Source organism: Dendrobates tinctorius, unplaced genomic scaffold (assembly GCF_039654945.1).
Source record: "Dendrobates tinctorius isolate UK_male_01 unplaced genomic scaffold, ASM3965494v1 ptg000065l, whole genome shotgun sequence".
In the NCBI taxonomy this organism is placed as follows: domain Eukaryota; kingdom Metazoa; phylum Chordata; class Amphibia; order Anura; family Dendrobatidae; genus Dendrobates; species Dendrobates tinctorius.
In genome coordinates, this window is record NW_027361733.1 from 2,542,700 (window position 1) to 2,831,057 (window position 288,358).

Here is a 288,358-nt window from a genome sequence, read left to right on the forward strand (position 1 = left end):
CATAGTACCATAACCAGTCCTTGTTCTAATGCACAGGACATATGTCAGGGTTGTAGCTTCCTGACAATTACCTTATTGTTCACCAGCCTTCATCGAAGCTTTACAGGTGATTGGAAACCTCTGGAACTTGGTAAGAACGTGATAACACAGTTCACCTCAGCATCATAGGATCATCATCCTCTGGTTGTCAGGTTAGACACTTTCATTGTGACTGTCAGTGGTGGATACTGCACTTGTGACTGTCAGTGGTAGATACTGCACTTGTGATTAACACAGTCTATTACTCAGTAATCATAGCTTTGTTACCTTCTGGGACTTCTGGATCGCATTCTTCTTCTTGCAACTGATAAGAATCAATTTTAATATGAAAAGTCTTTATTAACGTAATTTCAGTATCTTGCTTGAAGTCTTCATTCCCTATTCTATACCAAATCTGGTAATTTTCCTATCCTATAATATCACAGCGTACCATAGCAATCTGCAATATCCATATAATTATTATCAGAATTTGTACTGTATATGGATTTCAATGATTGAAATAATAAACCAATAATAAGTGATAATACATTATTATCCATATTCTTCATGTGATTGAACATTTTTTTTTATGTCATAGGTGTAATTACCTTTTTCAACCCATAGGTGTCAATGTGTTTTATGTAACCAGTGTTTTCATCTTTATTAATAAGGAATATATTTATTATATCAATAATATGTAGTAATGTATAGCCATGAACCAAAATAAGAATATGAGTGAGCGAATGAATAAAAGAATTGCTGCATATAACTCAGAAGTGAAACATTTTCCTTTGTAATAGAACCATATCATCACTATATTTAAAGAAGCAATATTCTCAGTAGATATTACCTTACTAAATATTGATGAAAGAAAAAATAAAAATGTAAGAATTAAAATAAATATAGATTAAAAAATTGAAAATTAAAAATAAGAATAAGAATAAAAATAAAAATAAGGCTTTTATGTTGATGTAGAGTAGTTATGTCTTCAGTAACATATACCCTTAATATTTCCATGATCTGGATTATTTCATAATTGTCATAAACTTGTGTTACCAAAATATTCAAATTATGCAACTTTGCATGTAGTATTCTTCTCAATGTTAAGAAATGACTCTTTATAATACTTAATGTTATTATACCCAATACTTATACCATTGTACCTTATTAATATTTGTTCTTTATTAAAATGTGTGAAGAAGAGGTATTAATCAAATGTGATGATGTAGTCAGGATCAAAAACACTTTTTCCCCTTTAATACCAAAAAATATTGTTTCATGAAATAATTCATTTATCAAAACCAAAATTAAAAATAATTAATTTATAAATTGTGTGAATTTACACTTGCTTATACCATTATTTGTCTGAAGATGTGTGACCTTTAAAATTAAGTTGAATATCATAAAATTTTCCTTTGGAAAAATTAATTTAAATGTAGATTTTCTTCATAAACCATTTTGATGTGCGATTGCACTTATCCACAATTAACTAAGTCAAGAAATAATAATTACTATAGAAATATAGAAATATATGTTGTGTAGATATTTCATTATATCTTAATATTCTAATAATTTAACTGATCTGCATATTTCTCCTAAAGACAGTTTTTTCTTTTTTTTCTTGCATTCAGAATCCTGAGGCTTCACATAACAAACGTATCACATTACTCGCTCAGCAGCTGCTCATACACTCAGTCACTGTCACTCAGACTGTGTCACATATTTAAGTTTAAACCAAATACCTCACATACGAAGGTGTGATGAATACACGTATTTTAACCCAAATTATCAATGCATTGTAAACTATTTAAATTTAGTCTTAATATTTCTTTGAATATTCCCCAAATACACATGACATAAATATATATTGTATAGCTATACTTGACATTTAGGCCTGAAAAAAAATTCCATTGGTTTGCAAAAGTTGAGACCCCCTAAAAATTCTTTTCCTAAGACTGTAGGCATTACAGCACTAAAACCAGGGACATAGTATACTGGTATACTTATTATTAGAACAAAGTTCAAATTTCACATGCTGTGGTTGTCATTCAAGCCATGCAGTAAAGGCACACACAGAACACATTTAAAATGCAGTTAGTTATTTTCTTTTAAGTGTTAAATATATGAAATCATGCAATTATTGCAACTTCCTGTGTAAATAAAGGCATAAATCCTTGTAAGAGAATTTTTCCCGATTAAGTCCTGCTTTGAAATGAAAATTCTAAGGAAAAATAAAAGATAAGGTTAATATCATATTCATAATTCTAAATATTATTACTGAAGTAGATTACTTCTACAAACACTATATACTGTATATACTGTATGAATATTTCATATTTCTATTTGTTGGGGCATACTCCCTGCCTGGATCCGTGCAAAGTATAGGGTGAACACCGATTACTGCATGAAGAGGAACTCCTTTATGGTGAGCTGGCTATATGTTTTTCACATTGTTTGAATACTGTATGAATAAGTATATCTACAAAACTATAGAACTACAGAATTATACTCTATAAAATAATTACATATAACTGACTAATTGTATAATTCTTTTACACAATATATATATAATTACTTTTTCTAGCCAATTCCTACACCCACTCTTTCCCTGTAAAAGATGTCTTTAAATATTCTTGCTACTTTGAAGTTAACGGATTTTCTGAGCTGCTCCGATGAACTCTTCAACTCAAAGTCAATGATGTCACTCACCACCTGCTTCTGTCTGTCACATTCGGCCATCTTTTTTACAGAAAGAAGATCAAAACTCATCATTTTTCTTAATTCAATCTGTGTCTTTTCGGTGATCCTTTGCATCATTCCATATGGCTTATAACAAACATGTGATTTTCTTCGTTCTTCATAGATTTGATTTTGGGGAAAACTCATTTTAGAAGGCTTTGCTAATACAGGCTTCAGATAAGATTTTACTCTGCCTCTCTTCACAAAATTAGCACAATTTACTTTCCTTTCACGATTCTCGTGTTTTCTGGCAAAATCAAGGGATTGCGCACATTCCAATAAAGAATCTTTTTGTGACGCAATAACACGAGATGCAGGATTTAAAAACCAAAATTTGCTTACAAAACTCCTTATGAGGGACTGTGTTTTGACATTCTCACTCAGAATTTTGTACAGACGTTCATATATGGACATAAACGTAAAAGTGCATTCCTTCCGACCAATCCTTAATTTTTGAAGAATATCAATATCTGGATGATTTTCATTTGATGAACAAAAAATGAGAAATTTTAATCTGTCTTTATCAGTTAAATTATCATGTTTTTCACCAGATAACTTTAAAGTCAATCTCCTAGCAAAGTTTACAGGGATCCACATTTTGAACAACTGATTCTTCTCCTCGTTAGATAAATCAAATTTGTCAACACAGCTTTCAAAAACCTCAGAGTTTCTACAAACATGGATTCTGTTATCATATGCAGGATTGATTTTGCATATTATTAGCAGACTTTTCCTTACTTTACTTCGGATTTGGGCCTGTGAGTCGTCGTATTTTTAGCGGTACGTCTTTCCCTTGTACGTCCTCTACGTCAGTTCTGAAGTCTCCTCCTACTTCTCTATCTTGTTCCACATCTGCAAGGTCACCTTGAATGGCTGCTGCTATTTGCCTTTCATCTTGTAACTGCTTTTCTACATTACAATGTATCTCGGGAACATCACTAGTTTCCTTCACACAATCATTTTTGGATTTCTCTGACACAGATCTATGATATATATCTACCATCTGTAGAATATTTTTTAATCTCTCTCTTTCTCTATTGAAAAACTTAGAATCTAACTTCTGATTTTCCATTTCACACTCTGCATATAAGCTAAGCCATAATACTTCTGGATTAGACTTGTCTACAGACTTAAATTTCAATTTACTCTGCTTAGCATAAGAAGTAATGACATCCATTTCTCTTACCTTGAAATGTCTCAGCTTGTTCCTTTGATGGACAACGCTGGGCTCTTGTCTTCATACGTCTGGCTTCAGCACGTCTGGCACTTTGGCACTTGTAGTACTTCTCAATCTATCTGGCAATTCTTAGTCCTCACTTCTAGGTTCTGTCTGATTCTTGTGAGTAGTGGAGTTCCTGATAACTTGCACATATGACTGACGTTAGCAAAGTTCAATCCGCCTTTTGGGCAAGTTGAGGGAAATCCGCAAAAAAAGAACAAAAATTCGGATCTGGCTGGCTCTCCAATGTAAAAAAATGCGTATTCTTATAAAATACTCAGGACTAGTTACCAGATGCGCTATGACAATGCAAATGTTCTTATAAAAATATTGTAGTGGTTTATTTGGATTCTTCCATCAAAGAAAAGATTATTACAGAAAAACATAAAAATAGGAGAAAGAGAGATTGTCCATTAGTTCATATATAAGCTTGTAACCTTCTTTCCTGGAACTCTGAAAAGACATGTGTCCTGTAGTGCGTAGCTTCTCTGGAGGGGAGTTGGATTAACATACCAGCTGTTCAGTTATATCCGTGCAGAGATAATAATAATAATAATCTTTATTTTTATATAGCGCTAACATATTCCGCAGCGCTTTCCAGTTTGCACACATTTTCATCACTGTCCCCGATGGGTGCTCACAATCTGAATTCCCTATCAGTATGTCTTTGGAGTGTGGGAGGAAACCGAAGTACCCGGAGGAAACCCACGCAAACATGGGGAGAACATACAAACTCCTTGCAGATGTTGTCCTTGGTGGGATTCGAACCCAGGACCCCAGCGCTGCAGAGATGACATCTTGCGTCTGTGTCTCATGATGGTGAAGGAAGGAACGAGCAACCTCTACAGTTAGTCATGAATTATATACGTCTCCTAAAGCACGTGACCTCTGTATATATGGAGTTGACTTTACCATGTGCCAAGCTTACAAAAATAGCCTATGTCGTGTCAGCTAAAGCAATGTACAGAACTGAGTCTTATACGAAATTAACGGATTATTAATATTTAACACACGTTGGGTGCGAAAATGTGGTCGTGGTGCCCTTATGGCTAAGACTGATGTTGAATCCGCTTTTCGTCTACTTCCGGTTCACCCTGAAAGCGTGAAGCTGCTGGGCTGTTTTTGGGAAGGCAGGTTTTTTGTGGATAGGTGTTTACCTATGGGTTGTTCGTTGTCCTGTGCATATTTCGAGGCGTTTAGTTCCTTTCTTGAGTGGGTCGTGTGCGACGTTTCTGGTTTCGACTCGGTTATTCATTATTTGGACGACTTCTTGTGTGTTGGCCCGGCGGATTCTCCACGCTGTTTCAGGATTTTGAAAGCCATTGAGTGGGTGGCGGATCGGTTCGAGGTCCTGTTGGCGCCCGAAAAAACTGAGGGCCCCAGCATGTGTTTGCATTTTTTGGGGATCGTCATCGATACAGTTGAATGGGAATTTAGGTTGCCTGAGGACAAGCTAGAAGATTTGAGGTCTGAAGTGGTCTGAGCGGAAAATATCGTTGCGGGATCTTCAGTCGCTGTTGGGGAAGCTTAACTTCGCTTGTCGGGTGATGCCGATGGGTCGAGTTTTTCACGTAGGCTGGCTAGCGCTACTTCGGGGATTCGGGCTCCCCACCATTTTGTTAGGTTGTCGGCGGAGCTCAGGGCTGATTTGGCGGTCTGGGAGTCCTTTTTGGAGGAGTACAACGGTCGCTCGTTGGTAATGGCAGATGTGGTTGGTAACGATGCATTGGATTTGTTTACGGACGCAGCTGGCGGATTCGGTTTTGGTGCCTATTTCAGAGGGCAATAGGGCGCAGCTCAATGGCCCGACGCGTGGGTTTTGGCCGGCTTGGTGCGTAACATCATGTTGTTGGAGATTTTTCCGATTCTGGTGGCGGTACATTTGTGAGGGCAGGATTTTCGGAATCGGCACGTTCGTTTTAATTGCGGCAACATGGGTGTTGTGAGTGCGATTAATGGTCTTACTGCATCGTCCCCTTCAGTTGTTAGGGTTTTGCAGCAGTTGGTGCTATTGTGTTTGTCTTTGAATGCACATGTGACCGCGACGCACGTACCCGGCGTGAAGAACGAGATAGCTGACTCTCTCTCTCGTTCGCAGTGGGATCATTTTCGTTCCTTGACTCCAGAAGCAGAGTTCGAGGGTCTAATTTGTCTGGAGGAGCTGTGGAGGGTGGCTTACGAGCCGCAGAGTCACTGATCGAATCGTCATTGGCACCAAGAACTTGGGAGGCCTACCGGGCTGTGTGGCGCAAGTGGGAAGAGGTCCTTACGGCTGGCCCCACCAGTGGGGTTGGGCTCGAGCAAGAGGGAATGTTGTTGTCTTGGTTGTGGCGGGGTGCGAGCTAAGGTTGGTCCCGTGCGAAGGTGACGCGCTTGTTGGCAGGGTTGTCTTTTAGTTTTCGGTTGCGTGGGTGCAGGGATTTGACGAAAACATTTCTGGTAAGACAGGAGGGAAAAGGTTTCCGCCGTTTCCGAGGGGGGGTGATTTAAGACGGCCTGTGTCGTTTAATATGCTGGAGCAATTGGGGCTGGTTCTGGGATCGATCTGTGCGGATCGATATGAGGTTGTGTTGTTTCGCCTGGCCTTTTCGTTTGCATTTTTTGGGGCTTTGCGGATTGGGGAGCTTGTGTCTCCCAATAAAGAGTCGATGGGTGGCTTGTTAGCCAGGGATGTGGTATTGACCTCCCAGGGGGTTGAATTCTGGCTGCGTCGGTCTAAAACGGACCAGTCTGGTAAAGGCCGTCGAGTTGTGTTGGGTGGCGTGTCTGGTTCTGGAAAGTGCCCGGTTCAGTGTTTGCGTAATTTTTGGGAGCTTCGTCCCAGTTTGCGCGGATCCTTGTTGTGCCATGCAGACGGGGGTAGTTTGTCTCGGTATCAGTTTGGTGCGGTTTTTAAAAAATCCATTCGGTGTTTGGGGATAGATGATTCCCAATTTGCCTCTCATTCATTTAGGATAGGAGCGGCGACCGAGGCAGCAGAGCGTGGTTTGGGTCCCTCTTTCATACAGCGCATTGGCGGGTGGAGGTCTAATCGATATCGCAGTTATGTTCGGCCTTAAGTTGAGAGGGGGGGGTTTGGTTGGTGGTGTACATGGGGTCGAATAAATGATTGAGGGGGTTGGCATTAAATTTATGCTCTAAGTATGTTTTTCCTGTTAGTGTCGTTTTGTGTTTCAGGTGCGGAACCGCTGCTGGTCTGGATTTTTGGTCACTCTTTCGTTTATTGGGGACCATTGCGAGCCAATGTCAGGAACGAAGGCAGACAGTTGGGGATTCCCAGGACTGTGGCGGTGGTGCGGTGGCTTGGTTTTAGGGGCCTGGTGTGGCGTCGGGTGTTGCCGGAGATCCACGAGTGCGTCCGGTTGGACCCGGCACCAGATATTCTCGTTATTCATGCTGGGGGTAACGATCTGGCTGTCCAGCCCTTTCGGGAGTTGATCAAGGACATTAAGCAAGATTGCTTACGGTTGTGGTTGATGTATCGGGGGATCACGATTGTGTGGTCTGAGATTGTGCCACGCAGGCGTTGGCGGTCTATGAGATCGTTGAAGAAGGTCAATCGGGCCAGGATTAAGGTTAACAGAGCAGTGTCTGCTTTTATAGTTAGAAATGGGGGCGTGGCCGTGCGGCATTTCGATTTGGAAAAGGGCGAGGGCGATTTTTGGTTGGCGGACGGGATCCATTTAAATGCAGTGGGTTCCGATATTTGGGCCCTCGCCCTTCAGGAGGGTATAGAGAAGGCCGTCGCATGGCGGGTTGTGGAGGTCTCGAGTCATTGAGGTGTTCAAGGCCCCCTCGTTGTGGCAGTTTTAGGAGAGGGGGGAGTCCTTGAAGTCGGTGGAAATTGGTTTTGGAGACTCAGTGTGTAGGGTCTCCTTCGTTAAAAATTATGGTGGTCGTGATCTAGTGAAAGGTGGATGTGGAGTTTTCCGTCGGAAGAGGGCGGATCTCCAAGTAGTTTGTGGACAATATCTATTGGTGTGCTGGTGCTCCCGAGCCTGTGGGGTAACGGCTCGGAGCAAATGGACGGGGTTTGTTCACAATATTTTGGACTACTTCACCATGATCTTGTGGCTTCTCCTTCCAGTGTTAAAGTCATTGTACTTATGTTATTTATGATACAGTGTTTACTGTTTGCTTTGTTTATATATTAAAAGGCTGCTGTGGCCATAAAAATTCCAAAGAAAATACCGGTGTCTGTGTATTAATTGGCGCCGGGGAGGTGGTGGGGTTTTTTTTCATGGTCACGCAGGGGTATCGGGGGAAAGTCAAGACGCTTGATCTCCCCACGAGGTAAACACTTGACAATACTAACGTCAAGGAAAAAACAATGTGTGCATATACCCTAATGAAAATAAATAAAGTAAAAAAGCAAGTGCATTAAATAACATAGGATACTTGGTAAACACTGTTTTGATCAATAAAGTATAAAGGTGTCCCACTACGGCAAGGTGTACCCATTTGAGACAGTAACTACACTAACGGTTAAAACCTACCTAGTGTGAATAGTGGCAGAGTCTCTGGGTCCCAAACGTTTGGGAACATCTGATTGAGAGGCATTCCGGAATCTTATGCGAAAGAAACACTGGTTAAGGTATCTAAAGAAATTTTTGCCAACCTGCTAGGCCAAGAAAGAGCAGACTCGATAGTTATTGAGAGAGTGCATCAAGCTTTAAAACCCAGGCCGAAGCCAAGTGACCCGCCAAGAGACATTATTTGTGGTCTCCTCAGCTTTGTGGATACCGCAGCCATCCTTGCAAGCGCTAAAGAAAAGGATAAGATTCTTTATGATGAATCACAAATCCAACTTTTCCAGGATATAGCTCCCTCAACCCTGGCTAAGAGACGTATCCTCAAGCCCCTCTTAAATGTGCTCAGAACAAAGGGACTGATCTATAGATGGCTGTATCCTTTTAGCCTAGCGATCAATGTGGATAACCGCCAAATTATAATAAGATCTCCGACAGATTTGGAAACAGCCTGGGAAAAGATGGATGTTGAACCAATTGATATCCCCTCATGGATGCCGATTGATACGGGATGGTCTCTACCTCGATTGACAAGAACACAGGAGTGGTCTATTAAGAAAAAACAAATGCACCTAAAATAAAAAAGACTGACTCCAGAAAACGTTGACTGGCCCTGTGTTACCCATCTGGGTCGAATAGAGTTATAATACCTGGTCTGTCAAGACCTGTAAATTTTTGGATAGCTCCTACTCTCGAATTTTTTCTCTCTTCCAGACTCTTCTAGAATCTATCTGTTTTAGACAATGTTGAACAGGACATTTTGTGTCTGTATGCAACGGGAGGGAGTTACCTCAAGGTTCCTTCAAGGGATCCCCAGAGACGTGGGAACCCTCAGTTGAGGGTTCAATGGTTTATGTTCCTCTGAATATTTGAATATATGACTATATTGTTATACTATTATAGTTTCTACATTATCGATATCCTTGATAATTTTTTCCTTACAATGTTTTCATTTGATTAATCTAAGATCACCACTTGGACTCTCTCGCTCATGTTTGGGTGCTTCATACCCCCCCCCCCTCGCGATGGGCGAGAAGGTTAGTGTTAAAAGTTTGTTAAATTAGGTTTTTATCTGTACTTGTTATCATTTCAGGCATTTTGATGTGACGGTGGACTCCTTTCGTGACACTTTAAATGACTAGCCGGAAGGGTTCGGGCTCGATCGCTGTGGCAACTCATAATGTCAAAGGTATTAATTCCCCTGCTAAGCGCAGCCAAATACTCACACTCCTGAAAAAAAACAAAAAACACAAGTGGCTTTCATTCATGAAACTCACTTCAAACTTGGTAGAGTCCCCAATGTGTCTTTCTCTCATTTTCCTATTTGGTATAATAGCTGTGCCTCCACGGCATCTAAAGGGGTAAAGGGGTGAGCATTGCCTTTAGAAGGGGTTTCCCCATTACAACTATTGATAGCTTAAGTGACCCAGATGGGAGATTCGTCTTTGTCATAGGTCTTTTGGCAAACACGAAGGTGACTTTTACAAATATATATGCCCCCAATAAGAACCAGGTTTCATGGATAATTAAAACATTCCTATCTCCCAACTCCTGTGGGGTGACATACCATGTGTGGAGGGCTGGCTAAGAGATGTTACAAAGCCTTCTAAGGACTTCTTGCAGAAACAGCATGTCCACTCTATCTTAACAAAATGTAAAGCAAACTTGAAGCATTCCCTGGAATGGTTATGGCTGGAACTTATAGTCAAGCTCCGTTCTCCGGTCTCCAAATTGGTGTCTAAACTATATGCTAATCTTATCAAACCACCAGAGAACTTCAAACCTCTTTATCTAACCTATTGGGAGACGGAGTTAAAGATAGCTCTATCTCATCAGGAAGTGAGCCAGATGCTTGACAACTCCCATGGGTTTTCTAGATGTCTTTTATTACAGGAAACTGCCTTCAAGATTCTCTCCCAATGGTACAGAACTCTGGAACGTTTGTTCCACCTAGGTCTGAGCGATACACCATTCTGCTGGAGATGCTCTGGTGCAATCTTGCACATATTTTCTGGTTTTTCCCGGGCATTTCAACTTTCTGGAAAGATATTAACCCCTTCCTGACATCCGATGTACTATCCCGTCCATGGGACCCAGGCCCCTATGCCCATGGACGGGATAGTACGTCCACCGCGATCAGCGGCGCCCACGTGGTGAGCGCCGCTGATCGCGGCCGGGTGTCTGCTGATTATCACAGCTGACACCCGGCACAATGTGTCACGGGTGGTCACGGACCGCCCCCAACATGTTAACCCCTTGCACACTGCGATCAAACATGATCGCGGTGTATCGGGGTTAAAGGGAAGCATCGGCAGGGAGGGGGCTCCCTCCGTGCTTCCCTGAGCCCCCCACGGCAGCGCAATGTGCAGCGCTGCTGCGGGGGGCTCCTTTCCTGCAGGCCCCTGAATCCAAGATGGTGACGGGGGCCTTCGGGGGTCTGCAAGAAGCTGGCTTCCTCAGTGCCTGCAAAGCGCAGGCATGAGGAAGCCTTCTGCACTGCCTGTGACAGAACGCTGATCTGTCACAGTGATCTGTGATGTGACAGATCAGCGATCTGTTACAGGACAGTGATGTCCCACCTGGGACTATGTAATAAAGTTTAAAAAAAAAGTAAAAAAAAGTGTTAAAATAATTTTAAAAAAATCGCCAAATAAATTAGAAAAAAAAAAAATATTCCCCCAATAAATCCATTTTTTGGAACAAACAGTAAAAGTACACATATTAGGTATCGCCGCGTCCGTAACGACCCACCCTATAAAACTGTCCCATTAGTTAACCCCTTTAGCGAACCCCTTAAAAAATAAAAATAAAAAACGAAGCAAAAAATAATGATTTATTATCATACCGCCAAACAAAAAGTGTAATAACGCGCGATCAAAAAGACGCATATAAATATCCTTGATACCGCTGAAAACATCATCTTGTTCCGCAAAAAACGAGCTGCCATACAGCATCATCAGCGAAAAAATAAAAAAGTTATAGCTCGCAGAATAAAGCGATGCAAAAATAATTATTTTTTATATAAAATAGTTTTCATTGCATAAAACCGACAAAACATAAAAAAACGACCTAAATGAGGTATCGCTGTAACAGTACTGACCCGGAGAATAAAACTGCTTTATCAATTTTACCGCACGCGGAACGGTGTAAACGCACCCCCCCAAAAGAAATTCATGAAACGCTGGTTTTTGTTCATTCTGCGTCCCAAAAATCGGAATAAAAAGCGATCAAAAAATGTCACGTGCCCGCAAATGGTACCAATAAAAATGTCAACTCGTCCCGCAAAAAATAAGACCTCACAGGACTCGGTGGGTCAAAATACGGAAAAATTATAGCTCTCAATATGTGATGCAAAAACTATTTTTACAATAAAAAGCATCTTTTAGCGTGCGACAGCCGCCAAACATAAAAACCGCCATAAATAGTAAATCAAACCCCCCGTTATCACCCCCTTAGTTAGGGAAAAATAATAAAATAAAAAAATGTATTTATTTCCATTTTCCCATTAGGGTTAGGGCTAGGGTTAGGTCCAGGGCTAGGGTTAGGGTTAGGGTTAGGGCTAGGGTTAGGGCTGAGATTAGGGTTAGGGGTGTGTTGGGGTTCGGGTTGGAGTTAGAATTGGGGGTTTCCACTGTTTGGGCACATCAGGGGCTCTCCAAATGCAACATGGCGTCTGATCTCAATTCCAGCCAATTCTGAGTTGAAAAAGTCAAATGGTGCTCCTTCCCTTCCAAGCTCTGCCATGCGCCCAAACAGTGTTTTACCCCTACATGTAGGGTATTAGCCTACTCAGGACAAATTGCAAAACAATTTTTGCGGTCCAATTTCTCCTGTTACCCTTAGGAAAATAAAAAATTGGGGGCAAAAATATCATTTTTGTGGAAAAAAATGATTTTTTTATTTTCACGTCCGAGCGTTATAAACTTCTGTGAAGCACTTGGGGGTTCAAAGTGCTCACCACACATCTAGATAAGTTCCGTGGGGGGTCTAGTGTCCAAAATGGGGTCACTTGTGGGGAGTTTCAATAGTTTAGATACATCAGGGTCTCTCCAAACGCACATGACACCCGCAGACCATTCCATCAAAGTCTGCATTCCAAAACGTCACTACTTCCCTTCCGAGCCCCGACGTGTGTCCATACAGTAGTTTTCTCCCACATATGGGGTATCAGCATACTCAGGACAAATTGGACAACAACTTTTGGGGTCCATTTTCTCCTGGTACCCTTGGGAAAATGAAAAAAATGGTGACTAAAAGATCATGTTTGAGGAAAAAATACGAATTTTTTATTTTCACGCCCGGGCGTTATAAACTTCTGTGAAGCACTGGGGGGTTCAAAGTGCTCACCACACATATAGATAAGTTCCTTGGGGGGTCTAGTTTACAAAATGGTGTCATTTGTGGGGGGTTTCCTCTGTTTAGGTACATCAGGGGTTTTCCAATCGCGACATGGTGTCCGATCTCAATTCCAACAAAAACGTCAAATAGCGCTGCTTCCCTTCCGAGCTCTGCCATGCGCCCAAATAGTGGTTTACCCCCACATGTGGGGTATCAGCGTACTCAGGACAAATTGCACAATAACTTTTAAGGTCCTGTTACCCTTGGAAAAATAAGAATTGAGGGTGAAAAGTTCATTTTTGTGGAAAAAATCTGATTTTTTAATTGTACGGCTGTATGTTATAAACTTCTGTGAAGCCCCTGGGGGTTCAAAGTTCTCACCACACATCTAGATAAGTTCCTTAGGGGGTCTAGTTTCCAAAATGGTGTCATTTGTGGGGGGTTTCCACTGTTTTGGTACATCAGGGGTTTTCCAATCGCGACATGATGTCCGATCTCAATTCCAGCCAAAAACGTCAAATGGCGCTGCTTTCCTTCCGAGCTCTGCCATGCGCCCAAATAGTGGTTTACCCCCACATGTGGGGTATCAGCGTACTCAGGACAAATTGCATAATAACTGTTAGGGTCCTGTTACCCTTGGAAAAATAAAAATTGGGGTGAAAAGATCATTTTTGTGGAAAAAATATGATTTTTTAATTGTACCGCTGTACGTTATAAACTTCTGTAAAGCCCTTGTGGGTTCAAAGTTCTCACCACATATCTAGATAAATTCCTTGGGGGGTCTAGTTTCCAAAATGGGGTCACTTGTAGGGGGTTTCCACTGTTTAGGTACATCAGGGACTCTCCAAACGTGACATGGCGTCCGATCTGAATTCCAGCCAATTTTGCATTGAAAAAGTCAAACGGCGCTCCTTCCATTCTGAGCTCTGCCATGCGCCGAAACAGTCGTTCCCCCCACATATCAGGTATCAGCATACTCAGGACAAATTGCACAATAACTTTTGCAGTCCAATTTCTCCTGTTACCCTTGGTAAAATAAAAAAATTGAACCTGAAGTATTTTTTTTGTGAAAAGAAGTTAGATGTTCATTTTTTTTTTTAAATATTCAAAAAAATTCCTGTGATGCACCTAAAGGGTTAATAAACTTCTTGAATATGGTTTTGAGCACCTTAAGGGGTGCAGTTTTTAGAATGGTGTCACTTTTGGGTATTTTCTATCATATAGACCCCTCAAAGTGGCTTCAAATGTGATGTGGTCCGTAAAAATAAAATGGTGTTGTAAAAATGAGATATCGCTGGTCAACTTTTAACCCTTATAACTTCCTAACAAAAAAAAATTTTGGTTCCAAAATTGTGCTGATGTAAAGTAAACATGTGGGAAATGTTAGTTATCAAGTTTTTTGTGTGCCGTATCTCTGTGATTTAAGGGCATAAAAATTCAAAGTTGGAAAATTGCGAAATTTTCAAAATTTTCGCCAAATTTCCGTTTTTCTCACAAATAAACGCAAGTTATATGAATGAAATTTTACCACTATCATGAAGTACAATATGTCACGAGAAAACAATGTCAGAATCACCGGGATCCATGGAAGCGTTCCAGAGTTATGACCTCATAAATGTACAGTGGTCAGAATTGTAAAAATTGGCCCGGTCATGAACGTGCAAACCACCCTAGGGGGTGAAGGGGTTAATGGCTCATTTAGCCTTATGGGGTTGAAACCAACAGACCTCACCTCTCAGGAGGTTTTATTGTCACTCCCTTCTACAACTTTTAAGCCAAGAAAACACAACCTACTTCCATTACTAATAGCTGCGGGGAAACAACTGATTTCTTCACATTGGAAATCTCAAATTCCCCCTACGATAGGAGAATTGCGTAATAAGGTACATGACCTGTACCGACTGGAAGAATTATCCAGTTGGGAAACCAGATCCCATGACAAATTCAAACGCTTATGGCTCCCTTGGAAGAAATATTCCGATTCCAATACTCTGGTGGGGTCAAATTGAATTGAAATTGATATCAGTTTAACTTAATCTACCATGGTAGTACATGCCGAGGTGATCGAGTGCGTTACTCAAATTAATAACCCATTTAGTCTAACAGTGTAATCTATCTTATGTCATTTTCAATTACCTTTACAGATTTTTCCTAATTGTGAGTTCACCTGCCACATCTTTATTCACTTATAAATGATCCTTTAGGGATCAATAACATAGGAAGAGCACTTGTCTGATTTGTTTTTGTTTCATATTTATGTTAAGTTTACTTTAATGTCTTGTTGGTCTTGTTTGACCTATACAACCTGTACGTTACACTTTCCAGCACATCAACACCGAAGTGACTTTAATTTGTATACTCTGGAAAGTATTGTCTTTTGTAGTTGTGTACAGGCTGTTTGAAAAATTTATAAATAAAGATTTTCAACAAAAAAAAAAAGAGGAAGGTGAGCAGCTAATTGCTGTGTAGAAATCAACTGGCTGGAGAGAGGTGGCTGGGATGTAACTACTCTGCACACTTGGCCATGTTCTGGTGGTCAAGCTCCATGGAAGCAAGCTTTATACTATGTAAGATAAAAGCTGTCATTGCTGGAACATGCAAATCAGCTGAAAACTTGCTTTCATGCTAACTATAGTAAATTAATAACACAATAATACCACTTTAATAGAACTATAAACACATTTTATCATTTGAGTACATGCTTGTTAGCTGATATTGCCGGGAGACATTTGATGAGTCAATGGAAGAATATCTATTGTTATGCAAAGCCATTCGTGGTCTCTTTGATGATCTGGGGTATGAAATTTATTCAGTTATTTCACCTCTTAAACCCCTCACTTTGGCCATTTTTTCAGTTGCACGACAAAGCATTTAGTTTATCAGGATCATTTTTATATAATTGTAGAAAAGAAACAAAAGAAATTTTCCAAAAATGGGATTTTGGAGATCCCACTTACAATATCTCCATATCTCAAGCGTTGATGAAAATCAGAGATATTGATGATATTGACCTTATTTCAGAATTTTGTTCTTTCCTCAGATTGTTTGGTCATCCAATACTTGAAGCCTCTATATCAACAGAAAACATTTGCAATAATATGCACAATTTAAGCCATATTTGTGGCATAATTCTAAATGGTTATAGAAATAGATCTGATGTAAGATTCCCAGAACAAGGAGTCCCCATGATTTTATGAAAACAGAAACATGGAGAATCTCTCTCTCTTGTGTTATGTGATACCTATTGGGATTCAGTCAGTACCTAGGTTTTGTTTTGGCTATTTCATGGATTTTTAATGACACAAAGATCTGCACCCCATATCGGTAACCTTTTATCTGCCATGAGCCATTTGGATGTTTATAACCTCATTCAGAGGTCGTACAAAATTATCAACTTTGAATTTATCCTACTATATTTGGTCAAATATTTAATGTGATGGCTGCAACTGCTTCTGTTGAACGTATGATATTAGATGGTAATGATGATGTTGCTACTCCATACTGATTTTACAAGTTTGCATCTGTCTTGAGCACAGTCAACTCTTTGCAATGAATTTGGAAAAGAACTTGCAGCAGTAAGATATGAACACATGTGTAGATTACACTGGATATCTCTTTACAGTGGAAAATTCATCACTGCTCATGTTACATTTATAGAACAGAAGCAGTGGGGGCCTACAGTATACACATCACATAGGAGACACTGAGACTGCTATATATACATCACATAGGAGACATTAAGGCTGCAGTGAGGGGTATGCAGTATATACATCATATAGGAGACACCGACACTGCTATATGTAATTACATAGAAGACACTGGGGTTGCAGCATAGACAACACATAGGAGATGCTGGGGTTGGGGCATATACACTACAGGAGATATGGGGCATATACATCACAGGAGACACTTGAGGATATACTTCACAGGAGACGCTAGGGTATATGCATCACAGGAGGCAGTGGGGATGGGAATATACATCACAGGAGAGGCTGGATTATATAGATCACAGGGGGCTGGAACATATACATCACAGAAGACACTAGGGCATATACATCACAGGAGACGCTGGAGCTGGGGTATATACATCACAAGAGACACTGAGGCATATACATCACAGAATATGCTAGGGCATATACATCATAGGAGATGTTGGGAATATACATCACACAAGATGCAGGGGCATATACATTACAGGAGGGGCTCATGCACATACATCACAAGAGAGGCTGTGGAGCACATACATCACAGGAGGTGCTGGGGAGTAAGAAGATGAGCCAGGACAGAGTCAGCGGTTCCCAGCACACATTGGGGCCGGAACTATCGGAACTGACACAACTGTTACTGGCGGACGATTCTCCTGAGGGGGGAGGGCCTTTGCACTGGACAGCAGGGAGCGTGGGGGAGATAAAAGGGGCTGAACAAGGGAGATTTGTGGGAAGGCGACAGGACAACAAGGAGAAGGTTGACTCCCTCCCCACGGCTCCGACTGCTAAATCCTCATCATCTATCCCCCAATGGTTTGACTTGCCCACTGACTGAGTCTTTACTGAGCTGTCACTGGACCTTCCTTTACTGGATGGCTGCTTCCCACTCTCAGTGAAAGATAATCTGAGTCGCTCTGCTTCTGACGACTACTGCAGAGCCTCGCACGCTGCCGCAGCCTGTGAGCGTGCATGCTGTTCGTGTTCTGCGCCATTCCCGATGAATCAGCAAAAGAGATTGTTTCTACGTTCCAATGCACTCAAGCCCAGCGAGCGCGGATACATCTTTTCGTACCTCCGTAACAGAGCCAGAGACATTGTCCACGAACAACAACCCTGGCGGGAGATATTCCAGCCTCTCCCCAACAAGAACTGCAAGCGATAAGTTATCTCTTTTTTGTACACTTCTTCTTTCAAATACAGTCATATGTTAAAGTTTGGGCACCCCTATTAATGTTAACCTTTTTTCTTTATAACAATTTTGTTTTTTGCAACAGCTATTTCAGTTTCATATATCTAATAACTTGTGGACTCAGGATATAGGTTCTATGTGAGATGCATGTCCCTAATGCATCAGCATTCCCCTTTTGTCCGCCCTCCCCCCACCTTTCTAATTTCCACAGTAAACATCGGCAGGCTCCGGCCACCTGCGGCTTTTGTAATGCATGTCTGGCCTGCCGCTTTTCTATTGGCCTGCCCTCTGTATCTGTGTGATATATTCTGTGTCCTGTGAGTAAAGTGTTGTCAGACTGGAAATACATGGAGAAGCAGTGATCTTTTATATGCACCCATGAAAACAAGGAATTCCAGCCAGCCTCATTCATTCAGACTCCAGTCAACGCAGAGCGGACCTCTGAAAACACGGGGAGGTACCCCAGCTTGGTAGACCCCGTTACACTGGTGGCAGACAGCGGGATTTGATACTCCTTCTATAGGAGGAAAGGAATGAATGGAAAATAACTACCAGAAGTTAAAGAGGACTACATTAAAAGATCTGGTGGAAGCCCGAGGTTTGATCGCCAGCAACAAAACAAGAGCGGATTTGACAGCAGCCATCATGAAACACGACAGTGCAGCGCCCCCCAATGTGAACATGGAGGAGACCGAATTCCAGAGGGAGGTAAAGAACAGACTAGCGTTCTATGGCCCGAACCCTGCAGTAGAGATCATACGAGAGGTGATGGCTGATGTGCGTACTGATATTAAGGAAAAGATGGTCGAGCGGACCAGGATAGAGCTAGCCAAGATGGAGATGGCAGAGCGGACCAAAGTGGAGCTGGCCAAGATGGAGATGGCAGAGCGGAGAGAGGAGAGCCAGCGAGCAGGGGGAGCTCTGGCCTTCGACCAGGTACCTTCAACAGTAAGCCACAAAAAGATCCAGTATAATGCCTTCCGACAGTTGGGGTAGGCAGAGGAAGACATTGATGGCTTTATGCAGGACTTTGAGCGGCAGTGTGCCCTTCATCAAGTGAAGCCGGAGGAACGGGTTCAGATTCTGGCCAGCAAGTTAACAGGCTGGGCAGCAGACGCCTATCGCACGGTACCTGATGAGGACTGTATGGACTATGAGCGGATCAAAGAAGTGATCTTGGCCCGTTATGCGCTGACACCAGAGGCCTACCGCCAAAAGTTCCGCGGACTTATAAAACGCGTAACCGATACCCATGCTGAATGGGCCTGTAAATTATGGTGGTCACTGCTACAGTGGGTGCAAGGGAGCCAAGCAACCACTAAGGAGGATGTCCACCAGCTCTTCCTGTTAGAACGATTCTTTAAAGGAATAAACCCCGAGACACAGGAATGGCTTTGGGACTGGCGGCCAATGACTCTTGAGGAAGCCGCTCGTCTGGCCAATGAACATCATGATGCCAGGAGGCCGCAGTTCTCCAGATCAATGGTGGTCACTAGGGGCCCGCCCATGGACTTGGAGGGCCCCAAACCACCGAAGATTGTAGGGAGACCAGCTAGAAACCCGGCCTACCACAGTCCCCCTGGGGCACGATGCCACACCTGCCATCAGCTGGGCCACCTGCAAAGACAATGTCCCAACCGGACTCAGCAGACCCAGTGGCCAAAGGCGGGAACAGCTACCTTCAGCCGGGCTGCTGTACACTGCTACCAAGGCGAAGCTGACCCGGCATTGGGGGCTACGACTAACCAAGGGGTGGAAGAGATGGAGGAAGTGCTGCATGAAGTAGACCTCGTGCAGGCAGCCCGGGCAGATAATCGACAACAGCATCGACAGGTCGTGTGGGTTAATGGGAAACGTATGCAGGGACTAAGAGATTCCGGGGCAACTTTGACCCTTGTGAAGCCTCATCTCATCAGGGACCAAGAGAAGACGGACCGGACAGTGGCAGTCCGTGTAGCAGGGGGAGCTATACATCGACTACCCACTGCCAGGATTCACCTGAACTGGGGAGTCGGGGATGGCCTTGTTGAGGTCGGCTTGATGGAGGATTTGCCTGCAGACGTCTTGCTGGGAAATGACTTGGGGCCCATGTTGTCTGCATTCTCGGTGGCCCCTCTGGCTGAGACCTATCCTGTGACCACCCAGAGACAAGCTCGAGCTGCGGAGGCGGAATCACACTCAGAGGAGACCCAGGTAAGACATCCCAGCCCTGCACGTATTCCCATAGCCAGACACATTTCTTGGGCCACCCCAGATGAATTTAAGAGGGAGTTACTTGAGGATCCTTCATTAGAGGGATATCGTGGGAAGGCACAGGAGGGGAGAGGAATACTGGAAGGGGAACAGTTTGTAAGGAATCAGGGACTCCTCTACCGGATCACAGAGCAGCACCACACAGGGACGAGCCCCACCATAAAACAACAGCTGGTAGTTCCCAAGAAGTATAGGCAGGAGCTACTGCGAATCTCTCATGATATACCCTTGGCCGGGCACTTCGGTGTCAGTCACAACAGGCATCGTCTGACACAAAACTTCTTTTGGCCGGGGGTAACCTATGATGTTCGTCAGTACTGCCAGACCTGTGACAGTTGTCAGCGCATTGGCACGAGGGGGGATCGATGCAAGGCCAAATTACGCCCCCTCCCCATTGTGGAGGAACCATTTAGCCGAGTAGCGGTCGATCTGATAGGGCCGTTAGCCAAACCCAGTCCGGGAAAAAGTATATATTGACAGTGGTAGATTATGCCACACGGTATCCAGAGGCGGTTGCATTACCTAACATACTGGCAGAGACGGGGGCGGCCGCCCTGCTCCAGGTTTTCTCACGGGTTGGATTTCCCCGGGAGATTATCTCGGACCAGGGTACCCAGATTACAGCAGAGGTGACCAACCAACTGGAAGCTGTGAGGCGTAAAGTCCATTAGAAGCGCCCCGTACCACCGGCAAACCAATGGGTTGTGTGAACGCTTTAACGGGACATTAAAACAGCTCATTGGGACTTTTACCAGGACCTACAGGGACTGGGAGAAATTCTTGCCACACCTCCTGTTTGCCTATCGGGAGGTGCCCCAAGAATCCACGGGGTTCTCCTCGTTCGAGCTGGTATACGGGAGACGGGTAAGGGGACCCCTAGACTTAGTGCTGGAACACTGGGAAGGGGAGGGCCTCATAGAAGGGGTACCTATTGTACCCTATGCGCTGGAATTCCGGGACCGCCTACAGGAGCTGACTCAGGCTGTACGTGAGAACATGCAGGCGACCCAGCGGCGCCAGGGCATATGGTACGATCGGAGGGCCAGAGAGCGCACTTTGGAAATAGGACAGAAGGTCCTGGTGTTAGAGCCCACTAAGCAGAATAAGTTTCAAGCTGCATGGCAGGGGCCCTACCAGGTAGTGGGGAAAATAGCCGACACAACCTATAATGTCGCCGATTGTGACGACCCCAGGGTTATCCACATGTTCCACGTGAATATGCTGAAGCCCTACCGGGAGCGCCCTTAGGAGGTAGTGGCCATCTGTGCACCTGAAGCAGAGGATTTAGCCGGACTTCCCTTGCCGGATGTGTTAGGGGAAAGGACTCAGTCTAAAACATGGGACCAGGTACACTTGGGTGAAGACCTAGGCCCCCGGGAGAGACAGCAGGCGGAGACGTTGTTGAGGCTGCTACAGAGGATGTTTTCAGAGAGACCGGGGTACACTCGCCTGGCACAACACAAGGTTGAGACCCAGGATCAGACCCCCCTGCGACAAAACCCCTTCCGTGTCCCTGAGTCTGTACGAGAGGGGATGCGACAAGAAATACAAGAGATGTTGCGTTTAGGGGTCATTGAAGAGTCAGATAGTCCATGGGAATCCCCCGTAGTGTTAGTGCCCAAGAAGGATGGGACTACACGGTTTTGTGTAGACTATCGAAAGCTCAATGAGAAAACAGTGACGGATGCATACCCCATGCCGCGTGTGGATGAGTTGTTAGACCGGCTGGCGGGGGCAAAGTATTTGACCACCATCGATCTATGCAAAGGCTACTGGCAGATTCCCCTTAGTCCTGACGCTATTTCCAAGTCGGCATTCGTCACCCCGTTCGGCTTATTCCAGTTTCGAGTTATGCCATTCGGTATGAAGAATGCCCCGGCGACCTTCCAAAGGCTGGCTGACCGGCTTCTGGATGGTCTCCAGGACTATGCTTGTGCCTACCTGGACGACATCGCCATCTACAGTGTGACATGGGAAGAGCATCTAAATCACCTAGAGACAGTATTGAACAGGATCCACCAGGCCAGAATCACCCTGAACCCAAACAAGTGTCAAGTGGGCAAAGCAGAGGTTCAGTATTTAGGGCATTGGGTGGGAAGTGGGAAACAATGACCAGAACCAGCCAAGATTGAGGCCATAGCCAAATGGCCCATCCCACGCACTAAAACCCAGGTCATGGCATTTCTAGGGACAGCGGGGTATTACAGGAAATTCGTTCCCAATTACAGCAGCGTAGCTAAGCCCCTCACTGATTTGACCTGTAAGAACCAACCCCACCAGGTAACCTGGACCTCAGAGTGTGAGGAAGCCTTCCGCCAACTAAAGGACGCCCTCACCAATACCCCTGTATTGGCCGCACCCGATCCAACTAAACATCTCCTGGTTCACACAGACACTTCTATGTTTGATTTGGGGGCAGTACTGAGCCAAGTCGGGCCGGACGGCCAAGAACACCCGGTAGCTTACCTGAGTCGGAAACTACTGCCCCGTGAAGCTATGCGGCCATCGAGAAGAAGTGCCTGGCGGTAGTATGGGCACTCAAGAAGTTACAACCATATTTGTATGGACGACAGTTTTCCCTCCTAACGGACCATAATCCCCTAGTCTGGCTTAATCGGGTCTCCGGAGACAACGCCAGATTGTTGCGGTGGAGTTTAGCCCTACAACCTCTGGACTTCACCATCCACCACAGACCCGGCAAACAAAACCGTAACGCCGATGGACTAAGTCGACAAACGGAACTTGTACCAACCCCATAAACTTCGGTCATCCCCAAACCGATCCGTTGAGGATCAGACTGTGTATGCCGATCGCGTCGCTGAAAAGGGGGAGCCGTGTTACATGCTACAGAACCACTCAGCACCCAGAATATGTTGTGCAGCTATATGTATGGATAATAGGTTCTATGTGAGATGCATGTCCCTAATGCATCAGCATTCCCCTTTTGTCCGCCCTCCCCCCACCTTTGTAATTTCCATAGTAAACATCGGCAGGCTCCGGCCACCTGCGGCTTTTGTAATGCATGTCTGGCCTGCCGCTTTTCTATTGGCCTGCCCTCTGTATCTGTGTGATATATTCTTTGTCCTGTAAGTAAAGTGTTGTCAGACTGGAAATACATGGAGAAGCAGTGATCTTTTATATGCGCCCATGAAAACAAGGAATTCCAGCCAGCGTCATTCATTCAGACTCTAGCCAACGCAGAGCTGACCTCTGAAAACACGGGGTGGTATGGAAAGAGGTACCCCAGCTTGTAGACCCCGTTATATCAAGTATTAAGAAATTCAAATTACCAGACTCTTTGGATTTTCCTCAGAAATTTGATTTGCAGAAAATCACTGTGCGACAAATTAAAAGTACCTTTAATGTTCTTCTCTACTGTGCTGCTACACACTATATGTTTAGGTTTTTTTTAATGTTTTTTGGCTTACCTTTAGCTTCAATTAAAAGTCAGCCAGACTCAAAACACTTTAGATATTTTTCTATGCTCATGCTACTATTTAAATGAAGTCACAATAAATAATGTTTTGCTTTTAATTCGTTTTGATGGATTAAAAATCTTTTTCATCACTTTCCTTGCCTATCTCCATGGCTAAGCTGAGCTGTGAACTGTGACATCCTCTTACTATTCAGATTAGCCACACAATGGCTGCTGCATTACTGTCTCTGCTTTTATACAGACTACATTCGTCCCGCCTGATTGGTTGAGCTATATCACCATGTGATATTATACTGTAGCTGCATGGCATTATGGGGAAGTCTGCTCAAGGTCATGTGAGCCTTTCCTGGCTGATGCAATGTTCTGGAAAGTGTAAAAGGTGGTGGCCATTTTAGACAAGCGAATCACAATGTTCAGATTCTCCAGGTTCAGTGAATTCCTAAAATCTCAATATGAATTAGATTCATATCAAATCTATTCTCTTTTCTCTAGAATATATGAAGGAATCTGAAAGTAGAATTACCAAGAAATAAAGATATTTTACTGTAATTAATTGTCTCAGGTTTAAACTTAACTTGAAAGGAGAAGCATGTCTACATGTACAAAACAACCGCATCAAGTCCATTGAGCAGCGTCCAAACATCATACAGAATGTTAAAAGTGGAGTGCGCCCCTCACCACAGAGAGGAACTGGAGTAGATTTGTGGTGTAAAGTACACAACAGCTAGTCATGAATTAGATGAGCTTTTGGCAGAGTGGCCGAAAATGGCAAGGAAACAACAAAAGTCACAACGTTTTTGCTCAGTTTTGCGTTGCGCATACATTTTGCTACTTTTCTAAGTGTTTTATGCCAGATTCATGGTGTAAACAATTTAATGAATCAAGGCCTTCATGTAGTTGATCCACACTGTCCACTGGATATTGATTACAATACATTCCTATATATATAAAATACTAGAAAATAGAATTATTATTAAACACCCAATAGGTAGTTTTGTGATATTTTCCCAGAAACTGTGGAACACGAGTATAAATCTCATCCTATATACCATTAAAATTGTAGAGAATCTCTGTGGTCCCACAAGGAGAAAATGAAGTTTCTGCTATAGTTAGACGAGTATAACCAAATTTATCTTGTACAAGCAAGAAAAATGTAAGGGCCGACTTCAATCGTCTGAGGTTCAACTTCATAAAATTGTTCACTACCTCAAATTTAATGAGCCAATTATAAGTTCCCACTATTTTGCCTATTCTAAATGAATTCATTATGACTGCAGAATCTAATCTGAATTACTCAAGGCAGTTGTTCCGGATGTGTCTTCTGATGTGAGACATTGGTAGATGAAACTTGGTGGTATTGTAGTAGCATAGATACCTCATTGGCCAATGCATCCGAGAATAGGCTATCTCCAGATTTTGGCTACGTGGTCAATATTCTGACAATTCAGCAATGAACTCTGACATCATGTAGTCGAGAATTTATGATGTCACTTGTTTTACCAGCTCCACTGGGTGGTTTTAACTATCTAAAACTTGTGACAATTTTTGTTAGCAATATTGGATAACCTGTCATTGCTCTTTTGTCTGCTCTCAAAAGGTTGTGGTGGAGGTTGCTCAATGGGCCAAAATCCTGGAAATGTCTTTTTTCTTTAGCCTTGCAGGTGAGCCTTTCTCCCATCTTCCCAAAGAATAACTGAAAATATCAAAAATGTGCCTGCCAGAACTGTGCTATGTCTTTTTTTCATTTGCCATTTAAAAAGGGTTGTTTCACATAGATTCAGTTCACAAATATAACAACGTCTCACAGTTCTTACTGAACCGCTCAGTTATTCTTCCAAAAGTGATTTGTGACATAATTGACAACATGATACCTGGAAAAAAGGACTCTATAGCTTGATTGTTAGAAATAACAAAATGAATCTTTCAAGTTTCACTAATGTAGACGAGACAAGTCGCTGAGCTCAGTGATTGGCTGCATCGCTATCCACGTGATGTCACTTTTGCAGTGAAATAGTATAGAGACCAGGGTAGCGGCGGAGAGGTAACGCTGGACCCAGGGAGGCTAACCAAAGCACAGTTAGCGGTTTTACACCTAACTGAGCCTATGAGCAGATTTTTTATAAAAGTAAACAACCCCTTTAAGTGTATAACAAACGCAATTTCTCACCCTAAAGTATTCAGAAAATGTTTGCATGGTGGGTTAGTAGAACCGGTATATGGTCCCAACTGGTCCTGTATTCTCTATGAGATAGCCACTGCCAGACTCCTGCTAAAATCAGGATTTTTCCTATGTAGTGATGGACCAGGATCTGTGTTAAACAGGAAAGAAAGAATGGTGTATCTAAGGCACTAATAACCCCCTAATACACAGCAGAACAATCAACACAAAAAATTTAAAACACTTGATTACGTGATCACAGTGGACAGCTAATATTAAAACGGAAAAAAAAACAAATTTTTTTGCAATAAAACCAATTAGGTCTCCACAGAATAGTTTGTGTGGAGATGCAATTAATCGCCATACAAACTAAGCTAAAACAAAACACAAAGGTACATGTACAAAATAACAAGAGTGGCCATAACAAGCCAACAGAAACAAAAAAGCATATATAAGATATAATACAAATACCAGATCCTATATTAGCATACAACGTTATGGTGCTACCTAGAAAGTGTAAGAAGATAAGGAGAGGGTATAAACCCCACGTTACGCCAACTGCTGTGGCTGTTTCATGAGTTCACGCATTTCAATTTATATAGGGAATTAAACGATTAATTAGCATTCGGGTTTTGTACTAATATATAGTATGTACATGCTGCCTAACACAAATGTCCTTACCTCCCAGACTGGCACCATTTTTCCAATGTCAGTGTCCCACAATGTCTTGTGACCACACTTACAAATCAACTATCACTAATCGGCTGAAGCCTTTTCTATTATGTTAGTGAAGACTTGAATGATGGATATGACATTATCCCTGAGCCCAGTACAAGTGTTTGTGCCCTTTGAGCCCAGTACAAGTCCTTGTAATTTCCACTAATCCTAGTGAAAGTACCACCCGAGAGATCACTGCCACTAGATGTAACATGGAACTTCTCCATACAATGCATAATCTATTATAAGTCCGCCAAACTATGGTATAACACCTCACCTATAGCACTAACATTTTTGGACACTGTGGGTGAGATCCCAGCATCAGCACCCTTTATAGCTAGGTATATATCATATTGGATCTCACAGCTGTGAACAACACTGACACTTTCCATAAGGAAATATTGTAGTGTTGATGCCCATTGTGTTATTGTCATCTTTAATTCCTTACTGCAAATGGACGTAACTGTCTACACTGGGGTCCTCAAATGTGAAGAGGGATAAGGAGCTTAGCCCACTCCACACAAGGTAAATGCGAGCTGTGTTATACAGCCAGCATATGTCTATGAATGTAATGTAGCTGAGACCAGAGCTAGCTTCAATCGCTGCCATTTAATGATTTAGATGCTGTTGTCAAACACTGACATCAGGATTTCGATGGCGTGATCACCAATGCGTGCACACCAGGTGCCATCGATCCCCCTGCAGCATGATCATGGGATGCTAATCAGAGAATGTTTTTTTGCTACCACCCCTCTCTAAATAAAAAGTAATCAAAACCTTGTATATAGTCCAAAATAGTATTAAAAAAAGCCTGCTTCCAAGCAAAAAAGCCCCCAATCAGCTCCATTGTCAGAAAAAAAATAGAAAAGTTGTGGATCATCCAAAAATGGTGTAAAAAAAAATAAATAAATATATATATATACAGTCATGGCCAAAAGTATTGACACCCCTGCAATTCTGTCAGATAATATTCAGTTTCTTCCTGAAAATGATTGCAAACACAAATTCTTTGGTAAAAAAATGTATCTAGTGGATGCAATGCAGAGAACAGAGTAATCTGATGGTATATAAACCATGTACTATTGAGGGAACATCTTTCATGAGCAGCACCTTTGAGACTCTGGAGGAGCTACAGTTGTGGGAAAAAGTCCTGACACCCCTGCAATTCTGTCAGATAATACTCAGTTTCTTCCTGAAAATGATTGCAATCACAAATTGTTTGGTATTATTATCATCTTCATTTAATTTGTCTTAAATGAAAAAACACAAAAGAGAATCGAAGCAAAAAGCAAAACATTGCTCATTTCACACAAAACTCCAAAAATGGGCCAGACAAAAGTATTGGCACCCTCAGCCTAATACTTGGTTGCACAACCTTTAGCCAAAATAACTGCGACCAACCGCTTCCGGTAACCATCAATGAGTTTCTTACAATGCTGTGCTGGAATTTTAGACCATTCTTCTTTGGCAAACTACTCCAGGTCCCTGATATTTGAAGGGTGCCTTCTCCAAACTGCCATTTTTAGATCTCTCCACAGGTGTTCTATGGGATTCAGGTCTGGACTCATTGCTGGCCACCTTAGATGTCTCCAGTGCTTTCTCTCAAACCATTTTCTAGTGCTTTTTGAAGTGTGTTTTGGGTCATTGTCCTGCTGGAAGACCCATGACCTCTGAGGGAGACCCAGCTTTCTCACACTGGGCCCTACATTATGCTGCAAAATTTGTTGGTAGTCTTCAGACTTCATAATGCCATGCACACGGTCAAGCAGCCCAGTGCCAGAGGCAGCAAAGCAACCCCAAAACATCAGGGACCCTCCGCCATGTTTGACTGTAGGGACCGTGTACTTTTCTTTGAATGCCTCTTTTTTTCTCCTGTAAACTCTATGTTGATGCTTTTGCCCTAAAAGCTCTACTTTTGTCTCATCTGACCAGAGAACATTCTTCCAAAATGTTTTAGGCTTTTTCAGGTAAGTTTTGGCAAACTCCAGCCTGGCTTTTTTATGTCTCTGGGTAAGAAGTGGAGTCTTCCTGGGTCTCCTACCATACAGTCCCTTTTCATTCAGACGCCGACGGATTGTACGGGTTGACACCGTTGTACCCTTGGACTGCAGGGCAGCTTGAACTTGTTTGGATGTTAGTGGAGGTTCTTTATCCAACATCCGCACAATCTTGCGTTGAAATCTCTTGTCAATTTTTCTTTTCCGGCCACATCTAGGGAGGTTAGCCACAGTGCCATGGGCTTTAAACTTCTTGATGACACTGTGCACGGTAGACACAGGAACATTCAGGTCTTTGGAGATGGACTTGTAGCCTTGAAATTGCTCATGCTTCCTCACAATTTGGTTTCTCAAGTCCTCAGACAGTTCTTTGGTCTTCTTTCTTTTCTCCATGCTCAATGTGGTACACACAAGGACCCAGGACAGAGGTTGAGTCAACTTTAATCCATGTTAACTGGCTGCAAGTGTGATTTAGTTATTGCCAACACCTGTTAGGTGCCACAGGTAAGTTACAGGTGCTGTTAATTACATAAATTAGAGAAGCATCACATGATTTTTCAAACAGTGCCAATACTTTTGTCCACCCTCTTTGTTATGTTTGGTGTGGAATTATATCCAATTTGGCTTTAGGACAATTCTTTTTGTGTTTTTTCATTTAAGACAAATTAAATGAAGATAATAATACCAAAGAATTTGTGTTTGCAATCATTTTCATGAAGAAACTGAGTATTATCTGACAGAATTGCAGGGGTGTCAATACTTTTGGCCATGACTGTATATATATATATATATATATATATATTTTTTTTTTTTTTTTTTTTTTTACAAAGTTCAGGGTTTTTTTCCATTGGATTATTTTTACCTTACAATGAAAGCCGTAAAAATAAAGTGAAAAGGAAAATATCCAGCTCAACGATATAGTGAAACCAATATTTTATTCACCATGCAAAGTGACAGATTGAGGATAAAAGCATCAGCATAATTCAGGATAGAAATGCGATATAAACGCGTTTCTGGTGGACTAGCACCCTTGGTCATGATTAAAGGGAATCTGTCACCTCATTTTTGGCCTATAAGCTGCTGGCACCGACATCTGGGGCTTATATACATCATTCTGTAATGCCGTAGATAAGCCCCCGATGTATCCTGAAAGAGAAGAAAAACGAGTTATATTATACTCACCCGGGGATCCAGTCTAGTATAATATAATATAACTCGTTTTTCTTATCTTTCAGGTTACATCGGGGGCTTATCTAGAGCATTACAGAATGCTCTAGATAAGCCCCTGATGTCGGTGGCCTCAGCTTATAGGCCAAAAATGGGGTGACAAATTCCCTTTAAGGGTGCTAGTCCACCAGAAACACGTTGATATCGCATTTCCATCCTGTATTATACTGATGCTTTTATCCTCAATCTGTCACTTTGCATGGTGAATAAAATATTGGCTTCACTATAACGTTGAGCTGAATATTTTCCTTTTCGCATTGCTGCACGTCTAACACAACGGATCCGTGCACCGATCATCAAGACGCCTGTAACGGTGAGCTGAACTTTTTCTACTTTGTAAAAATAAAACCCAACTAACAATTTTTTTTCATCAATCCCTCACATATTTTATTTATTTATGGTGGCATGCAAATCTACAACTTGTCCCTCAAAAACAAGCCCTTACATGGTTACATTGATGGAAAGATAAAAAAAAGTTATAGTTCTCGGATGAAAGGAAGGAAAAAGCAAAACCGCAAAAATGGAAAATAACTTGTCTATTCGAGTTAAAGTCAGCCATGAGCCTCTGAATACATTTTTTGGGATAATACCTTTAAATTGTGCAACACCAAAACCCTAAACCAATGTTCCTACCCTTACCTATAGATCATCCTTTCTACTTCTCACCTGCTGAACATAATCAATTTCATTTTAACCATTTTTACATGTGACTTTCATAACGTGTATCATGAAGGAAATTGACTAAACCTAAGAATGTTCAAGAATGGAAGTTTTGCTGTAATCCACCACTAGATGTCTCTAAATCAGTAAATGAATGAAAAATAAAACTGATGGGGAAGCTCCCGACTTCTAAGAAAAATTAACTTCTCTGACATCCAGGTATGTTTTGGTGTATAAAACTGTGATGATTGAAGATGGAGTCCAGCACAAACCAAGGACAACACGAGGAGAGAGAAGCCCAGAACCTACTGCTAAACCTCACATCTTCTCCGCAACACATTCTTTGGGCCACAGATAATGTCTCCCGTCAACACTTGGACTTTCCTCCTCCTGCTCTGCTTCAACTCCATTGTCTTCTCCAAGAGATGCATATGGCTCCAAGACAACCACAAAGATCTCCCCAACAAGATGCTTAACGACTTCCATCACATGGTGAGCTCCTGGTACCTGTGCACTTGTTTTTTCTTCTTATAGACCAGTATTTCCCAAATTTCAGTCCTCACAGCCCTCAACATGTCATGTTTTCAGGATTTTCTTAGTATTGTACATGTGATGTCAAGACATCAGAAATTCTCTCACCTGTGCAACAATGTGGAAATCCTGGAAACATGATCTGTTGGGGGGCCATGAGAACCGTAGTTTGGGAAACACTGCTATAGACCAAGGTGACCTTAGTTACCTGCAGTGGTGCAGCAATAGGTGGTGTGTATAGCAAAGTCATCACAATCATACCGTGGTCCATAGAGCTTGGTTCTGAAGTGACGGTGCTGTACATAATGTGATATTATTCCTGCTGATTATACATTGCTTTATATTCTATTCCAGATTCCAGAGAATGGTATATCAGACAGCTGTGCGACCAAAATAAGACCCAATGTCACTGATCTCTACAAAATTTATCAGGTAAGGTAATTTTATTGTTATTACATCCTATTTTTTTAAAATTTGATAAAAATAGGCTTTTTTTCTACAGAAAATATAAAACTTTCCAAGAACAACAGTTTTTTTTCTACATTTGTTTCCAAATTAACTTTTTATTTTACATTTTCAAATTAAGTTGCAAATTTTGAGAAAAAAAAATACTATATGACTTTACTGTAGCATCCTCCTGTCATAGGCTTACAGTGTACAAATAATAAAATGGATCTGTTGGGTAAACAGCATGAGAAATGAGTCTTCCTCTTGTTCTGTCCTGCTGAAAATGGGGACGTTGATGGAAACACATCAGTAGGAGGTCAATGGACACTTCAAAACATAACATATGGATATTTTTCTGGATCCAGTTGCAAAAGAAATTCAGAAAAAAAATAAAACTAATGCTTCGACAGTATATCCAGTCATGGTGTGTACATTTACCTCTTTTAGTGATGATCAGAGCATCTAATGCGCTTTCATTTTCATATAGAAGAGAAGTAACTGATGTATGCAGAATTAAAAAAAAAAAGACCATTCATTCATTGGCGTAACCAATAAAATTTTCCACAGTTGACCTCCTAATAGGGAATGACTCTATGATCTTGGACAACTAAAGAACCTGGTCCAATAATCCTTGTGATATTGAATTTACAGGTCGAATGTGCGGCCATGACGGTGAGTGAACTCTTGTACAAAACTGCCCATTTCTACATGAAGCACCAGGAGAAACTTGTGAGCAACCATACATCCTGGGAGCAGCTTCAAGAAGATCTGTATCACCAGGCAAATCTGCTGGAGAACTGTGTAAGTTCTGCACCAAATGAATTTACAACCGTCCTTATTGCTACACCGGGCAATAACTAATGAGCATATGTTATTTCTCTACAGATCTCAAGGACCACAGAAAACTGCACCACAGTCCAAGAAATAGGTGTATATTTTAATGAGCTGGAGAAGATCTTGGAAGAGCAGGTAATGGCCTCCACAATACTTAGAATTACATCTCTGCAGGTCTGATATTATAACCAGATTGATCAACCACTGATGTTTCTACAGTATAACCAGATTGCAATTCATATGTAGGAAAGTCAACTGGTTTGTAAAAACGCTCCTTTGGTAGACAGGAGATTTTCCTACTGTAGAGTATAACTTTTATATCTTTCTAATTTGCAGGATGACGTAGTATGCGCTCGTAGGATAATCCACGTATACATGAATCGCAATCTACTGCAAGCTGCTCGCCTCTCCAAACTCATGAGGAATAAACAGTACCATAAAACCGCTCAGTAGTCCGACAAGGGCCCCCAGCTGCAGAACCCACCATGTTTTCAGCCACTTATTTATCTATTTTATTATCTATATTTTATTATTTATCTATTTATTTTAAATTATTGTATTTTTCTGTTTGGCAATAAAATATATTCTTTGTAAGAATGACTCCCTGGTCATTACCACGTGATCCTGATTCCTGAACACAACCGGAATAGATCATTTACATCACCAGCTAGACTTGAAATCAAGGAGTCAAAAAAATGTATCTAGTGGATGCAATGCAGAGAACAGAGTAAACTGATGGTATATAAACCATGTACTATTGAGGGAACATCTTTCATGAGCAGCACCTTTGAGACTCTGGAGGAGCTACAGTTGTGGCCAAAAGTACTGACACCCCTGCAATTCTGTCAGATAATACTCAGTTTCTTCCTGAAAATGATTGCAATCACAAATTGTTTGGTATTATCTTCATTTAATTTGTCTTAAATGAAAAAACACAAAAGAGAATGAAGCAAAAAGCAAAACATTGATCATTTCACACAAAACTCCAAAAATGGGCCAGACAAAAGTATTGGCACCCTCAGCCTAATACTTGGTTGCACAACCTTTAGCCAAAATAACTGCGACCAACCGCTTCCGGTAACCATCAATGAGTTTCTTACAATGCTCTGCTGGAATTTTAGACCATTCTTCTTTGGCAAACTACTCGAGGTCCCTGATATTAGAAGGGTGCCTTCTCTAAACTGCCATTTTTAGATTTCTCCACAGGTGTTCTATGGGATTCAGGTCTGGACTCATTGCTGGCCACCTTAGAAGTCTCCAGTGCTTTCTATCAAACCATTTTCTAGTGCTTTTTGAAGTGTGTTTTGAGTCATTGTCCTGCTGGAAGACCCATGACCTCTGAGGGAGACCCAGCTTTCTCACACTGGGCCCTACATTATGCTGCAAAATTTGTTGGTAGTCTTCAGACTTCATAATGCCATGCACACGGTCAAGCAGTCCAGAGCCAGAGGCAGCAAAGCAACCCCAAAACATCAGGGAACCTCCGCCATGTTTGACTGTAGGGACCGTGTTCTTTTCTTTGAATGCCTCTTTTTTTCTCCTGTAAACTCTATGTTGATGCCTTTGCCCAAAAAGCTCTACTTTTGTCTCATCTGACCAGAGAACATTCTTCCAAAACGTTTTAGGATTTTTCAGGTAAGTTTTGGCAAACTTCAGCCTGGCTTTATGTCTCGGGGTAAGAAGTGGGGTCTTCCTGGGTCTCCTACCATACAGTCCCTTTTCATTCAGACGCCGACGGATAGTACGGGTTGACACTGTTGTACCCTCGGACTGCAGGGCAGCTTGAACTTGTTTGGATGTTAGTCGAGGTTCTTTATCCAACATCAGCACAATCTTGCGTTGAAATCTCTTGTCAATTTTTCTTTTCCGTCCACATCTAGGGAGGTTAGCCACAGTGCCTTGGGCTTTAAACTTCTTGATGACACTGCGCACGGTAGACACAGGAACATTCAGGTCTTTGGAGATGGACTTGTAGCCTTCAGATTGCTCATGCTTCCTCACAATTTGGTTTCTCAAGTCCTCAGACAGTTCTTTGGTCTTCTTTCTTTTCTCCATGCTCAATGTGGTACACACAAGGACACAGGACAGAGGTTGAGCCAACTTTAATCCATGTCAACTGGCTGCAAGTTTGATTTAGTTATTGCCAACACTTGTTAGGTGCCACAGGTAAGTTACAGATGCTGTTAATTACACAAATTAGAGAAGCATCACATGATTTTTCGAACAGTGCCAATACTTTTGTCCACATTGCTGTGTGAGAAAGTTCCCACGCAGCTTTTGCCATAAAGTGAGACTAGGGACTTTTTTTTTTTAAGTGGCGGAGGAATACAGTGCGGAAGGATACCTACCTCCCGTCATTGGATTCCTGCAGCCCGTAGAGAGCGGCAGCATCAGCTGATGCTGCAGTTCTCTACCCAAGATCGTCGTGGGACACACTCGTGGACTGCTTCGGATCATGGGTGAGTATTTTTGTGGTTTGTTATGTTAATATTTATTCCGTAAAAGACAATGGCTTCGGGGAACAATGTGACAAGTATTGGTAAGTATGTTACTCTATGTTATATGTACTGTATGTCTATGTATGTATTGTATGAATGTATTGTATGTAGCATGCATGTAGTATGTATGTAGTATGTATGTAGCATGTAGTATGTATGTAGCATGCATGTAGTATATATGTAGTATGTATGTAGCATGTAGTATGTATGTAGCATGCATGTAGTATATATGTAGTATGTATGTAGCATGTAGTATGTATGTAGCATGCATGTAGTATGTATGTAGTATGTATGTAGCATGTAGTATGTATGTAGCATGCATGTAGTATATATGTAGTATGTATGTAGCATGTAGTATGTATGTAGCATGCATGTAGTATGTATGTAGCATGCATGTAGTATGTATGTAGTATGTATGTAGTATGTATGTAGCATGCATGTAGTATATATGTAGTATGTATGTAGCATGTAGCATGCATGTAGTATGTATGTAGCATGCATGTAGTATATATGTAGTATGTATGTAGTATGTATGTAGTATGTATGTAGCATGTAGTATGTATGTAGCATGCATGTAGTATATATGTAGTATGTATGTAGCATGTAGTATGTATGTAGCATGCATGTAGTATGTATGTAGTATGTATGTAGCATGTAGTATGTATGTAGCATGCATGTAGTATATATGTAGTATGTATGTAGCATGTAGTATGTATGTAGCATGCATGTAGTATGTATGTAGCATGCATGTAGTATGTATGTAGTATGTATGTAGCATGTAGTATGTATGTAGCATGCATGTAGTATATATGTAGTATGTATGTAGCATGTAGCATGCATGTAGTATATATGTGGTATGTATGTAGCATGTAGTATGTATGTAGCATGCATGTAGTATGTATGTAGTATTTTTTTTTTTTTTAACATTTAACACATTAGCCGGATGATGGGACTACTACTGTCCCATCATTGGCTAATGTGTCAATCACTGTCATGGTAGCAGGCATCGCCCGATGGGACTTGTAGCATCAGCACAGCCCCCCGGCAGGCCGGCACAGCCCCCCGGCAGGCCGGTACAGACCCCCACAGGGTGCACACTCCACCGGCAGGCCGGCACAGCCCCCCGGCAGGCCGGTACAGACCCCGGGCAGTCCGCACAGCCCACCGGCAGGCCGGCACAGCCCCCCGGCAGGCCGGCAGAGACCCCCGGAAGGCCCGTACAGACCCCCGAGAGGCTGTACAAGGGCAGGAAAGGGTTTTTCCAATTCCGATACCGGAAGTCTCATAGACTTGAATGGGACTTCCGGTATCGGCATCGGCGATACCGATACTTTTTTTAAAGATCGGCCGATCCATTCCGATCCGATATTTTGAAGTATCGGACGGTATCGCTCAACTCTACTTATGATATATTTAGCTATTTTTTTTGGTTAAATTTTATTAAGGCTTTACTTGAGTCCCTGATGCAATGGATATATGATGAACTTAAATTCACACTCCAGAAGAAAATAATTTCATCATTGCCATTAAGGCTACTTTCAGACATCAGGTTTTTTCCACAGGCAGGATCCGGCTATTTTTAGAAAAACTGGATCTGGCGAAATCAGGCGCCAGAACTGTTTTTCGCATGGCCTTCAGTTTCTTCCAGTTTTCGCTGGATCCGGCAAAAATTTTGATTCTGGCATCTGGAAAAACGTCTCTAGTAACGTTTTAGAATCATAGAATCATAGAATCGTAGAGTTGGAAGGGACCTCCTGGGCCATCTGGTCCAACCCCCTGCTCAAAGCAGGATTCGCTAAATCATCCCAGTCAGATGTCTGTCCAGCCTCTGTTTGAAGACTTCCATTGAAGGAGAACTCACCACTTCTCGTGGCAGCCTGTTCCACTCATTGATCACTCTAACTGTCAAAAAGTTTTTTCTAATATCTAATCTGTGCCTCCTCCCATTCAGTTTCATCCCATTGCTTCTAGTCTTTCCTCGTGCAAATGAGAATAAAGTTGATCCTTCTAAAATGTGACAGCCCTTTAGATATTTGTAGACAGCTATTAAGTCTCCTCTCAGTCTTCTCTTTTGCAAACTAAACATTCCCAAATCCTCATAAGACAGGGTTTGCAGACCGGTCACCATTCTGGTCGCTCTTTTCTGAACTTGCTCCAGTTTGTTGATATCTTTTTTAAAATGTGGTGCCCAAAACTGGACACAATATTCCAGATGAGGTCTGACCAAAGAGGAGTAGAGGGAAATAATGACTTCACGTGATCTAGACTGTATGCTTCTGTTAATACATCCTAGAATTGCATTTGCCTTTTTTGCTGCTGCATCACACTGTTGACTCATATTCAGTCTGTGATCTATTAGTATACCCAAGTCTTTTTCACATGTGCTGTCACTTAGCCCTATTCCTCCCATTCTATATCTGCTTTTTTCATTTTTATTGCCCAGATGTAGTACTTTGCATTTCTCCCTGTTAAAAACCATTCTGTTAGTTGCTGCCCACTTCTCCAGTTTATTTAAATCTTTTTGAATCCTCTCTCTCTCTTCTCTAGTATTAGCTATCCCTCCTAGCTTTGTGTCATCAGCAAATTTAATCAGTTTACCCTCAATTCCTTCATCTAAATCGTTGATAAAGATGTTGAACAATACAGGGCCCAGGACAGAGCCCTGTGGTACCCCACTTGAGACATTCTTCCAACTGGATGTGCAGCCATTTACGACCACTCTTTGGGTCCGATCACTAAGCCAGTTATGAATCCACTTAACAGTTGCCTTGTCCATTCCATACTTAGTCATTTTTTCAATAAGGATTGTATGAGAGACTTTGTCAAATGCTTTGCTGAAGTCAAGATATACTATATCTACAGCATTTCCTTGATCCACCCAATCAGTGATACCATCATAGAAGGAAATTAAGTTAGTCTGACATGACTTATTAGTTACAAACCCATGCTGACTCTGTTTAATCACTTCATTCTTATCCAGGTATTGACATACATGTTGTTTAATAATTTGTTCAAAGATCTTTCCTGGTATAGAAGTCAGACTCACCGGCCTATCGTTGCCTGGGTCCACCTTCTTCCCCTTTTTGAAGATAGGAACAACATTTGCTCTTCTCCAGTCTTCTGGCACTTCTCCTGTTCTCCAAGAATTTTCAAAGATTATGGAGAGGGGTTCAAAAATTTCTTCTGCTATCTCCTTCAGTACTCTTGGGTGTAATTCATCTGGACCTGGAGACTTGAATTCATTTAGGTTAGCTAAGTGTTTCCTCACTATCTTTCTGTTTATAGATATCCTGAATTCTTCTATTCCCTTAATAGGACAGTGAATAACAGTTGATGTTACATTTCCTTTCTGAGAGAAAACAGATGCAAAATAGGAATTTAAAAGTTCAGCCTTCTCAACATCCTGTCTTACCATTTCATCATTTTCATCCTGTAAAAATCCTATAGCATCTTTGACTTTTCTTTTACTTTTGACATATCCCCAAAATCCTTTAATATTGCTTTTGACATCTCTTGTTTTTTGTCTGCGGCGAAAAAACGGTGCTTCCGGCATTTTGCCACAATGGAAGTCTATGGGCGCCGGATCTGGAAAAAGACGGATCCGGTTTTTTAAGTCTGGCATGCTCAGATCCAATTGGCCAGCCCCCAGGAAACAGATATAAACCTGCAAGACGGATCTGGTGGAAAAACGGATCCGTTTCTTCAGCTCTCCAAAATTTACGCCGGATCCGGTTTTTCTAAAAATAGCTGGATCCTGCCTGTCAGAAAAAAAACTGATGTGTGAAAGTAGCCTAAGCAATCCATATCACTCAACCCCCACAACAGACCTATCAATTAACATAAATGGCTGCTCACTGTCCTCAGCTTCGCAAGGTTGCTGCTTCGGGGTAACCCTGGACTCTAATATGTCTTTCAAACTACATATCCAAGCCCTTTTCATTTCCTGCCTACTCCAAATCAAAAATATTTCCTGGCTCCATAAATACCTTAATCAAGAATCTGCAAAAACACTAGTGCATGCCCTCATCATCTCCTGCCTCGACTACTGTAAACTTCTCTGTGGCATCCATTCTTGACGTTGGTATTGTCAAGTTGCTCCCAGCAGGGGGGGAGATGGGACCCACCCACAACCCCGCACCCCCCACCCCGACCTGAATTAACCCCATACGCCGCAACATAAAATCAAAGACCAAAGGTTTCTTTTTGGAATTGATATGGCCACAGCAGCCTTTTATTAAACAACAAACAACAATAATAATAAAGTATTATAAATAACATAGATACAGTAAACTTGAACCCGGAGGAGGAGTCCTTGAAGCCACAAGATCTAGGTGAATCGACCCCAAAATGCTGTGGACAGAACCCCACATATTACTCCCAGCCATTACCCCACTGGCTCGGGAGCACCAACCACTGACACGTCTGTCCACTAGGCAACTAGGGGATCCGCACTCTTTACGGAACTCCCCATCCACCTTTCACCTGATCACCACCACCAACTTATAAACGGAGGAGACCCTATACAGTGAATCTCCAAAAACCAAATTTCCAAACGACTGCAAGGACTCCCCCTTTCCAAACCGCCACAACGAGGGACCTTGAACACCTCAAGGGCCCGAGACCCCCCGAACACGCCATGCAATGGCCCGCTAAATGCCTTCCTGAAGACCAAGAGTCCAAATATCGGAGCCGACCCCGTTCAAATGGACCCCATCCGCCAACCAAAAATCACCTTCACCCCTTTCGAGATCAAAATGACGCACAGCCACACCCCCGTTTCTTACCACAAAGGAAGACACCGCCCTGTTAACTTTAATCCTGGCCTTGTTGACCTTCACCAGGGACCTCATGGAACGCCACCGCCTGCGTGGAACTATTTTGGACCACACAATGGTGACCCCCCGATATAACAACCACAACAGCAAACAATTCTGCTTGATGTCCTTTATAAGTTCCCGAAAAGGCCTAACCGCCAAATCATTACCCCCCACATGAAGAACAAGAATGTCCGGTGCGCGATCCAACTGGGCACACACATGAATTTCCTGTAAAACCCTCCGCCATTCCATCCCCCGGAAGCCGAGCCACCGCACCACCGCCGTGTTCCTGGGGAAGCCCAGTTGTCTGCCTTCATGTCGGACATCAGCTCTCAAAGCTCCCCAATGAACGAAGGAGTGCCCAAAAATCCAAACCAGCAAAGGTTCGACACCTGCAACAAAAAAGGATGAGTGCTAACAACACAAATGACGACTAAGGCCTAACATAACTCCGATATCGGTTAGAGTTCCAACCACCAATGTGCCGTATAGAAGCCGGATCCAAACCCCCCACTGCCGCTTCCGTCGCCGCCCCTATCCTGAAAGAATGAGGAGCAAAGCGAGAGTCATCCAGGCCCAGCCACCGAACGGACTTCTTAAAAACGGCACCAAACTGATATCTGGACAAACTGCCGCCGTCAAGATGACACAACAGAGACCCAGTCAAGCTGGGATGCAAGTCCCAAAAATTCCTCAAGCACTGAGCAGGGAACATTGCAGAACCAGGCACCTTGCCCAACACCACCCGGCGACCTCTTCCCGACTGATCCGTCTTGGAACGTCGCAACCAAAATTCAACCCCGCCCAAAGTCAATACAACATCCCTGGCCAATAACCCCCCCGCCAATTTCTTACTGGAAGAAACAAGTTCACCAACACGTAAAGCCCCAAAAAATGCAAACGAAAAAGCCAAACGAAACAACAAGACCTCGTAACGCGTAGAACACACAGACTCCAGTGTAAGACCCAATTGCTCCAATAAATTGAAGGATACCGGCCTCCTCAAATCCCCCTTGCTTCGGCCCCGACGAAAACCCTTCGCCGCCTGTTTGACTAGAAATGTCTTTGTCAAATCTCGACTGCCACGCAAGTGAAAGCCAAAGGACAAGCCGGCCAAAATGCGAGAAACTTTTGCACACGACCAACCCTCAACAGAGCCGCGCCCCAACCAGGCCAACAACATCCCTTCCTGATCTTGCTCGAAACCATCGACCAGGCCAGCTGCAACAACTTCCTCCCACATCCGCCACACTGCCCGGTAAGTCTCCCAAGTTTTAGGCGCCAAGGAAGCTTCGATCAGCGACTCTGCGGCCCGTAAGCCAGGTTCCACAATTCCTCAGGACAAGCTAAACCCTCGACCTCCGCTTCTGGCACCAACGAGCGGAAACGATCCCACTGCGAACGAGAGAGAGAGTCAGCTATGTCATTCTTGACTCCAGGAACATGAGACGCAGTCACATGTGCATTCAAGGACAAGCATAGCAAAACCAACTGTTGCAACACTCGAACGACTGGAGGGGACGATGCGGTAAGACCGTTAATCGCACCCACAACGCCCATGTTGTCACAATTGAAACGAACGCGCCGATCCCGAAACTCAGACCCCCACAAATGAACGGCCACAAGGATCGGAAAAATCTCCAACAACGTAATGTTACGCACCAAACCGATCGCGAACCACTCATCGGGCCAACGAGACGCGCACCACTGTCCTCTGAAGTAAGCACCGAAGCCTATACCGCCAGCAGCATCCGTGAACAATTCCAAGACATCATACCCAACGACGTCTGACATCACCAAAGAGCGGCCATTGTAGCCGACCAAAAAAGACATCCATACCGCCAAATCAGCCCTGAGATCCGACGACAATCTGATGAAATGATGGGGGGCCTGAATCCCTGCAGTAGCGCTGGCCAGCCTACGTGAGAAAACTCGCCCCATCGGCAACACCCGACGCGCAAAATTCAACTTCCCCAACACTGACTGGAGGTCACGCAACGATATCTTCTTCAAATGACGCGCCCGAACCACTTCCGCCCGCAAATCCACCAACTTATCCTCAGGTAGCCTGAACTCCCACGCAACAGTATCAATTACAATCCCCAGAAAACGCAGACACGTACTGGGGCCCTCTGTTTTACCGGGCGCCAACGGCACGCCAAATCGCTCAGCAACCCATTCAATAGCCTGGAGAATTCTCTGACAACGCAACGAATCTGCGGGACCGACGCACAGAAAATCATCCAAATAATGGATAACTGAGTCCCAACCGGAAACCTCCCGAATGACCCACTCCAGAAAAGAACTAAATGCCTCAAAATATGCACAGGACAATGAGCAACCCATTGGTAAGCACCTGTCCACGAAAAACTTGCCATCCCAAAAACAACCCAGCAGCCTCATGCTGTCTGGATGAACCGGTAATAAGCGAAACGCAGCTTCAATGTCGGTCTTAGCCAGAAGCGCCCCCAGACCACAGCTCCGCACCCACCGAGCAGCCTCATCAAATGACGAGTAGACCACTGAACAAATCTCCGGATCAATCCCATCGTTGACCGACATCCCTCGAGTAAACAACAAGTGCTGAATAAGCCGAAATTTATTAGGCTCCTTCTTTGGAACCACGCCCAGAGGGGAAACCACCAGATCCAGAAACGGGGCCCAAAGAAACTTCCTTTTCAATTTTTTCTGAAACAACTGAAGTATGAACCAGCGCAGAACGTAAATTTTTTAGAACTAGCGGAATAACGAAAGGGGGCTGAGGAATAACGAACCCATCCTTGAAACCTGCATGTAACAATGCAGCTTTCTCTCTGTCTGTGTATCTATTTAGATAAGGGACCATCCTTTCCAGATTCACCGGAGTCTCCCCCTTTTGAATTACCGTACCCAGCTCCTGACTTTCCTTTCTTAAAACACTTAGCTGCTCCGTGTGACGCCCCGTTGCAGGTGGAGCAGAGATGTTTGAATTTGCAGTTCGCCCCAAACTTGCACTGCCCGTCATTGAACTGCCAGCAAACCCCCACCTTGTGATTTCCGGACTGCCCCTGCCCGCTTCCACTCGTGGCACTGGCGTTTCCACTACTCTGGCTGGTGCTGCCAGCCCCCCCATGAAAGGAGCTCCCAAACTTGTTTTGCGCTATGACCCGCATCCACAACCCAATATCCTTCTGATCCCAGCGAATTGCTGGCTGAACGGCCTTCCTCTGCCGGAATTGCTCGTCGTACCGAAGCCACGCCTGACCCCCATAAACTCTGTAAGCTTCCCCGATCGCATCCAGGTAGCAAAACAATGCCGAGCAATTGTCCGGGGCCTTTTCTCCAATGACGCTCGCAAAAATGGCAAACGCCTGCTGCCAATTCACGAACGTCTGAGGAATGAGTCGCCACCTACGCTTCTCCTCCTCCTCCTTCTTGCTGTCCTCTTTCTTACTCTTGTCCAAGTTAAATTTCTCGAGAGGCAATAATGAAAAAATTTCCATGTATTCGTCCTTCCAAATACGCTCCTTTACCTCCTTCTTTAAATGAGCCCCCAGAGGGCCTTCAAAACAAACGTATACCTCCCCATGAGCACTGTCATCTAAGTGCACCCAACCCTCCGGCTCCTTTTCCGTTTGCACAGACACTGACACCGGGTCTCGTGCACGCCCGGTCGGCTCCAACCCGCTCGGCCACACCTGCCCCCCGGCCTGTGATCCCACCCAAGCCGCCAACGGAGATGTCGAAAGAAAACCCCGTTCCAAGCGTGACAACAAATTCCGTACATCCCCAACATGTTAACTACACCCCCTCCAACCCCAGTACCATCCGCCAGGGAACCCACACCCGCCGAAGAGGAAGACAAAACAGTAGACACAGAGGCATACTCACCGGGCTGCGAGGGGGCTGTGGGCCCTCCAGCCGAACGACCAGGATCCCCGGATCCACCGCAGGGCCTCGCCGGGCTTGCGGATTCCTCCCAAGCCGGGGCCCGCTATTACGGGGAGCGCGTGGCGCCCGGCTTGGAGGGCTCCTGCGCCGTCGGGAGGCCCGGGGAGCCGATTCAGGGGAGAGCCGCTCGAGAGGCCTCACCCTTCTGGTCCGTAGCTCTCTCCTCCCCGGCTGTGTCGCCTGCACGGTGGTCCCAGGCGTGATAGAGGCCAGCTGCGCCGCTAACCAGCCCGGCGGCTGCGACATGGACGCCCGCCGGAGGCATTCCAAGGCCCGATCCACGGCCGACATGATGGCTGGTGACAAGCTGCGGGTAAGAGCGGGAACAGAGAGGGAGGAAGGCCCACTGCACCCCCTTTTAAATGTGCAACGCCCCCCATTCCCCAAAGACGCTCCCCCCACCCTCACCTTCCAACCCCCCGTCATGTTGGCCTCCGCCCACGCCTCTTCTGTGGGGGAGGGGGAGGCTCCGCTCCGGCCATTGCTAACACTCTTGCACCCCTCCAATCTGTCCTCAACTCTGTTGCCTGACTAATCCACCTGTCCCCCTGCTATTCCCCGACCTCTCCTTTCTGTCAATCCCTTCACTGGTTCATTGCCCAGAGACTCCAGTTACAATCCTTAACCATGGCATACAAAGCCATCCACAACCTTTCTACCTAGTGTCCTGGTTCTTACCTGCATGTAACCTCTGGTCCTCATAAGATCTCCTTCTCCACTCCCCTGTTATGTTCTCTTCCCACAATCGCATACAAGATTTCTACTGTGCATCCCCCAATTCTGGGACTTTCTACCCCAACATATCAGACTCTCACCTACTGTGGAAACCTTCAAAAGGAATCTGAAGACCTACCTCTTCCGATAAGCCTACAACCTACAGTAACCCTCGTTCCACCCTAACGCTTTACGACCAGTTTTGTTTCTCTTTCTCACTTTCTGCCCCCATACACGTTTTAGGTTTAACGATTTTATTGCCCACTAGACAGACATTAGCCAAACAGTCCATTGGAGTCATAAGAACGGTAATTTTTTCAACATTGAGAAATATATTTTAATTTTTTTCAATTGTGTCATCAACTGAGTACATAATGACCGAATATTCAAATCAATCCTCACATGGGTCTAACTTGGAAAATGTTCCTCCTGTTGAGTTTTCACACAAAAATCTGTAGTTTTGAATGACATTCAGTGAATAGCAGTTCTGTAAGTGAATTCTTTTTTTTAAATAACAGAGTTCTAGAACAATGGCAGCAGAAATTACCATGGGCACTGAAGTGGTCTGTGTAAGGGTCCTATTATTATACCTTTATGGACATTTAGGCTATGTTCATATGTTGCGTTTTTTGTGCCATGTTTAAGCTGCTTACAAAAAGAAGGTTTTGCTTTGTCTTTGGTGTGTTTTTATTGCTGCGTTTTCATCAGGGTACATTTGTCTCGTGTGCATGATGATAAAGTTTATTGCATAAAAAAATCTAATTCAACTTCATCAGGTTTTGGCACCAAAAATGCAACAAAACCCGATACCTGGAATTTTTCATTGCTTAGTTTTTGCTTTCAATGGCTGAGAAAAGCTGCAAAAATGCTGAAAGAAGTGAAATGCTGTATTTTTCAAAAACCAAGCTCACAAAAATGTCAGGAAAAAAACCAAGGTGCGTACATGAGATTTCAAAAATCTCAAAGACTGTGCTGGTACTGTGAAACACAACTAAGAATTTACATTAAAAAAGGCTGCAAAAACACAACGTGTGAACATAGCCTAAAGGTGTTTTCCCGTTTTGGTAAACCACTATCCTACAGCTGGCTTGTATTAAAAAAAATAGAAGAATAAGCCTTGCTTTACTCACCTTCTTCAAGTCAACCAGTGTCTACCACTGCTCCTAGTGTCTGTTATTGTCTACAGCGCTCAATTCACATTGACAGCGCTGCAGCTAATCAGTGACCTCAGCGACACTGTCCAAGTTGACAGCATGAGCTGCTGGCTGCAGCTCTGTTGGTGTGATTGTGCAGACAATAGCAAACAACAGAACTTAGCGCTGGACCCAGGGAGGATGACTAATAGATTGATGGAAAAAAAACAGTTATATGAGAAGGGATTTCCGAAACTGGAAAATCCCTTTTTAGCTCTTCAGAGTATCTAGTAGTGGTCTATCTACTGGAAATATGTCTTGATAGGCATCTTTGCATACACCTACACAGGAGAGTGCCATCAGAAACTTTACATAAGACTAAAGCCCCCCATACAGTTTAATTTAGTGTCAATATCAACAGGTTCATCCGACTGTGTAATGTTTATAGGGGCCCAGACAAATAATCATTGTCCAGGGCTGGGATGCCAACTGTCCAAAAATTCCAGGACAGTCCGTAAAAATAAAGCATTTTTTTTACCTGTCCGTAAAAAAAATTAACTTTTCCATGATTTTTGAAGCTGCAGAAACCTCTACAGATTATTTTGACTGTAACTATCATCATTTTACAGTGACTGCAGCATCTGAATTATGGGCTGTAGACATGGATCACTTATAATCATAATGATTTATTATGGTTTTCCAATGTGTCCATAAAAAATATTGTCTGTCCATGATTTTTTGATAAGTTGTCCAAAAAAAATAAAAAGTCAAGTTGGCAACCCTGGTCCAGGGAGATATAGATCCGGCGTGTTGAATATCTGACTGCCGATCCTTTAGTTCTCTAAGTTGTGAGCCACTCCTAGATGTGAACGGTTCTCTCATAAAGCAAGTTCTTGTGTATTGTTTGACGGGAGAAGTCTAAAACAACTTACAAAACAATACAAAGTAATGAAAAAATAATGGAAAGAAATCTAGTTTCCTAAAATCCACAATAACCCCACATGTATTGCTATCTCCTAGTCATAACATCATGTTTTAAAAAATATATATACTAATAAAGAATATGTTAAGAATTTTGATGGATTGTTGGACTGTGTGTTGTTCTGTTGCTTGTAACTAAAGATGAAACGCTGATGTACAAAGAGATCGGCCACTCCACTTCCTTATTTGTGGTCTGTGGCTCCTTTGTTGCGCTCCCATTCTGTAAGGAAGGGCCCAAACACATCACTAATTCAGGATGTGGTTTAACAATTGATTTAGAAAAGGGGCTAGTATGCTTGAATCCCATTTATGGAATGAAGGACTTATTACGGAGTGTCAAGATGGAAACTCGAACATGGGATGGCTACTCAACACAAAGAACATAGATATTGACTACTGCCTGGTACGAACGGGACACATTTGAGATGGATGGAGACAACTGGAAGCTGTAAAGGACATCAGCCTACCCGGATCGATGATCAATCAAAATGTAGCAATGACGCCAAAAGTCAGTAGGAGAATAACTATGGGCAAATCAACTATGAAGTCACTGGACAAGGTCTACTAATCGAAGGAACGTTTTACTGGTGACAATTACATAGCTCATACTTAGTCTGGTCTTTTCTGCTGTGACATATGGAGGCAAAATATGGGCAAAAATAGAAAAAGACAGAAGAAGACTTGACGCCTTCAAAATATGGTGCTGAAGAAGGATGTTATCAATATCATGGATGGCAAGCAAAACAAATAAATCAATTTTTGAACAAATCAAGCCAGAAATGTCACTCAAAGCAAGGCTCACCAAGCTATGACTTGCCTACTTTGAACACATCATACGAAGAGAACAATCACTGGAGAAGGACATCATGGTTGGAAGAATAGAAGGAACAAGAAGAAGAGGATGACCAGCAACCCGATGGCTTGATACTATCAAGATAATGGCGGAGAAGACCCTGGTGGACCTATTCAGGCTTGCACAAGTTATTCTTGTAGGACCGGAAGGGCACATTGAAAAGATATTGTAGACTGGCAAATGACTACATAGATTAATATTGTACGCTGACAATTTATTAAATTTATAAAAAAAAAGCAAACATTAAGTAAGATGATGAAAGATTATGAAAGGGAAAGATGCTTCTTTTCCCAACTGAACCCAGTACAAGTCATTGTGGTCCCCACTAAACCCAGTGCAAGTGCCACCCTTGATGCCCCTGCCACCAGACATGACATGGAGCTCCTCGGCCTCAGTGCAAAATCTATAACAGGTCAGCAACCCTACAGTATAACACCTCACCTGTAGTAGTAATTGTTTTGTACCCCATGAACTCCAGAGTCAGGTGAGAAATGCTACATCTGCACCCCCTATTGCTATAATACTGTGCACAATATTCGGTGTAATGCCAAATATTTGGGATCTCATATTCTATCAAAAGTGGGATGTTTGATTCTCGATCGGTATAAACTGGTCAATATTGTCCAATCAGATCATGTTTTCAATGCCTTGGTCACTGGAATCTAGCTGGCGTTGACAAAAAAATTGTAATCTGGTTACCCATTGGGTTGGTCATATCTTTAAAGATGGTTACTCAGGTCATACAGAGCTCAGAATTCAGACAACTGCTAGATCTGCAGCAGATAAAACAGTGATTTTATCAAAACAACATCAAGCAGCCCAGTAAGTGACACTTCACTGGAATCAGGGTCTGTAGCTCTACATTGTGTGTTGCTCTGAGATTAGGTGGCAAAAACCTGGTGAGAGATTCCCTTTAAGTTAGTTTGACATTGTGATTTTCATATCATGTATCTAACGAGCTGGACTGAGAAAGTTCAGGTTTTTACTTGACTTCACCACTAGATGTCTCTACAATCAGAAAGCTGTCCCAAAAATTCCTTTTCTATTAAGAAAATAAAACTGATGTGGAAGCTCCCATTTCATTAGAAAAATTCACGTCTTTCACATTAAGTTTTCTTTTTGGGGTATATAACTGTGAAGCTGTGAAGATGGAGCACAGTACTAAGCAAAGACAAGATCAGGAGAGAGAAGCCCAGAATCTACTGCTGAACCTCACATCTTGTCACCGCATCCTCCAGCCCAAAAATGATGTCTCCAATCAACACTTTCCTTCTCTTGATCTCTGTCAGCTCCATTGTCTACTCCAAGAGATGCATATGGCTCCAAGATAACCACAAAGATCTCCCCAACAAGATGCTTAACAACTTACATCACATGGTGAGCTAATGGCACTTGTGTGCTCATTTCTTCTCCCTGTACTCCAAGATGATATTGGTGACCTATAGTGGTAGAGCAATAGGTGGTGCACAGGGTAACATCACAATTATACTATGGTCCATGGAGCTTCGGTCTAAGTTGACAGTGCTGTGCATGATGAGATGTTTCTACCACATATTACATGATATTACATTTTCTGTTCTAGACTCCAGAGAATGAGACATCAGACGGATGTGTAACCAAAATAAGACCAAATGTGACTCGTCATTTCTACAACATTTCCCAGGTAAATGAATCCCTATGCAACACTAGTCTCCATGGCATATTTTCCCTGTGATTGCATCCTGTGTTTTTAACATGTAAAACTATACATTTTTCTGCAAAAAATGTATATTGCTTAATTATATTTATATTATTAGATTAATTTATTTATGTTAAGTATATTATTATGTAATTTTTCCAAGAATATATGTAAAAATATCAAATTTCAATTTTTGGAAATAAGATAAGACTTTATAAAAATATACTTTTCCTTGACCAGAACTGAGAAATGTGACAGTCTCTGTTTCTCTGCTCTGCTGAAACACATGACACGGATAGAATATATTTCAAATGGTCGTCAATGGTCGCAATAAAATATGATGGAGAGACCATTGTAGACCTAAAGGTCTCTATACACATTAGTGGCCAACAGTTTAATGTGTTTGGGGACCTCCTGTTGCTCCCCCAACAGATGATAAAGATTTGGCATGTCTGAATTTGGGCTGCAGAACCTTTTGTTCTCCAGAAGATTTCTTACAGAACACAAAATCCCTCTGTAAGACCAAGCATTCCTGAATATTGAAGAGTCGTGAGAAATAGTTGTCGACTAAAAGCTCAGCCAAGCAATGGTTCAGCCAATAGATATCAATTATGTATGAAGGGGTGCGAAGGTCTAAGGAATCTGTATAGTGGAGAGGACAACTACATCACCTGGTCCAGTAATCCTTGTGACATTGAATTTACAGGTTGAATGTGCAGCCATGACGGTGCGTGAAGTCTTCTATAGAACTATCCATTTCTACACAAAGCACCAGGAGAAACTTGTGAGCAGCCAGACGTCCTGGGAGCAGCTTCAGGACGATCTGTATCACCAGTCAAATCTGCTGGAGGACTGTGTAAGTTCTGCACCAAAGGACCTAGAGCTGTTCTTAGGTAATGTTGGGCAACCACTAAAGTAGATTTTCTCTCTCACCAGATCTCTAGAACCACAAAAAACTGCACCGCACTCCAGGAGATTGGTGAATGTTTCAATGAGATGGAGAACATCTTGGAAGAGCAGGTAATGGCTTCTACAATACCTATCATTACACTTGTTGAGGTCTGATCTTACAACTAGACAAACTAATCAGTCTTAGATGTTTCAATAACCAGATTGGAGTCCATATGTAATGTAGTCAACTGATAGCACATTATTAGGAAAGGCGCACCCTTGGGTGTAGGAGGTACTTAGAGTGGAAAGTGCATATCATGGAAAAACAAAGCTAAGGACTGGTCTATAGATCTCTGAGGCAGAATTGTGGGAGTTCCAGAAATATTTCTGCAGCACTGACGGTTCTGAAGAAGTCTGTTAACCTCATTATGATTGGGTTAAGTTCACAAGTGACAACTTTGTTGCAAAGGTTTCTGAAAATGTCATTTTATGAATAAGGCTGTTTCAGAAGCAGGGGCATGGATTTCTGCAAAGACCATTCAGATGTATGTGACAGTCACAGAAATTGATGAAGGAAGTTCAGAACCACCAAGGCATTTTTAAAATGTAAAAAATTCTCCATGCTTACAGCTTCTAATCAATGCTACGTTTCCAGGGCAACAGACAACGAAAAGTCCTGTGTAGTCTGGTCCTGCAGTCACACTCAAGTTTTTTTCTAGTCTACTGAATATCTGTTAGTTAGAGAGGAACAAAAAAAACAAAAAACATTAGGAGACTACAAAAAATGAAGTTGTGCCAAGATTGTAGTGTCACAAACAAGAAGATCTAAGGCTAAAATGGACTGCCTCAACTGGGTGTGAGAACTTATACAAGCGTGGCAAAAAATTTCAACAAATCACGCTTTACTTGTCAGTATGGAGAATTGTGTTGTTTGATGAGAAAAGAAAGTGTAATCCATAATAGAGTAAGGCTGTAACATTAATAAAGGTGGAAAAAGTGATGCTCTGTATGTCTTACTGGTTTTCTTATCACGCATGCCTCTTTCCATGATGGATAAGCTGTAGCCTCTAACCCTCATATCTTTCTATTCTGCAGAATGACGCAGTATGCGCTCGGAGGATAATCCACGTATACATCAACCGCTACCTGCTGCACGCCTCCAACCTCTCCACGCTCATGAGGAAAAGACATTTAAAAAAAATTCTACTGTAGTCAGATAAAGGTCTCCAGAAAGCAGTCTTCAGCCACTTATTTATCTACAGTTTTTTACTATTTATCTATTTATATTATATTATTGTATTTTGTATTGTTTTATATCTATATATATAAAACTTATATTTTATAAGAATGTCTCACTGGTGTTTACTACGCAATCCCGACCACGACTCTATCTGATCATTTCTATGAAGGGGATAGAGGAATAAATCATGGATCCAAGAGAAATTATTGTAAGGATGCAATGAGGAGCTCACAGAAGACTCATACTATACAAGTCATTTTGGACATCTCTAATATATATTTTTGCACATGTCCATTCATGGAAATATCTAGTTACCACAGAAAATACATAACAACTGTAATCATGGTCCAGATATACAGACAGCCCAGACTTTCTCTGTTAACAGCCCATGTACTAGAAGAATGTCCTATGAGCAGTGTCAGACTGAGATGATAAAGGTCCAGCAGTAACATTGAGGCTATGTGCACACGTATGCAGAAAATTCCTCCAGCCTATAGTTAAGGATTTGCTATCCTACATACAGGATACTTCTCATTTTATCAGGAGATGTCGGGATGCAGTTTTACCGCCTGGGGCTTTATTGGTTACTTGCGACGTTGAATCGCTATTTTCGAACATCGACCATTCTGATGACATTAGGGCGGTTCTGCATTTCCTTGACCAGGTAACACAGTCTGATAGAATGCAGGATTCATCTATTGTGGATCTATTAGGGTTCATCATGAAGCACAATTTTTTCATTTTTGACAGGTCTTACTATCTTCAGACTTCGGGGGGGCGATGGGGGCCAGATGTGCCCTGGTCCTGGCAAATCTTTTTCTAGGCTGGTGGGAGGCCACTTGGGTATACCCGACAGAAGTATTCAGAGATAAAGTGCGGCATTGGTCGCGCTTTATCGATGATATTTTTTTCATTTGGACTGGCACGGCGGAAGAATGTGATGCTTTCATTGAATCATTGAATTTTAATCCGCATAACATTGTGCTCACTTGTTCTGTGTCCTCTTTTTCAGTTACCTTTTTGGACCTCATAGTTTCTAATATGAATGGGGGTATTTCCACGAGACTGTTCAGAAAGCCCACAGCCACAAACAGTCTATTAGACTATACAAGTTTTCAGCCGGCTCATACTAGAAATGGGATCCCCGTTGGACAATTTTTAAGAACGAGGAGAAATTGTACATCGATGAGGTGTTCCGTGAGGAGGCCTTACGTCTAACGAAACGCTTTAAAAAGAGGAATTATCCTAAGAGAAGTATCTCACGAGCATACCAACGAGCAAGCGGATGCACACAGGATTCTCTTTTGGTGACACGTGATAGGACCCGGAATTCAGGGCCCTGGTTTATCACACAGTATAACAGCCAATGGTCACAGGTGAGAGAAGTGCTTGGGAGGCATGGGGCATACTCACAACAGACTTACAGACATCTGGCCTTGTGCCCGAATGGCCTTGTATAACAGCAAGGAGGGCCCTGAACTTTAGGGACATCTTAACAAAGAGTCACTATATGAGACCAACTATTGGGTTGGATAGGGGAATTACACTAAGGGGCTCGTTTGTATGTGGTAACTGTACCATATGACCCCACATGCACCCCACTAGAGATTATTTTATTAATCCGGGGGATGGCACTAGGCATAGGTTAATGTCGTACATTAACTGCAAGACTAGTTGTGTGATTTATGCACTGATTTGCCCATGTCACCAGGTCTATATCGGTCAAACTTCCCAGGAACTGCGCCGAAGGATACAGAAACATTTCTCAACAATCAATTTGGCGCGAATTGATCAAGCCAAGGGCAAGGCCTTGACACCTGTGGCAGCCCATTTCTTGGCCCACCACGCTGGTAAGGTCATCAATACTAGGGTGGTGGGATTGGAGAAGGTATCATTATCCAATAGGGGGGGCTCGCCTTGGAAACTATTGTTACAAATAGAGTCCCGCTGGATTTTCAACCTGAATTCATTAACCCCTTCGCACCCAAGCCTGTTTTTGCCTTCGTGACCTGGCCAATTTTTTCAATTCTGACCAGTGTCACTTTATGAGGTCATAACTCTAGAACGCTTCAACAGATCCTACTGATTCTGACATTGTTTTCTCATGACATATTGTACTTCATGATGGTGGTAAAATTTCTTAGATATGATCTGCGCTTATTTGTTAAAAAAATCAAAATTTGGCGAAAATTTAGAAAATTTAGCAATTTTCAAACTTTTAATTTTTATGCCCTTAAATCAGAGAGTGATATCGCACAAAATAGTTAATAAATAACATTTCCCACATGTCTACTTTACATCTGCACAATTTTAGAAACATAATTTTTTTTTTTAGGAAGTTATAAGGGTTAAAAGTTGACCAGCGATTTCTCATTTTTACAACAAAATTTGCAACACCATTTTTTTTAGGGACCACCTCACATTTGAAGTGAGTTTGGGGGGTCAATATGACAGAAAATACCCAAAAGTGACACCATTCTAAAAAGTGCACCTCTCAATGTACTCAAAACCACATTCAAGAAGTTTATTAACCCTTCAGGTGCTTCACATGAATGAATGGAATATGGAAGGAAAAAATAAACATTTAACTTTTTTTCACAAACATTTTACTTCAGAACCATTTTTTTTTATTTTCACAAGTGTAAAAAGAGAAAATGAACCACAAACATTTTTGTGCAATTTCTCCCGAATACGTCAATACTGCGTATGTGGGGCTAAACCACTGTTTGAGCACACGGCAGAGCTCAGAACGGAAGGAGTGCTGTTTGACTTTTTCAATGCAGAATTGGCTGGAATTGAGATCGGATGCCATGTCGCATTTGGAGAGCCCTTGATGTACCTAAACAGTGGAAACCCCCCACAAGTGACCCCATTTTGGAAACTAGACCCCTTAAAGAACTTATCTAGATGTGTCGTGAACACTTTGTACCCCAAGTGCTTCACAGAAGTTTATAACGTAGAGCCATGAAAATAAAAAATCATTTTTTTTCCATAAAATGATCTTTTAGCCCCCAATTTCTTATTTTCATAAGGGTAACAGGAGAAATTGGACCCCAAAAGTTGTTGTCCAATTTGTTCTGAGTACACTGGTACCCCATATGTAGAAGAAAACTACTCTTTAGGCACACGGTGGGGCTCGGAAGGGAAGTAGTGATGTTCTGGAATGCAGACTTTGATGGAATGGTCTGCGGGTGTCATGTCGCGTTTGCAGAGCCCCTGATGTACCTAAACAGTGGAAACCCCCCACAAGTGACCCCATTTTGGAAATTAGACCCCCCAAGGGACTTATCTAGATGTGTGGTGAGCACTTTGAACCCCCAAGTGTTTCACTAAAGTTTATAATGTAGAGCCGTGAAAATAAAAAAAATCATTTCTTTTCCACAAAAACGATCTTTTAGCCTCCAATTTTTATTTTCCCAAGGGCAACAGGAGAAATTGGACCCTAAGAGTTGTTGTCCAATTTGTCCTGAGTACGTTGGTACCCTATATGTGGGAGAAAACTACTGTTTGGGCACACGGTGGGGCTCGGAAGGGAAGTAGTGACGTTCTGAAATGCAGACTTTGATGGAATGGTCTGTGGGTGTCATGTCGCGTTTGCAGAGCCCCTGATGTACCTAAAAAGTGGAAACCCCCCACATGTGACCTCATTTTAGAAACTAGACCCCCCAAGGAACTTATCTAGATGTGTGGTGAACACTTTGAACCCCCAAGTGTTTCACTAAAGTTTATAATGTAGAGGCGTGAAAATAAAAAAATCATTTTTTTTCCACAAAAATGATCTTTTAGCCCCCAATTTTTATGTTCACAAGGGTAACAGGAGAAATTGGACCCTAAGAGTTGTTTTCCAATTTGTCCTGAGTACGCTGGTACCCCATATGTGGGAGAAAACTACTGTTTGGGCACACGGTGGGGCTCGGAAGGGAAGTAGTGACGTTCTGAAATGCAGACTTTGATGGAATGGTCTGCGGGTGTCATATTGCATTTACAGAGCCCCTGATGTACCTAAACAGTGGAAACCCCCAATTCTAATTCCAACCCTAACCCCAACACACCCCTAACCCTAATCTCAGCCCTAACCATAACCCTAGCCACAAACCTAACACCAACACACCCATAACCTTAATCCCAGCCCTAGCCATAACCCTAACCCTAACCCTAGCCCTAACCCTAACCATAACCCTAGCCCTAACCCTAGCCCTAACCTGTGTACCTGCTTTTTTTTTCTTTTCTTTTTTCTTTTTGTGACAAGATCGCTGCCCTGCGATCTGACTCATAGTAACGCCACTTCTGCTCTGATCTCACACTGACAGATGATCAGAGGTGAAGCAGCGTTACAATGTGACAAGATCACTGCCTGGCACATAATAACGCGACTTCTCCTCTGATCTCACAATGACAGATGATCAGAGGAGAAGCAGCGTTACTGTGTGACAAGATCGCTGCCTGGCACAGCTGTGCCAGGCAGCGATCTAGTCACACAGTAACGCTGCTTCACCTCTGATCATCTGTCAGTGTGAGATCAGAGGAGAAGTCACGTTACAATGAGTGAGATCACCGGGAAACAAGCAGCTTTCCCAGCGAGCGCTCTCATTGGCTGCTGTGACGCTGACGTCATCAGGACCTGAACCAATCAGGTCTCGATGACGTCGGGGGTCCCAGCATCCATTGTGCACCGGGATCCCCGCGTTATAAGGTATGTGGGGGTCCCGGGGGCACAAAACCGCCGACAGTAGATAAACGTCGGCGCTGCACAAAGCCCAGCAAGCGCCAACGTTTATCTACTGTGGGCGGTCGGGAAGCGGTTAATCCCGAGGGTTCTGAATGAGGAGCTTCTGTTTACCTTTTTTTGGGTTAATTATTTATTGTGTTTTTCCTCTTTTGGCAGTTGCTTTTTCTGGAATTATCATCAATGGGGTTTGTGGCCATGTCGTGACTTTGTTGGGACTACGCCCAAGAATGAATTTTGCGTCGATTCTATTCTTGTTTTATATAAAGTGCTTGAATAAATCCTGGTCCATTGGATTTGAGTCATTATTATTTTTGGATGTATTTAACATTCTTGTTATGAAAATTTTTCCATAGTGTCGTTAGGGGTCCTTTATTCTGGATTGATGTATTCCTGGTTATTAGCAGGTTCTAGGGGGGAAGAGGAGGGGGTTCCTTCATACATCGGGACGGTTGTCCGGTTTCGACCGGTGGATTTTTAGGTTCATCCATTTTTGGATGGTCCTTCTATTCATACACTATATATTGGTGGTTTCATTAGACCCCATTGGACTCGCTTGAGAGTTTGGGCTCATGAGGACCATGGTTTAGGATTGAGAGGGGGTATTCTTGAGATTTAGGTTAGTTTGGATTAGGGTAGTATGCAATTCTGTCTTGGACATGAGGATGGAGGTTAGTGATTTTGGCTACTGGATGAGTGTGCATTGGTGGATTACTCATCTTTGGGGGAGTTATTCACACATATATATATAGGGCTTTTGTGATTCGGTTTGAGGGTATGCATATTTCAACCACTAATGGATCTCCGTTAGTGACATCTAATTGTCTAGCTATGGCACCCTTGTATGTCCATTGATATTCCATCTCAGTAACCAAGGGTACTTTTAAACATCACTCTATATCATGTTCTAATGCTCCTATTTGAGGGCATATATGTTTCATTTAGCAACATGGATCTCTGATAGAGACATTTGACGGTTCATTCATGTCATCTTTATATGCTTACCAATGCCCTTTCCCTGTGCTTAGGGTATTTTTGGGAGATCCTTTAATGTTATGGTTGGTTTTACATAACTTTACTGCTATAGGTATATGATCTTATATTTCCCCTTTTCCTAATACCCTACCCCCCCTCTCTCCCCCCCTTATCCTTCAACCCCCCCTTTTCTCCTTTTCTCCCTTCATTTTATAGCACTTTCGATTATTTTCGTTTTAGTGCTGAGACATCCATCCACTAATAATATCCATATCATCTGGGACTAGGGGGAATAGGGTTTAAAATATTAAAATATGTTTTCAGGGGTTACCTATGCATCCCCTTCTCATCCCCCCCTTATTTGTTTCTGAGGTCCTTGTCATAGATCATAGTGTCATCATATTGATTTGTTCCCACTGAAATGTCATGTTTTGTGTGCCCTTCCTCTTGTGTATATGTATTGTTTCATGTCTATTCTTTGTATGTTTTGTGCTCCCGGGAGTGAGCTGGTCTGCGCTTATATTGTTGACAGACAGATTGTTTTAATGCGCCTCATATAGTCCGACCTGCGTCCCATTGGACGCATGCGCACATGCCCAATGGCTCGTAAATACATCACTGTGCATTCCACTGGGCGCAGGCGCCTTGGGGCTTTCATAGTTGTCCTATGTGGGTTGATACAGCGCATGCGCGGCGACCATTTTTCTTTTCTGGTTCATGTGACCGGGACGCCGGTCTGCATGTCTCTATCAGGGCCGCCGGACGGAGGGGACTTCCCGTGGGGCACGTGAACGCCCACACGAACTCCAGCAAGCTATTTAAAGCACCCTGGACCGCGGTTTAGTCACTTCCCCTGAAGAAGCCGTACTGGTTGCGGCGATACGCGTGGGGTATGGTCCTGGGCAGGGCACCCTATTGTCTGGTTCTTATTGCAGTCTCTGATCTCCCGTTGTGGGGTGGATGTTGTCTGGTTCCTGTATGGTTTGGCATTGCCAATTAGTATAGGGGTTTTCCCTTGGGCTTATAAAGGCCAGTGTTTTTAAACCAGGCAGTATTGATGTTTATATGGGGTGGTTTTAGTCCACCTAGTGGCCATGTAGTGTTAGGGCCACATGGTCCTCATGAGCCAAGTGATAGGGAGGTCGACTGCTTATTGGTATAATTTGGTCAGACTATATATAGATGTTTATATTACATATGTCTATTATGTGTGAGGCTAAGTGCACACGTACCGGAACTCTCGCGGAAATTACCGTGAGAATTCCGGAATTCCAGTCCATGGGAAAATCGCATTTTAAATTCCCGCGGAAAAACTAGCATTTTGCAAGCGTAATTAGCTTGCAAAATGCTAGCGTTCTCCAAGCGATCTGTAGCATCGCTTGGAAAACTGATTGACAGGTTGGTCACACTTGTCAAACATAGTGTTTGACGAGTGTGACCAACTTTTTACTACTGAGGCCGCCTATGCAGCATCAGTAGTAAAAGATAGAATGTAAAAAAAAAAATAAAAAACGGTGTTATTCTCACCCTCCGACGTCCAGCGCATCCGTTCCCAGTAATCCATTGCGAAAATGCCCACGATTACGTCAGTTCTCGCGGGATTGCGACGTCTCGCGGTCATTCGCGATGACGTCGCGCGAATGACCGCGAGACTTCGCGATCCCGCGAGAAGGGACGTCATCGCAAGCATTTTCGCAAAGGACTACTGGGAACGAGAGCGTGAATAGAAGCGGGAAGGCTGCGCGGGACGTCGGAGGGTGAGAATAACAATATTTTTTATTTTAAATTCTATTTTTTACAGGGATATGGTACCCAAAGCCTGGAGGACAGTCTCCTCTCCTCCGGACCATGGGTACCATCCGCAATTGTTCTGCTTACTTTCCGCATGGTGTGCACAGCCACATGCGGGAAATAAGCTGAACAATGCATTCCTATGGGTGCGGGATCGCCGCGATTCCGCAAATTAATGAGCATGCTGCGGTTTTTACCGCAAAGCGATTCCGCCGCGGTAAAAACCGCAGCATTAGCACAGCATTGCGGAATCCCATAGGAATGCATGGGATGCTTATTTTTCGCGGCAAAATCGCGCGGTTAAAACCGCCGCGGAAACGCGAAAAAAACGCCACGTGTGAACTCAGCCTTATATTCAAGTATCATGCATGTTTTGGATGCCTATCATGCTTTTATCATGATTTTAATGTGTAACTCTTTGTATCAATAAAACATTTTCTAGTTTCACTATAATTGGTGCAGTGTGCGCTTTGTTGCAGTGGTACTTTTCTCTTAATTTTCACTGCTTATTTTCCACTGCTGCGGCACCTGGCCCTTATATATAACAGGATATTGTGCACAGTTTGGTGCGCCCAGAATTGTTAATTGTGTATGCAGAAAATTCCTGACAGAAAACCGGACTCCTTCCCAGAAAACGCGCGTTTTATGCGTTTTTTTCCGCGCGGCCCCAGTCTCATAGAAAATAGCTAGAAATGAGGATTTTTCTGCAAAATTAATGAGCATGCTGCGTTTTTTTACCACGATGCGTTTTTTTGCGGGGAAAAATGCATCAATATGCACAAAAAGTGCAGAAGTCATTAAAAGGAATGGGATGCGTCTTGTAAGCGTATTTTAAGCGTTTTTGCTGGTAAAAACGCTTAAAAAATGCAAAAAACATGCTTACGTGTTGTGAGAATCATGTGGGAATAGTGGATGAGGGCAGGTATCTCTCGCCCAGATTCCTTTCCTATGTGGCCTAGTCTGGTCAGTATCGCACCTGCTTACTAATGGATAATGGGAGGTGGATATAAAAGGATGCAAGGTGGTTGTGTGAGTGTCTCAGCCTGGGAACACAGAGAGCCTGTCTGTGTGAGAGACACACACGTGAGTGAAAGCAGTGCCCACTGCAACTGTGGTTTGGCTGGACGGGAGAAGCCCGCCAGTTGGTAGTTAGGTTATCCATTGTTTAGTTAGTGCCGGACAGGCAAGGATTTGTTTTATGGTTTATTTCCTTTTGCATTGCTTTCACTGTTAATAAACCTGACCCAGTGTCAGTTACACCCGAATCCCAGCTCTGCGCCTGAGTTTCATGCTGAACGCACGTGACCTTTGACCCAAGCAAAGGCGATCCCGGAGTGTTTTATCACATTGTGGTGGAGAACGCGGGCATCACGTTGCAAGCATGAGCATGGAGGACGTGGTGAAAGCGCTGGTACAGTCCACCGCCGTCCAGCAAGAAGCTAATCGGGTGATGATGGCCCAGCTGAAGGAGTTGGTGGACATGACAGCTACCGATCGTTCACTTCTCCAGCACGTGGCGCAGCGCCTGGCAAGCCTACAGGAGGTTAACCTGGAAGCCGAGTCGAGAGTGATTCACGTGAGTCGGTACTGGCAGAAGATGACGACCGAAGATGACGTCGAGGCATACCTGACCACGTTTGAACGGACGGCGGTGCGAGAAAAATGGCCGAAGGCACGATGGGCCGGCCTGATTGCCCCGTTTCTTTCCGGTGAGGCCCAAAAGGCTTATTATGACTTAGAGCCTGAAGCCGCGCAGGACTTTGACAAATTGAAATCCGAGATCTTGGCCCGGCTGGGAGTGACGACCGCTGTCCGTGCACAGAGAGTGCATCAATGGACTTATCAGCCGGATAAACCACCGCGGTCACAGATGTTCGACCTGATCCACGTGACGAAGAAGTGGCTACAACCCGAGGTGCTGACAGCGCCAGAGATAATTCAGAGAGTCGTCATGGACAAGTACCTGAGAGCTCTACCGCCAGCCCTGAGGAAGTGGGTAAGCCATGGAAATCCTACGACGGTAGATCAACTGGTGGATCTGGTTGAACGTTACTCCGTGGCGGAAGGACTCCGAGACGACGCTACCCCACCTCGTTCTTCATCATCTCCACGGGGAACCGGTAAGACTGTTCCAGGGAGTAGGGGAGATGGAAAAATCCCTAAGACAGTGGGGGAGGAAAACGGGACTGCCCGCACTGCGAGGCCGAGAGTAACGAACTATGGTCTAAGCAAGGGGCCCGTTAGGTGTTTCCGCTGCCAAGAGATGGGACATATTGCTGCGAACTGTCTGGTCACTACTGAACCCATGCAGTGCGACGTCACAGACTCTAAAAACCGCATGTCTATGGTGGCACGGGTAGTGAGTGTGAATGCCGGTCAAAAAGATGTGGAAAAATATTTGTGTGATTTAACTGTTGATGGCAAAAATGTGGTGTCATTGTTAGATTCGGGAAGTGTGGTGACTCTGGTGAAGGCCAGAAGTCACTGCGGTCATATGCATTACTACTTCCTATGGGTCTGTGCAACATAAAGTGGGACTCGTACCGGCGTTATTGCATGATGTTATCCTGGGCCGGGATTTTCCCCACTTCTGGCAATTGTGGGAGAATCAGTTGATGCCCTCGGGTAATAGTGTACATGATTCTTCTCCCAGGGCGCGTGTGGGTCCCGAACCCCTGGAAGAGGTCTCCCCGGAAGACTCGGGGGAAGAGTCTGCTGGAAATGACCTACAGTTCCCGTTTTCCGTCATGGCGGGTGATACGGAGGAGACCGGGGAAGAGGAGGAGGCCGACAGCCGTCCACCTCCCCGTTTGCCGGATTTGGAAGTTCAGAAAGATGACTTCCAAAGCGAGCAAATAAAGGATCCTACCCTTTCTCAGGCTAGGACAAATGTAAAAGTGATAAATGGGGTACCCGTTGAACCTGGCTCTAGGCTGGCATATCCTTACATGGTTCTGGAGAATGATTTACTCTATCAGATAGAGAAGAAGGGGGAAGATACGGTGCAACTATTAGTCGTGCCAAAACCCTACCGGCGGCAGGTGCTGGACCTGGCCCACGGACATGTGATGGGAGGTCACCTGGGAGTCCAGAAAACCACCGAAAGGATATTACGCTGTTTTGTTTGGCCAGGCATGCATCACGATATTCGTGTATATTGTGAGTCTTGTCCTGACTGCCAAGCCTCTGCACCTAAGCCCCGGTTCTGTAGCCCTTTGGTACCCCTACCTATTATTGAAGTCCCGTTTGAGAGGATTGGGATGGATTTAGTTGGGCCCCTTCCACGGTCTGCACGTGGACACCAACATATCCTGGTCATCTTGGATTATGCCACTCGTTACCCGGAGGCCATCCCTTTGCGTAACACGGCCACCAAGACGATTGCCAAGGAACTGGTGCATGTGTTTAGTCGGGTCGGTATACCAAAACAGATACTCACCGACCAGGGGACCCCCTTTATGTCCAGGGTAATGAAGGAGCTCTGCCGATTGTTACAGATTGAACCGTTACTCACATCCGTGTATCACCCTCAAACAGACGGGTTGGTCGAACGGTTCAATAAAACTCTGAAGCAGATGCTGAGAAAGGTGATAGACAAGGATGGGAAGAACTGGGACTATTTACTTCCGTATTTGCTTTTTGCCATCAGGGAAGTACCCCAGTCTTCCACGGGATTCTCGCCTTTCGAGTTATTGTACGCCCGACGTCCTCGCGGACTGTTAGACGTTGCAAAAGAAACCTGGGAGGGTCAGGTCATTCCGTTTAAAACAGTGATAGATCACGTCACACAAATGCAGGACCGTATTGCGGCTGTTATGCCTATCGTCAAAGAACACATGATACAGGCTCAAGGAGCCCAAAAAAGAATCTATGATAGGGGCGCCAAGATCCGTACGTTTGCACCCGGAGATAGGGTGTTGATCCTGGTCCCCACGGTGGACAGTAAGTTCCTGGCAAAGTGGCAGGGCCCCTTTGAGATCAAGGAAAGAGTTGGTGAAGTAAACTACAAAGTATACCAGGCAGGTAAACGGAAACCTGAACAGATTTATCATGTAAATCTGATAAAGCCCTGGAAGGATCGGTCTGTCTTGTCAGCGGAGCTGGCCCGTCCTGTCTGCTCGCATACCGTACCGGAGGTACGGGTTGCAGAGACTCTCTCGGAGCGGCAAAAGACGGAGGTCAGGCAGTTTCTACTTCACAACCAAAAGTTTTTCTCAGAAAAACCCGGGCAGACTATGCTAATGAAACATGACATCGTAACGGAACCTGGTGTCACAGTTCACGTAGAGCCCTACCAAATCCCGGAAGCGCGCCGTGAAGCCGTTTCCCGGGAAGTGAAGGCAATGTTAGAGTTAGGAGTCATTGAGGAATCGCACAGTGCGTGGTCCAGCCCGATTGTGCTAATTCCTAAACCGGACGGCACCATCCGGTTCTGCAATGACTTCAGGAAACTGAATGCGGTCTCAAAATTTGATGCCTATCCTATGCCCCGGGTCGACAAGTTAATAGATCGGTTAGGAAAAGCCCGGTATATTACGACCCTAGATCAAACAAAGGGGTATTGGCAGATCCCTCTGGCTGAGGCTGCCAGAGAAAAGACGGCATTTGCTACGCCGGAAGGTTTATTTCAGTATATGCCGTTTGGACTGCACGGGGCACCGGCGACCTTCCAGAGACTGATGGATCGAGTCTTGAGGCCACATAGGCGGTACGCTTCGGCCTATTTGGATGACATTGTCATTTACAGCTTGGACTGAGAGACTCATCTCCAGAAAGTACAAGCTGTGATTGACGACCTGTGGGAGGCAGGTCTAACCGCGAACCCCAAGAAATGTCACATCGGGCTAGAAGAAGCCCGGTATTTGGGGTATGTAATTGGGAGGGGTGTTGTTAAACCCCAGGTTGATAAGATTCAGGCGGTTCAGGACTGGCCACAATCTGTCAACAAGAAGCAGGTGCAAGCCTTCCTGGGGATCGCCGGTTATTATCGCCGGTTCACACCCAATTTTGCAGCCATCGCTACCCCCCTGACGGATCTTACAAAAGGGAAAGACTCCGTCATGAATAAATGGAGTTTAGCGGCTGAAGAAGCCTTCCATAGCCTAAAACGGGCACTTTGCTCTCAGCCCGTACTGGTGACTCCGGACTTCCGCAGTGAGTTTGTGGTACAAACGGATGCCTCTGATACCGGTATCGGGGCTGTACTCTCACAAGTGAGGGACGGAGTGGAACACCCAGTCCTCTATCTCAGCAGGAAGCTGAATAAACACGAGCAAAGGTATGCAGTCGTAGAAAAAGAGTGCCTCGCCATTAAGTGGGCTCTAGAGGCCCTCAAATATTACCTGGTGGGCCGAAAGTTCAGGCTGATCACTGACCATGCCCCTCTCAAGTGGATGCACTTGAACAAGGAACGGAATAGCCGGGTGACCCGGTGGTTCCTTGCCCTGCAGGCCTACACTTTTACGGTGGAGCACCGCCCAGGGGTACAGATGGGAAATGCAGATGCCCTGTCCCGAGTGCACTGTTTGGCGGGTGTCATTGCTCGACCGGAGTGGTCTGAGCAGAAGGGGGATATGTGAGAATCATGTGGGAATAGTGGATGAGGGCAGGTATATCTCGCCCAGATTCCTTTCCTATGTGGCCTAGTCTGGTCAGTATCGCACCTGCTTACTAATGGATAATGGGAGGTGGATATAAAAGGATGCAAGGTGGTTGTGTGAGTGTCTCAGCCTGGGAACACAGAGAGCCTGTCTGTGTGAGAGACACACGTCGTGAGTGAAAGCAGTGCCCACTGCAACTGTGGTTTGGCTGGACGGGAGAAGCCCGCCAGTTGGTAGTTAGGTTGTCCATTGTTTAGTTAGTGCCGGACAGGCAAGGATTTGTTTTATGGTTTATTTCCTTTTGCATTGCTTTCACTGTTAATAAACCTGACCCAGTGTCAGTTACACCCGAATCCCAGCTCTGCGCCTGAGTTTCATGCTGAACGCACGTGACCTTTGACCCCAGCAAAGGCGATCCCGGAGTGTTTTATCACAGTGTGCACACACCCTGACTCTGGGGGTCCACTGCAAGTATTACATTGCCCTTATTCAAAAATGTGCCTTTGCTCCTCAATAATAATATACTGGGTAGTTTGGTAAACGAATGATGAGATGTTGCCATTGTTTGTGCATAGCACATAAAGCAGCGTTTCTCAACTCCAGTCCTCAAGACCCACCTACAGGTCATGTTTTCAGGATATACTTAGCATTGCACTGGTGATTTCAACACCTGCTCAAGCATTAATTCCATCACCTGTGCAATACTAAGGAAATCCTGAAAACATGACCTGTTGGTGGGTCTTGAGGACTGGAGATGAGAAACACTGACATAAAGTATATTGTGCTAAGCACTGTTCATATAGGGGAGTGAGGAATCCACTCTTGCATGGGGGTCTACCGGGGGATTCACCTGTTCTCCTATCCTATGGACCAGACTGAGACTGCCAACAATGTATGTATGCATAGGTTTATACGGGAGAATGGCATACAAACCTATATACACTATGTGATTAAAACAATTAGAAAAAAAATAGAAAATTAAATTTGAATTTCTACCAGGGGCTTATATAGAATCATAGAATGGTTGAGTTGGAAGGGACCTCCTGGGCCATCTGGTCCAACTCCCTGCTCAAAGCAGGATTCACTAAATCATCCCAGACAGATGTCTGTCCAGCCTCTGTTTAAAGACTTCTATTGAAGGAGAACTCACCACCTCTCGTGGCAGCCTGTTCCACTCATTGATCACCCTAACTGTCAAAAAGTTTTTTCTAATTTTTCTAATATAGATATTATGGGGCTCCTGTTGTGAGTTCATTTTCTGGTCTACCAGTTGTGAGTTCTCCTTCCAGACTCCCTCTGTTGGTAACAGGAGGTAGTGAGGCTGATTTAATCAGTAGAGATCTGCCACTTGATAATGAGGATGACGATTGGACCTCAGGAATCTGATTGAATTTAAGACAGCCGACGCCCTATTCTGGTGCTGGTGATTCCTTCTGCTTGTCAGGTCTTGGTTCTCAGCTCTGTTCCAGTCAGCTCAAGCTAAGTTTCTCTGCTAATGTTCACACTTGATTTTGTTGGTCTATTCAGTTTTTTGTGTGGTCAGCCAGCCCCGGCTGGGGCTGTGCTAAATTTCCTCTCTTATTTATCTGTATTTGCCAATTTGCTTTTTGTCCCTTATTAGATTGACCTCTTTTTGCTCTGTCTCAGAATATTTCAGAGTGCTGATATAGTGGGAGAAGTCTAGTGACTTCAGGGTTAATTTTGTTATCAGAAGTGTTGGACATTATTTTGTAGGGTTTTGGGCAGATTGCAGACAGTGTCTTTCCTTTCCTCTCCTTTCTAGTTAGTTTGGGCCCCATCATTTGCTCAGCCTATTTTCCTGCCTGTGTTTGTGTTTTCATCTTGTTTCACCATCAATACGTGTGTGGGGGCTGTCTATTCCTTTGGGGTCTGCTCTGGGGCAGTTAGTTTTCCCCTTTTCTTGCTTTAGGCTTATTTAGTCCTCCTGCCGTGATGAGGCATCTAGGATCATCGTAGGAACGCTCCACGGCTGCTGCTATTTGTGTGGTTAGGATCAGGGATCTGCAATCTGCATAGCTACCAACCTTTCTGGTTTTTCTGGGCTTAGCATGTTTAGGTTTTTTCCTCCTCGGTGACCCATTCATAACAGGCTCCATAGCAAAAATTCTAATTCCACCCACCTCGAAAAAAATAATATTAAGTTGGGCTACAGAAGAGCATATTTTTGCAGCCCCTCCCCCCTATTCCCAGAAAGCTATAGTGCCCCCAGGACAATTTGATGCACCAACTGTGACAACACAGAATTTATTTTTAAATATGCCATAAGTAAATTCAGTAGGCCCAAAATCATAAACTGTTGTCTGAAGTATTGACTCTTCTTGTAACAGGAATGTTTAGCTCTAACATCAGCTCCTACAGTTTATTGCCTACTGTCTTTGCAAAACAGTAATGCAGGGTCACTGAACAATGATGTTTGCTGATATGTTGATGTTCTATGGCCCCCTGAGGAAGCTACACAAAATGCGCATTGGGGCTGTTGGCGTGGTGTCACATTTGGGGAATGATGGGTAAGAGCCTTTAGTGGATTTATTTATGGATGCAATAATAATGCTATGACACACTTTACAATGGCTGCGTATATATATTATCCTTCTATTGAATAAATATACTGTGTGCAATCTTGCTGCATCCACGTACATCATTATATATATGAGGTACTGAAGCACTAGCACTTTTTAAAGCTTACTGACTAATATTTGATGCTCCCCCTGCCCCTGCTTTATGCGTGATACACACGCTTTCTTACCTGACCCTTTACTTAAAATTTCTTTGAATTGATACATATGTTTTTATTCGTATATATACCTTTGTATGATTAATAAAGTAATTTTTGAACTATAAATTCGGATTATTTACTCCATGTTCTTAGTATTCATCCCAGTATAGGAGTGTCTTTGTCGTTACCATGTAAGGTCCTGTTAATCTAGGCATAGGACATTAAGATATATTTATGATTTTGAATGTTTTCTGTTTTGATGATCTCGTGTCACATGCTATATAGCTTGTGTCATCTGCAAAACTGGAAGCATCACTATTCATCCCGTTTTGTATATCATTAATAAATAAATGCTGACCTGGCACTGAACCTTGGGGTCACCACTTATAACTAGTCAGAATAGCAGCGTTTCATCTAATAACAAACCTTACTTTCTAATCCTATAAAACCCTAATTTACCCATTAGGCATTTATGTGTGACAATATCAAATGCCTTTTTAGAGTCCAAAAACACTATATTCCCAGATTTTTAATCACCTCTTCATAAAAACTTATTGGGTTGGTTTGACAATTTCTGTCCTTAGTAACACATTGTGACTGTCCATGCTGGGTTAATGTAGTGACCCAGCAATCACCTTTGACATCATAAGCCAAGACCTTTTAAGGCCAACTCAGACTGGTATGTGCCGTCTGAGTATTCAGTAAGCATAAAATTCAGTTATCACATGTACTTCAGGAGTTTACCTCACCATCCAGTTCACTAAAGTGGCTAATAATTTCTAATCAACCTCTACTTGTTTATCAACAAGTGTTTACTTCCTAGCACAGACCTGAGGTTAGCTATCTGTCTGCTATGAGCATAAATAATTATTTTCTACTAATATTGGTGATGTTTACACAACTCTGCTGCAACAGAATGTAATGTTCTATGCCAGCAATTATGCAGTTTGGCTGTTCAACAACGTGGTCCTGTGGTTAACTATTTATCTGGTGTAAACATATTGAATTCTCTGCTAATACTTGTACGGTTCACACAACTCTGCTGCAACAATATGTAATCTTTTCTGGAAGTATTCAGTATTCATGTTCATCACTGCTACCTTGTGGTTGACAATTTGTCTGCTTATTGCATATGTCTCTACCATTGATCATCTGTTTGCTGATAGTATAAATCTGCCTTTAACCATTTGTCTGCTGCAAGTCTTGGATTAACTATTCAGTTTAATTTCCTTATTATATCTATGCTCTTTGCTCTGTGTCTTTTGTTGCTTCCTGTTCCACTTGTTTTGCCTGCTGTCCTGCATTTTTTCGCTATCCTGGTCCTCGCCGATCCACATGCCATCTGGCTCAGCTGTACTTTGGCTAGTGTTACTCATCCTGACTTATCTCTTAAGATACACCCCCTCACCAGGTGAGACTTTAACAGAATACTGTATTGTTTAATTCTTTACCATATTCTTTCTACAGGATGGTGCCCACACCCATCTCTAATTAACGATGCAGCCTAACATTTCCTGTTCAGAGCATGTCATATAATTTGCAGGAACTGTGAGAAGGTATAGCTACAAAACGATTTCAACACATAGTAGAATCTATTCCCAGAAGAACTGCAAAATAGGTACAATTCTCTACTATATAGGTCTCTTAAATAAAGTGGATATACAATGTATCTTTCATATACATTACGTATTAGCTGTACATAATCACACCAGTCCCATTAAAGCAGAATATAATTATAACATACATTTCTGTAATATAAGTAAGATTCTCAGTCGTTGTAGGGGTGAACATAACAATTATAGATGCTCTTTGTTTCTTCAGGAATGAAATTGTAGAATTTCAGGTAATATTGAACTGGAAAACTCTGACCACTCATCAATTTTGGGTATTTATAAAGGCCTATGACGCTTTTTTTGTACAAATTTTGGTGATTGCCTTCAAGGTTATACAACTCTTGAAACTTTTTAGAAATGCAGTGGAAAGAGATTAGCTAGGAAAATAGGTTAAAGCCAGATTTATGAAAGTTGTAAAAAAAAAGATGCAATTCTCACTCCAGGAGGGAAGAAGGAGTAAAAAAAAAGTGGAGAAACAGCTTTAGACAAAAATAATATAATTAAAAATATGCCAAGTTTATTGAACATTGTGCAATATCTTAATAAATTTGACATCAATAAATGCGATGCAACTTCCACTAATACTAACGTAAAAAACTCCACTCATGATAAATTCCCTCCTTTTTAGGTATATATTTGGGGCATTTAATTTTGACTTGAGTGGAGTACATTGATTAATTTATTACCTCAAAGTGTGAATGTGCAAAATTACAAGAAAGAGGCAAAGTAATGAGGCAACAATAACAATACCCTCATGTACAGAACCATCTTCACAACGGAAGAAGAATCCCCTGCATTATGATCTGAAACTGAAAGCTCAATCAAAATGTACCAGTAGATGTCCTACAATCATCAAGCAGTGTAAAAATTTTCTCTATAGGGAAAATACATCTGTGGAAGATCCGGTTTTTGGTAGATACTTTCTATTTTTTGACATTCCAGTTTTGTTTTTGGTATACATGTATAATTGCAAATCTGTGAAGATGGAAACCATTACAAAATAAGTAGAAGAGCTACACAGAACAGTCCTGAACCTTCTGTTGAACTTCAAATTTTCTCACAGCATCCTCCTGTAAGATGGTGGAAGTGTTGCTCACATTTCCCCTTGAAGACGTGTATTGCTGTAATGTATTATGATGTTTGCATTTTTATTTGATGAAGTTACATTCTGCCCAGCAGAAGGGAGTTAACCTCCCTGCACCACGTTACACTCCAGCCTACAGATAATGCCTCCAGTCAACATCTGGACATTCCTTCTCCTGGTCAGTGTCAACTCCATTGTCTACTCCAAGAGCTGCATATGGCTCTAAGGGTCCCGTTTCACTTAGTGCTGCACCAGCGATCCCGACAACAATACGACATGGTAAGGATCGCTGGTGCGTCACTAGATGGTCGCTAGTAAGCTGCCAAACAGGCAGATCTCTTCAGCGATGCAGCAACGATCCAGCGATCCCTGTAACAACCTCGCCGGTTGTAAGTACCTTGTCACACAGCAGCTTTTTAGACAATTCCTGCCTGCGTCCCTGAGTTCAGCGTCGTCAACGATGTCGCTCGTCGGCGTCAAACACAGCGATGGATATCGCTGATCATGCTCGAATGTCCTGGGCCATTTTTTCGTCGTCGGCGTCCCACTGGCCAGGGCGCATCGCTGTGTTTGACGCCGATGACGAAAAAATGGCCCAGGACATTCGAGCATGTTCAGCGATATCCAGCGGGGGGGGCGAGGTCGCTGTTGCGTCACAAAATCGGTGACGCTTCAGCGATCTCGCTATGGGAGAAAGGGGCTTAAGACAACCACAAAGATCTCCCGAACAAGATGATAAAGCTAACCTGTCACCAGGTTTGGCCGATATAAGATACAGCCACTGCTTTTCAGGGCTTATCTATTCTACAGCATTCTAGCTCCCGCTCCGACCTGAAAGATAAGAAAAATAAGTTTTATTATACTCACCCGGGGGGCGGTCCAGTCTGGTCCGATGGGTGTTGCAGATCCGGTGCCTCCCATCTTCTTATGATCGCCGCCCTCCTGCTTGCATCATGGCTCCCTGGCATCGCGCTCCGTCGCAGGCATATTTATCAGCCCTGTTGACGGCAGAGGAAAAGTACTGCAGTGTGCAGGTGCTGGCAAAGGTCAGAGAGGCCCAGCGACTGCGCACTGCAGTACTTTACTCTGATTAGGCGTCTGATTGAAAGTTCTAGCAAAATTTACCACTAGATGTCCTAGAATCAGCAAGCAGTGTAAAAGAAAATCTGTAGGGAAAATAAAACTGTGGAAGATCCTGGTTTGATAGATGCTTTCTCAAGTATGTTCTTGGTATATAATTGTAAAGCTGTGAAGCTGGAACCCAGTACTAAGCAAGTATAAAACCAGGAGAGACAGGAAAATCTCATGCTGAACTTCAAATCTTCTCGCAGTATCCTCCAACCCATAAATAATGTCTCCTTTCAACATCTGGACTGACTTTCCTACTCATGTCCTCATTTTTTTTTTCCTATAGACAGATGGTATCGTACATAATGATGAGATGTTTCTCCTTCTGTATACATTATGATATTTTCTGTTCCAGAGAATTTTCAGGTTCCGGAGAATGGATGCTGTATGACTCATAAGAGACAATTACATTGATCTTTACAAAATCTCTCAGGTAAATTATTCCCTGAGTAAAGCTAGGTTGACATCATGTTTTTTCATCCTATGGAAGAAAACTATAGACAGTATTTTGACAAACAATTTTTAGTCTTTTTTTTTCTTTGAAAGTGTTTTTTTTATTAAATTGCATGTTACATCAAGCAGAATGTCCATTGTTCAGATAGAAACAAGACATTTCTGGGGTGTCTGAGGGCTGCTCTTTTTAGGCTGGGAAGGGGGACACTATCCATGGACCTTCCCAGCCTATTAATATCAGCCTCCAGCTGTCTGCTTAGCCTTTGCTGGTTATTAAAAATAGGGGGGACCCCCACATCATTTTTTGGGGGGTTCCCCCCTTTTTAATAACCAGCAAAGGCTAAGCAGACAGCTGGGGCTAATATTAATAGGCTGGCAAGGTCCATGGTTATTGGCCCTTTCCCGGTATAATAACAGAATTTCTCAGCTGTCTATATTCCCTTGGCTGGTTATCAAAAATAGGGGGGAACCCACATAATTTTTTTAAATTTAATTATTTATTTAATAGGTTAAATAAGACTAAACACCCATTAGTGTCACAAAGGGGGCTAGATTATTAGGTATGGGGCTTGTGACAGTAAATAGTTTGTAAACTAGCTTTACATTACATAGAGAATTACAGTATGTTAAAGATAATGTTAAAAACACATTGCATAGTGATTGCATACACATGTCATACAGATGTTATACGGATGGTAGGTGAGGGAAAAAAAAAAAAAAATCGCACACTTGCACAGCACTTACATGACATACGGAATGACATACTCAAGACACTCGACAACTTTTCTGGCTGAGAATCTGAGCGATTTTATATACGTAGATGTGAGCGAACCCTAAGGAGAATTGTAATCTCTACATACGACTAAAACAACTGAAAAAAAAAAAAAAAATTGAAAAATATTGGAAATATAATTTACACTTGTGACCTGTGGATACTTTGGTTGTCTCTCGTAATCTTTCTGCAATGCAATGCACAAACCCATCTCTAATCAAGTTGGGTCCGTCCGAACTAATGACTTAAAGTAAAACAAAATTCCAGATTTTCTCATTTCCTATACCTTAGGATTGGCTTTTGCAGTTGCTGCTTGGCCTTGAGCTCTGCCAAGTATTTTACCATTAACCAGTGCAGCTCTAGGTCTCATTCAAACATCAAAGTGTCAGTTTTTACCATTGGAGTCTGGTCAGAGTTTCATGGAGGTTTCCCAACTTCTGCTATCAAAAAGTCCATGCAAGATGGACAGCACCCAAATGGCATCTGAGTGCTGTCTGATTTTTTCACAGACCCATAGATTTGCATTGGCGAGATCTGATCCGAGACTCCAAAATCACTGATGTCTCCGTGATTTTGTGCAGATCACTCACCATTCATGAAAAACTGATGTCTGAATGAGCTCTTGGGCTATGTTCACACGTTGTGTATTTTTCTGTGCGCATTTGCACGGTATGTGCACACGTTCAGGATTTACAGGCAGGAAAAATGCTGCATAAAATATGCACATTTATGCCTGCGTTTTCTGATGCATTTTTTTTTCCCTATTCATTAGAATGGGTGAAAACACTACAAAAATGCTGAAAGAATTGACATGCTGCCAGGAAAAAAAGGCAGCATATGCATGAGATTTTAGAAGCTGTCATGGATTTCTGATGAGGAGGTAGGCATGCATGCACAATGATGCCACTAATGTCTCCAATGTCTGTTAGGTGAACTGGCCACCAATCTTAGGCTATGTGCACACGCTGCGGTTTTGGCCGCTGTGGATCTGCAGCAGTTCTGCAGACAGTGTACAGTAGCATGTAAGTGTATGGGATTTACATTCTGCTGTGCACATGCTGCGGATTTTTAACTGCAGAAAAGCTGCGGTTTTGAATTCGCTGAAAGAAATGACATGTCACTTCTTTTCTGCAGATTCCGCTGCGGTTTACCATCTCCTCCATTGTAGAGGTGATAAACCACAGGGGAAAACCGCAGGTAAAACCACAGATACAAATCCAAAGACCCATCCGCAGTGTGTGCACATAGGAAGAAAAACTAACTCGTGATGAAAAAAAGAGAGAACCAGGATTAATGGGCATATGTATATAAAAAAAACTAAAATAAAAACAAAAATATGTATAATAAAATAAGCCTTTATTGTAAATTTTGGCCAGACAACAACAACGGCAATGGAAAGATATATATAGAAACAAATAAATAATATAAAAATTGGCAAAAAAAACGCACAATTAATTAATTTTCAAGTATCCATACTTATAATAGTTTCACCACTGTACAGACAAGAATTGTTCAGATAAGGCATATATAATAGTCCCAATGTAGAGCAGCAGAAAAACGTGAAATGATAAGTGCGATAAAAGGTGAAGTGATGAAAAATATATATAATATATATATGTATGTATACATATAAATAAAATAATGAAATAGTACAGATAACAACACCAATAAAAATGTGGGAATCACTAATGAAAAATATGTATACGTGTGTATGTAAACCAATGTTAGTGAATAAAGCAAAAATTGCTTATATATATATATATATATATATATATATATATGCTAAAAAGCTAAAGTGAAAACACTCAAAATAGTGAAAAATAAATACAAAAAATATATGCGAGAAATAATAAATGCTGAACTCACATGAAAAATACTGAAAAAATACAATAGCGCTGTATATATACATACATATATATATATATACATAGCTATATATATAAAAATACATTATATAAGAGATGTTCCTTAAATAATGATGCACTTGTGTAATTAATAATTAATGTGCACCATATAATAGCTATATAAGAGGCCACTGAAGAAGTGCCATATAAAGCGCTATGTTGTAAAAATGGGCCAAAACCAAAGACCAGACAACCCGCATGCTAAATAGTGCTGTATAAATTACATGGGCCACGTTCAGCACAGACGTACGATGTAAAGCAATAGGTAATAAAGCGCTTGTACGACAAAATGCTGGCCTAAATCATGCAGCACAATATAGCGTGGTGTGTTACCTGGAAAGGCAAATAACTGGACAGTGGTGGAAGTGGTATGCCAATAGAACGCGCCCCGACGAGCGTTTCGGAAAAGCTCCTCCTGGGTCGCAAGGCTGAAATATGGAAATGGAGAAGTTGGCCAAGTTCACACATCGGCTGTTGCAATGGCTGCAATTCACTCCTGTGGTTTCCAACTGCTTCAGCACCCACCCTATTCCCCTGATTTGGCTCCCTCGGACTATCATCTATTCCCACAGATGAAAAAGCACCTTGGTGGAAGGTGGAATTGCAGCCATTGCATCAGCCGATGTGTGAACTTGGCCAACTTCTCCACTTCCATATTTCAGCCTTGCGATCTAAATTTAAAATGCTGTAACGGAAACAAAAAAAAATCAAAATAAATCCAGATTGCTCATGAGACCATTCAACTAACTAAATAACATATTGCATTGCAAAACAAGACCATGCAAAAAAGATTTCATGGGTGGGCCTCGAACTTTTCAGGCGCCCCTCGTATATCCGTAGCATCCATGCTCTGACCCTCCAGAATAACCCATGCCTCAAACTAACCCTGAATATGCTGATCTTCAGTTATTGCCACATGTCACGGGGTCCTTCTCTGGTATCACACAATCAACAGAGCAAGCGAAGAGTGAACAATTCCAAGACCTTTATTCAGGCAAAAATACGAAAAGGTCCATATTCAGTCCACCACACAAAGGATAAGATAGTCCAGAATGAGAATGCAGTCCAGTAACAGGATAAAATGTCCAGGGAAATGAGAATCCAAACTCTAGCACCAGAGGATAAAAAATGGGTCCTTCTCTCTGAAATGCAGCCTTTTCACCATCTTGTCTCTACCGGAACTGACATGTCCAGCTGCCGTTCTTCCCCCCAACCCCTTCCTTGTCCAGGGGTAGTCAAACAAGTTGCCTCCCAGAAGAGAACAAAGGGCCTTAGGGATTAATGCACTACAGGGGGTCATCAAGAGACAGATACAGTGAGGCTGTAGACTTACAATGTAATAAGAAAAACTCTATGAAAATAACTGGAATTGTTAAAAATAGGAATATACAAAAAATGACATCCACATAACATATCACACCATCACAACCTCTCCCCCCATAATAAGTGAGCACGCCATGAGGTCTGCACAGACCTCTGGCCTGCTCACTTTAGTCCACACTGCTCAGTTATTTATAATTCCTTGTACAGTGGCAGGGGTAGGACGGCCTGGGGAACCTATGGTTCTTCTTGTCGAGACAGTCCATCGGCGTTCTGGTGTTGGCTTCCTCGCTAGTATTGGATGGAGAAGCTGGTAGGGTTGTAAGGACAAGCTCCACCGCAGCAGTCTTCCATTGTCCCCTGATACGCGATTCAGCCATGTGAGGGGGTATGGTCTGTAACAATTGTAAAGTCTCTGCCATACAAGTAGGGCTGCAATTTTTTTAGCGCCCATACGATGGCAAGGCACTCCTTTTCAATAGTGGCATAGGCAACTTCCCGATCCAGTAGTTTCCGACTGGCAAAAGCAACAGGATGTTCTTCTCCGGCGGCGTTCACTTGGCTAAGTACTGCCCCAATCCCAAAGGTGGATGCATCTGTCTGCACGAGGAACCTGCGTTTATAATCCGGGGCAGCCAAGACAGGAGCAGTGACGAGGGCAGTCTTTAACGCTGAAAAGGCATCCTCGCATGCCATCGTCCAAGTCACATTCCTAGGCATGTTCTTGCGGGTCAGGTCGGTTAGGGGCTTGGCCAAGGTGCTGAAATTAGAAACAAATTTGCGATAGTAACCAGCAGTTCCTAAAAACGCAAGTACCTGCTTTTTAGTCTGGGGTCTACACCAGTTGCTAATGGCTTCCACCTTGGCAGGCTCAGGCCCTAGTGTCCCACCCCCTACTCTATGCCCGAGGTACTGCACCTCAGCCATCCCTATTTGGCACTTAGCAGGGCGAATGGTCAGTCCTGCAGTAAGGATACAGTCCAGCACTATGCCCAAGTGTTTAAGATGTTCCTCCCAGGTTGTGCTAAAAATGGCGATGTCGTCTAAGTAAGCACAGGCAAAGTCCTGACATTGTTGTAACAGTCGATCCACCAGTCTCTGGAAAGTAGCGGGGGCAGTTTTCATCCCAAAGGGCATTCCCAGGAACTCATAAAGCCCAAATGGAGTACTGAAGGCTGAGCGCTCCCGAGCGTCCTCCGTTAGGGGTATCTGCCAGTACCCCTTGCTCAAGTCTAACGTGGTCACAAATTGGGCACTGGCCAGATGATCCAATAGGTCATCAATCCTGGGCATGGGATAAGCATCACTCTTGGTGGCATCATTTAGTCGTCTGTAATCAACGCAGAATCGTGTTGTACCATCCTTCTTGGGGACCAGGATGACAGGAGAGGCCCAAGAACTGTGAGATGGCTGAATAACTCCCAGTTGTTTCATCTCCTCCAGTTCGCTCTTTATCATGCCTTGAACAGCCTCTGGAACCCGGTAGGCAGCCTGCTGGATGGGGTGTTGTCCGGGGGTTTCCACATGGTGACTGGTGAGAGTAGTCTTCCCCGGCTTTGAGGAGAAAGCAGCAGCCCTCGGCCTTAGTACGGCGACAATATCGTCCTTTTGTATATCCGAAAAAATGGGAGCCCAGGGGCACTTGTTCCGTGATCCTCCTGCTTGGGCAACCTGGAGGAGATCTGGGAGATACTCGTCGGCGGTGGTATCACTAGGGGGGTGGCAGACAGCTAGAACAGGCAGAGATCGGTCGTGGTAGTCTTTCAGCATGTTAATGTGGACGGTTTTCTGTTGTCGACCACTAGAGTCCAGGGCAATAACATAGTTAGTGTCATTAATTTTCTTGACAACCTGGTAAGGGCCTTCCCACACACTGCTTGAAGCTTGTTGGCAGGGGAAGCAGTAATCATGAGCACTTGCTGTCCTTCCATAAATTCCCAGTTCCTGGCATTACGGTCATACCAGGTTTTTTGTCTGGACTGGGCCATTCGCTGATGTTCTTTAGCGAAGGTAGCTAGCTGGGCGAGACGGTCTCTGAGCTCTAGAACATAGGGAACGATGGGCATTCCGGTATCTGAGATGTCTCCCTCCAAATGTTCTTTCAGAAGAGTGAGAGGCCCACGGACCTTCCGGCTAAACAGTAGTTCGATGGGAGAGAACCCTGTGGACTCTTGGGGAACCTCCCGATAGGCGAAGAGATGTGGCAGGTATTTTTCCCAGTCTTTTTCAACATCAACAAAAGCCCTCAGCATATTTTTTAGGGTTCCATTAAAGCGTTCACATAGTCCGTTGGTCTGCGGGTGGTATGGGGTGGTGTGAATGGCTCGAACACCACAGGTATGCCATAGGGACTGGACCAGATCTGACATGAACTGAGTGCCTTGATCCGACAATATTTCACTAGGAAACCCTACCCGGGTAAAGATGGTAACAAGGGCCTCGGCTACCTTTACTGCTGTAATCCTGGACAGGGCCACAGCTTCAGGATACCTAGTGGCATAGTCCACCACGGTCAGGATATATTTTTTCCCCGACCTGCTGGGGTGGGCCAGAGGACCTATGATGTCGACGGCTACACGTTGAAATGGTTCCTCAATTATGGGCAGGGATTGCAGGGGTACCTTATGTCGAGCTCCTGGATGCCGCATTCGCTGGCACACATCACAGGTGCGGCAATAATGGGCTACTGACTGCGAGACGCCCGGCCAGTAAAAACTTTGGGTGAGTCTCTTTTCAGTCCTTTTTCTCCCTTGATGCCCAGCTGAGGGGATATCATGGGCCAGTTGAAGTAGCTGTGCCCTGTACTTCTGAGGGACAATGAGTTGCCTGGTCGTTGCATCAGGGTTGCTCTGGTCACTGCCCTTTGTTACACGATAATACAGTCCGTTTTCTCGAGTGAAGCCATCCCCATTATCTCCCAAGTGCCCAGTTTCTGCCTTTCACCTAAGGGCTGCTAAGGTAGTGTCACCCTCTATTTCTCTCCTAAACTCCTCTCTGTCCCAAGACTCTCCCAATGTAGTAGCAGCGAAAGTATTGCTTACCGACTCTGATGTGGTTCGTGGTGGTTGCTCCCCGGTTGGGTCCGGATGACGTAGTGCTTGAAGGGCCTGTAGTCGGGTGACTGCTCCCACAAATTGCCACTGTAACTCCTCAATGTCGTTCCCAAGGAGGATATCTGCAGGAAGTCCTCCCATAACTCCAATCCAACACAGTTTTTCTCCACAACCATAATCCAAACGCACAGAAGCTCGCTATATAAATTTGCGGGTACCGCCCGCCAGGACAATGGGAATTCCTGGACCCTGGTAAATTGCCTCGGGTTGAACCACACGGGGGTCAGCGATAGTCAAGAATGCCCCCGTGTCTCTAAATCCTGACACTTTGTATCCATCAATAAAGACATCCTGCAGGTGGAGTTGCCGTTGCTCTGAGTAGCTAAAGGACAGAGGCGGGAGTCCGTACACTCCAGGAGGGGTATCTATGGTGCCGTGGTCGGTGGTCCACTCTGGTGGGGGTGGTAGTAGCTCTTCCTCAGGTGTGGTGGAATGTACAAGATGCACTGGACGAGGTGGGGCTGCGTGGGGCTCCCTCCGAATCTTGGAGGGGCGGCCAGACTGCAAATGTCCAGGTTGCCCACACCCATAATACCTCCTCTCTATGATACCCTCAGGTCGTGGTCGGAACTGTTGGGGCCTAGGATTGTGAGGCGTGATTGTCATCGGCTTGCGACTAGGTGGAAGGGCAGATATAATTGGAGGGGGACGGGGAGCGGGAGCAGGCCGTGGTTCATTGTCCAGAAGCCTCCTCCATTGCGGCCGGATAGTAAGGGCTTCATCGGCCAGGGCTGCAGCTCTATCCACGGTACACGGCGTGCGCTCCCGGACCCATTCCCGTACCTCTGCAGGGCACTTGGCAAGAAATTGTTCTATAAGGAACACCTGTATAACATCTTCCACAGTAAAGGCGTTTTCTGCTTCCAGCCATCTCCGACATGCCTCGGACATCTTATGTGCATACATCCTAAACGATCCCCCCGCATGGGAGGTCTCGGAACTTGGCCCTATATGAGTCTGTGGTGATAGCATGGTAATCCAGGATAGTCCGCTTTACAATGTTATAATCCCGATTCCGCAGTGCATCAATAGTTCGGTAAGCCTCCGCCAAGCTTCCGTTCAGGAGCCCCACTAACAAACGCATCCAGCTAGAGTGGGGCACCTCCATCACAGCACACTGCTGCTCAAAGTCTTTGAAGAACCCCTCCACATCTCCAGAAGCCTCATCAAATGGCTTAAACTCTGTCAGGGTGATCCGTACAGGCTCCCGGATGGTTGGGGTTACACTCCACATTGCGCTACTCCCTTTTTCAAGCTCCATTGCTTCCTGTCTCCACTGTGCCCGGCGGGCAGCCTCCTCCTTGTACTCCTGAGAGACACCGGGGCCCAGAACCGCCATCTCTTCTTCATACCACACCAACCACTAACTCGTGATGAAAAAAAGAGAGAACCAGGATTAATGGGCATATGTATATAAAAAAAACTAAAATAAAAACAAAAATATGTATAATAAAATAATAAAATAAGCCTTTATTGTAAATTTTGGCCAGACAACAACAACGGAAAGATATATATAGAAACAAATAAATAATATAAAAATTGGCAAAAAAAACGCACAATTAATTAATTATCAAGTATCCATACTTATAATAGTTTCACCACTGTACAGACAAGAATTGTTCAGATAAGGCATATATAATAGTCCCCATGTAGAGCAGCAGAAAAACGTGAAATGATAAGTGCGATAAAAGGTGAAGTGATGAAAAATATAATATATATATGTATGTATACATATAAATAAAATAATGAAATAGTACAGATAACAACACCAATAAAAATGTGGGAATCACTAATGAAAAATATGTATACGTGTGTATGTAAACCAATGTTAGTGAATAAAGCAAAAATTGCTTATATATATATATATATATATATATATATATATATGCTAAAAAGCTAAAGTGAAAACACTCAAAATAGTGGAAAATAAATACAAAAAATATATGCGAGAAATAATAAATGCTGAACTCACATGAAAAATACTGAAAAAATACAATAGCGCTGTATAGAGTTTACATAGCTATATATAAAAATACATTATATAAGAGATGTTCCTTAAATAATGATGCACTTGTGTAATTAATAATTAATATGCACCATATAATAGCTATATAAGAGGCCACAGAAGAAGTGCCATATAAAGCGCTATGTAGTAAAAATGTGCCAATGCCAAAGACCAGACAACCCGCATGATAAATAGTGCTGTATAAATTACATGGGCCACGTTCAGCACAGACGTACGATGTAAAGCAATAGGTAATAAAGCGCTTGTACGACAAAATGCTGGCCTAAATCATGCAGCACAATATAGCGTGGTGTGTTACCTGGAAAGGGAAATAACCGGACAGTGGTGGAAGCGGTATGCCAATAGAACGCGCCCCGACGAGCGTTTCGGAAAAGCTCCTCCTGGGTCGCAAGGCTGAAATATGGAAATGGAGAAGTTGGCCAAGTTCACACATCGGCTGTTGCAATGGCTGCAATTCACTCCTGTGGTTTCCAACTGCTTCAGCACCCACCCTATTCCCCTGATTTGGCTCCCTCGGACTATCATCTATTCCCACAGATGAAAAAGCACCTTGGTAGAAGGTGGAATTGCAGCCATTGCATCAGCCGATGTGTGAACTTGGCCAACTTCTCCATTTCCATATTTCAGCCTTGCGACCCAACTTTAAAATGCTGTAACGGAAACAAAAAAAAATCAAAATAAATCCAGATTGCTCATGGGACCATTCAACTAACTAAATAACATATTGCATTGCAAAACAAGACCATGCAAAAAAGATTTCATGGGTGGGCCTCGAACTTTTCAGGCGCCCCTCGTATATCCGTAGCATCCATGCTCTGACCCTCCAGAATAACCCATGCCTCAAACTAACCCTGAATATGCTGATCTTCAGTTATTGCCACAATATCTAGTATTAAAGCAAAATGTGTCCAGCAAGAGCAATTCTGTAAGATAATCCATCTTGTACAATAAACAATGGCCAGCGAAAGTAACTTTAAGGCTATGTGCACACGGTGCGGATTCTGCTGCGGTTCGCAGCGTTTCTGGCCCTGCGGGCCCGCAGCAGTTTCTGCTGCGTTGTACAGTACCATTGTTTTCAATGGTCAAACCAAAAACGCTGTGCACATGCTGCAGATTTTTCCGCGCGGATTTGCTGCGGGTTACAATCCGCAGCATGTCAATTCTTTGTGCGGATTCTGCTGCGGTTTCACACCTTATCCATTGTTGAGGTGTGAAACTGCAGATAAACCGCAGGACTTTTGACCTGAAAATTTACCTGCGGATTTTTACAAATCGGCGGGGACAAATCCGCAGCACTTCCAACTACGTGTGCACAAAGCCTAACTAACCATGGGGCACAGCAGTGGCATAAAAAATAATGCTACTAATATACTCAGCTAAAAGAAGTGATTGGTCAGGTCTTCTAGTGCCTTTTCCTTGGAAGCCCCCACTATGTTATATATGGAATTTAAAAAAAAGACGCTTTAGGACAGAGGTCTCAATCTGCATTCCTCAAGGGCCGCAAACAGGTCATGCTTTCAGGATTTCCTTGTATTGCACAGATAATGATTCCAGCACCTTGTGCAATGCTAAGGAAATCTTGAAAACACGCATGGTTTGCGACCCTCGAGGAATGCAGTTTGAGACCCATGCTTTAGGGAGAACATCGCCAGCATTTTCCTGAAGTGTCTTCTGCTTCAAGAACTATGTGGCAAAGCCTGTGTCTAAAAGACGTTGTGCGCACATGCCCTAAAGGGGACAAAACCTTGTGGTCTCCACTAAGCCACGACGAGGAGTCCAGCTCAAGCTTAGATCCTCCAAATTATGCCAATCATTTTTCATTGCTTATGTAGCGCCAACCTACTATGTACTGTAGACATTCACACCAATCTCTGTCCGCAGAAGCTGACAATTTGATTTCTTTGTCCAGCATGTAGTGATGAGTGAGTATACTCGTTGCTCGGGTGGTCTCCGAGTATTTTGCCGTGCGATTAAGTTTTCGTCGTCTCAGCTGCATGATTTGCGACTGTTAGACAGCTTGAATACATGTGTGGCATGCCTGTTTGTTAGGGAATTCCCACATGTATTCAGCCTGTCTACAATTCGCAAATCATGCAGATGAGATGACGAAAGCTAAATCTCTGAGCACGCCAAAATACTCAGATCACCCGAGCATGCTCAGAGAGACCCGAACAATGATGCTACTCGCCCATCACTACTAGCATGCCCATGTAGAATGGTCAGAACATAACGGAATAGCAGGACTGGAAGAAATGCTGAGCTCAGTGTGACCCGACGTTGGGTAATGAATTGGAACTTTTCAATACACTGTAAGGATGGACCCAAGAATTTTCAATGCTCTCTTCTATTCATTATTTTTTGCATATTTTTCTTTAGTGAAAGTTTGTTTTCTTACAGAACTTTTTTTTTTTTATAAAATTCATTATGGCTTTTCCAGAGCAAATAAATAAAAAAAAACGAAAAAAATCATAGCACCCAAAAATTTTGATGATTTTGTTGGAACATTTGCCAAAGCAAAAAGAAAAACAAGGCAAAAAAAATGGGCTAAATTGGTTACTATTCGGGACTTCAGACAGAATAAAGTAAATTGCTTCATTTCGTACCATAAAGTGTGTAAAACCACAGCAGGAAAACAAAAGCAGAAGAATGACGCAACAGTGAAAGTGTTTAGTAACGTTTTCAACCAAGAAGGAGAAATCCCTGAACTATAATCTGAAACTAAAAACTTAATAAAAAATTACCACTAGATGTCTCTGCAATCAGCCAAAAAAAATCTAAAAAATGTATCTGCTGACATTCATGTTTGTTATTTGGATTTATCTATGAAGCTGAAACCTAGTACCAAGCAAGGACATTATTTTATTATTATGCTTTGCTTATAGCGCTATCATATTCCTCAGCACTTTACAGACATCATCACTGTCCCCATTGGGGCTCACAATGGAAATTCCCTACCAGTATGTTTTTGGAGTGTGTGAGGAAACTGGAGAACCTGGAGGAAACACATGCAAACACGGGGCGAACATATAAACTCGTTGCAGATGTTGTCCTTGGTGGGATTTAAACCCAGGACCCCAGCACTACAAGCAACAGTGCTAACCACTGAGCCACCATACAGTGCGAACCACTGAGCCACTGTGCTGCCCATGAGACAGAGAGAAGGGCCAATGTGGAACCTGTCCCCATTGCCTCCTCAATCCCATCGAATCAGAAACCACCACAGCAGAGCAGCCGGAGATTGCGGCCATCATCGTTTTCTCACCTTTTTTTCCAGTGCCGACATAGGACTCATCCACACGTCCGATTTTTAAGTACAAATGTAGGGTCGGTGGGCCGGACTGGGGGGTGGTCCCTCTCTTTACCGCGCAGAGACAAAACAGAGACAAGATGGAGGCAGGTTCTGGGTGCAACAGGTCCAAGTTTATTCGTGCTCTCGCCGTCCGACTGACGGTCCTCACAAGGCGACACAGTACCTTCCTCACGGCCCTCCGTGTTCAGGGCCGCTTCACACACACCGTACTTTTCACCCGAGACGTACATGTACGTCCTGTACCTTTTCCACTCTTTGACGCTCCTGTCAGCTCCATCACTGTGGCTGCCGTAGGCCTGTACACCAACAGTAGTTTCACTGGTCAGGCGTCGTGTCAAATACGGTGTCCTACACCCGGTGTCTCGTCTATACTGCGGTTCTTCCTGTCCGGACCACCCCCCTGACTTTCTCTCTTCTCAGTCCCCATGGTACGGTTTTCCTCACAGTGCACAAACTGTCGTAGTCCTCCTGTCACTGGAGCTCCCCTGGGGACTGGAACTTTCTGGAACCCTCCTGTCAAATTTATATCAAACCCGGTTCCCTGTAACTCCGCCCCCATGACCAACGGTTTCCTAAGCCCTAAGCTGATGTCAAGTCCTTTGCTCACATTCCTCCCTGCCCTCTAATGGTCAACCCAAGTTACTGCACGTCCACTACACTTTCTCAGCTGTTTCCCCACTGTAGTAACTGACACCTATCTAAACTGTGCAAACCTTCCTTTCTCTATTCTGACAAGTCCGTCCGTCAGGTCACCTTCCCTACACTCTCCCTTCCTTTGTCTATTGTCGTCCTCGACAATCGTAATCCCTGCCTTCGTCGTTCTGAAGCTTCACCTACACTCTGTTGTCGGACCAGTTGTTGGGCCAAACCCACTACCTGCGGGGGGCCGACCCATACTGGGAGCACCATGCTCTGAGCAGCCTACTGCTATTCACCAGCGCACACGCCACATGACAACGTCTTTCAAATTGGGCTAGGTACACCCATATTCTCTCTATGGCGTGTACCTTCCCCTACTCTCCCCTTCTGTTACCTTCCACTGTCCGGTACGCCATGATCGAGGCCTCACACCTACCAGACCATTACCGGCGTCCACCTTCCTCCTTCAGGGGTGTCCATGGTGTTGGGGACCTGACCTAGGACGGTTGTCTTTCTCACATCTTCCACCTCTTTTGCCTTTCTTTCAGTTACATGTCATGGTCGGCGTCTTGGTCTCCCAGACCCTCTTCACACATAGACCCCTCTTCGGATCTCACACTTCCCTTTGGTCTCTCAGACCTTCCCATAACCGGACCTGTTGCATTTTTTTGTGCATATTATACAACAACATAACTTTATAATATCACAAATGCCCCATTTTTTTTTTTTTTATATTTTTTTCCATTTTCCTTTGCTTTCAAAAATCAACATACAACCATAAAACATCACATGTTCTCCTCCCACTTCCTTGGACATGGACACTCCCTCTGCTCTTTGTATCCCCGCTCTGTCAGGATATAACATTCAAAAAAACATTTTCTATTAACATGGACGTAGAACTGTCCTGTGAACTGCACAACGGTGCCTTAAACTCCCGACAGTCTAATCCACTTTTGGTGGTCAGAAGTGAGGGGCTCCACAGCCGTGGAGCTCCTGGAATACCGGGGGTGTCCACACAAGTCCTCTTCTACGGGGGTTCGCATTCTTCGGGCTCTGCAATTACAGCCACCGCATAATAACTGCAGGGGCAGTATTCTTTGTAATACGACACTACGTCTCCCTCTTGCAGAGCCCGGCCATGACGTATGGAGGTCACATTTATATAGACCTTTTGACCAGTCTCATCCCGGATGAAGCCATAACCCTTTGCAATGTTGGTGTACACCAGCCGTCCCCTCGATCTCTTAGCCGTCATACCTGCCTCTCCCTTTTCATGAAGCAGTTTCCATATCTCTTGCTCCCGTGTCTTCTTCCCCTTAATAACCTCCGCTACCCAAACGGAGGGTACAGCACAGGTTCTAGAGTCCGATGGGCGGGACTCCGCCGAAGAAGAGAGCAGGGCAGAGGCAGCCGATGGTTTCTGCGGCCCAGCAGCCGCTGGAGCCGAATGACAGATGGGAACAGCCGTGTTCTCGGTAGGCTGGGTTACAGGGTCCGCGAAATAGGACGCTGCTGGTTCCAGTACTGGCATAACCATGGCCGCCGGGTAGGCCGCACTTGACGTTTCAGCCGGGGCCGGGGTAGTGACCGATTTTAGAGCTGGGGTCACCAGCGGCAGGGGAAGCGCAACAGCGCCCTCTGGGATCAGGCTCTGCTCCGGCGGCACCGTACATGGTGTCTTCGGGTGGGGTGGTGCAGGACTCGGAGTGGGGGTCCCGCTCAATTCAGCATAGAGGAGCGGGCCTCTTGTGACGGGTCTCTCGGGTACACAGGCTGCCGCGTGCTGCAGCCGAATGGTAGGGGCCGCTTGCGGAGCCACTGTCGGGGCCGGAGGAACTCTCACTTTCCCCGGCGACACGGCCTCCATTTCATCATCACGCGGCTCCTTCCGCAGTTTCCTCTCTTCACCCCACTGTCCGGCGGGGCTAACCTCCGGGCTCAGGGGTTCCACAGGGAGACTCTCCGCTGGCAACTTCTGTAGCCGCTCCCACTGGTTTCGTACCGGCACTGCTCATGACTCTGGAAGGAACGTTTCCTGGCGGGTCTCGACCTCCCGGTGCCACCGCCACTCCAGGCGCCCGATGCCCCGACATCCACAGCGTCTCACATCGTCCGATGGGCTGCACTCGAATGGCGCCAGACAGCCGCAGCCAAACTTTTTGCCTGTGCCACTCCCTCTGCTGGGTGGGACATTGGCAGGCCTCTCCACCCACTTGTCAGGGTCCAGTATGTGGGAGCATCGGCCTCCCAAGACATAGTGCTGGCCCCCAGGGTACATAGGAGGGGGTCCCAATTGGGAACTACAGCAAACACCTGGATCTCTCCTCTGTGCTGAAGCAGCACCGCCATCTTGCACCAGTCCTGGTACCTCCCCGGATCTTCTGCTGGTGACGCAGATACACCACAGCGCTCCCAAATTGTAATCCACAGGTGGGTAATTTGTAATCCACAGGCATTTGTAATCCAAGCAGCATAATCCAAGCCTTTCTCCATCCCTTAGGGCAGGCCTGCCGCAGAAGATGACGTATTAGCGGCGTTGATCCTGCCGACTATGCCAAGTGTAGGGTTGGTGGGCCGGACTGGGGGGTGGTCCCTCTCTTTACCGCGCAGAGACAAAACAGAGACAAGATGGAGGCAGGTTCTGGGTGCAACAGGTCCAAGTTTATTCGTGCTCTCGCCGTCCGACTGACGGTCCTCACATGGCGACACAGTATCTTCCTCACGGCCCTCCGTGTTCAGGGCCGCTTCACACACACTGTACTTTTCACCCGAGACGTACATGTACGTCCTGTACCTTTTCCACTCTTTGACGCTCCTGTCAGCTCCGTCACTGTGGCTGCCGTAGGCCTGTACACCAACAGTAGTTTCACTGGTCAGGCGTCGTGTCAAATACGGTGTCCTATACCCAGTGTCTCGTCTTTACTGCGGTTCTTCCTGTCAGGACCACCCCCCTGACTTTCTCTCTCCTCAGTCCCCCTGGTACGGTTTTCCTCACAGTGCACAAACTGTCGTAGTCCTCCTCTCACTGTAGCTCCCCCTGGGGACTGGAACTTTCTGGAACCCTCCTGTCAAATTTATATCAAACCTGGTTCCCTTTAACTCCGCCCCCCATTACCAACGGTTTCCTAAGCCCTGAGCTGAAGTCAAGTCCTTTGCTCACACTCCTCCCTGCCCTCTAATGGTCAACCCAAGGTACTGCACGTCCACTACACTTTCTCAGCTGTTTCCCCACTGTAGTAACTGACACCTATCTAAACTGTGCAAACCTTCCTTTCTCTATTCTGACAAGTCCGTCCGTCAGGTCACCTTCCCTACACAAATGCTGTCTGTGGTTTTCAAAAATAGCACTCGTACCTCTGATAGTCTATGGGACCATTCACATATCTGTGGGTTTTTTTTCGCTCCATAGAAAATCATGGAGGTATGTCTGATTTTGAAAAAAATGGGCAATGTAAAGCTGGAGTCACACATAGCGACTTACCAGCGATCCCGACAACGATATCAACGTGTCAGGATCGCTGGTGAGTCGCTATGTGATCGCTGGTGAGCTGTCAAACAGACAGCTTCACCAGCGATCAGCACAGTGACACCGAGCGCGCGGCGTCGCTGTGTTCGTTAGTTACCAGCGCGCTGATGCAGGGAGCTGGTAACTAAGGTACACATCGGGTATCCAAGGGACGTGCGTCCCTTGGATACCCGATGTGTACCTTAGTTACCAGCAGATCGCTGGTCTCCCGCCTGTCACACGCAGCGATGCGTGCTGGCCAGCGGGAGACCAGCGACCAAAGAAATGTCCAGAGGTTTCTTCAGCGATCAGCGATATCCGGCAGGGGGGCCGGTCGCTGGTCAGTGTCACACACAGCGATCTCGCTGGTGAGATCGCTGTTACGTCACAAAACTTGTGACTCAGCAGCAATTTCGCTAGCGAGATCGCTATGTGTGACGGGGCCCTAAGTCAATAAGTCTGTGTAAAAAATCGAAAGGCACTCGGACCCTGGAAGAAATCATTAACATAAAACACTTTGACCATGTGGCACACGATGCAGATATCCAGCGGATCCGCAGCGGATTTTACCGCGCAGAAACGCTGCATATCCGCATTGTGATGTACAGTAGCATGTTAGTCAATAGAAAAAAAAAACTCTGTGCAGACGCTGAGGATTTTTCCGCGCGGTTTTCTTGTGGTTCAAAATATGCAGCATGTCACTTCTTTTGTGCGGTTTTCCACCTGCTCCATTCTCCAAATCCGCAGGGGGAAACCGCACAAAAACCCGCAAGAAAAAAGGAAGAAATCCGCAGGAAAAACGCAGGTTATTTGACCTGTGGATTTCTTCAATTCTGCGCGGAAAAATCCGCAGGGCAAAAAAGTATGTGTGCACTCAGCCTATAAGTGCATTTCCCAACATCTACACCGCAGCTATGAGGCATACAGGTAAGAATAGTTTAACCAGACTATTACCTGTATGCCCATAATCACAGCTTAAAAGCATCCAGGAGATGACAGATTCCTTTTAACTCAATTTTTTAGGGGCAAGTCTTCTTTAAGCCGAAGTCACAAAGGTGGAGGGAAAGGTCTATTTCTCCATAACTTTGAAAACTAAATTGGTACCCAACATGATTGCTCAGCCTGCTTATTTACTATATAAAGGCTCATTCACACGTCAGTATTTTGCATCAGTGTTTGTATGCCAAAGCCAGGAATGGAACTTACCAAGAAAAAAATATAATTGAAAGACTGATGTCTGTTCTTTGTTTTGGAGACACTCCTGGTTTTGGCATAAAATACTGATGAAATACTGATCAAAAATACTGATGTGTGAAAGAGGCCTATTAGAGACAACACAGGTAAAACCACCTGCTGCTGTCTATAGGGGACAATTAATGTAATATTAAGAGTACTAATAGCCGACATGATGTTGTGGTTGACCACGAGTGGTCTACGGTATGACTTCTGCAAGCTGAGTTTTTTTTTTATAGGGAACCTGCCATCCCTTTTATTAATTTAGTTGTTACCTTACATCCCGGTAACGGTCCAGCTCCGCTATATTATTTTCACAAGAGAAAATTTACTTGCATCACAGTTTTTTTTTCCTTTTTACATTACCTAGAACTTGATTTTTGGCAAGTATATTTTCTTGAGCTGGAGAATTTTTTCCACAAGTCCAACAAAAATATATTGCGTTTTTTGCTGCAAAACCTTTCGATAAGCTATAAAATTTCACATGTTAATTTTCAACTGCACAAAAATGATAGGGTACTGCTGTACCACTGAGTAAACGGTTTACAATATTTTGAAAAATCTGAGGGTGAATTAGTAGAAAACATCAGGATAATGAAAGCAGGTCCATGTTGTCAAGCAAACCTAAAAAATGAAGGACTGAAAGAACTAGAGTAAATGAATTTGGGACGAATGTAAAAATCAAAACTTTTACTATAAATAATATTCACATAAGACTGTTCCGAAGGAAGAGGACTTGATCTCTGGCGCCACCTACTGGATGTAGCAATCCAAAAAGCATTCCATGGCCTATAAGTCTCCTGACGTCGGTTTAGCTCTCTCTGTAAGGAGAAATGTTCCCCTTGGGCTCTCAGTCAGAAGCCTCTCAATCAGTTCTCCTGCTCTGCACTGATGAGGGCCAAACACCCAAAAACACGTGTCTGCAAATGGAGTTTCTGGTTTAGCATCTTATTCTATGGAATCTGGCAAGGCTCATTAAAGGGTCGATACTAACTTTTTTGAAATTGCTTCATCCAATTGGTAGTGCCAGATATCAAGATTTTCAAGAGGCTACTTGCGTATTTAAATATCCAGTGGAGCACCCGCATGGCCAATAGGTCTCCTTACGCTGGCTTGACACTTTCCCCTTAGAACCCTTGCTAAATAAAAAAAATAAAACAAACAAAATTATGAATTGGAGCCAAAAAATATTTACCGTATTTTTCGGACTATAAGACGCACAACAAATTGTAAGGTCAATTTTCTCCTGTTTCCCTTGTAAAAATGCAAAATATGGGACTAAATTAACATTTTTGTGGGAAAAATTAAAATGTTCATTTATTTCCTTCCACGTTTCTTTAATTCTTGTGAAGCACCTAGAGGGTTAATAACTTCTTGAATCTGGTTTTGAGCACTTTGAGGGGTGCAGTTTTTAGAATGATGTCACTTTTGAGTATTTTCTATTATATAGACCCGTCAAAGTCATTTAAAGCATCACGTGGTCCCTAAAAAAAATGATTTTGTAGGAAAAATGAGAAATCGCTTGTCAAGTTTTAACCCTTATAACTTCCTAATAAAAAAAATAATGTTTCAAAAATTATTCTGATGTAAAGTAGACATATGGGAAATGTTATTTATAAATTATTTTGCACAGCATAACCAACTGGTTTAAGCATATAAAAATTCAAATTTTGAAAATTGCTATATATTTGCCAAATATTCAGGATTGAGAGTCCTCAGTAGTTGATACCTTTTAATGGCTAACTGAAAAGACGGTAACACATTGCAAGCTTTCGAGACTACTCAGGTCTCTTCATCAGGCTAGACTAATACAAAATCTGAAGTCACATATTTATACACAACACAGCCTAGAAAAAATGCAATAGATAAGACAAGTGACGTGAAGCAGAACTATCAATATGGGAGAGGGAGAAACATAAATATAAACATTGGACCAGCATGGATTTATGTCTTTTTACATCAATTAAGGAATTTCCTTTTAAAACCGTGTGGGGGCTTCACAACACAGAACTAGACCCCAATCAGAGGACCATAAAACATCCGGACTCCTTATCTATGAACTGGTCCAATGTTTATACTTGGCATAGTTCACTTGATTCACTCTGTACAGAAAAAAGCAGCATCTCGTTCATTAACCAAACTACCCAGTTTATTATTATATAGAGATATAGATACATTTGTGAACAAGGTTAGGGTAATAATTGTATGCAGGTGAAAGGTGGACCCTCAAAGTCAATATTACAGGTGGGCCCCCAGCACCCCAGTCCAACACTGGACACCAGTCAGAATTGTAAAATTTGGCGTGGTGAGGAAGGTGAAAAGCTGCTTGGGGGTGAAGGGGTTAAGGACATGACAACAGGTGTGTAAAAAAAGCCCTTTCGGGAGTGAAGAATAGTGCTGTATTCGGCCATTGCGGGTGGTCGCAAAGACAATGTATTGAGCAGTGCTGCATATGCAAAGCAATACAGAGCCCCATCCTGGAATCAGTGGGTGTCCAAGTTATTGTTTGCATTATTGATTTGATAAATATTATAACTCTTTATCACCAGGATATGACTGAACGGAATTTTCTCAGCAAGTCTTTCCATGTAATCTGAGAGTAGCATGATATATGGATGGAAACGCTGATTCCAGCGATGTGTCACTTACTGGGTTGCTTGGTGTAGTTTTCATAAAATCACTGTTTTTCTCAGCTGCAGATCTAGCAGTGCACTGAATGCTGAGCTCTGTATAACCCCGCCGATACCACTGATTGGCAGCTTTCTGTGTACACTGTACTTTGGCAGAAAGCTACCAATCAGAGGTAGGGGTGGCGTGGTTACACAAGGCAGAAGGACTACTTGGCATGAGACAACTAGTCCTCTAGTGATAATCACCTGATAAAACACAGATTTTATTGAAGCAGCCCAGTTAATTGTACATCGATGAAATCAAGGTCTCTGCCCCTATATCATGCTGCTGTCAGATTTAAAAGCAAAAACCTGCTGATAGATTCCCTTTAGGGTGGGAATCATATATTTGTCATCACCAGTAGGACTGGATCCATAACAAGTAGCTGAGTGAAGGATATGACAAGCTCGGCCACGCCTGTTGATACACGTCATGTAATGCATTTCACTGGAGATGGAAGGCATGGTAGTATTGACTGTACAGATCTGTACTTGTTCCTATATAAGATGACGTACGGGATAAATTGTGTCTGAACTGCAGTAAGAGAAAGTATCTGTGGGATTCTGATAGGAAAAACCTGAGTGCAAAATGACCTGAAAGTGTGAATATGCAAGAAGACTACAAGAAGAAAACAAAAGCAGAACTACGAGGGGACAGTGAAAGTTTCCAGTATCAACTTCTGCGAGGAGAAATCCTTCACAATTGCAACCTGAAACTGAAAGCTCAACCAGAAGACACAACGGGCTGTTATACGTGAGGCAATTTATGGGGTCCCATTAATGACATTTTTGCACAGGGCTTCATAGGAGTTTAGCATTTTTGATATGTTCTAAAGTACAGCAATGTATAGTTCAAGAGAGCAAATTATCGCAGGTTTAAGTCCCCTAAAGGGGCTTAAAATAAGAAAAAATAAAAACATAAAAGTTTGAATAACTTAATTTTTCCCAATGAAAAAAAAAAAATAAACATACAGTCGTGTGAAAAGTATTTGCCCCTTCCAGATTTCCTATTCTTTTGCATGTTTATCACACTTAAATGTTTCAGATCACCAAATTTAAATATTAGACAAAGATAATACCAGTAACACAGAATGCAGTTTTTAAATTAAGATCTTTATTATTAATGGAAAAAGAAATACAAACCTACCAGGCCCTGTGTGAAAAAAAGTGATTGCCCCCTTCCCCTCTTAAAACATAAGTTAATTGTGGCTTATCACATCTTTGGGAGGTGGAGTTCAAATTCCCTAGCCAAACACAGGCCTGATTACTGCCACACTTGTTCTCATCCAAGAAATCACTTAAGTAGGACCTGCCTGACAAAGGGAAGTAGATCCAAAGAAATTCTGGAACAAATGAGAAACAAATTAATTGAGAATTATCAGTCTGGAAAAGGTTAGAAAGCTATTTCTCAAGCTTTGGGATTCCAGCAAACCACAGTAAAAGCCATTATTCACAAATGGCAAAAACATAGAACAGTGTGAACCTTCCCAGGAATGGCTGGCCAACCAAAATTACCCCAAGAGCGCTGCAATCACGCATACAATAGGTCACAAAAGACCCCGCAACAACATCCAAAGAACTACAAGCCTCGCTTTTCTCAGTTGACGTCATTGTTCATGACTCCACCATAAGAAATAGACTGGGAAAAATGTCCTGCATGGCAGAGTTCCAAGACAAAAACCACTGCTGAGCAATAAGAACATAAAGACTTGCTTTAGTTTTGCCAGAAATCATCTTTTGGGAGAATACTCTGTTGGCTGAACTGATAAAAGTTGACATTTTTGGAAGGTGTATGTCCAATTACATCTGGTGTAGAAGTAATATAGCATTTCAGAAAGGATCATCATACCAACAGTAAAATATGGTGGTGGTAGTGTGATGGTCTGTGGCTGTTTTGCTGCTTCAGGACCTGGAAGAATTTCTGTGGTAAATGGAACCATGAAATCTGCTGCCTGACAAAAAATCTTGAAGCAGAATGTCAGGCCATCTGTTTGTGACCTCAGGCTGAAGCGCACTTGGGTTATGGAGCAGGACAATGATCCAAAACTCACCAGTAAGTCCACTTTTTCACACAATTGTATTTGGTAAAGCCATGTCTGTAAAAGTCCAGTCTATTAAAAAATAAAATTAATTAACCTGTGCAGTTAACATCATAAAACAGAAAAAATGTGTAATGCCAAAAATGCTCCACCAATAATACAATAAAAAGCCATCAAAACATGGTACGTACCCCAAAATTATGATTGAAAGCAACAGCACGGCATGTGACAAACGAGCCCTCACACAGCTCCTTCAGTGGCAAATAAAACAGTTACATCTCAGAAAAATAGTGACACAAACCATTTTTTTTTTTAAAGTTGTGAATTTTTGTAACCACTAAAACATGTATAAAAAACTTTACAAACTTGGAATCACCGTAATCGGTTTGATCTGGGTAATCATGATATCAGGACGTTTTGACACCACAATAAAAAATGTAAAAATGAAACATAAAAATAAGCTTACTTTTTTCACCATTTCGCTCCATTTTAATTGTTTCCCCATTTTCAGTACATTGTATGATGAAAGTGAACGGTGTAACTCAAAATTACAACTCGTCCAACAAAAAAACAAGCTTTCATGTGTCTGTTGACAGAAATATAGAAATGCTATTGTTGCTAAAAGAACGGGCCGAAAAAAGTTAAAGCAGAAAAAAATTCACCCTGATGGAGAGGGGTTAATGCTGGGTTTCCTGAGAATACATCAACCTTGATTCAGAATAGTTCCTTTCACACTTACTCCTTCTCACTCCCACTCCTCCGTACAACTGCAGCTGGAAAAGGCCATAATTTCTCGTTTTCAGCCTTGAGAATGTTTAATTGTAGTTGGATGGTATGTAGCAATTAAGAGAGGTCTTTGTCAGAAGAATTAGGTATAGTCTAGGCCGGAATGGGTCAAGCAGTCATTGTGCTTTTATTACGTTTGCGCATTTTATTTTGGGACCACGGCAGAACTCCGCTGTTTGGATTATGTATACATTGTTACTTTTAGTTCCTGGCTGTGATAAACTTTTGCAAAGCTGTAAAAAAAACCTTTATTTGGGGTTTCATATCTTGTCATCTGTGCATCCTCCTGCCTGAGGTTTCCGTCAACCATTAAGGCCCCGTCACACATAGCAATCTCGTTAGCGAGATCGCTGCTGAGTCACAATTTTTGTGACAACAGCGATCTCACCAGCGAGATTGCTGTGTGTGACAGCGATTGGCCCCCCTGCCGGTATCGCTGATCGCTGCAGGAAAGGCCAGGACTTTTTTTTGGTCGCTGGTCTCCCGCTGGCCAGCACGCATCGCTGCGTGACAGGCGGGAGACCAGCGATCTGCTGGTAACTAACGTACACATCGGGTATCCAAGGGACGCACGTCCCTTAGATACCCGATGTGTACGTTAGTTACCAGCTCCCTGCATCAGCGCGCTGGTTACTAACGTGCGCGGCGTCGCTGTGCTGATCGCTGGTGAAGCTGTCTGTTTGACAGCTCACCAGTGATCACATAGCGATTCACCAGAGATCCTGACACATTGATATCGTTGTCAGGATTGCTGGTGAGTCGCTATGTGTGACTCCAGCCTTAGACATTCCTTGTGTTAATTTGTGACAAGTAGAAACTGCATTGCTGATTTAGAATCCTCCATTAACTAGAGGGGTTAAAATAGTTACAGTAGACATGGAGTGGTCAGGCGTTCCCCAGGGAGTACTCGGAGGTTAGTATGTGGGCCAGAGAGATGCAGGTCACAGGACTAATGGAGGAAGTGCCTTCACAGCTCCTGCAGTCTCTCTCACCAATGGTCACCACTCACCTGACTAAAATATTTAACCTCTCTTTCTTCAGGTATATTTCCCTCCTCATTTAAACATGCCATCATAACCACTTTACTTAAAAAGCCATCCCTGGACCAGAGCTGCACTGCTAACTACAGACCTGTCTCTAACCTTTCCATCATCTCTAAACTCCTGGAACGCCTGGTCCACTCCCGTCTAATCCGCTATCTCTCGGATAACTCTCTTCTCGACCCCTTACAATCCGTTTTCCGCTCTTTACACTCTACTGAAACTGCCCTCACTAAAGTCTCTAATGATCTAATAACAGCTAAATCAAAAGGTCATTGCTCCCTGCTGATTCTCCTGGATCTCTCTGCCGCATTTGACACTGTGGATAACCAGCTCCTCCTCACTATGCTCCGCTCTATAGGCCTCAAGGACACAGCCCTCTCCTGGTTCTCCTCCTACCTCTCTGACCGCTCCTTCAATGTATCTTTTGCTGGCTCCTCTTCCTCTCCTCGTCCCCTTGCTATCGGGGTCTCACAGAGCTCAGTCCTAGGCCCCCTCCTCTTCTATCTATATACTGCCCCTATTGGACAATCAGCAGATTTGGGTTCCAGTATCATCTCTATGCTGATGACACCTAATTATACACTTCTTCCCCTGACATCACCCCTACCCTAATGCAAAATAAATAGGATTGTCTGTCTGCTGTCTCTAGCATCATGTCCTCCCTCTATCTGAAAATAAATCTCTCCAAAACTGAACTTCTTGTGTTTCTCCCCTCTACTAACCTCACTCTACCTAACATCGAAATAAACCTGGAGGGTTCAACCATAGCTCCCAAGCAGCATGCCCGCTGTCTTGGGGTCATATTTGACACCGAATTTTACTTTACTCCCTACATCCGATTACTCACTTGCTTTTGTCACCTACATCTTAAAAACATCTCCAGAATCCGACCTTTACTTACCTTTGAAACTGCTAAGACTCTTACTGTCGCTCTTATTCATTCTCGTCTGGACTACTGAAACTCTCTTCTGATCGGTCTCCCTCTTACCAAATTTTCTCCTCTCCAATCCATCTTGAATGCGGCAGCCAGGGTCATATTTCTGTCCAGCCGCTTCACCGATGCCTCCATCTTGTGCCAGTCATTACACTGGCTACCTATTTGCTAAGGGTCCAGTATAAACTCATCTCTCTCACCCACAAAGGTATCCACTGTTCTGCACCGCCTTATATCTCCTCTCTTATCTCTGTCTATCGCCCTACACGTGCCCTCCGTTCTACAAATGACCTAAGACTAACATCCCCCGTAATCCGAACCTCGCACCTCCGTCTCCAAGACTTCTCTCGTGCTGCTCCAGCTCTCTGGAATGCACTTCCCCAGACCATCAGACTGATACCTAGCCCCGACCTATTCAAGCGCGCTTTGAAAACCCATCTCTTTAAACAAGCCTACCACATCAACTACACAGTAAACTAACTTTGCCCTGTTCCCTCCTTCCAAATATTATTCTGAATCTGCACCCTACTATTCATCTGTCTCCACACCCTCCGTGCACACGATAACTGCACTTGATACTTGACTATTGCACTTAAACACATGGACTGATGACCAGATCATGCAGCTTTATATGAAAATCCCTATTATAATTGCCAGACCCCAATTAACAAGCACTTTTCACCTACTGTGTGTCCCCCCCATTTCCTTGTAGATTGTAAGCTTGCGAGCAGGGACCTCACTCCTAATGTCACTGTTTAAATTGTCTTAACTTGTATTGAATTTATTGTCTGTACATGTCCCCGCTTTATTGTAAAGTGCTGCGGAATATGTTGGCGCTATATAAATAAAATTATTATTATTATTATTATTAAGTGGGCCTGCTGGGCTGTAACGGCCAGCTACTGCAGAGCAGAAGTGGAGAGAAATCAATGGCAATCTGTTATGGAACAGAAGAGTGATAGCGATAACCAAGGGCCGGATTCACTCCCCCACTGCTTAGGAAGTTATTGTGTAGGTGCTGTGTATGGACATTGTATGAAGAGAAGTGATTCTGTGTGATGCAGAGACGTTTGAATAAAACCCCTGCGATCTACTTCAGCTCAGAACTGTGTCTTAGCTGTGTGCCTGTAATATGTTACCTCAACTCTGCTGTGAAGAATTATAATTAATGGTCGCTGTAAGATTTCCCCAAGATTCTAAAAAGAATTCATGTTTCCTTTGTATCGTCCTTATAGCCTGAGTGGCGGCATACAACAAATTCCTTTGCCTATTCCAAGACAAGCATATGGCTCCAAGATCTTCCCATCAAGATGTGCTACAATTTCAAGAACACCGTAAGCTCCTGCCACTTGCATCCTCATTGCTCCTTCCTATGGTATAGACATTAGCCCCACGTCGTGGTGGGGAACAGTCATTCCATGATCCAAAGAGCTTGGTTCTCAAGTGATCCATGACATCATATTTCTTACATGTGATATATTCGGCTCCAGAAAAAGTGAGACTTCAGACGACGGTTTGACCAACACCGGACATTCATCTGTTCTGCCATTATGTACATGAATCTCTTAGTGATAACCGCAGCATCGACAGTGGCATGTAAAAGTTTGGGCACCCCTAGTTAAAATGACTTATTGTGAACAGTTAACCCCTAGGCCAAATTTTACAATTCTGACCAGTGTCACGTTATGGGATAACTCTGGAATGCTTCAACGGATCCCATGGTTTCTGAGATTGCTTTCTCATGACATATTGTACTTTATGATAGTGGTAAAATTTGTTAGATGTGACTTATGCAAATTGCCTCTTCAGTGAGGAAGATGACGAACTCTATAGCGCCACCTGTTGTAAGCAGCAATCCTACAAGTTAGTATCGACAATTTAACAAACTTTGAAATGTGAGTTACGAAAAGCCAAATCAGAATCTCAATTTGGAGACACAGTGTTTCGGGGTAATGAGCCTTGTCATTGCAAAGTATGAGAACTGATTTGGCTAGGTGAGTCTTTGGACTGAGGTCACGTTTCTTCTTGCTGACAGTGACATACCGACTCTGGCATGCCAAGGTAAGGAAGCTTATTTGCCGTGCAATGCTCCTCTGGGAATGCTAACATGCAAATTGCCTGTGCCACCAGTTGTAGGCAGCAATCCTACAAGTCACTATCGACCCTTAAACGGGCCTTGAAATGTGACATAGGATAAAAGCCAAATCAAAATGTCAATTTGCAGACATTAAATTTATTACATGGGAAACATTACCCCTTAGACCTCAGTCCAGAGCCTCTCACCTAGCCAAATCGGTTCTCATACTTTGCACTGACGAGGTGCAATACCTCGAAACACTGTCTGCAAACGAGCCTTGAAATGTGACTTAGGATAAAAATAATAATAAATTTTATTTCTATAGCGCCGACATATTCCGCAGCACTTTACATTTCAGAGGGGATTTGTACAGACAATAGACATTACAGCATAACAATAATCACATAGATCATAACAGATACCAAGAGGAATGAGGGCCCTGCTCGCAAGCTTACAGTCTATGAGGAAAAAGGGAGACACGAAAGGTGGGTGGTAACAGTTGCCCTGATTGTATGGACCAGCCATAATGTTAAGCGTGTAACAGTACAGACACAGAGGGCTAATGGATGCATAAAGCATGTGGGAACATGATGCGGGGAACCTATGGTAAAACTTTTGGCTGTGTCACACAGGGATAGATTAGGTTAATGTTATGAGGCGATAGGCCAGTCTGAATAAATGAGTTTTCAGGGCACGCCTAAAATTGTGGGGATTGGGGACTAATCGTGTTGACCTGGGAAGTGCATTCCAAAGAATTGGCGCAGCACGTGTAAAGTCTTGGAGACGGGAGTGGGAGGTTCTGATTTTTGAGGATGCAAACCTCAGATCATCAGCAGAATAATAGACATATCAGAATCTCAGTTTGCAAACACAATGTTTCTGGGTATTGACCCTCGTCAGTAGGAATTATGAGAATACGATTTGTGTTTATTTATGAAAAAATCAGAAATTTGGTGAAAATTTAGAAAATTCTGCAATTTTCCAAAATTTCATTTGCATGCCCTTAAACCAGAGAATTAGGTCACACAAAATACTTAATAAATAACATTTTCTACATGTCTACTTTACATCAGCCCAATTTTTAACATTTATTTTTTATTAGGATGGTTATAAGTCGACCAGGGATTTCTAATTTTTCCAACAAAATCATTTTTTAAGAGACCACATTACATTTGAAGTGACTTTGAGGGGTCTATATGACAGAAAATACTCAAAATTGACACCATTCTAAAAACTGCACCCCTCAAGGTGCTCAAAACCACATTCAAGAAGTTTTTAACCCTTCAGGTACTTCACTGAAGCAATGTGGAAGGGATAAAAATTAACATTTAACTTTTTTTTCAAAAATTTTACTTTAGACCCAAAGTTTTTTTTATTTTGACAAGGGTAACAGTTGAAAGTGGACCCCAAAACTTGTTTAGCAATTTCTCCTAAGTATGTCAATACCCCATATGTGGAGGAAAACTATTATTTGGTCACAAGGAGGGCTCAGAAGGGAAGGAGCTCTATGTGACTTTTTGAACGCAAAATTTGTTGGAATCATTAGCAGACGCCATGTCGCATTTGGCGAACCCCTGATGTATCTAAACAAAGGAAATCCTCCACAAGTGACCCTATTGTGAAAACTAGACTCCTCAAGGAATGTAGATGTGTGGCAAGCATCCTGAACCTCCAGATGCTTCACTGAAGTTTGTACCATTGAGCTGTGAAAATAACAAAAATAATTTTTCAGACAAAAATGTTCTCTTAGCCCCAATTTTTTTATTTTCACAAGGGTAACAGGAGAAATTGCATCATACAATTTGTTGTGCAATTCATTTGAGTACACCATTACCCCATATGTGTTCGAAAACTACTTTTGAGGCACAGTGCAAAACTCAGAAGGGAACACCATAATGGAGCTCAGATATTGCTGGAATGGTTTGGGGGTGCCATGTCATATTGGTAGAGCCCTTTGAGGTGCCAGAACAGCAGAAGCTCCCCCAAAAGAGAAATTATTTTACAAATTACATATCTCAATTAATTAATCTAGGGGGGCAGTAAGCATGTTGACACCACATGTGCCTCACAGAAATTTATACAATTGGCTGGTGAAGAAAGAATAATTACATTTTCAATTTAAGATTTTTATTGAGAGATTTTAACATAAGGAAATTCAACCAACAGAAATATAACAAGCAATATCGCCTGAGAGCAGACAATATGAGCGTAACATAACATAAATATACAGATACACCAAGAAAAAGACACAGACACACCAGCAAACGGACAAAAGACCTAGAAGAGGACACCTAGGATAGCACACTGCAGAACACTCATACTGGAGGCCAGGAAGATGTCCCAATGAAACCATTTATTAGCAATTTTGGTCTTTTCTTCAAGGGAATGGACAATCAGCAATTCTATACGCTGGGTCGAAGCTTTTTTCGAAAACAGTTCCTCCATGAATGGAGCGGTCTGTGATTTCCAGTGATGCGGAATAATCGCTTTTGCTGCTTGAAGTTGGTATTGCCTCTGGTCTTTTGGGAAATGTCACTTCATGACACTTCTAAGATCAAGTTGAACACTCCCTCCAAAAATGGATCCAGAACAGGCCAAAACCATAATAATTACATTTTTGCCACTAAAATGTTGTTTTAGACCCCAACAAATTAACCTCTCTGTTGTCCAATGAGTACACCAATACTCTACATGTAAATCGGGAACTACTTTTGAGGCACAGTGTACAACCCTAAAGGGAAAGAGCACCATAATTTAGTGCAGAGTTTACGATTATCGTTTGCAGGTGCCATGACGGATAGGGAAAGCCCCTGAGGTGCCAGAACAGCAGAACCCCTCAATAAGTAACCACATTTTACAATATTGACACCACAGGTCACATAATTTTAAAACATTGGCCAGCAAAGAAAAAAAGAACTACATTTTTACCACAAAAATTTCGTTTTAGCCCCTGATTTTACATTTTCACAAGGGAAGATGGGTAAAAATGGCACCAAAATTTGTTCCACAATTTCTGCTAAATGTGGAAATACCCCATATGTGGCCATACAGTACTGCTCACCCACACGGCGAGACTCAGGAGGGACGGAGCAATATTTTCCTAGAATACCGTATATACTCATGTATAAGCCGACCCGTGTATAAGCCGACCCCCCTAATTTTGTCACAAAAAACTGGGAAAACTTATTGACTCGCATATAAGCCTAGGGTGGAAAATGCCGAAGCTACTGCCCTTATAATGCTGCAGTGAGCGGCCCCTTACAATGATGCACAGTTAATAGTGGCCCCTTATAATGCTGCACAGTGATCGGCCCCTTACAATGATGCAGTTATTAGTGGCCCCTTATAATGATGCAGTTTTTAGTGGCCCCTTACAATGATGCACAGTTATTAGTGGCCCCACAGAGGCGTATCTAGGCTTTCTGGCACCCGGGGCAAGAATTTGGTTCGGCGCCCCCCCCCCCCCCCGCCAAGTACATATGTGACTTGCACAGTTAGTCATGTACCCACGAGCTGCTCTCCCTAATGCTCTCAATGTTCAGTAAAAAACTGAAAGCAGGAAGAGAAGCTCATCACAGGACCATAAGTATGAAAATCGTATATAAGTGAAGTGTCCGTGTGATGGCACTGGAACTTTCAGAGCTGAATCCTGACATTGCAGCTTCTGAATTCTCACAACGAATGCACTGCACACTTTTAGGATTCTCCCTTGCCGATATACAGTCATGTCAGCACAAGTATGTGATTTATATACTTCTGGCCACATTCCGACTAGACGTGCCCGGCCTCGCTCCGTTCGTTTTCATTGAGTGAGGCCACACATGTCTAGTCAGCATGTGACCGCATGTATGTAAATTACCAGCACGAGAGAGTCCTAACAGCGTTCAGTGAGCACTGTGAGAATTCAGAAGTCTGCAGTCACATAGAATGACTGGAGACTCAGCACATACCTGGACAACCCCTTTAATGCTCCTAACAAATAAAAACAAGAGAATTAGTCAGTATCACAAATATCATTTACATCCAGGTACCTTATAGATGACGTCGTCTCTGCAGTCGGTCTCCTTTTCTTCTTCTTGTCCAGACCCCATGATGCGTTTTCTCATCCACAGCCGCCTCTGCAGACTTCCATCTTCTCCGGTCTTCTGCAGCAAATCCCCACACGATGCCCTTAAAGATAGAAGTATCATTATAATGCTCCTAAATAAAAATATCTGCAATATACTGTCTCTTCACACTATTCCACTCCCTCTTCATACTGTCTCCTCATATATTTACCCCCTCACTCTCTATACTGTCTGCTCACACATATCCCCGACTCCCCATACTGTGTCCACATACATTCACCCGTTCGCACCCCTTACTGTCTGCACCCATCCCCCATACTGTTTCCTCATACATACTCTTCATTTTGTGTCCTGAAATCTCCCCACACACATTAACTACCATCCCCACTCCAAATCCCCTCATCCCCCACACACATTAAGTACCCCCATCCCCACTCAATAACCCCTCGTCCCTACTCCCAAATCCCCCCACACATTATGAACCCCCACTCCAAATCCCCCCATCCCCAATCCCCCACACACATTAAGTACCCCCCATCCCCACTCAATAACCCCTCGTCACTACTCCCAAATCCCCCCACACATTATGTACCCCCACTCCAAATGCCCCCACACATTAACCCCCATCCCCACTCATTAACCCCTCCACACATTAACCACCATTTCCACTCATTAACCCCCATTTCCACTCATTAACCCCCATCTCCACTCATTAACCCCAATCCCCACATTAACCCCCATCTCCACTCATTAACCCCCATCCCCACATTAATCCCTTCTCCACACATTAACCCCCATCCCCACTCATTAACCCCCCACTCATTAACCCCCATCCCCATACATTAACCCCCATCTCCACATTAACCCCCATCCCCACATTAACCCCCATATCCACTCATTAACCCCCCACTCATTAACCCCCATCCCCACATTAACCACCATCTCCACTCATGAACACCCCCCCATCTCCCATCTTCGGTGGTTCTTCAGCTCCACAGTGGAGCACACTTACCAACAGCGTTCGCTCTGGGCGCCGGGAGTGACGTCAGCAGCGTGATCACATGACCTGATCACGCTGCTGTCGCTCTGACCCGGCGGTCAGAGCTTCAATTGTACTGGCGTCTGTATAGCTGCCCTGGCTCACATCACATACTGGCCTTCCTATCGCACGGCCAGAGATCTCGCCCCGCAGTCGCTTATGATTTATTCACACTGCGGGGCTGGGAATCTTGGGCATGAGAGATGCAGAGAACTACTGCGCATGCCCAAGATTCCCATCCCCGCAGTGTGAATAAATCATTAGCGACTGCGGGGCGGGATCTCTGGCCGCACGATAGGAAGGCCGGGATGTCATGTGAGAGGACGGGCAGCGCTAACTGCGCATGCCCAAGAAGATATAGTACAGCGCAGGCGCCACGATTTCAAAAGAAGCTGAGGGGGCAGCGCCAAATACTGAAGAAAGAAATGACTAATAGATGCGAGGCATCTGTCAGAGGGGGAAAGACCTGCCCCCCTGTCAAAATTCATGTATTTTTGACCAATTTTAAAAACAATTATTTCTGCGATGGAAGGGATGCTAAGTAAAAGAGCCACATTGACAGAATGCAGCATTTGTGCTGCACAAGGTGGCTCTTTTACTTAAAAACGCCTGTGGGGGGGTGACTGGTTCCCTTTAAAACATCAGTATTGTTGTTTCTAAATGATTATAAACTTGTTTTCTTAGCATTATTTGAGGTCTGCAAGCACTGCACTTTTTTGTTATTTTGACCATTTCTCATTTTCTGAAAATAAATACAAAATTTAGTGCTTCGAAATTCGAAGACATGTTGTCAGCAGTTTATAGAATTAGCAATTTACTCAAAAATATACCTATAAAGAGAAAAATCAGGCAAATGGAAAATTTTGCAGTGGTCTCTTAATTTTTGCCAGAGATGTATATGTATATATATATACACACACACACTGCCCAAAAACATAAAGGGAACACAAATACCACATCCTAGATATCTCAGAATTAAATATTCCAGTTGCAAATTTTTATTCATTGCATAGTGGAATGTGTTCAGAACAATAAAACATAACAATTATCAATGTAAATCAAAATGAATATCCCATGGAGGTCTGGATTTGGAATGATAAACAAAATCAAAGTGGAAAATCAAATTACAGACTGATCCAACTTCAGTGGAAATGCCTCATGACAAAGAAAAGATACTCAGTATTGTGTGTGGCCTCCACGTGCCTGTATGACCTCCGTACTGTACAACGTCTGGGCATCCTCCTGATGAGGCGGCGGATGGTCTCCTGAGGGATCTCCTCCCAGACCTGGACTAAAGCATCCAACTGCAGGACAGTCTGTGGTGCAACGTGACGTTGGTGGATGGAGCGAGACATGATGTCCCAGATGTGCTCAATCGGATTCAGGTCTGGGGAACGGGCAGCCAGTCCATAGCTTCAATGCCTTCATGTTGTAGGAACTGCTGACACACTCCTGCCACATGAGGTCTGGCACTGTCCTGCATTAGGAGGAACCCAGGGCCAACCGCACCAGCATATGGTCTCACAAGGGGTCTGAGGATCTCATCTCGGTACCTAACGGTGGTCAGGCTACCTCTGGCGAGCACATGGAGGGTTGTGCGGCCCTCCAAAGAAATGCCACCCCGCACCAAAACTGATCCACTGCCAAACTGGTCATGCTGAAGGATGTTGCAGGCAGCAGATCGCTCTCCACGGCGTCTCCAGACTCTATCACGTCTGTTACATATGCTCAGTGTGAACCTGCTTTTGTCTGTGAAGAGCACAGGGCACCAGTGGCAAATTTGCCAATCCTGGTGTTCTGTGGCAAATACCAAGCATCCTGCACAGTGTTGGGCTGTGCGCACAACCCCCATCTGTGGAAGTCGGGCCCTCAGACCATCCTCATGGAGTCGATTTCTAACCGTTTGTGCAGACTCATGCACATTTTGGTCTGCTGGAGGTCATTTTGCATGACTCTGGCAGTGCTCCTCCTGATCCTCCTTGCACAAAGGCGGAGGTAGTGGTCCTGCTGCTGGGTTGTTGCCCTTCTACGGCCCCCTCCACGTCTCCTGATAGCGCCTCCAGCCTCTGGACACTACACTGACAGACACAACAAATCTTCTTGCCACAGCTTGCAGTGATGTGCCATCCTGGACGAGCTGCACTACCTGAGCCACTTATGTGGCTTGTAGAGTCTGTCTCATGCTACCACGAGTGTGAAAGCACAACCAACATTCAAAAGTGACCAAAACATCAGCCAGAAAGCATTGGTACTGAGATGTGGTCCCCACCTGCAGAACCACTCCTTTATTTTATTTAGTGTGTCTTGATAATTGCCAATAATTTCCATCTGTTGTCTATTCCATTTGCACAACAGCATGTGAAATTGATGTTCAATCAGTGTTGCCTTCTAAGTGGTCAGTTTGATTTCACAGAAATTTGATTTACTTGTAGTTATATTCTGTTGTTTAAGTGTTCCTTTTATTTTTTTGAGCAGTGTGTGTGTATATATATATATACATACACACATAATGAGCAGGGTGTGTATATATATATACATATATATACAGTATATACACACATACATATATATATATACACACACACACATACATATATACATATATATATATATATATATACACACACACACACACACACACACATATACATATATATACACACACATACACATATATATACACAGTCATATGTAAAAGTTTGGGCACCCCTATTAATGTTAACCTTTTTTCTTTATAACAACTTTGGTTTTTGCAACAGCTATTTCAGTTTCATATATCTAATAGCTGACGGACTCATTTATATTTCTGGATTCAAATGAGGTTTATTGTACTAACAGAAAATGTGCAATCTGCATTTAAACAAAATTTGACCGATGCAAAAGTATGGGCACCCTTATCATTTTCTTGATTTGAACACTCCAAACTACTTTTTACTGACTTCCTGAAGCACTAAATTGGTTTTGTAACCTCATTGAGCTTTGAACTTCATAGCCAGGTGTATCAAATCATGAGAAAAGGTATTTAAGGTGGCCACTTGCAAGTAGTTCTCCTATTTGATTCTCCTATGAAGAGTGGCATCATGGGCTCCTCAAAACAACTCTCAAATGATCTGAAAACAAAGATTATTCAACATAGCTTTTCAGGGGAAGGATACAAAAAGTTGTCTCAGAGATTTAACCTGTCAGTTTCCACTGTGAGGAACATAGTTAGGAAATGGAAGAACACAGGTAAAGTTCTTGTTAAGCCCAGAAGTGGCAGGCCAAGAAAAATATCAGAAAGGCAGAGAAGAAGAATGGTGAGAACAGTCAAGGACAATCCACAGACCACCTCCAAAGACCTGCAGCATCATCTTGCTGCAGATGGTTTCACTGTGCATCGGTCAACAATACAGCGCATGCATAACGCCTTTTTGTATGACCAAACAACTCAATCTTTGTTTCATCAGTCCACAGGACCTTCTTCCAAAATGTAACTGGCTTGTCCAAATGTGCTTTTGCATACCTCAGGCGACTCTGTTTGTGGCGTGCTTGCAGAAACGGCTTCTTTCGCATCACTCTCCCATACAGGTTCTCCTTGTGCGAAGTGCACTGTATTGTTGACCGATGCACAGTGACACCATCTGCAGCAAGATGATGCTGCAGGTCTTTGGAGGTGGTCTGTGGATTGTCCTTGACTGTTCTCACCATTCTTCTTCTCTGCCTTTCTGATATTTTCCTTGGCCTGCCACTTCTGGGCTTAACAAGAACTGTACCTGTGTTCTTCCATTTCCTTATTATGTTCCTCACAGTGGAAACTGACAGGTTAAATCTCTGAGACAACTTTTTGTATCCTTCCCCTGAAAAGCTATGTTGAATAATCTTTGTTTTCAGATCATTTGAGAGTTGTTTTGAGGAGCCCATGATGCCATTCTTCATAGGAGAATCAAATAGGAGAACTACTTGCAAGTGGCCACCTTAAATACCTTTTCTCATGATTTGATACACCTGGCTATGAAGTTCAAAGCTCAATGAGGTTACAAAACCAATTTAGTGCTTCAGGAAGTCAGTAAAAAGTAGTTAGGAGTGTTCAAATCAAGAAAATGATAAGGGTGCCCATACTTTTGCACCGGTCAAATTTTGTTTAAATGCAGATTGCACATTTTCTGTTAGTACAATAAACCTCATTTGAATCCAGAAATATAACTGAGTCCATCAGTTATTAGATATATGAAACTGAAATAGCTGTTGCAAAAACCAAAATTGTTATAAAGAAAAAAGGTTAACATTAATAGGGGTGCCCAAACTATTACATATGACTGTGTATATATATACACACACATATATATTAGTCCCATTTCCGTCAGAAAAAAATATATGAAAATAATTGTTATGGAAAGAGGAACACATTTTTAGTGGTCCTTTGTCGTTATAACAAAACAAAGAAAAAAAGTGAAAAGTAGACATTTCCTTTATTTTCCCACCACAATCAGCCAAAAAATTGAGAGTAAAAACATAAAATAAAAATTAGGTCTCACGTATGATGAAGAAAAAGAATTTAAAATCTGAAAGAGAAAATGTTTTACAGCTCTTACGAAAAGATGTGCCTGGTCAAGAACTGTGGTAAAAGGCCTGGTCTTGAACTGGTTAGCGTGTGAGTTTTTTAAGTGTTATCATAGGCCTAGGGTTATGATTAAGCATCTCTCTTCTCAATAACATAAAAATCTTTATTTCACAATTATTACCATGTAGAGGACATGAGATAAAAGGAGAATGGACAGCACAGAACATTGTCCTTGTAGTGATACTCCTACAGGTCTGGCGCTGATATAATACTAAACTCCTCTGCTAGTATATTATTATAGCCATGCATATGCTGCCCCCTTGTGGCACCATAGAGAAAGAAGCACAGACATGTCTGGTTATTCTACTTACCTGTACTATGTACCTTGCCTCACCACTGTAAGGGTCCATTTACACTGCGTGATGCATGGTGTTAAATGTTTGTTGGTCAGTGGTTGCTTAGTACCCTGTTTACACAGGCTGACACCACTACAGAGGTGTACAGAAGGATCTACAATAGATAGTTCATTGTGCATAGGTTGCCATTGTTCTCAGAATCACAGGTGCTGTTTACACAGGATGATGAGCTGCTGAGAATGATGATCTTTCAAAGCAAGATATAATTTCACCCAAGGGATATGACTTTAGCTTTCTTTGTTTGTTGATCAGCAGACTGTTTAGACTGAAAGATTATCATGAAATGATCACTCACAATAGCCATGCTGTATAAATATACCTTATAGGAGTTCTCCGATAATGTAATAAAACTGTACTCGTCCCATAATTCAAATGGCAGCCAATCGTAGTAGCGCGTCAGGATAGACTGCAATCTGAAGAAACACAACTCTCGAGACCAATGTCTCAACTGACAGAGGAGCTCTATCAGAAGGAGACGTACCAATGAAATTCCAGAGAAGGGATGTGATAAGAGAAGAAATAAATCTTCTCATCGATTGACTGATCAAAGTATTTTTCCCCAGACTCAGTCCCTCATGCTGAGTCAGCGAAGAAAATTTTCTTCTTCTTCTACCAAAGGTCTTCTATGGCAGCGAAGGTATGTGTGCTTAGATCCACAACTCTTCTGACAGTTGAAACAAAGGTTTCAGGAGCAATGTTTCTTCAGTCAGCAGCCTGTCCTGACACGTGACTAGGACAGGCTGAAGTATGAATTACGTGATAAGGCCCATTTTATTACATTCTTGTAAAACCCCTTGATTGATGTGAGATCTACAGGAGATGATAAGAAAACTTGGAACCATTTATTTTTTTAAGAGATAAAAAATAAATAATCAAATGAGATTTTTCTTCTTTACCAGGATAATTACAATAATTCTTATATTGCTAGGAAGCATTGCTACATCCCTTTACTCAACATCAAGAAAAATCACCCAGATCCATTCTCATTCAAATCTAGAGAAGCTGACAAATAAATACCCTATAAATAAGTCCCACAAGCTCATGAATGTGACCTCACTTCATATACACCATAACAAAGTGCTGGCAGTGATGGCACAGTGTGCAGCTGCCAACCTGAGCCTTCCTGCAGCATGCAGAACGACGCTTTCACATCTCGTCAAGTTGCTCCAGAACTTTAGCACAGTAGCTGTGCCAAAGGGGTAGTATCCATTTGAGGGTAAGGACTGGAGATGGTTGTGCAAACGTATGGACAAAATAGAGAGGTTCCAGTGTCATCGACTCCAGTGAGAGCTATGATAGCTTAGTCAATTGTGGGCCAATTGCCGATATCATTAGTAATAATCATCGCATGGTCCCATACAGGGGAGATTTAAGGTATCCAAATCCAGAAAGAGGGGGGGAATGGACACAACATAGTCCAAGTAAAGGCCTGATGGAGCAGACCCCAATGTACAGCACATGACACTTTTATCTGAAGTCTCCAGTTCTGGGTATTATAAGAGCTCATGCTCATCTTCATCCTCGGATCCTGATGGCCCCTGACGCACCTCCTCATACCACTTGTTAGTAAGGCTTTTCATTTGTATGCGCCCGTGATGAAAATCCTGATTGGTAGAAAGCAAAAACACAGTGAAACAAGATGTGTTGTAACTGCGTGCCAACAGAGGCCTTCCCAACCCTGCATGCAGTGCCTAATGCCAACCAGTAAGGGTGTTTACATATGGGTGCTCCTCGAACTGCTGAGTGCAGAGAATCGTCTGCTGCACGTATGTTATCAGTTCTGGCCTACTTTGTCTAACATGCATAGCCAATACAGGATAAAATTGAAAGGGCACAGTGATTTCACATATGCACATTACCTCCTGTGTCAGACGTCGTGTGAAGAACGGGTTCAGGTATTTGGCGTCCAACCACATGAAACCCTTGAGATTGTGTTGCTTGATATAATGAGACTCGTACTCCTCCTCCGTCAGCTCGGATAGGTGCTCAGACTCCACTGTGTTCCCCTGCAGACAACCAATAGTGATAGGACAGCCAGTGGCAGCAGGTCACTTCCACATCACACTAGAGTTGGATAATCTCATACAGTGATAACTTAACTCTCTATGGCCACACTCCACAGCAAAATGTACAGCAGAAAATTATCAGAAGTGCTTTCAAAAGCTGGTGCCATCCTAGGCTAGTTATCTAATCCACCAGCAGAACGTAGTGCCTTCTGCAAGTTGTATGATATCAATCTCCAGGTAGAATAGCCACCAAGTTGTAAAGCCCTCTAGTCTGCAGGAGGGCACTGCACTGAACTAAGATACAGGAGAGTAAGAGGGCATCATACTGAAGTGATATACAGGAGAGGAAGAGGACAACATACTGAAGTGATATACAGGAGAGGAAGATGGCATCATAATGAAGTCATATACAGGAGAGTAAGAGGGCATCATACTGAAGTCATATACAGGAGAGTAAGAGGACATCATACTGAACTGATATACAGGAGAGTAAGAGGGCATCATACTGAACTAATATACAGAAGAGTAAGAGTGCATCATACTGAACTGTTATACAGGAGAGTAAGAGGGCATCATACTGAACTGTTATACAGGAGAGTAAGAGGGCATCATACTGAACTGATATACAGTAGAGTAAGAGGGTATCATACTGAACTGTTATACAGGAGAGTAAGAGGACATCATACTGAACTGATATACAAGAGAGTAAGAGTGCATCATACTGAACTGATATACAGGAGAGTAAGAGGGCATCATACTGAACTGTTATACAGGAGAGTAAGAGGGCATCATACTGAACTGATATACAGTAGAGTAAGAGGGTATCATACTGAACTGTTATACAGGAGAGTAAGAGGACATCATACTGAACTGATATACAGGAGAGTAAGAGGGCATCATACTGAACTGATATACAGGAGAGTAAGAGTGCATCATACTGAACTGTTATACAGGAGAGTAAGAGGGCATCATACTGAACTGTTATACAGGAGAGTAAGAGGGCATCATACTGAACTGTTATACAGGAGAGTAAGAGGGCATCATACTGAACTGATATACAGGAGAGTAAGAGGGCATCATACTGAACTGTTATACAGGAGAGTAAGAGGGCATCATACTGAACTGATATACAGTAGAGTAAGAGGGTATCATACTGAACTGTTATACAGGAGAGTAAGAGGACATCATACTGAACTGATATACAGGAGAGTAAGAGGGCATCATACTGAACTGATATACAGGAGAGTAAGAGGGCATCATACTGAAGTGATATACAGGAGAGTAAGAGGGCATCATACTGAACTGATATAAAGGAGAGTAAAAGGGCATCATACTGAACTGTTATACAGGAGAGTAAGAGGGCATCATAGTGAAGTGATATACAGGAGAGTAAGAGGGCATCATACTGAACTGTCATACAGGAGAGTAAGAGGGCATCATACTGAACTGTTATACAGGAGAGTAAGAAAGCATCATACGGAACTGATATACAGGAGAGTAAGAGGCCATCATACTGAAGTCATATACAGGAGAGTAAGAGGGCATCATACTGAACTGATATACAGGAGAGTAAGAGGGCATCATACTGAAGTGATATACAGGAGAGGAAGAGGACAACATACTGAAGTGATATACAGGAGAGGAAGATGGCATCATACTGAAGTCATATACAGGAGAGTAAGAGGGCATCATACTGAAGTGATATACAGGAGAGGAAGAGGACAACATACTGAAGTGATATACAGGAGAGGAAGATGGCATCATACTGAAGTCATATACAGGAGAGTAAGAGGGCATCATACTGAAGTCATATACAGGAGAGTAAGAGGACATCATACTGAACTGATATACAGGAGAGTAAGAGGGCATCATACAGAACTAATATACAGAAGAGTAAGAGTGCATCATACTGAACTGTTATACAGGAGAGTAAGAGGGCATCATACTGAACTGTTATACAGGAGAGTAAGAGGGCATCATACTGAACTGATATACAGTAGAGTAAGAGGGTATCATACTGAACTGTTATACAGGAGAGTAAGAGGACATCATACTGAACTGATATACAAGAGAGTAAGAGGGCATCATACTGAACTAATATACAGAAGAGTAAGAGTGCATCATACTGAACTGTTATACAGGAGAGTAAGAGGGCATCATACTGAACTGTTATACAGGAGAGTAAGAGGGCATCATACTGAACTGATATACAGGAGAGTAAGAGGGCATCATACTGAACTGTTATACAGGAGAGTAAGAGGGCATCATACTGAACTGATATACAGTAGAGTAAGAGGGTATCATACTGAACTGTTATACAGGAGAGTAAGAGGACATCATACTGAACTGATATACAGGAGAGTAAGAGGGCATCATACTGAACTGATATACAGTAGAGTAAGAGGGTATCATACTGAACTGTTATACAGGAGAGTAAGAGGACATCATACTGAACTGATATACAGGAGAGTAAGAGGGCATCATACTGAACTGATATACAGGAGAGTAAGAGGGCATCATACTGAAGTGATATACAGGAGAGTAAGAGGGCATCATACTGAACTGATATACAGGAGAGTAAAAGGGCATCATACTGAACTGTTATACAGGAGAGTAAGAGGGCATCATAGTGAAGTGATATACAGGAGAGTAAGAGGGCATCATACTGAACTGTCATACAGGAGAGTAAGAGGGCATCATACTGAACTGTTATACAGGAGAGTAAGAGGCCATCATACTGAAGTCATATACAGGAGAGTAAGAGGGCATCATACTGAACTGATATACAGGAGAGTAAGAGGGCATCATACTGAACTAATATACAGGAGATTAAGAGGGCATCATACTGAACTGTTATACAGGAGACTAAGAGGACATCATACTGAAGTGATATACAGGAGAGTAAGAGGGCATCATACTGAACTGATATACAGGAGAGTAAGAGGGCATCATACTGAACTGATATACAGGAGAGTAAGAGGGCATCATACTGAAGTGATATACAGGAGAGTAAGAGGGCATCATACTGAACTGTCATACAGGAGAGTAAGAGGGCATCATAGTGAACTGTTATACAGGAGAGTAAGAGGGCATCATACAGAACTGATATACAGGAGAGTAAGAGGGCATCATACTGAAGTGATATACAGGAGAGTAAGAGGACATCATACTGATCTGATATACAGAAGAGTAAGAGGACATCATACTGAAGTGATATACAGGAGAGGAAGAGGACATCATACTGAACTGATATACAGGAGAGTAAGAGGGCATCATACTGAAGTGATATACAGGAGAGTAAGAGGGCATCATACTGAACTGATATACAGGAGAGAAAGAGGACATCATACTGAACTGATATACAGAAGAGTAAGAGAACATGATACTGAAGTGATATACAGGAAAGGAAGAGGGCATCATACTGAAGTGATATTACAGGAGACTAAGAGGGCATCATACTGAACTGTTATACAGGAGAGTAAGAGGGCATCATACTGAAGTGATATACAGGAGAGTAAGAGGGCATCATACTGAACTGTTATACAGTAGAGTAAGAGGGCATCATACTGAAGTGATATGCAGGAGAGTAAGAGTGCATCATACTGAACTGTTATACAGGAGAGTAATAAGGCATCATACTGAACTGTTATACAGGAGAGTAAGAGGACATCATACTGAAGTGATATACAGGAGAGTAAGAGGGCATCATACTGAACTGATATACAGGAGAGTAAGAGGACATCATACTGAAGTGATATACAGGAGAGTAAGAGGGCATCATACTGAACTGTTATACAGGAGAGTAAGAGGGCATCATACTGAAGTGATATACAGGAGAGTAAGAGGGCATCATACTGAACTGTTATACAGGAGAGTAAGAGGGCATCATAATGAAGTGATATACAGGAGAGTAAGAGGGCATCATACTGAACTGTTATACAATAGAGTAAGAGGGCATCATACTGAAGTGATATACAGGAGAGTAAGAGTGCATCATACTGAACTGTTATACAGGAGAGTAATAAGGCATCATACTGAACTAATATAAAGGAGAGTAAGAGGACATCATACTGAACTGATATACAGGAGAGTAAGAGGGCATCATACTGAACTGTTATACAGGAGAGTAAGAGTGCATCATACTGAAGTGATATACAGGAGAGTAAGAGGGCATCATACTGAACTGATATACAGGAGAGTAAGAGGGCATCATACTGAACTGATATACAGGAGAGTAAGAGTGCATCATACTGAAGTGATATACAGGAGAGTAAGAGGGCATCATACTGAACTGATATACAGGAGAGTAAGAGGGCATCATACTGAAGTGATATACAGGAGAGTAAGAGGGCATCATACTGAACTGTTATACAGGAGAGTAAGAGGACATCATACTGAAGTGATATACAGGAGAGTAAGAGGGCATCATACTGAACTGATATACAGGAGAGTAAGAGGGCATCATACTGAACTGATATACAGGAGAGTAAGAGGGCATCATACTGAACTGATATACAGGAGAGTAAGAGGGCATCATACTGAAGTGATATACAGGAGAGTAAGAGTGCATCATAATGAACTGTTATACAGGAGAGTAAGAGGGCATCATACTGAACTGTTATACAGGAGAGTAAGAGGCCATCATACTGAACTGTTATACAGGAGAGTAAGAGGGCATCATACTGAAGTGATATACAGGAGAGTAAGAGTGCATCATACTGAACTGTTATACAGGAGAGTAAGAGGGCATCATACTGAACTGTTATACAGGAGAGTAAGAGGGCATCATACTTAAGTCATATACAGGAGAGTAAGAGGGCATCATACTGAACTGTTATACAGGAGAGTAAGAGGGCATCATACTGAAGTGATATACAGGAGAGTAAGAGTGCATCATACTGAACTGTTATACAGGAGAGTAAGAGGGCATCATACTGAACTGTTATACAGGAGAGTAAGAGGGCATCATACTTAAGTCATATACAGGAGAGTAAGAGGGCATCATACTGAACTGTTATACAGGAGAGTAAGAGGGCATCATACTGAACTGTTATACAGGAGAGTAAGAGAGCATCATACTGAAGTGATATACAGGAGAGTAAGAGTGCATCATACTGAACTGTTATACAGGAGAGTAATAAGGCATCATACTGAACTGATATACAGGAGAGTAAGAGGGCATCATACTGAACTGATATACAGGAGAGTAAGAGGGCATCATACTGAACTGATATACAGGAGAGTAAGAGGGCATCATACTGAACTGATATACAGGAGAGTAAGAGGGCATCATACTGAACTGATATACAGGAGAGTAAGAGGGCATCATACTGAACTGATATACAGGAGAGTAAGAGGGCATCATACTGAATTGATATACAGGAGAGTAAGAGGGCATCATACTGAACTGATATACAGGAAAGTAAGAGGGCATCATACTGAACTGACATACAGGAGAGTAAGAGGACATCATATTGAAGTGATATACAGGAGAGTGAGAGGGCATCATACTGAACTGTTATACAGGAGAGTAAGAGGGCATCATACTGAACTGATATACAGTAGAGTAAGAGGGTATCATACTGAACTGTTATACAGGAGAGTAAGAGGACATCATACTGAACTGATATACAGGAGAGTAAGAGGGCATCATACTGAACTGATATACAGGAGAGTAAGAGGGCATCATACTGAAGTGATATACAGGAGAGTAAGAGGGCATCATACTGAACTGATATACAGGAGAGTAAAAGGGCATCATACTGAAGTGATATACAGGAGAGTAAGAGGGCATCATACTGAACTGTCATACAGGAGAGTAAGAGGGCATCATACTGAACTGTTATACAGGAGAGTAAGAAAGCATCATACGGAACTGATATACAGGAGAGTAAGAGGCCATCATACTGAAGTGATATACAGGAGAGTAAGAGGGCATCATACTGAAGTGATATACAGGAGAGTAAGAGGGCATCATACTGAACTGATATACAGGAGAGTAAGAGGGCATCATACTGAACTGATATACAGGAGAGTAAGAGGGCATCATACTGAAGTGATATACAGGAGAGTAAGAGGGCATCATACTGAACTGTCATACAGGAGAGTAAGAGGGCATCATAGTGAACTGTTATACAGGAGAGTAAGAGGGCATCATACAGAACTGATATACAGGAGAGTAAGAGGGCATCATACTGAAGTGATATACAGGAGAGTAAGAGGACATCATACTGATCTGATATACAGAAGAGTAAGAGGACATCATACTGAAGTGATATACAGGAGAGGAAGAGGACATCATACTGAACTGATATACAGGAGAGTAAGAGGGCATCATACTGAAGTGATATACAGGAGAGTAAGAGGGCATCATACTGAACTGATATACAGGAGAGAAAGAGGACATCATACTGAACTGATATACAGAAGAGTAAGAGAACATGATACTGAAGTGATATACAGGAAAGGAAGAGGGCATCATACTGAAGTGATATTACAGGAGACTAAGAGGGCATCATACTGAACTGTTATACAGGAGAGTAAGAGGGCATCATACTGAAGTGATATACAGGAGAGTAAGAGGGCATCATACTGAACTGTTATACAGTAGAGTAAGAGGGCATCATACTGAAGTGATATGCAGGAGAGTAAGAGTGCATCATACTGAACTGTTATACAGGAGAGTAATAAGGCATCATACTGAACTGTTATACAGGAGAGTAAGAGGACATCATACTGAAGTGATATACAGGAGAGTAAGAGGGCATCATACTGAACTGATATACAGGAGAGTAAGAGGGCATCATACTGAAGTGATATACAGGAGAGTAAGAGGGCATCATACTGAACTGTTATACAGGAGAGTAAGAGGGCATCATACTGAAGTGATATACAGGAGAGTAAGAGGGCATCATACTGAACTGTTATACAGGAGAGTAAGAGGGCATCATAATGAAGTGATATACAGGAGAGTAAGAGGGCATCATACTGAACTGATATACAGGAGAGTAAGAGGGCATCATACTGAACTGATATACAGGAGAGTAAGAGGGCATCATACTGAACTGATATACAGGAGAGTAAGAGGGCATCATACTGAAGTGATATACAGGAGAGTAAGAGGGCATCATACTGAACTGTTATACAGGAGAGTAAGAGGGCATCATACTGAACTGATATACAGGAGAGTAAGAGGGCATCATACTGAACTGATATACAGGAGAGTAAGAGGGCATCATACTGAAGTGATATACAGGAGAGTAAGAGGGCATCATACTGAACTGTTATACAGGAGAGTAAGAGGGCATCATACTGAAGTGATATACAGGAGAGTAAGAGGGCATCATACTGAACTGTTATACAATAGAGTAAGAGGGCATCATACTGAAGTGATATACAGGAGAGTAAGAGTGCATCATACTGAACTGTTATACAGGAGAGTAATAAGGCATCATACTGAACTAATATACAGGAGAGTAAGAGGACATCATACTGAACTGATATACAGGAGAGTAAGAGGGCATCATACTGAACTGTTATACAGGAGAGTAAGAGGACATCATACTGAAGTGATATACAGGAGAGTAAGAGGGCATCATACTGAACTGATATACAGGAGAGTAAGAGGGCATCATACTGAAGTGATATACAGGAGAGTAAGAGGGCATCATACTGAACTGTTATACAGGAGAGTAAGAGGACATCATACTGAAGTGATATACAGGAGAGTAAGAGGGCATCATACTGAACTGATATACAGGAGAGTAAGAGGGCATCATACTGAACTGATATACAGGAGAGTAAGAGGGCATCATACTGAACTGATATACAGGAGAGTAAGAGGGCATCATACTGAAGTGATATACAGGAGAGAAAGAGGGCATCATACTGAACTGTTATACAGGAGAGTAAGAGGGCATCATACAGAACTGATATACAGGAGAGTAAGAGGGCATCATACTGAAGTGATATACAGGAGAGTAAGAGTGCATCATACTGAACTGTTATACAGGAGAGTAAGAGGGCATCATACTGAACTGTTATACAGGAGAGTAAGAGGGCATCATACTTAAGTCATATACAGGAGAGTAAGAGGGCATCATACTGAACTGTTATACAGGAGAGTAAGAGGGCATCATACTGAACTGTTATACAGGAGAGTAAGAGGGCATCATACTGAAGTGATATACAGGAGAGTAAGAGTGCATCATACTGAACTGTTATACAGGAGAGTAATAAGGCATCATACTGAACTGATATACAGGAGAGTAAGAGGGCATCATACTGAACTGATATACAGGAGAGTAAGAGGGCATCATACTGAACTGATATACAGGAGAGTAAGAGGGCATCATACTGAACTGATATACAGGAGAGTAAGAGGGCATCATACTGAACTGATATACAGGAGAGTAAGAGGGCATCATACTGAACTGATATACAGGAGAGTAAGAGGGCATCATACTGAACTGATATACAGGAGAGTAAGAGGGCATCATACTGAATTGATATACAGGAGAATAAGAGGGCATCATACTGAACTGATATACAGGAAAGTAAGAGGGCATCATACTGAACTGACATACAGGAGAGTAAGAGGACATCATACTGAACTGTTATACAGGAGAGTAAGAGGGCATCATGCTGAAGTCATATACAGGAGAGTAAGAGTGCATCATACTGAACTGATATACAGGAGAGTAAGAGGGCATCATACTGAAGTGATATTACAGGAGAGTAAGAGGGCATCATACTGAACTGATATACAGGAGAGTAAGAGGGCATCATACTTAACTGTTATACAGGAGAGTAAGAGTGCATCATACTGAACTGTTATACAGGAGAGTAAGAGGGCATCATACTGAACTGTTATACAGTAGAGTAAGAGGGCATCATACTGAAGTGACATACAGTAGAGTAAGAGGGCATCATACTGAACTGATATACAGGAGAGTAAGAGGGCATCATACTGAACTGTTATACAGGAGAGTAATAAGGCATCATACTGAACTGTTATAAAGTAGAGTAAGAGGGCATCATACTGAACTGTTATACAGGAGAGTAAGAGGACATCATGCTGAAGTCATATACAGGAGAGTAAGAGGACATCATACTGTAGTGATATACAGGAGAGGAAGAGGGCATCATACTGAACTGATATACAGGAGAGTAAGAGGGCATCATACTGAACTGTTATACAGGAGAGTAATAAGGCATCATACTGAACTGTTATAAAGTAGAGTAAGAGGGCATCATACTGAAGTGATATACAGGAGAGTAAGAGGGCATCATACTGAACTGTTATACAGGAGAGTAAAAAGGCATCATACTGAACTGTTATACAGGAGAGTAAGAGGACATCATACTGAACTGATATACGGGAGAGTAAGAGGGCATCATACTGAACTGTTATACACGAGAATAAGAGGGCATCATACTGAACTGATATACAGAAGAGTAAGAGGACATCATACTGAAGTGATATACAGGAGAGGAAGAGGGCATCATACTGAACTGTTATACAGGAGAGTAAGAGGGCATCATACTGAACTGTTATACAGTAGAGTAAGAGGGTATCATACTGAACTGTTATACAGGAGAGTAAGAGGGCATCATACTGAAGTGATATACAGGAGAGTAAGAGGACATAATACTGAACTGTTATACAGGAGAGTAAGAGGGCATCATACTGAACTGTTATACAGGAGAGTAAGAGGGCATCATACTGAAGTGATATACAGGAGAGTAAGAGTGCATCATACTGAACTGTTATACAGGAGAGTAAGAGGGCATCATACTGAAGTGATATACAGGAGAGTAAGAGTGCATCATACTGAACTGTTATACTGGAGAGTAAGAGGGCATCATACTGAAGTGATATACAGGAGAGTAAGAGGGCATTATACAGAACTGATATACAGGAGAGTAAGAGGGCATCATACTGAAGTGATATACAGGAGAGTAAGAGGGCATCATACTTAAATGTTATACAGGAGAGTAATAAGACATCATACTGAACTGATATACAGGAGAGTAAGAGGACATCATACTGAAGAGATATACAGGAGAGTAATAAGACATCATACTGAACTATTATACAGGAGAGTAAGAGGACATCATACTGAAGAGATATACAGGAGAGTAAGAGGGCATCATACTGAAGTGATATACAGGAGAGTAAGAGTGCATCATACTGAACTGACATACAGGAGAGTAAGAGGACATCATACTGAAGTGATATACAGGAGAGTAAGAGGGCATCATACTGAACTGTTATACAGGAGAGTAAGAGGGCATCATACTGAAGTGATATACAGGAGAGTAAGAGGGCATCATACTGAACTGTTATACAGGAGAGTATGAGGGCATCATACTGAAGTGATATACAGGAGAGTAAGAGGGCATCATACTGAACTGATATACAGGAGAGTAAGAGGGCATCATACTGAACTGATATACAGGAGAGTAAGAGTGCATCATACTGAACTGTTATACAGGAGAGTAAGAGGACATCATACTGAAGTCATATACAGGAGAGTAAGAGGGCATCATACTGAACTGTTATACAGGAGAGTAAGAGGGCATCATACTGAAGTCATATACAGGAGAGTAAGAGGGCATCATACTGAACTGTTATACAGGAGAGTAAGAGGGCATCATACTGAACTGTTATACAGGAGAGTAAGAGGGCATCATACTGAAGTGATATACAGGAGAGTAAGAGTGCATCATACTGAACTGTTATACAGGAGAGTAAGAGGGCATCATACTGAACTGTTATACAGGAGATTAAGAGTGCATCATACTGAAGTGATATACAGGAGAGTAAGAGGGCATCATACTGAACTGTTATACAGTAGAGTAAGAGGGTATCATACTGAACTGTTATACTGGAGAGTAAGAGGGCATCATACTGAAGTGATATACAGGAGAGTAAGAGGGCATTATACAGAAATGATATACAGGAGAGTAAGAGGGCATCATACTGAAGTGATATACAGGAGAGTAAGAGTGCATCATACTGAACTGTTATACAGGAGAGTAAGAGGGCATCATACTGAAGTGATATACAGGAGAGTAAGAGGGCATCATACTGAACTGTTATACAGGAGAGTAATAAGGCATCATACTGAACTGATATACAGGAGAGTAAGAGGACATCATACTGAAGAGATATACAGGAGAGTAAGAGGGCATCATACTGAAGTGATATACAGGAGAGTAAGAGTGCATCATACTGAACTGACATACAGGAGAGTAAGAGGACATCATACTGAAGTGATATACAGGAGAGTAAGAGGGCATCATACTGAACTGTTATACAGGAGAGTAAGAGGGCATCATACTGAAGTGATATACAGGAGAGTAAGAGGGCATCATACTGAACTGTTATACAGGAGAGTATGAGGGCATCATACTGAAGTGATATACAGGAGAGTAAGAGGGCATCATACTGAAGTGATATACAGGAGAGTAAGAGTGCATCATACTGAACTGACATACAGGAGAGTAAGAGGACATCATACTGAAGTGATATACAGGAGAGTAAGAGGGCATCATACTGAACTGTTATACAGGAGAGTAAGAGGGCATCATACTGAAGTGATATACAGGAGAGTAAGAGGGCATCATACTGAAGTCATATACAGGAGAGTAAGAGGGAATCATACTGAAGTGATATACAGGAGAGTAAGAGGGCATCATACTGAAGTGCTATACAGGAGTAAGAGGACATCATACTGAATTGATATACAGAAGAGTAAGAGGACATCATACTGAATTGATATACAGGAGAGGAAGAGGGCATCATACTGAACTGATATACAGGAGAGTAAGAGGACATCATACTGAACCGATATACAGGAAAGTAAGAGGGCATCATACTGAAGTGATATACAGGAGATTAAGAGGGCATCATACTGAACTGATATACAGGAGAGAAAGAGGACATCATACTGAACTGATATACAGAAGAGTAAGAGGACATCATACTGAAGTGACATACAGGAGAGAAAGAGGGCATCATACTGAAGTCATATACAGGAGAGTAAGAGGGCATCATACTGAACTGTTATACAGGAGAGTAATAAGGCATCATACTGAAGTGATATACAGGAGAGTAAGAGGGCATCATACTGAACTGATATACAGGAGAGTAAGAGGACATCATACTGAACTGATATACAGGAGAGTAAGAGGGCATCATACTGAAGTGATATACAGGAGAGTAAGACGGCATCATACTGAACTGTTATACAGGAAAGTAAGAGGGCATCAAACTGAACTGATATACAGGAGAGTAAGAGGGCATCATACTGAAGTCATATACAGGAGAGTAAGAGGGCATCATACTGAACTGTTATACAGGAGAGTAATAAGGCATCATACTGAAGTGATATACAGGAGAGTAATAAGGCATCATACTGAAGTGATATACAGGAGAGTAAGAGGACATCATACTGAACTGATATACAGGAGAGTAAGAGGACATCTTACTGAAGTGATATACAGGAGAGTAAGAGGGCATCATACTGAACTGATATACAGGAGAGTAAGAGGGCATCATACTGAACTGATATACAGGAGAGTAAGAGGACATGATACTGAACTGATATACAGAAGAGTAAGAGGACATCATACTGAAGTGATATACAGGAGAGGAAGAGGGCATCATACTGAACTGATATACAGGAGAGTAAGAGGACATCATACTGAACTGATATACAGGAGAGTAAGAGGGCATCATACTGAACTGATATACAGAAGAGTAAGAGGACATCATACTGAAGTGATATACAGGAGAGGAAGAGGGCATCATACTGAAGTAATATACAGGAGAGTAAGAGGGCATCATACTGAAGTGATATTACAGGAGAGTAAGAGGGCATCATACGGAACTGTTATACAGGAGAGTAATAAGGCATCATACTGAAGTGATATACAGGAGAGTAAGAGGACATCATACTGAAGTCATATACAGGAGACTAAGAGGGCATCATACTGAACTGTTATACAGGAGAGTAAGAGGGCATCATACTGAACTGTTATACAGTAGAGTAAGAAGGCATCATACTGAAGTGATATACAGGAGAGTAAGAGTGCATCATACTGAACTGTTATACAGGAGAGTAAGAGGGCATCATACTGAACTGTTATACAGGAGAGTAAGAGGGCATCATACTGAACTGTTATACAGGAGAGTAAGAGGGCATCATACTGAAGTGATATACAGGAGAGTAAGAGTGCATCATACTGAACTGTTATACAGGAGAGTAAGATGGCATCATACTGAAGTGATATACAGGAGAGTAAGAGGGCATCATACTGAACTGTTATACAGGAGAGTAAGAGGGCATTATACTGAACTATTATACAGTAGAGTAAGAGGGCATCATACTGAAGTGATATACAGGAGAGTAAGAGGGCATCATACTGAAGTGATATACAGGAGAGTAAGAGGGCATCATACTGAACTGATATACAGGAGAGTAAGAGGGCATCATACTGAACTGTTATACAGTCGAGTAAGAGGGTATCATACTGAACTGTTATACAGGAGAATAAGAGGGCATCATACTGAAGTGATATACAGGAGAGTAAGAGGACATCATACTGAAGTGATATACAGGAGAGTAAGAGGACATCATACTGAACTGATATACAGGAGAGTAAAAGTGCATCATACTGAACTGTTATACAGGAGAGTAAGAGGGCATCATACTGAAGTGATATACAGGAGAGTAAGAGTGCATCATACTGAACTGTTATACAGGAGAGTAATAAGGCATCATACTGAACTGATATACAGGAGAGTAAGAGGACATCATACTGAACTGATATACAGGAGAGTAAGAGGACATCATACTGAACTGTTATACAGTAGAGTAAGAGGGCATCATACTGAACTGATATACAGGAGAGTAAGAGGGCATCATACTGAAGTGATATACAGGAGAGTAAAAGGGCATCATACTGAACTGATTTACAGGAAAGTAAGAGGGCATCATACTGAACTGACATACAGGAGAGTAAGAGGGCATCATACTGAACTGACATACAGGAGAGTAAGAGGACATCATACTGAAGTGATATACAGGAGAGTAAGAGGGCATCATACTGAAGTGATATACAGGAGAGTAAGAGGGCATCATACTGAACTGATATACAGGAGAGTAAGAGGACATCATACTGAACTGATATACAGAAGAGTAAGAGGACATCATAGTGAAGTGATATACAGGAGAGGAAGAGGGCATCATACTGAACTGTTATACAGTAGAGTAAGAGGGCATCATACTGAAGTGATATACAGGAGAGTAAGAGGGCATCATACTGAACTGATTTACAGGAAAGTAAGAGGGCATCATACTGAACTGACATACAGGAGAGTAAGAGGACATCATACTGAAGTGATATACAGGAGAGTAAGAGGGCATCATACTGAACTGATATACAGGAGAGTAAGAGGACATCATACTGAAGTGATATACAGGAGAGTAAGAGAGCATCATACTGAACTGATATACAGGAGAGTAAGAGGACATCATACTGAACTGATATACAGGAGAGTAAGAGGGCATCATACTGAACTGATATACAGGAGAGTAAGAGGACATCATACTGAACTGATATACAGAAGAGTAAGAGGACATCATACTGAAGTGATATACAGGAGAGGAAGAGGGCATCATACTGAAGTAATATACAGGAGAGTAAGAGGGCATCATACTGAAGTGATATACAGGAGAGTAAGAGGGCATCATACTGAAGTAATATACAGGAGAGTAAGAGGGCATCATACTGAACTGTTATACAGGAGAGTAAGAGGGCATCATACTGAACTGTTATACAGGAGAGTAAGAGGGCATCATACTGAAGTGACATACAGGAGAGTAAGAGGGCATCATACTGAAGTGATATACAGGAGAGTAAGAGGGCATCATACTGAACTGTTATAAAGTAGAGTAAGAGGGCATCATACTGAACTGTTATACAGGAGAGTAAGAGGACATCATGCTGAAGTCATATACAGGAGAGTAAGAGTGCATCATACTGAACTGTTATACAGAAGAGTAAGAGGACATCATACTGAAGTGATATACAGGAGAGGAAGAGGGCATCATACTGAAGTGATATACAGGAGAGTAATTGGGAATCATACTGAAGTGATATTACAGGAGAGTAAGAGGGCATCATACTGAACTGTTATACAGTAAAGTAAGAGGGCATCATACTGAAGTGACATACAGGAGAGTAAGAGGGCATCATACTGAACTGATATACAGGAGAGTAAGAGGGCATCATACTGAACTGTTATAAAGTAGAGTAAGAGGGCATCATACTGAAGTGATATACAGGAGAGTAAGAGTGCATCATACTGAACTGTTATACAGGAGAGTAAGAGGACATCATACTGAAGTCATATACAGGAGAGTAAGAGGGCATCATACTGAACTGTTATACAGGAGAGTAAGAGGGCATCATACTGAACTGTTATACAGGAGAGTAAGAGGGCATCATACTGAAGTGATATACAGGAGAGTAAGAGTGCATCATACTGAACTGTTATACAGTAGAGTAAGAGGGCATCATACTGAAGTGACATACAGGAGAGTAAGAGGGCATCATACTGAACTGATATACAGGAGAGTAAGAGGGCATCATACTGAACTGTTATACAGGAGAGTAATAAGGCATCATACTGAACTGTTATAAAGTAGAGTAAGAGGGCATCATACTGAAGTGATATACAGGAGAGTAAGAGGGCATCATACTGAAGTGATATACAAGAGAGTAAGAGGGCATCATACTGAACTGTTATACAGGAGAGTAATAAGGCATCATACTGAACTGATATACAGGAGAGTAAGAGGACATCATACTGAACTGATATACGGGAGAGTAAGAGGGCATCATACTGAAGTGATATACAGGAGAGTAAGAGGACATCATACTGAAGTCATATACAGGAGAGTAAGAGGGCATCATACTGAAGTGATATACAGGAGAGTAAGAGGGCATCATACTGAACTAATATTACAGCAGAGTACTAAGAGGGCATCAAAATGAACTGATTTACAGGAGAGTACTAAGAGGGTATCAAAATGAACTGCTATACAGGAGAGTAAGAGGGCATTATACTGAACTAATATTACAGGAGAGCACTAAGAGGGCATCTGTCACGTCGCCGTTGGACTCAGTGGCTGATGCTCCTGCCTCCACCGCTGGGAGGCGCCGGACTCCTTCGACTGGTGGTGCCGGTGATAGGATGGCTATATCCTCATTTGGTCCCGCTCCTTTGACGCATTCCTCTGTCGTTAGGCATCGCCGTGTTTTTCCTGTGGGTGACAGAGAAGGGGTTCCTGTGCAGGCGTCTGGTGGGCGCAGGCTTCACTCTTCTGTCGGCTGTGAGCCTGTGAGAGGTAGCCGTGTCCTTCAAATACTTTGGAGCCTGTCCTGCAGGCCACCAGATATAGTCTTGGTTTCCCCAGCGATCTAGTTTTAATTACCATTTTGACTCTGACCTTAGCCTGGATTTTTGACCCTTCTACAGCCTGCCGATTTTGTACCTCTGCTGCTCGCCCGGTTTTGACTTTGACTCCTGACTACGCAACTGGTCCCGCTTATTAGTCACTACCTGGCGACCGTCCTACTCCGGTCCGCTCCTCTCATAGGCAGTTACCCCTTGGACTCCGCTGTAATTTCAGGTCCCTGTATGGGGGTAAAGTGTCCCGGGGTTTCTCGGGTGCTGTCTTACCTGCAGCCCAGACTCGCAACAGACGGACGTTACAGCATCATTCTGAACTGATATACAGGAGAGTAAGAGGGCATCATACTGAACTGACATACAGGAAAGTAAGAGGGCATCATACTGAAATGATATACTGTACAGGAGAGTAAGAGGGCATCATACTGAACTAATATTACAGGAGAGTAAGAGGGCATCATACTGAACTGGCATACAGGAAAGTAAGAGGGCATCATACTGAAATGATATACTGTACAGGAGAGTAAGAGGGCATCATACCGAACTAATATTACAGGAGAGTACTAAGACAGCATCATACTGAACTGATATACAGGAGAGTAAGAGGGCATCATACTGAACTGCTATACAGGAGAGTAAGAGGGCATTATACTGAACTAATATTACAGGAGAGTAAGAGTGCATCATACTGAACTGTTAAACGGGAGTGTAGTAAGAGGGCATTATATTGAAGTGATATACAGGAGAGCAGTAAGAGGGCATCATACTGACTGACATACAGTAGTAAAGTGGGCATCATACTGAACTGCTATACAGGTAAGAGGGCATCATACTGAACTGATATACAGGAGAGTAAGAGGGCATCATACTGAACTGATATACAGGAGAGTAAGAGGGCATCATACTGAACTGCTATACAGGTGAGTAAGATGGCATCATACTGAACTGATATACAGGAAAGTAAGAGGGCATCATACTGAAGTGATATACAGGAGAGTAAGAGGGCATCATACTGAACTGTTATACAGGAGAGTAAGAGTGCATCATACTTAAGTCATATACAGGAGAGTAAGAGGGAATCATACTGAACTGTTATACAGGTGAGTAAGAGGACATCATACTGAACTGTTATACTGGAGAGTAAGAGGGCATCATACTGAACTGATATACAGAAGAGTAAGAGGACATCATACTGAAGTGATATACAGAAGAGTAAGAGGGCATCATACTGAACTGTTTTACAGGAGAGTAAAAGGGCATCATACTGAAGTCATATACAGGAGAGTAAGAGGGCATCATACTTAACTGACATACAGGAGAGTAAGATGGCATCATACTGAACTGTTATACAGCAAAGTAAGAGGGCATCATACTGAACTGATATACAGGAGAGTAAGAGGGCATCATACTAAAGTGATATACAGAAGAGTAAGAGGGCATCATACTGAACTGATATACAGGAGAGTAAGAGGGCATCATACTGAACTGTTATACAGGAGAGTAAGAGGACATCATACTGAACTGATATACAGGAGAGTAAGAGTGCATCATACTGAACTGTTATACAGGAGAGCAAGAGGACATCATACTGAAGTCATATACAGGAGAGTAAGAGGGCATCATACTGAACTGCTGTACAGGAGTAAGAGGGCATCATACTGAACTGTTATACAGGAGAGTAATAAGGCATCATACTGAACTGTTATACAGGAGAGTAAGAGTGCATCATACTGAAGTGATATACAGGAGAGTAAGAGTGCATCATACTGAAGTGATATACAGGAGAGTAAGAGGGCATCATACTGAACTGATATACAGGAGAGTAAGAGGGCATCATACTGAACTGCTATACAGGTGAGTAAGATGGCATCATACTGAACTGATATACAGGAAAGTAAGAGGGCATCATACTGAAGTGATATACAGGAGAGTAAGAGGGCATCATACTGAACTGTTATACAGGAGAGTAAGAGTGCATCATACTTAAGTCATATACAGGAGAGTAAGAGGGAATCATACTGAACTGTTATACAGGTGAGTAAGAGGACATCATACTGAACTGTTATACTGGAGAGTAAGAGGGCATCATACTGAACTGATATACAGAAGAGTAAGAGGACATCATACTGAAGTGATATACAGGAGAGGAAGAGGGCATCATACTGAACTGTTTTACAGGAGAGTAAAAGGGCATCATACTGAAGTCATATACAGGAGAGTAAGAGGGCATCATACTTAACTGACATACAGGAGAGTAAGATGGCATCATACTGAACTGTTATACAGCAAAGTAAGAGGGCATCATACTGAACTGATATACAGGAGAGTAAGAGGGCATCATACTAAAGTGATATACAGAAGAGTAAGAGGGCATCATACTGAACTGATATACAGGAGAGTAAGAGGGCATCATACTGAACTGTTATACAGGAGAGTAAGAGGACATCATACTGAACTGATATACAGGAGAGTAAGAGTGCATCATACTGAACTGTTATACAGGAGAGCAAGAGGACATCATACTGAAGTCATATACAGGAGAGTAAGAGGGCATCATACTGAACTGCTATACAGGAGTAAGAGGGCATCATACTGAACTGTTATACAGGAGAGTAATAAGGCATCATACTGAACTGTTATACAGGAGAGTAAGAGTGCATCATACTGAAGTGATATACAGGAGAGTAAGAGTGCATCATACTGAAGTGATATACAGGAGAGTAAGAGGGCATCATACTGAAGTGATATACAGGAAAGTAAGAGGGCATCATACTGAAGTGATATACAGGAGAGTAAGAGGGCATCATACTGAACTGTTATACAGGAGAGTAAGAGGGCATCATACTGAACTGTTATACAGGAGAGTAAGAGGGCATCATACTGAACTGTTATACAGGAGAGTAATAAGGCATCATACTGAACTGATATACAGGAGAGTAAGAGGACATCATACTTTACTGATATACAGGAGAATAAGAGGACATCATACTGAAGTGATATACAGGAGAGGAAGAGGGCATCATACTGAACTGTTTTACAGGAGAGTAAAAGGACATCATACTGAAGTCATATACAGGAGAGTAAGAGGGCATCATATTGAACTGTTATATAGGAGAGTAAGAGGGCATCATACTGAAGTGATATACAGGAGAGTAAGAGTGCATCATACTGAACTGTTATACAGGAGAGTAAGAGGGCATCATTCTGAACTGTTATACAGGAGAGTAAGAGGGCATCATACTGAAGTGATATACAGGAGAGTAAGAGGGCATCATACTGAACTGATATACAGGAGAGTAAGAGGGCATCATACTGAACTGCTATACAGGAGTAAGAGGGTATCATACTGAACTGTTATACAGGAGAGTAAGAGGGCATCATACTGAACTGTTATACAGGAGAGTAAGAGGGCATCATACTGAACTGTTATACAGGAGAGTAAGAGGGCATCATACTGAACTGATATCCAGGAGAGTAAGAGGGCATCATACTGAACTGTTATACAGGAGAGTAAGAGGGCATCATACTGAACTGTTATACAGGAGAGTAAGAGGGCATCATACTGAACTGTTATACAGGAGAGTAAGAGGGCATCATACTGAAGTCATATACAGGAGAGTAAGAGGACATCATACTGAACTGTTATACAGGAGAGTAAGAGGGCATCATACTGAACTGTTATACAGGAGAGTAAGAGGGCATCATACTGAACTGTTATACAGGAGAGTAAGAGGGCATCATACTGAACTGTTATACAGGAGAGTAAGAGGGCATCATACTGAAGTCATATACAGGAGAGTAAGAGGGCATCATACTGAACTGTTATACAGGAGAGTAAGAGGGCATCATACTGAACTGTTATACAGTAGAGTAAGAGGGCATCATACTGAAGTGATATACAGGAGAGTAACAGGGCATCATATTGAACTGTTATACAGGAGAGTAAGAGGGCATCATACTGAACTGATATACAGGAGAGTAAGAGGACATCATACTGAACTGATATACAGGAGAGTAAGAGGACATCATACTGAAGTGATATACAGGAGAGTAAGAGTGTATCATACTGAACTGTTATACAGGAGAGTAAGAGGACATCATACTGAACTGATATACAGGAGAGTAAGTGGGCATCATACTGAACTGATATACAGGAGAGTAAGAGGACATCATACTGAAGTGATATACAGGAGAGGAAGAGGGCATCATACTGAAGTGATATACAGGAGAGTAAGAGGGCATCATACTGAACTGTTATACAGGAGAGTAAGAGGGCATCAAACTGAAGTGATATACAGGAGAGTAAGAGGGCATCATACTGAAGTGATATACAGGAGAGTAAGAGGGCATCATACTGAACTGATATACAGGAGAGTAAGAGCGTATCATACTGAACTGTTATACAGGAGAGTAAGAGGGCATCATACTGAAGTGATATACAGGAGAGTAAGAGTGCATCATACTGAACTGTTATACAGGAGAGTAATAAGGCATCATACTGAACTGATATACAGGAGAGTAAGAGGACATCATACTGAACTGATATACAGGAAAGTAAGAGGGCATCATACTGAACTGACATACAGGAGAGTAAGAGGGCATCATACTGAAGTGATATACAGGAGAGTAAGAGGACATCATACTGAAGTGATATACAGGAGAGTAAGAGGGCATCATACTGAACTGATATACAGGAGAGTAAGAGGGCATCATACTGAACTGATATACAGGAGAGTAAGAGGACATCATACTGAACTGATATACAGGAGAGTAAGAGTGCATCATACTGAACTGTTATACTAGAGAGTAAGAGTGCATCATACTGAACTGTTATACAGGAGAGTAAGAGGGCATCATAATGAACTGTTATACAGGAGAGTAAGAGGGCATCATACTGAAGTGATATACAGGAGAGTAACAGGGCATCATACTGAACTGTTATACAGGAGAGTAAGAGGGCATCATACTGAACTGTTATACAGGAGAGTAAGAGGGCATCATACTGAAGTCATATACAGGAGAGTAAGAGGGCATCATACTGAACTGTTATACAGGAGAGTAAGAGGGCATCATACTGAACTGTTATACAGGAGAGTAAGAGGGCATCATACTGAAGTGATATACAGGAGAGTAACAGGGCATCATACTGAACTGTTATACAGGAGAGTAAGAGGGCATCATACTGAACTGATATACAGGAGAGTAAGAGGACATCACACTGAACTGATATACAGGAGAGTAAGAGGACATCATACTGAAGTGATATACAGGAGAGTAAGAGTGCATCATACTGAAGTGATATACAGGAGAGTAAGAGTGCATCATACTGAACTGTTATACAGGAGAGTAATAAGGCATCATACTGAACTGATATACAGGAGAGTAAGAGGACATCATACTGAACTGATATACAGGAAAGTAAGAGGGCATCATACTGAACTGACATACAGGAGAGTAAGAGGGCATCATACTGAACTGATATACAGGAGAGTAAGAGGGCATCATACTGAACTGATATACAGGAGAGTAAGAGGACATCATACTGAACTGATATACAGGAGAGTAAGAGTGCATCATACTGAACTGTTATACTAGAGAGTAAGAGTGCATCATACTGAACTGTTATACAGGAGAGTAAGAGTGCATCATACTGAAGTGATATACAGGAGAGTAAGAGGACATCATACTGAACTGATATACAGGAGAGTAAGAGGGCATCATACTGAACTGATATACAGGAAAGTAAGAGGGCATCATACTGAACTGACATACAGGAGAGTAAGAGGGCATTATACTGAAATGATATACAGGAGAGTAATAAGGCATCATACTGAAATGATATACAGGAGAGTAAGAGGACATCATACTGAAGTGATATACAGGAGAGTAAGAGGGCATCATACTGAACTGTTATACAGGAGAGTAAGAGGACATCATACTGAAGTGATATACAGGAGAGGAAGAGGGCATCATACTGAAGTGATATATAGGAGAGTAAGAGGGCATCATACTGAACTGTTATACAGGAGAGTAAGAGGACATCATACTGAAGTGATATACAGGAGAGGAAGAGGGCATCATACTGAAGTGATATTACAGGAGAGTAAGAGGGCATCATACTGAAGTGATATTACAGGAGAGTAAGAGAGCATCAAACTGAAGTGATATACAGGAGAGTAAGAGGGCATCAAACTGAACTGATATACAGGAGAGTAAGAGGGCATCATACTGAACTGATATACAGGAGAGTAAGAGGGCATCATACTGAACTGATATACAGGAGAGTAAGAGGGCATCAAACTGAACTGATATACAGGAGAGTAAGAGGGCATCATACTGAACTGATATACAGGAGAGTAAGAGGGCATCATACTGAACTGATATACAGGAAAGTAAGAGGGCATCATACTGAACTGACATACAGGAGAGTAAGAGGGCATCATGATGAAGTGATATACAGGAGAGTAAGAGGGCATCATACTGAACTGTTATACAGGAAAGTAAGAGGGCATCATACTGAACTGTTATACAGGAGAGTAATAAGGCATCATACTGAAGTGATATTACAGGAGAGTAAGAGGGCATCATACTGAAGTGATATTACAGGAGAGTAAGAGGGCATCATACTGACCTAATAATACAGGAGAGTAAGAGAGCATCATACTGAACTAATATACAGATGAGTAAGAGGGCATCATACTGAACTAATAATACAGGAGAGTTAGGGTGTGTGAACACGCTGCGGATTCTGCTGCGGACTGATCCGCGCGGATTTTGCAAAATCTGCAGGTAAATCCGCAGGTCAAATCCGCGGTTTATCTGCGGATTAGCCTGCGGTTTTTCCCTGCAGTTTATCATCTCTACAATGGAGGAGATGGTAAACCGCAGTGGAATCCGCAGAAAGAATTGACATGTCATTTCTTTCTTCGGATTGAAAACCGCGGAAAATTCCGCAGCGTCTGCACAGCGGTTTTCAATTCCCATAGGCTATAAAGGTACTGCACAACGCAGCTAATTAAGAGGACATCATACTGAACTGATATACAGGAGAGTAAGAGGGCATCAAACTGAACTGATATACAGGAGAGTAAGAGGGCATCATACTGAACTGTTATACAGGAGAGTAAGAGGGCATCAAACTGAACTGATATACAGGAGAGTAAGAGGACATCATACTGAACTGTTATACAGGAGAGTAAGAGGGCATCATACTGAACTGTTATACAGGAGAGTAAGAGTGCATCATACTGAACTGACATACAGGAGAGTAAGAGGGCATCATACTGAACTGTTATACAGGAGAGTAAGAGGGCATCATACTGAAGTGATATACAGGAGAGTAAGAGGACATCATACTGAAGTCATATACAGGAGAGTAAGAGGGCATCATACTGAAGTGATATACAGGAGAGTAAGAGGGCATCATACTGAACTAATATTACAGCAGAGTACTAAGAGGGCATCAAAATGAACTGATTTACAGGAGAGTACTAAGAGGGTATCAAAATGAACTGCTATACAGGAGAGTAAGAGGGCATTATATTGAACTAATATTACAGGAGAGCACTAAGAGGGCATCTGTCACGTCGCCGTTGGACTCAGTGGCTGATGCTCCTGCCTCCACCGCTGGGAGGCGCCGGACTCCTTCGACTGGTGGTGCCGGTGATAGGATGGCTATATCCTCATTTGGTCCCGCTCCTTTGACGCATTCCTCTGTCGTTAGGCATCGCCGTGTTTTTCCTGTGGGTGACAGAGAAGGGGTTCCTGTGCAGGCGTCTGGTGGGCGCAGGCTTCACTCTTCTGTCGGCTGTGAGCCTGTGAGAGGTAGCCGTGTCCTTCAAATACTTTGGAGCCTGTCCTGCAGGCCACCAGATATAGTCTTGGTTTCCCCAGCGATCTAGTTTTAATTACCATTTTGACTCTGACCTTAGCCTGGATTTTTGACCCTTCTACAGCCTGCCGATTTTGTACCTCTGCTGCTCGCCCGGTTTTGACTTTGACTCCTGACTACGCAACTGGTCCCGCTTATTAGTCACTACCTGGCGACCGTCCTACTCCGGTCCGCTCCTCTCATAGGCAGTTACCCCTTGGACTCCGCTGTAATTTCAGGTCCCTGTATGGGGGTAAAGGGTCCCGGGGTTTCTCGGGTGCTGTCTTACCTGCAGCCCAGACTCGCAACAGACGGACGTTACAGCATCATTCTGAACTGATATACAGGAGAGTAAGAGGGCATCATACTGAACTGACATACAGGAAAGTAAGAGGGCATCATACTGAAATGATATACTGTACAGGAGAGTAAGAGGGCATCATACTGAACTAATATTACAGGAGAGTAAGAGGGCATCATACTGAACTGGCATACAGGAAAGTAAGAGGGCATCATACTGAAATGATATACTGTACAGGAGAGTAAGAGGGCATCATACCGAACTAATATTACAGGAGAGTACTAAGACAGCATCATACTGAACTGATATACAGGAGAGTAAGAGGGCATCATACTGAACTGCTATACAGGAGAGTAAGAGGGCATTATACTGAACTAATATTACAGGAGAGTAAGAGTGCATCATACTGAACTGTTAAACGGGAGTGTAGTAAGAGAGCATTATATTGAAGTGATATACAGGAGAGCAGTAAGAGGGCATCATACTGACTGACATACAGTAGTAAAGTGGGCATCATACTGAACTGCTATACAGGTAAGAGGGCATCATACTGAACTGATATACAGGAGAGTAAGAGGGCATCATACTGAACTGATATACAGGAGAGTAAGAGGGCATCATACTGAACTGCTATACAGGTGAGTAAGATGGCATCATACTGAACTGATATACAGGAAAGTAAGACGGCATCATACTGAATTGCTATACAGGAGAGTACTAAGAGGGCATCATACCGAATTGCTATACAGGAGAGTACTAAGAGGGCATCATACCGAATTGCTATACAGGAGAGTACTAAGAGGGCATCATACTGAATTGCTATACAGGAGAGTACTAAGAGGGCATCATACTGAACTGATACTACAGAAAAATAGTAATAGGACATCATTCTGAACTCATTAGGCCTCTTTAACAATTGGTCCCAATGTCTTAAAAATAAGGTAGTGCTGCTAAGATGCCAGAAATCTTGCTGTACAATAGAAGTAGATATTTAGTGACTGCTGGCTACTGTTCCTTGTTATCAGCATGACTTTACTGCCCTTCAGTAAGGGTACACTTATCCACTAAAGCAGTGATCAGTAGTGTTGAGCGATACCAGCCGATACTGAAAAATATCGGGTCTGTACCGGCCTGCCGGGGGGCTGTGCCGGCTGCCGGGGGTCTGTGCGGACTGCCAGGGGTCTGTACCGGCCTGCCGGTGGTCTGTACCGACTGTCCGGGGGTCTGTGCAGGCTGCCGGGGGTCTGTACGGGCCTGCCGGGGGCTTGTGCCGGCTGCCGGTGGTCTGTGCGGGCCTGCTGGGGGAGTCTTGTGTGTGTGCAGGCATCGTCCGATGGGACTACAAGTCCCATCGGGCGATGCCTGCTACCATGACGGTGATTGACACATTAGCCAATGATGGGACAGTAGTAGTCCCATCATCCGGCTAATGTGTTGAATGTAAAAAAAAACATACTACATATATACATACTACATACATACTACATATATACATACTACATACATACTACATACATACTACAAACTACATATATACATACTACATACATACATACTACATACATACTACATAGATACTACATACATACGACATATATACATACTACATACGACATATATACATACTACATACATACATCCAATATACATACTACATACATACATCCAACATACATACTACATATATACATACTACATACATACTACATATATACATACTACATACATACTACATATATACATACTACATACATACTACATATATACATACTATATACATACTACATATATACATACTACATACATACTACATATATACATACTACATACATACTATATATATACATACTACATATATACATACTATATACATACTACATATATACATACTACATACATACTACATACATACATACTATATATATACATACTACATACATACTACATTCATACAACATACATATATACTACATACATACAACATGCTACAGACATACAACATACATACTGCATACAATACATTCATACAATACATACATATAGACATACAGTACATACAACATAGAGTACATACTCACCATTACTTGTCACTTTGATCCCCGAAGTCAGTGTCATCTAAGGAAAAATATGAAAATAACAAACCACCAAATACACCCTGATCCGCAGAAATCCACGAGTGAGTGTCCCACGCCGACCTTCCGTGGAGAGCAGCAGCATCAGCTGATGCGACCGCTCTCTACGGGGCTCAGGAATCCAGTGTCGGGAGGTAGGTATCCTTCCGCACTGTATTCCTCCGCCACTGTAAAAAAATAGTCCCTGGTCTCACTTTATGGCAAATGCTGCGTGGGAACTTTTTCACACAGCAATGCCAAAAGTGAGACTAGGGACTATTTTTTTACAGTGGCGGAGGAATACAGTGCGGAAGGATACCTACCTCCCGACACTGGATTCCTTGAGCCCCTAGAGAGCCGTCGCATCAGCTAATGCTGCTGCTCTACACGGGAGATCGGCGTGGGACACACGTGGATTTCTGCGGATCAGGGAGTATATGGCTTGTTTGTTATTTTCATATTTTTCCTTAGATGACACTGGCTTCGGGGAACAATGTGACAAGTATTGGTGAGTATGTACTCTGTGTTATGTGTACTGTATGTCTATATGTATGTATTGTATGAATGTATTGTATGTAGTATATATGTATTGTATGAATGTATGTATGTTGTATGTATGCAGTATGTAGTATGTATGTATGTTGTATGTCTGTAGCATGTTGCATGTAAGTAGTATGTATGTAGCATGTATGTAGTATATATGTATGTTGTATGAATGTAGTGTATATATGTAGCATGTATGTAGTATCTATGTATGTTGCATGAATGTAGTATATATGTAGCATGTATGTAGTATGTATGTATGAATATAGTATATATGTAGTATGCATGTATTATGTATGTATGTTGTATGCAGTATGTATGTTGTATGAATGTAGTATATATGAAGCATGTATGTAGTATGTATGTATGTTGCATGAATGTAGTATATATGTAGCATGTATGTAGTATATATGTATGTTGTATATATGTAGCATGTATGTATGTTGTATGAATGTTGTATATATGTAGTATGTATGTAGTATATATGTATGTTGTATGAATGTAGCATGTATATAGTATGTATGTAGTATGTATATATGTAGCATGTATGTAGTATATATGTAGTATGTATGTAGTATGTATATAGTATGTATGTAGTATGTATATATGTAGCATGCATGTAGTATGTATGTAGTATATATGTATGTAGTATGTATCTATGTAGTATGTATGTATGTAGTATGTTTTTGGTTTTTTTTTTACATTCAACACATTAGCCGGATGATGGGACTACTACTGTCCCATCATTGGCTAATGTGTCAATCACTGTCAGTGTAGCAAGCATCGCCCGATGGGACTTGTAGTCCCATCGGACGATGCCTGCACACACACAAGACCCCCGGCAGGCCCGCACAGACCACCGGCAGCCGGCACAAGCCCCCCGGCAGGCCCGCACAGACCCCCGGCAGCCGGCACAGGCACCCGGCAGTCGGCACAGACCCCCGAGAGGCCCGCACAGACCACCGGCAGCCGGCACAGGCACCCGGCAGGCCCGTACAGACCCCCGGCAGTCGGCACAGAACGCGCATCATGATGACGTCATTTCAACAGCCAATCACAGCCATGCCAATAGTTAACATGCCTAACAGGATGTGCCCACACTTCTGAGGATTCCCATTGGCTGAATCAAATCGAGCAGGCTGATAGCTTTAAGGGGAACTTCCGATTCCGGTATCCGATACGAAAAAAGTATCGGAAGTCAGTATCGGAATTCCGATCCAGCTAATTTCGGCCGATACCCGATACTTGCGGTATCGGAAAGCTCAAACTAGTGATCAGCGGTAATGAAGAGCAACACCTGCTTCACCATCCACTAGCACACACAATTTACCCACCATTTTTTCAGTCTTGCTCAAGTTGACATCTTTCTTGTTTTTTTTCCGAGCTTTGGAGTCCTCAATATCTATGAGTCGAATAAGCGGCATGGTGCCTCCACCCATCAGCAAGATGGTGAAGAGCACAATGATGATGGTAGTGGTGCCAATTAATTGACGTTTTTCCATTGGCTCCAGCTCCAAGTGAAGGCTCAGGGCATATGGAATGGCCCCTCGTAAACCTGATAAGAGAAACACCCAAGTTATCACGTCACGAAAAGTACCAAGTATCCGTCAGCTAAGACAATTCATATTGTGCTCCCCCTAACGAGTCAGCTGTGCCCATCGTGTACCCATCATCCCTCAATTTAAATAGTGACATCTTACCACTGAACCACATGATGAACATCATCTTTGGGGTGATCTTGTGGTCCCGGAAGAAGTTGAGCAGATAGGACAAGGGAAAAATATTAACGGCACGACCTAGCAGTACCAGCACCTGTGGCACCGGAAACAAACAGCATGTAAGTGCAGAGTCACAACATAACAGAAGAAGAAAGGGCATTTTATTATTTTTTTAAGCATCCAATGCCAGAGTGCTCTACATATGAAAGGTGTTATATACAGTACTGTGCAAAAGTTTTAGGCAGCTATGAAAAATATGCTGCAAAACAAGTCTTTAAAAAATAAAAGTGCTAATAGATTATTTTGATCAATTAACAAAATACAAAGTGACTGAACAAACATGTCAAATGCTTAAAAAAATCTAAATCTCATCAATATTCAGTGTCACAGTTCTTCTATGTACACTTGTACAGTTTTTGAAGGAACTTGGCAGCGTGGTTGTTCCAAACATCTTGTAGAACTGACCACAGATCTTTTGTGGATGTCGCTTGTGCAACTCCTTCCTGTAATCCCAGACAGAATGGATGATGGAGAGATCAACGCTCTGTGGGAAAGTATCATCACTTCCTTTGTTCTTTTTTGTCCTGAAGATAGTTCTTAATGACATTGGCTGTATGTCTGGGGTTGTTGTCCTGCTGCAGAATAAATTTGAAGCCATTCAGACTCCTCCCTGATGGTATTGTATAATAGATAAGTATATGACTGTATTTTTTTTTTTTTAGCAACAATGACACCAAGTAATAGACAACAATGAGGTCCTTGAACGCAGTGCTCGGCTAAGGAAACTTCCTGTAGCATATGAAATACATACCATGCTGAACTCCCTTTGAAATGAGAAGATGTCCAGCAGTACCACCAGTTCAGAACTGGCAGCAACCAGTGAGACCCAGCTACACACATCTACTGTTCTGAGACGTCAGGTCAGACGCAGTCTTAAGGGAAGAATTGTGGCCAAAAATCATACCTTCCACATGGAATTAAAGAAGCCAAGTAACTCAAACATGCACAAAAACATAGACACTGGGGAGCTAGGAAAATAGCAGCAGGTGCTCTGGACTGATTAGCTAAAATGTGAAATAATTGGCTGTAGAAGGCAGTTTGTCGCTGAAGAGCGACACAATTATGAGAGTCTGCAGGAACAGTGAAGCACGGCGGAGGGTCCTGAAAGTTTGGGGTTGCATTTCAGCAACTGGAGTAGGCGATTTGGTCAAGATTAATGGTGTCAAGACTCTGGCCAGAGTTCAAAGAACACAGAGTGCTCACACCTAAATCCCATCTGTCATGGAGCAATCACAAAAACGCAAACACCTTCTACCTGACATTGCTGATATGTTTAAAACCTCCTACTCCTCTCTTTACTTGGCAGGCTCAACTAACCCTGCTACACAAAATGCTGACTTTAAAGAGTCTAGTTCTCCCTCTTTGTCAGATGCTGCAACAGATTTTCTGGAACTGTCATTTAATATAGGGGAACTACAGTCTGCTGTAAAGGAAACCAAATCAGGGAAGGCCCCTGGCCCAGAGTGATTCTCACTACCATATTATAAGTTTTTCTAGAATCTCTCTCTCATCTTATATCTAGTCTAAATGCGATGTCTAAAGGCTCTTCTCCTTGTGAGCTCACATGTCAGTTATCCATAAGGAATGGAAAGACGCATCCCAATGTGCAAGCTAAAATGATTGCATCAAGATTATCCCCACTTTTAAAGGACATTATCCATGCAGACCAGGTGGGTTTTATGAGAGGTAAAGAGCGAGGGCTACTCTTACATCTATAATAATCCCTCAGTATGTTCATCAATCTTACCACAATTATCCTTCATCTACCCTATCTTGGGTAATGCGCTTTTCCCTCCGGGAACAGAGGATGAAGTTTTTCGCTCCTGGTTAAACAATGGCTGCTTTAGAGTGGCCTTCAAAGGAACATTTTCGTGGCCTCTCTGCTCCCTCGCCCTTAAGACTCTGGAGAATTGGTCCGCGCTCTTTCTTCACTCACTCCCACCTAGAGCTTTTTATAAAAAATGACTTTTGAAGCGGAGTGCTCAAGCACAGATCCCTTAAGGCAGTGTTCCCCAACTCCAGTCCACAAGAGCCACCAACAGGTCATGTCTTCAGGATTTCATTAGTATTGCCCAGGTGATAGAATTATTGCCTGTGCAGGTATTGCTATTATCACCTGGGCCATACTAAGGAAATCCTGAAAACATGATCCATTGGTGGCTCTTGAGGACTGGAGTTGGGGAACACTGCCTGAAGGCATAGTTTGTCTTTCTCATATTTCTTTCTGATTAACCCCCCGAACCAACTTAAACCCGTTTTCAGACTCATTAAGACGGCAATTTTGGACGCACCCGGACGAGAAATCAGTGGAGGCATGTCTTCACTCTAACACATTAATCACCCATCAGCTCTCGATTCCATGAGGCCGTCCATAAATTACTTTTCTGGTGGTATCTTCTGGCCCCAACTCACCTATATATGGTTAGATGCCAGTCCCATCATGAATAAGACTGCTTAGTGCAGTTGAAACGCGTTGACTGGGTCATGTCGCCCATGAAAATTTTCTTTTGTATGCACTATATTTTCTTTTAAAAAAATAAAAATAAAATAAAAATCCAGTCTTGTTGAGCCGGACTCCAATTTTTTCTATTATCCTTGCCAGTCCCATCTGTTGGAGATGCAAGGAAGAAGAGGGTGACCTATTACATATTTTTGGTCTTGCAAACTTTTCTCCCCTTTTTAGGAAAACGTACAACTAGTGATACATAAAAATCGCAGATATTATCCTGCTACATCACAGTGACATCCCTTTAAAAATGTACAAGAGAAATCGGTACTTAGATATCCAATTGTGCCTGCTAGAACATGCATTCCTCTGTTATGGAAAAAAGATACCACCCTGACAATCTCTCTTCGTTTTCCAAAATAAATAAGGTTTTCCTAAAGGAGGAACGCATGTCTCCTATGACAGATTCTACAAATCCTGGTTTTATTGGCTGGAGTTTAGATCCCCTATGGACTACCTTGATCTTATAGGGGAAAACTGAACCCGTACTCCCTCCCTTCTCTCACGTACTTCTCCCCCCCAATCCCTTTTTCTTTGTGTGTCGGTGTTTATGTTTCTGCTCTCCTTTCGACCTATTTCACTCCTCTTTCTTAGTATTCTACATGATTATGTAATAACTACATTTAAGCCTCAGTCACTACATTGGTAATATTTTTACAGCCTGTAAAATCAATGCACACAGTGTGACTTTACCATGGTTTGTGCTCATCTGATATTGTGAGGATACTGTTTATTGCCATTTCTCTGTGGCTATGTCTGACCTGCCAAACCTGGCATGATTAGTGCCTGCCTTTCCTTTATATTTCTCTTTGAAATTTAATAAAGACAAATTAATTTATTAATGGTGTCTTCAATGATGAGAAATACAGGCAGATACGTATCCATCATGTAATGCCATCATAAAGGCATGTTATTGTTTCTAAATTTATTCAGCCAATGTCATTTAAAAAAGATTGCACTCCCATTTTTATCCTCTTAATGTACTGCAATCATCATATTATATAGCACTGTGCACTTACAATTGCTTATTTTGCCCTTCTACCCAGTTAATTGTTCTCTTTTCTATTGGGTCTATGACATCACATGATTAAAATGTGACTATCTGAATTCTTCTAAGCTATATGTAGAAACAGGAGGTCAAGTTTCCCCGTAAGGCCGGGGTCACACTTGCAACTGCAATGCGAGATACTCGCGCGAGTCTCTTGCCTCAAAACCCGACACTGCCGCCGGCACCCGGGACTGGAGTGTGCGACTGCATGTAATTTTATGCAGCTGAACGCTCCAGTCCAAACCGCCGGCGGCAGTGCCGGGTATTGAGGCGCAAATTTCTCGCATTGCAGTTGCAAGTGTGACCCCCGCCTAAGGCCTGTTTCACACTTCAGTTGTTTGACATCAGTTGAAATCCGCTAGAGTGTGAAAAAATGGATCCGTTTCCGTTATGAAACAAACGGATGTACTGGATCTGTTTTGTGGACGGATCCGCGAGTGTATCAAATTGAAAGGAACATCACTCTGGAAAAAAGGAAAGTGAGAGAGAGGGGGAGAGAGGGAGAGAGGGAGAGAGAGAAAAACGTTACATTGTCTGTCAACTCCAGCTGGCGGACGCTAAAATTCGAACAGATCCGTCAAAAAACGGATGCAACGGACAACGATCGGTCAAAATCCGCCGCTAAAGCAAGTCTATGGGGAAAAAAAACTGATCCGCTAAAAAATGGCGGATCTGTTTTTTTATAAAAACGGCAGATTTTGGCTGACGTCAAACAACTGAAGTGTGAAACAGGCCTAAGGCCTCTTTCACACTTCCGTTTTTTACAATCAGTCACAATCCGCCAGGTTTTGAAAAAAAACGGATCCTCAATTTTTTTTTGAGGATCCGTTTTTTTCCCATTGACTTGCATTAATGGCGGATTGTGACGGATTGCTGTCCGTTGCATCCGTTTTTTGTGAGGATCCGCCAAAAGTTGCTGTCCGTCACCATCCTCAAAAATTTCAAAACGGAGCTTGTAACGTTTTTTTCTCTGGCGGATCCTGCAAACACTGATTTAACCCGAATTTCTTTCTGGGTGCCGGACAAAAAAATTCTCTCTCTCTCTCTCTCTCTCTCTCTCTCTCTCTCTCTGGCCAACGATTTCTTCATTTTCAGGATCCGTCTGAAAACGGATCCTGTGCCATCCGTTCACATCAGTTTAGAACGGATCCGCTTGTCCGCCTTTTTGGCGGATTATAACTGATGCAAAAAACTGAAGTGTGAAAGAGGCCTAAGACTCATAAAATCTGCAAAAATCAACGGCAGTTGGGACAGGTGAGCAGCTGGGTCAGAAGTTGCAGAGAGCAATGATTTGCATAGGGACAAGAAACTTCCTGTTTCTACATAGGGCAGAGAAAAGAGAAGAATTAGCTGGGTGGAAAAGCAAATTATCAATTCTAAGTACACAGTGGTGTATAATATGATAGCAATATATTAACAGGATAAACACTTTGATGGGAGTTCCAAGTAGAACAAAAGAGGTGGCACTCACCAGAGTAAAATACCAACTTTATTGGTCAAGTTTCTTTAAAACATCTTCGGCAGGCGGGGGGGTCAAAGGAGTACAAGGAAGATGTTTTAAAGAAATTTGATCAATAAAGTTTGGATTTTACTCTGGTGAGTGCCACCTCTTTTGTTCTACTTGGAATTTTGTCTTGTGCTTTTCATGGTGTGCACCCGAAGATTCTGGGTTTTTATGCCTACGATACTCCTCATCAGCTGAAGCCTTCAGCTCTCATGCGGTGGTGCTCAGCATTTTTCTTTTATGTGACTTTGATGGGAGTGCTTCCTTAAGAACCATCTTCAGCGTAAAGAAGAACATCGAGTCCTGGAAGTGATGTTATGGCCCCACAGAGCCCTGATCTCACCATCATCCAGTCTTTCTGGGGTAAAGACATGCACAAGTGACATCCACAGAAGATCTCAGCTTAGTTAGAATATTCTTAAAACAAAGGAAAGTGTATCAGAAAATAGAAATCAGACTGGTGCAGTTTTTACGTAGATTATATTACTCATTTTCTTCCGTGATTAAAATTGGAACCTGACCATCATCTACCTGCAACAATGTGGTAACTTCTTTCCACATGATGTAGTCTCGCTTGTTTTTTAGAAAGTATTGATCCAGAATATTAACTAAAGTTCAAGAAAAATTGATTTTCTCAGTCCCCACTGATCCAATGTTCCGTGTATGAGGTTTCAGTGGATAACCGGGATCGATTCTGGGCCAGAAATGCAGACCGGAGTGTCATCAGCAGAGAGGTAATCGCTTGGACAAAATTACAGATGTAGGAGAGACGTAGAGGGCGGTAAGATCGCTGCCTTTTCACCAGTTCTTTGCCATGAATAACTCGCAATCAGTGACTTTTTGATTTGCGACAAATTTGTGACTTATCTACTCAGATCAGCACTTGGGCCTTATTCCTCCCTTCCCGATCGGGCATATTTTCAGGGTTTTTTTACCATGTGATTTGAAATGGCTCAACAAAAACATTCCTGTTACTTTAATGGTCAAATAATTTTTGCCTTTTTTTTTATCTGGGTACATTGGGCGTAATTGCTTTGTCATTTTTATGCTCCTGTTCTTCCCTGATAATAGGAAATAAATGTCGATTTTTTATTTATATATTTTTTAAGACCACATAGGACCGTCAAAAAATATTGCTCCATTTTCAGAAGAAATTATTTTTTTATATTGGGCATTTTTTTTGAACAGTTGCCCGGTTCCTGCAGTTGCATGATCTTTCGAAAACGGCTTCCTCTGCATTGATATTTTAGAACATCACCGCAAAGTAAAGTCGAGACCGCCCAGACGATCAAAGACTTTGGTGGTCCGGAAGTAGTGAAAGTTGCCTTTTGTGATTTAGACAATTTTTGGATTTTTACATTAATGTGTCTTCTCTACATGTTTTAGACCAATTCATCAAAAACGAATGTTTAGAACGTCGCAAAATGTTTGCGCAAATGTACTGTAGTCCCTCCCCACAGTCATTTTATAAAACAACACACATTTTGGCGCACATTTTGAGGAATATGTGACTTTTCCTATAAAATTACACATAAATGGTTAAAGGTAAAAATAAAAAGAGAAACATGGATTTTTGTGAGTACTCACCGTAAAATCCTTTTCTCCGAGACGCTCATTGGGGGACACAGAGACTGTGGGTGTGTGCTTCTGCCGTCTGGAGGCCGACACTAAGTGTACAAAAAAAGAGTTAGCTCCTCCTCCGCCGCATACACCCTCGCCCCTAGGCCGGGCGTAACTCAGTTTAGTGCATAAGCAGTAGGAGAACGCGCCTTAAACTCAGGCAAGAAACTATATGTCTGAAAAAGGGGGCCACCCTAAACTTTGTACAAGGATTTGTATAACTCAAAATAAGTAAATGCCAACTGGCTGATAGGGTGGGTGCTGTGTCCCCCAATGAGCGTCTCGGAGAAAAGGATTTTACGGTGAGTACTCACAAAAATCCATGTTTCTCCTTCGTCTCATTGGGGGACACAGAGACTGTGGGACGTTCTAAAGCAGTCCTCTGGGCGGGATCTTAGCTCACCCAATCCATGCTAATTTGCGCCCCTGATTAGAGGTGCGCAACTGCTGCCTGGAGAATCTTTCTTCCCAGGCTTGCATCCGAGGATGCCTGGGTATGTACGTTATAATGTTTGACAAACGTATGCAAACTGGACCAGGTAGCTGCTTTGCATACCTGCTCCGCTGAAGCCTGGTGTCGCAGTGCCCATGAGGCACCCACTGCCCGTGCCGAGTGAGCCTTGATCCCTGCCGGAACCGGCGTGCCACTGATTTGATAAGCTTCTTGGACCGTCAGGCGAACCCATCTGGCCAAAGTCGCTCTGGACGCAGCGAGCCCCTTCCGCCGCCCCTCTGGAACCACGAATAGAGAGTCTGTCTGGCGGAATGGCGCTGTCCTTGTCACATACCTCCTAAGAGCTCTTACCAGATCCAGGGTGTGCAAAGCCTTCTCTACCCTGTGCACCGGTGCCGGGCAAAACGAGGGTAAGACAATGTCTTCGTTGATATGAAATGCAGACACAACCTTCGGCAAGAAGGGAGGAGCTGGCCTTAAAACTACCTTATCTTTATAAAAGGTCAGGAACGGCGGTTTACAAGATAAGGCCGCCAATTCCGAAACCCGCCTAATAGACGTTATAGCTACTAGAAAAACGACCTTTCTGGACAGGTAAGGTAAGGAGACCTCTTGCAATGGTTCGAAAGGAGCCTCCTGAAGGGCCCTGAGCACCAAGTTCAGGTCCCATGATTCCGTCGGCGCCTTATAGGGGGGTACTAAATGTGCGACCCCCTGCATAAACGTCCTAACCTGCCAGACGGAAGCGACTTTTCGTTGGAAAAGCACCGACAGGGCCGAGATTTGCGTTCTGAGCGAACTCGGAGCCAACCCTGCGTCCAGCCCTGCCTGTAGAAAAGCCAGTACGTTGGGGATCGAAAAAACCAGAGGAGCCACTTCACGATCCCTACACCAACGGAAAAAAACTTCCCAAGTTCGATGATATACTCTCGCCGAGGAAGGCTTTCGGGCACTCACCATCGTGGCCGCCACATCGCGCCTGAATCCTGCCTGTGTTAACAGCCAAGATTCAATGGCCACGCCGTCAAACACAGGGCCCCTAAGTTCGGATGGCAGATCGGCCCTTGGGACAGTAAGTCCGGCCGATCTGGAAGACGCCAGGGTACGTCCACCACTAGTTGGACCAGATCTGCATACCAGGCCCGCCGGGGCCAGTCTGGGGCCAGCAGAATTGCTGGAACCTTCTCTCTCCTTATTTTCCTGATAACTCTTGGAAGCAGCGGCAGCGGGGGGAACAAGTACGGGAGACGAAACTGGCTCCACGGGAGCACCAGAGCGTCTGCTGCGATTGCCTGCGGATCGAGGGATCGAGCGACAAACCTTTGTACTTTGGCATTCTCTCTGGATGCCATAAGGTCCACGTCTGGTGTCCCCCACCGTTGGCAGATCTGCTGAAAGATCTCGGGGTGCAGGGACCATTCCCCTGCCGCGACCCCCTGTCGGCTGAGAAAATCTGCCGCCCAGTTTTCGACTCCTGGAATGTGCACCGCTGAAATTACCACGCGGTTCTTCTCTGCCCAACGCAGTACCAGTCCGACCTCGCGCATGGCTGCCTGGCTGCGCGTGCCCCCTTGATGGTTGACATATGCTACTGCTGTAGCATTGTCCGACTGGATGCGCACCGGCCGGTGTCTCAGGAAACACTGGAAATGTTGCAGGGCCAATCGTATTGCCCGTATCTCCAGAATGTTGATCGGGAGAACTATCTCCTGAACGGACCACCGCCCATGGGCTATGTGACTCTGGAAAACTGCTCCCCAACCTTGCAGGCTTGCATCGGTCGTCACCACCAACCATTGTTCCGGGGGAAAGGGTTTCCCCTGGACCAGAGACGAGTCGCGAGTCCACCACCGGAGTGAACCTCGTACCAGCGGAGACAACTTGCACCGATGACTGAGAGACAGCAGCCTCCGGTCCCATGCTGTCAAGAGCGCATGCTGAAGCGGACGGAGATGGAACTGGGCAAACGGGATTGCTTCCATCGCCGCCACCATTCTGCCCAACACACTCATGCCGTACCGGATGGATCTGGTGCCCGGCTGTAGAAGGTTCCGTACCCCTTGCTTGATTTTTTGCGCCTTGTCCTGAGGGAGGATCACCAGCCCCCGGGAGGTGTCGAAAATCATGCCTAGGAACACGATTCTTTGGGCTGGAACCAAGGACGACTTGCTCCGATTGATCAACCAGCCCAGACGGGCCAGGGCATCCAGAGTGATACTGACATTGTCCTGGCACTCCTGAAACGACGGCCCCTTTACCAAAAGGTCGTCCAGGTAAGGTAACACCGTTATGCCCCGTGCATGCAGGATGGCCATAACCACCGCCATTATCTTTGTAAAGACTCTGGGGGCAGTGGCTAAGCCAAAGGGCAGAGCCACAAATTGGAAATGACGTCCTCCGATCGCAAAACGCAGGAACCTCTGGTGTGGGGGAAATATCGGAATATGCAGATATGCATCCTGCACATCGATCGAGGCCAGGAATTCCCCTGGATCCATGGCTGCAATGATCGAGCGGAGGGACTCCATCCGGAATCGCCTGACCCTGATGAATCTGTTCAGGATCTTTAGATCCAGTACTGGCCTCACAGTCCCGTCTTTTTTGGGGACCGAAAACAGATTGGAGTAAAACCCCTGCGACTCTTCGCCCTGCGGCACTGGGGCGATGACCCCTTTGCGCTGTAGCGTCATTATAGCCTGTAACAAACTCTCCGCCTGCGAATCTGTCTTGGAAAGTCGGGAACGGAAGAATCGCTGTGGTGGCCGTCCGACAAACTCTATCTTGTACCCGGACGATATTAGTTCTGCCACCCAAGTGTCGCGTGTCACTGCGACCCAAACGTGGCTGAACCCTAGTAGGCGTCCGCCCACTCTGTCGTCCGTAGGTACGGAGCGCCTCCAGTCATTTAGCTGGAGGTTTTTGGGACCTGGCCCCCCTCGCTCTGGGCAAACGGCCTCGGCCTCTACCCAGCGGATTGGCCCTGTAAGAGGCTTGCTTTTCCCTACTCTGGCCATCGCCCAGGGGCTACGAAAGGGTCGAAAACGCCTCTGCGTTTGCCTGAATGCCGGGCAACTTCTCTGCTGCGGGAGGAAACTACTTTTCCCCCCTGTGGCTTCTGAGATAAGCTTGTCCAGCTTCTCACCGAACAGCCGATTGCCCTGAAAAGGCAATGAGGTTAAGGATTTTTTAGAGATAGAATCCGCTTTCCACAGCCTCAGCCATAATGCACGCCTAATGGCGATCGCATTCGCTGCCGCAACAGCCGAACACTCGGCCGCGTCCAGTGAAGCGCTGACAAGATAATCACTCGCTCCTGATATCTGATTTGCCACCTCCAAGACCTCCGCGGGCAGATCCCTGTCTTGGAGGGCCTTATACAGAGCGTCCCCCCACGAAACCATGGCTTTAGCCACCCAAGTTGCCGCAAAGGAGGGGGCCAGAGCCGACCCTGCTGCCTCATATACCGAGCGGGCAAGCCCGTCCATGAGGCGATCAGTTGGGTCCTTTATAGAAGAAACACTGGGTATCGACAATAGCGATCTTGATGCTAAACGTGATACCGGTGGGTCCACTACTGGCGACTCTACCCAACCCTTATGGAGCTCAGGTGGAAACGGATACTTTGCTTGCAGCGCTTTTTGCATTGCAAAACGCTTATCCGGGTGTTCTCTATGTTTCTGGACTAGCTCCTCAAACTCCGGATGCGTGGCAAACCTTCTATGTGGTCGCCTGGATTTCTTGAAAGAGACCTTGTGACCTGAGGCTGTGGGCACATCGTCCTCGATCTCTAATGTCTGGTTGACTGCCTCAATGAGACTGTCCACCGAGTCCTGGAACCCCAGGCTTTCTAGATTCCAGGCCTCCTCCTCCTCTCCTTCATCCTGATCGCTCCCTGAGCTCAGCGACGGGGAACGGGATGCCCTAATACCCGCCGCCGAAGCCCCGGAGGGCCCGGCCGACGGGGAACGAGCCCTTTTGATATGAGCTTGCCTGGTACTGGAGCGACCTCTAATGGTTGGAGGGTCCTGAGACGAGGACGAGCTCTCTTCCGCTGGCAGACCACCATCCTTGTTCCTGCCCGGGCCTTGAAGGGATTCAATTGCCCTTGTGAGGGACAGCATAGAATGCGATAAGGACACCGCCCATTCCGGGGGGTCCTGACCCCTGGGTTCAGAAACAGTGGGGGGCTCCTGGGCGCGCTCCGACTCGCAGGCTTCACAATATTTACCCGCCTGTGCCTTTGGCAGCCTGACCCCACAGGACACGCAAACCGCGTAAAGGAAAGAGTGAGCTTTCCCTTTGGCAGACATACTTGCACAGGCTGAAGGCAGGGTAGAAGGAGGAGGAGGGTAACCCCTTCCCTGACAACCAGTGCGGTTCTCCAAAACGGAGTTACACTCACCCACCGGCAGGGTCCCACTCCTGTTTGAAGTACCCCGGGAAGCTCCGGATGCGTGGACGCGAGGTGGTAGGGCGGAAGTCTCCTCTCCGGGACCTGTGCGCCCGCCGTTTTCCACCCCTTGACCCCCAGGCCTCCTGCTCCTATACAGCGCGTCTTCCCGACGTCAGTGGGCGGGACTTCCGGCTACCACCGGAAGTCGGCGCGCGGCCTCGCGCGATAGTCACGGACCTCCTCCTGCAGCGGGGCCGCGGCCGCCGGCGGGCTTCCGGCCGCACTCCGGTACACGTGGTGTGCGGCGTCCGGTTGCAACGCCACTCTGGCTACCATTACACACCGGGGCAAACTTGCGGTGCGCTCCAGGAGCGGATCCCCCAAATATTAAAGGTGAGCAGGGCCATCCGCCGTGGGCTCCATCCCCGGCAGGGGGGGGGGGGGACTTCTGGTACCGGCTTCTTCCCCCTGTACTCGCCACGTCCACAAACTAGATCGCCTCCAATTCAGCCCCTGGACTCACTACCAAGGGGTGGAAGGGGCCTCCATACATTGTTGTTGTAGGAGAGGAACAACGTGGAGGCTGACCCCTGGTTCTGCTCACACGTGCTCGCCTGATGAAGTTATGGGGAAAACGAATCCTCTTATCAGGACGCGTTGCCCCTCTTTTAAAAAAAAAAAAAATAGTTGTCTGGCAAAAAGTCCCAGATGTGTCCCTCGGTGCGGGAGAGGACACGTGGAGGGTTACTCACACGTGGTCGCCCGTTGATGATTTGGGGAGATCGGATCCTCTCTATAGGATCCGTCGCCCCTGTCTTATCTTCATAGAAAAAAAGGGAAAAAAAAAAAAAAAAAAAAATCTAGTCTGGAGCTCCAGACTGCGTGTGCCTCCATCAGACACTAAGCAAAAACTGAGTTACGCCCGGCCTAGGGGCGAGGGTGTATGCGGCGGAGGAGGAGCTAACTCTTTTTTTGTACACTTAGTGTCGGCCTCCAGACGGCAGAAGCACACACCCACAGTCTCTGTGTCCCCCAATGAGACGAAGGAGAAATTTTGACTTTGCACAGAATTTATGAACCACATGCGCCATTTTGAAGGCAACGAATTCCACAAGGCGAAAAGAAAAGTGACTTAAAAATAACCACTCCCTGCAAATAATGACTATTTGCTTAGTGAGGTATGAGAACATCCAGGAAACGGCCAAGTCTCGTGCATGCCCATACATATATATATATATATATATTCATACATTGCACATACTTACAATACACCAGATCACAAAGGAAATCTCAAATTTGTGCGGAAAACTGAATATTGACAGGCCGAGGAAAGCAAAGACGCAGGTTTCTAGAAGTGATGAGAGAAAACCAAGTTAAACCATGAGAGACAGGCAACACTGAAACCCACCAGTGTATAGAAGACACCCGGTGCCCAACTATGGAGGACACGGCCATCACTCACCACATAGGAAGGCCACCGTCCTCAGCGTCTGTTGCATAAGAATCTGAGTAACTGGTGACAAATTGTGGTGAGTATAATGAGACATCACAATCCCTGAGAAAAGGATGGCCATAATACCTAAAATAAATGATGATGACTAGTTAGAGTCGGTCTCATCTCATGATATGAATATATTTTAGCATATATGCCTGGGAAAGTGACATCACATCTAGACAATAATACACCGTATCAAACAAACGATACCACAACCAAGCAAGAATACACCATACAATACACTAAATCCACAGCCAAACCAAAATACACCACAGCACACAGGCGATGCAGAACCCAGGCCAAATATCCCATATCATAAGGATCCCCTTGAAAACACTTTGACATGGCGAAACATGTTGGGGGAGTCTGTGTCAGTGTATTTATAACTCGTGTTTCCCAATATAATGAATTAGTTGTGTACTGCAGATGTGTTACAAATACTGATTATATCCCACCTTTTGCTACCCATCCATGAAGAGTGATCAAAATACATGAATGAATAGGATAATATAGGGAAAGGTACCCTCTATAATTTTACAATATTTCAGTTAATGCAGGACAGTTAGTCTTAGGCTGGTTTCACATTTGCGTTTGGAGGAGTAGCGGACGCTCGCCGTGAAGCTCCGCCCCCTGCCGCGCCTCCTCCGGTCAGCTCTGCACATGGGCGCATCCCGCTGCATGCAGTCGGCGTACCATATCTTTAGCATTGGGTATGCAGGCCGTGCGCAGGTATGCTTTTGCCGACGCATGCGTCCTTTTGACGGTGCGGCGACCTGCGCCAAACACAACGTGTTGCATTTTGGTGCTGTCGCCGCACCGTCAAAAGGACGCATGCGGCGGGAAAAGCATACCCAATGCTAAAGATAGGGTATGCAGGCCGCATGCAGCAGCATGCGCCCATAGGCGGAGCTGACAGGAGGAGGCGTGGCAGGGGGCGGAGCTTAACGGTGAGCGTCCGCTGCGCCTCCAAACGCAAATGTGAAACCAGCCTAAGTGGTTCAGAAAACAAAAAGAAATTTTAGGCCCATTGACAGAAAATTCCACAGAACTCAATACCATTGAGAACTTGAGGTGAATCCTCAAATAGCAGAAGTACAAAGAAAAACACAGAAATTGTGATATACTTCAAGCGCGAATGAGACAAGAATGGGCGGTCATCAGTCAGGATTTGTTCCAGAAGCCGATATCTGGCTGCCCAGGTGAAAGTAGAAGTCTTGAATAATAAGGGTACGTCCATCATTCTCACGTGGCGTTTTTGGCGCGTTTTTTTAAGGCAAATTTTCAGCTGCGTATCACAGTACCAGCCAAGTCTCTAAGATTTCTGAAACCTCATGCACATGGCTTGGTTTCTTTGTCCTCAGCATTTTGTGCTTTGCTTGTTTTTTTTTGCATGTCACTTCTTTCAGCGTTTTTCACCCATTGAAAGTAATGGGTGCTGCAAAAACGCTGAAAAAAAACCCAGAGATCAGTTTTTACTGCTTTTTGTGCCAAAACCTTATGAAATAGAAAGTGATTTTACTTTTTTGCCACTAAACTTTATCAGCATTCACAAGAGGCAAATACGCAGCAAAAAAAAAAAAAACACAAGAAAAACCTGCTTTTTTCTGCAGCTTCTTTACTGCCAAGAGAGCAGTTTTTGCTGCACAAGAAACCACAGCAAAAACGCCACGTGTGAACATAGCCTTAGGGTCAATACTGTAAATATTTAGTATTTACATAAAAATTTGATGAATTTGTTTGTAAAAATATAAAATATTATTAAATGCTGATAACTGTATTTCAGTAACCATAGAAACATCAGACTAAAGATCTAAAAAGAATGGAGCGTCAAACTGTGTGAAAACAACGACTGTACACTGCATCCAGGCCTGAATACACAGTACCAGAAAGCGGACTCTGTGCTCAGGCCCGCAAACACCATATCAGACAGACTACACAGTTCCCAGGCCAGAATGGCCAACACATCTGGCTGCTTTAACATTACACATCCACTATCATACACAAATAGTTGGCGGACTTTGAATTTCTGCTGATTTCATGGAAAGACATTTCCATTCATTTTGCATCTGTTTCTGACATGAGAGCAAGCACCAGCACTCACCCGATAGTGAAATACCCTCAGACAATCCATACGGAAGATAGGCAAAAATGATCATCATTCCAAACTCCAGGGACGGCGTCTTCCGTAGGTCGAGATGCTTCAAAACCTGACGCTGAGTCAAGAGAAATAGGCACCGGGATGTATGGAACAAAGGCACAGATCGAACTTGCAGAGATTCCCTGTGATGGACCTTTATGATCAGGGAGGATAAAGGGTAAGGACTAAATGGACAATGGCTCTAACTTGATGAAGACAGCACCAAAAGTACTGCTGCCCACAAGTTCTCACCACCAGCTCATACAGTTACAGTCTAAAATTATCTAAATGTAGGGCAATGAGCAAGGACACCATCTCGAGATGGCCATTGGAAAGTCATCTATTCCTTAGAGAGCGATCACAGTAATGAGCGACAGAATTGTGTATAGGTTCATCTCTATAGGGTGGTTCCTATTTGCCCTGGATTTATATGGGTGTAAATGTTCTTTATACATCTGTACAGACTATAAACAGATGGACATCATATCTCTGACCAGAAAGTAAAATCTTTCACAAATAAAGTTTTGTTTTGATGGAGGTAAGCGCTGAAAGGAACAGACTGTCTAAGCATGAAGGAGGATACTAATGCAGAAATAAGACCGGTCAGTGTTCCAAGAGCTGCAGAACCAAAGAACATCTTCAGGAAGTAAGCCAAAGCCTGGAGGAAGGTCTGCCATCCATTCACCTCTGATAAATGGTCCCTGTTAAGTCCTTCTGCTGTGCTGCCAATGAGACAAGACATAAAAGACAATAGCAGACCCGGTAGGAGGACTATCTGACGAACAGGGTCACACCATGTATGAGGAGTATTGTATGAAAAGCAGTAGTAGTCTATCTGAGGGGTTTCTATCAAGAGCAGAGCAAACTGTGTATGAAGGGTCTTGTATGAAGAGTAGAGGACTATGTATGGAGGGTCTTGTATGAGGAGTAGGAACAGACTGTGTATGAAGGGTCTTGTATGAAGAGTAGAGGACTATGTATGGAGGGTCTTGTATGAGGAGTAGGAACAGACTGTGTATGAAGGGTCTTGTATGAAGAGTAGAGGACTATGTATGGAGGGTCTTGTATGAGGAGTAGGAACAGACTGTGTATGAAGGGTCTTGTATGAAGAGTAGAGGACTATGTATGGAGGGTCTTGTATGAGGAGTAGGAACAGACTGTGTATGAAGGGTCTTGTATGAAGAGTAGAGGACTATGTATGGAGGGTCTTGTATGAGGAGTAGGAACAGACTGTGTATGAAGGGTCTTGTATGAAGAGTAGAGGACTATGTATGGAGGGTCTTGTATGAGGAGTAGGAACAGACTGTGTATGAAGGGTCTTGTATGAAGAGTAGTGGACTATGTATGGAGGGTCTTGTATGAGGAGTAGGAACAAACTGTGTATGAAGGGTCTTGTATGAAGAGTAGAGGACTATGTATGGAGGGTCTTGTATGAGGAGTAGGAACAGACTGTGTATGAAGAGTCTTGTATGAAGAGTAGAGGACTATGTATGGAGGGTCTTGTATGAGGAGTAGGAACAGACTGTGTATGAAGGGTCTTGTATGAAGAGTAGAGGACTATGTATGGAGGGTCTTGTATGAGGAGTAGGAACAGACTGTGTATGAAGAGTCTTGTATGAAGAGTAGTGGACTATGTATGGAGGGTCTTGTATGAGGAGTAGGAACAGACTGTGTATGAAGGGTCTTGTATGAAGAGTAGAGGACTATGTATGGAGGGTCTTGTATGAGGAGTAGGAACAGACTGTGTATGAAGAGTCTTGTATGAAGAGTAGAGGACTATGTATGGAGGGTCTTGTATGAGGAGTAGGAACAGACTGTGTATGAAGGGTCTTGTATGAAGAGTAGAGGACTATGTATGGAGGGTCTTGAATGAGGAGTAGGAACAGACTGTGTATGAAGGGTCTTGTATGAAGAGTAGAGGACTATGTATGGAGGGTCTTGTATGAGGAGTAGGAACAGACTGTGTATGAAGGGTCTTGTATGAAGAGTAGAGGACTATGTATGGAGGGTCTTGTATGAGGAGTAGGAACAGACTGTGTATGAAGAGTCTTGTATGAAGAGTAGTGGACTATGTATGGAGGGTCTTGTATGAGGAGTAGGAACAGACTGTGTATGAAGGGTCTTGTATGAAGAGTAGAGGACTATGTATGGAGGGTCTTGTATGAGGAGTAGGAACAGACTGTGTATGAAGAGTCTTGTATGAAGAGTAGAGGACTATGTATGGAGGGTCTTGTATGAGGAGTAGGAACAGACTGTGTATGAAGGGTCTTGTATTAAGAGTAGAGGACTATGTATGGAGGGTCTTGTATGAGGAGTAGGAACAGACTGTGTATGAAGAGTCTTGTATGAAGAGTAGTGGACTATGTATGGAGGGTCTTGTATGAGGAGTAGGAACAGACTGTGTATGAAGGGTCTTGTATGAAGAGTAGAGGACTATGTATGGAGGGTCTTGTATGAGGAGTAGGAACAGACTGTGTATGAAGAGTCTTGTATGAAGAGTAGAGGACTATGTATGGAGGGTCTTGTATGAGGAGTAGGAACAGACTGTGTATGAAGGGTTTTGCATGAGGAGAATGAGCAGACTATGTACGGAGGGTCTTGTACAAAGAGTAGGAGCAGACTGTACATAAGGGGTCTATACTGAGTATGGGGGCTTCAATCAAGAGTAGGAGGAGACTGTGTTTGACGGGTCTTGCATGAATAGCAGGAGCAGACTATTTCTGAGGAGTCTTAATAATAATAATAATAATAATATTTATTTTTATATAGCGCTAACATATTCCGCAGCGCTTTACAGTTTGCACACATCATCATCATCACTGTCCCCGATGGGGGTCACAATCTAAATTCTATCAAGAGCATGAGGAGACTAACTATGAAGGGTTTTGTATCAATAATAAGTGTAGATTGTGTACGAGGGGTTTTGTGTGAAGAGCAGTAGCAGACTTTGTACGAAAGATCTTGTGTGAAAAGCAGAAGCAGGCTGCGTTTGAAGGGGAATGTACAAAACGGAGGGTCAGGCTGTGTATACTGTATGAAGAGAAGGAGCAAACTGTACGAGAGAATTTAAATGAACAGTGGGGTAAACTGTATTATGAGGACTATATAAAGGCCAGAAGCAGAATGTCAATCAGATCTGTATAGCGAGCATACTGCTCCTTCTCGTCACACTTTTCTCATAACAGAGTATATTAACTAAACCCCAGACATAAGTTAAATGTGGGGAGACAAAGAAGAGATCAAAAAAATTACACACCCCCGGAAGAAGCTGGCAGCGAAAAGTGCGATGGGGTGATGGGATGCCGAGCACTCCTCCGGTGGCTGACTTATAGCTCATAGGTAGTAATTATTTACTCCATTTACCCTTTGACAAGTTTGGTACCTGTCTGACAGCACTGCATTATTGTAGCTACTACTATTGGTTATTTTTCTATTCAGCCTTTTCCTGTCCTCATATAATGAAATACGTAATATATTTTCTTGTCCCTATCGCATAGGGAGGGCGGTAATGTCACGATGGGGGCAGGCTTTGCAGCGTTGACAATCTCTCCCACCTATCCACTCTCTTGTGGTACGGCGTATAGTGTGTGGTGCGTACTGCATATACAGTATGTGTGTTGTGTTCGGCGTATACATTGTGTGCGTGTGTGTGTGTGTGTGTTGCGTACGGCATATACAGTGTGTGTGTACAGCGTATACAGTGTGTGTGTGTGCGTACAGCGTATACAGTGTGTGTGTGTGTGCGTGCAGCGTATACAGTGTGTGCGTACAGTGTGTGTACAGCGTATACAGTGTGTGCGTACAGTGTGTGCGTACAGTGTGTGTACAGCGTATACAGTGTGTGCGTACAGTGTGTGTACAGCGTATACAGTGTGTGCGTACAGTGTGTGTACAGCGTATACAGTGTGTGCGTACAGTGTGTGTACAGCGTATACAGTGTGTGCGTACAGTGTGTGTACAGCGTATACAGTGTGTGCGTACGGCGTATACAGTGTGTGTGGTGCGTACCGCATATAGTGTGTGTGTGATGCGTACGGCGTATAGTGTGTGTACGGCGTATACAGTGTGTGTGTGCGTACTGCATATACAGTGTGTGTGGTGCATACGGCGTATAGTGTGTGCGTGTGTATGATGCGTACGGCGTATAGTGTATATGTGTACGGCGTATACAGTGTGTGTGGGGGGCATACGGCGTATACAGTGTGTGTGTTGCGTACGGTGTATAGTGTGTGATGCGTACGGCGTATAGTGTGTGTACAGCGTATACAGTGTGTGTGTACAGCATATACAGTGTGTGTGTGGTGCATACGGCGTATACAGTGTGTGGTGCGTACGGTGTATAGTGTGTGATGCGTACGGCGTATAGTGTGTGTGTGTGTGTGTGTGTGTGTCGGTGTTCCACTGGTGGTAGCACGCAAGAGGCTGGTACCACCAGCAGTTTCCATATTGAGACACCCATCACTAGGTTGTCCCAATATGGCGGTCGGTGAACTTCCGCCGTTTGGAATTCTGGGATTCAGACACATCTGGACAGAACAGGATGTGAAGACATTACAAGGTAAGTATATATTAGATGGTGTACTTGTTTATTATGATTGACACCACAGTGAGGATGTTTTTTGGAGGATAATAACCATGTTCTGTGCCATTTGTAAAGTTTAATTATTTTGTTATTTGGCTAAGGGGAGTTAATGAAATTTTTCACCCCCCATAACCATTTGCTATTCAGGACATTACTTTTTCCTCCTCCATTGTTTGGCGTGCCTTTACAGCATTTTGCTTTTTTATTATATGTTTTTACTATATACTGTATTTAATAACATTGATTAAGTTTCATTTAATTTTTTGGATCTCTTCTTTGTCTCCCCACATTTACCTTATGTTTGGGGTTTTGTTGATATATCTATTATGAAGTTCCTCTCTTACCATGGACATTTTTCTGATTTAACCCCTTAACGACCTCCGATACGCCTTTTAACGGTAGCAGTTAAGGGTACTTATGCCTCAGCGCCGCTTTTTAATGGCGCTGAGAAATAAGTGTATAGAGCCCCCAAAGGTCAGAATTTCTCGGCTACAGGGGGTAGCTGAGACCCCAGAGAACATGAATTGGGTCGGTGTTTACCGACCCCAGTGTTGTGGTCGCTGTTATTAACGGAATAACAGAGACCTCAAAAAAAAAAAAAGTCCTATTTCCCATTTAATTTCACTCTCCTCTGATATGATCACACATCAGAGGAGAGAGAAATGGGGTCCCCCGATCGCCCCCGGATACCTCCAGAGACCCTGCAACCCCCTGTGAAGTCCCCCAGGCCACCGGCGTCTTCTTCCAGAAAGAAATTGGCGGGTGCATGCGCAGTACGCCCACAGAGATCTGCCGGCCGGCACCCGGAAACAATAGGACATTTTTCCTATTGGTTCATTTTTGATCACTCTGATTGATCACTGTGATAGGGTCTAAGTAAAAAAAATAGTAAATCATACTCTCCTTTATTACCCCCTAAGGTAAAGGTAATAAAATATAAAAAATGTATTTATTTCCATTTTTTTATTAGGGTTTGAGTTGGGGCTAAAGTTAGGGCTGTGGTTATGGTTGGGACTAGGATTAGTGAGTTTGTGGTTAGGGTTGGGATTAAGGTTAGGGTTATGGGTAGGGTTGGGATTAGGGTTAGGGGTGTGTTGGGGTTAGGATTGGAGTTAGAATTGGGGGGGTTCCACTGTTAGGCACATCAGGGCGTCTCCAAACGCAACATGGTGCCACCATTGATTACAGTTAATTTTGTGTTCAAAAAGTCAAATGGTGCTCCCTCCCTTCTGAGTCCTGCCATGCACCCAAACAGTGGCTATCCCCCATATATGGAGTATCGACACACTCAGGCGAAATTGCACAACAAATTTTGTGGTCCATTTTTTCCCGAATCCCTTGTGAAAATAAAAAAAATAAGTTCCAAAGTAAATTTTTTTGTGAAAAAAGTAAAATGTTAATTTTTTCCTTCCACACTGCTTTAGTTCTCGTGAAGCACCTGAAAGGTTAATAAACTTCATGAATGTGCTTTTGTGCACCTTGAGGGGTGTAGTTTTTAGAATGGTGTCACTTTTGGGTATTTTTCCCTAAAAAAATGGTTTTGTAAATTTTGTTAGAAAAATGAGAAATCGATGGTCAACTTTTAACCCTTATAATGTCCTAACAAAAAAAAATTATGTTTCCAAAATTATGCTGATGTTAAGTTGACACGTGGGAAATGTTATTTATTAACTACTTTGTGTGACACCAATCTCTTTATTTAAGGGTACAAAAATTAAAAGCTGGAAAATTGCAAAATTTTCAAAATTTTTGCCAAATTTCTGTTTTTTTCTTAAATAAAGAATCAGTTGGATCCGCTGAAGCGTTCCAGAGTTATTACCTCAAAGTGACAGTGGTCAGAACTGTAAAAACTGGCTTGGTAATTAAGTACCAAATTGGCTCTATCACTAAGGGGTTAATCATAACAGAGCATGTATAAAGTATGTAAGAAAAAGACTGTGGATGAGAAGTAGTCTGTGTGAGGAGCAGGTGTAGTCTGTGTGAGGAGCGGAAGTAGTCTGTGTGAGGAGCGGGAGTAGTCTGTGTGAGGAGCATGAGTAGTCTGTGTGAGGAGCGGGAGTAGTCTGTGTGAGGAGCGGGAGTAGTCTGTGTGAGGAGCGGGAGTAGTCTGTGTGAGGAGCGGGAGTAGTCTGTGTGAGGAGCGGGAGTAGTCTGTGTGAGGAGCGGGAGTAGTCTGTGTGAGGAGCGGGAGTAGTCTGTGTGAGGAGCGGGAGTAGTCTGTGTGAGGAGCGGGAGTAGTCTGTGTGAGGAGCGGGAGTAGTCTGTGTGAGGAGCGGGAGTAGTCTGTGTGAGGAGCGGGAGTAGTCTGTGTGAGGAGCGGGAGTAGTCTGTGTGAGGAGCGGGAGTAGTCTGTGTGAGGAGCGGGAGTAGTCTGTGTGAGGAGCGGGAGTAGTCTGTGTGAGGAGCGGGAGTAGTCTGTGTGAGGAGCGGGAGTAGTCTGTGTGAGAAGCGGGAGTAGTCTGTGTGAGGAGCGGGAGTAGTCTGTGTGAGGAGCGGGAGTAGTCTGTGTGAGGAGCGGGAGTAGTCTGTGTGAGGAGCGGGAGTAGTCTGTGTGAGGAGCGGGAGTAGTCTGTGTGAGGAGCGGGAGTAGTCTGTGTGAGGAGCGGGAGTAGTCTGTGTGAGGAGCGGGAGTAGTCTGTGTGAGGAGCGGGAGTAGTCTGTGTGAGGAGCGGGAGTAGTCTGTGTGAGGAGCGGGAGTAGTCTGTGTGAGGAGCGGGAGTAGTCTGTGTGAGGAGCGGGAGTAGCCTCTGTGAGGTCTGAAATATATGCCAAGGCAGACTGAGGGTTATTTGATGAGCAGAAGTAGATTGTGTGAGGTCTGTAACCAGAGCAGGACCTGGTGTGTATGAGGAACGTATGAATTGCAATAGTGCACTGAGGTCTGTATGGAGAGTATTATATGAAGAACTGTAGCAACCAGTGTATGACAGGTCACATATGGAGACATCGGTCAGGCTATGTATGAGGGGTCTGTCAGATCGTAGCATGGAGATCACATCACTCGTGTCAGTAAAACCTACTTGGTCAGGACAATGGAGACGGCGTCATTTAGGATGCTCTCTCCAAACACCAACATGTTCAGCACAGGATCCACATTCAGAGCGTTAAATATGGCGATTGTTGCAACGGGATCCACAGCAGAGATTAGTGATCCAAAGGCAAAGCTGGCAGAAAAATGGCAGGGTAACACGTTAGTCTCCCTCTCAAGCCACCCAAATTCCACTTCCCAGACCCGTCGACCTTATTTCAAGACACACAGAGTAAGACACCGTCCTGTTCTGTCTTTTACAATATAGCTGTGAACTACGTGTGGATATAAACTTGTTGGTATGTTTGTGCGCATGCATGTTAGCATATATGACTTTTTGTAGCCATTTTGTGAAACCAGTCACTTTTTGATTCTTCCATGAATGGACCGATGTGAAGGCTTTTTTAATGCGTGCCAAGTTCTTATTTTTTTATTGATTCCATTTCGGGGTACATATAATGTTCTGATCGCTTTTTACTGCAATTTTTTGTGGGACGTGCGGAATCAAGAAAATGAATTCTAGCGTTACGAATGTCTTCTTATCAATTTTGGCATTATCCGTATAGGATAAATATTTAGAAATGTTATTAGCTTATGACAAGTATGGCATACCATAATATTTACATTTTACCATTTAATTTTTGGAAAAAGGTTGTTCGATTTAAGATTTTATATATTTTTTCTCAATATGTAGGAAAAAAAATTAAAGTGATTTTTACTTTTTATTAGAAATTTAAAGGGACTTGCATTTGTGATATTACTGTGAGAGATTGAGGATTAATGAAACCCAGTTACAGCCTGGGCTTCCCAGTTCATACATGGCAGACACACATAGGCCGCCAGTAGCCGTAATAACTGATCAGCTCCCCACAATCGCGTTGTTTAGGAGCCAATGGTCTTCTAAAGTGATGACTGCCATGGTTGAAAGCCTTTTAAATTCCGCTGTCATGTTTGACAGTGGCATGTATTAGGTTAAACTAACGTGAGCGGCGCTATCTAGCTACGAAACAGAGTCGGCATTTGCACTAAATGGAGTGGGATCAGCTCCATATAATGATGGCGCACGGCTTCCATACATATACGAATGCCATCTTCAAAGAGGTTAAGCATTAGCTATGGGCAGATATTTGCCTTTGTAAATCCTTTTTAGGGTATTTATATTAGTGTGTATGTACAGCTTAGTGAATAAGATTCAACGCCAGGCAAACATTATGCAATCGCCACAATTAGAGGATGTTCACTCAGATATATAAATCACCGATATGACGCAAATATAGCGGTTTCATAGCTGGACTGTCTGTTTTTATCTCATATAACTCATATTAAGGAAAGTAAATGATTTTTATTCATGGAGCATATTTTTTTTCAGAACCAATAGAGGGAAAAAATGAAATAATGATCAAAAATAATTAAAAAGAAAATATTTAAAAAATATCACATCATTGCTCGAACTCGAGATTTCATGAAAAATTAAAGTCATGGGCTCCACTAATAAAACAATAATGGATTCTGTCACACTGAACCCATGATTCTTAAGCAGTTGACAGAACAAGCCTGTACTGTTAGCACTCTTATCATGGACTAATTCTATTAAAGGGAATAAGCATGAAATTTGAGAGCAGCATGATGTAGAGACAGAGACCCTGATACCAGGGATGTATCCCTTAACCCCATCATGACTGGAGCTTTTTTTGGTTTTGTGTTTTCGTTTTTCTCTCCCCACCTTCCAAGAGCCATAACTTTAATTTTTCCGTCGATATGGCCAAATGAGGGTTTATTTTTTGTGGGACGAGTTGTACTTTTGAACGACACCATTGGCTTTACCACGTCGTGTACTTGAAAACGGGAAAAAAAAATTCCAAGTGCGATGAAATCACAAAAAAAAGTGCAATCCCACACTAGATTTTTTGCTAGGTTCACTAAATGCTAAAACTGACCTGGCATTATAATTCTCCAGGTCATTACAAGTTCATAGACACCAAACATGTCTAGGTTCTTTTTTATCCAAGTGGTGAAAAAAAACAGGATTTTGGTTGCTTACCGTAAAATCTGTTTCGCAGAGTCTTCATTGGGGGACACAGGAACCGTGGGTGTGTGCTGCTGTCACTAGGAGGTTGACACTATGCATGAAAAAATGTTATCTCCACCTACACAGTATACACCCCTCCGACCGGCTGTAGGACAATCAGTTAGTGAAAAAGCAGTAGGAGGAGACATTATCATGTAAGTCATCATATATTCATTACACGTAATAAAATCATGGGAGGGCGCTGTGTCCCCCAATGAAGACTCTGAGAAACAGATTTTACGGTAAGCAACCAAAATCCTGTTTTCTCTTTCGTCTCATTGGGGGACACAGGAACCGTGGGACGTCCAAAAGCAGTCCCTGGGGTGGGAAAACACAGAAACTTCCTTCAGGTCGGAGAATTCACCACTGCTGCCTGCAAGATTCTTCTGCCTAGGCTGGCGTCCGCTGAAGCATAGGTATGGACCTTATAGAACCTTGAAAAGGTAAGCACGAACGACCATGTGGCAGCCTTGCACAACTGCATGGCTGATGCCCTGTTGTGTACCGCCCAGGAGGCGCCCACCGCCCGGGTTGAATTTGCCTTGACCCCAGCAGGGGACACCCTGTCCTTTACCCGGTAGGCTTCCAGAATTGCCATTCTGATCCAGCGGGCAATTGTTGCCTTAGAAGCCGGCAGGCCTCTTCTCACCCCATTGGGGATAACAAAGAGCGAGTCCGCCTTCCTGAAAGGAGCGGTCCTGGCCAGATAGATCCTTATCGCCCTGACCAGGTCTAGCTTATTCAAAGAACGCTCCAGAGGATGGGTTGGAGCAGGACAAAATGACGGAAGGATTATATCCTCGTTCAGGTGGAAGGCCGATACCACCTTGGGAAGAAAGTTAGGAGGAGTCCGCAAAACAACCTTGTCCTGGTGCATAATTAGGAATGGAGGACGACAGGACAATGCCGCTAATTCTGAAACCCGCCTAATAGAGGTGATGGCTACGGGAAATACCACCTTCCAGGACAACAAAGACATGGGAGCTTCCTGTAGGTTTTCAAAGGGTGAACCTGTCAAGGCTTCCAAGACCAAGTTAAGATCCCATGGAGCCACAGGGGATCTGTAAGGAGGGGCCGCATGTGCCACTCCTTGCAGAAAGGTCTTAACCTGTAAGCGGGAGGCCAAATTCTTTTGAAAAAGAATAGAGAGAGAGCAGATACCTGGCCTTTCAAGGAACTTAGGGCCAGACCCCGCCATCTAACCCTGCCTGGAGAAAAACTAGGACAGATGGCTGGGAACAGGGCATAGATGTGACATGATTAGACTCACATCAGCCAAAATAGGCCTTCCAGGCTCGATAATAGACCCTGGAAGAGGAAGGCTTCCTAACCTGGATCACTGTATTAATGACTCGGTCCGAAAAACCCGCTGCTCTCAGTATTGTGGTTTCAACGGCCATGCCGTCAAATTGAGCAACCGAGAATTTGGGTGGTAAAACGGCCCCTGAGCCAGGAGATCTGGTCTGTCAGGGAGTCTCCAGGAGGTGCCTGTGAGAAGATTGATAATTTCTGCGAACCAGGCCCTCCTGGGCTAGTACGGGGCGACCAATATGACCGGCATCCCTTCCGCCTTGATCTTCTTTAGTAGCCTGGGCAGGAGAGGAAGGGGAGGAAACAGGTAAGGGAGTCTGAACTGTGTCCAGGGAATGACCAGCGCATCGACCCCTATTGCTAGAGGATTGCGGTATCTTGAGACAAACTGTTGGACCCTTCTGTTCTGTCGCAATGCCAGGAGGTCCACATCTGGAATCCCCCATAGCTGGCATATCTGATGGAACACTTCCTGGTGTAAGGACCATTCCCCTGCCGCAAGCCCCTCCCGACTGAGGAAGTCGGCGGCCGTGTTGTCTGTGTCGGGAACGTAAACTGCCGAAATTGCGGTTTCTGCCCAGTTGAAGATTCTGGATACCTCGGCCAGTGCCCGGGGACTTCTGGTTCCCCCTTGGTGATTGATGTATGCCACTGCCGTGGCGCTGTCCATTTGAATCCGGACTGGCTGGTTGTTGAGATATCTTTCCCAATGTAGAAGTGCTAGAAAGACCGCCCTCAGTTCTAGAATGTTGATTGATAGTAAGGATTCTTGCCTCGACCATCGTCCCTGGACTGTCAGGTGGCGGAATACCGCACCCCAGCCCAGGAGACTGGCATCTGTAGTTACTACCTGCCAGTGGTCAGGGGGAAAAGGCCGTCCCAGATGAACAAGGGGGGAGGTCAGCCACCACTTGAGAGACTCCCTGGTCTGAATGGAGGGGAGGAAGGGGCGATCCAGCGAAGAGATAGACCAGTCCCACTGAAGGAGGATGTTCCTCTGCAGTATCCTGGAACGAAACAGGGCAAAGGGTATCGCCTCTGAAGCTGCCACCATTCTTCCCAGGACTCTCATGGCAGCGCGAAAGGATAGAAGCCGGAATTTCAACAGAGCGCAAATTCCCTGCTGGAGGGTAGTCCGCTTTCTTTCTGGGAGAAAGACCCTTGAGCGGCGGGTGTCGATTACCATTCCTAAGAATTCTAGGCGTTGTGTTGGCGTTAGGTGAGATTTCTCCCTGTTTATGATCCAACCAAACCGGGAGAGCCTGTTTAAAACTACCGCTAGATTTTCCTGGGCCTGAGCGAAGGAGGGCGCCTTGATGAGAATATCGTCGAGATATGGTACCAATATTATGCCTCTGACCCTTAATATAGCTACCATCACTGCCATAATCTTTGTAAAAATTCTGGGGGCTGTTGCCAGCCCAAATGGCAGGGCCACAAACTGGAAATGCTGCTTTTGGACAGCAAAACGCAGAAACCTCTGATGTCCCTGAAATATGGGGACGTGTAGGTAGGCGTCCCAGATATCTATGGAACATAGGAATTCCTGATCCTCCATAGACGTAATTACCGACCGAGTCGATTCCATCTTGAAATGGCGTAAGCGGACCCATCTGTTTAGCCTTTTGAGGTCTAGTATGGGACGAACTGAGCCATCCTTTTTTGGTATCACAAACAGGTTTGAGTAAAAGCCGGTAAAATGTTCCTGCTCGGGGACAATTACTCCTGCGTTGAGGAGAGAGTCGATTGCCGCAAAAAAACCTAGAGCGTCTTTTGGTGGCTGTGATAGAAAGCAGCGATCTCGCGGAAGCGCGTTGAAGTCTATCTTGCATCCTGTTGATACTGCCTCCATTACCCAGATATCCTCTAATGAATTCTGCCAGACATCTCTGAAGAGGAGAAGGCGGCCTCCTAGTCTGGGAGAGGTACTGGGAAGGGAGTTGGACTCCCTGCTGGTGTCAGGCTGAAGTGGCTCTGCCCGGCCCTGACCTGGTAGCTCTGCTGTTGGAACTGCGGGAATGCCATGAAGGGGTGGCCCGAAATGATACCTTCCTCCTATCTCTCGGTGCTTGCAACCTCTGCGGGCCCTGAGCATAAGTGCTTGTCGCTGGGGTACGGCGAAAGGGCTGAGCCCCACGTTTGAAACATATCGACGAGATTTGGCCTGAGGAAGAAGGGAGCTTGTACCCCCCGTTGCATCCTTAATGATTTGATCTAACATTGACCCAAAGAGCCGGATGCCCTGAAATGGCAGATTGGTCAGTGATTTCTCTGAGGACAAATCAGCCTGCCAAGCCTTTAGCCAGATCGTCCGTCGGACGGCTACCATGTTACTGGATGCTTGAGCTGCGCAAGACGCAGCATCCAGGGCTGCTGATACCATATTCCTAACAGCATGAGAGATTTGATCTGCGAACGCCACCAGTTCCGCTTGTGGTGCCCTGGCCAATATGCCCTGTCTAAGCTGTTTGGCCCATTCTGTAACAGACTTCGCAATCCAGGCTGAGGCGAAGGCTGGACACAATGTAGCGGCTGCTGCCTCAAAGGCTGATTTTGCCAGGGATTCTATCCTCCTATCATTGGGATCTTATAGGGCTGCCCCACTGGCGAGTGGGAGGACTGTATTGGTAATGGGTCTGGACACTGGTGGGTCCACCGAAGTGGAGGCGGTCCAGTCGGCGGTGAGATCTGGAGGGAAGGGATATAAAATCCCAAAACGATTCCCTCTCTGAAACCATCTGGTTGGGTTTTCCCTTTCCCTGGGCAACACTTCCTCAAAATCCTTGTGGGAGGCAAAGACCCTAGAGGGGGACTTATGATGATTAAATGAAAAACCCTGATCATTAGGTTTTGATGTGGTGTTCCCAATGTTAAAAGTCTCATTGACTGCGACAATGAGGCCCTGAACCATATCCTTGACCTGGGACTATTCTGGCCCGTACTCAGAACCCTCCTCTGAGTGTGTCTCTGATAATGCCTCGCCTGATTCCGGGGATGAGGACCGGGAGGAGGCAGACGGCCAGAGGAATTCTGGCGGTGAGATGGAGTGAGAAGGGGACCTGGGTTGGTGGTCCTGTCTAAACCTTTTACGCCCTCTAGAAGGCCCAAAAGGAGCCTCCTTTTGTGCTCCTGTGTCCACTGGAGTAAGAAGTGGCAATCTGTTAAGCACCGTTACCAAGGTCTGTGATACCTTGGTAAGGTCGGCCACGGACTTAGATAAGAAAGAGGCACATCCTGGACACTCGCTGTCTCCCGTGGTGATGGATGGCCCCTGGGCGGCAGGCAAGCTGGCTTCCTCTTGCTCCAGGGGTAATGTGTGAGCTCTGACCGGCAAAGCGAGGGGGCTGCACCTGTTTTCTAGCATAGGTGAAACCGTAGGTCTGCTGCAATCTGAGCAGAGTGGCGACGACTGACCTGAAGGAAGCCTGACATTGCATTTGGTACATACAAAATATATGACCAAGGTCACTGAAGCGGATGAGGAGGAGGAGCGGGACTGCTCTCCCTTGGGCATACTGACAGGTTTTACCTGGTGCCGTCGGGGGTAGAGAGCGGAGTGAGGGAGTGCAGTACTCACACCCACGACCTGTGTCCCCGACGCAGCTGTCGCCCGAAGGCTGATGAGAGCGAGGTCAACAGCCCTGACGCTGCCTAGAAGCCTTATGAAATCACCGCCCGGAAGTGGAGGGCAGAGCCCTGCTCTGGCCTCCTGGAGCACCAAGATGGCGCTGGTACAAGAAGAAGAAGCCGGAATCTGGCGTCGGCCGTGCTGGACTCCTGCTGGAGCCCAGGGCCATAACGCTACCACGGGAGGAGGCTGGAACCGGTGCTTGAAAGTAAGTGTTGGCTCTTACACTAAGTATAGAGCCATGGGCTGCAAGCCAGATGCTGATTACAGAGGTCACATTCAGCCAGAGCGGCTGGTGAGCAGATCATACAACACTGCAGCCTCTTACCTCCAGTTCACCCCGTAACAGGGGTCGGTTTACCTGCATGAAAAGATTGCTGTCCCAAACCTTTTCTGCAGGGTGTCTCTCTCGATCATCAGGCTCTGGTGGGCGAGTGATGGGAGACGAAGGTCAGGACCAGGAGCTGCCACCTGAACACGAGTCCTGTGTTAGGGGAAAGGGTCCTGCCCGCGGGATTCATGAGGATACGGGGTGGCAGTACACGCCGTACTCATAATCCCGGTGTGGGAATACAGATGTAGCATATCTACTCTGTATCCCTCCATGGTTACCTGAAAAGGAACGACGCACATTGAGGTAGGCATGGGTCTGCGAGAGACCTCTGTCCACCTCCTGCTGACACTAAGCAAAACTGATTGTCCTACAGCCAGTCGGAGGGGTGTATACTGCGGAGGCGGAGTTAACATTTTTTTCATGCACAGTGTCAACCTCCTAGTGACAGCAGCACACACCCACGGTTCCTGTGACCCCCAATGAGACGAAAGAGAAAAATTCCAAATTTGCTAAAAAAAAAAAAAAATAAATAATAAGAATTGATCGCCTGTTATTGCATTTTAATGCAATGTTGCAGCGACCAAAAAAAGTAATTCTGGCATTTCGATTTTTTTATCACTACGCCGTTTAGTGATCAGGTTAATCTTTTTTTTATTCATAGAACGGGCGATTCCGAACGCGGCGATACCAAGCATGTGTAGGTTTGGGGTTTTTTTTTATTGTTTTATTTTGAATGGGGCGAAAGGGGGGTGATTTAAACTTTTAGATTTTTTTTTGTTTTTTAAAACTATTTTTCTTTAACTTTTGGTGTGCTTCAATAGCCTCCATGGGAGGCTAGAAACTGCCACAACTTGATTGGCTCTGCTACATATAGGCGATGACCAGACCGCCTATATGTAGCTGAACTACTGCACTACTATAAGCGCTGACCACAGGGTGGCGCTCATAGCAATCCGGCATCAACAACCATAGAGGTCTCAAGGAGACCTCTGGTTGTTATGCCTACGAACTGATGACCCCCGATCACGTGACAGGGGTCCGCGGAGCGCGTATTTCCTTCCCGATGGCCAGAAGCGCGCGTTAAATGCTGTTGTCAGCTGCATTTAAATAGCTAATAGGCGTGGGTGGATCACGATTCCACCAGCACCTACTGCGGGAACATGTCAGCTGTTCAAAACAGTTGACATGTCCCGGCTTTGATGCGGGCTCACCGGCAGAGCCCTCGTCAAAGCGGGGGTACTGCCATTGGATGTACTATCCAGTCAGATGGCAGTTAGGGGTTAATATACTGGGTTCAGCAGTTGTGAGCGGCGTTGAAATCATCCCCGACGGTCAGAGAACCGCGGGTCCCAAACCGTCAAAATTTTGACAGCGTGAGTGCTCAGCTGTGATCGGAGGTATAAAGTTTACCTTCGGTCACTGGTGTTAGCTGTCCGCTACGGGGCAAGTGGGAAGAGCCAGGCAGAGCACCTCAATTGGCGCATCTAAGGCTAGTTTCAGACTAGCGTTCGGAGGCACAGCGCAGGGCCGCCGCTAAGCTCCTCCCCCGGCCGCGCCTCCTCCGGTCAGCTCCTCCTCTGATCGCATGACGCTGCATGCAATCAGCGTACCCTATAGATAGCGTTGGGTACGCTGATCGCATGCAGTGTCATGCAGAGGAGGAGCTGACCGGAGAAGGCGTGGCCGGGGGCAGAGCTTGGCTGCGCCTCCGAATGCAAATCTGAAAGTAGCTTTATAGATGTGCCTTTTCTTGGCAGCTGTGAGCTGCTATTTTTAGGCTGGGGGGTGCCCGATATCCATGGCCCCTTACCAGCCTGAGCATACCAGCCACCAGCTGTCTGCTTTAGCTGTTTGTCAAAAATTGGGGGGAACCCCACACCGTTTTTTTTATATTATTTATTTAAATAATACAAAAAACACCGTGGGGACCCCTCTATTCTTGATAACAAGCCTTGCTGAAGCTGATAGCTGAGGGTTGCAGCCCCCAGCTGTGAGTTTTGCCTGATTATCATAAATACAGGAGAATCCACTCCGTTTTTTTTAAATTACTTATTTACAGCGCATGAGCTGGCTAATGAATATACCCATTAACAGCTCCTGCTCTCGCTGTTATTAGCGGCAGCAGGTGTCGGATGATGGGAGCTGTGGTCCCATCAGCTGACACCAAGGACGAGAGGTAAACTTTATACCTCCGATCACAGCTGAGCGCTCAAGCTGTCTTTTTACAGCGTGGGAACCGCGGCTTTCTGACCGGCGGGGATGATTTTACAGCCGATCAGAAGGGGTGTTTGCCATGCTGCCATGCACATGATAGCGTGGTTAACACTGGATGTTCAGCCACCCCATTCAAGTGAATGGGGTCCGGGTTCAAGTACTATTTTGGTACCCGAACCTGAACTTTTTGTAACCGTTCAGCCGAACCCCACGGACCCGAACATCCAGGTGTCTGCCCATCTCTACTCAAGTTTTTAATTTTCAAAAGGGATAATAGGAGAAAATGGATACAATTTGTTACGCAATTTCTACTTAGTATGCCAATACCCCATATGTGGTCTAAAACTGCTTTTGAGGCACAGTGGAAAGCTCAGCCATATTGTAGTTCAGATTTTGCTGGAATTGTTTGAGGGTGCCATGTCACAGTGGCAGAGCTCCTGAGGTCCCAGAACAGCAGAAACCCCCCCATAAGTGACCTCATTTTAGAAACTACACCTCTCAATGAGTTCATCTAGGGGTGCAGTAAGCATGTTGGTATCACAGGTGTCTCACAGAATTTTATAGCATTGGGCAGTAAAGAAAGAATAAATACATTTTTACTACTAAAATGTTGTTTTAGCCCCAAATTTTTCATTTTTTATAAGGGTTAGTAGGAAAAACTGGACCTCTCAGTTTTTTATGCAATTTATCCTGAGTGCGCCAATATCCTACATGTAAATCGGGAGCTACTTTTCATTCACAGTGGAAAGCTCAGAAGGGAAGGAGTGCTATATTGTAGTGCAGATTTGCGGGTGCCATGACCCACTGGGAGAGCCCCTGAGGTGCCAGAACAGAAGAACTCCTCATAAGTGACTACATTTTACAAACTTCACCTCTCAATCAATTCATCTAAGGGTGCAGTGATCATATTGACATTACCAGGGTATCATAGAATTTGTACCATTGCGAAGGGAAGAAAAATTATTACTTTTTTTACCACCAAACATTTGTTTTATCCCCATACTTTCGATTTTCACATGGCAAAATGAATAAAACTGACAACAAAATTTGTCACCCAATTTCTGCTGAACATGGAAATACCCCAAATGTGGCTGTACAGTACTTCTTAGCCCCACGGCAATACTTGGGAGGGAACGAGCTCTATTTTGCTCTTGGAGAACAAATTATGGTAGAATAGTTTGCAAACTCCATCTACAAAGCCCTTAAGTGCAAGAAGAGCAGTATACCCCCCTCAAGTGGCCCCATTTTCGAAATTATACCCCTATGGGAATTTATCTACAAGTGTAGTGATGATTTTGACTCTAAGGGTGTGTTCCAGAAACAAGCAGTAGTGGATGTTGCTGAGTAAAAATTGCAAATCTGCCATTGTAGTGCCCAGTACATTATGTCTAGCTCGTGCTTCTGGAAACATGGACTCCGTAAATTAGGCGGGCTCTCATCGCTACAGAAATGCCAAACATGTGGACCCTAAATGTGGTTTAGGCACACTGTGGTGCTCAGAAGGGAGGGGGCATTTGCTGGATTTCTTTTTTGGGGGGAACCATAGAGCTTTTCCAGAGCCTTTGTGCTATGAGTAATGTGGAAGCCCCTATATTTCCACTAAGAGATGACGGAAGTGAGAGGGGACTTGCTTTTTTTGTGGATTGAGCATAAGCTTTTGTTGTGAACTTTTTACATAACATTTTGGATCACGTTTATCCAAAGCGCTACGCTGAGCACTTACATTGGAGTTTCCATCAAACTCTCCAAATGATGTGATTCAGATGAAACCCCCTGCAGATCCAATCACTATAATGAGGCAGCAGTGTTATTCTTTACTCCATCAGGCCTCTGTTCAGCTGTGTTCTTTTTCAGAGATGCACAAAACTGTGGTCTGACGCGCTTTTATGCATGCCTAAAAAGACGGGCACTGCTGGATCATAGGACAGACGGCATCCACAGTGTCTCTGTCTGCCTCATTATAGGGGACCTTCTACTGGGGGTTCTGTCTGAATCAGGTATTTTTTGATCACTTTCTATTCAGATAAAAAAATAATTGTTTTTGCATTGCTGTATTGCAAGAGCTATAACTTTTTCATTTCTCCACTGACAGACCTGTATGGCGGCTTGTTTTTTGCAGGACAAGAAGGCGTTTTCAGGGATACCATGTTTATTTCCATTTGACTTTTTGATCGCATTTTATTGCCTAATTGAATTGCTTTAAATAGATTAGGTGTAATACTATAGATTAGGCACATACAATGAGAAACAAAATAGATAATTACATGTTGCTGAATCAACAAATATACGATAGAAATAAAAAGAGAGCATGATTGACAGGCTAACTCGTGTAGTATTCACATTGGCAGGAAAGCAGCGCTAAAAAGTATGTCTCCGGGGGGGCGTGGCTATGTAGTGGCCGGGAGAGGACGTGTTCAGGGAGAGCTCCTCACATCCTGACTCTATCCTGGTAGCGGACCGGTGGTGCCGCGGTGGACTTACCGGTATCAGACCCCCTGACCTGTGGTGCATCTCGGGGCCCCCGCGGGAGACCGAATTTCGGTGGTCTGACGGCGGTGGAGGCTGGGGCGGCCGGTGGGGCCTGCACGGGGCGGTGGCCATTTTCAGAAGCGAGCGCTCTCTCTAGCTGTGAGAGACGCGGCGCTGGCTCCCTCCTTGCAGCGCTGAACAGAACCGTGAGCACATATCCTGAGGAAATGAAGGGGAGTAACGGTGAGTGCTCTGGAAGATTGGGCCCCGCACTCCCCTCTGCTAAATCGCCCACCGAGTCGGTGCTATTACTCCAGGGTCCTCTAGACTCGTCCCTGGTTGCTGTCTCTGCGGGCACTGCGGATTCCCCCCCAGCAATAGGGCTTCTTGGTCACTCCTCAGAGCCGGGTTCCATTCTCCTGTGTGGCCCTTCTGCTTTGTGCCGCCCTTGGGACGCTTAGCACATTATAACTCTGCTGTGCATAACCTGGACCTGGGGGTCTCCTGGACACACTATTTCTGTTACCCAGCTGTGCCATATTGCTATTGAGAATGAACCGCTCCAAGGGGGCAGGAGCAGCTGAAAAATTGAAAGAATTTGCTAGACCTGACCACTCTGATACTAACCGGTCGCTCAGACATGGCCTCTGGGAAGGCCCCTGGGCCGGACGGGTTCCCTATTGAATTGTATAGAAAATACCGGGACATATTAACATCACTTTTGAAAAAGGTATTTCAGGGAATATGGGAGGGGGAATCTATGCCTGAATCCTTTTACGAGGCCAATATCATAGTGCTTAGGAAGGAGGGGAAGGACCCTTTGGAATGTGGATCCTATCGTCCCATATTGTTAGTAAATGTGGACTATAAAATCTTTACTAAGATCCTAGCCACCAGATTAAATTAGATTATACTGAACCTTATACATCCTGATCAGACGGGCTTTATGCCTGGTAAGAACACTTCAATTAATATCAGAAGAGTCCAGTCAATAGTTCAAAATAGTTCCCTAATGCCAGACAACAAATGGGCACAAGCATCGTTAGATGCTGCCAAGGCTTTTGACTCTCTTGAGTGGCCTTTCCTCTCCGCATGCCTACAGAGGTATGGCTTCGGTGATAAGTTCATAAAATGGGTTAAAACACTATATATGAAGCCCGACGCCCGTATTATTGTGAACAATTCCATATCTGAGTCCTTTTCATTACATAGGGGAACCCGTCAGGTGTGCCCCTTTCCCCGGCCCTCTTCACCCTTGCAATTGAGGCATTGGCAATACGTATAAGGTCTTCCCCTGGCATTAGGGGTATAGATATAGCGGGTCGGGTGGATACCATAGGTTTATATGCAGATGATATGGTGATATTTATGGATGAGGCGGAGGAAACTTTGCCTCAAGTGATTGCCACCATAGACAGATTCAGTAAATATTCGGGTTTATATATAAATTGGGAGAAGTCTGCCCTACTACCCCTATCCCATACCCCGACTTGAGGCTCTTTCCTCGCTGTCTATGGTATCTAGTTTTAAATACTTAGGTGTTCATATATCCCATAACAGCACGCTCGACTTACAACTTAATATCTACCCATTGCTGGAACTGGTTAGAGTTAAATTTGCAACATGGAGCAAATTACCGTTGTCTGTGGACGGACGCATCAACCTGATTAAAATGATATTACTTCCCAAACTCAGCTATTCCCTTCAGCACAGTGCTGTAATGGTACCTAAGTCCTTTTTTGTGAATCTTAATTCCCAGGTCACATCTTTTATATGGGGAAAAACCAGACCCAAACTTAAATTGTCCACTCTACAAAGGCCTAAAAAGGAAGGCGGGGTGGCGCTACTAGATTTCTTTCTATATTATTTGACTGGACAGGCTAAGGCTCTCAGTGAATGGATGCCAGGTAATGATCTCCCTAATTCTGAAAGTCACTTGCTTCACGCTGCGGGAACTGATTGCCCATTGGGTTTCCTGGAGTTGGAGAAGCCTGGTGTCCCTCGTCTACTGCCCCTGCTCCGTCTGGCACGATTAGTATGGAGGCAGATTAAAAAAGTGATTGGATTTCGGGATATCATAGCTGAAATGCCCCTATAGAAAAACGCCTATTTTCCGATATTACTAAATCACCCGTCCACTGACTTTTAGATTCAACATAATGTCTCCCTGATAGGAGAGTTGTACGATCATGGGACTTTAATGTCTTTTGAGCAGGTACAGGCTAAACGTGGTTGTAACGGGGGTCTACCAAGCTGGGGTACCTCTTTCAATACCACCCCGTGTTTTCGGAGGTCCGCTCTGCATTGGCTGGAGTCTGAATGAATTACGCTGGCTGGAATCCCTGGGTTACATGGGCGCATATAAAAGATCACTGCTTCTCCATGTATTTCCAGTCTGACAACACTTTACTCACAGGACACAGAATATATCACACAGATACAGAGGGCCGGCCAATAGAAAAGCGGCAGGCCAGACATGCATTACAAAAGCCGCAGGTGGCCGGAGCCTGCCGATGTTTACTGTGGAAAATACAAAGGTGGGGGGAGGGCAGACAAAAGGGGAATGCCAATGCATTAGGGACATGCATCTCACATAGAACCTATTATCCATACATATAACTGCACAACATATTCTGGGTGCTAAGTGGTTCTGTAACACGTAACAGTGGTGCCCCGAGATCTCAATTTTTCCGTTATCTGCAACTAAGATCTGCTCTTCAGTCGCACATGAGGTGTGTGGGTGTGGGCCGTGTCATTTCATCCCTACCATTTATAGGAATACTTAATTCACAGGGTCACCAGGGCCTTATCTCCTCTTTATATACGTACATGTTGTCAGTGGGAGCAGAGTCTGCCATAAGCTCAGTTAAAGGGAAGTGGGAAAGACTCATCCCTAATACGCAGGGAGAGGAGTGGGAAGAGATCCTGGCGTCCCCGATCGGAGTATCACCATCTATTAATAATAGAATGATACAGTTGTATTTAATAAACCAATCATATTTGACTCCGATACCACTTTTTAAGATGGGTCGAAAAACCAATCATATTTGACTCCGATACCACTTTTTAAGATGGGTCGATTCCAATCATCAGAATGCTTGCGTTGTCATGCACCAGATGCAGACTTTGTCCACATGATATGGCAGTGTCCCACTACCCTACAGTACTGGAAAGAGGTGACGCTATTCTTGTCATCATTGGTGCAAACTCCTGTCCCTCTTGAGCCATGGTCTGCTTGTTTGGGGTGTGGGAGGAGGAGATTTGGGGTCATCATGTTGGGCTATTTCTACGTGAAACGCTGTTCATGGCACGGAAAGTATTGCCACTACAGTGGATGGGCAATTCATGTCCTTCTCTCAGAACCTGGATTGACCTAGTAAATACGATTTTTCCACATGAGCGCACATTATATCAGAACAGGGGATGCCCGGGTAAATTTGAAAAGATCTGGGAGAAGTGGAATTCTTTTTATCTTACATTCTAGGATGGAGACATTGCATGTGAGACACTATGGTGAAGGATAGTAGGCTGCGAATTGGTAAATAGTTGATATAGTTGTAGTCTAGTTTAGGAATTTATAATCGATCTGCATTATCTAAGCGACATGACAGAGGCCTGTGGAATATAATTGATGTACATAGAATCATAGATTCTGTTTATAATATATAGGCCGTTCTTTGTATATGCTTGGGGGATTATGTATGTATTACTCGTATATTAATAAGAGTGTTTCTGCTCTGTATAATGTTCATAACCACGAGCAAATATGTATGCTGTACATTACATCCTTTTCTTGTTTTGAGTTCAATAAACAAATTAAAAAAAAAAAAAAAGTATGTTATGTCTCCGTGTAAAATAGCATTTAGGGTCTATTTAGCACTGTAGTTTGACTGAATTGTTTCAAGTGATATTTGTATCAGAAGCACAACAAATTACAATATACATATTTCAATCCTTTTCTTTCCATTCTATATATACTACTTATGCTAGGTTACTGATGGATATGGCTTTTGAACAAAAAGGTACCAATGTTATTAGTACAGAGATACCATCATCCCGAATCCCTATTGCTACACCATTAGGTTTTTTATAAATCCTTATTTGTTTGTATTGCTACATACGATTAATAAAAGAAGATTTTGGTTACTCACCGTAAAATCTTTTTCTCAGAGCCTTCATTGGGAGACACAAGAAACCATGGGTTTATGCAACTGACACTAGCCAGAAGAAAAGCCTAACTCCACCCCAGCAGGCTATTATCCACCAACTGGCAGAGCTAACCAGTTTGTGGGAAAGGAGATAAAAGATTACCGTAAGATAAACCAAAAATGGCACAAATAAGAGCGGGTGCTGTGTCCCCCATTGAAGGCTCAAAGAAGATCTGATACGCTATGGATAGTGGACAGTGCCAGGGGGTAATCAGTATAGGTAACCGAGGAGCGGTTATGATCGTGGCGCACCAGGTAAATTTTTGCCATAGGAAAAAGACCACTGTATAGCTGTCCATGGAGGTTGGTGAGTCTGACTACCGCAGAGCTTGGATACAGTACCAGATAGTTGATGTATAGTTAATCATTCCGTAGCTGCAGTCAGGGAAGCTGGTGGGTCTGATTCACTAAGAAGGAGGACAGACTTAAAGGCGGTTGTTGGAATGTGTAACATAAAATAACAGTGGTAGGGTAACACATTGCTTCTGATGTTCAATTGCCCATAAAAGCACTGTCTGAATATGACAGGGGTGTGTACTACGTAATCAGGTTACGGCACATCCCTAGTGGTTCTGTGGACTTGTCCCTATGGACAGGCTGTGCATACCTGGGGATTAGCCAAAAAGGGCTCACCTCCAGAGCCCACCTCAAAGCAGGGGATACTGACCGCTGATGTACTATCAGGTCCGCGGTTGGTAAGGGATTAATATTTGTTATATGTCTATTTATTCACTAATTAAAGTGCCACTCCAGCTTTAGCCACGTTCTGGCAATCATAGACTTGCTTTGAGAGCTATCAGAAGCTACGCTCACATGACGGAGCGAAAGCGGGGCGGCACTGAAAAACGATGAAGACGACGGAGGGTGAGTATATGACCAGGGGGCCTTGTGTTTAAAACACCACTTCAGTGGCGAAAACCAAAACGCTGGAGTGATGCTATAATATTTCCCCTATTTTTCTGGGAGTAAGAAATTATGTTTTTTATGAATCTCCAAAAGAAATACAATTTAGTCAATGTAATTTATATAATAAGCAATTCATTCAAACTACATTGCTAAATAGACCCTAAAGGCTATTTAATACGGAGACATGGTTTTAGTGCTGCTTTCCTGCCATGTGAATACTACTAATGCCAATCATGCTCCCTTTTCAGTGATAATGTAGATTTGTTGATGGAGCAACATCTCTAATTTCCCTTCACAATTATCTGTTTTGTTTCACAATGAATGTATTAATGTGCACACCGAGGTGCCTTATCTACAGCATTACATCTAACCGATTTAAAGCAATTATGCATTCAAATGCCGTAGCATCAATTAAATTAGTTATGAACTGAGCACATAGGAACAACCTACAATTTAAACTCCCATGGATGTAATTCTGTCATCATGATTAAGGGTGGAAAAAACAAAAACGCATCAACAGCCGGTTTGATCTCTGACTGCCCAGTGACAGACTGTGCACACGTCATTATCTTGACAAGCCTTTAACTTCTGTGCTGATATAATTCACCAATAAAGAAAATTTTACTCTGGGGAGCTGGATTTTCCTTTAAGTGGATACCAAATAACCCATGATTAGAGGTGGTGCTGTTTCTGAAATTTTGGACAACGCCTTTAAGGGTATGTACACATGGGTCAGACATACCAAGTCTGTCCCTTACGCTATGGAAAAACCTGCAATGGAAATGGAGCGGCTCTACATGTTTTTCATCCGCACTGAAGACTTCCCCCACATTTCAGGAAAAAGTCATGTGGATCAGACCTCATAATCCTTTCCATTGTTTCTCGTCGGGGCCATGCTTTCTATCCAGGATTGGTTAAGCTCTACAAGCGCTTCTCCTTTAGGCCGAGTTCACATTGCTTTATTTCTTACCCGAGATTTGTCTGTTTACTAAGCGGTAAGGAGGAAGTCAGGAGAACTTACTCAATTGTGGCGGTTTAACCATTTTTGCCGGGGCTGTACGTGTGTCTGTATTTCATGGACATGGGCTGAGGTTGCCGGAGAGTGCACCAACAGCAACATTTACATATGTTACCAAGTGACCGCCACGCTTGTGCTTGGCACACACAGTTGTGTATTTACCCCCATGCATCCCATTAACTCCTTAACACCAGCTATATGCTGGCACCATGCCACATCTCATGTTACCATCACATTATCCACATGCCCGAGATTACCTGTCTGTCATCGTTAGCTTGTAAATTACGTCTGCCTGCAGGAAGAGAGAAGACCACAAAATATTAAAAGGAAAGGCTTCTGGTCTGCCACACTAACCACAGACATGTAGACAAAGCTGGCCCCGGACCGCAGGATGCCTCTGAGGAGAAACAGAGCTCAGATGCAGACATACAAAACAGCAGATAATTTTGCTGGATTACACTTGACTCTTTAAAATACAATGGGTAAAAGCCTGCATTCTTCATCTGCAACATTTGTGAGTCTTAGGGGAAAGCGATTAGCTCATGTGACTTTGATGAACTAAGCGAGAAATCTGCATCCATGATGAGTAAAGTAAAGAGGAGGAGTCAAATTTGACTTTTAAGGGCCAGTCAGGGGGCCCATCTGTGTTCTCTATGTCTGGCCATGATGAGGGGTCTATAGAAGGTCTTATGCAACCTTTAGGAGCCAGTCAGGGAGCCTATGTGAGGTGACTATGACCAGCCATGAGGAGAGTTCTAGAGAAGTTCTTATGTGACCTTTAGAAGCTAGTCCAGGTGCCTATCTGGGGTACCAATGACCAGCCATGATGAGAGATCTAGAGACGGTCTTATGTGACCTTTAGACGCTAGGGCTGGGGCCTATGGTGCCTATGACCAGTCATGATGAGGGATCTAGAGAAGGTCTTAGGCTCCCAGACTAGTTCCTAAAAGTCACATATCTGTGGTGCCTATGACCGGCCATGACAAGGGAGCTAGAGAAGGTCTTATGTGACTTTTCAGGGCCAGTCAGGGGGCATATCCAAGGTGTCTATGACTGGATATGATGAGGGTTCTAGAGTTGGTCTTATGAGACCTTTAGGGGCCAGTCAGGGGCTCTCTCCGTGGTGTCTATGATTAGCCATACTGAGGGATCTAGAGCAGACTTGTGTGATATTGTCCAAACTTTCCAGCTTAGTACAGATTCTGGTTTTAGCGAGGATCCCCTCACGTAGACACAGAGGGAGTCCAGAATGTGACGCCACGACAAGACTATAAACTATTATAGTGTCTAGTCCTTGTTATACTGTCCAAGTAATATACACTCACTTTTCCCAGAAAAAAAATGCCACCGCCCACAATAAAGGCTGATATCGCTGTCCCAATAACAGCAAAGAGTGAGATGGAGCCAATGTTCTGGAAGAAGTTACCCTGGGAAAAAGAGAGGAAATAAACAGGATATGAATTAAAAGTTGTATCTATGACATTTTGCAGAGAGCTCCGCATTATAAATACTCTACAGACATATGGCGCCGGGCAAGGCCAGGGCGGAGGACCAGCAGTACTGACAGAGGCCAAGGAGTCACAAAGTAATGAAAGAACACTAGAGGACTACTGGACAGTCCGGTACATACCTGTACATAGCATTACCTTATGTAGCGAGTAACCAGACTCAAATATGATGGGAGGCAGCAACAGAAGAAAAAACATGTTGGGCCTAAACATCTCCTCCTCCTGTGCAAAATGAAAAGAAAGCAGCTCAATCTTGGAGCAAGTAATGAGGCTGCCGCCATCAGCGTCATAAAGCCAGACATCAATGGAAATCAAATCTGAAATTAGAACTAGACTTGCTAGATTTCTCCAGCACTGCCATGCAGGAAAGTCTACACTGTTATGTTTTTCCCTTGTGCCGGCTGTAGTGTATTTGCGAGGCTACATATACAGCCCTTAGTTTTCAGATAACATATGTTTCGTCTTATACGCCAAAAACAACTAAGAGCTACATCCCCAGTTCTGCTTTTTGATTTAATAAACTGCTTTATTTATTAATTGAGAACAGCATATAGTTACATTTCTAAATACAACCAAAGAGGTAGTTTTTTTAAGTACAGTATGACATATTAACAAATTGTTCATTAACTTCTTGCAATCAAGTTGGTCTTTGTCAAACCTGACAAAGTAAGGAAAATAACTTTTAGTAGAAAATTATAACAAAATAGAAAAATCAAGAAGAGATCCTAAGGGCAGAGAAAGAGATGAGCAATGTTTATGAATCCACCCAGATGCAGGTATGTATACGTGCAATATATGGTGTCACAGAATCAGAGGATGACCCAGGAGTTGGAAGGGACCTCCAGGGCCATCTGGTCCAACCCCCTGGTCAAAGCAGGATTCACTAAATCATCCCAGCCAGATGTCTGTCCAGCCTCTGTTTGAAGACTTCTATTGAAGGAGAACTCACCACCTCTCGTGGCAGCCTGTTCCACTCATTGATCAACTTTACTGTCAAAAAGTTTTTTCTAATATCTAATCTGTGTCTCCTCCCATTCAGTTTCATCCCATTGCTTCTAGTCTTTCCTTGTGCAAATGAGAATAAAGATGATCCTTCTACAATGTGACAGCCTTGAGATATTTGTAGACAGCTATTAAGTCTCCTTTCAGTCTTCTCTTCTGCAAGCTAAACATTCCCAAATCCTGCAACCTTTCCTCATAAGACAGGGTTTGCAGACCGGTCACCATTCTGGTCGCTCTTCTCTGAACTTGCTCCAGTTTGTTGATGTCTTTTTTAAAATGTGGTGCCCAAAACTGGACACAGTATTCCAGATGAGGTCTGACCAAAGAGGAGTAGAGGGCAATAATGACTTCACGTGATCCAGACTGTATGCTTCTGATAATACATCCTAGAATTGCATTTGCCTTTTTTGCTGCTGCATCACACTGTTGACTCATGTTCAGTTTATGATCTATTAGTATACCCAAGTCTTTTTCACATGTGCTGTTGCTTAGCCCTATTCCTCCCATTCTGTATATGCTTTTTTCATTTTTATTGCCCAGATGTAGTACTTTGCATTTTTCCCTGTTAAAAACCATTCTGTTAGTTGCTGCTCACTGCTCCAGTTTATTTCTTCATCACGACAGAAGGATTGAAGAGTACTCTGGGGAATCTCTGAATAAAATCAATCCTTGCCAATTACGGAAAAAGTTGTCTGAGCTAATTTTATTATGATCAGAGAGTCTTTCCATTCTACCCAAAAAATCCATATCAAGAGACCATTCTTGGACAGATGAAGTGATTCTAGAATGCCGGTGTCTGGGACTGACTGTTCTAGTGGCGGATAAACAGTGTCTCAGCAATCCTCTTTTGATAGATTCAAAAGACCCTGGTATCATAGAAAGAAGTCCGATCTGGGGAGTTCTAAACGATTCCCCTGTAATGTGTTTGCAAACATCAAAGACTTTGCTCCAGAGGCCACTTATTTGAGGGCATCTCCACCAGATATGAAGCATAGTGTCCTTCAGCATTTTCACATCTCAAGCATTTATTGGAGACAGAGGGTAATATCTTAAGAAGACCTGTTGGGCAACGCAGTTCAGCTATTTTATCTTATAGCGCAGAGACAATTCTCACAGCTGCCACCTATAATGGCTTAGATCGTATTGTGCACCTGCGTGATATCATGGGGAAATCTGCAGCTTTGGATATGACTGGAGTACAACATTTGAATGGGTTTACAGTTACTATAGATATTGGTTCACATGTGCCGATGTCATCTCGTGCGTACCTTCCAGTTCGCTAGTTTCTGAGACTCAATGATTCTGATCACGGCACCCATCAGGATTCCTGCAAACATACAAGACTAGATGGATAAGATGACAAGTTCACACAATGAAGATCTACTACCCACATTCCCATGTCTGCTGGTGTGGGGAGAGGGACAGCCATGAATGCAGAATAAGTGCCAGATTCCTCACCATGAGTCATCCCATAATGTGCTCCATTAAACTGAAATGATGTGGTTCCATAAGTGTTTCATTATGTGGTGCTCTGCTTACATATTCATCTGTATGGCTTATGACAGATCCCTAACTGATCTGCCCCCTATTTTACATACTGTATATCTTACTGTTTTGAAAAAAAAAAAATATATTCATCATGCAGGCGACGGCACCTGCACTGTAGCATATATGGGATCGCAGCCGGCGCCATCTTGGTGGAGACATTTTTTTTTCTCTAGCAAAATGGCGCCGCGGCGACGCAGTAGCATCTATCGCATTCCAAATCATGCTACTGCATGCGCCATTTTGAGGAAGATTTTTTTTTTATTTTCTAAATAAATATGATTACATAAAATAAAAATATGGATATTATAAATCTGATCATGCTACAGCACATGTGCCACTGCCTGCATGATGAATAGATATATTTTTTTCCAATACATATAATTAGTATGTAAAATAGGGGCCGGTCAGTGAGGGATCAGTGACCTGTCAGAAGCCATACTGGTGAATACCTAATCAGAGCACCCCATGAAGACCCCCCACAGGCCACCCCTGAGCACGAGCAGATCATTAACTGAAAACAGAAAATAAAAGATTAAACAACAACCACAAGACGAATTTCATAAACCAAGATATCATTTTAATCAGTATAATGGCGCCGACCTGACAATGTCTGTAGGTTACTGAGCACAATTCTGCTCACAGGTTCCTTTTAAATACTCATTTTTGGGATCACTTTACCTAAAGTAAAGGATAGGAAAGACATTTCTTATACGGAAGAACGAAGATTCAAATTTCATTCAAGAGGGCAAAACTATGGCAAACCCCTCATATCTGTAAACCATGTTATCACTTCATAAATACATAAGATAAGCGCCGTCATAAACCAACAGTTTACAAATCTATAGGATACAAATCTAAATGAAGGTTACAGTAATTCTTTGGACATAATGTATACGTCTAGGTCCATAAGCATATTTTCACCCAAACAGAAAAGTAAAGTAAAAGAAGCAAGAGAAACATTGAAAAAATAAGGGAACAGATAATGAGAAAAAAAAGCTATTGTACAAAAAAAAATTATATATCCTTAAAGTCAACCATAAACATTAGATGGATGTCGACCAAACAATGCTTTAACTGACAGACATCTCAGACGATTATCATACAGCCGAGCGCTCGTGTTCACTATGAGAAAGCCATTCGTTGCCATGTCGGCCGGCGGCTTATCTCAGAGAGAACAATGTGATCAGAAACCTGAAATTAGACATGTGCTATCAATATCTCTCCTGACCATTAGGCAGCTGACTCTCCTGTACACATTAGATTGTTGGCTAAACCTGTTGATATTGGCGGGTTCAGGCAACATTAATCTAATGTGTATGGGGGCCTTAGGTCCAGAGGGAGACAATGTGCACATTATATAGATCCATATTGCTACCTCTTCTAATAAAGTCCGGTCCATATCACCCGCTTTTCGACTTCCATGAAGTTAATACCAGTAAAATTAATATCCGATAGCCCTTTGCCATGATGGAGTGAAGTCAAAGACTTACTGAGACATCAAGAGTACAGGGATGACTGCTACAGCAGAGGCAGGACAGCTAGGGCAGGGGAATACCTGTGAAGCAGAGGCGGGACAGCTAGAGTACTGGGATGTCTGCTACAGCAGAGGCATGACAGCTAGGGCAGGGAAATGCATGTGAAGCAGAGGCAAGACAGCTAGAGTACAGGGATGACTGCTACAGCTGAGGCGGGACAGCTAGGGCAAGGGGATGCCAGTGCAGCAGAGGCGGGACAGCGAGAGCAAGGAGGTAACTGTGCCGCAGAGGCAGGACAGCTAGGGCAAGGGGATGCCAGTGCAGCAGAGGCGGGTCAGCAAAGGCAAAGGGATGCCTGTGCAGCAGATGCAGGACAGCTAGAGTAGAGGGATGACTGCTACAGGTGAGGCGGGACAGCTAGGGCAAGGGGATGCCAGTGCAGCAGAGGCGGGACAGCAAGAGCAAGGAGGTAACTGTGCCGCAGAGGCAGGACAACTAGGGCAAGGGGATGCCAGTGCAGCAGAGGCGGGTCAGCAAAGGCAAAGGGATGCCTGTGCAGCAGATGCAGGACAGCTAGAGTAGAGGGATGACTGCTACAGCAGAGGCTGGACAGCTAGGGCAAGGGAATGCCTGTGAAGCATAGGTGGGACAGCTTGGCAAGGGGATGCCTGTGTAGCAGAGGCGGGAAAGCTAGAACAGAGGGTTGAGAGTTACAGATTAGGCGGGACAGCTAGAGCACGGGGATGCCAGTGCAGCAGAGGCGGGACAGTGAGAGCAAGGGGATGCCTGTGCAGCAGATGCAGGACAGCTAGAGTAGAGGAATGACTGCTACAGCAGAGGCGGGACAGCTAGGGTAAGGGAATGCCTGTGAAGCAGAGGTGGGACAGCTTGGCAAGGGGATGCCTGTGTAGCAGAGGCAGGACAGCTAGGGCAAGGAGATGCCAGTGCAGCAGAGGTGGGACAGCGAAAGCAAAGGGATGCCTGTGCAGCAGAGGCAGGACAGCTAGGGCAAGGGGATGCCTGTGCAACAGAGGCGGGAAAGTTAGAACAGGGGGATGAGAGCTGCCGCAGAGGCAAGACAGCTAGAGAAAGGGGATGCCTATGCAGCAGAGGCAGGACAGCTAGGCCAAGGGAATGCCTGTGCAGCAGAGGCGGGACAGCGAGAAAAGGGGGATGAGAGCTGCAGCAGAGGCGGAACAACTAGAACCGGGGGTAAGAGCTACAGCAGCGGTGGGACACCTAGGACAAGGGGATACCTTGCAGCAGAGGCGGAACAGGGGGATGAGAGCTGCAAAAGCGGCGTGACAGCTAGAGTAAGAGGATTCCAGTGCAGCAGAACAGAACTGGAGCAGAGTTGTCTCCAATACTGATGTATCAGTACTTGAACACTGATGATCGATGTAGATAATGTGAATTGAAAACTATATAAAAAGTGTTGGGAGGTATACTGATGCACAGGAGAAGAGACAGGACAAGTGAGTAGCATCTTGACCTCTTTGGCTAAATCAGGAACGTCAAACTTAAATACACTGAGGGCCAAAATGAAAAGCTTGGACAAAGTCGAAGCCAACCTTGATATTAGTTAAAAAAAATGTCTATAATTGAAAAAGTTATTCCTTCTGATCAAATATAACAATGAACGTTTTCATATGGAAACAAACTAAAGGGGTTGTCCCACTAACAACGGAAATTTTAGATACCGTAGTTTATCTTAAATTAAAATAATGAAATCATATACAGTGACATGGAAAAGTTTGGGCACCCCTGGTCAAAATTACTGTTATTGTGAACAGTTAAGCAAGTCGAAGATGAACTTATCTCTAAAAGAGCGAAAATTAAACATGGCATGATTCCTTTCCTAGGCAAAATACCGTATTTTCCGGCGTATAAGACGACTTTTTAACCCCTTGAAAATCTGCTTAAAAGTCGGGGATCGTCTTATACGCCGGGTGTCGTCTTATACGACGAGTGCATATGGGGGGAGTGGACCCGATGAACAAGGGAGGGTGTAAATGGTGTTATCATCCCCGTTTTATCTCATTGGTGGCAGCGGTGCGGCGGCTCCTCCTTCAGCAGTGTGGCGGCTCTGTACTGGAGGTCGGCGGCTCCTCTTTGTTCAGCGTGGGGGCGCTGTGCTGGGGAGCGGCTGCGGAGGCTCTCTGTCCAGCGTCGGGGCTCCTCCGGCATTTCCCCAAAGCCCAGAGGCCCAGGCAGCTCCATTGCTGCGATGTGGTGGCTTCCTGGAAAATGGCTGCCGTAGCCCACGCATGCTCAGATTCAGATCTCGTCCCGAGATCTCAGGAGACGAGATCTGAATCTGAGCATACACGGGCTCCAGTGGCCATTTTCAGGGAGGCCACCGCATCGCAGCAATGTAGCTGCCTGGGCCTCTGGGCTTTGGGGAAATGCCGGAGGAGCCCCGACGCTGGACAGAGAGCCTCCGCAGCGCCCCCCAGCACAGCGCCCCCACGCTGGACAAAGAGGAGCCGCAGATCCCCAGCACAGAGGCACCACAGTGCAGATGGAGTAGCCGCGGATACCCAGCAATGAGACCCGCAGACAGCACCGCTGCCACCAATGAGGTAAAAGGGGGATGATAACTCCACGTACACCCTCCCTTTGTCATCGGGACCACTCCCCCGCACCCGGCATATAAGATGACACATGGCATATAAGAAAATTTTCTATTTTAGCTAGAAAAGTTGGGGGGTCGTCTTATACGCCCGGTCGTCTTATACGACAGAAAATACGACATATATATATATATATTGATTTTTAAAATTAAAAAAAAATTATAAAAATGAAAATGGACCGATTTCTGTGCTAAAAATCCTTTGACCAAAGTTTCAGACCTTAATTAGCCTTTTAGGGCTATGGCTTGTTCACTATGATCGTTAGGAAAGGCAGGTGATGCAAATCTCATCCTCCTCTAACCTTGTGCCAAAAAACAGCAGCCATGGGTTCTTCTAAGCAGCTGCCAAGCTCTCTGAAAATGAACATGGTAGAGGCCCACAAAGTAAGAGAAGGCTTTAATAAGATAGAAAAGTGTTCTTAAGTTGCTCTTTCCTCAGTTCGAAATGTAATTAAGAAATGGCAGTTAGCAGGAACAGTGGAGGTCAAGATAAGTTCTGGAAGACCAAGCAAAACCTCAGTGAGAGCTGGTTGTAGGATTGCTAGAGAGGCAAATCAGAACACCTGCTTAACTGCAAATGACCTTCAGAAAGATTTAGCAGTCTCTGGAGTTGTGGTATATTGTTCTACTTTTTTCAGAGACACCTGCACAAATATGGACTTCATGCAAGAGTCATCAGAAGAAAACCTCTCCTGCGTCCTCACCATAAACCTCAAGAGTCAGAAGTATGCAGAAGAACATCTAAACAAGCCTGTTGCATTTTGGAAACAAGTCCTGTGGACTGATGAGGTTATAATAGAAGTTTTGGGCCACAATAATCAATGGTATGTGTGGAGAAAAAAAGGGCACAGAATTTCAGGAAACTAACATCTCGCCAACCATTAAGCATGGGGGTGGATCAATCATGCTTTAGGGTTGTGTTGTAGCCAATGACACATGGAACATTTCACGGTTAGAGGAATAATGGATTCAATTAAATTTCAGCAAATTCTTGATGCATGATCTCTTCATTGTGTCTTCAGATTCTCTGCACATATCGGCTCAACGATTGCATTGTAATGACATAATTGCGCCGGCTGCGCTGAAACATCAGACACAGAGGGGGGAATGATGGGAGAAGATGCCGATATAGTTGAAAGTGTGTTGCCGGGTGGGGGACCAAATATATTTGGGGGACCAGCCCGGCGTCACGGACCAAATATACTCACCCTGCAGACCAGAGTTTGACATGTGTGGTCTAAATGAACAAAAAAATAAATAAGAAAAAAAAGGAGACTATCATCTGAACCATTGTGACGTTCTCACGAAAACTGTACTACAGAAATTCAACTAATCGGGAGAGTCGGGCTGTCAGGTGTGTGCAGATAATATGGCTTTACCCCTGTAGGTTGTCTTAATGTCTTTGATGATCTCAAGATACCCCCAGGATAGGACAGACAAGGTTAGAACTGTAACATTTGGCTACAGACTGTAACCTCAATGTTGGTTTACAAGGACATTTACAGAGTGATAATAGATGGTGTACAGATAAGAGGTGGGGGGTTATAACTTTTTCCTTTTGGATCTTCCTTCTTCGGTATAAGGTTTATCTATTCACAACCATCACATGTTATACAGTGTTCCAAAAAAATTGTGTTTAATGATAATTAAGGTCCCCTGAAATGCGATGAACAACGCGGTCCTAGCTGATCGCTCTCGTGTAGGTTTTAATATATATATATCTTGATTTTAATTTCATTAGTCACACAAAGTCCAATAGACGTATGACAGCTGCTCTGTATCATGCAGCGCTGCAGTATAGACAGAACGGTGGGTCCTGGTGTGCAGGCACCTCCAGAAAGTCCCATAGGGAAGTGTGTAAACACATCAAGAGACTGATCCACCAGGGAAGGATGCCTACTCACATGGCCCTCTCTTACTCCGCTATAAATCTGCAATTCTCTTAAGCCTTTTGAGTTTCAGTCAGATTTAAGCAAATTGCTTCTCCATGTCTCCAACCATCAGACCTTCAGACCTATTACTCAAGATGACAATGTACTGGATTATTGAATGCCTGGAGAGGTGCTGTGCAGAAGAAATACTTATAACTAGGATTGAACGTTGAATACTATGGCAAGAGCCAGGGGGACGTCCGCCGGCGAGAGCCAGGTCCCCAGTGTACGGTAATTGCATTATATAGGAGATTTATGGTGAAAGTTGGGTGTACACAAGACATGGATTCCAGCATCTCATTCCTCAGACTACTAATTATACTAAACTCTTACCCAGTGAGACCACCGCAACACTCTCTGGAAGGAAGTGGAGTCTGTACTTGATGAGCAGATGAACCAATATGATGCAGATTGCTGTGAGAAAAGATTGGGAGATTAATGGGAGACATCTTACTGTAGAGCCCTACATTATAAGCCCCATTTAGTCACTAATGGGACAATCATCGCCATTACATCCTAAAGCCTCATGCCTCCAAGCAACCTGGTGCCACTACCCTTCATCTGGGAAGAAAATGTTAAGAATTACTTGTGAAATTAAGGAAAGAGAGCGCACATAGGGCGATAAAAGTGATTTTTTTGGGTGACAATACACGGTTAGTACACTCACCTTTACAGGTTATGAACAGTCACAACCCCTTGCAGAACTCAAAAGGATTTCATTATGAGAGGCATGTCCGTTTTGATTAATAATTATTTCACGTTTGAGGGGAAGGTTTACCATCAGAAACTGGGCATGGCCATGGGCTCAAGGGTGGTGCCTACGTATGTAAATTTATTCATGGCCACCTTCGAGTCCTGGCATGTTTTAACAATATATTCAGGGATGATATTATTATTTATAAGCGCTTTATAGGCGATATTTTTATAATTTATAATAATCATAGGAACACAGTATCTGAGTTCCTGGAGATTATCATGTGCAATAATTGGGGAATTGAATTAACATCTGAGATTAGTAAAATGGAGATCAACTTTTTGGATTTAACGATAAAATATGATGGTAAAGGTAAAATAACAAGGAATTTTTTCAAAAAAGTTGACGCCAACAGCTATGTACACTACAAAAGTAACTATTACAACAAATGGTTGACAAACATACCAAAAAATCAGTATCAACGAATAAGGAAAAATTGCACCTTACTAAAAGATTATACGGAGCAAAGTACCGTATTTTCCGCTTTGTAAGACGCACTTTTTTTCCCCCAAACTTGGGGGGAAAATGGGGGTGCGTCTTACAAAGAGGATATACCCGATATACCTTACCGGGTGTAGGCTGCAGGGGTGTTCGTCGGCGCTGTGGGTGTCTCAGGGGGGCCCAGCGGTGTCTCCGGTTCCCATCCCGGGGCTCTGTCGACATTGTGTGACAGGCCAGAGCCCCGGGGCTCCCTCTCGCTTCCCTCTGTATTGGCTCCGGCAATAGGGCGGCGCATGCGCTGATGGTGATCTCGGGACTGAGATCTCGAGAGATGAGATTTCAGCGCTGAGATCTCATCTCTTGAGATCTCAGACCCGAGATCATCATCAGCGCATGCGCCGCCCCCGGCGGCGGCCGCCATATTGCCGGAGCCAATACAGAGGGAAGCGAGAGGGAGCCCCGGGGCTCTGGCCTGTCGCAAAATGTCAGCAGAGCCCCGGGATGGGAACCGGAGACACCGCTGGGCACCCGGAGACACCCACAGCGCCGGACACCCCTGCGGCCTACACCCAGTAAATGTCGGCAGAGCCTTGGGCTGCTGCACAGACCCCCATGGCAGCAGTACAGCCCCCCTGGTAGCAGCACGAGCCCCCTGGCAGCAGCACGAGCCCCCTGGTAGCAGCACGAGCCCCCTGGTAGCAGCACGAGCCCCTCTGGGAGAAGCACGAGCCCTCATGGTAGCGACACGAGCCCCCATGGTAGCATCACGAGCCCCCATGGTAGCGGCACGAGCCCCCATGGTAGCAGCACGAGCCCCCATGGTAGCAGCACGAGCCCCCATGGTAGCAGCACGAACGCCCCTGGCAGCAGCACAAGCCCCCCTGGCAGCACGCTGCACATCGGAGCACCCTCTCATCCCTTCCTGCGACCTGCCGTATCACCCCACTCCTGCCTCCTCCAGCAGCGACCCTGGGACCCCGCTTCACCACAGCCACCACCCCGGGTAAACAATAAGACGCCTGGATTATAAGAGGCACCAACATTTTATAAAAAAAAATATTTTTTCCTATTTTTCTCCTCAAAATTTGGGGTGCGACTTATAATCCGGAGCGTCTTATAAAGCGAAAAATACGGTAAATGTCTAAGAGAGAGATTTTTAGAGCGTGAATACCCTAAAAAATTAGTAAAAAAAAAGCATAATCAGAGGCAAAGGGAATTTCACAAAGTAGTTTAACACATGGGACAGACAATAAAAAATCTACAGATGAATATTATACCACTAATTTCATCACAAGCTTTTCTTCCCAAAATGGCACTATCAGGAACATAATACAGAAGCACTGGAAGGTCCTACTAAATGCCCCAGTCTGTCAGAAAGTATTACCAACTAGACCAGTGGTTACCTTTAGGAGGGCGCCATCCCTATAAAACATTTTAGCCCCCAGTAGAATTAGGGATGTGGGAGACAAAAAAGCCCCGAATGCAGGAAAAAGTACCTTATAGAAGCACATAAGAGGTTCCTTTAAATGTAAAAACAAAAAATGCTTGTGTTGTTTATGGATCAGTGATAATGTAAATACCTTTTATTCAAATAGTGATAATGATAGAGTATATGACATTAATTTTAAGGCTTGTTTCAGACATACGTTTTTTGATGTCAGTTGCAATCCGTGAAAATGGCGGAAAACGGATCCGTCTCCGTTTTCACACCGTGTGCCACCGGACCGTTGTTTTGACGGATCCGGCGAAGGCTGAACTTTAAAGGAACTGCTGGAGAGAGAGAGAGAGATTTTTTTTTTCCGGTCCCGGAATGGCATTTCAGGGTTAAAAGTGTTCCTGGAGCAAAGCTTCCGCGCAGGCGCAGTTAAAAATAGCGGTCCGTCAAGTCAAAAAAACGTTGCAGAGTCCGTCTCATCCGCCGGGGAGACCGTAAAATTTTGGCTGATCCATCAAAAAACGGGTGTGACGGATGACCGTCAGTCAAGATCTGCCACTAATGTAAGTCTATGGGGGAAAAAAACGAACCCGCCCCTTTTTTGGCGAATCCGTTTTTTTCGGAAATTGGCGGATTTTGAGTGTCGCCAAAAAACGGAAGTGTGAAACGGGCCTAAGCTAACATGTCAGTCCAGTTTTGTGATTTATCTAATTGATTGTTGCTGTGGGAAACAATATCTGGGACGTGCTACCCAGCCTCTACATCTAAGGATGAACTCACAGAGACACAATATCTCTAAAGGATATCTGAAACATGGCTTGTCTCCACATTGATTTGAAAAACACAGGAATAAAGCCTCACTGCGAGTTACACCCATAGATCATATACCAGCAGATACCCCAAACAGAATACAGTGTCTAAATAAGAGAGAACTGTATTGGATATATAAACTAGATACCATTCATCCTAAAGGCCTCAATGAGTTGGTAGATATTTTTTGACAAGCTGTCTCCCATGTTTCTTTGTCCCTAGCGGCCCGACGGGTTTCCTTCCCTGACCTGGAGGGTCAGCGCTCTCACATGGGGGTCCGTTATTGGATGTCGGACACCTAGTGGGAATTTTACCAAATAATTGGTTAATTCCAGATTACATAACCATTCCTGGCAAGTGGAGAGATAGCATAATGGGAGGCCTTAAGTGTTCCGGCTTGCCTAAAACCTGTGGGCTTGATTCCAGTCATTCTATCTTCATAAAAATTTTAATATATATTTATTATAGGTTTCATACATTTTTTAAATGAAAGATTGATTGTTTAGATGTTTAAGGCTGGTTTCACATTTGTGCTTTTGTGCGCAGCGCATCGTGCGCACCCGTGCACCTATGTTTAACATGACGTGCGCATGGTCTTGCGCACACTTGCGTTTTGGTGCGCATGCGTTTTTTTGTCTTTCGCGCCAGGCGCGCCAGACGCAACATGTTGCATTTTTTGGTGCGCCCTGTCTCGGCAAAAAAACGCATGCGCACGGAATGCGCAAAAACAACACATTGAAGTCTATGGGAACGCATGCGTGCGCATAGTCTTGCGCACGGTTGCGTTTTTTTGCGCATGCGTTTTTGAGTTAAACAAGTCTAGAATGTTCTCTAGACAATGGAAAAAATGACACACCTAAAAACGCATGTGCATAAAAAAATGCAAACGCATGCAAAAACGCATGTAAAACGCAACCAACGCTGCGTATTTTTGACGCATCAGCGTGCGCATGACGTTAAAAAAACGCGCGTTTGTTTCGCGTTTTTCTTTGCGTTTTTTATGCGCCCGATGCTAATGTGAAACTAGCCTAATGTGTTTTATCAGAGGTTAGATATTGATATAAAGTTATTGTGACTGGTGTATGACACTTTGACATTGGAGGGGGCGTTTCCACAGGAAGTGATGTCTTTTTGCATGTAATTGTGATGTCATGAAGGTTTTGTATAAAACCACTGCTGTAATCAGATGCTGTAATTCTTTGGCCCTGAGGAAGTGGCAGATCTGCCAAGAAACGCGTTGGCCGAATAAAGCTATGAAGAATATTTCTGTCCTTGTGTGGTCAGCGCGGATACATTGGAAAAACCCGGTCTTTTTCTTCCTCCTTTGAAGAATTACTTGTAAATTACAGCTAAGATTGCTGTGAGGCTATGTGCACACGCTGCAGATTCAACTGCGGGTTTTTCCGCGTGGAACCGCAGGTAAAGTGACCTGCGGTTTTGCACTGCGGTTTCACACCTCTACTATATTAAAGGTGTGAAACCGCTGCGGAAACCGCCCAAACAATTGACATGCTGCGGTTTGTAAACCACAGCAAAACCGCGCGGAAAAAAACGCAGCGTGGGCACAGCGTTTTTGAAAACCCCATAGGGTAACATGGTACTGTACTTGGTCAGCGGAACTGCTGCGTTTCCGAAGGGCCAAAACCGCTGCGGAAACGCAGCAGAATCCGCACGGTGTGCACATAGCCTAAGAGTGGAGATGAATTTTCATACTGAAAACTGACCTTCACCCAGAAGGACAACGCTAGGGGCTGCATGTACAGAAACACCCTCTACACCCTGCAGTGATCCTCAGTCTACTGAACCACCGCACGACCAGCTCTCCCCTCTCCTAGCGTATCCTCACCCATCCCCTGTAGACTGTGAGCCCTCACGGGCAGGGTCCCCTCTCCTCCTGTACCTGTGTGTCTTGTATCACTCATGTTTATTGTACTTGTCTATGCATGCCCCTTTCACATGTAAAGTGCCATGGAATAAATGGCGCTATAAAAATGAATAATAATAATAACATAGAACGTTCAAACACTGGACCACAGAAGATGCACAACACTCACCCAGCACAAGAAGACTGAAGAAGATGGACATGCCACTAGACTGCTCCTCTTGTTGCGCCTGCACCCCCGTTTGGACAGGAATGATGGGCTTTGCGGGGGTTGGGAGCACCATCTTTGTAATTGCCAATGTGGTAAGGAGCGTGCTATTGAAATCTCCATGGCTGTCATTTCTCATCCTACAGAATAGACAAGCTCAAAGTTATATACCTGAATACATACACACATCTACATCTAGGGCACGGAAGCCGTGTGGCTCCCAGTCTAAAGTACAGACAACACGTGTCTCCATGTCTAACGCACGGACGCCGTAGCACTCCTCATCTAACGCATGGACATCGTACCACTCCACGTCTAACGCACGGACGCCGTAGCCCTCCTCATCTAAAGCACGGACGCCGTAGCACTCCTCATCTAACGCATGGACATCGTACCACTCCACGTCTAACGCACGGACCCGTATGCTCCTCATCTAAAGCACGGACGCCGTAGCACTCCTCATCTATCGCATGGACATCGTACCACTCCACGACTAACGCACGGACCCGTAGGCTCCTCATCTAAAGCACGGACGCCGTACAGCTCCTCGTCTAACGCACGGACGCCGTAGCACTCCTCATCTAACGCATGGACATCATACCACTCCACGTCTAACGCACGGACCCGTACGATCATCTAAAGCACGGACGCCGTACCGTTTCTTGTCAAGCGCACGGACGCCGTATCGCTCCTTGTCTAATGCACAGACGCCACAACACTCCTCGTCTAACGCACTGACACCGTACCTGTTCACGTCTAATGCACGGACGCCGTACAGCTCCTCGTCTAACGCACGGACGCCGCACCACTCTATGTCTAACGCAGTGACACCGTAGCTGTCCACGTCTAACGCACGGACGCCATTCCACTCCACGTCTAACGCACGGACGCCGTACCGCTCCTCGTCTAACGCACGGACTCCATACCGTTCCACGTCTAACGCACTGACACCGTACCTGTCTACGTCTAACGCACGAACGCCATACCGTTCCTCGTCTAAAGCACAGACGCCATACCGCTCCTCGTCTAGCGCACGGACGCCATACCGCTCCTCGTCTAACGCACGGACGCCGTACCGTTCCTCGTCTAACGCACAGACGCCGTGCCGCTCCTCATCTAGCGCAGACGCCGTAACGCTCCTCGTCTAATGCACGAACGCCATACCGCTCCTCGTCTAACGCACAGACGCCGTGCCGCTCCAGTCTAACGCACGGACGCCGTGCCGCTCCACGTCTAACGCATGGACGCCGTACCGCTTTTTGTCTAACGAACGGACGCCGTAACGCTCCTCATCTAACGCACGGACGCTGTAACGCTCCTCATCTAACGCACGGACGCTGTAACGCTCCTCATCTAACGCACGGACGCTGTAACGCTCCTCATCTAACGCACGGACGCTGTAACGCTCCTCATCTAACGCACGGACGCTGTAACGCTCCTCATCTAATGCACGGACGCTGTAACGCTCCTCATCTAACGCACGGGCGCCGTACCGCTTCTTGTTAAGTGCACACAATAAGGACCCAATCCGGCCCACCGTACTGAGCACTATAGGATCATGGGTGGCATAATGCGACTTATGATACGATTTGTGTTGGTGTCATACACACCTGTCACTACAGCAGGGCAGATCACACACAGGCCTACTGAGTGCAGCCGTGAAGCCCCCTCCCCATAGAGGCGGCATGTAAAGCCGTCACGGACCCCACTCATTCTCCACATTACCAGTGAGAATTATCAGTCTAAGATCAAGACATTTCCAACCAGCTGCTCACTGACAGGGGCCAGGACTCTGTGTGAGAAAATACGCCTTTAATGGGTGGTAAAACAGGAATAGTAGGGTTGGGGCGTCCTCTATCACCCGCAGCAGCCGCCGTTACACCCCACTACCGGGTCACCCCATTTAAGAAGCTAAACACTTACTCCGCCTCCGCCATATTGGCACACCTCGGCGAGGGTGTACGGGATCATAGAGTCCAGGGAAGAGAGCGCCGCCTCTTGTGACGTCATACACACGGTGTCTGGAAGGCTGAGGTGCCGGAAGTGGTGAGAACTCGCCTGTTACCATGGTAACACGTCAGCGATGCGAAACTGCGTGACGTGGGAGATCCTGCTGTGTGATTCCTGCATCCTGGTGGGAGGGGCTGTGAGCGGTCACTCCCGGTGGCCACAGGGAAATTCACCTCTCTCCCCACTGCCACAGACAAGTTTGTTTTTTCTTCCTCGCCTTTAGCGAAGAGCCATCACTTTTGTATTGTTTGTCCACGCTGCTCCATGACGGCTTGTTGTTTGGAGTTTTGACTGACACCGTTCGTTTTACCATACAATGTTCCGAAAAATGGGGAAAGATTCCAGGTGCTGTCACCTCTCCCTCAGTATGCGGCAGCCCCAGGACTAATAATGGCGGATCACTGGAATCCGGGATGAATTGGTGGTATTGTAAGCCCACTGCGCTACCGTCACCTTCTGTCTATGGGCGGGCATTGTGAGCAGCAGATGATGCTTATCACTGTGACGCTGTTACCTGAGCTCGTCACGTGTCTGTGGATTATTCTACAGCCTCCTGACGGGTGCACAACGCTGTACGTCAGCACATGGACATCGCAGTGTAACCCTGCATTATAGCAGCCCCCGGTGTAAACCTCAGCACCACCCTACATCTCCCTTGTTTCAGTATACCACCCTACCCGCGCCCTCCGTTCTGCTGATGACCTGAGGTTAGCATCCTCAATAATCAGAACCTCCCACTCCCGTCTCCAAGACTTTACACGTGCTGCGCCAATTCTTTGGAATCCACTTCCCTGGTCAATACGATTAGTCCCCAATCCCCACAATTGTAAGCATGCCCTGAAAACACATTTATTCAGACTGGCCTACCGCCTCAACACTAGAGTTGAGCGATACCGTCCGATACTTCAAAGTATCGGATCGGAATGGATCGGCCGATCTTAAAAAAAAGTATCGGTATCGCCGATTCCGATACCGGAAGTCCCATTCAAGTCTATGGGACTTCCGGTATCGGAATAAGAAAAATCCTGTTTTTCCCTTGTACAGCCTCTCTGGGGTCTGTACGGGCCTTTCGGGGGGCTGTACCGGCCTGCCAGGGGGTCTGTGCAGGCTCCGGTGGGCTGTGCCGGCCTGCCAGGGGGTCTGTGCAGGCTCCGGGGGGCTGTGCCGGCCTGCCGGGGGGCTGTGCCGGCCTGCCGGGGGGCTATGCAGGCTTCGGGGGTCTATGCAGGCATCGTCCGATGGGACTACAAGTCCCATCGGGCGATGCCTGCTACCATGACAGTGATTGACACATTAGCCAATGATGGGACAGTAGTAGTCCCATCATCCAGCTAATGTGTTGAATGTAAAAAAAAAAAATAAAAAAAAAATTACATGCTACATACATACAACATGCATACTACATACATGCTACATTCATACTACATACACTCACTGGCCACTTTATTAGGTACACCTGTCCAACTGTGTGTTAAGACTTAATTTCTAATCAGCCAATCACATGGCGGCAACTCAGTGCATTTAGGCATGTAGACATGGTCAAGACAATCTCCTGCAGTTCAAACCGAGCATCAGTATGGGGAAGAAAGGTGATTTGAGTGCCTTTGAACGTGGCATGATTGTTGGTGCCAGAAGGGCTGGTCTGAGAATTTCAGAAACTGCTGATCTACTGGGATTTTCACGCACAACCATCTCTAGGGTTTACAGAGAATGGTCCGAAAAAGAAAAAAAATCCAGTGAGCGGCAGTTCTGTGGCCGGAAATGCCATGTTGATGCCAGAGGTCAGAGGAGAATGGGCAGACTGGTTCGAGGTGACTCAAATTGCCACCCGTTACAACCAAGGTAGGCAGAAGAGCATCTCTGAACGCACAGTGCGTCGAACTTTGAGGCAGATGGGCTACAGCAGCAGAAGACCACACTGGGTACCACTCCTCTCAGCTAAGAACAGGAAACTGAGGCTACAATTTGCACAAGCTCATCGAAATTGGACAGTAGAAGATTGGAAAAACGTTGCCTGGTCTGATGAGTCTCGATTTCTGCTGCGACATTGGGATGGTAGGGTCAGAATTTGGCGTAAACAACATGAAAGCATGGATCCATCCTGCCTTGTATCAACGGTTCAGGCTGGTGGTGGTGGTGTCATGGTGTGGGGAATTTTTTCTGGGCACTCTTTGGGCCCCTTGGTACCAATTGAGCATCGTTGCAACGCCACAGCCTACCTGAGTATTGTTGCTGACCATGTCCATCCCTTTATGACCACAATGTACCCAACATCTGATGGCTACTTTCAGCAGGATAATGCGCCATGTCATAAAACTCGAATCATCTCAGATTGGTTTCTTGAACATGACAATGAGTTTACTGTACTCAAATGGCCTCCTCAGTCACCAGATCTCAATCCAATAGAGCATCTTTGGGATGTGGTGGAACGGGAGATTCGCATCAGGGATGTGCAGCCGACAAATCTGCGCCAACTGTGTGATGCCATCATGTCAATATGGTCCAAAATCTCTGAGGAATGCTTCCAGCACCTTGTTGAATCTCTGCCACGAAGAATTGAGGCAGTTCTGAAGGCAAAAGGGGGTCCAACCCCTTACTAGCATGGTGTACCTAATAAAGTGGCCAGTGAGTGTATATACTACATGCAACATACATACTACATATATACTACATGCATGCAACATGCATACTACATATATACTACATGCAACATACATACTACATATATACTACATGCTACATACATACTACATATATACTACATGCATGCAACATGCATACTACATATATACTACATGCTACATACATACTACATATATACTACATACATACTGCATGCTACATACATACTACATATATGCTACATACATACTACATACATACTACATGCTACATACATACTACATATATACTACATACATACTACATACATACTACATGCATGCTACATACATACTACATGCTACATACATACCACATACATACTACATACATACTACATGCTACATATATACTACATATATACTACATGCATGCTACATACATACTGCATGCTACATACATACCACATACATACTACATACATACTACATGCATGCTACATACATTCTACATGCTACATACATACTACATATATACTACATGCATGCTACATACATACTACATGCTACATACATACTACATACATACTACATGCTACATACATACCACATATATACTACATACATACTACATACAATACATTCATACAATACATACATAGACATACAGTACATATAACATAGAGTAACATACTTACCAATACTTGTCACATTGTTCCCCGAAGCCATTGTCTTTTACGGAATAAATATTAACATAACAAACCACAAAAATACTCACCCACGATCCGAAGCAGTCCACGAGTGTGTCCCACGACGATCTTGGGTAGAGAACTGCAGCATCAGCTGTTGCTGCCGTTCTCTACGGGCTGCAGGAATCCAATGACGGAAGGTAGGTATCCTTCCGCACTGTATTCCTCCGCCACTTAAAAAAAAAAAAAGTCCCTAGTCTCACTTTATGCCATTGCTGCGTGGGAAATTCCGTAAAAGACAATGGCTTCGGGGAACAATGTGACAAGTATTGGTAAGTATGTTACTCTATGTTATATGTACTGTATGTCTATGTATGTATTGTATGAATGTATTGTATGTAGTATGTATGTAGTATATATGTGGTATGTAGTATGTAGTATGTATGTAGCATGCATGTAGCATGCAGTATGTATGTAGCATGCATGTAGTATATATGTAGTATGTATGTAGCATGTAGTATGTATGTAGCATGCATGTAGTATATATGTGTTATGTATGTAGTATGTATGTAGTATGTATGTAGTATGTATGTGGTATATATGTGGTATGTATGTAGTATGTATGTGGTATGTATGTAGTATGTATGTAGCATGTAGTATGTATGTAGTATGTATGTAGTATTTTTTTTTTTTTTTTTTTTTTAACATTTAACACATTAGCCGGATGATGGGACTACTACTGTCCCATCATTGGCTAATGTGTCAATCACTGTCATGGTAGCAGGCATCGCCAGATGGGACTTGTAGTCCCATCGCACGATGCTTGCACAGACCCCCGGACATCAGCACAGCCCCCCGGCAGGCCGGCACAGCCCCCTGGCAGGCCGGTACAGACCCCCACAGGGTGCACAGACCACCGGCAGGCCGGCACAGCCCCCCGGCAGGCCGGTACAGACCCCCACAGGGTGCACAGACCACCGGCAGGCCGGCACAGCCCCCCGGCAGGCCGGTACAGACCCCGGGCAGTCCACACAGCCCCCCGGCAGGCCGGCAGAGACCCCCCGGAAGGCCCGAAATGACGGCGCATCATGATGCGCACACACCGCGCATCATGATGACGTCAGGCTGTCAATCAACTTGAACTTCCGATTCCGATGCCGACTTCCGATATTGAAAAAATATCGGAAGTCGGTATCGGAATTCCGATACAGCAAGTATCGGCCGATACCCGATACTTGCGGTATCGGAATGCTCAACACTACTCAACACATTAACCTAATCTATCCCTGTGTGGCACAGCCAAAAGTTTTACCATAACCAGATTTCCCGCATCATGTTCCCACATGCTTTATGCATCCATCAGCCCTCTGTGTCTGTACTGTTACACACTTAACATTATGGCTGGTCCATACAATCAGGGCAACTGTTACCACCCACTTTTCGTGTCTACCTCTTTCCTCATAGACTGGGCCCTCATTCCTCTTGGTATCTGTTATGAGCTATGTGATTATTGTTATGCTGTAATGTCTATTGTCTGTACAAATCCCCTCTGAAATGTAAAGTGCTGCGGAATATGTCGGCACTATAGAAATAAAATGTATTATTATACCTGCATTATAGCAGCCCCCGATGTAAACCTGCATTATAGCATCCCCCCCCCGGTGTAAACCTGCATTATAGCTTCCCCCCGGTATAAACCTGCATTATAGCAGCCCCCCCCCCCCCCCCCCCCCGGTGTAAACCTGCATTATAGCTTCCCCCCGGTGTAAACCTGCATTATAGCATCCCCCCCCCGGTGTAAACCTGCATTATAGCAGCCCACTGTTGTAAACCTGCATTATAGCAGCCACCGCTGTAAAACTGCATTATAGCAGCATCCCGGTGTAAACCTGCATTATAGCAGCTTACCTGGTGTAAACCTGCATTATAGCAGCCTCCCCGGTGTAAACCTGCATTATAGCAGTCCCTGGGGTAAATCTGCATTAAAGCAGCCCACTGGTGTAAACCTGCATTATAGCAGCATCCCGGTGTAAACCTGCATTATAGCAGCTTCCCCGGTGTAAACCTGCATTATAGCAGACTCCCCAGTGTAAACCTGCATTATATCAGCTTCCCCGTTGTTAACCTGCATTATAGCAGCCCCCCTGGTGTAAACCTGCATTATAGCAGCTCTCCGGTGTAAACCTGCATTATAGCAGATCCCCGATGTAAACCTGCATTATAGCAGCCCTCGGGGTAAACCTGCATTATAGCAGATCCCCGATGTAAACCTGCATTATAGCAGCCCTCGGGGTAAACCTGCATTATAGCAGTCTCCCGGTGTAAACCTGCATTATAGCAGCTTCCCCGATGTAAACCTGCATTATAGCAGCCCCCAGGTGTAAACCTGCATTATAGCAGCCCCCCGATGTAAACCTGCATTATAGCAGCCTCCCCTGTGTAAACCTGCATTATAGCAGCTTCCCCGATGTAAACCTGCATTATAGCAGCCCCCCACTGTAAACCTGCATTATAGCAGCATTCCGGTGTAAGCCTGCATTATAGCAGCTTCCCCGGTGTAAACCTGCATTATAGCAGCTTCCCCGTTGTTAACCTGCATTATAATAATAATAATAATAATAATAAATTTTATTTTTATAGCGCCGACATATTCCGCAGCACTTTACATTTCAGAGGGGATTTGTACAGACAATAGACATTACAGCATAACAATAATCACCTACAGTAGATTATAACAAATAACAAGAGGAGTGAGGGCCCTGCTCGCAAGCTTACAGTCTATGAGGAAAGAGGTAGACACGAAAGGTGGGTGGTAACAGTTGCTCTGATTGTATGGACCAGCCATAATGTTAAGTGTGTAACAGTACAGACACAGAGGGCTAATGGATGCATAAAGCATGTGGGAACATGATGCTGGGAACCTGGTTATGGTAAAACTTTTGGCTCTGCCACACAGGGATAGGTTAGGTTAATGTGTTGAGGCGATAGGCCAGTCTGAATAAATGCGTTTTCAGGACACGCTTAAAATTGTGGGGATTGGGGACTAATCGTATTGACCTGGGAAGTGCATTCCAAAGAATTGGCGCGGCACGTGTAAAGTCTTGGAGACGGGAGTGGGAGGTTCTGACTATTGAGGATACTAACCTCAGGTCATCAGCAGAACGGAGGGCGCGGGTAGGGTGGTATACTGAAACAAGGGAGGAGATGTAGGGTGGTGCTGAGCCATGGAGGGCTTTGTGGGTGAGGGTAATAAGTTTATACTGAATTCTGGAGTGGATGGGTAGCCAGTGTAATGACTGGCACAAGGTAGAGGCATCGGTGTAACGATTGGTGAGGAATATGATCCTGGCTGCAGCATTCAAGACAGATTGGAGAGGGGAGAGTTTGGTAAGAGGGAGACCGATTAGAAGAGAGTTACAATAGTCGAGACGAGAATGAATAAGAGAAACAGTAAGAGTTTTTGCAGAGTCAAAAGTAAGAAAAGGTCGAATTCTAGAAATGTTTTTGAGGTGCAGATGACAAGAGCGAGCCAGTGATCGAATGTGGGGGGCAAAGGAAAGCTCGGAATCAAGTATGACCCCAAGACAGCGGGCATGTTGCTGGGGAGTAATAGTGGAACCACACACAGAAATAGCAATGTCGGGTATAGGTGCATTAGTAGCGGGAGGAAACACCAGGAGTTCAGTCTTTGACAGGTTCAGTTTCAGATATAGTGAGGACATGATATTAGACACAGCGTTTAGACAATCGCCAGTGTTTTCTAGAAAGGCTGGCGTGATGTCAGGAGAAGAAGCGTATAATTGGGTGTCATCAGCATAGAGATGGTACTGGAAACCAAATCTACTGATTGTTTGACCAATAGGGGCAGTGTACAAGGAGTAGAGGAGGGGGCCTAGAACCGATCCTTGATGAACCCCAACAGTAAGGGGAAGGTGAGAGGAGGAGGAACCGGCAAAAGAAACAGTAAAGGAGCGGTCGGAGAGATAGGAGGAGAACCAGGAGAGAATGTCTTTGAGGCCAATGGAATGGAGCATAGTGAGGAGGAGCTGATGATCCACAGTGTCGAATGCTGCAGAGAGATCCAAGAGAATTAGCATGGAGTAATGACCATTTGATTTAGCTGTTAGCAGATCATTAGAGACTTTAGTGAGGGCAGTTTCAGTGGAGTGTAAAGAGCGGAAACCGGATTGGAGAGCCCCCTGGTGTAAACCTGCACTATAGCAGCCCCCCGGTGTAAACCTGCATTATAGCAGCTTCCCCGTTGTTAACCTGCATTATAGCAGCCCCCCTGTGTAAACCTGCATTATAGCAGCTCTCCGGTGTAAACCTGCATTATAGCAGATCCCCGGTGTAAACCTGCATTATAGCAACCCTCGGGGTAAACCTGCATTATAGCAGTCTCCCGGTGTAAACCTGCATTATAGCAGCCCCCAGGCGTAAACCTGCATTATGGCAGCCCCCCGATGTAAACCTGCATTATAGCAGCCTCCCCGGTGTAAACCTGCATTATAGCAGCCCCCCGGTGTAAACCTGCATTATAGCAGCCCACTGGTGGAAACCTGCATTATAGCAGCCCCCCGGTGTAAACCTGCATTATAGCAGCATCCCGGGGGTAAACCTGCATTATAGCAGTCCCTGGGGTAAACCTGCATTATAGCAGCCCACTGATGTAAACCTGCATTATAGCAGCCCCCCGGTGTAAACCTGCACTATAGCAGCCCCCGTTGTAAACCTGCATTATAGCAGCCCCCCGGTGTAGAACTGCATTATAGCAGCCCTCTGGTGTAAACCTGCATTATAGCAGTCCCCGATGTAAACCTGCATTATAGCAGCCTCCCGGTGTAAATCTGCATTGTTGCAGCCTCCCCGGTGTAAACCTGCATTATAGCAGCCCACTGGTGTAAACCTGCATTATAGCAGCCCCCTGGTGTAAACCTGCACTATAGCAGCCCCCCGGTGTAAACCTGCATTAGAGCAGCATCCCCAGGGTAAACCTACATTATAGCAGTCCCCGGGGTAAACCTGCATTATAGAAGCCCACTGATGTAAACCTGTATTATAGCAGCCCCCAGTGTAAACCTGCATTATAGCAGCCTCCCCTGGGGTAAGCCTGCATTATAGCAGCCCACTGTTGTAAACCTGCATTATAGCAGCCCCCGCTGTAAAACTGCATTATAGCAGCATCCCGGTGTAAACCTGCATTATAGCAGCTTACCTGGTGTAAACCTGCATTATAGCAGCCTCCCCGGTGTAAACCTGCATTATAGCAGTCCCTGGGGTAAATCTGCATTAAAGCAGCCCACTGGTGTAAACCTGCATTATAGCAGCCCCCCACTGTAAACCTGCATTATAGCAGCATCCCGGTGTAAACCTGCATTATAGCAGCTTCCCTGGTGTAAACCTGCATTATAGCAGACTCCCCAGTGTAAACCTGCATTATATCAGCTTCCCCGTTGTTAACCTGCATTATAGCAGCCCCCCTGGTGTAAACCTGCATTATAGCAGCTCTCCGGTGTAAACCTGCATTATAGCAGATTCCCGGTGTAAACCTGCATTATAGCAGATCCCCGATGTAAACCTGCATTATTGCAGCCCTCGGGGTAAACCTGCATTATAGCAGTCTCCCGGTGTAAACCTGCATTATAGCAGCTTCCCCGGTGTAAACCTGCATTATAGCAGCCCCCAGGTGTAAACCTGCATTATAGCAGCCCCCCCGATGTAAACCTGCATTATAGCAGCCTCCCACTGTAAACCTGCATTATAGCAGCATTCCGGTGTAAGCCTGCATTATAGCAGCTTCCCCGGTGTAAACCTGCATTATAGCAGCTTCCCCGTTGTTAACCTGCATTATAGCAGCCCCCCTGTGTAAACCTGCATTATAGCAGCTCTCCGGTGTAAACCTGCATTATAGCAGATCCCCGGTGTAAACCTGCATTATAGCAGCCCTCGGGGTAAACCTGCATTATAGCAGTCTCCCGGTGTAAACCTGCATTATAGCAGCCCCCAGGTGTAAACCTGCATTATAGCAGCCCCCCGATGTAAACCTGCATTATAGCAGCCTCCCCGGTGTAAACCTGCATTATAGCAGCCTCCCCGGTGTAAACCTGCGTTATAGCAGCCCCCCACTGTAAACCTGCATTATAGCAGCATCCCGGTGTAAACCTGCATTATAGCAGCTTCCCCAGTGTAAACCTGCATTATATCAGCTTCCCCGTTGTTAACCTGCATTATAGCAGCCCCCCTGGTGTAAACCTGCATTATAGCGGCTCTCCGGTGTAAACCTGCATTATAGCAGATCCCCGCTGGAAACCTGCATTATAGCAGCCCTCGGGGTAAACCTGCATTATAGCAGTCTCTCGGTGTAAACCTGCATTATAGCAGCTTCCCCGGTGGAAACCTGCATTATAGCAGCCCCCAGGTGTAAACCTGCATTATAGCAGCCCCCCGATGTAAACTGCATTATAGCAGCCTCCCCTGTGTAAACCTGCATTATAGCAGCTTCCCCGATGTAAACCTGCATTATAGCAGCCCTCGGGGTAAACCTGCATTATAGCAGTCTCCCGGTGTAAACCTGCATTATAGCAGCCCACAGTTGTAAACCTGCATTATAGCAGCCCCCTGATGTAAACCTGCATTATAGCAGCCTCCCCGGTGTAAACCTGCATTATAGCAGCCTCCCCGGTGTAAACCTGCGTTATAGCAGCCCCCCACTGTAAACCTGCATTATAGCAGCATCCCGGTGTAAACCTGCATTATAGCAGCTTCCCCAGTGTAAACCTGCATTATATCAGCTTCCCCGTTGTTAACCTGCATTATAGCAGCCCCCCTGGTGTAAACCTGCATTATAGCGGCTCTCCGGTGTAAACCTGCATTATAGCAGATCCCCGCTGTAAACCTGCATTATAGCAGCCCTCGGGGTAAACCTGCATTATAGCAGTCTCCCGGTGTAAACCTGCATTATAGCAGCTTCCCCGGTGTAAACCTGCATTATAGCAGCTTACCTGGTGTAAACATGCATTATAGCAGCCCCCCGGTGTAAACCTGCATTATAGCAGCCCCCCGGTGTAAACCTGCATTATAGCATCCCCCCGGTGTAAACCTGCATTATAGCAGCCCCCCGGTGTAAACCTGCATTATAGTAGCCTCCCCGGTGTAAACCTGCATTATAGCAGCCTCCCCGGTGTTAACCTGCATTATAGCAGCATCCCGGTGTAAACCTGCATTATAGCAGCCTCCCTGGTGTTAACTTGCATTATAGCAGCCCACCTGTCAAATGCAAAACATGCTCTGAAATTGCATTGTATAAATGTTTACATTGCTTTTGATGTACTATTCATAAATACTCCTTAAATTTGTACTTAGTGAAGAATGAAAATGTAAAAAATGTGACAAGTTTACCAAAAAGTATCTGGGAGCATACAGTGCAGATATAGTTCAGCATGGGACCTCAGTAGTGTGCCAGGGCAAAAAAATGACCCATGATCGCTGCATACATTATTGCCCCCAAGATTACCTACTGAAATGATAAACTGTCCCACTGATTGTGACCCCCTGTAATACACAAATGGACAACTAGCAGGTATTGCTGTGTTGCCTACTTGGCTGGGCCCCGTCTGCTCCTCAATAAGGCAAATGTCAGACGATGAAACCTCGCCTAAAGGGTTGTCAGGTTCTCGAAGATGACATGCGCCTGACTAATGCAGCAAGGGTTACACACTTTGATCATTCATTGAGTGGAGACATGAGTCTCATGCTGCCTTCATGAAACGTAGCCATGCTGACACTAGATAGGAGATCCTCCCGCCAAGCTCTGGTCACTCTCCCTCTTCTGATGTCTAATGCATTAATTAGAAAATAGGGAAAGTCACTGTGACTGGTCAGAATTCAGTAACAAGTAATAATGGGAACTGACCAAACTGATGTGGGCTCCGGAGATCGACTACAAATCTGATGATTAATAAATCCACAAAGGTAACCTGCCGATTTGCATGTGTTCTCCACCCTGGTACAGCATACATCTGATTTATGATTGGTTCTTATAGTTTAACCTTTCATGGCCGAGCGATTTTCCATTTTTGCGCTTTCGTTTTACTGTCTTCTTCCAAGAGTCATAGCTTTTCTATTTTTCCATTGGCGTAGCCATATGAGAGCTTGGGTTTTTTTTTTGGTTTGTGTTTGATTTGAGGTGTTGTTTCGGATGACACCATACATTTTACCATACAATGGGAAACAGGAAAAATAAATCTGTGTGTTGACATGGTGAGAAAAAAAATCATATTTTGGGTTTTGCTTATCACCCACATACATGTTTCTTCAGGTCAGTACAAATACAGCAATACCATTTATATGTTGAAAAAATTTGTAAAACAAATGAAATATTGATTTTTGCTGCCATTTTGTGAGACCCGTTTTAATTTTTCTGTCGAAGCTGTGTTAAGGTTTTTTTTTTTTCACAACAAAGTTTACTCTTTATTAGAACCAATTTGAGTTACAGATGGTGTTTTAATCACTGTTTATTGCATTTTAGGTGGAGCTTCTTTTAGGCTTTGTGCACACGTATGCAGAAAATTCATGACTGAAAACCGGACTCCTTCCCAGAAAACGCGCGTTTTTTGCCGCCCATTTTCTGCACGCTTTTTGCTAAAAAACCACTCTTTTTTATGCGTTTTTTTCCAGAGCATCCCCAGTCTCATAGAAAATAGCTAGAAATGCGGATTTTTCTGCGAAATTAATGAGCATGCTGCGTTTTTTACCACAAAACGTTTTTTTCGCGGAAAAAAAAGCATCAATATGCACAAAAAGTGCGTAATTCATTAAAATTAATGGGATGCTTCTTCTAAGCATTTTATAAGCGTTTTATTTGGTAAAAAACGCTTAAAAAATGCAAAAAAAAAACGCTTACGTGTGCACACAGCCTTACAAGAAAACCACAATTGTGGTGTTTCGATTTTTTCTTTTTTTCTCTTTATATTTTTTTTACTGCATAGGTTAATTAATTTTATATTTTGATAGATTAGTCTATTGTGGATGTGGTGATACCAAATTCAGTCAGCACAACCCCCATTTTTGGACGTCGGGCACGCAAACCATCCCATGGAGTCGGTTTCTAACCGTTTGTGCAGACACATGCATATTTGTGGCCTGCTGGAGGTCATTTTGCCGGGCTCTGGCAGTGCTCCTCCTGTTCCTCCTTGCACAAAAGCTGAGGTAGTGGTCCGGCTGCTGGGTTGTTGCCCTACGGCCCCCTCCACGTCTCCTGGTGTACTGGCCTGTCTCCTGGTAGCGCCTCCAGCCTCTGGAGACTACGCTGACAGTCACAGCAAACCTTCTTGCCTCAGCTCGCATTGGTGTGCCATCCTGGATGAGCTGCACTACCTGAGCCACTTGTGTGGGTTGTAGAGTCCGTCTCATGCTACCACGAGTGTGAAAGCACAACCAACATTCAAAACTGACCAAAATATCAGCCAGAAAGCGTTGGTACTGAGATGTGGTCCGTGGTCCTCACCTGCAGAACCACTCCTTTATTGAGGGTGTCTTGATAATTGCCAATAGTTTCCATCTGTTGTCTATTCCATTTGCAAAACAGCATGTGAAATTGATTGGCAATCAGTGTTGCTTCCTAAATGGACAGTTTGATTTCAGAGAAGTTTGATTCACTTGGAGTTATATTCTGTTGTTTAAGTGTTCCCTTTATTTTTTTGAGCAGTATAATTCTGAAACCCCCTGACTCCCCATGTATCACCCATAAAAACCTTTTTTATTTGTCATGCGCTGTATGTTAATCTGTTCGGTCCGATGGGCGTTGCCTCTGTTCCGTCACTTCACCCGGAACTCCATTCTTCGCTGTGAAGATCGCAGATCGCGTACATATTTTGCGCGTGCGCATTGAAATGTGACCTCGCATGTGCGTAGTATGCTTTGTCCAACTGAGGGCAAAGCCGAAAATCAGTAGTGCACATGGCCGCAAAATAGTTCCGGGACATAAGAAACAACTGAGTATGCCGGCGCATGCGCACTACAGATTTTCAACTTTGCCCTTAGTGGTGACAGATTCCCTTTAGGCTATGCACCCACGTATGCAGAAAAAAAACGGACTCCTTCCCAGGAAAAACGCGCTTTTTTGCACAAATTTTGCGCGTTTTTTACAGGAGTATCCTCTTGCTTATAGAATATAGTTAGAAATGCAGATTTTTCTGCGAAATTAATGAGCATGCTGCGTTTTTTACCGCAATGCTTTTTTTGTGGAAAAAAACGCATCAATATGCACAAAAAGTGCGGAATTCATTAAAATGAATGGGATGCTTCTTGTAAGCGTTTTTTAACGCCCCACTTTTCAGTTTTTGAATTTCCACAAAAATTTAAAATAACAAATAAATTTCGTTCAACTTCACAATTGTGTTCCACTTGTTGTTGATTCTTCACCAATAATTTACATTTGGTATCTTTATGTTTGAAGCATGATATGTGGTGTGATAAAACACTCCGGGATCTCCTTTGCTGGGTCAAAGGTCACGTGCGTTCAGTATGAAACTCAGGCGCAGAGCTGGATTCGGGTATAACTGACACTGGGTCAGGTTTATTCAAGGTGAAAGCAATGCAAAAGGAAATAAAACATAAAACAAATCCTTGCCTGTCCGGCACTAACTAAACAAAGTACAACCTAACTACCAACTGGCGGGCTTCTCCCGTCCAGCCAAACCACAGTTGCAGTGGGCACTGCTTCCACTCACGTGTGTGTCTCTCACACAGACAGGCTCTCTGTGTTCCCAGGCTGAGACACTCACACAACCACCTTGCATCCTTTTATATCCACCTCCCATTATCCATTAGTAAGCAGGTGCGATACTGACCAGACTAGGCCACATAGGAAAGGAATCTGGGCGAGATATACCTGCCCTCATCCACTATTCCCACATGATTCTCACATATCCCCCCCCTTCTGCTCAGACCACTCCGGTCGAGCAATGACACCCGCCAAACAGTGCACTCGGGACAGGGCATCTGCATTTCCCATCTGTACCCCTGGGCGGTGCTCCACCGTAAAAGTGTAGGCCTGCAGGGCAAGGAACCACCGGGTCACCCGGCTATTCCGTTCCTTGTTCAAGTGCATCCACTTGAGAGGGGCATGGTCAGTGATCAGCCAGAACTTTCGGCCCACCAGGTAATATTTGAGGGCCTCTAGAGCCCACTTAATGGCGAGGCACTCTTTTTCTACGACTGCATACCTTTGCTCGTGTTTATTCAGCTTCCTGCTGAGATAGAGGACTGGGTGTTCCACTCCGTCCCTCACTTGTGACAGTACGGCCCCGATACCGGTATCAGAGGCATCCGTTTGTACCACAAACTCACTGCGGAAGTCCGGAGTCACCAGTACGGGCTGAGAGCAAAGTGCTCGTTTTAGGCTATGGAAGGCTTCTTCAGCCGCTAAACTCCATTTAATCATGACGGAGTCTTTCCCTTTTGTAAGATCCGTCAGGGGGGTAGCGATGGCTGCAAAATTGGGTATGAACCGGCGATAATAACCGGCGATCCCCAGGAAGGCTTGCACCTGCTTCTTGTTGACAGGTTGTGGCCAGTCCTGAACCGCCTGAATCTTATCAACCTGGGGTTTAACAACACCCCTCCCAATTACATACCCCAAATACCGGGCTTCTTCTAGCCCGATGTGACATTTCTTGGGGTTCGCGGTTAGACCTGCCTCCCACAGGTCGTCAATCACAGCTTGTACTTTCTGGAGATGAGTTTCCCAGTCCAAGCTGTAAATGACAATGTCATCCAAATAGGCCGAAGCATACCGCCTATGTGGCCTCAAGACTCGATCCATCAGTCTCTGGAAGGTCGCCGGTGCCCCGTGCAGTCCAAACGGCATATACACATACTGAAATAAACCTTCCGGCGTAGCAAATGCTGTCTTTTCTCTGGCAGCCTCCACCAGAGGGATCTGCCAATACCCCTTTGTTAGGTCTAGGGTCGTAATATACCGGGCTTTTCCTAACCGATCTATTAACTCGTCGACCCGGGGCATGGGGTAGGCATCAAATTTTGAGACTGCATTCAGTTTCCTGAAGTCATTGCAGAACCGGATGGTGCCGTCCGGTTTAGGAATTAGCACAATCGGGCTGGACCACGCACTGTGCGATTCCTCAATGACTCCTAACTCTAACATTGCCTTCACCTCTCGGGAAACGGCTTCACGGCGCGCTTCCGGGATTCGGTAGGGCTTTACGTGAACTGTGACACCAGGTTCCGTTACGATGTCATGTTTCATTAGCATAGTCTGCCCGGGTTTTTCTGAGAAAAACTTTTGGTTGTGAAGTAGAAACTGCCTGACTTCCGTCTTTTGCCGCTCCGAGACAGTCTCTGCAACCCGTACCTCCGGTACGGTATGCGAGCAGACAGGACGGGCCAGCTCCGCTGACAAGGCAGACCGATCCTTCCAGGGCTTTATCAGATTTACATGATAAATCTGTTCAGGTTTCCGTTTACCTGCCTGGTATACTTTGTAAACCGAATCAAAGAAAAACCCAAATTTTGGTCAAAAAATGTATATAAAAATTAAATAAGATATATGAATAATAAAAAAGTCATAAAACAGATATACGATTAAAATACCTTTATTGAGTAATATTAATACGAATACATATAAAAAAGATGTGTGCTCAAAAGAATTTTATATACACCTATATAGGTTAATAAAGCACGGCGTTCCCCATTAATAAATAACTATATTTTATCCCTCTATACATTGGCTCCTTAAAAGAGTGACATAAAATATATGGAGACCATATAGGCTCAAACAAGTGTCTGTGCATAGAACCATGTGGTGATGCAAAGCAATCAACAAGGAGAGAAACCAATGTGATGGTATAAAGTGCAAAAAATGCAAATTCCAAAAATAGAAGAGTGAGTGTAGGGGAAAGGAGGGAAGAATAGAGGGTATATACCTTGGAGGAACGCTGCTGGATGAGCTACACACGCCCGACGTACGTTTCGGAATGAATCCTTCGTCAGGGGGTGGAGTGTGTAATCACAGATCTCCCTAAATACCCCTGTGCAAATAACATGTGGGAGGATTAAACCTATCACGGCGCGCGCGCCGCCATGTTGGCCGGAAATGGATCCGCCCTCCCGTCACATGACCGGTAACCTAGTAACAGGATGCCAGACACTGACGTAGGAATAGGGAAGCCGGAACTCAGGCTGCGCGTGCGCACAGGCCATCCACTCACATGGTATAAGCACGCCTCCAAATGTGGAAGGGTGACTGGATTAAGCGGCGCATGCGTAGCCAGTGAAACAAGAGGTACCCGACCATGTCCGAGAAGCCCAAAAGGGGAATCCGATGCATGTGTCGAGAAAACCGAGTCCCTGGCCACGCACGCGCACATCCAGTTCCCACACACATAAGCTAAAAACTATATATGAAAACAAAATAGAAAAAATAAACATAGACTCCGGAAAAGAAATTTCTTTACAAAAGAATATATATATATATGTGTACTTTCAAAAACGCATAGCAATCAATATATAAAAACCACATAATAGAAATATATCCATATGCATCTGGACTACTTCAATCGAAGAATACCATATAGAAATCCATATACAAATAATAATAGAATGACACACACATAAGCTAAAAAATATATATGAAAACAAAATAGAAAAAATAAACATAGACTCCGGAAAAGAAATTTCTTTACAAAAGAATATATATACACTCACTGGCCACTTTATTAGGTACACCATGCTAGTAACGGGTTGGACCCCCTTTTGCCTTCAGAACTGCCTCAATTCTTCGTGGCAGAGATTCAACAAGGTGCTGGAAGCATTCCTCAGAGATTTTGGACCATATTGACATGATGGCATCACACAGTTGGCGCAGATTTGTCGGCTGCACATCCCTGATGCGAATCTCCCGTTCCACCACATCCCAAAGATGCTCTATTGGATTGAGATCTGGTGACTGAGGAGGCCATTTGAGTACAGTGAACTCATAGTCATGTTCAAGAAACCAATCTGAGATGATTCGAGCTTTATGACATGGCGCATTATCCTGCTGAAAGTAGCCATCAGATGCCTGTTCTTAGCTGAGAGGAGTGGTACCCAGTGTGGTCTTCTGCTGCTGTAGCCCATCTGCCTCAAAGTTCGACGCACTGTGCGTTCAGAGATGCTCTTCTGCCTACCTTGGTTGTAACGGGTGGCAATTTGAGTCACTGTTGCCTTTCTATCAGCTCGAACCAGTATGCCCATTCTCCTCTGACCTCTGGCATCAACAAGGCATTTCCGGCCACAGAACTGCCGCTCACTGGATTTTTTTTCTTTTTCGGACCATTCTCTGTAAACCCTAGAGATGGTTGTGCGTGAAAATCCCAGTAGATCAGCAGTTTCTGAAATACTCAGACCAGCCCTTCTGGCACCAACAATCATGCCACGTTCAAAGGCACTCAAATCACCTTTCTTCCCCATACTGATGCTCGGTTTGAACTGCAGGAGATTGTCTTGACCATGTCTACATGCCTAAATGCACTGAGTTGCCGCCATGTGATTGGCTGATTAGAAATTAAGTCTTAACACACAGTTGGACAGGTGTACCTAATAAAGTGGCCAGTGAGTGTATATGTGTACTTTCAAAAACGCATAGCAATCAATATATAAAAACCACATAATAGAAATATATCCATATGCATCTGGACTACTTCAATCGAAGAATACCATATAGAAATCCATATACAAATAATAATAGAATGACAGCATGTATAAAAATAATGTTATCACATATTATATAATGATGTATAATACATACATTAAAGATGTCAGGAATGGATTACCATTTAAGAGTACAAAAACAAGGAAAAGGAAGAAGGAAAAAAAAAAAAATTTAAATTAAATATTAATATATTGAATACATAATAAATGAATAATTAATTGAATAAATAAATAAATCTTCTTCCATGGATTTGTACTAAACACGATGGACAGTCACAGGTATGTATTTCTTCATGCATCAAATAATTCCGGATCGTCTTTCATCACTCAAACCATAAGAAGGGAAGAAACATAGTTCCTTAACAAAAGAAATATAAAATATTAATAAGACATAAAAGAAAGGAGGGATAAAAAGGGGGGGGAGAGGGGTGAGACAAGGGGGTCCACAATATTAAAAAATAACAAAAGTAAAAAATAAAAAATAAAAATATATAAATATATAATAATAATAATAATATATTACAGTTTACAGAAAAGGTGCAAAGCTAAGATTTTCATTAAGACCTAAAGGTGAGACTGTTTTGAGGCTCCAAATCCACTTAGCTTCCAACCGTGCTAAAGGGGCACTTATTCTACCACCTCTAATGTTTGGTTTTACCATATCAATGCCAATTATCCTCAATTCGTTGGCGTTGCAGTTGTGGAAAAGTTTAAAATGTTTCGGTATAGTTTTCAATATATTTATATCCTCAATTTCCTTTGCCGCTAAAATTCCCAAAACATGTTCCCGAACCCTTACCTTTAGTTGACGGGTTGTTAATCCAACATAGATTAGGGAACAGGGGCAGGTGGCATAGTAGACAACTGCTTTGGTTGTACAAGTTATTGTATGAGTGATTTTATACATACTTAAGCCATCCGAACTAGAAAATGTCTGGGCTTGATCAATATTTGAACAAGCCACACATTTACCACAAGGTTTACAACCCCACGCTGGTTTGGAATCCAAAAAGGACATTGACTGGATGGGTTCTGGAACATAGTGGCTTTTAACTAATTTATCCCCCAAATTTACTGGTCTCCTATAGGTTATGCTTGGTTTAGATCCAATATAGTGAGATAAAATTGGATCAGTATGTAATATGGGCCAAGCTTTTTCCAACATTTTTATCATCATATTCGTCTGACCGTGATATTGGGTAATATATCTTATTTTCCTATCAGATGTTGATGGTCTCGAGGAGTATAGAGCCTGATGTCTTGATACATTTTTTGCTCTATTGAATGCCCTTTTCACAGATCTGTGGCTGTAGCCACGATCAAAAAATCTAAGTTTAAGATCATCCGCTTGTTTTAAAAAGTCTTCCTCATTTGAGCAGATCCTACGTAATCGCAGGAACTGTCCAATGGGAATAGATTTCACCAAAGCTGGGGGATGCGCTGAAGTAGCATGAAGGAAAGAATTTACTGAGGTACTTTTCCGAAATAAGTCAGTCTGTATGCAATTCTCCATATCTCTTTTTACTTTTACATCCAGAAAGTCAATCACATCTTTATCAGATTGATAAGTGAGATGTATGTTCATAGTATTATCATTTAAATTTAAAATAAACTCTTTGAGTGCTTCAACGGATCCCTGCCAGATCAAAAATATGTCATCAATGTACCGCGTCCAAAAGAGAACGCGGTGCATTGATGACAAACGATCCGACAGGAAAAGGTCCCTCTCCCACAGCCCCAGGAAAAGATTTGCATAAGCCGGTGCATAAGATGCACCCATCGCAGTGCCCTGGAGCTGCAGGTAGAAGGACCCTTTAAAAAGAAAAAAATTAAAAAAATTAAAAAAATTTTGCAACCAATGAGAATAATGGTGACCGTCAACATAATCGTAATCCATCTATGTCTTCCAATCCATCTGTGAGTGATATTTCTGGTGCCTCTACTTCCGCCTCTGTATCAACTTCCATTATCTCTACACCTAAGAGAAAACGTGATGTACGGTATCAACCGATGAAAAGACTTACTAGATATACTCCTGACAATAATCTTAAGGTAATTAATTTGAGTACTCACATTTTTTCACCTGTTGAAATTAATTTGCTCAATAAAGGTCTTATGTTCTGTCCTACTCCACTCTTCGACCAATTTACGGCAATCAAAGATTTAAATCTTTTTGCAAGAAAATTATTATTCAAACGGCATTTTCATGACGAGACTATTTTTCAATTGTTCCCTACAGAGGCGGAACAAGAGGCGCTAGATATTCTTGATAATCTGGCTAATGATCATAATACATTGGAGAAAGGTAAGATCCCTGAATCAATTCGTCCACGTTCTCGAAAATTCCCACCATTATCATCATGTCCAGTAATTGATGTTTTCGTTAAGACAGTGAGTAAAGAATTTGAAAAAATACCACGGTATCCCAGCAATAATAATCTAAGTAGAGAAGAAAGACTGGGTCTCAAGCGGTTACAGGATCTGAAAGATGTGGTTTTTAAACCTGCAGATAAGGGTGGGAATGTGGTGGTTTGGCCAAAATCACTATATGAAAAGGAAGCATTTCGGCAAATTAAAAATGCCACGTGCTATAGAAGACTGACATTTAATCCCTTGATCAAATATCAATCTGAATTGGTGTCTATCCTAAGTAATGCAAGGGATAATGGCACTATATCAAAGGAACTTTTTATGGCCTTACAGATAGATGAACCATCCATTCCCACCCTTTACCTGCTACCAAAAATTCACAAGAACCAAAATATCCCTCCGGGTAGACCCATTATTTCAGGGTGTGGGAACTTTATGGAGAATGTTAATAAATTTATAGACTCAAAGTTACAACCATTAGTAGAAACATTACCCTCGTTTACTAAAGATACAAATGAGTTTTTAAAAAAAGTTGATGGATTATATATTGGTGTGGACACACTATTTGTGACATGTGACGTTGAATCACTCTATACGAACATACCTCACTCTGATGGCATTAATGCAACCAAATTTTATTTGCAATCCTCAACCATGTCTCCATCTATGAGTCAATTTGTAGAGCAACTTTTATCCTTTGCACTGTCTCATAATTTTTTTCTTTTTAAAGGGTCCTTCTACCTGCAGCTCCAGGGCACTGCGATGGGTGCATCTTATGCACCGGCTTATGCAAATCTTTTCCTGGGGCTGTGGGAGAGGGACCTTTTCCTGTCGGATCGTTTGTCATCAATGCACCGCGTTCTCTTTTGGACGCGGTACATTGATGACATATTTTTGATCTGGCAGGGATCCGTTGAAGCACTCAAAGAGTTTATTTTAAATTTAAATGATAATACTATGAACATACATCTCACTTATCAATCTGATAAAGATGTGATTGACTTTCTGGATGTAAAAGTAAAAAGAGATATGGAGAATTGCATACAGACTGACTTATTTCGGAAAAGTACCTCAGTAAATTCTTTCCTTCATGCTACTTCAGCGCATCCCCCAGCTTTGGTGAAATCTGTTCCCATTGGACAGTTCCTGCGATTACGTAGGATCTGCTCAAATGAGGAAGACTTTTTAAAACAAGCGGATGATCTTAAACTTAGATTTTTTGATCGTGGCTACAGCCACAGATCTGTGAAAAGGGCATTCAATAGAGCAAAAAATGTATCAAGACATCAGGCTCTATACTCCTCGAGACCATCAACATCTGATAGGAAAATAAGATATATTACCCAATATCACGGTCAGACGAATATGATGATAAAAATGTTGGAAAAAGCTTGGCCCATATTACATACTGATCCAATTTTATCTCACTATATTGGATCTAAACCAAGCATAACCTATAGGAGACCAGTAAATTTGGGGGATAAATTAGTTAAAAGCCACTATGTTCCAGAACCCATCCAGTCAATGTCCTTTTTGGATTCCAAACCAGCGTGGGGTTGTAAACCTTGTGGTAAATGTGTGGCTTGTTCAAATATTGATCGAGCCCAGACATTTTCTAGTTCGGATGGCTTAAGTATGTATAAAATCACTCATACAATAACTTGTACAACCAAAGCAGTTGTCTACTATGCCACCTGCCCCTGTTCCCTAATCTATGTTGGATTAACAACCCGTCAACTAAAGGTAAGGGTTCGGGAACATGTTTTGGGAATTTTAGCGGCAAAGGAAATTGAGGATATAAATATATTGAAAACTATACCGAAACATTTTAAACTTTTCCACAACTGCAACGCCAACGAATTGAGGATAATTGGCATTGATATGGTAAAACCAAACATTAGAGGTGGTAGAATAAGTGCCCCTTTAGCACGGTTGGAAGCTAAGTGGATTTGGAGCCTCAAAACAATCTCACCTTTAGGTCTTAATGAAAATCTTAGCTTTGCACCTTTTCTGTAAACTGTAATATATTATTATTCTTATTATATATTTATATATTTTTATTTTTTATTTTTTACTTTTGTTATTTTTTAATATTGTGGACCCCCTTGTCTCACCCCTCTCCCCCCCCTTTTTATCCCTCCTTTCTTTTATGTCTTATTAATATTTTATATTTCTTTTGTTAAGGAACTATGTTTCTTCCCTTCTTATGGTTTGAGTGATGAAAGACGATCCGGAATTATTTGATGCATGAAGAAATACATACCTGTGACTGTCCATCGTGTTTAGTACAAATCCATGGAAGAAGATTTATTTATTTATTCAATTAATTATTCATTTATTATGTATTCAATATATTAATATTTAATTTAAATTTTTTTTTTTTTTTTCCTTCTTCCTTTTCCTTGTTTTTGTACTCTTAAATGGTAATCCATTCCTGACATCTTTAATGTATGTATTATACATCATTATATAATATGTGATAACATTATTTTTATACATGCTGTCATTCTATTATTATTTGTATATGGATTTCTATATGGTATTCTTCGATTGAAGTAGTCCAGATGCATATGGATATATTTCTATTATGTGGTTTTTATATATTGATTGCTATGCGTTTTTGAAAGTACACATATATATATATTCTTTTGTAAAGAAATTTCTTTTCCGGAGTCTATGTTTATTTTTTCTATTTTGTTTTCATATATATTTTTTAGCTTATGTGTGTGGGAACTGGATGTGCGCGTGCGTGGCCAGGGACTCGGTTTTCTCGACACATGCATCGGATTCCCCTTTTGGGCTTCTCGGACATGGTCGGGTACCTCTTGTTTCACTGGCTACGCATGCGCCGCTTAATCCAGTCACCCTTCCACATTTGGAGGCGTGCTTATACCATGTGAGTGGATGGCCTGTGCGCACGCGCAGCCTGAGTTCCGGCTTCCCTATTCCTACGTCAGTGTCTGGCATCCTGTTACTAGGTTACCGGTCATGTGACGGGAGGGCGCATCCATTTCCGGCCAACATGGCGGCGCGCGCGCCGTGATAGGTTTAATCCTCCCACATGTTATTTGCACAGGGGTATTTAGGGAGATCTGTGATTACACACTCCACCCCCTGACGAAGGATTCATTCCGAAACGTACGTCGGGCGTGTGTAGCTCATCCAGCAGCGTTCCTCCAAGGTATATACCCTCTATTCTTCCCTCCTTTCCCCTACACTCACTCTTCTATTTTTGGAATTTGCATTTTTTGCACTTTATACCATCACATTGGTTTCTCTCCTTGTTGATTGCTTTGCATCACCACATGGTTCTATGCACAGACACTTGTTTGAGCCTATATGGTCTCCATATATTTTATGTCACTCTTTTAAGGAGCCAATGTATAGAGGGATAAAATATAGTTATTTATTAATGGGGAACGCCGTGCTTTATTAACCTATATAGGTGTATATAAAATTCTTTTGAGCACACATCTTTTTTAGATGTATTTGTATTACTATTACTCAATAAAGGTATTTTAATCGTATATCTGTTTTATGACTTTTTTATTATTCATATATCTTATTTAATTTTTATATACATTTTTTGACCAAAATTTGGGTTTTTCTTTGATTCGGTTTACAAATCTTTTCTCGAATGGTCTACCATTCTTCCAGTGGCACACACTTATACACGTTGAAAAAGGTATACTAATAGAATTATAACCATTTTATTATTTTTGTTATATATATAAATTAAATTTTTTTTTTTTTTTTTTTTTCCTTTCACGTGTTTTTTGTGGTATTGCCTTAAAATCAGGTTAATTTGAGTTATCATTAATTGTCTGTGTTTTGCACAGGTTTTTCTACCTGAATATGGATTTCAAAGCCAGGGAATTATCCTGGCAAGGACGTGTTAAAGAAGTCTTCTGTAATAGTGGTACCACAACAATGGTGACAAGTGGTTCACAATTTAATTCTGTTTTTAATGTGATTAAGAATCTAACACATAAAAGAATCCGCTTTTGGTGGAATCGGGCTTTCTTGGAAAACTATATTGAGAGACAATTAATTCCCAGAGGCCTGAGAGTCCATGTCACTCCATCTTTTATAGTGAGTGACCAAGAATTTATTTCAAACTGGGAAAGCGTTTGTAATGATACGTCTAAGAAACTTATGGAGCTGTTAATTAAATTGAACATTAACTCTTTGGCAGAGATTGATAAGTCCCTTGAAGAGGCATATACTAGTGCCAAAGCTAATTTATCTACAGACCAACTACAACTGATTGGTTTACAATTGGATAAACATATCGAACAATGGATTAAGGATATACAAGTTAATCAGAGCAATAAATTGATGAGGGATCAAAGAGATTTCAATTTGGGTAGAGTATACAGATGGCGTAAAAATGCAACCAATGAGAATAATGGTGACCGTCAACATAATCGTAATCCATCTATGTCTTCCAATCCATCTGTGAGTGATATTTCTGGTGCCTCTACTTCCGCCTCTGTATCAACTTCCATTATCTCTACACCTAAGAGAAAACGTGATGTACGGTATCAACCGATGAAAAGACTTACTAGATATACTCCTGACAATAATCTTAAGGTAATTAATTTGAGTACTCACATTTTTTCACCTGTTGAAATTAATTTGCTCAATAAAGGTCTTATGTTCTGTCCTACTCCACTCTTCGACCAATTTACGGCAATCAAAGATTTAAATCTTTTTGCAAGAAAATTATTATTCAAACGGCATTTTCATGACGAGACTATTTTTCAATTGTTCCCTACAGAGGCGGAACAAGAGGCGCTAGATATTCTTGATAATCTGGCTAATGATCATAATACATTGGAGAAAGGTAAGATCCCTGAATCAATTCGTCCACGTTCTCGAAAATTCCCACCATTATCATCATGTCCAGTAATTGATGTTTTCGTTAAGACAGTGAGTAAAGAATTTGAAAAAATACCACGGTATCCCAGCAATAATAATCTAAGTAGAGAAGAAAGACTGGGTCTCAAGCGGTTACAGGATCTGAAAGATGTGGTTTTTAAACCTGCAGATAAGGGTGGGAATGTGGTGGTTTGGCCAAAATCACTATATGAAAAGGAAGCATTTCGGCAAATTAAAAATGCCACGTGCTATAGAAGACTGACATTTAATCCCTTGATCAAATATCAATCTGAATTGGTGTCTATCCTAAGTAATGCAAGGGATAATGGCACTATATCAAAGGAACTTTTTATGGCCTTACAGATAGATGAACCATCCATTCCCACCCTTTACCTGCTACCAAAAATTCACAAGAACCAAAATATCCCTCCGGGTAGACCCATTATTTCAGGGTGTGGGAACTTTATGGAGAATGTTAATAAATTTATAGACTCAAAGTTACAACCATTAGTAGAAACATTACCCTCGTTTACTAAAGATACAAATGAGTTTTTAAAAAAAGTTGATGGATTATATATTGGTGTGGACACACTATTTGTGACATGTGACGTTGAATCACTCTATACGAACATACCTCACTCTGATGGCATTAATGCAACCAAATTTTATTTGCAATCCTCAACCATGTCTCCATCTATGAGTCAATTTGTAGAGCAACTTTTATCCTTTGCACTGTCTCATAATTTTTTTCTTTTTAAAGGGTCCTTCTACCTGCAGCTCCAGGGCACTGCGATGGGTGCATCTTATGCACCGGCTTATGCAAATCTTTTCCTGGGGCTGTGGGAGAGGGACCTTTTCCTGTCGGATCGTTTGTCATCAATGCACCGCGTTCTCTTTTGGACGCGGTACATTGATGACATATTTTTGATCTGGCAGGGATCCGCTTAAGCACTCAAAGAGTTTATTTTAAATTTAAATGATAATACTATGAACATACATCTCACTTATCAATCTGATAAAGATGTGATTGACTTTCTGGATGTAAAAGTAAAAAGAGATATGGAGAATTGCATACAGACTGACTTATTTCGGAAAAGTACCTCAGTAAATTCTTTCCTTCATGCTACTTCAGCGCATCCCCCAGCTTTGGTGAAATCTATTCCCATTGGACAGTTCCTGCGATTACGTAGGATCTGCTCAAATGAGGAAGACTTTTTAAAACAAGCGGATGATCTTAAACTTAGATTTTTTGATCGTGGCTACAGCCACAGATCTGTGAAAAGGGCATTCAATAGAGCAAAAAATGTATCAAGACATCAGGCTCTATACTCCTCGAGACCATCAACATCTGATAGGAAAATAAGATATATTACCCAATATCACGGTCAGACGAATATGATGATAAAAATGTTGGAAAAAGCTTGGCCCATATTACATACTGATCCAATTTTATCTCACTATATTGGATCTAAACCAAGCATAACCTATAGGAGACCAGTAAATTTGGGGGATAAATTAGTTAAAAGCCACTATGTTCCAGAACCCATCCAGTCAATGTCCTTTTTGGATTCCAAACCAGCATGGGGTTGTAAACCTTGTGGTAAATGTGTGGCTTGTTCAAATATTGATCAAGCCCAGACATTTTCTAGTTCGGATGGCTTAAGTATGTATAAAATCACTCATACAATAACTTGTACAACCAAAGCAGTTGTCTACTATGCCACCTGCCCCTGTTCCCTAATCTATGTTGGATTAACAACCCGTCAACTAAAGGTAAGGGTTCGGGAACATGTTTTGGGAATTTTAGCGGCAAAGGAAATTGAGGATATAAATATATTGAAAACTATACCGAAACATTTTAAACTTTTCCACAACTGCAACGCCAACGAATTGAGGATAATTGGCATTGATATGGTAAAACCAAACATTAGAGGTGGTAGAATAAGTGCCCCTTTAGCACGGTTGGAAGCTAAGTGGATTTGGAGCCTCAAAACAGTCTCACCTTTAGGTCTTAATGAAAATCTTAGCTTTGCACCTTTTCTGTAAACTGTAATATATTATTATTATTATTATATATTTATATATTTTTATTTTTTATTTTTTACTTTTGTTATTTTTTAATATTGTGGACCCCCTTGTCTCACCCCTCTCCCCCCCCTTTTTATCCCTCCTTTCTTTTATGTCTTATTAATATTTTATATTTCTTTTGTTAAGGAACTATGTTTCTTCCCTTCTTATGGTTTGAGTGATGAAAGACGATCCGGAATTATTTGATGCATGAAGAAATACATACCTGTGACTGTCCATCGTGTTTAGTACAAATCCATGGAAGAAGATTTATTTATTTATTTATTCAATTAATTATTCATTTATTATGTATTCAATATATTAATATTTAATTTAAAAATTTTTTTTTTTTTTTTCCTTCTTCCTTTTCCTTGTTTTTGTACTCTTAAATGGTAATCCATTCCTGACATCTTTAATGTATGTATTATACATCATTATATAATATGTGATAACATTATTTTTATACATGCTGTCATTCTATTATTATTTGTATATGGATTTCTATATGGTATTCTTCGATTGAAGTAGTCCAGATGCATATGGATATATTTCTATTATGTGGTTTTTATATATTGATTGCTATGCGTTTTTGAAAGTACACATATATATATATATTCTTTTGTAAAGAAATTTCTTTTCCGGAGTCTATGTTTATTTTTTCTATTTTGTTTTCATATATATTTTTTAGCTTATGTGTGTGGGAACTGGATGTGCGCGTGCGTGGCCAGGGACTCGGTTTTCTCGACACATGCATCGGATTCCCCTTTTGGGCTTCTCGGACATGGTCGGGTACCTCTTGTTTCACTGGCTACGCATGCGCCGCTTAATCCAGTCACCCTTCCACATTTGGAGGCGTGCTTATACCATGTGAGTGGATGGCCTGTGCGCACGCGCAGCCTGAGTTCCGGCTTCCCTATTCCTACGTCAGTGTCTGGCATCCTGTTACTAGGTTACCGGTCATGTGACGGGAGGGCGGATCCATTTCCGGCCAACATGGCGGCGCGCGCGCCGTGATAGGTTTAATCCTCCCACATGTTATTTGCACAGGGGTATTTAGGGAGATCTGTGATTACACACTCCACCCCCTGACGAAGGATTCATTCCGAAACGTACGTCGGGCGTGTGTAGCTCATCCAGCAGCGTTCCTCCAAGGTATATACCCTCTATTCTTCCCTCCTTTCCCCTACACTCACTCTTCTATTTTTGGAATTTGCATTTTTTGCACTTTATACCATCACATTGGTTTCTCTCCTTGTTGATTGCTTTGCATCACCACATGGTTCTATGCACAGACACTTGTTTGAGCCTATATGGTCTCCATATATTTTATGTCACTCTTTTAAGGAGCCAATGTATAGAGGGATAAAATATAGTTATTTATTAATGGGGAACGCCGTGCTTTATTAACCTATATAGGTGTATATAAAATTCTTTTGAGCACACATCTTTTTTATATGTATTCGTATTACTATTACTCAATAAAGGTATTTTAATCGTATATCTGTTTTATGACTTTTTTATTATTCATATATCTTATTTAATTTTTATATACATTTTTTGACCAAAATTTGGGTTTTTCTTTGATTCGGTTTACAAATCTTTTCTCGAATGGTCTACCATTCTTCCAGTGGCACACACTTATACACGTTGAAAAAGGTATACTAATAGAATTATAACCATTTTATTATTTTTGTTATATATATAAATTAATTTTTTTTTTTTTTTTCCTTTCACATGTTTTTTGTGGTATTGCCTTAAAATCAGGTTAATTTGAGTTATCATTAATTGTCTGGTATACTTTGTAGTTTACTTCACCAACTCTTTCATTGATCTCAAAGGGGCCCTGCCACTTTGCCAGGAACTTACTGTCCACCGTGGGGACCAGGATCAACACCCTATCTCCGGGTGCAAACGTACGGATCTTGGCGCCCCTATCATAGATTCTTTTTTGGGCTCCTTGAGCCTGTATCATGTGTTCTTTGACGATAGGCATAACAGCCGCAATACGGTCCTGCATTTGTGTGACGTGATCTATCACTGTTTTAAACGGAGTGACCTGACCCTCCCAGGTTTCTTTTGCAACGTCTAACAGTCCGCGAGGACGTCGGGCGTACAATAACTCGAAAGGCGAGAATCCCGTGGAAGACTGGGGTACTTCCCTGATGGCAAAAAGCAAATACGGAAGTAAATTGTCATGGTATGCCTAGGTTACTTTAGGCAAAACCCCCGGGACCCCTGCGATGTCCCTCAGACTAGGGGAACCCTGTCTGTCCCTCTACCCAGGGTTTACACTGAAGGTGTGCTTGCCTGAGCCTCCAGGACGAACTATTTAAAGACCAAGGGCGTGGCCCAGCCCTCAGCCAGCATGACAACCTGGTTAACCCTATCCCGACTGGAACAGAATACCCAACAGGGTATTACCGCTGTCTGCCGGACACCCTGGTGTGAACAGTGTCCGACATGACAGTACCCCGCCTTCTACGAGGGACCTCCGGAACCTCACCATGTCGAGGACCTGGCTTGTCCGGATGGCGACGATGGAACATAGTAACCAGTCGATCAGCATGAATGTCAGAGGCCGGCACCCATGTCCTCTCCTCAGGACCATAGCCACGCCAGTGGACCAGGTACTGTAGAGTGCGACGCACAACCCTAGAGTCCACCACTTTGGACACCTCAAATTCCAACGCGCCATCCACCAAGACGGGAGGTGGTGGCCCGGGGGAACCATCCACCAAACCCACGACCTTCTTTAGCAATGCTTTGTGAAATACATTATGAATCTTATACACAGCCGGCAACTCCAAACGAAATGCCACTGGGTTGATCACTGCGGAGATTCTAAATGGGCCAATGAACCTGGGACCCAACTTAAGTGACGGTATCTTGAGCTTAATGTTCCTAGTAGATAACCACACCCAATCACCCACACACAGGTCCGGACCTGGCACACGTCTGCAGTCAGCCACCCGTTTGTACCTGGAACCCACCTTCAACAAGCGCTGCTTGACTCTCCTCCAAACAGACGACAATTGAGCTCCCAACTGGTCCTCTTCAGGGACGCCAACTGAGCACCCCTGACGCAAGGTGCAAAATTGAGGATGTTGACCATACACACAAAAAAAAAGGAGATTCCCCAGACGATTCCTGGCAATGGTTGTTTATTGCGAATTCTGCCAGAGGAAGAAACGCTGACCACTCTTCCTGATTGTCGGAAATAAAGCAGCGCAAGTATTGCTCCAGGTTTTGGTTCATCCGCTCAGTCTGTCCATTCGACTGAGGGTGGAAAGCCGATGAATGAGATAATTTGATTCCAAGGCGAGAACAAAAAGCTCTCCAAAACTTTGCCACAAACTGCGTACCTCGATCAGACACAATGTCAGACGGGACACCATGAAGTCTGACCACCTCGCGAATAAATATCTGAGCAAGAGTCTTAGCATTGGGCAAAGACAGTAAAGCAACGAAATGTGACATTTTGGAGAACCTATCAACAATTACCAAAATGACCGAGTTCCCTGCCGAGGCGGGCAAGTCAGTAATAAAATCCATGGAAATCTCAGTCCATGGCTTACTGGGCACCCCGAGAGGCTGCAAGCTACCAGCGGGACGGGAACGAGGAGTCTTGGCCCGTGCGCACGTGGTACAGGCAGCCACATATGAGGCCACATCCTGCCGGATTTTAGGCCACCAAAAACGACGCGATACCAGTTCCAGAGTGCTCTTAACCCCTGGATGACCTGCCAGTACCGTGTCGTGATGTTCGCCCAACACTCTAGAGCGTAGATGTAGCGGCACAAAAGATTTATTAGCAGGCAACCCCGGCGGTACCACCTCCTGAGCCTCCGCAATCTCTGCCTCAATCTCTGTCGTGATGGCAGATACCACCACACCCTTTTGGAGAATAGGCACCGGCTCTTCACATAACTCTCCACCAGGAAAACACCTGGATAAAGCGTCTGCCTTAACATTCTTCGACCCAGGTCGATAGGTAACAATGAAGTTGAACCGGGTGAAGAATAATGCCCAGCGAGCCTGTCTGGAGGACAGGCGCTTAGCAGATTCTAAATAAAGCAAATTCTTATGGTCGGTTATCACAGTAATCTGATGAACAGCCCCCTCCAAGAAGTGTCGCCACTCCTCAAATGCCAATTTGATGGCCAATAGTTCCCTGTTGCCAATATCATAATTACGCTCCGCAGGTGACAGCTTCTTGGAGAAGAAGGCACACGGATGCAACTTGGCCCAAGAAGGGCCCTGAGACAGTACAGCCCCCACTCCAACCTCCGACGCATCCACCTCCACGACAAACGGTAAGGAGACATCGGGCTGCACCAGAATGGGCGCTGAGGCAAAACTATTCTTGAGGAATTCAAACGCCTGTACCGCAGGCTCAGACCAGTCAGAAAAGTCGGTACCCTTCTTAGTCATGTCAGTCAGTGGTTTGGCAATCATAGAGAAGTTCTTAATAAATTTCCTATAGTAATTGGAGAAGCCAAGAAATCGCTGAAGCGCCTTAAGATTATCAGGCCGATCCCAATGTAGTACCGCCTGCACCTTTGCGGTGTCCATCTTAAAACCTGAGGCGGAGATTATATAACCCAAGAACGGTAGCTCCTGTACGAAAAACACACATTTTTCAAGCTTGACATAGAGCCTGTTCTCTCTGAGCAACTGCAGAACCTGTCTAACATGCTCTATATGTGTATCATGGTCGCGAGAGAAAATGAGGATGTCGTCAAGATAAATTATAACAAACCTCCCCAACAACTGAGAGAAGACATCATTAATGAAGTGTTGAAAGACCGCCGGTGCCATAGTCAACCCAAACGGCATTACCAAACTCTCAAAGTGACCCTCAGGGGTATTGAACGCTGTCTTCCACTCATCCCCCTGACGGACTCTTATAAGATTGTACGCCCCCCTGAGGTCCAGTTTGGAGAACCACCTGGCACCAACCACTTGGTTGAATAAATCGGGTATAAGTGGCATAGGGTAAGGATCACGGACCGTAATCTGGTTGAGTTCTCTGAAATCCAGACATGGGCGTAAACCGCCATCCTTCTTTTTAACAAAGAAGAAGCCAGCAGCCAGAGGAGAAGAGGAAGGTCTAATATGACCCTTGCTCAGGCTATCCGCAATGTATTCCTTGAGAGCTAGCCTCTCGGGACCTGAGATATTAAACATTCTAGCTTTAGGTAACTTGGCCCCTGGTTTCAACCTAATAGCACAGTCATAGGGGCGATGCGGTGGTAGTTCCGAACAACCCTTCTCAGAAAATACATCCGCATAATCCAGCAACGGCTCCTGATACTGGGGGTCAAAGCGGAAATACATGTAGCCAGGCACCTCTCCTGACACTCCCTGCTCCACTGAATTATGTCCTGGGTCTTCCAATCAATAACAGGATTATGCATTGACAACCATGGAAAGCCCAGAACCATCTGAGCCGGTAAGTTACTAAGCACCTTACAAGTTACCCGCTCTGAGTGTAATACTCCGATGTGGAGTTGTATATCCAACACACACTCTGTGATCTCCCCTTGAGACAACGGGGAAGCATTGATGGTAACCACCCGGATGGGGTTCGGCAATTTCTCCACCGGAAATCCCGCTGTATGCGCGAACCTCTCATCAATGAGATTGGCAGCTGAGCCACTATCAATAAATACTGTAATAGAGAGCATTTGCCCCCCAAGTACCACCATAGCAGGGAGCATACACTGGGAAACCATGACGGAGGATACAAAAAGGCTCAGACTAGACTCCTCCAAACCCTCTGAGCCTATCAGTTTTCCGCCGGCGCGCCCTTCTTAGGTACCAGGGGGCAAGCGTTAATAAAATGTCCTCCTTTGCCACAAAAAAAACAGAGCCCCTGCCTTCTGTGCCAAGGACGTTTAGGCTTGTTACTCGGTGACTGTGCTATACCAGCGATCTGCATGGGTTCCACGGATTCACCCGCGGCAACCTCACCGACCACTCCCCCACCTCCTGGAGGCAACGAAACCAGCGCCCCCTGACGGAGACGTCGGTCTATGCGTACTACAAGTGCCGTCGCAGCCTCCAGAGAGGCGGGAGTCTCGTACATTAGGAGAGTCTGTTTAACCCTTCCAGAAACCCCATGCAAAAATTGACTTCTAAGCGCAGGGTCATTCCACTGCGTGTCCACTGCCCAGCGCCGGAATTCCGTGTAGTAATCCTCAGCTGGTCGATCACCCTGTAGCAGTGAGCGTATCTTAGACTCTGCTAAGTTTAATCTATCCGGATCGTCATAGATCAAACCCAGAGCAGAGAAAAAAAAATCTACAGATTCAAATGCCTGTGAGTCTGAAGGGAGTGAAAAGGCCCAGGCCTGTGGGTCACCACTCAGCAAAGAAATCACCAAGCCCACGCGTTGAGCCTCATTACCTGAGGAATGTGGACGCATACGGAAATACAATTTGCATGATTCACGAAACACCGTGAACTTACCACGATCACCAGCAAATCGTTCAGGAAGGGGAAACTTGGGCTCAGCTGCCCTGGCTGCAGCCTCAGCAGGTACTGCAGGAGCTGACAGGCCTTGTTGCTGGACCGCCCCCCTGAGTTCAGTGACCTGTATGGATAGAGCCTCCAGCTGCTTGGTTAGGGAAAGTATAGGATCCATAGTAAGTAACCCCTATATTCCCTATCTATACCTTTTTTTTTTTTTTTTTTTCTCTCACTTTATTATTTGGGCCGACTATAATGTCATGGTATGCCTAGGTTACTTTAGGCAAAACCCCCGGGACCCCTGCGATGTCCCTCAGACTAGGGGAACCCTGTCTGTCCTTCTACCCAGGGTTTACACTGAAGGTGTGCCTGCCTGAGCCTCCACCCTGTCCCTGTCTCCTGTCCAGCCCTAAGCTGAACCCACCACCCTCCACCCAGTGAGGGGACCAGAAACCAGACCCCACAAATACGTATGGACGGGGTAAAAGAAACACCACACAGTTAATACACAAGGGAATACAATAATGTGCAAGGGCAACCAAATATATATATAACAGATTGGAGAAAGAACCACTGAGGGATATACTGCACCAGATATCAGACGCTCCAACACCACCACTGCTGACCGGTATTGCTAGCACTAGGCTAAAGCTATAGTCGGCGACGCCCATAGTCAGGACGAACTATTTAAAGACCAAGGGCGTGGCCCAGCCCTCAGCCAGCATGACAACCTGGTTAACCCTATCCCGACTGGAACAGAATACCCAACAGGGTATTACCGCTGTCTGCCGGACACCCTGGTGTGAACAGTGTCCGACATGACATAAATAGTCCCAGTTCTTCCCATCCTTGTCTATCACCTTTCTCAGCATCTGCTTCAGAGTTTTATTGAACCGTTCGACCAACCCGTCTGTTTGAGGGTGATACACGGATGTGCGTAACGGTTCAATTTGTAACAATCGGCAGAGCTCCTTCATTACCCTGGACATAAAGGGGGTCCCCTGGTCGGTGAGTATCTGTTTTGGTATACCGACCCGACTAAACACATGCACCAGTTCCTTGGCAATCGTCTTGGTGGCCGTGTTACGCAAAGGGATGGCCTCCGGGTAACGAGTGGCATAATCCAAGATGACCAGGATATGTTGGTGTCCACGTGCAGACCGTGGAAGGGGCCCAACTAAATCCATCCCAATCCTCTCAAACGGGACTTCAATAATAGGTAGGGGTACCAAAGGGCTACAGAACCGGGGCTTAGGTGCAGAGGCTTGGCAGTCAGGACAAGACTCACAATATACTCGAATATCGTGGTGCATGCCTGGCCAAACAAAACAGTGTAATATCCTTTCGGTGGTTTTCTGGACTCCCAGGTGACCTCCCATCACATGTCCATGGGCCAGGTCCAGCACCTGCCGCCGGTAGGGTTTTGGCACGACTAATAGTTGCACCGTATCTTCCCCCTTTTTCTCTATCTGATAGAGTAAATCATTCTCCAGAACCATGTAAGGATATGCCAGCCTAGAGCCAGGTTCAACGGGTACCCCATTTATCACTTTTACATTTGTCCTAGCCTGAGAAAGGGTAGGATCCTTTAGTTGCTCGCTTTGGAAGTCATCTTTCTGAACTTCCAAATCCGGCAAACGGGGAGGTGGACGGCTGTCGGCCTCCTCCTCTTCCCCGGTCTCCTCCGTATCACCCGCCATGACTGAAAACGGGAACTGTAGGTCATTTCCCGCAGACTCTTCCCCCGAGTCTTCCGGGGAGACCTCTTCCAGGGGTTCGGGACCCACACGCGCCCTGGGAGAAGAATCATGTACACTATTACCCGAGGGCATCAACTGATTCTCCCACAATTGCCAGAAGTGGGGAAAATCCCGGCCCAGGATAACATCATGCAATAACGCCGGGACGAGTCCCACTTTATGTTGCACAGACCCATAGGAAGTAGTAATGCATATGACAGCGGTGAGGTACGAACAGGTGTCTCCATGCACACACGTTACAGAAAATTTGTCTGATGGTCCAGTCGGGGCTGACACCAGACTGGCCTTCACCAGAGTCACCACACTTCCCGAGTCTAACAATGCCACCACATTTTTGCCATCAACAGTTAAATCACACAAATGTTTTTCCACATCTTTTTGACCGGCATTCACACTCACTACCCGTGCCACCATAGACATGCGGTTTTTAGAGTTTGTGACGTCGCACTGCATGGGTTCAGTAGTAACCGGACAGTTCGCAGCAATATGTCCCATCTCTTGGCAGCGGAAACACCTAACGGGCCCCTTGCTTAGACCATAGTTCGTTACTCTCGGCCTCGCAGTGCGGGCAGTCCCGTTTTCCTCCCCCACTGTCTTAGGGATTTTTCCATCTCCCCTACTCCCTGGAACAGTCTTACCGGTTCCACGTGGAGATGATGAAGAACGAGGTGGGCTAACGTCGTCTCGGAGTCCTTCCGCCACGGAGTAACGTTCAACCAGATCCACCAGTTGATCTGCCGTCGTAGGATTTCCATGGCTTACCCACTTCCTCAGGGCTGGCGGTAGAACTCTCAGGTACTTGTCCATGATGACTCTTTGGATTATCTCTGGCGCTGTCAGCACCTCAGGTTGTAGCCACTTCTTCGTCACGTGGATCAGGTCGAACATCTGTGACCGCGGTGGTTTATCCGGCTGATAAGTCCATTGATGCACTCTCTGTGCACGGACAGCGGTCGTCACTCCCAGCCGGGCCAAGATCTCGGCTTTCAGTTTGTCAAAGTCCTGCGCAGCTTCAGGCTCTAAGTCATAATAAGCCTTTTGGGCCTCACCGGAAAGAAACGGGGCAATCAGGCCGGCCCATCGTGCCTTCGGCCATTTTTCTCGCACCGTCGTCCGTTCAAACGTGGTCAGGTATGCCTCGACGTCATCTTCGGTCGTCATCTTCTGCCAGTACCGACTCACGTGAATCACTCTCGACTCGGCTTCCAGGTTAACCTCCTGTAGGCTTGCCAGGCACTGCGCCACCTGCTGGAGAAGCGAACGATCGGTAGCTGTCATGTCCACCAACTCCTTCAGCTGGGCCATCATCACTCGATTAGCTTCTTGCTGGACGGCGGTGGACTGTACCAGCGCTTTCACCACGTCCTCCATGCTCATGCTTGCAACGTGATGCCCGCGTTCTCCACCACAATGTGATAAAACACTCCGGGATCTCCTTTGCTGGGGTCAAAGGTCACGTGCGTTCAGTATGAAACTCAGGCGCAGAGCTGGATTCGGGTATAACTGACACTGGGTCAGGTTTATTCAAGGTGAAAGCAATGCAAAAGGAAATAAAACATAAAACAAATCCTTGCCTGTCCGGCACTAACTAAACAAAGTACAACCTAACTACCAACTGGCGGGCTTCTCCCGTCCAGCCAAACCACAGTTGCAGTGGGCACTGCTTCCACTCACGTGTGTGTCTCTCACACAGACAGGCTCTCTGTGTTCCCAGGCTGAGACACTCACACAACCACCTTGCATCCTTTTATATCCACCTCCCATTATCCATTAGTAAGCAGGTGCGATACTGACCAGACTAGGCCACATAGGAAAGGAATCTGGGCGAGATATACCTGCCCTCATCCACTATTCCCACATGATTCTCACAGTGGGAAAAGGTTGAAAAGTTCCAGGGGGCTGAATACTTTCGCAAGGCACTGTATATACATATACTGTATGTATATATATATATACATATATACTGTATAAATAGTGAGGGGTCAACTCATTCAGCTGCTTCACCAGGTAGACACATACTGGTAGTAGTTCATCTGCTAGTTTATTATAAACTAATCAGGGTTGAGGGAAAATAAATAGAGACGGTAAAACAAAACAAAAGGTATCGTATAATAGAGTCCTTGCCCTGCAGGCTTCATTGCAGGCCACAGGACATTGCATCCTTAGCTCCTTCAGGAGCTACGTGGGAGTTCCACCTCTCTAAGCACACCATACTGACTCTCATGGCCGGGTATTTAACACCCCATGTGATGATCACATGACCTTGTCATCACACAGATCCTGTCAGGACCCTGCAGGTGGAGATACGGTGGACATCCTCCCACCTGTCCACTAAAACCAACCCATAATATGACTTAAAGCAGGGGTCCCCAACCGCCGGTCCGCGGCCCAGCACCGGGCCGCTGCAGTGCCCTTGCCGGTCCGCGGACACAAGGGGAGCCAGGGGCGGTCAGTGGCGTAGCGGGGGCTGGGGCGGCGCGCAGCAGTTCTTAGCGGCGGCCAGGGAGCGATCAAGCAGCTCCGCTGCCTGCAAGAGGGAATAGCAGGAGCGGAGCTGCAAGGACCCGTCCACTGCGTCCAGCTTCCTGCCCGCCGCCCGCGCTTCCTGTCTCTGACTGACACAGAGAGGAGCGCGCCGCTGCTGTGTCAGTGCGAGGAAGCGTGGGCGGCGGGCAGGTGAGAGGAGAGAGGTGGTGTCTGTGTGTATGTCTGTCTGTGTGTGTGTGTGTACATGTGTGTGTGTGTGTGTTGGTCTGTGTTTGTGTAGCCTGGCCCTGGAGGAGATGGGGACATGAGGAGAAGGCCATGAGGGGAGTGATGGGGTGAAGGCAATGATGGGGAGAAGGGAGTGATGGGGAGAAGGCAATGATGGGGAGAAGGGAGTGATGGGGAGAGGGGAGTGATGGGGTGAAGGCAATGATGGGGAGAAGGGAGTGATGGGGTGAAGGCAATGATGGGGAGAAGGGAGTGATGGGGTGAAGGCAATGATGGGGAGAGGGGAGTGATGGGGTGAAGGCAATGATGGGGAGAAGGCAATGATGGGGAGACAGCAGTGATGGGGTGAAGGCAATGATGGGGAGACAGCAGTGATGGGGTGAAGGCAATGATGGGGAGATGGCAGTGATGGGGTGAAGGCAATGATGGGGAGACGGCAGTGATGGGGTGAAGGCAATGATGGAGAGACAGCAGTGATGGGGTGAAGGCAATGATGGGGAGACGGCAGTGATGGGGTGAAGGCAATGATGGGGAGACAGCAGTGATGGGGTAAAGGCAATGATGGGGAGACAGCAGTGATGGGGTGAAGGCAATGATGGGGAGATGGCAGTGATGGGGTGAAGGCAATGATGGAGAGAGGGGAATGATGGGGTGAAGGCAATGATGGGGAGACAGCAGTGATGGGGAGAAGGCAATGATGGGGAGAAGGGAGTGATGGGGTGAAGGCAGTGATGGGGAGACATCAGTGATGGGGTGAAGGCAATGATGGGGAGAAGGGGGTGATGGAGCACTTATTCAAAACCTATGGTGAGTTGAGTCACATTATAAATGTTATTTAATTATAAGTATGCACTGCTACACTACAACCGTGTCCATAGCCCCGCCCCCTTATGACCAAAGCCCCGCCCCTGCCACACCTCCATCCCCGCCCTGCCGGGCCATGCAAGAATGGTCTTGCTTGAAACCGGTCCCCGGTGCAAAAAAGGTTGGGGACCACTGACTTAAAGGGAATCTGTCACCTGAATTTGGCGGGCTATTTAAATGACTTCAGTCCGGTCCGATGGGCGGTGTTTCCTATTCATTCCTCCTCCCCATCCATGGCCACCGTCCGCAATATTTTCTGGAATTGGAGTAGGTGTCCGCCATAGTCCGCGCGTGCGCAATGCAATCTTGCCTCGCGCACGTGCATTATGCTTTGCCCAACTGCGGGCAAAGCCTAAAAGCATTACTGCGCATGCGCCGGTTAGCTATGTCCCAGAAGTATTTCGCTGAGTTTAACAGATTCGTTGCCCTGCAGACTTTACTGCAGGTCACACGCACTGCTTCCTTAGCTACTCCGGGAGCTACGTTCCACCTCTCCCAGCACACCACACCCTCTGACTCTCATGGCCTGGAATTTAACACCCTATGTGATGATCACATGACCTTGTCATGACAAAGGTCCTGTCAGGACTCTGCAGGTGAATATATACGTTGGACTTCCTCCCAACCGCTGTATGGAGGTCCACTAAAACCAGCCCATAGTATAACTTAACCCTGTCATCACATAGCGTGCTGGAGGAAAAGTATTCTGGTTTTACATCACTGACGCTAATATGCGCAGTAACACATCTCCCTTCATAAACAGTGCCAGTGACCCTGCTACAATATACAGCTCTGGCAAAAATTAAGAGACCACTTTCAAGTGTCTGATTTTTCTCTTTAGGCCGGGATCACACACAGCGAGATACGGCCGAGTCTCGCAGGTTAAAACCAAGCTCTGGCGCCGGTACTCCGGAGCGGAGCGTGCAGCCGCACAGCAATACATGGAGCTGCACGCTGCGCTCCAGAGTGCCGGTGCCAGAGCTGGGTTTTAACCTGCGAGACTCGGCCGTATCTCGCTGTAGTGTGACTCCGGTCTTATAGGTATATTTTAGAGTAAAATGTAAATTGTTCCTTTAGTCTATAAGCTTCTGACAACATGTCTCTGAATTTCCAAGCAATAAATTTTGTATTTTTTTCTGACAAAGGAAAATGGTCAAAATTAAAAAAAAAAAAAACTATTACTTTCAGACCTCAAATAATGCAAAGAAAACAAGTTCATAATAATTTAGAAACAACAATACTAATGTTTTAACCCAGGAAGAGTTCAGAAATCAATGTTTTGTGGAATAACCATGATTTTTAAAAACAGCTTTCATGCGTCTTGGCATGCTTGCCACCAGTCTTTCACACTGCTTCTGGCTCAAAAATTTAATCACTTCTTCTTTGTTTGATGGCTTGTGACTATCCATCATCCTCTTGATTATACTCCAGAGGTTTTCAATGGGGTTCAGTTCTGCAGAATGGGCTGCCCATGACAGGGTTTTGAGCACAGATCTGGCCAAGGTTACAAAAGAATTTCTGCTGTCCTCAATCCTTAAATGGAAGAAATGTGGAACCACCAGAAATCTTCCTAGACCTGGCAGTCCAGCCAAAATGAGCGATCGTGGAAGAAGAGCTTTGATGAGAGAGGTAAAGAAGAACCCCAAACATCCCAGTGGCTGAGCTCCACAGATGCAGTAGGGAGATGGGAGAAAGTTCCACAAAGTCATCTATCTCTGCAGCCCTCCACCAGTTGGGCCTTTATGGCAGAGTGGCCCGACAGAAGCCTCTCCTCAGTGCAAGACACATGAAAGTTCGCATAGAGTTTGTGAAAAGACATATGAAGGATTCCCAGACTATGAGAAATAAAATTCTCTGGTCTGATGAGATGAAGAGAGAAGTTTTTGGTGATAATTCTAAGCGGCATGTGTGGAGAAAACCAGGCACTGGTCATCACCTGTCCAATACAATCCAAACAGTGAAACGTGGTGGCAGCACCATGCTATGGGGGTGTTTTTCAGCTGCAGGGACAGGACAACTGGTTACATTTGAAGGAAACATGAATGTGGCCAAGTACAGAGATATCTTGGATGAAAACCTCTTCCAGAGTGCTCTGGACCTCAGACTTGGCTGAAGGTTCACCTTCCAACAAGACAATGACCCTAAGCACGCAGCTAAAATAACAAAGGAGTGGCTTCAGAACAACTCTGTGACCGTTCTTGACTGGCCCAGCCGGAGCCCTGACCTAAACCCAATTGAGCTATCTCTGGTGAGACCTGAAAATGGCTGTCCACCAACGTTCACCATCCAACCTGACGGAACTGGAAAGGATCTGCAAAGAAGAATGGCAGAGGATCCCCAAATCCAGGTGTGAAAAACTTGTTACATCATTCTCAAGAATACTCATGGCTGTATTAGCTCAAAAGGGTGCTTCAATACTCAATACTGAGCAAAGGGTCAAAATACTTATGACCATGTTATATTTCAGTTTTTCTTTTTTAATAAATTTGCAAACATTTCTACATTTTCTTTTTTAATTCACCAAATGGCTGCAATGAAACAAAGAGTGTATTGCAAGGCAGCCGAGGCATCCATGTTAAGATGTCATAGACTTCTGTTAAAGTTAAACATGACATCAGATATTGGATTAAGTGAGGATATACCTCTGCTCACCCAGTACTACTCATATTACCTTATATTTTTTTGATAAAACATGCTTGAATAATTTCTTGTACCTGGGTCGCCCCTCACACCCAGGGCAGCGGGGTACTCGGTACCGGGCCAGTGTCAGGGGGATGTGTGTCACAGCAGTGGTGACCCGGTCCGTGGCCCTGGGCGCCAATATCAATGGCGGTGATGTTAATGGTGTAATAGTTTATTTGGATAGTTCATGACACCACCCGTGGTGTATGGCAAGTAAGATGTTGAGCCAACGCTGCATGCAGATCCACTGGGACTGATGGTGTGGTGCAGCCAAGATGGTGTAGCTCCCCACAGGTGGAGCTGTAGTCCCAGGGCAGTGTAGGTGCAATGGATGAGGAGAGGCGCAGAATGGTATAGATGTTGTTACCCAGGTGTAGCGGTGCTGGAATAACTGGAGGACACCAGGGTGTGCGGTTCCAAGGCTTTACTCACTGTTTGCAGTTCACACACACGCCTGCCTTCGTACTGTGTTCTCCAGGTCAGGGCTCCAGCCAACCTCCAGGCCAGATAGGGTTCTCCCTTCCACACTCCGCCAATATGTACCTTCACTGAACGACTCCTCCAATGCGCCTTTAGGTGCGAAGCTCTCCAGTACTTAGTTACCCTGGAATGCCTCTCTTTAGGTGTTCCTAGTCTTTACTTGTATGACAGACAGCTGTAGCCTGCTTCGGGGACTCCTCACTGCGTCCCGGCTCTCTATTCAGTTGCTGTTGTGTCCCAAGTCTATGATGGGAGCAAGACGTTAGTGGCTCACTACTCCTCCAGTGTCTGTTGCCGGACAAAGATCCAATCAACCTCGGGGACCGAGCCCCGGCCTTTGCGCTCTGGACTGGAAGGGTTCTCTAGCTTTCTTCAACCATTTCCCACCGTCCTTCTATTCTCCTTCGTTCCGATCTATTCTATCTCTCTTATGGAAGGTTAGGTTATTAATCTTATCAGTCTCTTTCTCGTGCCAGCAGCCCAGATCACTGGGACCTGCTGCAGCACGTCCTTCAGACACCCATCTTCTCTCTTCTCTCTCCAGCTATCCAACCTCCCTCTCACCCTTCCCACTCTTTTGTATCATCTCACTCCACCCGCCTCCCAGCACATCTCGTGTTACGAAGCAGGGTTCCACGAGGGGTGCTCTGCTAACCCCCAGCCTGGAGCTGTTAGGTGGCCCCACTGAACTATCCTGTGTGTGGAATGCAGGTGTGGAGTGTGGTCAGGAGTTCCCACCTTACCTGGATGGTGGGGCACTACACCTTAGGAGAAGGTGCAGTACTTCTGTGGCGACTGAAGCCTCATGGGCGCCACATACCCACTTTCCGTACCCACTATATATATTATATACTGCTCAAAAAAAAATAAAGGGAACAATATTCCATTTGCAACAGGCTGTTTGTGTTCCCTTTATTTTTTTGAGCAGTATATATATATATTTTGTATATTTACACACGTGGTCAAAATCGTTTAATGGCAGAAAAACCCACAATAGTCACAGAAATAACGTGAATCTGACGAAAGTAATAATCAAAACTCTATGAAATTGAACAAATGAAAGTCAGACATTGCTTTTCAATCATGCTTCCACAGGTATTTAAAAAAATAAAACTCATGAAATAGGCCTGGACAGAAATGATGGTACCCCTGAAAATAATGTGACAAAAGGGACATGTTAAATCAAGGTGCGTCCACTAATTAGTATCACAGGTGTCTAAAGTCTTGGAATCAGTGAGTGGGCCTGTATAGAGGGCTACAGATCCTCACTGTGCTGTTTTTTTACATAGGCCGGGATCACACTACCGTGTGTGATGTGAGAAACTTGCACGAGTTTCTCGCATCAACACCCGGCACTGTCGCCGGCACTCAGGACCGGAGCTGTGGCTGCATGTATTTATATGTAGCCGTAGCTCCAGTCCTGAGTGCCGGCGGCAGTGCCGGGCGTTGATGTGAGAGATTTGTGCGAGTTTCTCGCATCACACACGATAGTGTGTTCCCGGCCGTAGTGTGTATCACACTCAACATGGACCAAAGGAAGCGAAGAAAAGAGTTGTCTCAGGAGATTAGAAAGAAAATTATCGACAAACATGTTAAAGGTAAAAGTTATAAGACCATCTCCAAGAAGCTTGATGTTCCTGTGACTACAGTTGCACATATTATTCAGAAATTCAAGCTCGATGGGACTGTAGTCAAATCCCTGGACGTGGCCGCAGGAGGAAAATTGATGACAAATCAAAGAGACGGATAATACGAATGGTAACAAAAGAGCCCAGAAAAACTTCTAATCAGATTAACCCCTTTCTGCCATATGACATACTATCCCATCCATGTGCCCTGGGACTTAATTCTCATGGACGGTATGTATGTCATAGTCGATCAGTGGCGCTCATGGGGGGAGCGCCGCTGATCGCAGCCGGGTGTCAGCTGATTATCACAGCTGACACCCGGCACTATGATCGCAGTGTACCGGGGCACAGGGAAGCATCGGGCAGGGAGGGGGCTCCCTGTGTGCTTCCCTGAGACCCTCGGAACAGCGCAATGTTGTTCTAAGGGCCTCCTCCCTGCAGGCCCCCGGATCCAATATGGCCACGGGGGCCTTCGGGGTCATGCAGGGAGGCGGCTTTTTCAGCGCCTGCTGAGAGCAGGCGCTGAGAAAGCCTCAGTGCCTGTCAGATCGCTGCACTTTACAGTGATGTCCCGCCGGGACAATTTAATAAAGTAAAAAAAAAAAACTAAATAAATAAATTAAAAAAACCCCTAATAAATTATTTTTTTTGTAAATAAAAAGCAAAGCAATAAAAGTACACATATTTAGTTTCACCACGTCCATAACGACCCGCCCTATAAAACTGTCCCACTAGTTAACCCCTTTATTGAAACCCTTAAAAAAAAAACAAGGCAAGAAACAATGCTTTATCATCATACCACCGATCAAAAAGTGCAATAACACGAGATCAAAAATACAAATATAAATAAACATGGTACCACTGAAAACGCCATCTTGTCCCGCAAAAAAACGAGCCACCATACAGCGTCATCAGCGAAAAAATAAAAAAGTTATAGCTCGCAGAATAAAGCGATGCAAAAGTAATTATTTTTTATATAAAATTGTTTTTATTGTATAAAAGCGCCAAAAGATAAACCATAAATGAGGTATCGCTGTAATCGTACTGACCCAAAGAATAAAACCGCTTTATCAATTTTACCACATGTGGAATGGTGTAAACGCCTCCCCCAAAAGAAATTCATGAAATACTGGTTTTTATTCATTCTGCCTCCCAAAAATCGGAATAAAAAGCGATCAAAATATGTCATGTGCCCGAAAATGGTACCAATAAAAACATCAACTCGTCCCACAAAAAATTAGACCTCACATGACTCTGTGGGCCAAAATATGGAAAAATTATAGCTCTCAAAATGTCGTGATGCAAAAACTATTTTTATAATGAAAAGTGTCTTTTATCGTGTGACAGCTGCCAAACATAAAAACCATCTTTAAATAGTAAATAAAAAACCCCGTTATCACCCCCTTAGTTAGGGAAAAATAATAAAATAAAAAAAGTATTTATTTCCATTTTCCTGTTAGGGTTAGGGTTGGGATTAGGGCTAGGGGTGTGTTAGGGGTAGGGCTAGTGTTAGGGCTAGGGTTAGGGGTGTGTTGGGGTTAGTGCTAGGGTTAGGGCTAGGGTTAGGGGTGTGTTAGGGTTAGGGCTAGAGTTAGGGGTGTGTTAGGGTTAGGGTTGGGATTAGGGTTAGGGCTAGGGTTAGGGACGTGTTGGGGTTACGGTTGGAGTTAGAATTGGGGGGTTTCCACTGTTTAGGCACACCAGAGGCTCTCCAAACGCGACATGGCAACTGATTGCAATTCCAGCCAATTCTGCGTTGAAAAAGTCAAAAGGTGCTCCTTCCCTTCCAAGCTCTGCCATGCGCAGTGGTTTTCCCTCACATATGGGGTATCAGCCCACTCAGGACCAATTGTACAGCATCTTTTGGGGTCCAATTTCTCCAGTTACCCTTGGGAAAATAAAAAATTGAGGGCAAAAATATCATTTTTGTCGAAAAAAATATGATTTTTTTTTAATTTTTATGGCTCTACGTTATAAACTTCTGTGAAGCACTTGGGGGTTCAAAGTGCTCACCACACATCTAGATAAGTTCCTTGGGGGATCTAGTTTCCAAAATGGGGTCACTTGTGGGGGGTTTCCACTGTTTAGGCAGTTGCTCTCCAAATGCGACATGGCGTCCAATCTCAATTCCAGCCAGTTTTGCGTTGGAAAGTCAAACGGCGCTTCTTCCCTTCCGAGCTATGCCATGCACCAAAGCAGCGGTCCCCCCCACATATCAGGTATCATCGTACTCAGTACAAATTGCACAATAACTTTTGCAGTCCAATTTTTCCTGTTACCCTTGGTAAAATAAAACTGTCATGATCCATGCTGGATCATGACAGATAAAAGCACTTGTTGTAACCTTTTTTTTTCCTTAAGCTGTGTGCTTAAGTTTGGTTTTGCCCCCGGTGGCCATTAGGATTATTACACAGTGGTGTTTTTTGCTCTAGTTTGCCCCGGTGGTGGTGAGTGTCATTGCACTCTGGTTTCTTTAGTTTAGTGCAGTGGTCCCCAACCTTTTCTGCACCAGGGACCGGTTTCAAGCAAGACCATTCTTCCATGGCCCGGCAGGGCGGGGATGGAGGTGTGGCAGGGGCGGGGCTTTGGTCATAAGGGGGCGGGGCTATGGACGCGGTTGTAGTGTAGCAGTGCATACTTATAATTAAATAACATTTATAATGTGACTCAACTCACCATAGGTTTTGAATAAGTGCTCCATCACCCCCTTCTCCCCATCATTGCCTTCACCCCATCACTCCCTTCTCGCCATCACTGCCTTCACCCCATCACTGCCATCTCTCCATCATTGCCTTCACCCCATCACTGCTGTCTCCCCATCATTGCCTTCACCCCATCACTCCCCTCTCCCCATCATTGCCATCTCTCCATCATTGCCTTCACCCCATCACTCCCCTCTCCCCATCATTGCCATCTCTCCATCATTGCCTTCACCCCATCACTGCCATCTCCCCATCATTGCCTTCACCCCATCACTCCCCTCTCCCCATCATTGCCATCTCTCCATCATTGCATTCACCCCATCACTGCCGTCTCCCCATCATTGCCTTCACCCCATCACTACCCTCTCCCCATCATTGCCTTCACACCATCACTGCCATCTCTTCATCATTGCCTTCACCCCATCACTCCCTTCACCCCATCACTCCCTTCACCCCATCACTCCCCTCTCCCCATCATTGCCTTCACCCCATCACTGCCGTCTCTCCATCACTCCCCTCATGGCCTTCTCCTCATGTCCCCATCTCCTCCAGGGCCAGGCTACACAAACACAGACCAACACACATACACACACACACACATACACACACACACACACACACAGACATACACACACAGACATACATGCACACACACATTATACATACACATAGACACCACCTCTCTCCTCTCACCTGCCCGCCGCCCGCGCTTCCTCGCTCTGATACAGCAGCGGCCGCGCTCTCCTCTCTGTGTCAGTCAGAGACAGGAAGCGCGGGCGGCGGGCAGGAAGCTGGACGCAGTGGACGGGTCCTTGTAGCTCCGCTCCTGCTATTCCCTCTTGCAGGCAGCGGAGCTGCTTGGATCGCTCCCTGGCCGCCGCTAAGAACTGCTGCGCTCCGCCCCAGCCCCCGCTACGCCACTGACCTCCCCTGGTTCCCCTTGTGTCCGCGGACCGGCAAGGGCACTGCAGCGGCCCGGTGCTGGGCCGCGGACCGGCGGTTGGGGACCCCTGGTTTAGTGCATGTGATATAAAGCAGGTGTGATTGCTGGCTTTTACCTATAAAAGAGTGTCAGGTGTTGCAATCACGGTTGGTGATAGTGTTCATTTCAACCATCCTTGGTGGAGGAAGGATCTAGAGAGAGGTCCTGGCAGCTCAGTCAGAGCCCTGTTGTGGAAGGAGTCAGAGGGGATTTCCTTGCAGCTCTGACAGAGCTTGGTGGCAGCTATTCAGGAGGAAAGCTGCATTCTGGTGGTGGACTCTGTTGCTGGGAGCAAGAGCAACAGAGCAAAGCTAAGTGGTGTTTCCCTGTCTGTATTTTTCCCTGGTGTGTATTAGTACAGCGGTGGGGCCAGTGCCTGCATCATGTTTAGTTTGCAAAAGAGAAGACTGAGAGGAGACTTAATAGCTGTCTACAAATATCTAAAGGGCTGTCACATTGCATACAGGAGGAGGAAGCGGAATGACTGAATCCAACAAGTTATTTAATTATAAAAGTATGAAAATTTATTGTAATACATATATATAAAGAAGCAAACAATGGCCGTGATATAAATACACATAGAATATGACGCCAAAAAGCCAGGAGAGGAGATACATAGGAGTCATAAAGAACACCATCATACAGAGTTATAAACGCCCTTGTGGGGTGCAAATTAAATGCTACTACCTATATAGGTTTCTATCATGACCATGGTCATGCAGAAATAGTGGGAAGCTCCCACGGCGGGTATTACATAATAAAGAGGAAACACGGCGGTGAGAGTTCAGCGGTAACAATTTATGCCATGATGGCGAAAAAATCCCTATATGCGAACGCTCACCTGGTGGTGTCTACTGCCCCTGGTTGAATAAGAATCTCCAACGCGCGTTTTGCGCTCCACAACTAGCGCTTTCTCAAGGAGATGCTGCTAATACTGGCACAGGACCTTTTGTAACCATAACGACCGTCACATGTCTGGCCATGTGATATTAATAGGCCTATCACAAGCGGCTATATCGGCGCATGCGCCGTGACACTCTCCAGTTCTCTAACATAGGGGCAGGCGCCCGGCATTGGACGTGCGCTCAAAGACAGCGTAAACGCCACAAATGCTGGTAGGGCACCGCACCCATGAAGAGAGACACGGGGGACACGCAGCGCATGCGCACAACCGCTAAACAGCAATACTAACAGACTAACCATTAATGTGAATGTAAACATAGAAAAAAGAAGTGAAAGTAAACAAATTGAATGACGCTTATACCTATATAGTCCAACCCCAGACAGGATGCCGGTGGAATTAAAGATATAAACTGAATAAGCAAATCACTAAAACCCCCATCTCCAATAATAATCTGTTGTATTTAACAAATATGATCAAAAAGACACAATAAGAGCCCAAATGGTTAACAGATAAGCAGGGGGGAGAGATTCAAATGCAGTATCCAATCATTATACGTCCAATGGCAACTGAATGGCTGGAACTGATGAAAGAAGTAATGGTAGGTCCATATGCATCAACACAGCAGCAGGAACAATAAAACTAAAGGATAAAAAGTAGAAAACAGGTAAAAATTAAAAACAATAAAAAACACAAACAAGGGAAAATGATGAGCAGTGATAGACATGGTGAGCCAAAAGGTGGCTTGTTTTACAGAAAAGAGGCAAAACTCAGAGACTCATTAAGACCGTTTGGAGTAATCGTATCCAGCATAACTATCCATTTTGATTCTCTCTGCGCCAAAATCTTCTTATAATTGCTGGCTCTGATCCCCAGATGAACCCTATCAATCCCCCTCACCATGAATGTCTGTGGGTCACAATTATGCATCAGCCTAAAGTGACGGGGGATCGCCTTTAAGATAGAAAGGTCGGTCACTGTCTTGGCCGCCACAATGTCACGGACATGCTCCCGGACCCTCACACGGAGTTCTCTGGAAGTTAGGCCCACATATATAAGAGGACACCCGCAGACAGCATAATACACAACTTTAGTGCTGCCGCATGATATCCGTTCCGTAATTTGAAATTCTTTCGACCTATTCGAGTTATGAAATGTTGAGCACCGTGAAACATTGCGGCAGGCAAGACAGTGACCGCACGGGACAGAGCCGGCCACAGGGCCCATAGTGCCAAAGGGATTAACTATATCGGGGACATAGTGGCTCTTAACCAAAAGATCCCTTAAGTTCTTAGATCTTCTTGCAGTCATCAAGGGATGGTCGCCGACAGCCTGATTCAATGCTGGTTCGGATTTCAAAATCGCCCAGTGTTTCGTAAGAATGTCTCGCATATGTCCCCACTCATGGGGAGTGGAAACAAAACGAGAAGGGCCAGAAGATCGAACAGTACCGTTCCTCTCAAGACTCTTTCTGCAACTTTGTGCACGAGGGTATAGTAGATCCCTTCGTGCAGTTCTCCGAGCCCGATCGTAGCCTCTCCCTATACACCTATTGCTGTACCCGCGATCCTGGAACCATAATCTCAGGTCGCGGGCTTGTTCCTCAAATTTAACTTCTGTGGAGCAGATCCGTCACACTCGTAAGAACTGCCCGACAGGGATGGCCCTAATGGTAGACTGATTGTGTGCGGATGTGGCGTGTAACAAAGCATTTACCGAAGTAGGCTTTCTATATACATCAGTCTGAATGTAGCATTTATGATCTACTTCCAGATTGACATCCAAGAAGTCAATAGACCTTGGATCATATTTATAGGTAAGCTTAATGTTGAAATTGTTCACATTAAGCCACGCCATAAAATCCCCGAGCTGCTGCGCCGTCCCACTCCAAAAGAAAAGTACATCATCAATATAGCGGTGCCAGCTCAGCACATGGGAAGCGGCCGCTGCGCCCTCGTCGCCAAAAATGAATCTTTCCCACGAGCCCAGGAAAAGATTAGCGTACGAAGGCGCACAGGCCGCGCCCACGGCTGTACCGCACCGCTGAAGGTAAAAATAATCTTTAAAAACAAAAAAATTATGAGTCAGGACAAAGCGCAGCAGCTCTAGGATCAACTCGCACAGAGAGCCATCCAAGTCGGACATTCCCAGAAAAAGGCGGACCGCATTCACCCCCAGATTGTGATCAATACAGGTATATAGGGATTCAACGTCAGCTGTGACGAGCAAGGAGTGAGAATCCACAAGAACGCCATCGACCCGTGTCAGGACATCCGTCGTGTCTTTGATATAGGAGGTTAGTGATTCAACCAGCGGTTTCAAATAATAGTCCAGAAATCTACATACTGGATCGCAAAGACTCTCTATACCCGACACGATCGGACGGCCCGGGGGGTCGAGGGCGTTCTTGTGGATTTTGGGCAGAAGATAGAAGGTTGGTGTCTTAGGATATTTGACCATTAGCCCCTCAAAAACTGCCTTAGTTATAATATTTCCATCCAAGGCACGAACCAGGATACGCTGGAGTGAGAGTGAAAAAGAGGCAGTAGGGTTATATGATAACTTCTCATATGTGTTAGAATTTCTCAGTTGTCTATACACTTCACGCTCATAAAGAGCTACAGGCCATACCACAACATTCCCGCCCTTGTCGGCAGGTTTAAACAGTATCCCTGACATTGATTGTAGTTCTTTAATAGCCTGCCGTTGTTTGTAAGTAAGATTATCAAATTTCCGCCGTGAGGAAAGTTTTTTGAAATCCTCGGTTACTAACTTAGTAAAAATATCAATGGCGGGACACAGTGACAAGGGCGGGAATCTTGTGGATCTAGGCAGAATATTCAAAGGGAACTTACCCCGGGTAGGTAGCTCTTGTTCACCGAGGAGATCCTCAAGGGTACGAAGTGCCTCTCTCTCACTCTCACTCATCAGCTCTCTATTTTCATCTTTGTAATGCAGTTTTTGCAACAATAATTTTCGTGAAAAGAGATGTAAATCTTTTAACGCTAAAAAGAAATTAAAGGAGTTAGTTGGGGAAAAGGTCAAGCCTTTACTCAACACTTCCAGCTGTGACTGGGTAAGGTTATATGATGAAAGGTTGATCACCTGAAGACCAGTAGTACGGTCCTCCTTTGTATACCCCATCTGGTTTTTATTTTTGGTGGATTGCCGAGTCACTATACGTCGTGACATAAGGTCACGTCCAGAATTCCCACCACGACTAGAAGCCTGCAATGCAGTGTCTTCCTCCGTGGACAAATTAGATCTAGTTGATGTTGATCTTGACCTTGAACGTGAAAAATTCCTGTACGGAAAGCGAGAGCGTTCTACCGGGTTCCGCCATCTATACACCTTAGCGGTCATTTTATCCTGAATATCTCTTTTTAATTTTTTAGTTTTTTGAGCCTGGATGTCCGACACCCATTTTTGAAGGTCGACATCCAGCTCATCATTAAACTTTTTTAGCAAATCACTAGAAAGATCTTTTTGTAGTTGTATTTGTAGGGTTTCAATACCGCTCTCGAGAGAGCTTAGCATTTTTAAATCATATTCTCTCAGTAGATTAAGGAACCCTTTGGAACAGGTGTTAACCAGGCTTTCCCATTTGTCTTTAAAATCATTATCCTGAATCGGGAAAGAGGGAAAGACCTGAATACGAAGTCCCCTCGGGATAAGGTCTTTTAGAATATATTTCTCCAAAAACTCGTAGTTCCACCAAACTCGAGTACGCTTCCTTAATAGGTCTCTGAACTCCGCCATAGTTTCCTGCATATTGCCAACACATCCACCACTGCCCATACTGTCACCCTCCTGGAAGGCATCATTAAGTTGGGCTGTCACATTGTAAAAGGATCAACTTTATTCTCATTTGCACAAGGAAAGACTAGAAGCAATGGGATGAAACTGAATGGGAGGAGACACAGATTAGATATTAGAAAAAACTTTTTGACAGTTAGAGTGATCAATGAGTGGAACAGGCTGCCACGAGAAGTGGTGAGTTCTCCTTCAATGGAAGTCTTCAAACAGAGGCTGGACAGACATCTGACTGGGATGATTTAGTGAATCCTGCTTTGAGCAGGGGTTGGACCAGATGGCCCAGGAGGTCCCTTCCAACTCTACGATTCTATGATTCACCTAGCTCCCTAGCAAAGGATAGGTGTACGGTGGGCTAGGGTGACAGGTATCCTGATCGGCGCCCGGTGCGGAACCGGCCTAGGGAACGTTAGGAGTGTGAGGGACACTGACTCAGGGGAGTGCAGGAGGTCTCCACATCCTCGCTCCCTATCGCAGGGCCCACCGTTGTAAACGTTTTCCCCTTCCCCCGTGTCTTGTTGTTTTAGTTACCGTCCTGCGGGCCGTGTCACACAGGACAGTTTCACGTGCCGTGTCTTGTTGTTTCAGTTACCGGCCTGCTGGTCGCATCACACAGGACGGGTCCACGTGACATTATCACCAACCATACATTTTTCTCTGGTGAGCCGTGGGCCAAGTTCAGACCAGTGAGCAGTTGCTGCTGGCCCTTACTGAGGTTAGTGAGGAGCTGAATGATGTGTTTCAGCAGCACCTGCAGCAGAATTATGGGTCTGAGGCCTAACCTCTGCCTCAACTAGAGGGTTCATACATGGCTTTGGCGAGGATGTGCCGTGGAGTCTCTGCTGGGGAGCAGGATTTGCTTATACAGGCGGACGTACCCAGGCAGGTGGGTGGAGTCGGTGTTCCCATGGTGCTGCCTGGTGTTCCCCAAGGTGAAGGGGTACGTCCCTGTAGTGAGCAGACTAATGATTTAGTCCTTGGCACTGATGCCGAAATTTCTGCACTATCAGAGAAGCCGTGCCCCCCCTCGTCGTGTGGAAGAAGACAACCTGGGAGTGTATATTTTCTCCTCGCCCTCAGAAGGTACTATGTCAGCAGAGGTGATGGTCGGCGAGGTACCTGAGGCCATACCGGAGCTTGTTAACAGTGGAGAGAAGTCAGTCTGGTGGATGCTCAGTTTGGCCAGACTCATGGTCAGAGTGGTGAGACGCCGGACAAACCCATAAGCGTCCAGGCGATTAACTCTGTCCCACTGAGCCAGGGGGGTTAAGCTAAGTTGTAGAAGACATTGAGCTGCATAGCGGACATCAGGATGTGTCCCAGCCATACTACGTCTTGGAGGGAAATCCTGCACCTATCGTTGTGTGCCCCCCTTGGTCTAAAAAACACAACCCAGTCTTAGATTGGCGGACTAGGGAAGTAGTCAGCTGGGAGCAGTCGTGTGAGGGCTGCTGCCTAGGGGCTACTGTCTCTGCCGTCTCTCTACAAACGTCCCCTTCCGCTCCAGTGGTAGCAGTTAGGGGCTGCAGGAGAGTAGGGGCAAGGCTCATCCCTCGCCGTTAGCCAACCCTGAGAGGCACAGACCTCGTGGTGGAAGGGGTTGGAGGGTGGTGTACCCCGTGGTGAATTGCGGGGGTGTGATTGTGGTGACACAGGGGGACGCCTCTGTTGTCAATCCCAGAAAGAGTTCACCGAATTGTGACAAACGAATGTGTGGCAATAAACGTTCAGGTCTGGACCTGTGTGTGAACGAGCATGTATGGGTGGCCACCAAAAACATCCAGTGGAAGTGTGTTGCGGGGGTCTGGAATTCTCAGGTGATCAGGCCGTATCTGGTGTTGGCTATCCAGGGCCCGGAGACTTACCAGCTGGAGTTACCCACATACTTGCCCATACACCTCTCGTTCCCCATGTCACGTGGACCCGTCCTGTGTAACGCGACCCGCAGGCCGGTAACTAAAACAACAAGACGCGGCACGTGATACTGTCCTGTGTGACACGGCTCACAGGCCGGTAACTAAAACAACAAGACAGGGGAAGGGAAACAGTTACAATGGTGGGCCCTGCGATAGGGAAAGGGGATGTGGAGACCTCCTGCACTCCCCTGAGTCAGTGTCCCTAACGCTCCTAACGTTCCGCACTGGGCACCGATCAGGAACCTGTCGCCCTAGCACACCCTACACCTATCCCTTGCTTGGGAGCTGGGTGGCGCAGGCACTGGCCCCACCGCTGTACTAATACACACTAAGGAAAAACACAAATGGGGAAACACCACTTAGCTTTACTCTATTGCACTTGCTCCTGGCAACAGAGTCCACCACCAGCATGCAGCTCTCCTCCTGAATCGCTGCCACCAAGCTCTGTCAGAGCTACAAGGAAATCCCCAATGACTCCTTCCACACCAGGGCTAAGACAGTGCTGCAAGGAACGCTCTCCAGCTCCTTCCTCCACCAAGGATGGTTGAAATGAACACTATCACCAACACTGATTGCAACATCTGTGACTCTTTTATAGCAGAGCCAGCAATCACACCTGATAATTGTCATGTGCACTTAACTAAAGAAACTAGAGTGCAATGACGCTCACCACCACCGGGGGCAAACTTAGAACAAACGACACCACAGTGCAATAATCCTAATGGCCACCGGGGGCAAAAAACAAACTTATGCACAGCTTAAGAAAAAAAAAGGTTACCTGTGCTTTTTATCAGTCCTGATCCAGCAAGGACCATGACACCCAAGATCGGCGCTTTGGAGATGGGTGGTGCCTCCGGAGCATACTTTGCCAATACCAGCGGTGCTCGTTTGTCACCAACCTGACGTGCAGGTAGTTGCAGGGGTGAACTCTGGTTCTGGGCTGGATGCTGGATCATGACAGATAAAAGCACATGTAACCTTTTTTTTTTCCTTAAGCTGTGTGCTTAAGTTTGGTTTTGCCCCCGGTGGCCATTAGGATTATTACACAGTGGTGTTTTTTGTTCTAGTTTGCCCGGTGGTGGTGAGCGTCATTGCACTCTGGTTTCTTTAGTTTAGTGCATGTGATATAAAGCAGGTGTGATTGCTGGCTCTTACCTATAAAAGAGTGTCAGGTGTTGATAGTGTTCATTTCAACCATCCTTGGTGGAGGAAGGATCTAGAGAGAGGTCCTGGCAGCTCAGTCAGAGCCCTGTTGTGGAAGGAGTCAGAGGGGATTTCCTTGCAGCTCTGACAGAGCTTGGTGGCAGCTATTCAGGAGGAAAGCTGCATTCTGGTGGTGGACTCTGTTGCTGGGAGCAAGAGCTACAGAGCAAAGCTAAGTGGTGTTTCCCTGTCTGTATTTTTCCCTGGTGTGTATTAGTACAGCGGTGGGGCCAGTGCCTGCATCACCCAGCTCACTAGCAAGGGATAAGTGTAGGGTGTGCTAGGGTGACAGGTATCCTGATCGGCGCCCGGTGCGGAACCGGCCTAGGGAATGTTAGGAGTGTGAGGGACACTGACTCAGGGGAGTGCAGGAGGTCTCCACATCCCCGCTCCCTATCGCAGGGCCCACCGTTGTAACCGTTTTCCCCTTCCCCCGTGTCTTGTTGTTTTAGTTACTGGCCTGCGGGCCATGTCACACAGGACAGTTTCACATGCTGTGTCTTGTTGTTTCAGTTACCGGCCTACGGGTCGTGTCACACAGGACAGGTCCACTTGACAAAAACAAATTGGGCCTGAAGTTATTTTTTTGTGAAAAAAAAGTTAAATGGTAATTTTTTTTTTCACTCAAAAAATTCCTGTGAAGCACCTGAAGGGTTAATAAACTTCTTGAATGTGGTTTTGAGCACCTTGAGGGGTGCAGTTTTTAGAATGGTGTCACTTTTGGGTATTTTCTGTCATATAGACCCCTCAAAGTGACTTCAAATGTGATGTGGTCCCTAAAAAAATGGTGTTGTAAAAATGAGAAATATCTGGTCAGTTTTTAACCTTTATAACTTTCTAACAAAAAAAAAATTTTGATTCCAAAATTGTGCTGATGTAAAATAAACATGTGGGAAATATTACATTTCAAATTTTGTGGGTGCCGTGTCTCTGTGATTTAAGGGCATAAAAATTCAAAGTTGGAAAATTACAAAATTTTCAAAATTTTTGCCAAATTTCTATTTTATTCACAAATAAACACAAGTTATATGAATGAAATTTTACCACTAACATGAAGTACAATATGTCACAAGAAAACAATGTCAGAATCACTGGGATCCATGGAAGCGTTCCAGAGTTATTACCTCATAAAGGGACAGTGGTCAGAATTGTAAAAATTGGCCCGGTCATTAACGTGCAAACCACCCTCGGGGGTAAAGGGGTTAAAGGTGAACTTCAAGCTCAAGGATCATCAGTGTCAGATCGTACCATCCGTTGTTGTATGAGACAAAGTGGACTTCATGGGAGACGACCAACAAGGACACCATTGTTGGAAAAAAATTATTAAAACGCCAGACTGGAATTTGCCAAACTACATGTTGACAAGCAACAAAGTTTCTGGGAGAATATCCTATGGACAGATGAGACAAAAATGGAACTATTTGGCAAGGCACATCAGCTCTATGTTCACAAACGGAAAAATGAAGCATAACAAGAAAAGAACACTGTGCCTACTGTGAAACATGGAGGGGGCTCTGTTATGTTCTGGGGCTGCTTTGTTGCATCTGGCACAGGGTGTCGAGAATCTGTACAGGGTACAATGAAATCTCAAGGCAATCAAGGGATTCTAGAGAGAAATGTGCTGCCCAGTGTCAGAAAGCTTGGTCTCAGTCGCAGGTCATAGGTCTTGCAACAGGATAATGACCCAAAACACACAGCTAAACACACCCAAGAACGACTAAGGGGAAAACATTGGACTATTCTGAAGTGGCCCTGACCTAAATCCTATTGAGCATCTTTGGAAAGAGCAGAAACATGCCGTCTGGAAAAGGCAGCCTTCAAACACAAGACAACTGGAGCAGTTTGCTCTTGAGGAGGTGGGCCAAAATACCTGTCGAGAGGCGCAGAAGTCTCATTGACAGTTACAGGAATCGTTTGATTGCAGTGATTGCCTCAAAAGGTTGTGCAACAAAATATTAACCCCTTCCTGACATCAGACGTACTATCCCGTCCATGGGACCCGGGCCCCTATGCCCATGGACTTCAGCGAGAAGTGGCGCCCATGTGGTGAGCGCCGCTGATCGCGGCCAGGTGTCAGCTAATTATCACAGCTGACACCTGGCACAATGTGTCAGGGGCGGTCACGGACCACCCCCAACACGTTAACCCCTTGCACACCGCGATCAAACATGATCGCGGTGTACCGGGGGTTAAAGGGAAGCATCGGCGGGGAGGGGGCTCCCTCCGTGCTTCCCTGAGCCCCCCACGGCAGCGTAATGTGCAGCACTGCTGCGGGGGGCTCCTTCCCTGCAGGCCCCCGAATCCAAGATGGCGACGGGGGCCTGCAGGGAGCCGGCTTGCTCAGTGCCTGCAAAGCGCAGGCATGAGGAAGTCTGCAGCAGTGCCTGTGACAGATCGCTGATCGGTCACAGTGATCTGTGATGTGACAGATCAGCGATCTGTCACAGGACAGTGATGTCCCACCTGGGACTATGTAATAACGTTAAAAAAAGTGTTAAAATAATTTTAAAAAATCGCCAAATAAATTGGAAAAAAAAAACATTCTCCCAATAAATCCATTTTTTGGAAATAAAAAAACAACAATAAAAGTACACATATTAGGTATCGCCGCGTCCGTAACGACCTGCCCTATAAAAATGTCCCATTAGTTAACCCCTTTAGCGAACCCCTTAAAAAATAAAAATAAAAAACGAAGCAAAAGATAATGATTTATTATCATACCGCCAAACAAAAAGTGCAATAACGCGTGATCAAAAAGACACATATAAATATCCATGGTGCCGCTGAAAACATCATCTTGTCCCGCAAAAAACGAGCCACCACACAGCATCATCAGCGAAAAAATAAAAAAGTTATAGCTTGCAGAATAAAGCGATGCAAAAATAATAATTTTTTATATAAAATAATTTTCATTGCATAAAACCGACAAAACATAAAAAAGACCTAAATGAGGTATCGCTGTAACCATACTGACCCAAAGAATAAAACTGCTTTATCAATTTTACCGCACTCGGAACGGTGTAAACGCACCCCCCCAAAAGAAATTCATGAAACGCTGGCTTTTGTTCATTCTGCGTCCCAAAAATCGGAATAAAAAGCGATCAAAAAATGTCACGTGCCCGAAAATGGTACCAATAAAAACGTCAACTTGTCCCGCAAAAAATAAGACCTCACATGACTCGGTGGGTCAAAATACGCAAAAATTATAGCTCTCAATATGTGGTGATGCAAAAACTATTTTTACAATAAAAAGCATCTTTTAGCGTATGACAGCTGCCAAATATAAAAACCGCCATAAATAGTAAATCAAACCCCCCGTTATCACCCCCTTAGTTAGGGAAAAATAATAAAATTAAAAGAAAATGTATTTATTTCCATTTTCCCATTAGGGTTAGGGCTAGGGCTAGGGTTAGGGCCAGGGCTAGGGTTAGGGCTAGGGTTAGGGCTAGGCTTAGGGCTAGGGTTAGGGCTGAGATTAGGGTTAGGGGTGTGTTGGCGTTAGGGTTGGAGTTAGAATTGGGGGTTTCCACTGTTTGGGCACATCAGGTGCTCTCCAAATGCAACATGGCGTCTGATCTCAATTTCAGCCAATTCTGAGTTGAAAAAGTCAAATGGTGCTCCTTCCCTTCCAAGCTCTGCCATGCGCCCAAACAGTGTTTTACCCCCACATGTAGGGTATCAGCCTACTCAGGACAAATTGCAAAACAACTTTTGGGGTCCAATTTCTCCTGTTACCATTAGGAAAATAAAAAATTTGGGGCAAAAATATCATTTTTGTGGAAAAAAATGATTTTTTTATTTTCACTCCCGGGCGTTATAAACTTCTGTGAAGCACTTGGGGGTTCAAAGTGCTCACCACACATCTAGATAAGTTCCATGGGGGGTCTAGTGTCCAAAATGGGGTCACTTGTGGGGAGTTTCTATAGTTTAGGTACATCAGGGGTTCTCCAAATGCACATGACACCCGCAGACCATTCCATCAAAGTCTGCATTCCAAAACATCACTACTTCCCTTCCGAGCCCCGACGTGTGCCCATACAATAGTTTTCTCCCACATATGGGGTATCAGTGTACTCAGGACAAACTGGACAACAACTTTTGGGGTCCAATTTCTCCTTTTACCCTTGGGAAAGTAAAAAAATTGGGGACTAATTGATCATGTTTGTGGAACAAATACGATTTTTTTATTTTCATGCCCGGGCATTATAAACTTCTGTGAAGCCCTTGGGGGTTCAAAGTGCTCACCACACATCTACATAAGTTCCTTAGGGGGTCTAGTTTCCAAAATGGGGTCATTTGTGGGGGGTTTCCACTGTTTAGGTACATTAGGGCCTCTCCAAAGGCAACATGACACCCGCAGACCATTCCATCAAAGTCTGCATTCCAAAACGTCACTACTTCCCTTCCGAGCCCCGACATGTGCCCATACAGTAGTTTTCTCCCACATATGGGGTATCAGCGTACTCAGAACAAATTGAACAACAACTTTTGGGGTCCAATTTCTCCTGGTACCCTTGGGAAAGTAAAAAAATTGGTGACTAAAAGATCGTGTTTGTGAAAAAAATACAAATTTTTTATTTTCACGCCCGGGCGTTATAAACTTCTGTGAAGCACTGGAGGGGTCAAACTGCTCACCACACATCTAGATAAGTTCCTTGGGGGGTCTAGTTGCCAAAATGGTGTCATTTGTGGGGGTTTCCACTGTTTTGGTACATCAGGGGCTTTCCAAACGCGACATGGTGTCAAATCTCAATTCCAGCCAAAAACGTCAAATGGCGCTGCTTCCCTTCCGAGCTCTGCCATGCACCCAAATAGTGGTTTACCCCCACAAGTGGGGTATCAGCGTACTCAGGACAAATTGCACAATAACTTTTAGGGTCCTGTTACCCTTGGGAAAATAAAAATTGGGGGTGAAAAGATCATTTTTGTGGAAAAAATATGATTTTTTAATTGTACCGCTGTACGTTATAAACTTCTGTGAAGCCCTTGTTGGTTCAAAGTTCTCACCACATATCTAGATAAGTTCCTTGGGGGGTCTAGTTTCCAAAATGGGGTCACTTGTGGGGGGTTTCCACTGTTTAGGTACATCAGGGGCTCTCCAAACGCGACATGGCGTCCGATCTGAATTCCAGCCAATTTTGCATTGAAAAAGTCAAACGGCGCTCTTTCCCTTCTGAGCTCTGCCATGCGCCGAAACAGTGGTTCCCCCCACATATCAGGTATCAGCGTACTCAGGACAAATTGCACAATAACTTTTGCAGTCCAATTTCTCCTGTTACCCTTGGTAAAATAAAAAAAATTGAACCTGCCTGAAGTATTTTTTTTGTGAAAAAAAGTTAGATGTTCATTTTTTTTTAGATATTCAAAAAATTCCTGTGACGCACCTAAAGGGTTAATAAACTTCTTGGTTTTGAGCACCTTAAGGGGTCCAGTTTTTAGAATGGTGTCACTTTTGGGTATTTTCTATCATATAGACCCCTCAAAGTGGCTTCAAATGTGATGTGGTCCGTAAAAATAAAATGGTGTTGCAAAAATGAGAAATCGCTGGTCAATTTTTAACCCTTATAACTTCCTAACAAAAAAAAATTTTGGTTCCAAAATTGTGCTGATGTAAAGTAAACATGTGGGAAATGTTACTGTAATGGGGTCTACCCAGGCTGGAGTACCTCTTTCAGTACCACCCCGTGTTTTCGGAGGTCCGCTCTGCGTTGGCTGGAGTCTGAATGAATGACGCTGGCTGGAATTCCTTGGTTACATGGGCGCATATAAAAGATCACTGCTTCTCCACGTATTTCCAGTCTGACAACACTTTACTCACAGGACACAGAATATATCACACAGATACAGAGGGCAGGCCAATAGAAAAGAGGCAGGCCAGACAAGCATTACAAAAGCCGCAGGTGGCCGGAGCCTGCCGATGTTTACTGTGGGAATTACAAAGGTGGGGGGAGGGCGGACAAAAGGAGAATATCGTGTCCCCTCTGCCCAGGGGCGCAGCCTGTGGGCTGATGCATTAGGGACATGCATCTCACATAGAACCTATTATTGTCATGTCGGACACTGTTCGCACCAGGGTGTCCGGCAGACAGCGGTAATACCCCATCCTACCACTTGGTCCTCAGCGGCGCTGGTTGGTCTTCTGATCCGGCTTGGATTGGGTTAACCAGGTTGTCATTCTGGCTGAGGGCTTAGCCACGCCCTCTGTCTTTAAATTGTCCTGCGTGACTATGGGCGTTGCCGACTATAGCTCTTGCCATGTGCTAGCGATACCGGTCTGGAGTGGTGGTCTAAGGAGCATACGGTTTTTGGTGTAGTATATTTCGTTGTTGCCATTTTGCCTCCCTGTGTTGTATTTTTTGGTTGCCCTTGCACATTATTGTATTCTCCTGTGTGTACGCGGTGTGGTGCGTTTCCTTTATCCCTGTCCATACTTATTTGTGGGGTCTGGTGTTTGGTCTCCTCACTGGGTGGAGGGTGGTGGGTTCAATTTAGGACTGGACAGGAGACAAGGACAGGGTGGAGGCCCAGGCAGGCACACCTGCGTTGAGGGACAGACAGGGTCTCGCCTAGTCTGAGGGACACCACAGGGGCCCCGGGGTTTCAGCCTAAAGTTACCTAGGCTTCCCATGACATTATAGTCGGCCGAAAAAAAAAAAAGGATTATTTACCATGGATCCTATAGTCTCCATAACCAAGCAGCTGAAGGCTCTGTCCATAGAGGTCACTGAACTGAGGGGGGCGGTCCAGCAACAAGGCCTGTCAGTTCTTGCTGTGCAAACTGAGGCAGCAGTCAGGGCAGCTGAACCCAAGTTACCTCTTCCTGAACGATTTTCTGGTGATCGCTGTAAGTTCGTTGTATTTCGTGAATCCTGCAAATTGTATTTTCGTATGCGTCCACTCTCCTCAGGAAATGAGGCTCAGCGTGTGGGCTTGGTAATTTCCTTGCTGAGTGGTGATCCACAAGCATGGGCTTTTTCACTACCTTCTGATTCACCTGTATTTGAGTCCGTAGACTTTTTTTTTCTGCTCTTGGTTTAGTCTATGACGATCCTGACAGACTGGCGTTAGCAGAGTCTAAAATACGCTCTCTTCTCCAGGGTGAGCGACTGGCGGAGGATTATTGTACGGAATTTCGTCGCTGGGCTGTGGACACTCAATGGAATGACCCTGCACTAAGGAGTCAATTTTTGCATGGGGTTTCTGGAAGGGCTAAACAAGCTCTGCTAATGTATGAGACTCCCGCCTCTCTGGAGGCTGGTATGGTGCTTGTAGTACGCATTGATCGCTACTTTCGTCAGAGGTCGCAGGAGACATTGCCTGTGGGGGGGGGGCAGTCTCTGGTGAGGCTGCCTCGGGTGAATCCGTGGAACCTATGCAGATCGCTGGTATATCACATACACATAATAACAAGCATAAATGTCCCTTGCCCAGAAAGCAAGGGGCCTTTTTTGTGGCAAAAAAGGACATTTTATTAATGCTTGCCCCCTGGTACTTAAGAAAGACGTGCCGGCGGAAAACTGCTAGGCTCAGAGGGTTTGGAGGAGTCTAGTCTGAGCCTTTGCATATCCTCCGTGGTGGTCTCCCAGTGTATGCTCCCTGCCAAGGTAGTAATCGGGGGGCCAAGAGCTGTCGATTACTGTATTTGTAGATAGTGGTTCAGCCGCTAATCTCATTGATGAAAAGTTTGCGCGTACAGCGGGATTTAAGGTGGAGACACTGCTTAATCCTATCCGGGTGGTTACCATCAATGCATCCCCTCTCTCACAAGGGGAGATTAAAGAGTTTGTGGCTGATGTAAAACTCCACATTGGGGTCCTACACTCTGAGCGGGTAACATGTAAGGTGCTCAGTAATTTACCTGCTCAGGTAGTTCTGGGGTTTCCATGGTTGTCTATGCACAATCCGGTGATTGATTGGAAAACCCAGGACATAATCCAGTGGAGCAGATATTGCCAGGAGAGTTGTTTGGCCACATGTATCTCCGCTGTGACTCCCAGCATCCCGGAGCCACTGCTGGACTTTGCTGATGTATTTTCTGAAAGAGGTTGTTCAGAGCTGCCACCGCACCGACCCTATGACTGTGCTGTTAGGTTAAAACCAGGGGCCAAGTTACCGAAAGCCAGGATGTTTAATATCTCAGGTCCTGAGAGGCAAGATCTCAAAGAATACATTGCAGAAAGTCTAAGCAAAGGGCACATCAGGCCTTCATCATCTCCATTGGCGGCGGGGTTCTTTTTTGTCAAGAAGAAAGATGGCGGATTACGCCCGTGTCTGGATTTCAGGAAACTCAACCAGATTACGGTTCGTGACCCATACCCGATGCCACTGATACCCGATTTGTTCAACCTGGTGTCTGGTGCCAAATGGTTTTCAAAGCTTGACCTCAGGGGGGCGTACAATCTCATAAGAGTCCGTCAAGGGGATGAATGGAAAAATGAGGATGATTGACCTCATGGAGATCAACATCCAACACTGCGGAGACACCATCACGTATTTCTCAATGCAGTGATACTAGGCATTGCTCCTACTAGCCAGTTTCCTACTCCACACTGATGAGGGGCAAATACCCCGAAACAGCTGTCTGTGGATGGATACCATGTTTTGGCATAGGTGGTTTCCTTCATTGGAGACTGCCCTTCCCGTGGTTGTTCCTTCCCGGTGAAAGACCTGGCTAGTCATTGCTTGCGTTGAGAAACATGTGATGGTGTCTCCGCGGCTTCTGTTTTGCATGTTTTGCATATTTCCCATAAGGGAAGGGGGCAGTGCTCTAGAATCACTGCATTGAGAAGCGCGTGATGGTGTCTCCGCAGTGTTGGATGTTGATCTCCATGAGGTCAATCATCCTCATTTTTCACAGTCTTCTACTAGGCATTGCTCCTACTAGGCAGTTTCCTACTCCACACTGATGAGGTGCGGAGTTTCCTGAATACCTTGAGTGTTGTCTCTTGGCCTTCCGGCATCGACACTTCGGTGGCTTAAGCCGGTCGCTGCTTTTGGGAGATAGCCAGGAGGTTTCGGGGAGGAAATCCTTGGAGTTGTGGACGATGGGAGTCCGACTTCAATTCTCTGGGACCGGTGATAGCCGGGTCAAAAATGGATTCAGGATTGACATCGCTGAAGATAAGAAGTTGCATTTTTCCCTGGGATATTTGGTCAACATGGTGTTTTATGACATCTTGAAGATTCAGAAGTCCGATATAATATGCCTGCAGGAGTTTAGGAGAGAAGGCAGGTATGTACTGGTGCTATCTTCTATGGCGGCTTGCCAGAATTTGTTTACTGCCGTGAAAAATGGAGTGGCAAATCCTTTGCTGGAAGGTCTTACCTTTACTGTGCTGTACTCTAAGGGAGATATCCCACCTGTAGTTTTCATGCACAACCCGTTTGTTTCCCTGGAGGACATTGCTTTATTTTTGAAAAGACACTGCATTTATGTTCAGTACTCCCACAGGGTCCTGAATGCAGTAGGGCTCTGGACTTGGAAGTACAAATTTTTTGTGAGATTTGGGATGGATCCCCAAGGCCCGGGAGGCATCCATTACCCCCCTCTTAATTTTTCAATTGGGAAAAATACTGTTTTTTTGTTCTTTCCAGATGCCCCGATGTATTGCAGGAGGTGTAAAAATTTTGGGCATACCGAGGATAGTTGCAAGGAGTTGCCAACTTGCAGGAATTGCTTCTGGCCATATGGCAAAAGACTGCACAAATCCTGTTATGTGTAATGCTTGTGGTGAGGAGGGCCATAAGTATCGGGACTGTAAGGCCAGGATCAGTCCTAGGTCTTACGCTGAGGTCTCAGATGGGGCAGCTACACCCCCTGCTGCTGTTGTTGACATTCCACAGGTTTCAGACCCGGAAGTTATTGAGGAACCTGAAATCATGGATGCACATGAGGAGGCCCTGCCCCAAACAGAGTCTCCCAGCCCAGAGGTGGCAGTTTTGGAAGCTACTGATGTTGAATGTGAGCTCCCTCATCAGTCTGATGTCTGTGGGAAGGGGGAGTTGGAAGGTACTCTTGGCAATACCCCCAGTGTATCTTGGTTTGCTACTGAGGAGGAGTTGGCCAGTTGTGGAGATCAAGGTGACTTCACTCTTGCGAGGTCTTCTGAGGACGAGGAGTCTGGAACTTCCTGTAAGAAGCCCAGAACGGAATGGGCAGACCCCGGTGAAGTTGGTTTAAGTCCGGTAAGTGACCGTAGTTACCCTCAGAATGCCTTCTCTCCAGACACCAATGCTTTTTTAGGCATTCCCGCAGACGTAAACAGATTCGAGGAGTTGCAGTTCCAGATGGAAGACGAAAACGGCTGAAGAGGAAGTGGCATGTTTGTCGTCATGTAAATAACACAGTCATGTTATGGATCCCCAAGTTGGTTGGGGCATTGCGTCCCTGAATGTCAGGCAAATTAGATCCAAATTCAGGAGGGCAATCGTTCTAGATTATATTAAACAGATGAATGCTCACATCTTTTGTCTTCAGGAATGTGGGATTGTGGACGCGCCAAGCGATAAGGATTGGCCTTATGGACAGCATGTATGGTCTGGCTCATGTGTTAATAGGAATGATGGTGTAGGGATATTAATGGGTAACAGGGAGATTAGTTTAGATAGCTACACGGTGGTAGAGGTAGATAGATGTATAATTGCACATGTTAGTTATAGGGGATGGCGGGCTAGAATTATTAATGTGTACTGTCCATCAGGACACGACAGGAAAAAGGAGCGTCTGGCTCTTTTGGAAAAATTAAGTTTGTTTCTTCCAGGCAAAATGCCTACAGTTTTAGTTGGAGACTTTAATTGCACCACAGAAGGGAATTGTGACATAACTGGTAAAAAGTTATCCAATCTTATTTCTGATTTTACCCTTCTAGATGCTGCTGCTCTGAAATTTGGCATCCCACCACCGCCAACGTACCATGCTGATAGGGGTGGTATTGCATCCAGGATAGATAAAATGTTGTTTTCCAAAAATATGTTGTGTATGAATTTTGAAGAAAATGCTGTACTTTTTTCTGATCATGAGTGTTTGAGAGGTGTGTTTAGTGCGATTGATGACCGTGTGTATGGGGGTGGGGTTTGGAAGCTGAATGTAAGATTGTTAGAAGATGAGGATGTGATGAATGAATTAAAAATAAAGTATAAGGAGTGGAGAGTATGTAAGAGGGATTTTGCGTGTGTACTGGAATGGTGGGACTGGGTTAAGGTGTGTTGCAAAAAATTCTTCAAAAAGTGGGGCTATAAAAAAAGCTGCTATTTATCGGAGTAGATTTAATGATTTAAACAGGCGCTTAGACTGGTTAAGGAAGTGTGGAGAAAGTGGGATGGATGTGTCTGATCTGCTGGCTGAGACAAAGAGTGAATTAAAGAGTGTTATGGATGAAAAATGGAAAGAAATCATCTATCGCACCAAAATAGAACATCTTGAGAAAGATGAAAAGTGCACGAGGTTCTTTTTTAAGAAAATGAATGGGAGAAAGGCTGATATGGATAAAATCCTGGATAGGAATGGTTTGTGTGTGTCAGGAGAGAATGTGATAAAGGAGGTGAATAGGTTCTATAGCAAGTTATATGATAAAAAATGGATTGATTCTGGTCTTGTTTCAGAAGTGCTGAATGGGTTAGAGAACAAGTTGGATAGTGGAGAATGTGATATTTTGAATGAGGACGTAACTATGGAAGAAGTAGAAAATGTGATGAAGAGTGCTAAAAAGAATAAGACTCCAGGTAAAGACGGATTGCCGGTAGAATTCTATGTGAAGGCGTGGGATTTTCTGGGTGCTGATTTGACTAAGATATGTAAGTATATGTGGGAGAGTGGTAAGTTGTGTGAATCAATGAAAGAGGGGGTGGTTGTGCTTGTGCATAAGAAAGGTGAGAGAAAGTGTCTAGAGAATTGGAGACCTATAACATTGCTGAACGCAGATTACAAAATCTATAGCAAATTGTTGGCGAATCGTATGCGTGAGGTGATTGGTAGTGTTGTGGATGAGGATCAAGTGTGTGCTGTGCCTGGGAGAAGTATGAGTGATAACTTATTGTTATTAAGGGATTTGATTGGAGACTGCATGGGAAGGAAACGGAAGTGTATGGTTCTGTCAATTGATTTTGAGAAAGCGTTTGATAGGGTCTCGCATTTGTTTTTGTTTAAAGTTCTGGATAGAATGGGATTTCCTCAAAAATTTGTGAATGGGATAATGTCTTTGTATGATTGTGTGTCAAGTGAGTTTCTTGTTAATGGGTGGTTGAGTGAGAAAGTGAATATTAAGTCTGGTGTAAGGCAGGGGTGTCCTATGTCCCATGTCTTGTTTGTATGTGTGATTGAACCTTTGTTGTGCTTGGTAAGACGTGATAAAATGATGCGAGGATTGTTGGTACCTGGGAGTGGTGGGAAGCATGTGAAAGTTCTTGGATATATGGATGATGTTGTGGCTGTGAGTGAAAGTGTTGCGTCTATGAGTAGGGTTAAGTTGCTTCTGGAGTTTTTCTGTGGTGCATCTGGCTTTAGAGTGAATTGGAATAAATTTAGTTTTAAATGTTTTGGGGATGACAGGGTTAAAATGGAGGGGGTAAAGTGTGAGGAGGGTGCTATCAAAGTGCTGGGAGTATTATTTAATAAGGACTTGGAAGGTAAGGAGAGCTGGGAGGAGTGTGGATTGCGCATAGAGCGTAAGTTAAATTTTTGGCGACTGAGAGACTTGACCTTGAGTGGTAAGATTTTGGTCATAAAAGCGGTGATTCTTCCGATTTTGCTTTTTATTGCAACAGTTTTTCCACCATCATGTAGGAAAATAAAGAGAGTGGAAAAGTTAGTTTTTACTTTCTTCTGGAGCAGTAAAATAGAGAAACTTAAGAGAGAGAGTCTTTTCAAGGCGTGTCACCATGGTGGCATGGCCTTTCCAAACATTGAGCTTTTTCTGGGGCTTCAGTATATCAAAACTGTTGTTATTTTGCTGAATAAAGGAAATAAGGGAGCGTATATGGCAAGTTATTCTGCTGGTTGGATGTTATATGGCTTACGTTGGAGAAAGAGGGATGCTAGAGTGCCTGTTGCTTTCAAGTGTCCGGTCTGGTATGAGGTGTTTGAGAAGTTTGTGAGGAAGCATGATTTGCTGAGTGTACCGATGAATGATTTTAGAATGCCTAAGAGTGTGATGAAAATAATACGTAAGAATGATGTGGAATGTAATATTGTGGGGTTGAGAGGGAATGAAGTTTCGGCTGCATGGAAGAGTTTGGAAACGCACGGGATGTCTAATAGACAAAGGGATATTGTGTGGATGTCCTTGCACAATATTTTGCCTGTGCGACAGGTTCAGAAGAGACGAGGTCTGACCAGAACTGATGTGTGCCCGAGGGAAGGATGTGGTGGATTTGAGACTGTGTGGCATACAATGTGGGACTGTGATTACGCATGCAGTGTGTGGAAGTGTGTAGGTGGGTTGTGTAAGGAGTTAGCAGGTGTGAGTTTTATTGACTGGCGTGTTGCGATGTTTGGAATTGGTGCATGTGGTCGTGTGAAAAATTGAATCCTATGGTTAATTATGACTTGTGTGATGCAGAGTTTGTGGGATGTGAGGAATTTAGGAATTTTCAAAGAGAAGCATGTATCTGTGAATAAGTGTGTCTGGCTGATCCTTTCTAGATTATACTTGATTTATAAATTAGACAGCGAAGGCGGTGGTGGTTCTGATGCAGAGGGTGTCTGAAAATTTAAAAAATGGCAGCAACTGATGAAATATCAGTGAATTTTAGTGATGTTTATTGATGTTCAGGATGTCTTTGTGTATACCCTTGGTTTGTTATACTAAAATAAATATGAACCATGATGATGAGAGTTGAAGCAACGACGTTTAAGTTGATGAGCTTATATTGAGTTGTTTATAACTAACCTGAATGGGTTTTTTTCAAAAAAAAAAAAAAAAGAAACAGCTGTCTGTGGATGGATACCATGTTTTGGCATAGGTGGTTTCCTTCATTGGAGACTGCCCTTCCAGTGGTTGTTCCTTCCCAGTGAAAGACCTGGCTAGTCATTGCTTGCGTTGAGAAACATGTGATGGTGTCTCCGCAGCTTCTGTTTTGCATGTTTTGCATATTTCCCATAAGGGATGGGGGCAGTGCTCTAGAATCACTGCGTTGAGAAACACGTGATGGTGTCTTCGCAGTGTTGGATGTTGATCTCCATGAGGTCAATCATCCTCATTTTTCACAGTCTTCTACTAGGCATTGCTCCTACTAGCCAGTTTCCTACTCCACACTGATGAGGTGCGGAGTTTCCTGAATACCTTGAGTGTTGTCTCTTGGCCTTCCGGCATCGCCACTTCGGTGGCTTAAGCCGGTCGCTGCTTTTGGGAGATAGCCAGGAGGTTTCGGGGAGGAGACCCTTGGAGTAGTGGACGATGGGAGTCCGACTTCAATTCTCTGGGACCGGTGATAGCCGGGTTAAAAATGGATTCAGGACTGACATCGCTGAAGATAAGAAGTTGCATTTTTCCCTGGGATATTTGGTCAACATGGTATTTTATGACATCCTGAAGATTCGGAAGTCCGATATAATATGCCTGCAGGAGTTTAGGAGAGAAGGCAGGTATGTACTGGTGCTATCTTCTATGGCGGCTTGCCAGAATTTGTTTACTGCCCTGAAAAATGGAGTGGCAAATCCTTTGCTGGAAGGTCTTACCTTTACTGTGCTGTACTCTAAAGGAGATATCCCACTTGTAGTTTTCATGCACAACCCTTTTGTTTCCCTGGAGGACATTGCTTTATTTTTGAAAAGGCATTGCATTTATGTTCAGTACTCCCACAGGGTCCTGAATGGAGAAGGGCTCTGGACTGGGAAGTACAAATTTTTTGTGAGATTTGGGATGGATCCCCAAGGCTCGGGAGGCATCCATTACCCCCCTCTTAATTTTTCAATTGGGAAAAATACTGTTTTTTTGTTCTTTCCAGATGCCCCGATGTATTGCAGGAGGTGTAAAAATTTTGGGCATACCCAGGATAGTTGCAAGGAGATGCCAACTTGCAGGAATTGCAATGCTTCTGGCCATATGGCAAAAGACTGCACAAATCCTGTTATGTGTAATGCTTGTGGTGAGGAGGGCCATAAGTATCGGGACTGTAAGCCCACGATCAGTCCTAGGTCTTACGCTGAGGTCTCAGGTGGGGCAGCTGCACCCCCTGCTGCTGTTGTTGACATTCCACAGGTTTCAGACCCGGAACTTATTGAGGAACCTGAAATCATGGATGCACATGAGGAGGCCCTGCCCCAAACGGAGTCTCCCAGCCCAGAGGTGGCAGTTTTGGAAGCTACTGATGTTGAATGTGAGCTCCCTCTTCAGTCTGATGTCTGTGGGGAGGAGGAGTTGGAGAGTACTCTTGGCAATACCCCCAGTGTATCTTGGTTTGCTATTGAGGAGGAGTTGGCCAGTTGTGGAGATCAAGGTGACTTCACTTTTGCGAGGTCCTCTGAGGATGAGGAGCCTGGAAATTCCTGTAAGAAGCCCAGAATGGATTGGGCAGACCCCGGTGAAGTTGGTTTAAGTCCGGTGAGTGAACGTAGTTACCCTCAGAATGTCTTCTCTCCTGACACCAATGCTTTTTTAGGCATTCCCGCAGACGTAAACAGATTCAAGGAGTTGCAGTTCCAGATGGAAGACGAAAACGGCTGAAGAGGAAGTGGCGTGTTTGTCGTTATGTAAATAACACAGTCATGTTATGGCTCCCCAAGCTGGTTGGGGCATTGCGTCCCTGAATGTCAGGCAAATTAGATCCAAATTCAGGAGGGCAATCGTTCTAGATTATATTAAACAGATGAATGCTCACATCTTTTGTCTTCAGGAATGTGGGATTGTGGACGCTCCAAGCGATAAGGACTGGCCTTACGGACAGCATGTATGATCTGGCTCATGTGTTAATAGGAATGATGGTGTAGGGATATTAATGGGTAACAGGGAGATTAGTTTAGATAGCTACATGGTGGTAGAGGTGGGTAGATGTATAATTGCACATGTTAGCTATAGGGGGTGGCGGGCTAGAATTATTAATGTGTACTGTCCATCAGGACACGACAGGAAAAAGGAGCGTCTGGCTCTTTTGGAAAAATTAAGTTTGTTTCTTCCAGGCAAAATGCCTACAGTTTTAGTTGGAGACTTTAATTGCACCACAGAAGGGAATTGTGACATAACTGGTAAAAAGTTATCCAATCTTATTTCTGATTTTACCCTTCTAGATGCTGCTGCTCTGAAATTTGGCATCCCACCACCGCCAACGTACCATGCTGATAGGGGTGGTATTGCATCCAGGATAGATAAAATGTTGTTTTCCAAAAATATGTTGTGTATGAATTTTGAAGAAAATGCTGTACTTTTTTCTGATCATGAGTGTTTGAGAGGTGTGTTTAGTGCGATTGATGACCGTGTGTATGGGGGTGGGGTTTGGAAGCTGAATGTAAGATTGTTAGAAGATGAGGATGTGATGAATGAATTAACAATAAAGTATAAGGAGTGGAGAGTATGTAAGAGGGATTTTGCGTGTGTACTGGAATGGTGGGACTGGGTTAAGGTGTGTTGCAAAAAATTCTTCAAAAAGTGGGGCTATAAAAAAAGCTGCTATTTATCGGAGTAGATTTAATGATTTAAACAGGCGCTTAGACTGGTTAAGGAAGTGTGGAGAAAGTAGGATGGATGTGTCTGATCTGCTGGCTGAGACAAAGAGTGAATTAAAGAGTGTTATGGATGAAAAATGGAAAGAAATCATCTATCGCACCAAAATAGAACATCTTGAGAAAGATGAAAAGTGCACGAGGTTCTTTTTTAAGAAAATGAATGGGAGAAAGGCTGATATGGATAAAATCCTGGATAGGAATGGTTTGTGTGTGTCAGGAGAAAATGTGATAAAGGAGGTGAATAGGTTCTATAGCAAGTTATATGATAAAAAATGGATTGATTCTGGTCTTGTTTCAGAAGTGCTGAATGGGTTAGAGAACAAGTTGGATAGGGGAGAATGTGATATTTTGAATGAGGACGTAACTATGGAAGAAGTAGAAAATGTGATGAAGAGTGCTAAAAAGAATAAGACTCCAGGTAAAGACGGATTGCCGGTAGAATTCTATGTGAAGGCGTGGGATTTTCTGGGTGCTGATTTGACTAAGATATGTAAGTATATGTGGGAGAGTGGTAAGTTGTGTGAATCAATGAAAGAGGGGGTGGTTGTGCTTGTGCATAAGAAAGGTGAGAGAAAGTGTCTAGAGAATTGGAGACCTATAACATTGCTGAACGCAGATTACAAAATCTATAGCAAATTGTTGGCGAATCGTATGCGTGAGGTGATTGGTAGTGTTGTGGATGAGGATCAAGTGTGTGCTGTGCCTGGGAGAAGTATGAGTGATAACTTATTGTTATTAAGGGATTTGATTGGAGACTGCATGGGAAGGAAACGGAAGTGTATGGTTCTGTCAATTGATTTTGAGAAAGCGTTTGATAGGGTCTCGCATGTGTTTTTGTTTAAAGTTCTGGATAGAATGGGATTTCCTCAAAAATTTATGAATGGGATAATGTCTTTGTATGATTGTGTGTCAAGTGAGTTTCTTGTTAATGGGTGGTTGAGTGAGAAAGTGAATATTAAGTCTGGTGTAAGGCAGGGGTGTCCTATGTCCCCTGTCTTGTTTGTATGTGTGATTGAACCTTTGTTGTGCTTGGTAAGACGTGATAAAATGATGCGAGGATTGTTGGTACCTGGGAGTGGTGGGAAGCATGTGAAAGTTCTTGGATATATGGATGATGTTGTGGCTGTGAGTGAAAGTGTTGCGTCTATGAGTAGGGTTAAGTTGCTTCTGGAGTTTTTCTGTGGTGCATCTGGCTTTAGAGTGAATTGGAATAAATTTAGTTTTAAATGTTATGGGGATGACAGGGTTAAAATGGAGGGGGTAAAGTGTGAGGAGGGTGCTATCAAAGTGCTGGGAGTATTATTTAATAAGGACTTGGAAGGTAAGGAGAGTTGGGAGGAGTGTGGATTGCGCATAGAGCGTAAGTTAAATTTTTGGCGACTGAGAGACTTGACCTTGAGTGGTAAGATTTTGGTCATAAAAGCGGTGATTCTTCCGATTTTGCTTTTTATTGCAACAGTTTTTCCACCATCATGTAGGAAAATAAAGAGAGTGGAAAAGTTAGTTTTTACTTTCTTCTGGAGCAGTAAAATAGAGAAACTTAAGAGAGAGAGTCTTTTCAAGGCGTGTCACCATGGTGGCATGGCCTTTCCAAACATTGAGCTTTTTCTGGGGCTTCAGTATATCAAAACTGTTGTTATTTTGCTGAATAAAGGAAATAAGGGAGCGTATATGGCAAGTTATTCTGCTGGTTGGATGTTATATGGCTTACGTTGGAGAAAGAGGGATGCTAGAGTGCCTGTTGCTTTCAAGTGTCCGGTCTGGTATGAGGTGTTTGAGAAGTTTGTGAGGAAGCATGATTTGCTGAGTGTACCGATGAATGATTTTAGAATGCCTAAGAGTGTGATGAAAATAATACGTAAGAATGATGTGGAATGTAATATTGTGGGGTTGAGAGGGAATGAAGTTTCGGTTGCATGGAAGAGTTTGGAAACGCACGGGATGTCTAATAGACAAAGGGATATTGTGTGGATGTCCTTGCACAATATTTTGCCTGTGCGACAGGTTCAGAAGAGACGAGGTCTGACCAGAACTGATGTGTGCCCGAGGGAAGGATGTGGTGGATTTGAGACTGTGTGGCATACTATGTGGGACTGTGATTACGCATGCAGTGTGTGGAAGTGTGTAGGTGGGTTGTGTAAGGAGTTAGCAGGTGTGAGTTTTATTGACTGGCGTGTTGCGATGTTTGGAATTGGTGCATGTGGTCGTGTGAAAAATTGAATCCTATGGTTAATTATGACTTGTGTGATGCAGAATTTGTGGGATGTGAGGAATTTAGGAATTTTCAAAGAGAAGCATGTATCTGTGAATAAGTGTGTCTGGCTGATCCTTTCTAGATTATACTTGATTTATAAATTAGACAGCAAAGGCGGTGGTGGTTCTGATGCAGAGGGTGTCTGAAAATTTAAAAAATGGCAGCAACTGATGAAATATCAGTGAATTTTAGTGATGTTTATTGATGTTCAGGATGTCTTTGTGTATACCCTTGGTTTGTTATACTAAAATAAATATGAACCATGATGATGAGAGTTGAAGCAACGACGTTTAAGTTGATGAGCTTATATTGAGTTGTTTATAACTAACCTGAATGGGTTTTTTTCAAAAAAAAAAAAAAAAGAAACAGCTGTCTGTGGATGGATACCATGTTTTGGCATAGGTGGTTTCCTTCATTGGAGACTGCCCTTCCCGTGGTTGTTCCTTCCCAGTGAAAGACCTGGCTAGTCATTGCTTGCGTTGAGAAACATGTGATGGTGTCTCCGCAGCTTCTGTTTTGCATGTTTTGCATATTTCCCATAAGGGATGGGGGCAGTGCTCTAGAATCACTGCGTTGAGAAACATGTGATGGTGTCTCCGTGGCTTGTGTTTTGCATGTTTTGCATATTTCCCATAAGGGATGGGGGCTTTGCTCTAGAATCACTGCGTTGAGAAACACGTGATGGTGTCTTCGCAGTGTTGGATGTTGATCTCCATGAGGTCAATCATCCTCATTTTTCACAGTCTTCTACTAGGCATTGCTCCTACTAGCCAGTTTCCTACTCCACACTGATGAGGTGCGGAGTTTCCTGAATACCTTGAGTGTTGTCTCTTGGCCTTCCGGCATCGCCACTTCGGTGGCTTAAGCCGGTCGCTGCTTTTGGGAGATAGCCAGGAGGTTTCGGGGAGGAGACCCTTGGAGTAGTGGACGATGGGAGTCCGACTTCAATTCTCTGGGACCGGTGATAGCCGGGTTAAAAATGGATTCAGGATTGACATCGCTGAAGATAAGAAGTTGCATTTTTCCCTGGGATATTTGGTCAACATGGTATTTTATGACATCCTGAAGATTCGGAAGTCCGATATAATATGCCTGCAGGAGTTTAGGAGAGAAGGCAGGTATGTACTGGTGCTATCTTCTATGGCGGCTTGCCAGAATTTGTTTACTGCCCTGAAAAATGGAGTGGCAAATCCTTTGCTGGAAGGTCTTACCTTTACTGTGCTGTACTCTAAAGGAGATATCCCACTTGTAGTTTTCATGCACAACCCTTTTGTTTCCTTGGAGGACATTGCTTTATTTTTGAAAAGGCATTGCATTTATGTTCAGTACTCCCACAGGGTCCTGAATGGAGAAGGGCTCTGGACTGGGAAGTACAAATTTTTTGTGAGATTTGGGATGGATCCCCAAGGCTCGGGAGGCATCCATTACCCCCCTCTTAATTTTTCAATTGGGAAAAATACTGTTTTTTTGTTCTTTCCAGATGCCCCGATGTATTGCAGGAGGTGTAAAAATTTTGGGCATACCCAGGATAGTTGCAAGGAGATGCCAACTTGCAGGAATTGCAATGCTTCTGGCCATATGGCAAAAGACTGCACAAATCCTGTTATGTGTAATGCTTGTGGTGAGGAGGGCCATAAGTATCGGGACTGTAAGCCCACGATCAGTCCTAGGTCTTACGCTGAGGTCTCAGGTGGGGCAGCTGCACCCCCTGCTGCTGTTGTTGACATTCCACAGGTTTCAGACCCGGAACTTATTGAGGAACCTGAAATCATGGATGCACATGAGGAGGCCCTGCCCCAAACGGAGTCTCCCAGCCCAGAGGTGGCAGTTTTGGAAGCTACTGATGTTGAATGTGAGCTCCCTCTTCAGTCTGATGTCTGTGGGGAGGAGGAGTTGGAGAGTACTCTTGGCAATACCCCCAGTGTATCTTGGTTTGCTACTGAGGAGGAGTTGGCCAGTTGTGGAGATCAAGGTGACTTCACTTTTGCGAGGTCCTCTGAGGATGAGGAGCCTGGAAATTCCTGTAAGAAGCCCAGAACGGATTGGGCAGACCCCGGTGAAGTTGGTTTAAGTCCGGTGAGTGAACGTAGTTACCCTCAGAATGTCTTCTCTCCTGACACCAATGCTTTTTTAGGCATTCCCGCAGACGTAAACAGATTCAAGGAGTTGCAGTTCCAGATGGAAGACGAAAACGGCTGAAGAGGAAGTGGCGTGTTTGTCGTCATGTAAATAGCACAGTCATGTTATGGCTCCCCAAGCTGGTTGGGGCATTGCGTCCCTGAATGTCAGGCAAATTAGATCCAAATTCAGGAGGGCAATCGTTCTAGATTATATTAAACAGATGAATGCTCACATCTTTTGTCTTCAGGAATGTGGGATTGTGGACGCTCCAAGCGATAAGGACTGGCCTTACGGACAGCATGTATGGTCTGGCTCATGTGTTAATAGGAATGATGGTGTAGGGATATTAATGGGTAACAGGGAGATTAGTTTAGATAGCTACATGGTGGTAGAGGTGGGTAGATGTATAATTGCACATGTTAGCTATAGGGGGTGGCGGGCTAGAATTATTAATGTGTACTGTCCATCAGGACACGACAGGAAAAAGGAGCGTCTGGCTCTTTTGGAAAAATTAAGTTTGTTTCTTCCGGGCAAAATGCCTACAGTTTTAGTTGGAGACTTTAATTGCACCACAGAAGGGAATTGTGACATAACTGGTAAAAAGTTATCCAATCTTATTTCTGATTTTTCCCTTCTAGATGCTGCTGCTCTGAAATTTGGCATCCCACCACCGCCAACTTACCATACTGATAGGGGTGGTATTGCATCCAGGATAGATAAAATGTTGTTTTCCAAAAATATGTTGTGTATGAATTTTGAACAAAATGCTGTACCTTTTTCTGATCATGAGTGTTTGAGTGGTGTGTTTAGTGCGATTGATGACCGTGTGCATGGGGGTGGGGTTTGGAAGCTGAATGTAAGATTGTTAGAAGATGAGGATGTGATGAATGAATTAAAAATAAAGTATAAAGAGTGGAGAGTATGTAAGAGGGATTTTGCGTGTGTACTGGAATGGTGGGACTGGGTAAAGGTGTGTTGCAAAAAATTCTTCAAAAAGTGGGGCTATAAAAATGCTGCTATTTATCGGAGTAGATTTAATGATTTAAACAGGCGCTTAGACTGGTTAAGGAAGTGTGGAGAAAGTGGCATGGATGTGTCTGATCTGCTGGCTGAGACAAAGAGTGAATTAAAGAGTGTTATGGATGAAAAAGGGAAAGAAATCATCTATCGCACCAAAATAGAACATCTTGAGAAAGATGAAAAGTGCACGAGGTTCTTTTTTAAGAAAATGAATGGGAGAAAGGCTGATATGGATAAAATCCTGGATAGGAACGGTTTGTGTGTGTCAGGAGAGAATGTGATAAAGGAGGTGAATAGGTTCTATAGCAAGTTATATGATATAAATGGATTGATTCTGGTCTTGTTTCAGAAGTGCTGAATGGGTTAGAGAACAAGTTGGATAGTGGAGAATGTGATATTTTGAATGAGGACGTAATTATGGAAGAAGTAGAAAATGTGATGAAGAGTGCTAAAAAGAATAAGACTCCAGGTAAAGACGGATTGCCGGTAGAATTCTATGTGAAGGTGTGGGATTTTCTGGGTGCTGATTTGACTGAGATATGTAAGTATATGTGGGAGAGTGGTAAGTTGTGTGAATCAATGAAAGAGGGGGTGGTTGTGCTTGTGCATAAGAAAGGGAGAGAAAGTGTTTAGAGAATTGGAGACCTATAACATTGCTGAACGCAGATTACAAAATCTATAGCAAATTGTTGGCAAATCGTATGCGTGAGGTGATTGGTAGTGTTGTGGATGAGGATCAAGTGTGTGCTGTGCCTGGAAGAAGTATGAGTGATAACTTATTGTTATTAAGGGATTTGATTGGAGACTGCATGGGAAGGAAACGGAAGTGTATGGTTCTGTCAATTGATTTTGAGAAAGCGTTTGATAGGGTCTCGCATGTGTTTTTGTTTAAAGTTCTGGATAGAATGGGATTTCCTCAAAAATTTGTGAATGGGATAATGTTTTTGTATGATTGTGTGTCAAGTGAGTTTCTTGTTAATGGGTGGTTGAGTGAGAAAGTGAATATTAAGTCTGGTGTAAGGCAGGGGTGTCCCATGTCCCCTGTCTTGTTTGTATGTGTGATTGAACCTTTGTTGTGCTTGGTAAGACGTGATAAAATGATGCGAGGTTTGTTGGTACCTGGGAGTGGTGGGAAGCATGTGAAAGTTCTTGGATATATGGATGATGTTGTGGCTGTGAGTGAAAGTGTTGCGTCTATGAGTAGGGTTAAGTTGCTTCTGGAGTTTTTCTGTGGTGCATCTGGCTTTAGAGTGAATTGGAATAAATGTAGTTTTAAATGTTTTGGGGATGACATGGTTAAAATGGAGGGGGTAAAGTGTGAGGAGGGTGCTATCAAAGTGCTGGGAGTATTATTTAATAAGGACTTGGAAGGTAAGGAGAGCTGGGAGGAGTGTGGATTGCGCATAGAGCGTAAGTTAAATTTTTGGCGACTGAGAGACTTGACCTTGAGTGGTAAGATTTTGGTCATAAAAGCGGTGATTCTTCCGATTTTGCTTTTTATTGCAACAGTTTTTCCACCATCATGTAGGAAAATAAAAAGAGTGGAAAAGTTAGTTTTTACTTTTTTCTGGAGCAGTAAAATAGAGAAACTTAAGAGAGAGAGTCTTTTCAAGGTGTGTCACCATGGTGGCATGGCCTTTCCAAACATTGAGATTTTTCTGGGGCTTCAGTATATCAAAACTTTTGTTATTTTGCTGAATAAAGGAAATAAGGGAGCATATATGGCAAGTTATTCTGCTGGTTGGATGTTATATGGCTTATGTTGGAGAAAGAGGGATGCTAGAGTGCATGTTGCTTTCAAGTGTCCGGTCTGGTATGAGGTGATTGAGAAGTTTGTGAGGAAGCATGATTTGCTGAGTGTACCGATGAATGATTTTAGAATGGCTAAGAATGTGATGAAAATAATATGTAAGAATGATGTGGAATGTAATATTGTGGGGTTGAGAGGGAATGAAGTTTCGGCTGCATGGAAGAGTTTGGAAACACACGGGATGTCTAATAGACAAAGGGATATTGTATGGATGTCCTTGCACAATATTTTGCTTGTGCGACAGGTTCAGAAGAGACGAGGTCTGACCAGAACTGATGTGTGCCCGAGGGAAGGATGTGGTGGATGTGAGACTGTGTGGCATACTATGTGGGACTGTGATTACGCATGCAGTGTGTGGAAGTGTGTAGGTGGGTTGTGTAAAGAGTTAGCAGGTGTGAGTTTTATTCACTGGCATGTTGCAATGTTTGGAATTGGTGCATGTGGTCGTGTGAAAAATAGAATCCTATGGTTAATTATGACTTGTGTGATGCAGAGTTTGTGGGATGTGAGGAATTTAGGAATTTTTAAAGAGAAGCATGTATCTGTGAATAAGTGTGTCGGGCTGATCATTTCTAGATTATACTTGATTTATAAATTAGACAGCGAAGGCGGTGGTGGTTCTGATGCAGAGGGTGTCTGGAAATGTAAAAAATGGCAGCACCTGATCAAATATCAGTGAATTTTAGTGATGTTTATTGATGTTCAGGATGTCTTTGTGTATACCCTTGGTTTGTTATACTAAAATAAATATGAACCATGATGATGAGAGTTGAAACAACGACGTTTAAGTTGATGAGCTTATATTGAGTTGTTTATAACTAACCTGAATGGTTTTTAAAAAAAAAAAAAAAAAAGAAACAGCTGTCTGTGGATGGATACCATGTTTTGGCATAGGTGGTTTCCTTCATTGGAGACTGCCCTTCCCGTGGCTGTCCCTTCCCGGTGAAAGACCTGGCTAGTCATTGCTTGCGTTGAGAAACATGTGATGGTGTCTCCGCGGCTTCTGTTTTGCATGTTTTGCATATTTCCCATAAGGGATGGGGGCAGTGCTCTAGAATCACTGCGTTGAGAAACACGTGATGGTGTCTCCGCAGTGTTGGATGTTGATCTCCATGAGGTCAATCATCCTCATTTTTCACAGTCTTCTCCTAGGCATTGCTCCTACTAGCCAGTTTCCTACTCCACACTGATGAGGGGCAAATACCCCGAAACAGCTGTCTGTGGATGGATACCATGTTTTGGCATAGGTGGTTTCCTTCATTGGAGACTGCCCTTCCCGTGGTTGTTCCTTCCTGGTGAAAGACCTGGCTAGTCATTGCTTGCATTGAGAAACATGTGATGGTGTCTCCGCGGCTTCTGTTTTGGGGATGAATGGAAGACGGCATTTAATGCCCCTGAGGGTCATTTTGAGAATTTGGTGATGCCTGGGTTGACGAACGCGCCAGCAGTATTTCAACATTTCATAAATGATGTCTTTTCTCATCTCTTGGGGAAATTTGTTATTATATACCTTGATGACATTCTTATTTACTCACGCGACTGTGATGCACACATAGAGCATGTTAGGCAGGTATTGCAGTTGCTCAGGGAGAACAAGCTCTATGCCAAGCTTGAGAAATGTGTATTTGTCGTCCAAAAATTACCTTTTTTGGGTTATGTAATTTCCGCCTCAGGGTTTAAAATGGACACCGCTAAGGTGCAAGCGGTGCTGCAGTGGGATCAGCCTGATAATCTCAAGGCGCTTCAGCGATTCCTGGGCTTTTCCAACTATTATAGGAAATTTATTAAGAATTTTTCTATGATTGCTAAACCGCTCCCCGACATGACTAAAAAAGGTACCAATTTTTCTGACTGGTCTGAGGCTGCTGTGCGCGCGTTTGAATTCTTAAAAAACAGTTTTGTTTCAGCTCCCATCCTGGTTCAGCCTGATGTCTCCCTACCATTTACCGTGGAGGTGGATGCATCTGAGGTTGGAGTGGGGGCGGTACTGTCTCAGTCTCCATCCTTGGGCAAATTGCATCCGTGTGCCTACTTCTCCAAGAAGCTGTCGCCTGCCGAGCGTAATTACGATATTGGTAACGGAATTGTTGGCCATCAAGTTGGCATTTGAGGAATGGCGACACTTCTTGGAGGGGGCTGTCCATCAGATTACTGTTATAACAGACCATAAAAATCTGCTTTATTTAGAGTCTGCTAAACGCCTGTCCCCCAGACAGGCTCGCTGGGCGTTATTCTTCACCCGGTTCAATTTTTTTGTGACATACCGACCAGGTTCTAAGAATACTAAGGCGGACGCCTTGTCCAGATGTTTTCCGGGTGGAGAGCCACGTGAGGATCCGGTGCCTATCCTCCAAAAGGGAGTTGTGGTCTTGGCTCTCACGACAGAAGTTGAGGCAGAGATTGCTGAGGCTCAGGAGGAGGTACTGCCGGATCTGCCTCCTAATAAATCGTTTGTGCCACTACACCTACGCTTAAAGGTGTTAGGGGAACATCACGATACTGTCCTGGCGGGCCACCCAGGGGTTAAGGGCACTCTGGAACTTGTATCACGTCGTTTTTGGTGGCCCAAAATCTGGCAGGACGTGGCCTCATATGTGTCAGCCTGTACCATGTGTGCACGGGCCAAGACACCACGCTCCCGTCCTGCTGGCACGTTGCATCCTCTCTGTGTGCCCAGTAAGCCAAGGACTGAGATTTCCATGGATTTCATTACGGATTTGCCCTCCTCGGCTGGGAACATGGTCATTCTGGTAATAGTTGATCGGTTCTCTAAAATGTCGCATTTTGTTGCTTTGCCATCTTTGCCCAATGCGAAGACCCTTGCTCAGGTATTTATTCGCGAGGTGGTCAGACTTCATGGTGTCCCGTCTGACATTGTATCTGATAGAGGTACACAATTTGTGGCAAAATTTTGGAGAGCTCTTTGTTCACGCCTAGGGATTAAATTGTCTCATTCATCGGCTTTCCATCCGCAGTCGAATGGGCAGACTGAGCGTATGAACCAAAACCTGGAACAGTACTTACGCTGTTTTGTGTCTGACAATCAGGAAGAGTGGTCGGCGTTTCTTCCTCTGGCTGAATTCGCGATAAACAATCATTGTCAGGAATCGTCTGGGGAATCTCCTTTCTTTTGTGTTTATGGTCAACATCCCCAATTCTGTACCTTGCGCCAAGGCGTTACTTAAGAAAGTCGTGGGTGCTGTTGATGTTTCTCCCGTGCCACCACCTCCCGTCTTGGTGGATGGCACGTTGGAGTTTGAGGTGTCCAAGGTGGTTGACTCTCGGGTAGTGCGTTGCCCTCTACAGTACCTGGTCCACTGGCGTGGCTATGGTCCTGAGGAGAGGACTTGGGTGCCGGCTTCGGACATACATGCGGACCGACTGATTACAGGGTTTCATCGCCGCCATCCGGACAAGCCGGGTCCTCGACATTGTGAGGTTCCTGGGGTCCCTCGTAGAAGGCGGGGTACTGTCATGTCGGACACTGTTCGCACCAGGGTGTCCGGCAGACAGCGGTAATACCCCATCTTACCACTTGGTTCTCAGCGGCGCTGGTTGTTCTTCTGATCCGGCTTGGATTGGGTTAACCAGGTTGTCATTCTGGCTGAGGGCTTAGCCACGTCCTCTGTCTTTAAATTGTCTTGCGTGACTATGGGCGTCGCCAACTATAGCTCTTGCCTTGTGCTAGCGATACCGGTCTGGAGTGGTGGTCTAAGGAGCATACGGTTTTTGGTGTAGTATATTCCGTTGTTGCCATTTTGCCTCCCTGTGTTGTATTTTTTGGTTGCCCTTGCACATTATTGTATTCTCCTGTGTGCACGCGGTGTGGTGCGTTTCCTTTATCCCTGTCCATACTTATTTGTGGGGTCTGGTTTTTGGTCTCCTCACTGGGTGGAGGGTGGTGGGTTCAATTTAGGGCTGGACAGGAGACAAGGACAGGGTGGAGGCCCAGGCAGGCACACCTTCAGTGTAAACCCTGGGTTGAGAGACAGACAGGGTCTCCCCTAGTCTGAGGGACACCGCAGGGGCACCGGGGTTTCAGCCTAAAGTTACCTAGGTTTCCCATGACAATTATACATACATATAACTGCACAACATATTCTGGGTGCTAAGTGGTTCTGTAACACGTAACACGGCTCCCCTTTTCAGCGACGCGATCGGCATACACAATCTGATCCTCAACGGATCGGTTTGGGGATGACCTAAGTTTATGGGGTTGGTACAAGTTCCGTTTGTCGACTTAGTCCATCAGCGTTACCGTTTTGTTTGCCGGGTCTGTGGTGGATGGTGAAGTCCAGGGGTTGTAGGGCTAAACTCCACCGCAGCAATCTGGCGTTGTCTCCAGAGACCCGATTAAGCCAGACTAGGGGATTATGGTCCGTTAGAAGGGAAAATTGTCGTCCATACAAATATGGTTGCAACTTCTTGAGTGCCCATACTACCGCCAGGCACTCCTTCTCGATGGCCGCATAGCTTACTTCACGGGGCAGTAGTTTCCGACTCAGGTAAGCTACCGGGTGTTCTTGGCCGTCCGGCCCGACTTGGCTCAGTACTGCCCCCAATCCAAACATAGAAGCGTCTGTGTGAACAAGGAAACATTTAGTTGGAACGGGTGCGGCCAATACAGGGGTATTGGGGAGGACGTCCTTTAGTTGGCGGAAGGCTTCCTTACACTCTGAGGTCCAGGTTACCTGGCGGGGTTGGTTCTTACGGGTCAAATCAGTGAGGGGCTTGGCTACGCTGCTGTAATTGGGAACAAATTTCCTGTAATACCCCGCTGTCCCTAGAAACGCCATGACCTGGGTTTTAGTGCATGGGATGGGCCATTTGGCTATGGCCTCAATCTTAGTTGGTTCTGGTTGCTGTTTCCCACCTCCCACCCAATGCCCTAAATACTGAACCTCTGCTTTGCCCACGTGACACTTGTATGGGTTCATTCAGGGTGATTCCGGCCTGGTGGATCCTGTCCAATACTGTCTCTAGGTGATTTAGATGCTCTTCCCATGTCGCACTGTAGATGGCAATGTCGTCCAGGTAGGCACAAGCATAGTCCTGGAGGCCATCAAGAAGCCGGTCAGCCAGCCTTTGGAAGGTGGCCGGGGCATTCTTCATCCCGAATGGCATAACTCGAAACTGAAATAAGCCGAACAGGGTGACAAACGCTGACTTGGGAATAGCGTCAGGACTAAGGGGAATCTGCCAATAGGCTTTGCATAGATCGATGGTGGTCAAATACTTCGCCCCCGCAAGCCGGTCTAACAACTCATCCACACGCGGCATGGGGTATGCATCCGTCACTGTTTTCTCATTGAGCTTACGATAGTCTACACAAAACCGTGTAGTCCCATCCTTCTTGGGCACTAACACTACGGGGGGATGCCCAGGGACTATCTGACTCTTCAATGACCCCTAAACGCAACATCTCTTGTATCTCTTGTCGCATCCCCTCTCGTACAGACTCAGGGACGCGGAAGGGGTTTTGTCGCAGGGGGGTCTGATCCTGGGTCTCAACCTTGTGTTGTGCCAGGCAAGTGTACCCCGGTCTCTCTGAAAACATCCTCTGTCGCAGCCTCAACAACGCCTCCGCCTGCTGTCTCTCCCGGGGGCCTAGGTCTTCACCCAAGTGTACCTGGTCCCATGTTTTAGACTGAGTCCTTTCCCCTAAGACATCCGGTAAGGGAAGTCCGGCTAAATCCTCTGCTTCAGGTGCACAGATGGCCACTAGGACTTCAGCATATTCACGTGGAACATGTGGATAACCCTGGGGTCGTCACAATCGGCGACATTATAGGTTGTGTCGGCTATTTTCCCCACTACCTGGTAGGGCCCCTGCCATGCAGCTTGAAACTTATTGTGCTTAGTGGGCTCTAACACCAGGACCTTCTGTCCTATTTCCAAAGTGCGCTCTCTGGCCCTCCGATCGTACCATACGCGCTGGTGCCGCTGTGTCGCCTGCAGGTTCTCACGTACAACCTGGGTCAGCTCCTGTAGGCAGGAATTCCTTGGTTACATGGGCGCATATAAAAGATCACTGCTTCTCCACGTATTTCCAGTCTGACAACACTTTACTCACAGGGCACAGAGTATATCACACAGATACAGAGGGCAGGCCAATAGAAAAGCGGCAGGCCAGACATGCATTACAAAAGCCGCAGGTGACCGGAGCCTGCCGATGTTTACTGTGGGAATTACAAAGGTGGGGGGAGGGCAGACAAAAGGAGAATATCGTGTCCCCTCTGCCCAGGGGCGCAGCCTGTGGGCTGATGCATTAGGGATATGCATCTCACATAGAACCTATTATACATACATATAACTGCACAACATATTCTGGGTGCTAAGTGGTTCTGTAACACGTAACAGTTACTTATTAAGTTTTTTGTGTGCCGTATCTCTGTGATTTAAGGGCATTAAAATTCAAAGTTGGAAAATTGCGAAATGTTCAAAATTTTCGCCAAATTTCCGTTTTTTTTCACAAATAAACGCAAGTTATTTGTATGAAATTTTACCACTAACATGAAGTACAATATGTCACGAGAAAACAATGTCAGAATCACTGGAATCCATGGAAGCGTTTCAGAGTTATTACCTCATAAAGGGACAGTGGTCAGAATTGTAAAAATTGGCCCGGTCATGAACGTGCAATCCACCCTTGGGGGTGAAGGGGTTAAGTTAAGGGTACCATCATTTCTGTCCAGGACTATTTCATGAGTTTTACTTTTTTTAAAATTCTGTGGAAGCATGGTTGAACAGCAATATCTGACTTTCATTTGTTCATTTTCATAGTTTTTTCTTTATTTATTATTACTTTTGTCAGATTCAAGATATTTCTGTCACCATTGTGGGTTTTTCTGTCGTTAAACGAGGGGTACCAACAATCGTGACCACGTGTGTGTGTATATATATATATATATATATATATATATATAAATATATATATATATACATATATATGAAAATGTATTTATTTATCATCCTTTTATGGGACTTGAATGGTATTGTTGTGTATACCGAACATTACCTTCTATGAAGTCAAGCCACTGGCTTGATAGGCAATTGAAGATTGCAGTGACAGGAGAACTCAGCAGGAAAATCACTGACACCACACAATTATATCATGCTGGGGGGTGATAGGAGCTGATGCATGCACGAACAATCAATGATGAAGAGAAAAGCTTGATATGAAAATAACAATCCTGCACACAGGTCCTTCAATGGAAGTGTAAAAAAGTTATGCAATGTTGAGACAAACATCAGAATTGTTTGCAGCCACTAAAATATAGATCAAACCATAAAATTTTAGTAGAGCTGTAAACATACAGACCTGGAGAATCATGATGCTATATAATTTTTACCGTAAGGTGAAGTCTATGAAACTGAAATCCAAAGAGCAGTGGTGGACTTGTGGGTCTTTTTTTTCACCATTTCACATATAGCTTGTTCTGAAAAAGATAAGCCCTTATATGCCTATGTGAAAGGAAAATTAAAAAAAAACTGTGACACTCTTTAAAGAAAGGGAGGAAAATACAAAAGCAAAAATTAAAATTCTCCATGTCGTAAATGGGCTAAGAATGCTGCTCCTTGTTCCTGAACTCCCTTTCTCTTAGGAATTCCTTCCATCCGCTGGCCATATTTACACCCAGCCAGCAGGGTCTGTATTGTTGCTTGTGATGTTAGGCTGGTTTCACACTAGCGTTTTATCGCGCAGCGCATCGTGCGCTATCGGGCGCACGCGCAAAGTTCCCCTATCTTTAACATGGTGATCGCAGGGTCTTGCGATTGTAAGCGATTATCAGCGTTTAGCGTGCACTGCGCATCTGACAGGTGTGCGCCCAGACGCGCCGTACGTTACATGTTGCATTTTTTGTTCCTCCTACATCGTTAAAAAAATTGCGCGTTGTGCGCCCAAAAATAGCATTACAGTCTATGTGGTCGCTGATGTGCGCTTGGCTGCGCGCACGTCAGCGCCTTGTGCTCGCACGCGATTTGAGTAAACAATGTCTGGACACTTGTCTAAAAATCCCCCTAAACAAGCAACATTGTTTGGGAGGAGTGTAGATAAAAGAAGGTGTCTTCAGGGTCACACAATTACTCTACAGACAGCCTTGCAGAGAGCAGACAAGCACCAACAAGAGCCTTCCAACTGTGGATTCAAGCTTCAGGAGCCAAAATGTGAGTATTCTTCAACATAATGTCTGTGTGTCCTGTACCATTTTATAATGTACTAATGTATTTTTTGTTTACATTTCAGCATGTCTTCTTCTGGATCACTGTATTTGCCATCTCAGCAAGAACTGTCCCAAGCTGATCATGAGGTGAGGATGTTGCTGCCTTTGGGTAAGTATAGCTGCCTCTAGAAATGTGTTTTAACTTTTTTTTTCTTTACAGACATCGGATACGGGCAGTGAAGATGAAGTGCGGGAGCGGTCTGAGCGGGAGGATTCTAAGCGGGAGCAGCGTAGTCAAGTCGTGGCGAGGAGACGCAATGTGAGTATATAATGTGTCTTTTTTTTTCTGTCTTTATTTTCATCTTTTATCTTGCTTCTTCTCTGTTTCTTTTTGTATCTTTTTCATTCGCCAAAATTCCAAATATTTTAATTTTTTTTTTTCTAGGTTCCACATCGGGATGATGAAGAAGTAGTGTACATAGACAACGAGCATCTGATCTGCCTTGTTGAGGAGCGTATCCCGTTGTGGGACAGCCGTGACCAACAGTACAAAGACACAGTGGTTACCCAGCAGCTCTGGAATGAGGTGGCCGCAGCGATGATGGATGGCTGGGACAGCGCCTCTCCGAGTTCAAAAAGGGCGTTCAGTAAGTATAAAGATGCTCTGTGATACTGCATTGATTTTTGTTCCAGATGGTGCTGATTTGTTTTTGGCAAGATATATTCTTGCATTAAACACAACAATGTCTTGTGGAAAACAGTGATTGTTTTTTGTATTCAACTGCTGGCTTGATTTCTGGTCCTGATGGTGCTGTTGTGTTTTTGGCAAGATATATTCTTGCATCAAACACAACAATGCCTTGTGGAAAACAGTGATTGATTTTTGTATTTAACTGCTGCCTTGATTTCTGGTCCTGATGGTGCTGTTGTGTTTTTGGCAAGATATATTCTTGCATAAAACACAACAATGCCTTGTGGAAAACAGTGATTGTTTTTTGTATTCAACTGCTGCCTTGATTTCTGGTCCTGATGGTGCTGTTGTGTTTTTGACAAGATATATTCTTGCATCAAACACAACACTGCCTTGTGGAAAAACAGTGATTGCTTTTTAAACTGCTGTCTTGATCCTGTTTTCACTCTTGCTCCGGAGGATACTTTTGTTTTGGCTGCTGCATATATTCTAGAAGGAAACATAACAGTGTCTTCAGGATCAACAGTGACTGCATTGTGTCTATAATAAATTTGTACTGCAGCATTGACTGTTTGCAGAGTTCTATCCGGTGTGTGTGCTGATAATTAAGTTGCCTTAAGTGCATTATCTAACGTTTTTGGTTTTTTTTCCCAGCAGTGAACAAAATCCGCACACGTTGGCGCTCGATGAAGGACCACTTCAACACTGATGTTCATGCTGAGGGACAGGTTCGGAGTGGTTCAGCGGCAAGGCGCAGAAGAAAGTACCGCTATTATCGAGAGTTGGCTTTCCTGAGACCGGTCCTTGCCAGCAGAGCGTAAGTTTTTTTTTAAATTTTGGTTTGTTATTACTATGTGCTTTTCAATTCCACAGGTGATGCTTCTTGTAAATGCATGATACTAATGTTTTCCCTTTCTTTCCACAGCTCTTGGAGGAGCACCTGTCCCTGGAGCAGTTCTTCATCGATCGACCTCGGACCCGTCCCAGCCATCCGACAGCCAGGAAGCATCTTGCAGGTCAGCAACACAGACAGCTGGTGACCAGGAAGCTGGTCCATCAGGTGTTCCCCTGTCCCAGGTCTCTGTCACTGGTTATGCGGGCACTCCCCGCCAGCGGCAGAGGGCCTCGGACAGGCCTGTCATGCCCGAGTTCATGCTCTTGAGCGAGGCCTTTAAGGGCAGCCTCAAGGCGCTGTCCGCCAGAATGGAAAGCGGTTTTTCCCTGATGGAACGTGGTTTTAATCACATGGAACACCGCTTCCACTCTGTTGACCAGCGCCTTGACCGTCTGGAGGCCGACCTCAACAGACCAGCGCACCATTTTTTCAGTAAAATTGAACAGGGCATGGCGGAACACCTTAGTCCTGAGCAACAGCTGAGTGTGTTACAGGCCTGCAACACTGCTCACTTGCAGGCTATACAGCAGAATCAGTATGTTCAGCAGTCAGTGGTGTCATTTCCAACAGTTCCACCGCTGACTTGGTTCACCACACTACCGACTTCTGCTGCATACCACTGCACGGCCACCTGCATTCCCAGCGAAGCCAGGCACCACTACACCACCCCAAGTCTGAGTGCTGCTGGACACTCCTCCGCCACCACCACTATGGCAAGCGCTGCTCCTGTATGGAGCACCGCCACCGCCACAGCACCTCCAGCTTGGAGCCAAACCACCACAGAACCTGCTTGGGCCACCGACACCACCAGTCAACATCAAAGGAGCACCGCCAACACTCCTCAGCAACAGAGCACCGCCAGCACTCCTCATCAACAGAGCACCGCCAGCACTCCTCATCAACAGAGCACCGCCAGCATTCCTCAGCAAAAGAGCACCGCCAGCACTCCTCAGCAAAGGAGCACCGCCAGCACTCCTCAGCAAAGGAGCACCGCCAGAACTCCTCAACAAAGGAGCACCACCACCACTCCTCATCTTAAGAGCACCGCCACCAATTCTCCACCTCGGAGTCCCCCAATAACTTTGGCTGAGATCCCAGACAGGCAGCCTCCTTCTCAGAGCACTGACCAAACTTTGTCCCCTTCTAGGAGCACAGCCACTGCCACTTCTAGCAGCACCGCCACCGCCACCACAGAGCAGCATCATGTTGTATGGAATCCTCTTTTTTATGGGCTCTTGTGAAGCAGTTATCAACGGAGATATGGATTTCATTACAACATGATCTGTTGGTGGACCTTGAGGACTGGAGTTGGGGAACCCTGCTGGATCCAGTCTGTGCAATATTACAAGAATGTAGAGACTGCTGTGGTAAAGAGAAGTCATGTA

At 44.3% G+C, this 288,358-nt stretch overlaps 2 protein-coding genes and 1 long non-coding RNA gene across 6 annotated transcripts; 2 read left to right on the forward strand and 1 right to left on the reverse strand.

Annotated features, from left to right (window-relative positions):
- Positions 1-109,093: 109,093 nt before the first annotated feature.
- On the reverse strand, positions 109,094-198,361 carry SLC9A8 (solute carrier family 9 member A8). Of its 3 annotated transcripts, none has more exons than XM_073580503.1 (16): positions 197,841-198,361; positions 195,882-196,057; positions 190,721-190,801; positions 184,070-184,128; positions 181,938-182,021; positions 181,617-181,718; positions 180,549-180,583; positions 162,128-162,271; positions 155,109-155,247; positions 154,490-154,595; positions 152,356-152,472; positions 152,159-152,241; positions 139,291-139,402; positions 138,925-139,145; positions 110,133-110,279; positions 109,094-109,877 (listed from the first exon to the last, which is right to left on the reverse strand). In XM_073580503.1, the coding sequence occupies exons 1-16, from the start codon at positions 197,852-197,854 to the stop codon at positions 109,767-109,769; spliced, it is 1,731 nt and encodes a 576-aa protein (XP_073436604.1). In that variant the 5' UTR covers positions 197,855-198,361; the 3' UTR covers positions 109,094-109,766. The 3 variants fall into 3 exon arrangements, with proteins under 3 accessions (XP_073436604.1, XP_073436603.1, XP_073436605.1); XM_073580502.1 differs by lacking the exon at positions 197,841-198,361 and adding an exon at positions 197,528-197,681; XM_073580504.1 differs by lacking the exons at positions 162,128-162,271; positions 197,841-198,361 and adding an exon at positions 197,528-197,683.
- A 19,434-nt stretch (positions 198,362-217,795) lies between these two features.
- Positions 217,796-220,602, forward strand: LOC141094924 (uncharacterized). Its single transcript, XR_012233198.1, has 3 exons — positions 217,796-217,977; positions 218,165-218,230; positions 220,480-220,602. It is a non-coding gene; the product is annotated as an uncharacterized lncRNA (long non-coding RNA).
- Positions 220,603-222,073: 1,471 nt separating this feature from the next.
- On the forward strand, positions 222,074-225,514 carry LOC141094926 (uncharacterized). Of its 2 annotated transcripts, XR_012233199.1 has the most exons (3): positions 222,074-222,888; positions 223,076-223,141; positions 225,391-225,514. XR_012233199.1 is itself a non-coding variant. In XM_073580964.1 (2 exons), exons 1-2 carry the CDS (start codon positions 222,151-222,153, stop codon positions 225,423-225,425), a joined length of 1,026 nt encoding a protein of 341 aa, XP_073437065.1. In that variant the 5' UTR covers positions 222,074-222,150; the 3' UTR covers positions 225,426-225,514. The 2 variants fall into 2 exon arrangements, 1 of the variants encoding a protein (XP_073437065.1); XM_073580964.1 differs by having other exon boundaries at positions 222,074-223,141.
- The last annotated feature ends 62,844 nt before the right edge of the window (positions 225,515-288,358 follow it).

Excerpts from the sequence above, each read along its gene's own strand:
- SLC9A8 (XM_073580502.1), bottom strand. The coding sequence starts at position 197,604 with ATGCCGCCTCTATGGGGAGGGGGCTTCACGGCTGCACTCAGTAGGCCT. Across the intron at positions 184,129-190,720 it reads TGTTGCGGTGGTCTCACTGG|GAATCCTGATGGGTGCCGTG; the intron begins GTAAGAGTTTAG and ends GTATGTTTGCAG. Across the intron at positions 110,280-138,924 it reads TGAGCAAGACTGAAAAAATG|GGGAACACAGTGGAGTCTGA; the intron begins GTGGGTAAATTG and ends GGTTGTCTGCAG.
- LOC141094926 (XM_073580964.1), top strand. The coding sequence starts at position 222,151 with ATGGATTTCAAAGCCAGGGAATTATCCTGGCAAGGACGTGTTAAAGAA. Across the intron at positions 223,142-225,390 it reads TCATAATACATTGGAGAAAG|GAACTATGTTTCTTCCCTTC; the intron begins GTAAGATCCCTG and ends TCTTTTGTTAAG.